The following is a 282,268-nucleotide window of genomic DNA, read 5'->3' as shown; positions in this document are numbered from 1 at the left end:
GCTTATTTAACAGTGTAATGCAAGTTTCTAGTCCTTGAAAATTATTATTACAAACTATTTAGGATAATAAAGAAATGCAGTTTAGTAGTTAGTCACCTGTTACAATCAAACTTGTAGTCATATTAGGTATGTCTCCAAGGTCAAACAGAGATATATTTTAGATAGGTCATCTTCAAACACTTCAGAGATCTGCAGAATATGGCATTTACATTTTTTTCTTTTTTGGTTTTATGAGATAGGGTTTCTCTGTATTGTTTTGGAGGCTGTTGGTCCATCCCAGCCTCGAACTCACTGAGATCCGCCTGCCTCTGCCTCCCGAGTGCTGGGATTAAAGGCATGCGCCACCACCGCCAGACAGCATTTAAATTTTTTTTAAAGATTTATTTATTTATTACGTATACAGTGTTCTGCCTACATGCCAGAAGAGGACACCAGATTGAATTGTAGATGGTTGTGAGCCACCATGTGGTTGCTGGGAATTGAACTCAGGACCCCTGGAAGAGCAGTCAGTGCTCTTAACCTCTGAGCCACCTCTCCAGCCCGGCATTTAAATTTTTTAATAATAGGTTCTTTTTTTATAACCAATAAGACATGTCTGTTCCTGGCAGCACCAATCTACATAAGAGAAGATGTTGGGCATCAAAGAAACTCCAAGTGGGTTTGGTTTTTTTGAAACAGGGTTTTTTCCTTGTAGCCCTAACTGTCCTGGAACTTGTTCTGTAGACCAGGGCAGCTTCAAACTCACAGAGATCCACCTACCTCTGTCTCTCAAGTGCTGGGATTAAAGGCATGCACTGCCACCACTGCCCATCTGATAGTTTCATTTTTTAATATGACGCAGTCGTGGACTGCATTGTTCTTATATGTGCACACCACTATGAAATATGTTCAAAATGATGTTGAACTCCCCAGTAGCAGGGCTGAAGGAGCGATGGCATCAAAAGACGCAGATCTCTCCTCTGGTTGCCTAAATCCTTAATTACCATGCAGCCAGATTCCTTGGGTGATACTTGGGGTCACAATTTGTGTTCTCTGCACACAGCACCGCTGTCCTGGAGCCCACCTCTCTCCATACAGCACAACTGACCTGGAGGCCACCTGTCTCCACACAGCACAGCTGTCCTGGAGCCCACCTCTCCCCACACACTATCCATATTGTATTCACAGCCAAGAAGCAGAGAGAACAAATGACATGTGCTTACACTGCTTTCCCTTTTTGCTCAGGAAGGACACCACCCCGTGGGATGGCGCTGCCCGTGCTTAGAGTGGGTCTTCCACCTCAGTTAACCCAATCCAGACACACCTGGAGCTTTGTGTCTTAGATTATTCTAGATCCTATCAAATTGACAATTGGTGTTAACCACTACTGTGAGAAAGCATCAACAACTACAGTCAAAGAGGCCCAGCAGCCCAGCTTGGTCCCTTCCCCTAGGTCCACCTCCTGCTTCAAGGCCGCATCCTAACTTTGCTAACTTTGTTCCAAATGTCCAGAGTCACCTTTTGACTATCAACAAACCAAAGACTGTTTCAGCTCCAATCTGGTATCTTTTACACTGTAACACCACCATAAAGCGATTCTAGCATATTAAGCAGAATTCTGATCCTGGCTTTATGGTAGATTTGTTTTCTACCAAGAACTGACATCTACACCACTATGTCTGACAAAGATTCAGTCAGCTTTGGAAGAAAATAACAATGAATTCTTTGAGGTTGTGAATAAAAGGGAGTTCTTATTTACTGCTGGTAGAAATATAAATTAAGTCAGCCATTATGGAACCCAATATAAGAGGTTCCTCAAAAAAATAAAAATGAAAATGACACTAAGACTAGACCTTCCTTACAAACCAGTTATACCACCTCCAAGGTGATGTATCACAGATATTTGTCCATTGGTTTTTGCAGCACCATTCACAACAGCTAAGTTATGGGACTAACCTACCTGTACAACAACAGAGGAGTGGACCAGGAGAGTATGTGTGCACAGGACAGGAATTTTCTTAACCATACATAAAAGTCAAAGTATGTTGTTTGCAGGAAAATGAATACAATCAGAGTTAATTGTATTAGTTAATTATATATGTCTCTGTGTGTGTCTGGGTGTATGTTTGTGTGTGTGTATGTCTGTGTGTGTGTGTGTGTATGTCTGCATGTCTGCATGTGTATGTCTGTGTGTGTCTGTGTATGTATATGTCTATGTGATTATGTGTATGTCTGTGTGTGTATGTGTATGTCTGTGTGTGTTTGTGTGTGTGTATGTCTGTGTCTGTGTATGTTTGTGTGTGTCTGTGTGTGTTTATAAAAGCAGAAACTAGGGAGACAAAGAGAATCAATGGGTAAGGGAAAGGCAGGAAAAGGGATTTTAAAGATCTGATGGGTAAATGTTCAACATAAAGTGTGTACCCACACAAAAGCTCAAAAATAAAATATTCAATAAAAAGAGCTCCGGAAACAGATTTGCTTACATTTGAGTGTTAAAGAATACATTCCCTACAGTATGTTTGATTGACAGGTCACCTCTATGAATCAAGTATCAATCTATCTCTAAGACTTTTCACTAGGTTGTGTATTGTGCCCCTCATTTCTGGCGTAGAACCAAGGAAATGGCAAAGCCACTCAAAGGTTACTTGCTATGCATCTATCTGGCCTCACAGCCAATTAATGGACTTAATAGACTGGGTGTGGGCAGGAGACCTTTGTGAGCCAAGCTTAAGAACCAGTTGGGTATCAAGGACCAGGTGCCTCCAGTGAGGTTCAAACATTACTTCTCCCAAACTCCCCGGGAAGCTTAGCTTTCAGGAAGTAATGCCCTCATGTCCCTCATAAACAAGCCCTGCTAGATCACAGCAGTCTCCCATAGCCTTGTTTTGATGACTTGCCAGAAAATGAACCAGAAACAGGAACACTAAAAGTTGCTAAAGGATGCAAATACTCAGAAGGCTAAACTGTGTCTGAGACGGCACCCGAGCCCAACCGCACGAGGAGCACTCCAAGAATGGCAAAGGACAGGATGGCGACAAGTTAAGACGTGCCTGGCTTGCTTTAAGTGATGCTCAATACTGACATGGCTTTGACAGCAGGTAGCCTCACCCAGGAGACAAGCCTCCAGGCATGCCTGTGAGGGGTTAATAGGTGGAGGTCAGCCTCTGTGCAGGGCTCAGAGGGGTTATCTAGACTAAAGCAAAGGAGGTTGGAAGACTTTAGTTGCAGATGGCACCATTGCGCAGCCTGGGAGCCCAGTGTGCATAGAAAGGAGCAAGCTGGCTGAGTGCAGGCACTCATTACTCTCTGCTTCCTGGTTATAGATGCAGTGAGATCAGCTGCTCAAGTTCTTGCCACCGGGAAGCCCTGCCACAGTGGACTGTAAGCTAGAATTCTGAACCAGAATACGCCATTTCCTCTTTAGCTGCTTCGTCGGGATATTACCACTGCGACAAGGTAAGTAATAAACACAGTCCATATCACATTGTGGTGCTTGTGGAATCTTATAGTACAAAAGGGGGGTCTACATATCAAGAAATGGAGTTTTACACATGTGGTCTTTGTGCCTGATTTCTTGAAAACAGTCCATCATTTCCTCAGAGGCTTAAATAAAGAGTTAACAGCAACTGGAGCTGGGCAATGGTGGTACATTTACCACCAGCACTCAGAGAGTCAGAGACAGGTGGATCTCTGTGAGTTCCAGGCCAGCCTGGTCTACATTGTGAGTTCCAGGACAGCCAGGTCACATAGAGAGACCCTGTCTCAAAAACAACAAAATGACTTTTAGCAAACTTTAGTATCCTGAATGCAGATATTATGTTTCTCCAGGACAGCTAGTTTGGGTTTCTGCCAGAAAAGTGACACTATCAGAAAACTCAGGGTGGAGAGCTGACTCAACAGGTAAGCTCACCGGCTGTCCTTCCAGAGGTCCTGAGTTCAGTTCCCAGTAACCACTTGGTGTGCCTCACAACAATCTACAATGGAATCCGATGCCCTCTTCTGGTGCCCAAGTGTACATGCAGACAATACACGCCACATAAAATACATAAAAACAAAACAAAAAAAAATAAGAAGAAAAAGTCCCAGCACTCAAACTTTGCTGTGTTTGTAGATTTAAAAGAAAGAAAATAATGACATATTTGATTCCACAAGTTGAACACCATTTTCCTTTAAAAGGTAGGGCAGAAACTAACCGCATCTTTTAATTTGATTAAATTAGTTTACTTATTTAATTTATATGTTTGGGTATTTTGCCTACATGTATTTCTATGCAGCACATGCATGCCTGGTACCCACAGAGGCTAAAAGAAAGTACTCAGTCTCCTGAAACAGGAGTGGCAGACAGTCATGAGGTTGCTTGGAATCGAACCCAGGTCCTCTGGAGGAGCAGCCAGTGCTCTTAACCCCTGTACCGTCTCTCCAGCCTCAGGTATCTTCTCATTTTTATTTGGGGGGTAGTAGTACTTAGAATCAAACCCAGGGCTTCATGCTTGCAAGAGAAACATTCTATCGGCTCAGCTGTAACCCCAACACTCTTATTTAAAGAGAGACTCCAAAGACCCAGAAACGGAAGGGACCTATTTAGTCTCAGGAAGAGATCGCTTTTTACCGAAAACCTAGAGCAGTATACACCACAGTGTTCTGAACACTGCTGTGGCGGACAGGTGCACAGGTGGCAAAGATCATAACTGTCCACAGCACAACCCGACAATCTCAGAGCACCAGCCATGCGCTCTGCAGAGGAGGAAACAGTTCAGCACAGAAGATCGCAATCTGCTCATAAACGGATGGAACTGCAGCATAGCCTTCTGAGCGAGGTGGCCAGACCCGGAAAGAAAGATGCCACATGTTCTCTCTCATCCGTGCACCCTAGCTCTGGTGGAGAAGGCAGGATAGTAGAAAGGGACCACATGGGGAGAGGGGAGAGGGAGCTCTAGAGAGGGCAATGGCAGGGCACGGGTGCTATGGAAGGGGAAGTGGGGAAAATACTGGGGGTGGAGATTTGGCTGGGGAGGGAGTGTAATGCACATGGAGAGGGATCGATGGCACTGGGGATGTTTGAGAAAGACAAACCATTTTGTAGGCTTGCTTAGGGATGGATAGACAGACAGACAGATGATAGCACATGTGTGTGTGTGTGTTTGTGTGTGTGTGTATATGTGTGCATGTGTGGTATGTGTGTGTATGCAAGCAAACATATGTGTGGTGTGTATATGTGTGAATATATGTGTGTGGTGTGTATATGTGAATGCATGTTTGTGTATGCATGTGTGTGTGGTACACATATGTGTGTGGTATGTGTGTGAGTGTGTGTGGGTGTGTGCGGTGTGCATACATCAGTGTGTGTAGTTTGGATGGAGTTACCCAATACAGGAAGATGATGCTCCCTCTAGGACTAGACACTATCTGACAAAACTGCAGTGCCGGGCATTGCAAACTTCCCCTTGGAGGTCAGAAGGGCCCAGGCCAGATATCGTGCATTAGTGGCACTTTTACCTAGGGGGTAACCAAGTCTGATTGGACTTGGGGCCTACTCAATATTAGGGAACTGATGCCTTGTGCTGGAAAGTTAGCCGACTACCCATGGCTGGAGAGATCATGGACCCTGAGAAGGACCTACCACTGCCTAAATTGATATAATTTATAACCTCATTCTAAATACTTATCGTTATACCACAGATAAACATAGTTCTCACTCATCAAAGAAACTTCTTTTTTACAGCAGATGCAGGCTGTCACACTGATGCACAGCTAGTCAGAATCGGAGGACAGGTAATTAGTGGATGTCCAGCTCCAGCTACACATCTGCAACACAGCCTCTTTGTGTATAAGGCTCAAAGACTATCACTGAAAATGAGATAGAGTGTAAGAGCCAGAGGAATGGGATGCCTGCTATGAGACAGTGCCATCTAGACACGACAAGGAAGCTGCACCGACGAGATCTCAACTATATGGCTACATAATGACAACACCATTGACAGCCAATGTGAGTGGGGGATCTCATCGGACCCCACCCCCAAATGAAGAGCTATAGGCAATCATTGGCTGTTGGGAGAAGGAGATTTGGTTTTCTCCAGGAACAAGTCACCTAACCAGGTCTTCAAATCTAAGTGGTCAGTCCTAAACACATGTACACACAAGCAACACTAAACAGACTCAGCAGATTATATATGACTGTATGTGTATGTGTAACAATAATAATTGAAGGAGAAGTAATGAATCTGAGAGGGATTGGGGACAAACCAAAAGAGATAGACAGGGTTGTGTAGAAATAGTGCAAATACGATACTTATGTATGAAACTCACAAAACTAATTTTTTAAAGTAAAAAGGCACAGGCATCACAGAAAAGCCATTGCATCTGATAAAAGAAAACAGCAAGTCTCTGGTTGCAGGATTAACATAAAAACAAAACAATATATCTTTTTTTTACCTGTCAAGAATAACGAACAAGAAAATAAAACATCGCTCTACTCACAACAGAAAAAAATGCATAAAAGACCTACAGCATATACACATGGAACATTTAAAAGCTTTATGGAAAAATTACAAAACTTTATTAAGGATAAAAGGAAGAACTAAATAATGGGCAAGGAGACTCAAAAACATAAACATGCCAGTTCTGCCTACACTATCTATAAAGAAATCTCAGTCTCAGACAAAAAACCCTGCAGAACTTGGGTGGTTTCTAAATCAACTCTAAAATGTATATGGAAAAGTAAATTGTCGTTGCCAACATGGTGTGGAGAAAGAGAAAGGGCAGGCAGGCCAGCAAAGCTGCCTGCAGAGCAAGCATCCTAGAGGGGCACAAAAATCAAACCAGGGATGGGGCCCAGGGGGTGGCGCGCCTACCACTGTGGTCAGCACTGTGTAAACTGGGTGTGAGGGTGTACACCTGTAATCTTTCAGCAGGTGAGGCAGGAGGATCAACGGTTCAAGGTCATCCTTGGACACATAGCAAGTTCGAGGCCAACCGGAACTACATGAAACCTTGTCTCAAAAAGGACCGAGGCGGGAAAGCACGTGAGCGCGGACTAAGCGAGCGTGGACACCTTTCACATTAAAAACTCTGAGTAGATTCATACATCGGTGACACGACCAACTCCGAGAAGAATTGAAGGCCTCGCTATGAAAAGCTTGCACCAAAAACTCTGGGTGAAGAGAGGGATCCCTGTTCCATGGGAATCTGCCAAGCTGTTAGCGTAACCCTGTTTGTACCTGCTTGTTCCTACCCTTCAAGTCTTGCTTTCCCAGGGAGACTCTTAACCAACACATCCCCAGTCTCCCTCCCTTTACTTGGAAGACCCAGGTGGGCAAGAGATGACTGCCCAGTCTCTCTAGACCCCCATGTTTCCCTGGGACAACGTGGGTCTGGAGTAAGTGGTACCTTCCTGAGAGACCCGTTTGGCTCCCGGAATGTCTCTCCCACTGGGTCTCCTGCCTTTTTCCCCATCTGTCCAAAACACCGAAGTGTGCTCCCCGCCGACTCATCATTTCCTTTCTCCTTGAATGAATCTGAGAAGACTCCGTTGCTTGCAGCAAACAGGAGCTGACCTCCAACCCCAGAACTGAACATCGCTTTCTAGCAATCACACTCCATTCATACTACAGACAAACAAAACTGGCTTGGAGACCGTAGTTGCAAGATCAACAACAAAAGGATTGATAAAAAGACATTTACTGCCATAGAGAATTTATATTTAACTGAGAAAGAACTCAAATAAAAAATAAGTTTAAAGAACACCAGAAATAAACTAATAGGAGAGTGTGCGGAAATGGGAAATGTGTAGCTGTTTTCACAAATGCGTGTGTGTACATATATACTATTTAATATTTATAAAAACTGAACCACAGTATTTATAATCTATGTAATCTTTAAAAGTTAGTATTAATAGTGTGTATAAGTGTGCATAATGTATGTGGGTGTGCATGTCACAGCATGTGTGGAGGTCAAAGGACAATTTCCACTTCCACTTTTCTGTGGGTTCTGGGGATTGCACGGAGGTCACCAAGGTGTATATGGTATCAGAGCTGACCACTTCACATTGGAAAAGCAAATAAGGGGGCTCATTCCTGGGAGAGACTTGTTCTCCTCCCAATAGTCATTAGTCACATGTAGTTCTTTGTTTAGGGGTAGGACTGCACACAATTTCCCCCTTCCATGCTGACATGTCCATTGATGTTACTATTATACCTATTTTTAGAAGAGACTGTTTCATAGCAGACTTTCTGATCCTCAGGCCTTTACAATCTTTCTTATCTTTCTTCCACAATGTTGGAGCTGTGATGCAGATGTGCCCATCAGGGTGGAGCCGTGGTACAGATGCGTCCATCGGGCTGGGATCTCTGCATTGTGTCCAGATGGTTTTCTGTGATGTCTCCATCTTTAGTAAAGAGAGGCTTCTTTGATGAGGACTGATCTGTAAGTGTGAGGATAAGGGTTAGAGTGTAGTAAGGAATTGTGCTAGTCTAACAACGTGAGACAGTGATTCTTTTTTAAGGTCTATGACCTACCTAGCCCTGAGAGTTGGCTAGGTTTCCTGGACCAGGCGTGGCTTCCTCCTGTTGAGTGGGCCTTAGGTCCAATTAGACAGCTGCTGGTTGCCATGACACAAGTTCCACTGACTACGCCTTTTGCACATCTTGCCATGCTGGTAATTGCCTTGGTTCCTAGGTATTACAACTGGGTAGAGCTGTTTAACAGCTTCCCTCCCTCAACAGCTTGCATAGTATTTTCTGGAACCATGGAAGCCAGGCCATAGGAAAGAGGCCTTCAGATCAGATCCAGCTGGAGTCCTCTGAGGCCTGAGTATATGTGCCTTCAACAATAAGAGCCCACTCTCAACCCCTGAGAGTCAGCCAAGGGCTACACGAATAACCTATATTGTTTTGGGAGTCACTTGGATTGCCCTGACCAACCATTCAAAAGGAGAGTCCTTGTTTTTGGTACTGGAGGGTGGTTAGTCTACGGTTCTTGTAGGGAGCATAGCCAGTCCCAGTGACTTAACTTCCTTTAAGACGTGTATGATATAAAAGAGTAACAGTTTTTTTTAATGTCCTCTCTTTCTTTTCTTTGCTAAAACATGAGAAACACACAGTGTTGTATAAAAATGATCAGAAGAAACTTATATTGGATTTTCCTAAAGATAAGCTTTTAAAAAAGTAATGTTTGTCTTTAAGTCCAGAACTGGACAGACACAAGTAGATCAATGTGAGTTCAAGGCTCACCTGGTTTTCATAATGCCTTCCAGGCCACCCAAGGCTATGCAAGACACCTGTCTCAAAATAAACAACATAACGTAGATATTTATAGCTTTATTCTCAATTCAACTTTAAATGAAACATGTACATAATTTCTTTTAAATAAGCATAGAAGACCATAATGGTCCACCAGTGATGTCGTTAGGCCTTGGGAGTGACTAATGTTTGTTGGGGTTTTAGTATCTTGGCATTGCTATACCTTCTTGGTAATGCTGTAGCTCTGGGTTTGGGCCCCAAGGTCTTCGAAGGCCACAGGGCAGAGGCACTCCTGTCATTCACAGCTATGCCACAGGATGCCACTGTTGGGTTTTTACTATTATAAAACAAAGAACTTCTACTTCAGTTGAGTTGAATGAAGAAAGAATTTTTAAAAGTCTATTTTTTTAAATAAACAGATGCATGACAACTATTAAAGGCTTAAGGTTCAAACCCTTATCTTACTCACTACGACTAAGTGTTCAAATCCCTTTAAATCAGATTTTGAACATTACATATTGAAATTGGATGAGACTTTTTACCAGTGACAAATCAGTGTCATAGCTAAACAAATTGTTTGGGGACAGGTTAAAGAAAAAACATTAGCATCTATAAATGCCCAGAATGAAGGCCATAGAGAGGCAAGTTCTCACATGAGATTTAAGTGCTCACCAGGTGAAGTCAGTTGCTGTAATATAGACTTCCAAGACTCCCATGACACCGTCCTCTAAAATATGGTGGATAATTCATTCACTAGTATTTGAAACTCACAAAAATTATTTTAATGGTGCCAGTCTATTTTTGAAACGTGACGTATAAATCAAAATTTAGTTTGCCTTTGACTTATACAAAGACAATTTAGCTGCATTTCTAACTCACAATTGATATTAACACTCTGTGTGTGTGTGTGTGTGTGTGTATGTGTGTGTGTGTGTTTTGAACAGAAATTGTCACCACAGGATTATATGTTTGAACACTTGGTCCCCAGCTGGGTAGCACTCTTGGGAAGTTATGGAACCTTTGGGACGTCACACCTGCCTGGTGGACATGTTTTTCCTTGTTTTCTAGGGGTAGATCTCGATGGTTATAGGCTGGCCAGGCTTCCAGCAAGATGTTTTCTGTTTTCTGGTCACGTGAGATGTGAGAAGCAGCAACTGTACCCTCATCATCGTACACTGGGCATGCCCTCTCCGTAACAATAGATGGGAAACTTTCAAACTGCTTCTTCAGATACTACTCATGGTAATACAACAAGTACTTATCCGTAATTACCAGTGTCACAGAACAAGAGCAATATGACCTGCTTTTGGAGCCTATAGTATACTAAATGTATTACAACTCTATGCTAACTCATCTCTTTCTCCTGCAGGAAAGTGAGCTACTTATTCTCCCCAGAACACACATGTGGATAGATTGTGAATACTGATTGCATTAATAAGGACTCTCCAGGGTGAGCTATATCAGGAGGGTTAGAAGTTAGCACACTTCTTAAGTCAGGAGGTGCTCGGAGCTAAGAATAAGTAGCTGGAATTGTGTGGCAGAGAAGGCATCCTGAGTGTGAGGTGGTTTGCACGAAAATTGTCCCTGCATGCTCATATGTTTTAATGCTTGGTCTCCAGTTAGTGGAATTGTTTGGGAAGGACTATGAGGTGAAGCCTTGTTGGAGGTATGCTACTGGGGGTGGGCTTTGTGGTTTCCAAAGCACGTACCAGGCCCCATGGCTCTCTCTCTCTCTCTCTCTCTCTCTCTCTCTCTCTCTCTCTCTCTCTCTCTCTCTCTCTCTCTCTCTCTCTCTCTCTCTCTCTCTCTCTCTCTGTTTCTGTCTCCTGCCTGTGTGTCAGAAAGTTCTAAGCTATTGTCTGCCTGCAACCATATTCCCTGCCATGGTGATAATGAACTAAATCTTTGAAACATTAAGCAAGCCACCAATGAAATGCTTTCCTTTGTAAGAGTTGTGGTGGTCATGGTGTCTCTTCACAGCAATAGAACACTGACTAAGACAGCAGGAAGAAGAGGAAAGACCATAAATACCTTTTATTCCTGCCAGCAGTCAAGGAGAGACCCAGGCCCCAAACAGCCTCAAATTTGGCTTCATCCAGAGGATTTGTGTCCTTATAAAACCCTTGTCTGTGAGATAAATGTTTCTGGCCCCCAACCCACCCCCAATAATATGGTAAAGCTAATCCCCCGTTTAAGGGCATGGGTCACAAGGAAATACTCATTAGTGGGATTGAGGCACATGCAAAAGAGGCTCCCAAGTCTGCCTCCTCCCTTTTATCATGTGAGGACACAAGAAGAAAATGCCACCCGTAACCCAGGGAGGGACCCAGCTCCTCAACCCTGAGCTCAACAGCCTCCCAACCAGGAAGAAACAGCTTCCTGCAGTTAGGAGGTACCACTAACACAATTAGGTTATGTTTTGTTTAATTACAGTCTAGAAGGGCTTAGGAACACACAGAGGTGTTGACACTTACTGAATAGACTAAGGAACGTTGACACTGGTGCCCTTTGTGCCACAGAATTAGTCTTGTGCTAGCCAAGCTCCTGAGAACAGAGATTGGTAGGATCGGGTAGGATCACTGTAAGATGAGCATGGGGTGCTCAGCTAGCAGCCAGGCTGCTGCTGCATGTGAGACATGACTCCTTGGTGCCCGCTCTTCTCATACACTGGAGTCATAGGTCACGCAGTGTGACTCATAAGACTGGGACACAAAGGAATGGGATGAGTGTTATCAGGTCATAAATTTGTAAGCTTAACTCAATTCAGGATATCGGTTGCCTAAGCAACAGAGAGGTTAAGAACCATAATAAAGTATGCTTGGCCTTATCCAAACAGCGGTTGCTGCTTTACAATAGGGAATTATCACCCTGCTGTTGGCTGCCAAACAGTTTAACATGGAAAAAGTATCAAGTTCATATCAGAGGAAAACAGAATGCCTCAAGCAAGGTCCAAGGTCCAAGAAGACGGTGACCCTGAGCTCAGGCAGCCTAGAAAGCACAAGCTATGCCTGCTAGGCTCAGCTCAGCTCTGATGGTTGCCCATCTCTAACTGCAGCCTGCTGAGCCACCCCTTGCCTCTCTGAGCTCAGACTGAGCTCCCTACCAGGGAGTTTGAAGGTCCTGCCTGAGTGCCCTGCAGAGAAGGTCCTGCTATCTGTCACTGAAGGAAAACAAAAGGCTATTCAGAGATGGCCTGGTGGCCTACAATTCCAGCTACTTAGGAGGCTGAGGCAGAGGAATTGCAAGTGTAAGGCCTAGTTAGGTTAAAAGGTGATTTCAAGGCCAGCCTGGGGAACTTAGGTAGACTCTTCCTACAAAGAAAACAATAAAAGTGGGCTTTGGGATATAGCTCAATGGTAGAGCGTCTGTCTATCAAATGTCAGGCCTCTGGTTGACTCCCCTAATACTTAACACCACACACACACACACACACACACACACACACACACACACACACACACACATATACACACACACACTCGCACACAAACTATTAGCTAGCTGTTGGGATAAACCAAAACATCTGAGCAAGAGGCAAACTTTTTTTCTAAACATCTTTTTTATTTAAATTAGAAACAAGCTTGTTTTACATCTCAATCCCTGTTCTCTCTCCCTCCCCTCCTCCCCATCCCTCACTGACCCCCATCCCATCCTTTTTCTCCTCCCCAGAGAGGGTGAGGCCTTACATGGAGGAACTTCAAAGTCTGTCATATCATTTAGAGCAGGGAGGGCTTAGGCCATCCCCCATGTGTCTAGGTTGAGAGAGTATTCCTCTATGTGGAGTGGGCTCCCAAAGTCCATTCATATACTAGGGAAAAAATACTGATCCACTACCAGAGGCCCGATAGATTGCCTGGGCCTCATAATTGACACCAATATTCAGGGGGTCTGAATCAGTCCTATGCTGTTTCCCAGCTATCAGTCTAGATTCTATGAGCTCCATCTTGTTCAGGTCAGCTCTTTCTGTGGGTTTCTCCAGCCTGGTCTTGGCCTCTTTGCTCATCACTCCTCCCTCTCTGCAACTGAATTCCAGGAGTTCAGCTCAGTGTTTAGCTGTGGGTGTCTGCTTCTGCTTCCATCAGCTACTGGATGAAGGCTCTAGGATGGCATATGAGGTAGTCATCAATCTCATTATCGGGGAAGGGCATTTAAGGTAGCCTCTCCACTATTGCTTAGATTGTTAGTTGGGGTCATCCTTGTAGATCTCTGGACATTTCCCTAGTGCCAGATTTCTCCTTAAACCTACAATGGCTCCCTCTATTATGGTATCTCTTTTCTTGCTCTCTTCTATTCTTCCCCTGACTCAATCTTCCTGTTCCCTCATGTCCTCCTCTCCCCTTTTCTTCCTCCCTTCTCTTTCTCCTAACTCCCTCTCCCTCCCTGCATGCTCCCAATTAGCTCAGGAGATCTTGTCCCTTTTCCCTTCTCCAGAGGACCATGCATGTCTCTCTTAGGGTCTTCCTTATTTCCTAGCTAGGATTGTAGGCTGGTAATCCTTTGCTCTATATCCAAAATCCATATATGAGTGAGTACATACCAAGTTTGTCTTTCTGTGACTGCGTTACCTCACTCAGGATGGTTTTTTCTAGTTCCATCCATTTGCCTGTGAATTTCAAGTTCCATTGTTTTTTCCTCTGAGTCGTGCTTCATTGTGTAAATGTACCACATTTTCTCTATTCATTCTTCAGTTGAGGGGCATCTAGGTTGCTTCCAGGTTAAGGCAAACATTTTTTTAAGAAATATATTATTTTTTAAACATTTCATTTATTTGTGCATGCAGGTGTGTGTGTGTGTGTGTGTGTGTGTGTGTGTGTGTGTGTGTGTGTGGCTCTGCACTTATACGCAAGTGCCCACAGAGACCAAAAGTGTCAGATTCCCAGCTGGAGTCACAGGTGGTTGAGAGCTGCCTAATACTGGTGCTGGGAATCTTTAGCAGCAAGTGCTTTTAACTACTGAGTCATTTATTCAGGCCCAGAGCTCAGATTTATAATGTTTTTTAATGAGTTTTATTAACACATATAACGATGACACTTATGTTCTTAGAAACTTAGGGCTGCATTCTAGTCCCTGATGAACTTTCTAACACTGTCTGTATTGAATGTCTCTGTCATGCATTCAGAAACTTGTTCACACATGCGATTCTTCGTTCTCTCCCCCCTCCCTTTCTCCTTCCCTTCCTCTCCCTTCCTCCTTCTTTTCTCCTTTCTTCTCTTCCCCATGTGAGTTCTTTCTACCCAGAAACATTTCTTTCCTTTATGTTCTCCTACTCATTGTCCTTTTCTCTTTGATGTCTCAGGTTGGAGCACAGGAGATAGGATGGCACTGTCCATACACTGCACAGTGTCTTCAGTTACACTGCACACTCTTTGAGAAAGCTCCAGGAACAAGATGCTTGTTTTGTTTACCTACAGAACCCAAAGCTCCTTCTGTTAGGTTTGGACTCACTGTGGGAAGAGGAAGATGAGGAGAAGGAAGATGCAGAAACTGTGAGCTCTTTAACCCAGGACTCATCTCCAAGTGAGCCTTGCAGCACAGACATCTGCCTCTTACCTGGAGAGATTTAGGGCATCCATAGATGGGTTCTTTAGCAAACACGTGGATACCAATGACAAATCTAAGTCAGAGGAGTAGAAAAGCTAGGACAGCTGGGCTCTCCCCTTCTGCAGTCATGACAGTTGTGGAGCACAGACAGGTGTAGGGAAGACCCACGTCCACAGCCCAAACAGAAGACAGACTGACTTCATTCATTTTCCCATCCCAGAGCATGAAGGCTTCAAAGTGTAACACCCATACCACTGTGGTCTACCAGCAGCTCAACACCCAGCAGATGTACAAGCAGGCTTTGCAAGACAAGGTGACCCTGTAGAATCCTGAATTTGGCCTCCCCAGGCAATGGATTCTTCTCTGGTCTCCTGAACGTTGGTGGAAGATGTAATGGCTATTTTTGCTTGTCAACTTGACTGTATCTGGAATGAATTGCAATCCAGAAATGGATGGCATACTTGTGATCTGGATCTTGAGGCAGGAAGACAACAGGTCATCGACTGGGTTCTTGAGGTGGGATGTGGTACACCTTTAATCCAGACCTTGAGGTGGGAAGGCACACCTTTAATCTGGGCCACACCTTCTGCTGGAAGCCTATGTAAGGACAATGGAAGAAGGAAGGATTCATTTATTTCTCACCTGCTAGCTCTCATCATGTCAGCACACCCATTCCTTCACCGGCATGGGAACCTCCCTCTTCAGGACACCAGCATATACAGACCAGCTGAGACACCAGCCTCATGGGAGTGAGCAACTACTAGATTCTTGAACTTTTCATTCACAGCTATCCATTGCTGGACTGCAACCTGTAAATCATTCCAATAAATTCCCACCTTTATACATATACACACCCACACATATATGTATACATCCTATAAGTTCTCTAAATAGAGAACCCTGACTAATACGGAAGACATGAACTCAATCCCTCTCCATGTGAATTTCTTGAATATGCTCATCTTCAGGTATAATCAAAAGAATCAATGCACAAATGCACTCATGTAACCACCATGTCAATCAAAACAGGGTTAGAGAGCACCCATCATTCCTGGAAGCCTCCTCTGGGTCCTTCTCCCCCAAAGACTCTATTTCTATTACCAGAAGTGAAGCTTTGCCTATTTTTACATAGAAGCAATCAGACACATTGTGTTCTTTTGATTCTGGCTTTTTAAACGCAGCATAATGTTCATCCATGTCGCATGAATCAGTAGCTTGCTCTTGTTCATTATTGAATAGAATTCCTCTAGATGAATGTGCCACAATTTATCTGTTAATAAACACAGAGGTTGTTTTCATTTCTCATAGTGTGAGAGGAAAAGCTGCTGCTGAAATCATGAACAGACCCTTGTGTATGTGTTTATTCTCACTTCTCTTGACTAAACATGTGGGAACGTAGTATCTGCACCTAAGGTTACGTGTATGCTATCGTTCTAGAAAATGAACAACTAGTTCCCCCCAAACTGTCCTGACTTTTTGCCTTCTGCCCTGCAATAAACACAAACTCCAACTGCTCTATATTCTTCCCCAAATTTGTTAATGTCAGCCTTTAAAATTGTGTGTGTGTGTGAGAGAGAGAGATATGTATATGTGTAGGCATGTGTGTGTGTGTGTGTGTGTGTGTGTGTGTGTGTGTGTATGGTGGTAAGCATACCCTTGTACACACATGCAGAGGCCAAAGGAAGACATGTGTCTGACACCCTCCACATAATTATTATTACTGTTATTATTATTTAGGACAGTCTTTCACTAAACCAGAGGTTCACCATTTCAGCTATGGGGGCTAACCAGCAAGCACCCAGGGATTCCCCCATCTCCACCCTCCAATGCAGGGTTAACAGGCACACATGGTCTTGCTAGCTTTTGGGGAGGGCTTGAGAATTTTAACTCAAGTCCTCTTGCTTTCACAACAATTACTGTTACGCCCTGAAGTATCCCCCAGCCCACATATTACCATGTGGAGGAGCTGTTTTTTTGTTTAAGCCAGCCTTACAGATCTGAGATGATTCCTCTGGTGACTTTGGTTTGAGGCATGCCTCTCTCCTGGCATTGGTGACTCCTGACTTTAATTCTTGGTGTTTCTTGACTTACAGATGCTCTCGTCTCTGCTTCCCTTTTCACTTGCTCCCTTCCTTCCCGGCCTCTCTGTCTCTAGATGGCCTACGTGTAAAGACACTCCACTGAACTTAGGCTGGTGTGGCCTGAGTGTGTAAAATCTCTCTTAGGCTCACATGTCTGAAAACTTGGTCTCCTTGCTAGTTAGAAGGCTGTGGAACCTTTAGGAGCTAGGTACTGAGGCGTCATAGCCCAGCCTCCTTTTCTGTTCACTGTCTGCCTCCAGTTTCCAAGCTGTGAGGAGATGAGGAGACTCAGCTGCAGGCTCCTGGCACCAGGAAGCACTTGCCACCATAGCTTCTCTTCATGATGGACAGAATCACCTCAAAGTGTGAGCCAGAATCAACCCTCTCCTCCTAAAGTTGGTCTCAAGCGTTTTAGCACAGTGATGAGAAAAGAAACCAGTACGAGGGCCTACTTTAGTTTTGGGTGACCTCATCTCAATAAATTACATATACAAAGGCCGTATTTCCAAATAAAATGATAATCTGTGGTTGCAGGTAAACAAAATTGGGTGGTGGTGAGAGGCACTTCTCAATTCAGAAAGAGCATCACTCTTAAATATACTATAATGGTAATTTATCCTGATACTAGCCACAAAAGCTGTGAAGAAGGCTCAGCTGTTAAGGAACTTACTGGGTAAGCATGAGGACTGGAGTTTGGATGGCCAGAAACAAAGATGCTCCGTGGGCATGACTGCCTACTGACAACCCCAGCCTTGGAAGGCTGACTTGTGACACTGGCCGCATCAGTCACATCTGGGTTTGATTTAGAGACCCTGCCTCAGTGAACAAGGTGAAAGAACAATTGAAGATAATTCCCAGCGAAAGCCTCCACATACACACACACACATAAAACCATGTGTACACATGTGCTCATCACAGGCAGGGGAGAGGGAGAGAGTAGAATAAGAATAAAAGTGGGGATTAATCATTGACTAGAGCAGTGATGGGCACTTAACAGATTCTCTATGGACACTTGCTGAACCAAGGCAGGGCTCATAAAGGAACAACCAGTGTGTGAGGACATAGCAGGGATTGAAGAGTCAGGGGGTGAAAGGGGTAGAGGGAGCACTTCCTGGGCTCTGGTACTCAAGGGAGAGAAGTGAGGACGATGAGGAGGGAGCACAGAGAACAAGACGGAGCCTGCAGAGTGACAAGCTGTCATGCTACTTGGCGAAGGACGTATTCCAAGGAGTGACAGAGTGATCTGTGTCTGGTAGACACGTCAAGAGGAGTCACTGGTGACCATCGGGAGGTCAGGAGGCATGAGTCATTAGAAAGTGTACAGCTGAAGCCATTCAAGGTGAGGAGAGTGGTTGGTGGCAGGTGTTTAGAGACAGTATGGCGTTACTATCACCCCTTTGCTTGATGTGGCCCCTTTCATACTCCTTTTTAAAATAAAGACCCATCTATTTTACATTTGTGAATGTTTTCCTGCATATAAGTATGTGCACTGTGTACATGCCTTGTGCCCACAGATGTCAGAGGAGGTCTGAGCCCCTGGGGAACTGGAGTTAAGGACAGTTGTGAGCCACCTTGTTGGCCGTCTACAAAAACAGCAAGGACTCTTATCCTTTGAGTGAGCCCCAGCTGTACCTTGTTAAAGCAACGAACACAACATGGTGGTTTTAGTGAAAATAAAATCAGATCACCTTAACACGTACTGCCACAGTAAGAAAGATGATCTGGGATGTTTAAGGCTGCCATTTCACTCTCTCTAATTTTCACCTGCTCCCTAAACTATAACTGTGTTCATGATATTTTAGAAATGAATGTCACAAATCACTAGTTCCTAGTTCCATGGTTTTGTGCATAGTATAAATACTCTTTATAATTTACTTAACTAAGGCTTTAGCATTGTTTTTGGAATTGCTTCTAACCAAACTCCATTGTTGAACGTTTTAATTGCTTCCAGTTTGGCCTAGCGCACCCACATCAGAACTGTGTGAAACCACCTAGCAGAATCAGGATAACGGAATGAAAACAAATTACCAGTCATGGCTATGGAACAAAGGAGGGAAACAACTGGAGAGATTCTTGTAAAATAAACAAACTTTCTGAAGTAACTAAAAGTTTTTAAATGCCTGTAGGTGAAAAAAAAGGAAAGAAAAAGAATAAAAGAAAATTGCTAATATTTGAAAATATGTGATGGGTAAAGATTATTCATTTCCAACTACATGATTATTTTTGCTTTTGGAAATTATTAATAACTCATCTGCCTTTTTAACAAACTCATGTGCATGTGCCCTGCTGTGTTGCCACAGCACGTGAGCATCCAAAGAAGTAAACTGCATGTTTGTCTTTTATATGTGGACATGTTTAGGTATGTTCAGGCACACGTGTGCATGTGTACTTGCACGTGTATGAGTATATATATGTAGAGGCCTGAAAACAGACAACCTAGAGAATTGATTTCTTGGGAAACCTTTTTTGTTTTGTTTTTGAGACAGGATTTCTCACTGGCAAGGAACTCAGCAAGTGAACTAGGGAGGTGGCCAGTTGTCTCTGTTGCCCCTGTGTCGTGTGTATGCGTGTCCATGGTTCTATGCAAGGGTGTGTGTGTGTGTGTGTGTGTGTGTGTGTGTGTGTGTGTGGTAAGGGGTCACATGCGCCTTTGTGCATGTGAACATAGGTCAGTGTCCAGTGTCTTCTTCAGTTCCTTTCTCCCCTCATTTTTTGAGACAGGGTCTCTCATTAAACCTGGAGCTTAGTAATGGCTAGACTGACCCACTGTGCAGCAAGCCCTAGGGTGCACCTGTCTCTCTATACCTCTAGCACAGTTCGAGCCTGAGTCCCACACTACCTTGATGGGGAAGTCCTGTTTATTATGTAAATAAGGCACGGTTGGCCAATAGGGAAGCGAAATAGGTGGACTAGGAGTCTTGGAGGATTCTGGGAAATGTAGGAAGGGAGTCGTTGCCATGTGATTCAAGAGAAGAGGGGATGCAAGTCTACATTCTCGGTAAGATAAGACCTTATAAAAATATATATTAGTAATTGTGGGTCAATAATTAAGTCAGAGCTAGCCAATGAGAAACAATAGCAAATGGCCAATAGTTTCATAATTAATATAGCCTCCTGTGTGGTCATTTGGGACCAAGGCCGCTCTGGAACCAGGCTGGCGGGAAGACTACTGATTACACTACCTTGCACAGGGGTGGTTAGTGAATTATCTGGGTTCTGGCATCTGCCAAGTGCCTAGCACATAAGAGAAAGACATTTCAAAACCAATTCATTTCCTCCTCTCCAAGCCTATTTACAGAACAATGACAGAACTCTTCATATTTTTAAAGTGGCTATGAGTCTCAGTAGTCACAGTCCTTGTCACAGCACCCACCACCTTGCTTCTTCCTGTGATCAGCTTTAAGCCGACTTCTTCCAGTCTCTGAAGCATGCGCAGTCCTCATCTCATGCGTAAAGATGAAAACAAGACCCAGCAGGGCTTGTTATAAGGGCTCCTTTCCAAGGAGAACAAACTCCTGGCACCTAAAGCTGCTTGTTGGGTTCTTTGCAGTTACATTGGATTCATTCCCCAGGTATGAATACAACCTCAAGCATTCATTGTCTCTTCCAGTAGCAACAGAGGTGAGAGCCCAGCCCAGGCAAGTCCCTTAGAAGGTGCTCCATCCTGTAAGAAAAGTGCAGCCTGTGTTATCCTTCCCTGAGACAGCCTTGCTTTCTTTTCTGTGCTATCTTCAACTGGAAATTTTGTACCATGTACCCCAGTCCAAGCAGGTTTTGAACATTGTGATACTTCATCTGTGAGCATCTACCTTCTGGGACATCACCCAATCCCAGCACTGTGACCATACCTAAGAAAGTCAGTATCAACTAACATCTAATGCATGATCCATATTCAGATTTCTAGAAGAATCTGCAGAGTGTCTTTTACAGCTGGCACACTGCTGCATCCTATAGTCTGAGCACTCTGAAGCTGAGGAAGAAGGATTAGGAGCTAAAGACCATTATGAACCATCAAGACCCTATTTCAAACAATAAAATATCAGAGAGAGTGAGAGGCTCAGCAGTTAAGAGCACTTGTCGCTCCTGAAGAGGACCTAGGTTCAATTCCAGGTACCCACATAGTGGCTCACAACTATCCATAACTCCAGTGGCAGGGGATCAAGTGCCTTTTTCTGTAGGCACCAGGTATACACATGGTGCACATGCATACATGCACCGAGAACACTTATACACTTAAAATAAAATATATTTTTAAAAAGCTCCCATTAGCTCCCAGATACAGGTCTATAGGTTCAAGATAACAACCTGAATTCAAATCCCCAGAACACATAAAAGGCTATGCATGGTCACACGTGTGCCTGTAATGTTAGCACTGGAGGGAAGGGCCAACAATGGGAGAATTGCTGAGGCTTGCTGGCCACCAGCCTAACTCCAGGTTCAGGGAGAGACCCTCTCTCAAAGATAAGGTAGAGAGTGGTTGATCTGGACACCCAACACCTTCCTCTGGCACACACAGGCACACATATGTGCGCACACATGTACATGCACATACACACATGTGCACACACACATGCATACATGCAATACTCACACACGCACACACATGCATGCACACACGCATACACCCGAATACTGCCTTTTGTAGCTTTAAAAATGTTAATATGCAATCTGGTCACATGTACTACCTTTGGTTTTCACATCTTTTTAGTGGCTTTTAACTTAGAAAAGTAGCCTGTCCATTTGTGTTATGCTTGTTTTACCATTATGTGGTGTGTTACTTGCTTTTCTCATCTGTGTAACCAAAATACCTGAGAGAAATAACTTAGGAAAGGAAGGGAAAGTCCACTGTGACCAACATTTTGAGAGGATTTTAATCAGTCATAGTGGAAAAGACACTGGAGTTCATGGTGACCAAGACTCTCCCCATAGTGGCTGATCAGGAAAGGGACCACGGGCCACACTAGGGGAGACCAATACCTAGTGACTTGTTTCTGTCAGGTTTACTCTCCCTCCTAAAACAAAGCCAGTAGCTGTGGAGGACATTCCATGTTCAAACCAAACACTTTGGATTTTTAAGTCTGCATCAACTGATTTTTAAAAATTGTATTATTCATGTGTGTGCATGTGTGTGCATACATGTGTGAGCATGTGTGTGTGCATGTTTATGCACATATATGTGTGCATGCATGTATGTGTACATGTGTTTGTGTGTGCATGTGGGGGGCACACATATGGAAGTCAGAGGATGACTTTGTGGGTCACTGCTTCCCGTCCACCTTTATGTGAGTTCCAGGGATGGAACCCAGGTCACCCACTGGGCTTACATTCTCTGTCTTTCCCCATGACTCTAGTTCACTCCAGTTGTCTTATATTATTCAAATTCCTATTCAATTCCCCTTGTTTTTGATTTGTCTTATTGCTTCCTATGACAGACTCTAGTTGACCATTTTGGATCATAATGCTACACAGGCAATGGAGCACTTAGATTTGAAAACCAAGTAAACAACTTATTTTAAAAAGCGAAATCATCCAACCGCACAACGAACCAAACTATACTTCCTAGCTGCCTCTGTGTGTGTGATGAGACGCCAGTGTACCTCAGTTACTCAACAGTTCTTTTCATCAGCAACTTTTGTGGGTGTGTTGTTGTTTTATTCAGTAGGGGGCAGCATCCCTTTCTCTGCCACTGAGAAGGAGATGTTTCAAAAGCCTCCTTAGAAACCAAACAGCCTTGCCAACCTAGAAACTCAGTCTTCTTATCTATCATCTATCTAGGCTCCTGACCAAGGCTAACTGTCAAGGATAGGGGGGCAATAGAGGTATCTGTCCTTGTTCATAGGTCATTGGTCACCTGACCCAGATGAATGTCATTTATATGAGAAGCCCTGGAACCTACTGCAAGTCAGGTCCATCCAGAAGTCCCAGAGAGGAACTCATAGTTTGCCAATCATATGAATACCCTGTAAGTAGACGCTGCCATTTGGTGTGACCCACACACAAGCAGGAGCCTCTCGGGCAGGGGAAAGCTGGCTGGGTTTTCAACCATGTACTAGAAAGAGCTAGGGAATGGAAACAAGACAGGAGATCTTGCCAGTGGACTTTTGAAATGTGCTCGTTGGATTTTCAGACTTTCAGGGTAATTTGTCTGAATAAGCCAAGAGGTACATCCACCTTGTGCTGGGGAATCTGATCTATCTCTATTATGTTAAGAATATAGATGAGATGTTTTCTGTTGGCCACCATTTCTAATTATCAGTAGCAATTCCTGAACAGGGACTCGGTGCTGTGCAACTTGATGGATGCGGCAGTGCAGACACCTGCTTAGCATCACTTCTCACAGGGGTAGGAGGTATGGCTGATAACAAAACCATCTGGGGGCTGGGGGGGTGGCTTGGTGTTTGAGAGCACTGGCTGCTACTCCTGAAGACCAGGATTGGTTTCTTAGCACCCACATGGCAACCACAGTCTGTAACTTCAGTTCCAGGGGATCCAACATGGTACACCGAAGTGCATGTAGGCAAAACACATATATACATAAAATTAAGTACATTTTTTAGTCATGACTTTTTTATTTTAAAACAATCTTTTCTCATTTCACATACCAATCCCAATTCCCACTCCCTCCCCTCCTCCCCCTCTCCCCACCTTCCCCCAACCCCACCCCATCCACTCCTCAGAGAGGGTAAGGCTTCCCACGGGAGTCAAGGAAGTCTGGCACATCTCTTTGAGGCAGGACCAAGGCCCTCCCTGCTATATCTAGGCTGAGCAAGGTATCCCTTCAAGGAGAATGGGCTCCAAAAAGCCAGTTCAAGTAGTAGGGATAAATTCTGGTCCCACTGCCAGCAGCCTCACAGACTGCCCAAGACACACAACTGCCACTCACATTCAGAGGGCCCAGTTCAGTCCCATGCAGGTTCCCCAGCTCTAAGTCTGGAGTCTGTGAGCTCCCACTAGCTCAGGTCAGCTGTCTCCATGGGTAAAGGAACACATAAAGATAACAGAAACAAATAACATTTTATAAAGGAAAAATAGATATGAGTTGGCATGAGTGAGACAGCTCAGTAGATAACATTTACCTCCAAGCCTGATAACCTGAGTAGGCTTCCCAGGACCTACATGGTGGAAGGAGAGAACCAACTCCCACAAGTTGTTCTCTGACCTCCACACACAGGCGGTGGCACCCATGCACCCATACATGTACACATATGCACACAGACACACAAATAAACTTAAATTTTAAAAACTGGTTGGAACATCAAGTCAACCATAGTTACACAAATGAAACTACTCTGAAATGAACAGCTTCAGCTTCTGGCTGTGTCTTTTGAGCAATTGTTCTCTGGGGAAAAACCCTAAAAAATACTAAATTTGAAAGAGGCCAGTGAACTCAAGACTCAACATGGAGTCGCAGAAGACTGATCTTAATGAAGATCTGTTTTCAGCTGCCATCCCTGGCTTCAAGGTAATGAATGGTCTAATTAATTGAACTTGAGAGTCACCTTTCAAGTGTGTGAACAAGTGAAGGACAGGCAGGTAAATGGGAAAGGATGGGCGGTTGTGTGACATGGGAGACAGGCTTCATTCCGTCCCTTGTGGATACGAGAACCGCACACGCATTGTCAACCCCCACCCCCAGAAATGCCCGAGAACATGCCATTTCCAGCTGTGCCTGGGGAAAAGGAGAGAGCAGAGAAGGGGTTTGTTTGACACTGTGTGAGGAAAGCAGTCTTCACATGACAGGATGAATTAAAGAGAAGGCCTTTGTTTATTTCCTCCAGCCCTGGCTCTGAGGAGAGCTGGTTTGAGGGTGGTAAGTAATGATGGAACTGAAATCCCCCTGCCTTGTACTGTCGTGCAAGCGGCTTGTTTTCTAGAGGCTTGGATTTATTGAGATAGATTACACCCCAGTGTGTAAATCACTTTGTAAAAGTAAATTGGGCAGTTTTCCATAGTTATTTTAGGCCACTAGGGTGCAATCGAATACACTAAAACAATAATTTATTATTAAGGGGGACCCTTAGGGTGGCTGCTTCTTAGGGAATCCTCGTCTAGAAAGTCTGATTCATTATCCTCCAGTTAAGCACCTCCCTATTTTCTGTCCGCTCTGCTCATTATTTGTTTCTCTGTCTGAAAGGAAAAGAGGCCCAGGTTTGGAAGGTTGGAGGTCAGTTCCTGTGTTTCTGGCAGAGGGAAGACATCATCTGTTTCCAGGGAATACAAGATGACACCACATAAGGGACACAAGCCTGTCTTTCCTCTGAGTAAGGCAGGCTTTCCCTCTTCAGCCATTCAGGTTCCTCTGCCAGCCTCAGACCCTGGCACTCTGCTTCTTATGAAGTGGTGGATTTCAAACGTCGTTTTTTAAACACATCTAGTATGTATTTTTGTTTGATTCAGGATATAGTCGTGTTTTAAATCTTTTCATAAGTCTGATTTGCAAAAATAAGAATAACTAATCAGTGACTTAGTCTCCAGCCTCTAAGAGGAAGAGGTAGGGACTGGGGGGAGGGGACTGTGAAATATTTATAAAACTTTGTGTTGAAATTAAGAAAACCCATTTGGAAATTGATGGTTTAGGCTTATTGAAAATGTAATTACATTTAGCTGTTGTAATTTTGTTCCTCTTTCATGGACAGAGATAAGAATTCCACATACAATGCCTTTCAATGGAATTTAATATTCAAGAGAGGATTTGGGTGGTTCAAGACGAAATGAAATCACATGCTTGGATAGGCTGCATTGTTGGCAACCTCTGAGCTTAGAATTTCTTTCTGCAGAGAGGTGAGCCCTGTCCCCATTGGTCACCGCTGGTTTCATGGCCACTGTGGCAGTCCACCCCCAAATGCTCTGTAATTCTCCCCCACACCCATTGTGTTCTCCTCATTATGAAGTAAACAGGATTTACAGCCATTTGCCTATGCCTGCTTTCCCTTCTAACGGCTCTCCTGTTCACCTTCTGGATTTATTTTATTCCTTTCTAGCAGTTTCTTGTTATGTAATTTTAAAGGCAAGGAGCAAGAACAGAGGGCTGGGTGGCTGCACACCATGTTCTGTAGATAAGGGTTCACACATTCAAATTGAATATTTGCGCCTTCTAAACAAGCAGTAACTTGGTGGGAGCTTGAGTTATCCTGTGGCGCTATTCATTACATGCGTATAATGTGTTTGGATCCAGTCCAGCCCATATTGCCTTCCCTAAAACGCCTCTCCTTCTGTAACCCCTCTCCTTCTGTAACCCCTCTCCTTCCCTCCTACCAGACTTCTTTCCAAACTTCATGTGCATTCTCTCTCTGTCTCTATCTCTGTCTCTGTCGCTCTCACTCGTGCTCTCTCTATCAAATATAATATCCACTGAGTCCATTTAATGAGGCTGTATGTGTTTGGGTGTGAAACATCTACCGGAGCATGCGTTATCCCTTTAGGCCACATCCTTGAAGAAACTGATTCGCCCTTCTGAATAGCCATCAATTGCCTCAGCCAGGGGTGAGACTCCATGAGCCATTTCCCAATCCATGCTGGGATTTTGGCTCTCTTGGACTCATGCGTGCAGTCCTAGTCACCGTGAGTTCATGCGTGCACTTGCACTGTCATTTCTAGTAAATAATATCAGCTCCCTGTGGCTCTTAGTCTTGCTAGTCCCGGTTTCACAATGATCCCTGAGTCTTAGGTGGATGACATAGATATCCCATTTAGAGTTGAGCATTCCACAGCCTCTTATTCTTTGCATGTTGACTGGATGTGACTCTCTGTATTAATCACCATCTACTGCAAAAACAAGCTTCTCTGATGAGGGTTGAGGGATGAAGTAATATATATGTATAAATAAAAGAACTTAGGGGTAGTGTATTGCTGTGTCTACTTAGCAGAATAATAGTCCAAGGTTGTCCACTATGGCCGATGATGTAGCCAGCCACAGTTTTTTTGGCCCAGTTAACAGTACCAGGTACAGGTTCCATCATGTGGTATGGGGTTTAATTCCAATCATAAGTGGTTGTTTATTCCCACAGTATTCATGCCGCTATTGCATCAACAGGTATATCTTGGCAAACTAGTCAGTATTGTAGCCCATAGGGTTCAAAGCTGGGTAAAAGTAATGACTATTTTACCCTGGTAGCGGCATAGAACCTTCCAGCACTATAAAAGCTAGCCAGTAGGGATGAAGCTTCAAGGTTGGTATTAGCTTTATTTTTTCCTGTCTAAGTCTTCAGCAATAGGGTTTTCCTAGAAAGTTGTATAGAGTGACCAAGTAATTAGCTTTCTTTTCAACCTAAGAATATACAATGACTGTTTCCCCGTGGAGTTAGGGATTTTTCTGATACCTCTTTATAGTTCTGCACTATTCTATATTATGGGTGGTCCATCATTTGCTTGGTTACATTAGTATTTTCACTGTTTCCTATTTTAAACAATTCTGTGATGTATATACTGTACATGAGCCATGATCCCTATCTTTCAAATTTTTATTTTAACAAAGAAGCGTTTCCATGTAGTGATATTGCTTGGATAAGCCAACAATGATTGCTCACCAATAAACAGCTCAGGCTTAGAAGCAATCAGAGGAATGCCACGTATTGAAGTCTCCTATTTTATGGATGCAACTGAGGCCTAAACACCAACACACTTGTAACAATTCTCATAGCTAACAAATTCAAAGCACAGACTGGAACTCCAAATGTCTGGAACCCCATCCAATACTTGTCCACCCTACTCCATCACCTCCTGAAACATTTTCCAAATCATGCATAGGCAAATGTGAAACTATCAACACACAGCATACACACATACAGGTACACACTGTCACTGAAGAATGAAACATAATTTGTAATCACATTTTTAGTTAACAAACTCACCACAGCATTATGTGGATCTCGCCACACTGTTGTCATGTGGCATGTTCCAAGACTCATCATTCATGTCACCGAAAGGCTTCTAGGTGAGTCAGGAGTATAGGGAGGAATGCATAGGAGCTCCCAAGTATCAAGTGCTGGGTGCACACGAGGCAAGATTATATAGGACTAGATGTCCCACTTAGACTTGCGCACCCCACAGCCCCTATTCTCTGCTTGTTGACTGATTGTGAATCTGTGTCAATCACTGTCTACTGCAAGAAGCCTCTCTGATGAAAGCTGAGAGATGCACTAGTGTGAGTGTCAAAGCACTCACCGGGGTTCCTCCTATCAGTTCTCAGACAGTGAAAAGAGACACCACAACAAACTATCCCAAACTGCTGAGACAAATGGCTAAATAATGACTTTCCACCAGTGCTGGTCATTTTAATGCTGCTGCCCCAAGCTCACACTCCGAATCAGCCACAAAATATGTCTGGAAGCCTAAAACAGCCATCAAGGATTTGAGACACTGCTGGTATTAAGAGGGGAGAAAATACCTCAAAGACAGAGTTGCAATACCTTCTGAAGTTTTTCGGCATAGAGATGTCATATAAAAAGCCAGACTTTGTGTCTGTGATTCTTCATCCACTCACTCTGAGCAGCTGTGGTTCTATACCCCACAAGTAACTTGGTCTCCTGCTCACATCTGCCTACTTGGGCAGCACAGATTCACACGATGACATCACTTGGTCCATCAGCAGAGACTTGTCATATGGCTGCTTTCGGGAAAACAGACTGAGCTGGAGTTAATGGATCCCTGAAAGAGTGGCTCACTTTTAGATTTTGCAAATGGTTATTGCATGCCTGTTATGTTTTAAATACCTAATGGTACTGTTGTACTTCACGTAATTGCCTTCCCTAACATTGGTGGCAACTATAAATAGTCTTCTTAATATGCTCAGAAATGTTCAGATTCCAGATGTTCCCACAGTAAAGGGACCCAAGCTATAATTTCCACCTCGTTCAGAAGCTCTGGGATGCAGAAACTTGATAAGCACATTTTTTCTCTCCTACAGATTTCCACCACCCCATCTTTTAGGCCAGCACCCAAGATGACTTCATATCCCTTCACTTTGGAACTCACAGAACTTACAGAGATTGATTCCTGGGCCTTTCTTCTTTCAGAGGAACCCTCCAGAGATCCACCTCAGTAAAACTCTTGGGCATTTTCCAGGGGAGGCCTCCTGTGTCTATTTATAGACTGTTGGATGCGGATTGAGTGAGGCTCCCTGGTCTTACTCTACTGGAGTTCACTTCTCTTGCCCACTATACATCCATTTCTTCTTAGAAAAACCCTGATAGGCTGGAGACATGGCCCAGTAGTCAGCAACACTTGCTCTGCAGAGGAGCTGAGCTCCATTCCCAATATTTGAATGATAACCTTGACCAGTAATTCATTTGAAATTTTAGGGCTGCACTCAAACATGCAGGGTTATTTCTGTAAACCCGTTGTCCACTAGAATCAGGGCCATATTTCAAATCCCTTTATCCGTGATGTGAACATCTATAATCATATCTTCAGAGGTAAGGCGGAATGGGGCAGGAGGTGGAGGCAGGAAGGTCAGGAGTTCAAGGCTGGTATATACTAAACATCAAGGTGGAAGTCAAAACTTCCTGTCTCAAAAACAAACAAAACAATAAGAACAAAAATCCCTAAACACCAAAAACCAAACCAAGCAAACAAACATACACCATGCTCCATGGGTTTGATTCTTTCCTGTCCTCAGTCTGTGTTAGGGAGGGAAATTAGAATGAAGGTCTAGAGCCTCTGGGCCTAAGCCAGTCCTTATGGGAGGGGGAGAGAGGCCATTTGCTGATTTGGAAGCCATCTGGGTATGGTTAGGAGCTCTGTCAGACACAGCAGAGCAGTCAAGATTCCCAAGGAAGTCCAGAGTTGAGAATCTATTTTGTGAATCCACTTCCTCTCTGGGTATCTGTGGATCCCTGTGGACACTCAGTTCTGGCCCCAGGATAACCGATTTCCGGGTCCATGGCTTCTCTGGGAACTTTCTAATGCTGTCTTGCTGAAGCCAGCTTTGGTCCCCTCCTTCCAGACCTGCCCTTCTCTGTTCTTTTCAGAGGGAAATGTACCTTGTGTGGGCACAACAGTGTGTAGAGTAATCTACAGTGCAAGCTCATGGCCATTCAACACTGGTGGCGACCAGTGTCAGAAATGCACTGGACACGATTTCTACGAATGAGAAGCACACTTTCAGGGCTGAAGTTCCAGATCTTGAGGTAGGTCTAGGAACAACTTCAATGGTCTCATTTCCTTTTGCTTTCCAACTACTGGCAGTCTTCTTGACTCCTGGGGGGAGGGGATACTAGTGAACAAGGAGAGACATCATAGGAAGTGCTGCATCTCCCTTAGCTGAACACTTTGAGTTGAGGAAGGGAGACAAGTTCCTCCAGCAGAAAGTCTAATTTAGCTGATTGGTGGACCATGAAGACTGGTTTTTACCATTTTTTAAAAAATGGGACACATACTTTCTATAAATTAATTGAACCCTTAAAATAGCAAAGGGATTTATCATAAAGCTCTTACTGGAAAAGGCATACTGAAGTCAAGTGTTTATATTTTCCTAGCTCTTCTGGTAACACTGATGAAATAGCATGCCACACTGGTGGCCTTCCTCACTACAGTGACAACACCTTTCCAAACAGCCCTTGGAAGGAAAAACTTATTTTAGCTAACCATTTCCAAGGATGTCAACCCACTTACAAAGGAAAGGCTACACCTATGGCCTCTAATGGTGGCTTGTTCACATATGACAGACAGAAAGTCAGAAACCAGTCAGATTCAACAGCAGATATAACCTTCAAGGGGCTGGTACCTTTCTTGCATCAGCCAGGCGCCCATTTTTTAATGACTCTATAGCTTTCAGAATAGCATTGCCAGCCTGCAAACAGCATGAGCCCATTGGCAAAATTTCATATGCAGGCAATCACACATGCCTGGTTATGGAATAAATGGGAGCCATTAATCATCATGTACTAAGGCTTAGTGGAGCCTTTTGGGCTACGTTTCCCCAAAGTCTAGTAACGTAATGACTGTACTGACAGAATAAAGAAATCATTTGAATCTTTTGTAAATCACATTGTTTCCTCCCTTAGTAGGAATAGCAGGTTTTTAATAAAATTAAAGAAAGCATACATCTATATATGTAGTAACTCCTTAGCAACATTTAAAATATTACATTGTGGACTCTACTGTGAACTCATAATAATTAGAGTGATAAATCCATCTGGATAAAAGTCAACACTGAGCCCCCAGTGGTCACTGAACATCTAAACAGTTTTAAATTCCTATTTTACGTATGTTTTATGGCAGAGAAGCACAAAGGGAGCTCACAGGATAGTTTGAAGCGTGCAGATATTACAGTGGGATAAATCCAGGGGAGATGTAAAATGGAGGTTCTAGAAGAAATGGAGTGGTGTAGAAGCCCCAGGCATTCAGTAGGCGTGGTCTGTATCCTTTATAAATGAACCACTGTGGTGCTTTCCACTCAGGGTCTTCAGACTTCATCATTGATTCTTAAAAAGCTCCATAACAAGCATGGGGGAAGGGGAGAGGGAGCCAGGAAAAAGAGAGGGGGAGAATAGGAGGGGAGAGGAGGACATGGGGGAGCAGGAAGGTTGAGTTGGAGGAAGAATAGAGGAGAGCACGATGAGAGATACCATAATAGAGGGAGTCATTATAGGTTTGAGGAGCGATCTGGCACTAGTGAGATTTCCAGAGATGTACAAGGATGACACCAACTGACAAACCAAGCAGTAGTGGAGAGACTACATTAAATGCCCCTCCCTGATAATGATTTTGACGACTGCCTTATATACCATTCTAGAACCTCCATCCAGTGGCAGATGGAAGCAGAGACAGACACCCACAGCTAAACACTGAACTGAACTCCTGGAACCCAGTGACAGTGAGGGAGGAGTGATGAGCAAAGGGGTCAAGACTGGGCTAGTGAAACCCAGAGAGACAGCTGACCTGAACAAGAGGGAGATCTTGGACCCCAGACTGATGGCTGAGAGGCCAGCATGGGACTGATCCAGACCCCCTGAATATGGGTGTCAGTGCAGAGACCTAGGCAATCTATAGGGCTTTGGGTAGTAGATCAGTATTTATCCCTGGAACACAAATGGTCTTTGGGTGCCCATCCCACAATGAGGGATGCTTTCTCAATCTGGACACTTGGGGGAGGGTCTGGGAACGAAATAACAGACTCTAGATATCCCCCGTGTAGGGCCTTACCCTCCCTGGGGAATGGAATGGGGATTGGGTGGGGGGGCTGTGGGGGCTGGTGGGGGGGAGTGGGCATGGAGGGGAGGGAGAGGGAGCTGCGACTGACATGGGAAGCAAGCTTGTTTCTAATTTAAATATATAATAATAAAGTGTTTTTCAAAAACAAAGAAACAAAGATGTGTGGCCAAGTGTCTCTTTGCTGTTTAAATTGTCCTATAGGCTACAACAGCACACTTGAAGTTAGGTACTGAGGTTTCTTTGTATTAGTAAGGCCTCCCACCTTTTATGTATAAGTCCGGGAGTGGCCTGCCCCCAGGTAAGGGAGGGGAAATTGGTTACACATAAGCTTTTGTGTGTAAATCCCGTGAGTGGCCTGCCCCCAGATAAGGGAGGGGAAAGTGTGGCTACACATAAGCTAACGGTCCCTGTTAGATGGAAGTGCCTGTGGGCCCATTGCTGGGCTAAATTCTTTCTCTGGAGAGTTACCTAGAGTCAGGTGTTGTTGCATTCGCCTGCAATCCCAGCACTCAGAAGTACAGACAGAAAGACCACAGAGTACCTGCGCTGATGAAACAAAAAGAAATGTTATTTAAAACTACAAGGTTCCATATTTAATTCTTTGTACTTATAACCTTTATACACTGACTTATGAAATAAATTTACAAATCCAAAAAAAAAACCCAAAAAACAAAAACCTGAAGGTAGAGATGCTTACCGCCAAGGGAGGCAAACTGAATCTGAGTTCTGTCCCTGAGATCCACACGGCAGGAGTAAAAAACTGACTCTTGCAAGTTGTCTCTGACACATGCACACTGTGGCACATCTGCCCAGCTGCATGTGTGTGCACATGTGCACGCACACACACACATGCTCACATAAATATATTCTTAAATATTTAAATCATTAAAATCTCTCTAAAACGAATTGTTAAGCAGTAGTGATGTGACTTTCTATTATGCGTAATTATTAACACTAGTTTTGGTATGGGGAATCTGTCTTGATTTTTTTCTGCCTTTTTAAAATTGATTCTTTGTGGATTTCATATCATGCATCCCAATCCCACTCATCTTCCCATCCCTTCATATCCGCCTGTGTCCTTGCAACCTCCCCTCTAGATAAAATTAAGTTAAAACAAAACAAAACAAAAAACCCTAACATACAAAAAAAGGTCTCAGCATGGAAGCTATAGTGTGACACAGTGCGAGTCACATTTTACCCTTAAGTCTCTCTGTCTTCTTTTAAGTGTTCATTGCAAGGAGTCATTGGTCTGGTTCGAGGCCTCTGGCCTCTGCTGTACCCTCAATACTGGGCCGTCACTGAGACTACTCTTGAATATCCATTTGCTGTCCAGTGTCATGGAGATCCTGCCCCTCTGGATCTGTAGGTCTGGTCCCTCCACCTGCTCCAGCAGTTCGCAGATGGGGTAGATGTGGGGACGGGCTAGGTCACATCCCTGGTTCTGGGCCTGGGTGGTAACTGGGCTGCTCAGCCTGCCAGTTTTCCCTCATTGACACCATGAGGGCGAGCTCTCCAGCATTGCCCAGGCTAGCCCACCTACTGCAGCAGGCAGCAAGGACTGGGGCCAGTTCTCCTGCTCTCTTGACCTCAGGGCCAGCTCGCTCACCCACACCACCAAGGCCAGCTCTACTGTGTGACCCAGGCGAGGTGCGGGGCCTGTTGTCCTGAGTGCTGCAGTTGTGAAGGGCAGAACTAGCTCTCCTTCTCTTCTTGTGCTCCCAAGGCTGCAGGTGACAAGACGGGGGGGGGCCCGGGGGGGCATCTTTCCCTCACCCATGCCACCGCACGGCAAAGCATGGGCATGGTTAGTCTCCTGCTCTCACACCCTCAGGGTCAGCTCACCTGTGCCCTCTGCCAACAGAGTCGGCTCTAGTGTGCTGCCCAGGCAAGGGGCAGGGTTCTGTCTCCTGTGCGCTGCAGCCAGTGAGGGGCAGAATCATTCTCATGACCTTGGGGACGGCTCTCCCACCTGCCATCAGTGGCAAGGGGCAATGGGAGTGGCAAAATAAATGAACAGTAAAAACAATGATACTTGTAGAAGTTTTTGTTTTGCTTTTTTTTTTTTTTTTTTTTTTTGGTTTTTATGAGACAGGGTTTCTCTGTATTGTTTCGGAGGCTATCGGTCCAGCCCGGCCTCGAACTCACAGAGATCTGCCTGCCTCTGCCTCCCGAGTGCTGGGATTAAAGGCGTGCGCCACCACCGCCCAGTCCAGTTTTTCTTTTTTTGAGATGGGGTCTTATTCTATATCCCAGACTGGTCTTGAACTTAGTGCAATCCTTCTGCCTCCACTTTCCAACTGCTGGGATTAGAAACATGAGCCACTGAACTAAGCTAATTTTTTTCTTTAAATTTTTAAAAAATTATACTCACTTATGTATTGTCAGGCTCGGCAGCAAGTCCTTTTTTTTTTTTAACCAGCTGAGCCCTCTTGCAGACATTAATAAGAATGTTTTCATTTCTTTATTCTGTGTGTGCATACTTACACAGCACGTGAGGCAGGCCAGAGGGCAGCTTTCCTGAGTTGGTACTCTCCTTGCACGGTGTGTGCTCTAGGGTGAAAATTAGTACATTAGGCTCGGGGGGGGGGGGGGAGCACCCTGGCCTGCTAAGCCACCTCAGTGGCTCCCATTTTTTCCTAATGAGGCTCTTGATACTGTTGCTCTATGAGAACATGAGCACGGGCTGCTGTGAGGCTGTTTCTGTTTTGTTGTTTTGCTTTAATCTGATATATTAATATTCTGGTGGAGTCGTATAAAATGATCGGATTGTTTCTTTTTGCAAATACTTTAGGATCTTTATGGGGGAGCTGACAGGAAGGTGCTCCCTGGGCTTCACTGGTGCGGTCCTCCTCCCAGACCTCAGGATGAATGAAGATGAAAGGCTTGTAAGCACTTGTGCCCATCACCTCTGATGGGGAGGTAGGTGTTAAAGTGGTCTCCAGATGACCCTGAATTCATTTCTATTAATATTTAAATGATTGACAGATGAAAAATATGACATTTACAAACAAATACTATGGGAAACTCACGGGCCACATCATAGCCTGAACCCTCAGAGACCCACGGATCCCAGTAGGAGACATAAAATATGCTTGTTACCTATGGCCTGAAAAGAGCCACACCTTAGGCATTCGGGCAGATCCAAGAAGTTGTCTCAGAGAGAAAGAGGTCACAAAATGGAATTTTCCAGCTCAGCTATGCTAAGCAACTCAGAACAAAAGCATCTCAGACTTGCATGGTGCCTGGCAGACAGCCTGGGCCTGGCAGGAAGCACCGCATGATGTGTGCGGTGAGTGATTTGAATACAGCATCTATATTACCACAGCACTCAGAGTGGGGCCCTGAGGACTGAGTCCTTCTAAGCAGCCCAAGAGTAGTTTACTCTCGCTTGGAATCTCTATAGATTCCCGTTACATCCTCTGCAACTAGGCTACTGTGCAGCTTACACGCTCACACACACACATAACCACAGAATATGATATAATAAAATACATTATAAAAATTGCATACACTATATATGAACCCAGTAAAACTACACTACATTTTATATACCTTATAAATAGACATCCAGACAGGTAGATGGTTATCTGATAGATAGATAGATAGATAGATAGATAGATAGATAGATGATAGATCAATCAGTAAATAACAGCTAGAGATTAGAGACACTGGGGTGAGATTGATTCTGGTTCTGGATGTTCATTTAAAGCCTTCAGAATACAGCAAACACATTTAGACTCTGTGTGTGTGTATGGTGTGTGTGTATAGTGTGTGTGTATGGTGTGTGTGTATGGTGTGTGTGTGTGTGTGTGTGTGTCTGTGAGACAGTGGTACAGGAAGGGAACAATGAAGAAGGGGTCACTCTATCTAGCCCCTCCTGGAGCCCCGTCCTTTGGTATTTTGTGTGTTATTCCCTTTACTGTTTTTGTAAGAGCAGTTTCCCTGTCCCATTCTCCCATGAGCAAACGAGCTCTCGATGGCTTCTAAGGCTTTCCGAGCTTTTGGTTAATACGTATTTTCTCTGCTAACATAAACTACTCCCTTAAAGGTAACAATCCCACCCAACATAGAGGACCAGTAACATAGTCCCTTTCAAATAAAGTTATATCCACCCTGCCATTTTTTGAGTAATTAGTTCATTTTGAGTTTCCAGCATCCTGACACCCTGAGTTTTCTATCAACTTCATCATCAAACTCTGGTCAGGTTGCTGTGATTCTGCCAGCAGCGTAGCGCTGTGTGTGAGCCAGCAGTGCACATGGGTGGGCCAGCAGCTCTGTGCACATCTTAGTTCAACGTGGCTTTATTTAAGCCCCATCCTGGTGCTTTGTCTGCTCTCTAACTTGACAAAGTCACCACCTGGAATCGAAGGCCAAATAAACCCCGTCTCCCCGAAGCTGCTTCTGTCAGGTGCTTTATTGCAGCAACAGAAATGAAGTGAGAAGCTTGAAGTTGCTTGTTGAGATGGCTGCAGGGGCTAATGTGGATGAGGCTGTTGGCACTGAAGACCCACAGAGCATGTGACACTGCTCTGCGTTGTTACTCTAAAGTCACATGCTGCTTTGGGAGTCAAGTTCTTTGGATGGTATTCCACGGGCTTTATCATTCATTTTCAATAGCTTAAGCACCTTCTTGGGGCTACCTCTCTCTGTGTGTCTCTGTCTCTGTCTCTGTCTCTGTCTCTCTCTCTCACACACACACACACACACACACACACACACACTGTCTGGCTTTAAGCTAGAGCCCTGAGCTTTCCAGACAGCTGGTCACCCATGAAGCACCTACATTTTGGGGTCCACTCCGCTTTTGACAGTCACTTGAAATGGGACATAAGGCTCCTGGCCTCAACAGCTCGCTTCCCACGCCCATTCCCATGTCCATTTAGGCCCTCTGACGTTTTACAGGCTTGTGCTTTACTGATTGTTGCAGTTTTTGTCTTTTGTATTTTGAGCTCTTTCATACTAGACCGGTTCTCTTTTCATTTTCAAGTGCTGGTTCTGAATTCAAATCTCCGAGTCCAAACAGGACAAGCTGGGCTGAGTTGTGTCTTAGTTTTTTTTTTTATTGATGTGATAAAACACCATAGCTAAGGCAACCTATAAAAGCAAGTATTTAATTTGGTACTTATGGTTTCAGAGGTTAGCGTCCACGTCCATCACGGCAGGGAGCATGTAAGAAGGCAGGAAGACAGGCTCTGAAGAAAGCAACCACAAGACAGAGAGAGAACTCTCTGGGAATGGCATGAGTTATTGAAACCTCAAAGCCTACCCCCTTGGCACACCTCCTCCAACAAGGCCACGCCTCACGCCTCCTAATCCTCCCAAACAGTTTCATCAACTAGAAATCAAGGATGCAAATATATGGGCTTGTGGAGGCCATTCTCATTCAAACCGTCACAAGCTTCCTTAAAGGAATCGGAGCCCTGCATTGTGGAATAACCCTTGTGTACATTGTGAAAAATACGTTGTTCTCGTTGTTAATATAAATCTTGCTGGCTGATAGCTAGGCAGGATTTGGGGGGCAAAGAGATCACTGGGAAGAAGAAGAGCGGAGTCTGGGGAGTTGTGAGCTAGATAGGGAAGAAGCGACATGAAAAGTTTATAGATGAGGAAAACAGCCCCTGGGGTAGATTAATAGGAATGGGTTAATTTAAGTTGTAAGAGCAGGCTGGAGACAAGCCTAAGCTACTGGCGAAGCATTTATAAGTAATATTAAGTCTCTGAGGGGTTATTTGGGAAGTTGCTGGTGGAACAGAGCTGATTGCAGTCCCAATGAAAAACTCAGCCTACAACCCTGTACTCGGTGGCACAGATGTCCACAATGCCACATTCACTGTCTCATTGGATCTCGTAGCACAAATACGACACATTATCATCATTCTTACTTTAGGGGTGAGAAATTTATTATACTGAAAAAGGAGTACACATTCAAAGCTATGACAAGCAAGATGTTTCCACCTGGCATGTCTCAATTCTGAGTTTACCTAAACTTATTTCCATTTGATTAGAAATGTTCTACTGAGAATTCAGAAAGTTGTCTCTATTTTCAACTGCTGGCTTATTCACGTAGCAATTGATTTTACGACTCCGTCATTTGTTCATACATTGTCACCAGGATTTGTCACTTAAATACAGCACAGTTCAAAATGCTCTGAAAGATGTGGTAGCATATGACAGCAATCCTAGCACTTGGAAAATGAAGCCAGGGGGATCATGAGTTCAAGGCCAGTCTGGGGTCCCTAGCTAGATACTGTTAAGGGTTGGAGGAAGTGACATGAGTTATGGGCTGGGGACAGCTTAGTGGTCAAGAGCACTTACTGCTCTTCCAGAAGACCCAATTTTAGTTCCTAATATGTACGTGGTGGCTCACAACTTTGGGTAACTCCAGTTTCAGGGTGTTCAACACTTTCTTCAGGCTTCTGTGGGTAGTAGGCATGCACATACAGACATATGGGCAAAACACACATACACATAGAAGAAAAATAAGTAAATCTGTAGAAGCTGCTCTGAGGGCATATGAAGGACAACTTTTTCTTGGGTAGCTGGGATGGCAGATATTCTCAGCATCTCATCATTGAATCTCATATTTTACACTTAACAAGAGTTGGAACTCGGTAGATGAGTGAGTAACCGAGTGAGCGAGTGAATGAATGAATGAAGTAATGGGCTAAATTATGAGGTCACATGATCATGACCAATTTTTTTTTCAAAGTCATACACAGTGTTAAAAATCAAATAGGGACTGAAGAGATGGCTCAGAAGTTAACAGCACATACTGCTCTTACAGACAATCCAAGTTCAGTTCCAAGTACAGTTCCAAGAGATCTACCCCCTCTAGTTTCCATAGGTACTTCCAAGAATGTGTGTACATGTGCACTCTCTCTCTCTCTCTCTCTCTCTCTCTCTCTCTCTCTCTCTCTCTCTCTCTCTCTCTCTCTCTCTCTTATAAAAAATTTAACCTTTTTGCAAAACCAAAGAGTATGGGAAGGCTAGCAGCAAGTCTTTGCCGCTCTCCCTTTGTGAACTCTCCTGGTCAGGGCGGCCACTTTGAACTTTTAAACTGTTGCTCTGGCAACTGCCTTGTCATCAAACAATGCGCCTGTGTGGCTAGAGCTTCATTTATTCTTTTAAGATAGCATCTGATACCTTTGATGGATCACCATTTTAAATTACCATGGCAATAAAAAAATTACTTATTTTGTTTCAAACATTCTGTTGGCCTGCCGTATCTTTTATCTTGATAATTAAGGAGCCTTTTCTCTGTGTCACCAATTGTATTAGTTACTTTTCTATTGCTGTGCTAAAACATCATGACCAGAGCAACTTAGAGAAGGGAGGACTTACTTGGGGGGTTTCATGGATCTGGAGGGATGAGATTCCATCACCACCACCCCCACTCCCCCCCCCCCCCCCCGTGAAGAAGCAAGCATGGCAGCAGACAGGCATGGTGACTGTCACAGCTGAGAACTCACATCTACAAACAGGAGATGGCACAGACATGGAAACCTCAAAGCCCACCCCAGGGGTGCACTTCCAGCAAGGCCACACCCCCGAAGCCTCCCCAAACACCACCACCACCACCAAGCAGTCAAATTCCAGAGAATAGGGTGGCAGGGGTGGGCAGGGGGGGTAGGGGGTAAGGGGTGGGGGATTGGAGGGGATGACTCATTCACATCACTATAGCCATCTCTACTTCCATTTGGCTTGCTTCTTCCCTGTGTCTCCAGAACATTTCATGCGTCTCTTAGGCTCATCGACTCTTCCCTCACCTCTAGTGCTTCTTTTCCCTTAGATTACTATCTCACGTTTACCTTGATTTATCTGGTATTCCTGCGCCGGGAATCAAGTGAGGGCTTTGGGAGTGCCGAGAAAGTGCTCTACCATTAAGACACCTCTCCACTGCACAAGCTCCACTCACTTCCTGTGACAGAGGACATGGAAGGTAAATGTCTCAGTTAGGGTTTCTGTTGCGGTGACAAAGCACCATGACCAAACAGCAAGCTGGGGAGGAAAGGGTTTATTCAGCTCACACTTCAGCCTCGCTGTTCATCCCCAAGGAAGTCAGGACAGGAACTCAAACAGGGCAGGATCCCGGAGGCAGGGGCTGATGCAGAGGCCACGAAGGGTGGGGGGGGGCTGCTTACTGGCTTGCCCCTCATGGCTTGCTAAGTCTGCTTAATTATAGATCGAAGGACCAGCAGCCTAGGCATGGCACCACCCACCATGGGCTGGGCCCCTCCCCTTTCATCACTAAATGAGAAAATGTCTTGCAGCTGGATCTCAAGGAGGCATTTCCTCTCTGGGTGACTCTAGCTTCTGTGAAGATGACACACTAGAGATTTTGAACTGAAAATCTGTTCTGTCTCATATCTGAGTGAAATCAGTAGTGTGCCAACATCAGATGAAACTCACTTTTCTTAAGATCTAGAAAGCCATTATTCCCACCTTCCCCAGCCTGTGAGGAGGAGCCAGACACCAGGCTATGGTTTCTCCTGTTCCTCCCCTTCAGGCACACCCCTCTACCCTCTATAATCACCACACGGTAGCTGGGTGTGGCTCTTGCCCTCCTGATGCTCCTCTCTCACCACACGGTAGCTGGGTGGGGCTCTTGCCCTCCTGATGCTCGCCCTCACCGTGTTGTTTCAGCATGAAGATTTCTGTCTCCATTCTGAAGGGCTTTGTTGTTGCTTCTTCTGTCTTCTCCATTGTCTCCTCCAAAGACGGCTGCCGCCTGTGATGCTGGGCCTGCGCCCGTCACCTCCCAGGCCTCCTTCCTTTCCCCATATCTTATCATTCATATTAATTAATTTATATAGCCTTATATTCTGATCCCACACTGAATATTTTCATTCTGGCTACTGTATTTTTTATTTTATTTCTAATCCAGTGAGATGGCTCAGCAGGCAGAGGCATGAGCGGCTGTGTGCGTGCCGGACCCCGCGTTCAAACCCTGACAAAGTGACAGGAGAGAACCAATTCTGACCCCAACTCCTCCTTCCTCGTGCACACATGCACCTGCCTACACACAAAATCAATAAACAAATAAATATTTAAATTTCCCAGGAGCCACTCCTATCCCTACTTACTGTCATTTTATAGCATTTTAGCCCTGTTTTTGAAATTGCCTGTTTTTTCTCGGTCAGGCTTTGGGTGGGTTTTGTTGCTGCTGTTTGTTAATTACGATCTTCTCTGCATTAGTTCTACCTGGTGGTGGCTTTTTGGACTTCTTCAAGGCAGGGGTTCTCGTGTGGTCAGGGTTGCTCAGTTGTCAGTGGCTCATGGCCACACTAGAAGCCTCCATGTCTGTGAGCATGGTGTTGGATGACTGCTTGAGACCACCCAACTGTCAGCTGCTGGGTCATTTTCTCAGTCCAAGGGAGTAGACTCCTCGGAAGACAACAGCCATACTCTACCTGTGCCCTGAGTGTGGTCTCTCAGACCTGCTCAGTCACCGTCCTGCAAGCATTCACTGAACCCTATCATCTGCTGATAGCCCTTCTTATATATTTGCTTTTTACTATCATTTTATCACGTGTGTGAGAAGGGAGAGGTGACTGAAAACCATGTGGAATGCATGGCCCATGGCTTTCCTCCTGTTGGTGTTTATGAGTGTCAAGACACTGTTCCCTTGATCAAGAAGGAAGGCCCCAGCCCCTCCTCCCTTTTTGAAGAGAACCTTTTCTGGTGGCTCTGGTTTCTATCTGTGCGGCTGGGGGTGGGGGGAGGGGGTTTGTGCATTCCTCCAGATGTGTCGTTATTCCTTTTTTTATTCTCTTGTTTTCACTCACCTACACTTTCAGTTTGGTTTGCTCTGTCTTCTTACACTGGCTTCTCCTCCCCTTCCTCAACCACTGTGACCTTTCTGGAAGTATCTAAATGTCCCTGTTGTGTGGGCTGGGTGCACAATTTAGAGGCAGGGTGTTTTTTTCCTCTGGGCCAGGTCAAGTCTTCAAACTGAGAACCTCCACCATAGATAGCTACCACTCTCTTCCTGTCACAGCAGAGCCAGGCTTGTATCTCTGGCAGACAAGGTCTTATTTTAAACTCTCACTACGCAAGGAGGCCCAGTCAGTCCCTGGCCTCCAGAGGGCAGGCTTCCCAGACCACTGTCTTCTCCCCAGTCTGGCCACCTGCAGCTTCATTCCCCACCCACCATGGGATTTTTCATACTGTTTCTGGTCCATGGAGCGTTTTTGAAACCTGTTTTTACCTTGGATTTCATGGAAAATAGTTTGCCACCCACCCTGTGTATATCCAGTCCTTCATTACAGATATCTCTGCTAAGACTTCATGGTGAGGGAAAAAAGTACTTTCGAGGCTGGAGAGCCAGGCCAGCAATTGGAAGCACCTGCTGCTTTTGCCGAGGACCTGGGTTCTGTTCTCGGCACTCATGAGATGCTTCACGATCATCTCCAGCTCCAGGGAATCTGAGGTTCTCTCTAGAGTGAAGAAAAAGACAGACAGACAGACACACACACACAGAAAGCTGGGATCACAGTCTAGGCTGTCTGTTGGAGAAAGTGCAGCACCCCAGCGAGTGGTGATATTTTGTTTCTGATCTAATAACGCTTGCCTGAAGATCAGAGTGCAAAGCTAGCCCCATTAGGCCAGGCAATGGTGGCTCACACCTTTAATCCCAGCTAGTTATCCATAGAAGCTGGGTAGTGGTGGTGCACGCCTTTAATCCCAGCACTAGAGAGGAATATAAAGTGGGTGGAGACAGGAACTCTCTAATGGTTGGCTGCTTTGCTTCTCTGATCTTCAACTTGAACCTCAATATCTGTCTCTGGGTTTATATTATTCACGTTACACAGAAGTCCAGTGTGTTATACAGAGCTGAACAGGGAGGCAGGGGTATTAAAGCAGCTGAACAAGCAGGTAAGATTATTACATTTGATAGGCGAGGAGGCGGGGCTTATAGTACACTGCTGGATGAAGGAGCAGGTTTAGCTATCTTGGCAGAAGCAGTTCTAAAGGGAAGCAGTTTCTGGCTGTACACATGCACGGGCGGAAGCAGTCTCTGGCTGTACACATGCACGGGCGACTGGGAAAGACTATGTTGGACTTCTGCGCACTCTGTCAACATCCACACTTGGACCAGAGAAAGGCTTTGCCATGCTTCTCAGCCTCGCGCCAGGGACAGCTCATGTCAACATTCACCTGAGGCATTTTCTGATCCCTACAAGGTGGCAAATATTTTCCAGCCTGTACATATTTCTGCATAAGCGTTTCCCCTTAAGCTTTGAACTTCAATGTTAATAATGACAATTCTTACTGCTGTTAGACATTTCAAGTAAAAGAAAATTCTCATTTGGTGCACTCAAGCAAATGACTTAATTTCTCCTTGACTTACACAAAGGGAATTGGAAGTTCATGCTTTAGATAGCTTTATGTAATACTTTTTCTCCTACGCTGCACATCAAACTGACTTTCTGCCCAACTGCTAATGATGTCGCGATAATTAAGATAAGCCTCTGAAACATTGTGTGAAGAAAACCGAAATTCTACTTACACAGTTGGAAAGAGAAAAGTGTTTAAGACTGTTGTCAACGGATGCAAAATGCAGCTGAGCCTTGCCCTGTCATTGCTGGCACTACCGGGTCTGTGTATGAGCTTTCAATCTGTACATGTCCCATGATACAGAATAAATTATTTCATCCGAACGGAACAAGCAAGAAAAGAAAGGAAGGAAAGAGGAAGGAAGAGAGAGAGAGAGAGAGAGAGAGAGAGAGAGAGAGAGAGAGAGAGAGAGAGAGAGAGAGAAGAAAATTAATTGCAGTTGTTTTAGGATTGAAACCCTTTTAAGTGTGACCCATAGTAAACACAGAGGATACGGGCTTTTTTCCTGTTATTTCCTTTCTGATTTTTAGAGGTCATTTAGGGTTTGACTTCGATGGCGCGCAGCTTTACTATCTGTGGATGGTGTGGGAAGAATCGGGAGATTTGCGAATGAGTAGTGAGAAGGGCAGTACAGAAAATGTCTGAAAAGGAACACTTCCCAACATAGGATGCGAAGCCACCTGCAGGTCCCACAGCACAGACACAGGCAGGCATCATCTCCCACATTGCTGGGCCTCCTGTTGGCTATGCGACCCCAGAACTCTCCAGACCTTCAGGCCCTGCTAAATGAACTCCCATTACACCGTGAGAAGCTCTGTGTTCCAAGACCAAGGCTGCTGCGTCAAGCATAAAGGAGAGAGTAGACTTGCCAGGGTCACTGACAAGCAACAGGACAGCTGCTGCTTACAGCAACTTCTGCTTTATCTTTACATCTATATCTAACCTGTCATTAAGCCCCTATTTTGTTATTTATGTGGATTGCTTAACATTGTTGGTGTATATGTTGGTTTCTTTTCTAAGAATAATGTCTGACTTTGTTGATTTTCTTTGGTGTATGTTTTCTACCTCATTAATTTCTGCTTTTACCAGTATTATTTTCTTCTTTCCTTGATTGTATTCTAGTATTTATTCTAATTCTTTAGTTAACTTGTAAGAATATTAAGCTTTAAATTGTCTTCTTTCCCAATACAAACACACAAGGCTACAAATTGTTCCCTAAGTTTCATGACAAATACATCTGACAAATTTTGACACACAATCTTAAGTTTCTTTGTAGTTCCAAGTATTTCTAATGTCTTTTGTGATTTGTGTTTAGTACATGCACAGACTTAGATGTTTTGCAGAAGTTTTCAGATGTAGGATGCCTGTTAGATATCCTTTTTCTTTCTTTTTTTTTTTAAAAAAACCTATTCTTTGTCTCTCACATCATGCTTCTAAATCCCATTCATTTCCGTCCTTGTGTATCTGTCCTCTGCCCTTGCAGATCCCACCCTCTGATAAAATTAAAGAGGAAAAAAGAAACGGGAAAAAGAATCTCATCATGGGAGCTGCAGTGAGACACAGTGGGTCATGCAGTAAACCCTTTCATCCATACATCTTTACTTGCAAGTGTTCATTGCAAAGAGTCATTGGTCTGGTTCGAGCCCTCTGGTTTCTGATACAATATTGGTGCTGGACCCTCACTGGAACTCCTCTTGGTTATCCTGTTGTTGCCCTGTGTTGTGGAGATCCTGCAGCTTTGGGTCTCCAGGACTGATCCATCACGTGCTCCATCGGATAACAGATGGGGTGGATGCTGGGGTGGGCCAACCCATAACCCTTGTTCTGGGTCTGGGTCGTTGCAGGGTTGGTCAGCTCAACAGCTCTCCCTTGTCCTCACCACCAATGTGAGCTCTCCTGCATTGCCCTGGTGAGGTCACCCTTTGCATCTATGAGCAAGAGGAAGGGATGGGCAATTCCCCTGCTTTCATGCATGGACCATATTCCTAAGGAAAAATGACTCCTCCTTTCCCAGTATCCATCAACTGAAAGTAACTTCTCAGAGAGAGGTGGGATTTCATGACTACCCTCCAATCCACGCTGAGATTTGGGTTGACTTTTTCTTATGCAAATCTTGTGCATATAGTCACTGGAGATTAGTGTCTACAATGACCCTGCTATGCCTGGAAAATTCTCTTGATGCAGATGTCTGCTGCTTCTGGTTCTCACAATATTTCCATACTGAGCAGTTGTAGCTCTCTGTATAAACTGCTATTTCAAAAGGAAACTTCTCTGATGAAAGTTAAAGGTGCATTCTACATATATAAAGATAAGAACCTAGGGAGCAATTTAATAAATATCCATTTTACAGAACAGTAGTATTGGGATCTTAGAGCTTATGGTGCATGCACTTACCATTTTTTGACCCCGTTAACAGTACTAGGCATGCAGAGAAGGCTTTAAATTCAATCAGAATGCAGTTGGTTGCTCCACTATTTAACCAGTGGTCATATCTTGCCAGGCCAGTTGTTATTGTAATAGTATTTTCACATTATGCTAAACACTAGATATAATCAAGTTTAGGACTATTATATGTTCCTGGAAATTGGTTGTTTTGTTATTCACTATGTCAGGACTTTGAGCTCTAGTAATGTTTTTTTACCTAAGTTTAGTCAGATATTATTGAGAATGTTATGCCTTGATTTCTCTTTGGTTAATATTTCCTACTACATGATTTTTTAACAGCTTTAACTTTTGTCCTTCCTGTGCTCTCCTGTTTAAGAAATACCTTTGGGGGGCAGGTAATAGTCTCTGCACTTACCTTGAAATCCTGGTTACTTGAGTTTGATCCCTGAAAACAAGTAAAGGTAAAAGGAAAGAATTGACTGTCCTTAAAGTCACAGCTACGGTTGCCTGCACAAGTCCTGAACAAGTTCAAGCCAGTTAACCTTCTAGCATCAACCGAGCTGACAAGCTATAGACAGTCGATGCTTCTGGAAGAGGAGAGTCCATTTACTTTAAAGGTGTGGCCTTTGCTTTGTCAGGTCAACCATGCATCTCTGAATGGCACCACATTCAGTGGTTGTATATAATTCATAATATATAATATATAATAAGCAGATAAGTAAATGTGTAATATGCAGACACTAATTTTTAGGGGATGGAGGTATGTCTTGGGTGATTTGTGGATAAGAGTGGGGGTGAATATGATCAAAACACGTATGAAGTTCTCAAAATGATTCATACAATATTGTATTAAAAAATAAAACTACTGCTTTGTATACTACTTTAAAAGATTTATACACAATTCTTCACAGTCCTTGAAAGAACAGTAATCAGCTTTATATGGAAAAATAAAAGACCCAGGATAGCCAAAACAACCCTGTACGATAAAGGAACTTCCAGAGGCATCACCATCCCTGACATCAAGCTTTATTATAGAGGTATAGTCCTGAAAACAGCCTGGTATTGGTACAAAAATAGACAGGAAGACCAACAGAATTGATTGAAAACCCTGATATTAACCCACAAACCTATCAACACTTGAGTTTTGACAAAGAAGCTAAAATTATACAATGGAAAAAGAAAGCATCTTCAACAAATGGTGCTGGCATAACTGGATATTGGCATGTAGAAGACTGAAGATAGATCCATTCTATTGCCATGCACAAAACTTAAGTCCAAATGGATTAAAGACCTCAACATAAATCCAGCCACACTGAACCTCTCAGAAGAGAAAGTGGGAGGTACCCTTGAATGAATTGGTAGAGGAGACAGCTTCCTGAACATAACACCACTAGCACAGACACTGAGATCGACAATTAATAAATGGGGCCTCCTGAAACAGAGAAGCTTCTGTAAGGCAGAAGACACAGTCAACAAGACAAAAAGGCAGCACACAGAATGGAAAATATATTCACTAACCCCACATCTGACAGAAGGCTGATCTCCAAAATTTACGAAGAACTCAAGAAGCAAGTCTCCAAAACACCAAAGGATCCAATTAAAAGGTGGGATACAGAACTAAATAGAGAATTTTCAATAGAGGAGTCTAAAATGGCTGAGAGACACTTAAGAAAGAGCTCAATATCCTTAGCTATTAGGGAAATGCAAATCAAAACAATCCTGAGATACCATCTCACTTCTGTCAGAATGGCTAAAATCAAAAATACTAATGACAGCTTATGCTGGAGAGCATGTGGAGAGAGGGACACACTCCTCCACTTCTGGTGGGAGTACTAACTTTACAAGCAGCTTGGAAATCAGTATGGTGATTCCCCAGGAAAATGGGAATCAGTCTACCACAAGACCCAGCAATTCCACTCTTGGGCATATACCCAAAAGATGCATATTCATACAACAAGGACATCTGCTCCACTATATTCATAGAAGCATTATTTGTGCTGGGATTAAAGGCGTGCGCCACCACCGCTAGGCTCATAGAAGCATTATTTGTAATAGCCTAGATGCCCCTCAACTGAAGAGTGGATAGAGAAAATGTGGTAAATTTACACAATGGAGTACTACTCACTGGAAAAAAATTGGAATCTTGAAATTTGCAGGCAAATTTGTGAGGTAACCAAGTCACAAAAAGAAAAACATGGTATGTACTCACTCACATATGGATTTTAGGCATGAATCAAGCGAGTGCCAGCCTACAATCCCACTGCCAGAGAGTCTGGGAAACAGGGAGGATCCTAAGAGAGATATGTATGGTACCCTGAGAAGGGGAACCAGACAGGATCTCCTGAGGGGATTGGGAGCATGGGGGGAGGAGAGAGGGAGCTGTGAGAAAGAGAGGGGGAGAAGAGGAGGGGAGAGGAAGACATGGGGGAGCAGGAAGGTTGAGTCGGGGGAAGAATAGAGGAGAGCAGGATGAGAGATATTATAATAGAGGGAGCCATTATAGGTTTGAGGAGAGATCTGGCACTGGTGAGATTTCCAGAGATCTACAAGAATGACACCAACTGTCAATCTAAGCAATAGTGGAGAGATTACCTTAAATGCCTTTCTCAATAATGAGGATGACCACTACCTTGTATGCCATCCTAGAGCTGTCATCCGGTGGCTGATGGAAGCAGAGGCAGACACCCACAGCTAAACACTAAACTGAACTCCTGGAAACCAGTTGCAGAGAGGGAGGAGTGATGAGCAAAGGGGTCAAGACGGAGCTGGTGAAACCCACAGAGACAGCTGACCTGAACAAGGGGGAGCTCATGGACCCCAGACTGATGGCTGAGAGGCCCGCATGGAACTAATCCAGACCCCTTGAATATGGGTGTCAGTGAGGGAGGCCTCAGCATTGTTTGCAGCCTCGGGTACTAGATCAGTATTTATCCCTGGCATTGAAATGAATTTTGGGAGCCCATTCCACATTGAGGGATGCTCTCTCAGCCTGGACACATGGGGGTGGGCGTAGGCCCTGCCCCAGATGATATGACAGACTTTGAAGATCCCCCATGAAGAGCCTCGACCTCCCTGGAGAGTGGAGTGGGAATTGGGTGGGGGGTTGGGGGACTGGTGGGGGATGAGGGGAGAGTGGAGGGGAGGGAGAGGGAGTTGGGATTGACATGGGAAGCAAGCTTATTTCTAATTTAAACAAAAAATAAATTAAAAAAGATTTGTAGAAGATATTTTTCCATGTGTAGCTTCTAGGTTGACAATGACTCCACACACTGAAGATTGATCTCAGCATCTTCTGACTTTCACTGTTGTCACTGAGTATGCAATAATTGAAGGACACCATGACCATGTCATTGGACGTGGTCTTTATTTTCAGCTCAGTTGCTTCTAAGGCTATTTCCTCTCCCCTGTCGTAATTTAGATGTACTATGATGGAACTAAGATTTACAGAATATGCAGAAATTCATAACAATAATTTAATAGAACTTATTCGCTATTTTGTTATTTTCTGTTTCCAGGCTCTGATTGCACACACATTGGAGTTCTGACTCTTTATATCATGTTTTTAATCTTTGTTTCATATTTTTACATGCTTATTAACCTAAACTACACTCAATTCTTCTTCATACCCATCACAAATATTCACTTTAGCTCTACCTACTAAACAGCTTCTCTTTTGATTTAAAAAAACACATAATTGCTGTAAATTTTTATTTTCTACTGGTTTGGGTTCATTTGTAAATCTTGTGCAATGTTCACATTTTCAAACTTCCCTTTCATTTTGAAAAAGACATTAGCTATAGACATATGTATTTCTGAGAAAATATGGAGATATCTAAAAGGTCAATGTCTGTGCTGTTTCTGCCTCTTCCCACTCATGGTGTCTTGTCTCACTGTGGTTTTAACTAAGTTTTAAGATATTTATATCCTATGTAGTCTTTACCTGAATGAATCTGTAAAATTCTGGGTTGGATTATGTTGTTGCCCTTGAGGTCACAGGATTCTGAGATTCATCTGAGGGTCACTAATTGAAGACTGTAGTCTAGATGCTACGTGAAGTTTCCTAGTACACGCTAACAATGACCTAAGATAGAATCATCTTACTCCTGTCAGAAGTCTAAAATCAAAAACACCAATGACAGCTTATGCTGGAGAGGATGTGGAGAAGGGTGAACACTTGTCCATCGCTGGTGGGAGTGCAAACTTGTTCAGCCACTTTGGAAATCAGTATGGAGATTCCTCAGGAAAATGGGAATCACTCTAACACCCAACCCGGCAATTCCTCTTTTAGACAGACGCCCATTCATACAACAAGGATGTCTGTTCCACTATGTTCATAGCAGCATTATTTGTAATAGCTAGATCCTGGAAGCAACCTAGATGCCCCACAACTGAAGAGTGGATAGAGAAAATGTTGTACATTTACACAATGGAGTACTACTCAGCGGGAAAAAAATGGAATCTTGAAATTTGCAGGCAAATGGATGACACTAAAAGAAGCCATCCTGAGTGAGGTAACCCAGTCACAAAAAGACAAACATGGTATGTTCTCACTCATATATGGATTTTAGATATGGATCAGGGGAGTGTCAGCCTACAATCCCAAGGTCAGTGAGTCTGGGAAACAGGGAGGTTCCCAAGATATATGCATTATACCCCAGAGAAGAGGAAATAGGCAAGATCTCCTGAGCAGATTGGGAACATGGGGGGGGGGGGAGAAGAGAGGGAACCAGGAAAAAGAGAGGGGGATAAAAGGAGGGTAGAAGAAGACATGGAGGAGCAGGAAGGTTGAGTCGGGGTAAGAATAGAAGAGACCAGGATGAGAGATACCATAATAGTAGGAGTCATTATAGCTTTGAGGAGAGAGCTGACACTAGTGAGATTTCCAGAAGTCTACAAGGATAACACCAACTGGAAAACTAAGTAATAGCGGAGAGACTACATTAATAGCCACTACCTGATGATAAGGTTGATGACTACCTTATATGACATCCTAGAACCTTCATCCAATGACTGATGGAAGCAGAGACAGATACTCACAGCTAAACACTGAACTGAGCCCCTGGAACCCAGTAACAGAGATGTAGAAGTGATGAGCAAAGGAGTCAGGACCGTGCTGGTGAAGCACACAAGGACAGCTGACTGGACAAGGGGGAGGTTTTGAACCCCAGACTGATGACTAAGAGACCAACAGGGGACTGATCCAGACTCCATGAATGTAGTGTAATTGAGGAGGCCTCAGAAATCTCTGGGGCCTTGGGTAGTAGACAAGTGTTCACCATGACATACGCATGAACTTTGGTAGCCCACTCCAAATGTAGGCATGCTCTCTCAGCCTGGACACATGGGGAAGGGCCTAGGTCCTGCCTTGGATGAAATGACAGACTCTGGAGATCCCCCCCAAAGAGGGCCTCACCCTCCCTGGGGAATGATGTGGGGATTGGGCTGGGGGTGAGGGTTGGGGGGGGGCTGGTGGAGGGAGAAGGTGGGGAGCTCAGATTGACATTTGAAGCATGTGTGTTTCTAATTTAAATTAAAAAACATAAAAAATTAAAAAAGGGAAAATGCCAGGGAAGGAATGGGCTTGCTATGGCGGGTAAGGGAAAGCAGGCAGAGTGATGTCGGAGGCTTCCTTCCTCCACATCTGTTAGGGATTCTGGTATGTACTAAGACCAGTTGAGACTGAGAGCAAGCAGGCAAAGAGTGCTTCCTTCTTCCATGTCCTTTATATAGAGAGACTGCTAGAAGGTGTGGCCCAGAATTAAAGATGGATTTTTGCACCTCAAATTACTCAGAATAAAAGCAGATCTTCCCATTGCAAACTGTTCAATTGAGAAGAATTCCCTCACAATTGTACCCAGCCACTTGAATTTTAGTTAATTCCAGATGTAGTCAAGCTGATAGCTAAGAATAGCTATTACAATGGTACAACAGAAAATCTGTTACTATAATTCATCATAGTAAAACCAAATTAGTAAATATTTGGAAACAATTTATATTTACTTGTTATAGTATGTGTATAGGTGTTTAGTCTGCATGCGGTCTGTGTACCATGTGTGCCTGATACCCAAGAAAGTCAGAAGAGGGCATCAGGTCCCCTAGAGATACAGTTATAGATAATGTGAGCCACCATGTGCGTGCTGAGAACTGAATGCTGATCCTCTGCAGGAACAGAAAGCCCTTAACCACTGAGCTATCTTTTTGGCTCAAATTCTAAGGAAATGTGACTGTTAATTCACATAAGTTAAAATTGTAAGAGCAATTGTAGAGTAAGTGGGCAAAATTATTGGTACTATCAAGTATACAAATCATCTCAAAAATATGTACAACATGAGAACTGATTATATTTGGAAATATTTGTAGATAATTAGGAAAACAAAAACTTAAAGTACTTGAATATTATATGAGAAACATCTTCAAAAAATTTTATACCGTGTAAAGTTTGGATAGGTAGCCCTATTTACAAGTGAGACTTAAATTTGTATCAACAATTATTATTATCAAATTTATTGATTATATATGCTAATTTTAAAATGAAAATACCCTTATATATTTAATTTAAAAATTATATTCTACTTACAGATCTAGAATTGCCGTTCAAAAGTATACATCCTTTGCTCTTTGATTGATTTGGGATTAGTCTAAGTTTCCTAAACAATTAACTCCATTGCACACATATAATGTCATTTTCCTAAACATCTGAATATGTTTACCCATGGACAGACATACAAAGCAAATTTTCCAATTTTTAAAGAAATGTACAGACTTGCTGGGCATGGTCTACATGTCTTTAATCCTAGAGGGGCAAACAGATAGATCTCTAAGTTCAAGGCCAGCCTGCTCTACAAAGTGAGTTCCAGGTCAGTCAAGGCTACATAGCCAGACCTTGTCTCACTAAAACAAAAACCAAAACCAAACCCAAAACCAAAGCCAGAAAATAAACTTACAAACTTATAAGCATAGCAGGCCAATTTTGAAATGAAGTTCCATGACCCAGGTTCTATTTACCTCAGTCTGACTCTCTCCAAGCATGGAGGGCTGCCTTATAGGACTAGCTCTGCCACAGGAAACCCAAACACCAAATTTCCAGCTGGAATTGAGTCATTCACTCCATATACCATTTATACCTGGACCACAAAAACTGAAACATGTTTCAGTTCTTCCATTTTAACCTGGTTTGGGTAGGGGCACCCTTCCACGTTTCATTACTGACTCTCCCACTTTTGGGGGGATTTAACAACAGTTCAGCTGTCTAGTTGACTACTGTATGCTGCTGTTCAGATTTGTCTACTTGCTATTACAGGTGTGGTCTCTATTCACAAAGATGGACATTTGATGTGACTAGCACTCACCAGAAGAGTTTACAGGAGGAAGTGATGTCAAAGCTAAGACCTGGGAGAATCATCATATATTGATAGATTATCAATGTAGATTATCAATGTAAATACTGTCTTGAAATCTATTGAGTAATTGTCATATTCAAATACTGGAAGGAAACTCATGTTCTAGAGGAGGAGACAGACAGCAAACACAGGTGTCACTAGAAAAGGATAAGCAGAGAGAGAGAGAGGTGCTTAATAAACTGACCACTAAGCAACAGAGGAATATAAAAGCATATAAGAAGATAATCTCTTTACATTTTATATTAATAAATGCATATAATATTTCCTTTGATAGTACAAAATTAAATTCAGAGGGACTATATTTACACAAGTGTGTAACTTAAGAAACTATATGCAATAACCTAAATGTCATGTAAGGGAATAAAAAATAAAATAAAATCTGTGTTTTTATCTATCTATATCCACTTAGGATAATAACCCTCTGGGGTGTTTCAAACACAGGAGAACTGGCTACTCAGGTTTGTAAAGGGCTGGAAGAGCAAAGAGAGGAAGGTAGGATTCTCCAGGGCTGATAACTACAGGGAATCACTCATCAGAACAGAAGACGTGGAACAGAAAGCATGTGCCCAGGCTGAGGCTGCTGCTGGTCACACCAGGAGGCAGCCAGAAACAAGGGGAGAATGCTGTCTCCCTTGTGCCCTTCCAGCCTTGCCCAGGCCACTGCGAGCAGATGCAGAAGGGGAGCCAGCAGGAAGAGATTTGGGAGCTGGAACTTGCAGGTTTCTAAGATAAAGCGTGGTGACAACAGAGACAATGTGATAGAAGAGGCTGAGACATGATTGCTTCAGGAGACCGGGGTTGTTGTGTTGCTCTGTTTTGTTGAGTCAGGACCTCATTCATGTAGCCCAAGTTGGCCTCAAACTTACTGTGAAGTAGAAGATGACCTTGAACTTCATGATCCTCCTGCCCCCACTCACAATTGCTGCGATTACAGGCATGAGGCACCATACAGTGTATACTGTGCCAAAGACTAAACCCAGTTATGCCCATTAGGCAAGCACTCTACCTATAGAGCAACATCCTGACCCCTTAACTACACCTTTTAAACACGTTTGGAGTTATCGAAGAGGCCCAGTGACTGAATCTACTCTTAGATAAACAGAGTTAGTAGCAAGAAGACAGTGTTCCACTAAACATGGAATGCTTTTTTACACAACATTCAGAAATGAAGGGCTAAATAGGCTTATGCACAAGTATGTAGTCACTAGGAATGCAATAATATGGTTAGATTCAGAAGACATCAAAGAGACACAAACACTAACATGGCATTGCCATTGCTGGTAAGATTTTCCAAGTAATCTAGCAACATTTCACAGCAAAGTGTATCAGTAATCTCAGATACATTGTTAGAAATCCAACATATATTGAAACCATGTATTTACATGTAAAATGGAGGCAGGCTTTAGGCTTGGATCATATAAAATGTGTTTTCCATTTTACCCATGTAGGACCATCTGAATATACACTATGGGATGATATCTAAATGTCTACTCTTTTGTTTCCTAAATGTCATCTTCACATCTTCCATACACTCTCACTCCCATCCCCTAATTGTGACACTAAAATATCTCTATAAGACAGGGATATGGCTCAGTAGCAGACTATCTGATGCCCAGCACTGCCAAAAGGAAGTCTCCATAGATGCAATCCCTCAAGGGGCAACAGTGCCCCAGTGCCGAACACTGAGGTCATTGCATACAGAAGTATTTATCCCCTGTCTGTGCAGTATGAGGTCACAACCCACTATGTCACCAGCAGGGTAGAGAGTGGCATTGTTCTTTTTGCAATTTAAGAGGTATTTATGCATACATAGGAGAAGACATTTGGCAGTTGCCTTAGTGAGGGGACACTAGCCCACTCAAGCATGTGGTTCTGGCAGGCCTTGCCCTTCTCCCCAATTCCCTCTGCCTTCCCAAATACCATTAGATTAGATTCCTAAAGATAGCCACCAAGGTCTAGTCCCTTATTTGGTCACTTCCTCCTTCTAAGGCTGACTACCATGGTCTAGCTATCAAAGTATTAATGTTCAGCAATCAAACTCCCCTTTGGCTCACCTAATAAATATTCCCAATCAAAACATACCACTGAATCCTAGCTCATGCTAACACAGACCTCCTCTTTTCCTCTTCTTAAAAATTGCTGGTTTTCTGCCTGAGTCAGAGAGCAGTCATGATGGGGGATGTCCGTCTGTATATGTATATATATATGTATATGTATATATATGTATATATATATATATTTCTCTTGTTGGTTGATGAATAAAACACTGATTAGCCAGTAGTCAGGCAGGAAGTATAAGTGGGGCTACCAGATGAGGAGAATTCTGGGGAGAGGAAGGCAGAAAGAAACTGCCAGGGAAACACCATGTAGTTGCTGAAGGAGTAGCATGCTAGATAGAGCCTTCTCCGGGAAGGTAAGACCACGTGGAAATACTTAGATCAGTAGAAATGGCTTAATAATTAAGAGAGAGCTAGCCAATAAGAAGCCTGAGCCATTAATCAAACAGTTTATAATTATTATAAGTCTCTGTATGTTTATTTGGTGCTAAATGGTTATGGGACCAGGTGGGAAAGAAACTCCATCTATACAGCTACTTTAATTTTTCTTCCCCTCTTAATAAAGGATCTCTCTGTGAAAGCAGGTGTTTGGTGTGGTTTTGCCTAATCTGGGGTCCAGGGGGATGTCCTCACTGTGCACAAGTCTCCTTCACTTAGCCCTTCTAGGTTTTTGTACTAACATATCATAGTCTGAGTCGGAGTCCTGGATCAAGGCACTGGAAGAGGTGGTTTCCAGGAGGCCTGAGTAGGTTTATAGAAGCCTTGGTGTGTGGCATGCAGTAGACATGACCAGGCTCCGGCTGTGAGGCTTTAGCTCATGGTTCCACCATTTCCCTAAGGCCTGTGTCAGGGTACAGTCGCCTGGCAGTTAGGTGGGAACACATGAACATTTCCTTTTTTGCACAAGCACTGCTGTTCTGAACCAGTTCTGATCTTACCTTGTAGGGGAAAAGTTTCTTAAGATTAGAAGCACTTGCCGGGCGGTGGTGGCGCACGCCTTTAATCCCAGCACTTGGGAGGCAGAGGCAGGCGGATCTCTGTCAGTTCGAGGCTGGGCTGGACCAATAGCCTCCAAAACAATACAGAGAAACCCTGTCTCATAAAAACCAAAAAAAAAAAAAAAAAGATTAGCAGCACTAAGTGAGCACTTTGTGAGGCTAAATGTCTTACTCTCATGTCTATGCGGTAACTCTTAGCGACAAACCGAGAAGCTGAGAAGCAATTCTGCCAGACTAGGATGCTATTTCCTACTCATGGCCAAAGCCCAGATGAGGATGTTGGTGATGCTTAATGAGGCAAGGGTGCTGGTTGTCTGCTACAGGGCCAGCGCTGTGACCCTGATGATGCAAACTGAGGAAGATTGTAAGATGAGGGCACAATGTGGTGCTGTTGGCCAGTGTTCCCAATGACAGCCCTTTGGGCTTTAACCCAACAGCCTCCAAACTCAGTGTCAGCATCCAAGGCCTGCCCTGGTCCTGGTGTTTGGATCAATAAGCAGGGTGTGGCTATACCTGAAAACACATCTCTCAAGCCTGACCAAGCTTGGGCCAAGACTAGGGATCATTTCCAGATGTGGGCTTCACATGTGAGCCAGCCATCTGAAGGCTGCTTATTTGAACAAAGACTGGAAGCACTAAAGGAGCCCTGAGGTTCTGCCAAGCCCTGGATAGCAGATGAATGCACAAAATACCCTAACTTATGAGAGAGGAGAGGAGAGGAGAGGGGAGGGGAGGGGAGCGGAGGAGAGGAGAAGAGGAAGGAGAAGGGGAGGAGAAGCACAGAGGGAACGGGAGAGAGAATGGAAGGGAGAAGAAGGGGAAGAGGGGGGAGGGGAGGAGGACTGTGCTGAGGCTCTGTGATGATGTGTGTGCTCCAGGGTGTTCTGTGCTCAGGCAGCAACTTCAGTCAGGACTGTGAGGAGTGAGCTTCTGCTGTGGGGATGCTGCTCTTGTCCTTTCCTCCTTTTCACATCATCTGAAAGAAAGAGGAGGAGGAGGAGGAGGAGGAGGAGGAGGAGGAGGAAGAGGAGAGGAGGAGGAGGAGGAGAGGAGGACAAGGTGTCAGGTGGGCCTCCGATTCTCTCTGTAGCTCAGGGTGACCATGTATTTCTGGTCCTCCTGTCTCCACCTCCTTGGTGCTGCAACACCAGTGTGCACCACCACGTACAGTTTACATGGTACTATAGGTCAAATGCAGTGCCTTGAAGAATCTACTCAAGTACACTTCCAACTGAGTTATATCCCAGCCTCTAACATTATCTCTTCATTGCAGCTTTATAATTTAAAATATAATTTCACAATTCAGTGGCTCCTTCCAGCACACTGTCCCTTCCAGATGGCCCTTTCTTTCCTCTATGACCAAATCTCCCACACTTGATAGGAAGGGACTCAAGAAGTCAGATAGTTGGCGGTCATCTCTGGAAAAAGTCAAGGTCAAAAACAATCAAGCAGAGCCTGACGCTCACTGGAAAGGGGGTGAGCTTCTAAAATAAGCTGTCCTCCTGTCCCCCAGGCCACAGCAGTGTAACTTCCTTTGGGGACAACTTCCTTACAAGAAGTTGTTACGGGGACACAGACACACAGAGGACACGGGGAGAACCAAAGGGGAGCAGCCTCCTTCCAACAGCCCCAACAAACTAGACTCAAGTCACCTGTCCCAACATGATGCCTAATGAGACAAGTAAAAGACAGGAGAGGAGAGCCAATCAGTGTACTGAGAAGGGAAACAGATGAAGAGTCCCATGACCCCCAAATTGGTCCTCCATTATAATGTAGGTGACACAAAGCAAACAAATTCTCCTACCCACATTGTGTTGGCAAAGTCACTTAAACTCTCTTCTTGGCTCTGGGGGGAGGAGGGTTAATTATAAATGAAAGTCACTGTCACAGCATTGAGAGGGTTAACTGTAGATGAAGGTCACTGTCACAGCTCTGAGTTGACACTGGGATAAACTCAGACAGCTTAGAGATAGGATTAGGCCTTCCTCTTATTCAGCAAGGGTTTCTCTTTAAGATTCATTTGTTATTTTCATCTCTCTCTCTCACTCTCTCTCTTTCTCTTCTCTCTCTCTCTCTCTCTCTCTCTCTCTCTCTCTCTCTCTCTCTCTCTCTCTCTCTCTCTCTGTGTATGTATGTGTGTGTGTGTGTGTGTGTGTAGTTGGCCTCAGAGGTCAGAAGAGAGTACCAGATTCCTCGGAGCTTGGGCTATAAGTGGCTGTGAGTCAGCTGACATGGATTATGGGACTCTTTAGGTACAGGGCAGCAGGTACTCTCAACTAATGCATCATTTTTCTAGCTCATAAAGAATTTCTTAAGCACCTCTTATGTGCCAGGTAATATTTCATGGTAAAAAAAACATAACAGGAGGGGGAAGGGAGAGAGTGGGGAAGGTGTGGGAGGGTTGCCACCCTCACACAACTCATATTGTGGAAAGGGATAAACGTCATCATCCTCTACAGATGCAGAAAGTAATTCCAGAGAGGAAGGTGGCCTGGGGTTAAATGACACAGGCCCCATCCTCCCAGGACAACTGGGCTTTGGGTCTGTGTAAATGGGATCTACAGAGTCACACTACACAATCCAGACCATGAATCAGAAAACACCTAGAACCACTCACTGCCATGCATGCAGTCCTCAGAATCCTCCCAAACACCTAGCTGCTCCATCTAAATCCACTAGAAAAGTAAGACCACGTGATGCTTGCAAAACTCTACAGAAGGGTTAGTGAGCAAGGGAAAGTAGCCCTTGCAAAGCCCTAAGCTCAATTACAACACTGTTCTTGAGAGTTTCACTCTTCTCCCTGACTGTGCTTGCAACCAAAGGTGGGGAAAGTAGCAAACATCTGTAGAGAAAATTATTTTTCATTGAAATAAAAAGAAGCAACTCACCTTCTGTCCTTCAGTGTTTCCCCTCTGAGCAATAGCTCCCATGCAAGCATGGAGACAAAAGCCACCCCTGTGGTCTAGAGTCCTAAAGACAGATGCTCCTAAATGCTAAACCCCTCAGAAGCAAAGTGATTTTACAGCAACCCTCGGTTCAGTGCTCATCCCTAAGGCACTGAATAATTTTGAGCAGTTGAGACGATGGATGAATGGATGGTGGAGACTTAAGAGTAGAAGTGAAGAAAAAGAAAGGAGATGGATGGGTGGTGACTAAAGTGTGGTTGGGGTCATCTGCGACCCAGTGGGATGTGGCAGAACAACAGAGGAGTGATAAAGGGATGGGCTGTTCTGTAGAGCCGGTGGGCAAAGCTGAGATTGATATTCAACCGGTAAGACCGGTAGGTGCAAGCCTGTTTAGGGACGGAAAGGTTCCTGACATGATTCCATCCTAACACAGAGAGGCTTGTCATAGCTTCCTGCGGGAGTCTCATTAATAGCTGTGCAGACAGCTGCAGGATCTCCATAGAGATCTGTCCTGTGAGTGAGGGGAAGCCGGAGCGAGGGGAAGCAAGGGTTGGTGCCTTTTCTGCAAATAATGACTGTCCAACTGTTGGAGACCTCACCAGGCACCGCACACTGCGATTGTAGACCATAAAAGTGAACAAAAGGAGAAAGGGAATAGACTCATTATCTGTGGGACGGCACAGGTCACCTGCTGTGGCTACAACCCAGGCTAAATTACAGCGTGTGAGGCCATCCACCCACATTTTTCCTGTCATTCTGAAGGCTTTTATTCCAACTTATTTTAGGAGTGGCAAAGGTGTGTTTCTAATTCTGTCCCTCTCTTGCTTTTTATAGTGCTGGAGTCTTGGCAAACATCAGGAAGAGAAAGGCATGCCCCCCTTTTCTGTATCTTATCAGCAACAAGTCTAAGGACCTGTTTCCTGCTTCTAGTATGTCCTCACCTGCTGTGTCCAGCTCCAGCTGTGACTCTGTAGTTTGCAGAGAGTATGGCTACTTGCTGGGCTGCCTGGGCTGGCATGAGCCCTGCCCGCAGACAGATGGCACAGCCCGGCCTTAACAGATAGCATTTTAATGGCTGAGGGAGTCTCCACCACAGCCCCTCCTGATGTTAGTCACAGAGCTGGGGCCGGGGGTCTTAGTCAGAAAATGCTCACAAGCAACAGAAAACCACCGTTTATCTACGAGTAAGACAGCCGTCAGTTTGCAGTGTGTGTTGTTTGCCGGTGAAAGGCCACTCTCCTGACAGGGAACTGAAGGGCGCTGACAGCACCGCGCACATATCCCTGTCCTCCCATTCAGGGCTGGCTGGCTCCACTGCCAACAGCTAGTGCCTTGTTTTTTGTTCTGAGAGCCCCCTGTTTCTCTAGGGCTCCTTTGCCACCTGTACATCTGGCCAAAGTGCCAGGAAATGAAGTCCTGGGCGCCGCCTCCGCCCGTGATTGACAGGAGTTGGTGTCTCTGCTCCTCAGCTCCCACTTCCTCAGAGACAGGCACATGGTATGCTCTTCAGCTCCTGGCACAGTGGCCGTCTGCGATTCCTGGCATTACTTCCACAAACTCTGAGCATCTCCTGGGTTCATCTCTGGAATCACTTCACCTAGAATCTCTAATTCAGAGGGAGGAATCTCAAAGATAGGTGTCTGTGTCCAAAGAGTGGGGCGCCGCCTGGGAAGGTGGGAGGTCCTGGGGGGGGGGGCGACCATGAGCTCGCCTGTGGATTGTACTTTCCATGCGGTTTGGGCTCCCTCTGGAGAGTGACTGATAGAGACCCCTGTCAGTCAGGTTCAGAGTGGAGACTGATGAGGTGGCTGGGCATCCCCCCACTCGGCCTTCCTCCTATGCGGTAGAAATAGTGAGAAACAACGCAGATGGCAGAGGTAGCCTGCGTCGCACTCATCTTTAAATTCTACCTGGCTTTGGTTTTTTCAAAGCATTTAGGAGGGTTGTTTTTTGGATTTGGTTTTCGGTTTTGTTTTAGGGAATACCTGCTAGAAGTTTTGTTTGATTGAAGATTTCATTTTATTTTACTCCTCCCCATCCCCCACCCCCGCCCCCCGCATTTTGAGACAGGGCCTTTTTGTATAGCTCTGGCTATCCTGGAACTTTTTATGTAGACCAGCTGGACTTGAATGTATTTACTATTGAATGATAGTTCATTGTAACTGAAAGTATTAATTTAAAAAAATTGTGTGTTGGCGTAGGATGTAGGTACACACACACACACACACACACACACACACAGAGAGAGAGAGAGAGAGAGAGAGAGAGAACAGAGGGAGAGAGAGAGACAGAGTGACAGAGAGAGACAGAGAGAGACAGAGACAGAGAGACAGAGACAGAGAGACAGAGACAGAGAGACAGAGAGAGACAGAGAGAGAACAGCTTCACTGAGTCAGTCACTCCATTACACAGGTCCCAGGGACTTAACCGGTTTTCAGGTTTGGGGACAAGTGTCTGTACTTGCTGCTGAGCCCTCTGCCTTGCCCCTTGCTGGGTTCTGGAGCCTGCAGTAGTGTGTTATTCTGCTGGTTTGTGCTTTGTGTTCTGACTATCTTGTAGACTGAGAACACTGCTATCCCACTAGCTGTTCTCTGTGTGCACGAGTCTCCTCTCCCTTCTCTTTAATCCAGACATTTGCCCTAAGAGATGCAGGTCCACGTCCGCGTGTCTAGGTATGCCATTGTTTTTATTTCGGCAGTCCCTGCTGCATGTCTTTGAGGTTTGACACTATTTCTTTCCATGCTTTTAAATGATGGTCTTATTCTAACGTCCATGTACAACAGGTTCCTGCTTGGTCCTATCTTCCAAACTACAGACTCTTTGTCAGCTATGTCTAAACATCTGCTTAGCCACCCCTCCTCCCCCCTCCACAGCAGTTCAAATACCCTTGCTTTTCATTTCTAGCAGTTGTCTTGTTTTTCTTGAGTCATATTTATGCTCACTTGTTACTCTTTTATGGTTTACTGTGAACATGTGTGCCTTCTCGTCCGACGGAGTGTTTTTCTCTCTGAAAATCACAGCATTTGGACGTGGATGCTGACTTACACTCACAATGGGATGCGCCCTTTAATGTTTGCTAGTGCTGTTATTTTAGGCCATGTGCCACAGGAATGCTCTTGTTTTGTCCTGTCTTGTTTTCTGTAGGAATCCAAGACGTCGTGGCTCACCGAAGTGCATAATCGTTTTAGTTTTGTTGCTGCCAGATGCCCAGAGATAGTCAAGGCGACTAAAACTGTCACTACTTCTTTGCAGGCTCCTCTGATCCCTTTCAGTGGGCGGAGACTTGGCACCTTCCCTCTGCCTGACATTGCCTCACAGCCTCTCTGAGGCACCTCAGACCCCATCGTTCGCTGTTCTGAAGCTCCTGATCTTCCTTCCTTGATTCATGTTTGAAGTGCTTAGTATTCCTCAGGCAGAGGTCAGAGCTCATAAATATTTTTTTTGGAGAAATGAACCAGGAGAAATCTGTTCTGTAACATCATTGTTTGATTGTCACCTTTCAACTTTATCCCATAGCATTTGGGGGAGTGTGTGGCCTGGGTTAGCCAAAAGATACTTTAATCCAATGCATGGGATGAGCGCATCAAACGCTTCTCCGATAAGACGCAAAGAGGCCGTGCCAGCTGGAAGCTGCCGGCAGAGGTAAATGACAATGCTTTTCCACTGCACCTGGCAGCTAGGTGGTTCTGACATTACCATCTCCCTCCATTCTGTGAGCCAGGATGACCCAGTGGAAAGATCTATCACATAGCAACAATTTCAAAGGTCTCCGAATCCACAACAAGCCTGTATCTGAGGCGAATTTCCTTGGGACACTGTGGATTTAGGATCCTCGAAAATCACACAGCGACAAACAAGAAAGTAGAGCCTGCTTGCTAATCCCTTTCCTCGTCTTAGCCATCCACTCTCTGCGGAAGCTGACCACAACGTACGTTGATTTACACGTTCCCGTGGCCAAGCCGCGAGTGTAAAATGGCAGGTTTGAATTAAATTTTAACTCTCTGAATTTCAAGTTCAAAACAAAAGGTACATCCCAGTGTGATGGTGCCCACGTGGAACCCCAGCACATGACGGGCTGAGGCAAGAACATCAGGAGTTCAAGGTCATTTTCAGACACAGCCCTTTTGGGCTAAAACCCACAAAAATAGAATTATACCTGATGCTCAGCATATCCGTGTAAATGCAAGATACCTTAAAATACTAGATCTTTATCTTTATTTTTGGCAGGGTCACTTTGGGTTTTTCTTTTTTCCTTTAACATTTCTTTGCAGGCTTGCTGTGGGTCGTCTCCCCCACCCCATGATTCCAAACAGCTATCCTTCTCTGCCCCCTAGTGGCTTTGTGATGAATTGTAGGACCCTGTTTCTGGATTCAAAGACAACTTTCATTTTCTCTTATTTTGCTTCTTGTTTTCACTGTCGCTCACAACAAAAGACTTTCTTAAATCTGCACAGCCTATGACAAAATGAAATTAATTCCATGTGTTATTTTCCTGGAAAGTAGCCGGGAGAGCATCTTAAAGAGTTAAGCTGAGTTGAGAATTTGATCACTTAGGATTCAGAATGGCCCAATTTCCAGGGCCATTTTCATTGGAGCAAATTCCTTGTGAGACGCCGATCAACACCCTGGGAGCCCTTGCCCCGATCCCACCAGTGAGATCTGAGTCTGCCTTTGCCTGGCTTGCACACCGTGGGCAGTCCTTCCCTCGGGAGCTCTACTGGGAACTACACACTGGGTCTAGGAATAGGTGGCAGGAAAGGGTTCATAGTCACTCCTGAGGGAGAAAGAAGGGACCCACGCCCTGTCCTCAAAAGGCCCTGAGACACTGGCCAGGCATACTGTGCTTCCCTGCCTACCAGGTACTCTTGATTGTAGTAGGAAGCCCGAGGGTTCAATGTCCCTTTCCTGTCCCTTCACCTGCCCTGCCCTCTCTTCCTCACCCCGCCCCAGGTCACCTACATATTTGTTTCTCACAACCTGTCACTAAGGAAAGAGGGATCCAACTTACATTAGGGTAGGGAAGTATGCAAATCTGTAAGAACAGAAAGTACAGCTAGGATAGCCTCACTTGTAGAAAGGGCCGTGGGGGCAGGGTCACTGGTGTGGTATGTTCGATTTGGAAGCATGAGAGGAATAGGAATGGAGCTGAAAACAAGAATGCTACCAATGCCATGGAACTGTCACTTTAAATGTTTAAGGCCATAAATTTTGTGGGTTTACCACAATTCTGAGGAAAAGGGACTCGTATAAAGTTACATATACTATGATGTACTAAGGGCATTAAAAACAGACTGATGACATCGTAGAAGTCCAGATAACTGTATATACTGTCACCTGATTAATGACTCTGGGTGACACTACAGGACAGATCATCTTGAGCACATTAACTGAGGTGGGAAATCCCGCCTTAGAAGTGGGTGGCATCATTCCCTGCACTGGGGTCCTAGACTGAATGCAGTGAGGAAGCTGGCTGAGCATATCCCTGCTCTGAGTCCTGAGTGTGAATGTAATATGACCAGCTGCCTCAAATTCCTGCTGTTAGACCTTCTCCACCATCATGGACTGAGCATGTCCCTGCTCTGAGTCCTGAGTGTGAATGTAATGTGACCAGCTGCCTCAAATTCCTGCTGTTAGACCTTCTCCACCATCATGGACTGAGCATGTCCCTGCTCTGAGTCCTGAGTGTGAATGTAATGTGACCAGCTGCCTCAAATTCCTGCTGTTAGACCTTCTCCACCATCATGGACTGAGCATATCCCTGCTCTGAGTCCTGAGTGTGAATGTAATGTGACCAGCTGCCTCAACTTCCTGCTGTTAGACCTTCTCCACCATCATGGACTGAGCATATCCCTGCTCTGAGTCCTGAGTGTGAATGTAATGTGACCAGCTGCCTCAAATTCCTGCTGTTAGACCTTCTCCACCATCATGGACTGCCACCTCAAATCGTGATGCAAAAGAAACTCATTCTCCCTTACATTTTAAAAAACTATTTCAAGGTTATCTTATCACAGCAGTAAGCTATGAAACCTGAGCATAAGATAGGAGAAAAATCTAAATGGCCACCAATTGTAATAAACTTCTACCTATATCATCAAAAGCACAACCCATGAAGGAAACCTGACATGGTAGATTTCATTACAGCCTTAAAAATCTGCTCTATGAAAGCTTCTCTCAAGAGAGTGAAAAGAAATGTCACACATAAGGACAAAAGGTATTTGATAAGGGACCATACCCAAAGTATAACAAAAGTACAGGGAGGGTCAACCTCATCTCTTAAATCATGGCAAGAAACCATGGAAAGCTAAAGAGAAATCAGCTTCACATACATACTCACAGCCTCAGCATTCAAAGCAGCAAGATCTTGAGTCAAAGGTCAGCCTGGGCTATGAGGCCAGACACCATCACATAAAAAACAAAACAAAACACTAAAAATGTGGTCAAATGTGAACAGAGACATCACCAAAGAAGATAAAGATGTAAGAATCATCAAGCTATACATAACATACATAATTAAGCCCTTTCAAATTAGGAGTAAGGTATTTCCAGCCCTCATGAGTATGCCAACCCTGGCAACAACAAATGCCCCCCTGAAGAAGCAACAACAACCACAATAACAACAACAAAAGCAACTCACTCCCTGTTAGCAGGGATGCAAAGTGGTGGCAACACCATGGAAGATGATTTTATAGCTTCTTACAAAACCAAATATGCCCATAGCATAGAATCCACCAATCATGAGCCTTGCCTTTTACTTAAATAAGTTAAAAACTTACACTCACACAAAAGCCTGCACATGACTGTTTCCACAGATTCTATTGGTTAATTGCTGGAGCACAGAAACTAATAAATAAGCTGTGTTAATACATATGATGGGAATACCCTTACATACCGATGTGGAGAAGGGTTTGGGCTAGAGAGATGGTGCAGGGGTTAAGGGCATTTGTTTCTCTTGCACAGGACCTGTGTTAGGTTTCTGACATTGTCTTAATTAGAGTTTCTATTGCTGTGAAGAGACACCATGACAATGGCAACTTCTATAAAGCAAAACATTTCATTAGGGCAAGCTTACAGTGTCAGAGGTTTAGTCTATTATTGTAATGGAAAGAAGCATGGTGGCATGAAGGCAGACAGGATGCTTGAGAAGGAGCTGAGAGTTCTACATCTTTATCTGTCATTTTCTTTAAAAGCACCACTTTCTACTCTCTGGTCCCCATAGGCTTGTAGCTGTATCATAATGCAAAAATGCATTCAGTCCAACTTCTGAAGTCCCCATATTCTATGACAGTCTCAAACTTATTTAAAAGTCTAAAGTCCAAAGTCTTTTCCAAGGCTCATGCTAAAATCAAAATGGAAAAGCAGATCACATGCTTCTACCATATAATAGCACAGGATATACATTACCATTCCAAAAAGGAAGAAAGGGAGGACATTGAGGAAATACAGGACTAAAGGAAACCCCAAAACAAGCTGGGCAAACTCCAAACTCTGCATCTCCATGTCTGATATCAAAACGTGCTTCAGATCTCCATTCTGTCCAGTCGTGATGACTGCAACATCCTTCTTTCCCCTTGGCTGGTTCTACTTCCTGATAGCAGCTTTCTTTGACATGTATCCCATGACTCTGACATCTCCAACATCTCTGCCATGTCCAAGGCAACACAGGCTTCACCTTCAAAGCTTCACACAATGACCTATCTAGGCCTCCATGCAGGGAAATGTCTGACATATACCTAGTCTTGGTGGCTTTCCTTAGTCACAGAGGGAGATTCCATAATCCTTTTCTTTCACCCTTAACTCTAAAGCCAGAACCACACAGCTGAAGCTGCCAAACTCTGCTGCTTGCTGGGGCTAAAACATGGACCCCCTCATTCAATTACATCTTCACCAGCTTTCTGATTTTAATGGTTTCCTTCACTGACTAAGCTTGGCTGTCCTGGAACTGGATCTATAGACCAGGCTGGCCTCAAACTCAAAGATCCACCAGTCTCTGCCTCTGGAGTGCTAGGATTAAAGGTGTGCAACCCCACATCAGGCTCTAAGCTTTTCTTTAATTCCTCTTCACAAGTTGGAAACTTAGTTGGGCAGGATCTTGCCCTGAGGTCACTAGTCCCTTTATTTCATTTCTTAATCAGTTTATCTCCTTGAACACAGGACTTAACTCCATTGCACTTCCTGGTCTTCCCTTTCTCCTCAAATTGTACATCTTGTATTTTTCCTTGCTCAGCTTGCTCCTTTTCATTATACATCTTTTTTTAGAATTATCACTAACAACAACATGATAGAGTCTATACTAGGGTGTTTTGATATTTCATGTCAACAGAATTAATCCAAAACTCTTCACTTTAGCTTCAGGCAGACTCTTCAGACAAGGGCAAAAAGCAGCCATGTTCTTCACCAACATATCAGAAATATGATCTTTAAGCCACATATAAACATTCTTCTCCTCTGAAACCAACCTCTTGAGCCAGCTCCCCATAGTTCAAATCACCCTCAGTACTATTCTCTTCTATGCTCCTACTCGTATGGCCCACTAAGCAGTGCTTGAAGCATTCTACTGGTTTCCTATTCCAAACTTTCAAAGTCCAAATTGCTTCAAACAAAAACATGGGCAGGCTTATCACAATGCTTTTGTCTTACTTAGGATTTCTATTGCTGTGAAGAGACACCATGACCATGACAACTCTTATAAAGGAAAACATTTAATTATGACTGACTTATGGTCACAGAGGTTTAGTCCATTATAATCATAGCAGGTGGCATGAAGGCAGATGTGGTGCTGGAGGAGCTGAGAGTTCCACAACTTGATATGCAGGATGCAGAAGCAAGGAGGTGTCACACTGAATGTAGTTTGATCAAAGGAGACCTCAAACCCCATCCCTATAGTCACACACCTCCTCCAACAAGGCCATACCTACTCCAAGGCCACAGCTCCTAATAGTGCCATTCTCTGTAGGGGTCATTTTCGTTCAAACCACCACACTCATGGTAGGTCATAATCATCTGTAATTCTAGTTCCAGGGGATCAGATGCCTGTTTCTGGCCTCTTTGGGTAGGGATGCACATGTTGCAAATACATACATACCTGCAAAAACTCATACACATGAAATAAATAAATCTAACAAAAATTTAAAGAATAAAGGGTTTATTTTGGTTCATGGTTCATCTTGGTGGGGAAGTTGTGACAGCAGATGCACATTGTTAAGAGAAGGAAGCCAGCCTCAACAGCCTGTGCCTTCAGAAGAGCTCTAAACTAAAGAAAGAAGAGTGTGTCTGGGTTCAAGATTGGAGTGGATAGTCTACCAGAATGGGAAAGGCGTGGCAACAAGATGAAGCAGTGAGGAAGCTGGTCACCTCATACCGTTGATCAGGAAGCAGAGAGAGAGGTGATGCTGGCACTTTGCCTGCTTTCTTCTTTGTTTGCAGCCCAGGATCCCAGTCCATGCAATGGTACTGCTCCTCAGCCAGTCCTCCCTGGAATCGCCCTCATGGACATGCTTAGTAGTTTAATTCCTAGGTGATTCTAAATCCTGTCTTATTAACAACCAAAATCAATAATCAGAGACAGGGGAGAACAAGTGAAACACAGGTGATTTGGGGGACCAGGAAACTATTCAGCAACCTGTAACAGTTGATACATGCTGTTATGAACTTGTCAAAATCTATTGAACGATATGAGCTAAAGAATGAACATAAGCTATGGGCATTAGTTAATGAATTATTGATATTGGCTCATCAATGGCAATCAATGCACCTTCACATGAGGGCCAGTGAGGTGGCATGTTGGACAAAGCTGTTTACTACCAAGACTGATGGTGGAAGGAGAGAACAGATTCCTACAACTTGGCCTCTGTCCTCCACACTGCACAGGTGCTTGCATGAGCGCATCCACACATAAACAAATAAGGGTGATAGTAAATGTGCCATATTAATGGTGAGGGAAAACTGTTCAGGGGTGAGAGGGTACATGGGGACTCAGTGTTCCTGCATCATTTTTCTGTGAATTTGAAATTATTCATCAACATCGGGCATTGGTGGTACACAACTTTAGTCTCAGCACTTGGGAGGCAGAGACAGGCAGACCTATGGGAGTTTGAGCCAGCCTGGTCTCCAGAGCGAGTTCCAGGACAGGCTCCAAAGATACACAGAGAAATTCATCTAAAAAAACCAAAAGGAATTGTTCATAAGCATTGTCTATTCATTAAAAAATAATAATCAAAAATCCAAAGACTGGAAAAACCATATGTAATTTTTAGGACTAATTTCCTGATGCATAAAAAGTTGAGAAACTGAGAAGAAAAGAACTAGCAACTTAAAAGAAAAAAATGGCAAAGGGTAAACAGATAATTCACTAAAAAATGAAGAAAAATCATTCTTAAAGACATGAAAAGAGGTTGGGTATGATGGTGCATGCCTTTAATCTCAGTGTTCAGGAGATAGAAGCAGGTGGGTCTCTGACTCCTAGGTCAGTCAGGGTTAGAGAGTGAGACCCTGTCAAAAGAAAGACAAGGCACAAAAGCCCTTTGAAAGGGGACAAATTATAAGACTATACTGTGATGGCAGTTCTTACTAACCAGATGGCATCAACATTAGAAGTATGTGTTGTTTCATAGTACAATGAGTGCTGTATGCTGAGGCTGGAGGCAAATACCCTGATGCTAAGAACATAAAACAGGACTGCAGAGAAGGCTGGGTACTCAAGGGAACTTATTGTTCCTGCAAAGGACCTGGGATCAGTTCCCAGCATCCATACTGGGTAGTTCACAACTGCCTGAAATTACTGTTCTGGGAGATCCGTGTTTTCCTGGTCTCCTTGGGCACTGGGCACAAGTATGGTACATATATGATGGCAGTCAGAGATTCACATAAAATAAATACATTCTAAAAACACACAGTGCAAACCAGAATGGTCTTTTGTGAAAGGGAATCTGGTGACATCTTTGCTTTTACCCTTTGAGTCAGTAACTCAAGAGACCTAAAGAGATACTGGGGAAATGTACAACAAAAGCACTATGACACAGGTGACACAAGACATAGCAAAACCCCCAAATGGCCACCCTTAGAACCATACGCCACATGAAGTATTATGCATGCCACGGTAGAAAGCAAAGAGAAGCCCCTTCCACACTGATGTGGAGAGATCTCTAGGACCCATTGTTAGGCTGGGAGGGAAAGGTATGGGAGTGCACAACCATGTCATGTTATCCATCCTGTGGGAAATATCCTTTGAACAAGAAACAAAGGGAGAAAAAAGAAAGTGAATAAAAATGAATAATTGCATACGGTGGTGACTCAGTCCTATAATCCTACTAATTGTGAGGCAGAGACAGGAGGATTGCTCTGAGTTTGAGGGCAGCCTGAGCTATATAGTGCACTTGAGGCCTGTTTGAATCACAGAGCTAGAGTAAGACCCTATTCCACATACATACATATCACACACACACACACACACACACACACACACACACACACACACAGAGCAAGGTGTGGTTGAGTGGTTGAGTGAAGATAACCAGAATGAACCTTCCTAACAGTCTTAGCACTGGAGCATGCACTTGTATATATAAAATACAACCCAGGATTATTAACAAGCACCATTTCCTGGTCCCAGGTCACTGAAGAAAACAGCCACCCTTATCTACTCCATTTTTCACTTTCACAACAGATTCTTAGTGGAATCTGTGGAGAGGCTACGCATTTTTTACCTTTATATTATGAAACTGTCAAGCATATGGAAATAGAGCTATGAGCCTAACCTGTATTAAGGAGCTGGTAGAAACTCATGGAATGAGAAGGACTTTGGTGTCTGGTAAATGTGGTATTTCTGCACATTCCTGGGGTGTGTGCCCTCCAGACAAGAAAGAATAGCAATGTAATTCAAAACAGGTCACAGGATGGGCCACAGGAGCCACACCTTTAAAAGGTTGCCAGGAACCCAAGTCAGATCAATTTGAGCATTTACAAGAACAATGCATGCAATAATTTGAAATACATAAAATATATAAAACCCATGTACTAACAGTTACACATGCTGTAATTTATAAAGCAGTGTGAGAAAGATGCCATGCAACAGAGCTCACACGGAGGGTTTTTTTTTTTTTTTGGGGTTTACGAGACAGGGTTTCTCTGTTTTGGAGGCTGTCGGTCCAGCCTGGCCTCGAACTCACAGAAATCCGCCTGCCTCTGCCTCCCAAGTGCTGGGATTAAAGGCGTGCGCCACCACCGCCCGGCAGAGGGTTTGTTTTTTAAGGGAAAGGGAATCGGAAAAAGGGGAGGGGAGCGGGGAGACCAGTCTCTGGGGACAGGAGCAGCAGAAAAGATATGGGGGGGACAGGATGGGATGGGACAGACAGACATGCAGACAGAGTGGGGAAGGGGGAGGGAGAAAGAGAGAGAGATGGAGGTGAGCAGGGCCCTATTATAAAGGAAAGTAGTGAATGTCCACAGGTAGTGTTCTTAGTGGCTGCATCTGAGGCCATATCCCATCAGGACCCCAAGGACAGGCCAGTACAGATGCCTGAATGCTAACAACACACTTACAAAGAAATCATTGGTTCCCACTAGCAGGGCCCAGGGTATTAACCTCTTTCGCTATTCTGAAAAGTTACACAGAGAGGAAAACTCCAGCTTTTATCATGCCTTTTCTGAGAAAACTATACTTAGGGCAACTAAACAACTTGGGGGAAACTCTGTTTTGGCGAAAGAGGCCCCCTCTGTGTTTGACACCTTTAACTTGAACTTGGTGGATTAGAACTTGATGTTTCCTTCCCTCCATGCTGGTCTCTGACTTCAAGCCAACTGTGCCATTTGGAATCATTGCTGCTGTAGAATTTGATTTGTGTGACTAAGAAAGCCATACCAGAAAAAGCCCCCAGGGAGGATCTGGCATGACTGGGAGCCTTTGAGGAGGGTGCTTGCTGTGTCCAGAGGCACTGGCATGTGAAGTCACCACCCTGTGGAAAGCCTGAGGGAACCATGACAGTCTCTCATGGCCAAGGGTAGAAGACTGGTTAGTTCCCCCAGTGGAAGAGCAGGCGGCAGACATAGATGTGGCGGGTCACCTAATGCTCCCATTTCCAAACAGGATAGGGTTTAGGTGGAGGGGCCCTTCCTGTGGCCCTCACCCTGGGAAGCTCTCATCCTCCAACCACTCCTAGAGATCCCCTCACAAAGCCGTCTCTATCCTGCCCCCTGGATACCTTCTGCGTCCCATGTGAGGCAGCAGCTTGTCATCCTGATGACCTCTGGCACTGTTGTCCTCTGCTATGGTCCTGTCAGTGTCACTTCTTTCATTTGCAGACTGAGATTCTTCGAGGGAGTGGCTCTAACTATAGTCTAGCTGTGACTAGGCTCACCAGGCCAGCAAGGCTCTGGTGTCACTCAACCAGCCACACAGCTGCTGCTTGGCTCACCAGCTCCGGAGTCAGAGCTTCTGTTAGGGCCTGTTATTCTGTGTGAATAATTATGCCCTGGCTTTTGATGTAGTGTTCAGTAGGGTCCTTGAGTTTTGCACTCAACAGGAGTTGGAAAAAGAAACATCCCCTTTCTCCCCTCCATCTTCAATAGCTGTGATTTTCCACCCAGGCTGCCAGAGAGCTTTAGGGAAAGGGAGCATTCTGTACCTATGGCTGCCGACTCTCTCTCTCTCTCTCTCTCTCTCTCTCTCTCTCTCTCTCTCTCTCTCTCTCTCTCTCTCTCTCTCTCTCAGGGAGATATGGTCACAGAACTTGCTAGAAGCTCAGCTCAGCAACAGATTGGCTGGCAGGTAAGGAGAAGTGCGCTGATAGTCACCACCCCTACCCAGCCCCACCCCATCTGCAGCAAGCTCCTCAGAAGCAGGCTAGAGTCTCAGCTGCCCTCAGTACTGTTTAGGGGTCCCTGGATTTCACAAGTGACCACCCCAGTAACTTCCACTTCCTCATGCTCCCTGATCTGGTCCCTCCCTGCTCCAGTCAGCCTCAGTAGCACCTCAGCCATAGCCTGTACCCAAGACTGTGTTTACTAATAGGACCATCGATGAGTCACTACAGGGGTCCAGGCAAAGCTGCCCTAGGTTCATTCCACCTCTCTTCCTTCAGAGTCTTCCCTCACTCACTGATCAGCCGGGCCTGCCTTCCTCAGCCCCCTCCACCTGAGCCTGCCCTCACCCCTTCTGCTGAGTAGAGTTGGTTAGAGTCACAGAAAGACATTAATGGTGTGCCTCCGCCTCATTCCCTTTCGCCCATGGGTTCCCACAGTTCCTGCTTCTGTGAACGTCAAGATCTGCTCCCAGGGCCCGACTTCCCTCTGTCAGCAGAATTCCTGAAAAGCTGTGTCTGCAATGGCTGACTAAAATGTCAATGACTGTGGAGAGTTTGGGATGGATGTTGCAAGGTCTGGAGCCTAATTGCATGGAGTTTCTCATGGGTTACCTTCAGCCTCACAAAGAGCAGTTCCTTGGCCACCTCAACAGTGGGCCTAACATCCGGGGAATTAGATGAAACCCTTTGGAAGTAGTAACACAACAAAACCCCATTCTCCGCCAATGGAAGGGCTAAGAATGCTAGCAGATGATACCTAAGGCTTAGAGTCAAGGTCTCCCCTCTCAGATGCTCCCACCAGTGACTTGTAAGAATTTCCCAGTTCATAACTCGCATCTTCCTGTTGCCATGAAAACTCCAAGAAGGTGCTCCTATGTTGGAACATCATATTTGGGGACACAGCTTCCTGCCCGAGAGAGTCTGGGGATATGGCCCCCACACTGCCAAACCTGTTGATGGGCTGCCTCAAAATGAGGTGTGTCCTATACTGCAGGATGCTTGGTAAAACAGATAGACTCTTGCAGATAATAATCACTGGATAGGTATGTGAGCATCAGTGTACGTGGTAAATTGCTTGCAGGGCTTTCCGGGGAGGGCCAGAAACGGAGGACCAGAGAGAAGCCTCTGTCTCCCATTAATGTGTGTGCATTCATCTTGCTCCAGGTTCCCTACAGTACACAGCTCTTTATGTTCTTGTGTTGGAAGCGGATTTTGTGCTGGAATCAACCATTAAGCGGACATGCAAGGTTTCATCTTTTAGGACAAAAAGCTTCCCAGAAGGGTTGTGCATGTGTGTTGCTACGTGTGTGTGTGTGTGTCTCTGTGTGTATGTTTTGTGTGTGTGTGTGTGTGTGAGGGGGGGATTGTTCTTCCTCAGTCACCAACCACTGAGAGAGAGGATTGTTCTTCCTCAGTCACCAACCACCGAGAGAGAGAGAGAGAGAGAGAGAGAGAGAGAGAGAGAGAGAGAGAGAGAGAGAGAGAGAGAGAGAGAGAGAGAGAATGAGAATTGCTCACCTATTCTGGAATTCTGGAAACAGGGTCTCCTACTGGCCAGTGACCTGGCTGAGAATTGTAGAGCTGCGTCCACTGGCCTCCTTCTTCCTAGTACTGACAACGAGAGGGTGCACTTGGCCTTTTTACACGGGTTCCAGCAATCAAGTCAGTTTCTCATACATGGAAGGCAAGAGCATCAGGGAGCCATCTCCCAATTCCAGCAGCTTTCAGGATCTAGCAGATGTCACAGCTCTTAGTGATGAGGTTTATATGAGGCAGGAGGAAGGGAGGGAGGGAAGGAGGGAGGGAGGAAGGAAAATAATAAGTCTAAGCCTTTGGCAAAATATCTGGAATCTTGACTTCAGGCAGTAATTTTCCAGTGACTACCCCAATTTATTTCCTCAGCACTATCTTCAAGATGTGTCCAGATAGAAGAGTTGGTGACTCAACATTAGCTCATCAGAGTCATAAAAATGACAGATTTTCATGTGCACAAAGATGCCGAATGTATCTGACACCATAACGTGCTTCATAAAACAGATACACACTTGCAGATAAATATTAGATAGGTACATTCCCACCCTTTGAGTCAATCAACTCTCCAAGACTAGCTTACTTACTCTTGGTTCACTGCACTGTCAGGTGGGCTGTCTTAGAAACGCCCCTCTGCCCTAGCCTGTGGCATCTGTTTAACTGGGCCTGTGAGGTCACTCACCTGGTGCCCAAGGCACCCCCATCCTCCCAGGACTTTCTCAAATACAGTCGAGCCACATGCTTCACTCTGAGAAACATGTCCTTAGGCAATTTCATTCTTTGGTGAATATCGTGGATTGTACTGACACATGTTAAGATGGCTGCCATGGTACTATGTGATATTATCTTATGGAGACATGTTTTACAATGCTTTATCACAGAAACCTCAGAATGCTGTACTTGTGATCCTGCCCTGGGATTATCCCCAGGACTTGGAGATATTCCTGTATCCCACCTACCTGACCTTCCAAAATTTTTGTCAAAGGAAAGGAAGGTATTTATGTATTTGAGTATGGCATGTGGGCAAGTACACATGGGAGGTATGGATATATGCATGCAGTATGAACATGTGGGCATGTACATGGGTGTGCACGTGTTCATGTGGAGACCAGTGATCAAACTCTCAGGCGTCATCCTTGGGGACCATTCCCCTTATTTTATTTTCCCACCAGTCTCTGTGTCCCTAGTGTTGAGATTTTACCAACTGAGTTAACAGCCACCCCCTCAACCCGGAAGAAATTACTTGTGTATCCCCTTGGCATTTCGATGTTTGTCACGTTTTGTCTTGGGGATGCTTCAGATAGCCAAGATCCACACAACACATACAAACCAAAGAGGAGAGACGATGGGCAAATTAGACAAGACCATTTGGATGGTGGCGGGAGCACGGAAGAAACTAAAGTACAGTGGTACTCTAGGTGATGGGGTCCAAACTGGGAGGGAGGCAGACAGGGCCTGCACCGAAAGCTGCAGTGACGAGTGCAAACACGGGGGCCCAAGTCACAGTAGCTGAGCTTGTTCAACTGTAAGAGTAGGCGTGTGGCTGCTAACCAGGGGTGACTGTCCCGCAAAGGATGCATTTGGCAACATCTGGAAGGGTATTACTGACGGCTAGCGAGGAAGGGCTTGAGGTGGTGCCAATTAACCCCCAGAGTAGAGGACAGCTGCCTTTAGGATAATAATGTGGACTCAAGTGCAGGTAGAGCTGGGGTCAGGAAACCCTGGGTGTGAGTGAGGATGAGTGGAAGAGCCTACTTGAACAGAGCTTGGTAGATCATATGGGACCAGGTAGGAAAGCCCTAAAGAGGAGTTTAGGTTTTGTTCTAAAATGATGGCTGGCCACCAGAGACTTCTCTGGAGCTGTCACGGTCTTCTATATTTTAAAGTGATGGGTCTGGTGGAAAATCAGTGGGGTGGCTGGCACATAGGGACCATCTACAGAATCCCAAATGGGAGATTATGGCAGCAGTGCAGATGGAGAGAGAGGATGTCTTGGGATATGAATTGCTACGTGGAGGGATGGAAATGGATAATTGATGGTGGTGTGTCTCTGAGATGTGAGGAGAGCTTTAATGGGTGATTACTGATGACATTTGTCATGAGAAAGACACTTTGGGAGAGGAAATTCATTCTGCTTTGTCCAGGATGAGCTTGTAATGCCCAGTAGCTATCCACACATGGAGTCCCCATGGACAGGGGCTCACTATGCAGATGGTATTTAAAGGAGATAGTGCTGGGTGTGCTGGTGCATGCTCTAATCCCAAGACCACAACAACGGAAAGTGAGAATCAAACTAGATTCACATGGGATCTGCTTCCAGCAGGGGACCGACAGGGTAGGAATACAGAGCTTGGGAAGTCCTAGGCATACTGCCAGGAGTGCGTACCCTTAGGCTATGGGCAATGATTGCCAGGAAAGGGGTCAGAGTCCAGTGAACAGTCTTTTGTGCTAAGCGGAAGATGGGCAGTTCTGCTTGCACATGGAAAGGAGCTCGGGGCCATTGGCACAGGGAGGGTGAGGAGGAAGAGTCGGAAGTTCTAGGACCACCTGAGTCACTTGGTGATACCCTGGCTCAAAATTTGAAAACAAACAACTAAAAGGGCTGAGGATTGCTAACGTGCAAGGCAGAGAAGAACAGACAGAAGGGGAGAGAGGGTGTGCACTCAAATACTTTGTGTTGGGTTGAGGGAAGACGGGCTGGACCTGGATGGAGACAACACTTGGAGGGAAAAGGAGTGAAACCAAAGGCATCAAACCTGCAGAAAACGATGTGATGGGAAAACAGATGACGGTATTAATTTTCCTGGCCTATGGGCCCCAGGTGGGGCACCAATGACAGATGAAAGAAACAATGGCACTCAAGTCCAGTTAGGTGAAACAAGACGTTTAATGGGGTTACCTGCCAGAGTACAGAATTCTTGGTCAGCAGCAGCACTGAAAATCCCCCACCGCAGCATGAGCTGTATGAGTGGGGTCTCAAGCATCTAGCTCCATGCTCCAGCAGGATTACACTGAGGGATTCGACAAGAGAAACAGAGTGACTCGAGTTTCAGGCAAGTGTTTGGTTACCTCCCCCATTCTACTCAGGAACATTAATACCCCTCCCTCACTCTTGTGAGTCTTTGGTAGGCAATCACAACATCTCTGATTCCATGATGCCAGTGGCTATGTCAGGCTCGGAGGAGCAAGTTCCCCAGTAGGGGCTCATCCGGCGTTCAGTAGTCTAGAGGATGTCGTGATGAAAAGAAGGTAGGGTGAGCCAGCTGATTCCCAGTGGCCGAGATCTGGTGAGAGGAGGGGGACCTGATGGGTATGTGATGCTAAAGGTTGATGGATGGGAAGGACAAGACAAGATTGACTGCAGCCTCCTACACCTAGGTTCCATGAGCTCAAAGAATGGGGAGGAGAGGCCAAGGGAAGGGCTCTGTGGCTACCATCCTTTGGCTCCGGAGGGAAGCAGTGACTACTCCAAATGGACAGAGAAACTTCAGTCAGAAGCCAGATCAAAGGAAGGTAGGAGGGGACACACCCAGGCTGTCTACAAAAGAGAACAATGATGGTGACCAAGCCACCAACTGCTGACCCCATCTCTGAGTTAGCTGAGGGTACCACAGTCCAGTGAGGACCTGATCATGAGGTCAAGGACGTGGAAGAAACCTGCCTGGGAACAGCGGGAAGTGGGAAGGACCAGAGCAAGCCCAACTTAAATGGGAGGGATCTGGCATGTACCCCCACGTGACATGAAGGCACAGGAAGTGGCAGAACAGAAGCACGAGGCCCCAAGATGCTGAGGAGCTGCAGGTATGTTGAAGAATTCGGCCCTCCAAGTAAAACGCTGCCAACTTCGGCTGTGCCTGTGCCCACTGGCAGGTCTGTGGAGTAACCACCATCCCTTAGAGAAGGGAATACGAAGGGTCATTGAACATTTGCCTGAGATTTCAGCCATCTGTCCCAGCCAGTCGTTCCTAATTCTGTCCTAATTGTATGTGGCCTAGAATATGTAGGCTGGGGACAGTTAGCTGAAGGGGGGGCTGCATCTATGTGGTATGGGGAAGCCACCATTCACCCTCTGTGAAGACTTTGTGGTACAGGTGCCTTGGGGTTATCCATACTCTGTATGCAATCCCTCTCCCATGCCTTGTAGATAAGCCCAATAATTTCACTGATTCCCTGGTTGAACTGTGGTAGAATTATACATACCTCGGTTTGTCATGAGAAATTTCTGGGGGGGGGTCTAGATATTCTTTGTCTCCACTGGGGAGGAATTCGCACAGAAGGCAGGAGGGCAAGGAAGGTCCAGGAAGAAAGAGGAAGAAGGGAAATCAACTTAGGTGCCTCCTTTGTTTCCTTCAAGAAGCTCTGACCATGGCTGAGCAAAGCGTTGAGGCCCACAGAGGTTTAGAATCCGTGAGGAATGGGTGGAGGTGTCCGTGTATTACAGTGGTCAGGCAGCTCCCAGATGCAGTGGGGACTGGTGGCTGGAGTCTGTGCACCAGGCACCTCATGTGGATGCCCAGAAGTTGGAGTGTACCCTTGAGGCTGCATTCAATATGACCGTGGGTATCACATCAAAGCAGCCACTGTCAATGGGACCAAAGGGTTTGCAGGGCTGGAGTGTGAGAGTCACCATAGTGATTTTCTCAGTAACACATACTTTCACTCTGGAAGGCCAAGGAGGAACATGGCCTGCGCTAGTATGCAGCACGAGGGACATCAAGGCCGAGGACATTCTGGTAAATGGAGTGTCGAGGTCACGCCAGCAGAGGGGTAGGGGGCCAAGCATGCTACGGGGTAGCAATGGAGGCTTCTGTGTCCACTTTCTTCAAGGACCTAGCAGGGAGAGATGAGCAGAAGCAGATCCGACTTTTTTGGGAACAGCTGTGAGACATCAGGTGTCCGGCGTGCAGCACCGGCACTTCCAGCCTCCCGTGATCCTCCTGTGCTCCCGTGTAAGCTGAGCCCAGTTCTTCTGTCTGCTCTTCTTCCTGCTTGGTGCAGTTGGCAGAACTCTGGACATAGTGTGGTTAGGGCTCTTCATGCATGAGGAACGCCACCTGGGCAGCAGAGTATAGACAGCAGTCTCTTTTCCTTACCCCTCACAGCACAGTGTGGTCACCAGGGCAGAAATATCACACGGGGCCTTTTCAATGGTCATCCTGTGGGCTTGGCTTTGGGCAGTTGGCAATTTGTCTGGGTCAAGTCCAAGTTCTTCACTTAGCCATGTGTTTTCACTCCAAGTGCCCTTTGGAAATGCATGTCTCTCCAGATTACTATCACAATGTGTGCTGGAGTCTCACCTCAGGCACTCCATCTCACCACTTTCACAAAGTGGGTGCCCTATGGGGGTACTCAGTTTATGAAGAGGGCAAGATGCCTCTATTGTTAGACCTCCAGCAGGACAAAACAAACAGCCCATACCCGAGGAGGATGAAGAAAAAGGATACACAGGCATGTACACACAGCAGGATGAAACAAAGACACAGACATATACACACAGACACACCAGCAGGATGAAACACACACACACACACACACACACACACACACACACACACACACACAAATTTCAATTATTTGAAACTTTAGCTGTACTGTCAGTTTTGGAAAAAAGTATCCCAGTTAACTGTGTTGAGTCGCATTGTACAGAAATTAACAGCCACATTGGTCTAAAACATCAAACTTAACTTTTTTCCATATGTAAGGGGTAATACACTATTAAATACGTAAAGCCTTACCTGCATGGGTTTGGTAACAGAAACTAGAAAGTGTTCACTAAACACCACCACCACCACCATACAGACTATACAGCTGCGAATACGAAGCAGATGAACTCCTAACACGTGTCCTGGGATGCTCAGACAGGCAGTGGCTCTGTGGTCCACACCAGCATGGTTGCCCTTACATTGCTTCCTTTCCTTTCCATCTTGTTCCTAGATATGTGGAAGGAAGCTGGGGAGAACATGACAAAACTCTGCACACTGTGATCTGAAGCATACAAAGATGGTGAGTACACATGTCCCTGCACTCCAAGATCAGTCTAGAGAAGCCAGGAATGTTAAACATGTAGGACTGTGTTTTCAAGGAAAAATACGTATAACATGCTTTTCCTTCCAGAAGGCTGGGAATGGAGGTGACTGTTCAAATGCCTGGTGATCCATCTACATTATCTGTAGACCAGGCCATACCTGTCTCCACAAGCTAACTGTGACCAGAGGCTCCCTCAGGTCCCCACAATGAGGACCAGAAATACTTAATGTTCTAGGTGACTTTTGCATTAACTGTATAGCTGGGGTGGAGGTGAGTGGTCCTTAAGCTCCCACAACTGGGACCAGAGTTGGCTAACAAGCAAAATGACATCTACACTATCTGCATGACTGAGACTACTCCAGATCCTTCTCTAGGCCATAATATATGTAGCCTATCTCTAGAACCCATCTTCTTGGAAGAAGTGGTATGGACTTTGAGTTTCAATGTAATTGTGTCTCCCTGTGCTCAGTGGATTGTATTATACCAGGAAAACCCCCAAATTATCCTGTGCTTAAGTATGCTGAACTGCATTTCCTTCTTGCCTCTAGCAGATCTAGCAGACTCTGCTGGCCCTGGTGGTTGCCGAGTCCCACAGAAGTTCAATCGATAACTGGAGGACCAAAGGTGAAAATTACGTGTGGGTGACATTATAACGGGAAAAGGAGGCATGTATTTCCCTGGGATGGACGACTGTTCCAGTACACACTGTGGCTCCTGGGAGGCATGGCCCATGTGAAAGCGAGATGCTTTGAACCCTCTGAGGCACTCTACAGGTGGTAGTTAAAAGGATGGCAGATCAGGAGGCAAATAAAGGACATTGTTTGGCTTAGTCCTGGCTTATAGGCAACTTAGTCCGAAGCTGGTTTTGGCACTTCCAGGGCATTTTCTTAAAGATTTGGAAGTGAGTATGGGTGAGTTCAAGGAGGGTCAAGGACTCGACATACAGCATTGACAAAAGAGTCTCAGCCGCCACTGGAATGTCTTTCAACAGACAGAACTGTTAGAGGACAGCCTACGTTCCCTGGGACAAGAAGACTAGAAAGTGAAAGGTTTCGGTGTGAAGCCAGCAGCACTTTCCAGTCCTTCAAAAGTAAGAATGACAAGAGCAATTCCAGTTGTAAGTGGAGGGAGAACATTCTCCACGAATTCTGTTGCTTCTCCCAGTACACAGGGTGGAGCATTGTGTTCCTGGAACAAAACAAACCAAAGACCAGTAAATGCTGCACATATTTATGGGTGAATTCAAGGCAGGGAACAGTCCAGAACAGGGAAAGCAGCTCAAGGGCCAATCCTGAAGTGTCCAATGTCTTCTAGAAAGGAAAAAGGACATCGTGAGCCCTTTTCTGACATTTGTGTGGGGCTAGAGTCAACCTGGTGCTGGCTTAGACCCTCACGGTCTCTCAAGACAGCCGCCACCATCGCACCTCACCCAGGCACCTCAGGTTCTGTGCTGGTTTTGACCCAGCCATGGGTTTTTGATCAAGGCCAAGTGAACATGCAAATCAGACAGGGGGTGCTTTAGGCCCCCCCTTTCCATCATGGCTGACCAGACAAGAGCTCTTACCTTCTCTAAACTGAGCAGTGTTAAGTGTGAACTTTGTTCTTTTGATATAGCAGGTAGGGTAAGGGTTAGGAAAGGAAAAACTATCACAAATACTTTAGCACTATCTGCATTTTCAAACACATAACAAACATATCGATCAACATCCGCACCAGGCAGATTAGTGACAATGATGAAAGCAGTTTGCCTAGAGTCATTTGTACAACATGGGGATTATGGAGATGAACTGGAACAAATTGGATTCAACGACAGGAAATACAAGGAGCCTCTCCCCACTGTCAGGTCATCTTTTCTTCCATTTGCCACTTAGGAGGGCATCTGTGTTGTGCTCTAGATTTTTTGAGCTGCCCAGGTCTGTGTTGAAATAGTGATGACTCTTACAACGTAAGTCCTTAGTGAGTTACAGATCTGACCACTGGGGAGGCAGCTACAGACAATACAGCCCCCTACCTGTACGGAGACTCTTCTGCTTTACGTCAGGGATGAATTCAAAAGACCCTTTGATGAGTGTCCAAGGAGAGTCAACAGGATCCAAAAGCCCTTGGTCAGGGCCAGCAGTGACCTCACAGGTGCTACTCTGTAAGATTTCAAGCACACCACAGAAGTTTCCTGCCTTGCTGTCTCCTAACCCCAGGGAATGCAGGGCTAGACAAACCCTGGATAGAATTATAATTCTGATTACATGTTATTTCTGTATTTTAATTTGCCATGGGACAGTTGCCCAACTTAAGTGTCAAGTGGTCACTGATGACACCACCTTAAAAGCAGAAACTGACACAAGGTACAACAGACACTAGGAATTAACACAGCATCTAGGCCACACTTAATTAGTAGTGAGGATCACTTTCTATTACATGTCAGAGAAAACTGTTGAACAGTTTCTTGTGGCAGAATGGAGCTCACGTCCCTCCCAAAGCTAAACCCACCAGTAGATGGTGCTGTAACAAAAGCTTTGAAAAAAAAACCTAAACAAACAAACAAAAAAAAAAACCCCACCACCACCACCAAACCAAGCAAGCCACTGGTGCGGTCCCCCCAGAGAGTGGCCTGGAGCCCCTCGCCAGAGCCAGGCTAAGTCCTGGAGGTCCATATCTGGCAGCATGAGGTTGATCCAACGGGAGCCAGTGTCCAGGCCCCAGCAAGGCCATCATTCTCACTAGAGCTTGAATGTGGTTCACGGTTCCTCTTGGTCTGATTTCCTCACAGGAAGCAGAGAATACACCCTGCAGGGGAACCCTTTCTGCTTAACACTCATTGTGCAGGTGCCATGGCTTCAGGGGTCTTCAAGCATTAATTATTTCAATGCTCGAAACCCACTTCAGTTTTATAAGCCGCTTTGCCTACACTATTAGAAGGTATGTGGGTACACAGAAGTGAGTACATTTCCCTTGGGAAATAATTGGGGAGGCTCCTACATGAGGGTGTGGAGACTCACCAGTAGGTCTGTAACTCTCTAGTTCCTTCATACCGATGCAGCAGAAGACACTCATGCATGGTGTACCCCAAGTTCCCAAAGCTCCTCATGTCTCCACAGGTCCTCATACGCAGCGTGTGCAGTGTCCCAGTGACAGAAGGGACAGAGCTGTAAGCCCTGAAGGACCTGGGATGCACAAACACATCATCTCTATCTTGTTGCTTTCTCCCACATTTTTTGGGTGGCTGCCTCTGGTGCCATCAAGGAGTCCAAGAGTACTCACTGACTGTTGGCCACCCACATAGGCTCTGTTCCCTCTGTAAGAGCCACACTGTGGGTCAGCCTCTTCCACAAGCTAGCTCAGCTTGACAGGAAAGAAGGCACTGGGAAAACTACACACTTGTGTGGCTTCTCCGACCCATGACCCACATGATGTGCACGGGAAGGGCGGGCTAGAGAGGGGACAGGATCAGGGTCAATGAGATGACTCCACTTCCAGTCCAAGGCAGAGGGCCTCTGCCACATTTCAGAAATCCAGCTCCTTCGGTACTGGGTCAAGAACTGTGCTGGAGTGAGCTAACCCCTTCTTCTATGGTCTCAGTCAGCAGTCTGGGCTAGCCCAATACTACTCAGGGCAGCCGTGAAGGGAGACAGATGAAAATGGAAGCCACCTGTCTTCCACACACAGCTCTTGATTTGCAGTTACAAGAAAAAGTCCATTAACCTGTTCACATCGCCCGGAAGAACTGAAAGCCAACTTGGTTCTGCAGGAGCAGACACTTCCCATGTGTCTCCCCTATTCAGTCTCCATCAGTGTCTACAATGCATAACAATAAAAGGGAAAGGGTAACACCAGCTGTGTATACGGCTTACCAGAAGGCCAATTTCACTCCTCGTTCTCTGCAGCTGAACTTGTTGAACATGAAGGAAACACACAACCATAATGTTGGTTAATCTCAACCTTGCATCTATCCCTTCCAGTCACAAGCTGGTATGACTGTAAGACAGTCCTGGGTACTGAGACAAAGCAGATGGATCCAGTGTTTGTAAATTTCGTATTTATTTATAACAAAAATTTTGACATGTTCATTTGTGCATTCTGCTTCAATATAACTCCGATGTGTAGATGGTCTAAGGTACTCTATACAGTCATGCTGATTGTGGCAGCAGTAAGGAACACAATTAAAAAGTGTCTGCAAAAGGTTCTGGGGTCCCAGGAGCAGGCTCTTGTCCAGGGACCTCAGAACCACACTATCTTCACAGAAACACGCTGACCAAATGGCCCACGCTGAAGACGAGTAAGGTGGGGAGGGCTAGGGAGGGCTCTTCAGAGGGGTAGGAAGTCAGTGACTTCGGCTGTGTCCTTACGCCAAGACTACAAACACTTTAAGCCTCACTATGCAACACTGAGCTATTTACAATAGAAATTTCTCAATCAACTGTTCTCTCAGAGAAAATTAGTGAATCCCAGTGACTTAAGTCACCTGACAGAGTAAAGCAACTCCTAGGAGTTAGTCTCCATATTCTACAAATGTCTATCATTTTCAAGACAAAAAAAAAAAAGCCTTTCCCCACAAAGAAATACACAATTACAATATTATTAAGTCATTTAGCAATGGCAACTTGCCCTGCCTTCCAAATAAACAAAACAACAAAAAGCAATTTTTAAAAATTACATTATCATTAATTGTTTCTCTGTAATATATTAAACCTTTTGTTCTTTGTCTTTACACATCTGATATGTTAGGGAAAAGAGTTAACAAATTTAAATCATATTGGTAAAGTGTCACTAGAAGAAAAGTGGCAATTATTAAAAGTAACCAATACAAAGAGGACCTACAGATGAGCTGCAGAGACAGGAGGGGCAGTGTCTGGGAGAAGGGCACGGAGTAACACCCCTGGTTTAACGTGAGCCTGGGAGACTCTCTCAGTCTTTCTGGTTAGTTTATTGTTTAAAACAGTACTCAGACTAGGTCATAGAGGTGTATCGTAACAGTCTGGCAGGTGGTTCACTTGGAGCTGCCGCTGCGGCTGTGGCTGCGGCTGTGCCTGTGGCTGTGGCTGGGACGGTGGGGGTGGCGCCTGCTGCTGCTGCTGCTCCTGGTGATGTTTCATGATTTCTTTGACTTCTTCTTCCAGCTCTGGGGGTATAATAAACTGATCATCTGGATCTGGCTGCGCCGGGGCCGCAAAATAGCCTCCTGGCTTTCGGAGAGGTGCATCTGTGGCAACCTCTATCACGTTGTGGCTCCTTTCCTGGGGTGCTACAGAGCCATTAGCCCTGCGTCGCCCAATGGTCCCCACAGCAGAAAAGTCTGCCTTCCTGGACAGACCTGCCTCATCCTCGTTGGCACTGATGACAATGCCCTCATCGCTGGCCTCGGCTGGCACCTGAAGCAGGTACTGTTGCCTCTCCTTCTCCTTGGCCCGGCTGCAATGGATGTCCACTTCCACCTCTACCCGGCTGCCATTGCTGAACACGCCCTCAATGGGCTCTTCGTCATCACTGTCAAGGCCGTTGTCAGAGAAGGCGCTGGAGAAAGTGGCGCTGGACAGCTGACGTTGGAAGGAGTTAGACAGGCAGACTGGGTGGAGCATACAGCGCTGCTCACTGGGGTATGCAGGGCTGTTCTCATTCAGGACTCCAGACGGGGGCTCGTCAGAGGCTGTGGAGCCCACCTCACTGCTCATCTCAGAGGTGGAAAGTTCACTGCTGATCTCAGACGCCATGCCGCTGCTGGAGGAAGGCACGCCCAGGCCATCTGAGGGCCTGTCCTTTATCACCATGTTGACGGAGGGCGGGAAGATGCCTGGACTAGGTGGTGGCATGCTTCCCCCGGCACTGAGCTCACAGCAGCAGAAGCTGTCTTCGGTGACACTAAGCTGCACGACCACAGCACTGATGCTGTCATGGCAGCCATAGCTCTGGGCCAGGGTGCAGAGCTTCTTGGCAGCAGCCAGAGAGTCAGGTACATTGCGCACGGCCTCCACAGCCTCCTCAATGGACAGGCTGTCCCACAGCCCCTTGCTGCCCAGAATGAAAAACTCATCCTGTGGCGTCAGAAGCACGGACTGCACGTGGGGGCGAGGCACCACGCTGGGGTGGAGGAAAGTATAGCCCAGGATGCGTGTGGACTCTGTCACTCCATTCACCTTGCCATCCTAGAAGAGTTTCCAAAGAGACAGTGAGCACAGAGCGCATGGCCACTTGAGCAGCTGCCCCCTGGTCACTGACTGGACCACAGGGCAATGCTGCAGGAAGTGTTGGCATCCCAGGGAAGGAAGGGGCTCTATGTGGAGTGGTAAAATGTAGATCCGGGCTTGTAGGAGCGAGCAGAGAGAAAGGAAACATTCCTTTAACATGGACCACCTTTATACTACATGGCAAGACCTATCTCTTCATGACAAGCTGATGTCCAGTCTCAAAGACATGCATGCTCACTAGCTTCTAAAGAGGCAAGCCATCCAGAGAAACACCTGGGGACAGGATGGTTCAACCTCATGCCTCTGTCTACTGGCACAGCCAGCACGTGGGAAGGCGAGAGTCTTGTGTGGCCCCCAGATATTTGTATCTGGGTCACAAATCTCATACGTTTGGAAAGCTGATGCTAACAGAAGTATCTACTCGTCTTGTTTTGTTTTGAGACAAGGTTGCTCTGTGTAACCCTGACTGTCCTGGAACTCTTCCTGTAGACCAGTCTGGTTTCAAACTCAGAGATATGCCTGCCTTTGCCTCCCAAGGACTAGGATTAAAGGTGTGCTATACCACTGGCCAGAACAAGTAACCATTCTTATGATTTCCTTAAACCCAACTTCCAGGGACAAAAGCAGAAAGCAAAGAGCCCTCCCTCTCTGAGTTCAGATGGCTCATGCTGTTTAGACCAGCAGCCAAAACCAAGCCATTTGCCTGGGTAAAAGATGAGTACTTTTGAATCCTAGCTACACACAGCAGCTGGGTTCTCTACCTTCCAGGTTTGAGGGTCTTAGGCTTATAGCTACATCCACCCCACGCTCCTAGTTCTAACACTTCTTCCCACAGAAAGTTCCACAACGACAAATGCAACTTCTATGAGTCTCTGGATGAGTAAGCTTTTGTCAGAGAATCCCCTTGTCCTTCAGCCCCTTAGTCTGCCTGCACCTGGGCTTTACAAGTGTTTGCTTATTCCTGGGTACCTTTCCCCACGGATATGACCTCACCAGCCATGCTTAAAAGAAAGTGGCAGTCTAGGAACTAAGAGGAAAGAAACAGGCTTTCAAGCAGTTTGAGACTCCCTTGACTCTAGGACTAAAATCTGTTCCTGCCTGGTGTGGGATCTGGCAGGAAGGCCCTTGCTGCTTCAGCCACTCTTAAGGTTTCTCATCCGCCTGTGCTAGGAGGGCCTCTTGAGGGTACGGAAGCAGTGAAGTCCAAGTCCTCACTGCTGAGGATCCCACGGAGCAGACAAAGGTGAGGAAGATGCAGCACAGAAAAGGGGAGAACACGGCTGACCTGCCAACTGTGAGCCATGCAGCAGACATCCTACTCTCCAGGGCTGGCATGCAGCACTGGCCGCTTAGGCACTATACCCTGTATGTATAACACACAGTCTGCTCCCTGACTTGTGTTCATCATCTACTTTAATGTTCAGCTGCTGGAGCAGACAGGAACGGAGTTTATATGTCTCACCTCCACGGTCAAGGCACACTGCTGTCTTTCCTGGGTATCAACACCACCTCCTCTTCTCTTCTGGACACTAGCCTTTACCCCTCAACATCAAACTATGAATTGTTCCAGGAGTTTGATCACTAGGAGGAGGTTAGGTTCTTGTGGACAGAGGTATATCCATGGGCATTTCCAGGCTGATGGCGGGTGACCAGCATGCTGGTGAATTGGTAAACAAAGAACCACAGAGGCTACTTTGAAAGTTTCACTGACAGTCAATCATGATGTGCTGTTATTCTAGGCTTTGTACCAGCAATGCTATTGTCATTTGGGACCAGATAAGTCTTTGTTGTGGGACTGTACCCACACTGCACGTGGTTTAGATACATATCTAGCTTCTACTCTCTATGTGGCAATAGTACCCAAGCTGCGGTGATCAAACCCATCTCTAGGGCTTGCACTTGGCCTCCTGCTCACTGAGAACCGTATTATCAACTGGCAAAAGAGGAACACTTAAACTGGAGCCAACACTCTGGTCTATGTGAAGTAAGGCAGGTATCTATGGCTCTCACTTTGGACATAAGAAAACAAAGGCTTACAATGGTTTAGAGGTCATATCCTGCAAGTGGTCAAGAGGGGTGAACCCTGCAGTGTGATTTCAGGAGTCGAGCTCTCAACCACCAGCCAGTAAGTGCCTCTAGAGACCCACTGGGACAGTGCTCATGAAGCATTCCTCCTACCGTGGCAACCGGCCAACGCCTTATTATTCTACATAAACTACAGGGGTATTCTACACAGTCTACAGACAGCACCAAGGAATTTACTCTGCGAGACTGAATTTGGAGTTCTAATTTTGAACATGCTTCCCGAGGAGCCTCCACCAGGGGGCGCTGCTCGCCCTGCTCTGGGAGGAAAAGCTCCTCACCTCAGTGACGATGGCCTTGTGCTGCTTGATCCTCATCAGCTCTTCTTCACAGCTCATGGTGTACGATCGGGACAGAGGCAGCGGCTTCCCGTTTCGGCAGAGAACCGTTTGGCACTTGCCAACATTGGCGGAGGTCAAGGTAAAGGATCCTCCCAGGTCCACAGGGTCATGCTTGATGTGGCACAGGACAGCAGCACCACCAAGTTTCTGCCCAGCAGTTCCCAGTTTCCTGAACCCAAAGAGAAGGGCGAACACTCAATGCCTCAGCACACTACACTCATCCAAAAACAAAACAAAACAAACACCAGTGCACAGGGCTATCGATTGGGACTCCGCCCTTTCCACCAAAGCCACTCACTCGACTTCTCAGAAGAAAAAGGTCCCTGGACTCTAACACCTCACACATTCAGAGAGGTGCTCATATGTGGGGGGAGGTGTCTCCATTGGTTAAAAGCCACATTGCCAGTCCTGGCCTGCGGTGTCCAGCCAGCTGCCCTGTGTCAGTTAAATGGCCCAGCCGTACATTCCAAAACATCAAGAAAGTTCTGCTTCTCTCCCATCCACTTCTCCAAATCCTCTCTGTTCCCACATAAACACAGGTGCAAACAGGATGTCCATGCCAGCACTGGAGACTAAGCCTAACCACCATCCTTCTGATGCTCACTTCTCTGTTCTTGCCGTGTACAGCCAAGACTACTTATTCTATAAAAACGTACAGGAACAGCATTCTGGTATCAACCACAAAGTGTTTTTGCTTTATCCTTTCATTTGTCCATCAACTCATATATTGAATATTTGAAGCACCTACAAATACTGACCACCATAAAGAACAAGGGACTTCAGTGTCCCACCAATGTCATTTCTCCAAGCCTCCCTTAATGAGCCTTGAGAGTTAAAACAAAACAAAGTAGAAGCCTGCCTCTCTTGCCTAATGAAGACAGGAAAGACCCTGAATCACTAAGTCAATAACCAGGAATGGCCTAGCCACACCCATTTGACAACCAGGCACAAGGAATAGGCAGGTACTCTAAACTGAAGTGCTCACTGGTTCTATACCCTGTTAAGTAGTAGACCCTGCAAGTGGGCCTAGAATACAGATTCCTAAATTCTGGCTTCTAGATCATGACCAGATCTGACCGGTACAAACTTTTAAGAAAGCATTACTTTCAAATACGCTAAGACTCCTAAGAAGGGGCTTTTGTAACCAGAGTCTGCTAGAGGGTTATGTGTAGTGTGTGTGTACATGGTATGTGTTGTATATGTGCACATATGTATGCCTTGTGTGGCAAACTCTTTGAATGAAGGAGTCCTTCCAACATTTATCCCTAAGAGCCCGAAGCTCTGGTGCAGGAGTGACAGGTAGCAGCCCAGGAGTCTAAACATTTGCTTCCCCACTGAATAAGGGAGAAGAGGATAACATATAAAGAGTGTTCTAAAACTAGCCTTAAATTTGACCTGCTCAGTTTCAAACCAGTGAAAACATTTCCTATTGATCAACAAACTGGGAAAGCAATGCTTCATTCGGGGGGGGGGGGTCTAAGGAGCCTGTGGTTTGGGGGAGGCTGGGTATTATAAATGATGAAAATATGGAAGCAGTGGAGGCCAGTAAGGCCCCTTCTCTGAGAAATGAGTGACTTAAGAATGAACATCAGTGCATCTCAAGCTGAAGCATAGTCGATTCCGTGCTTGAATGCAGCTACAGCAGTCAAACAAAAGGGTACCAATATCACTGCACAGACTTTTCTAACAAGAACAAGGAAACAGACCCAGGGACATAAACTATAACCCAGCACACAGGAAGCAGGGTCAGCAGGGTCGGAAGAGCAGGGCCAGCCTGGCTACACAGTGAGACTATGTTTCAGAATAAACAAATAATAAATAAAACAAAAAGAACTACAAGAAACCCTTTACCTTTGCATGACTATAAACGTGTTGACCATGTATTCGTCATCGTTTTTCGTTCTCTGAAGCTCTTCAGCCAAAATGTCACTCATGGTGCACTGGAGAAGGTAGGGCACCTCCACATTCCGGTCTCCATCAAACACACCATAGAGGGCCTCCCGGTTGTCCCGGAAGTTATTCACAGACAGCGCTGCAACACATAGCCTGCGGAGTAAGAATACTTCTGTGATGAGCCCATTCATCTGTTCTTCCCTACTCCCAGCTCAATTCCCCCTCCCTTTTTGAACGGGATGCTCTGGTTTTTCTCTTCCTGCCTTCAGAAAGCTTGGGTTAACAGATCCCAGATGGTTTGTATCAACTGATTTCTGCTAGCCTTCTCTCACACGTCTCTTCTGATTTTAGTGTTTTTTAAATTACTCATTTTAAAATTTTACATGTATGTATGTGTACCATGTGTATGCCTGTTACTTGTGGAGTCCAGGGGAGTGCAATTAAACTGGAATTACAGGTGGTCATGAGCTGCTATGTGGGCCCTAGAATTAAAACCAGGTCATCTGCAACACTCTCAACTGTGGAATAATGTCTTTAGACCCTATCTTTTAATTTTTAAAAGATTCTCTTTTAATCATGGGGGGTGGGGTATGTGTGCACATGAGTGCATGAGTGTAGATGCCTGCAAGGTTAGAGGCATCAACCCCCCTTAAATTGCAATTGGAGGCAGCCTGGCTGTCCTGACATGGGTGCTGGAAGCCCGAGTGGGAACTTAGCCTGAATCATCTGCAAGAGGGATTAATGTACTCTTAACTGCTGAGCCATCTCTCCAGCTCCAATTACATTTTTAATGGCAATGAAAAATGGAGTATAAGAGGAATGAGGAAAAGGGTTAGAACATAACTTCCTACCTACAATGCATACAATAAATAGTTATTAAAGAGAAACTCATATCAAAAGAGAGTGACAAATAGAACATGAGGAGGGGAGAAAGGATGTGAAATGTTTGAAAACAGAAAAGATCAGCATTCAGCCAGTGGTGCTGGCCCTAGGTATTTCCTGGGAAAGCACTGGAGCTGCAGGGAGAAGACACAGTGTTGGCTGTGGAGGACAAGAAGGAAGGGGCTGTCTCCAAGATGAAACCAAGAAGCCAGGCACAACAGCACATACACATAATCCTAATACTTGAAAGGCTGAAGTAAGAGAGTCAAAAGTTCAAGGCCAGCCTGAGCTACATGGTTAAGATCCCACCAACAAACCCCTAAGGAGAAAGAGGATTTGGAAGGAGTGGTGGGATAATGTCAAACAGCATAATGTATGGGAATGAGGGTTTGAAAAGAAGACAGATATAAGAACGTTATAATTTACATCTACAATGTCCAACTTGATGAAAACTATAAACCTAAGGATGTAATAGGCTCAACAAACTACTAGTAAGAGAAACAGGGGAGAATAAAAAACCATAATTGAAACACAAAAAAAAAAACCTGCTAAAAACCAGGGTAGGGTGCAAAGCCAGAATTGCAGCAGACTGCAGACTGCAGAAGAGCATCTTGCAAGAACTAAGTAGAAAGCAGTCTAGATGCCCAAACCAGTGAAAAGCTGTCGTGGAATCACTTTTTGGACACTGTGAAGCTGTGTCACTTGGAATGCTTTAATTAAGAGCTGATTGGCCAACAGGTGGTAGGAGTTTGGGGGGGCAGAGCAAACACTGGAAAAAAGAAGGCCGGAGTCACCAGCCAGATGGAAAGGAAGCCACACAGGGAATACAGACTAAAGGTGACTGAGCCACGTAAAAGAAGGCAGATTAAAAGATATGGGTTAATTTAAGTTGTAAGAACTAGTTAGCAATAAGCCCAAGATTCTGTGTCATGATTTGGGAGCTAACAGGAGGGACAGTAAAATCCATCTATATATGGTGTACAGTGTCTGGCCACATAAATCTAAGAGCTGAAAGCTTAAAATAAGGTTCTAAACACAATAATGGAACCAAACACTAGACTCACGCCTCTCGTATGAGCCGCAGTACAGAGACACGTCTCCAGGCAGGTGCCAGTGTGCTTGAGCCGCCAGTGTAGCACGAGTTAAGCCACAAGGCGGGTTTCAGATTTTGCTCATGCAGACAGAAGAGGCTATAGCTACTCAGTAAAGCAGGTTCAGATGGAAAAAATAACCTCTAAATAGATTACAGTATGTTTAACCATGTGCATAGGCTTAAGAAAAATGGGTATAGTCATTGAAAAAAAGTTTAAAAATATAAGTAAAGTCCTCAAAGAAAAAAATAATAAAAACAAAAGCCACTTATGGAAGAAAAATATAAAGGGGGTCTGGATCCTATATGGTGTCTTGTAAACTTTGAATTTTTGAATGCAAATGTACAAAAATCAATAGCTGCTGAGAGACACTGGATTATGGAAACTGCTAAATTAAACCAACCTATATATTTTAATAATGTCTTAACTTCAAAATGGAAGTTGGACAATGTGTTGTGTTGGGGGAGAGGTTATGATTTTGGTTCCACAGTAAACAAAAGGCTCTGGATTCCTTCTAGGTTAATAGAGACCATATTTGACCAGGGGAGACCTCTTAAGGATCTTGGCTACAGACACGGGAGGGGAGCCAAAAGACTACAGGACAGGTGACATGTAAGCTGATCCCTTTGCATGTGAAAAGCTGAGATGAGACATGATAAATCTTGTTGGCTACAGAGTTCTCATGACTTAGTATTACATGCCATCCTTACATATGGATGGGTAGAGATTTATCTTACAGTTTAATATACAGTCAAATGGACTTACAAAGTTGACAGATGCCTTTCACCCGCTCAAACATAAAACAAAGAAAAATCAACTTTAACTGACTTGTACACACCACATATTCTATACCTGTGTTAATGCAGATATGCATGTTACCTTTGAAAATTTATGTGTTTTCAGAACAAAGGGACCAGACACCAATGAAAACTGGTGATCCAGATGATCAAGCCTCTCTGAGTGTCTTGGTTGCAGAACTCTGAAGGCTGCTTAGCTGAGACGATCCAGCCTCACAGAATACTCCAGTCAGGACTTTCCCATTGCATAGACTGGACAACAAATATCACAGCTAACTTTCCCAGGAATTGACCATTATCCCAATTTCCCCAGGATCTCCTAAAGATGCCAGTGCCCCCAGACAACAGGAAGCAGTCTAGAGAACACAATGCCCACATCCCCAAGGGTGTGGGTAGATGGTTTTTGGTCATTCAATAGGCTATACATGTTTGCCATCAATTGTGTGTGTGAGGGTTGGTTACAGATTGTTATTGGTCATGGTCAGGAAAAAGAGTTAAATTTAAGGATCTCTTTCTGAAGGAAAAAATGGGGGGGTTATAGTATAAAAATGATGGGATAAAAGGGTGGATTGTTGAGTCTACTTTTGAACAACCACTAGTCCCAAATATTTTATACTGCTATGGATTTTGGTATACTGATATAAATTTAAAGTTATTTTTGTTATACTGTATACTTACTCTATTCTTGTTTAAGGTATTATATCTATACAGCTCATTTAAAAGTGTCATATAAAGTTTTAGTCCTTAACATCTATTTAGGATAATAAAGAAATACAGGTTAATAGTTAGTCATCTATAACAATCAAACTTATAGTCATGTTAGGTATGTTTTCAAGGTTATACAGATATATTTTTGATAGATAGGTGACCTTCAAACCCTTCAATGTCCTGCAGAATATGGCATTTAAATGTTTTAATAACATAAGGCTTTTCATGTTTTCTTTTCCACATCTCTAGTCCTCTCTGCCACCCACGAACCTGGAGAAGCACTCTGCCACAGAACCCACAGACACAGCACTTCACTAAGATCCAGAGAGGGTAGCAGAAACCAAGGAATGGAACACCCGTCCAACAAATACAAGACCATACACATCAGCACCTAGAATCGCCTCAAACATCCTAACTCCAGATGCTGAGACCAGTGCAAAACACAAGAAGATCCAAAGCATATGCTTCCCCCAGAGCCCAGCAGCCCTGCTACAGTACGTCCTGAGAAATGAAGCATAACACAAGGACTTCAAAATAGCTATTATGAATATGTTCAAGGACCTTAAAGAGGGTGTGAAGAAATAGCCCGATGAAGACTGTGAACAACACAGTGAAATGAAATAAGGAAAACATTTCAAGACATAAAAGTAGAAATAGAATCACTAAAGAAAACACAAACTGAAATAAAACTAGAAACGAAAAATTTAAGGAAAGAAGTCAAAATATTTTTATTTGCACAGTTTTTTATACAAAAGACCTTTAAAACTCTACCAAGAAACCTCGACAGATGAGAAACACTTTCAACAATGTAGCAGGATAAAAAAAAAAAAAAACAGGAGAAGTCAGTACCCTTTCTATACACAAATAACAAACAGAATGAGAAGGAAATCAGGGAAATAGTACTTTTTACAATAGCCTCTGAGTGTGTGTGTACATGTGCGTGTAATTCTAACCAAGTAAGGGAAAGACTTATACAATAAAAACTAAGACTTTGAAGAAGATCTCAGAAGATGGAAAGATCTCCCAGGCTCATAGATGGGTAAGATTAACATTTTGAAAATGGCCATCCTTTCAAAAGCAGCCTACAGATTCAACACAATCCCCATCAAATTTTCAGCACAATTTGTCACAGAAATTTAAAAAAGAAAACAATTTTCAGCTACATATACAAACACAAAAATCCCAGGATAGCTAAAACACTCTTTAATAATAAAAGAGGAGATATCACCATTCAGATTTCAAGTTTCACTACACAACTATAACCAAAAAAAAAAAAAAAAAAAACCAGCATGGTACTGGCATAAAAACAGACACACTCACAGAAACAGATGACCTGAACAGCTCTTGGACCCCAGATTGATGGCTATGTGGAAAGCATGGGACTGACCCAGACCCCCTGAATGTGGGTGTCAGTGAGGAGACCTAGGAAATCTATGGGGCCTTGGGTAGTATTTATCCCTGGCATACAAATAGACTTTGAGTGCCCATGCCACAATATGGGAGGCTTTCTCAGCAGGGACTCTCTTGGGAGGGCCTAGGCCCTGCCCTGGATGAAATGATAGTCACTGGAGATCCACCATGGAGGTCCTCACCCTCCCTGCAGATTGGAGATTGGGTTGGGGACTGGGGGACCTGGTGGGGAGGGCGGGGGAAGAGGGGAGAGAGAGGGAGCTGGAATTGACATGTGAAACAAGACCTGCCTCCACCTTCTGAGTTTGAGGATTATGGGCCTTGATGGGTGGGGAGTGTTGTTGTTTTATCTGACTAGTTCTAACTACATCCAGAAAATAATAAGCTTATTATTGGATCACTTTCTATTCATTCACTATCCTCAACAATGCTGTTATACCCTTCCCAAAGAGATTATGACTGCTCCAGTTTGTAGGATTCTTTGCTTTCCTGATCATCAGTGCCTCCTCATACAATGTAAATAAGTGTGAAAAGGTTGACGAACTCTCAGGAAAACTCACATGTGTAATGGAGAAAGGGGTGACTGGTGAAATAGCTGAGAAAAAAGAATTCCAGTGAGTGACTCCTGGTGGCAGGAGAAGCAGACAATATGACAGAGAATCAAGAACCAAGGCTGCCAAGCTAGTGTGGACAGCAGGCATAGTCCAGTCAGCAGTGTAAATGACCTGAGTATAGACAATTAGCTACTTCTCTCTTGGTAAACATGCTTCCCAGAAAGATAAAGCACATTTTAAGGAGCAGAGATATATTTGAATACTTAGGCCTTTTCCAAACACTGGAGTCTTACACAGATATAATGTGTCAGTTACATAGTATCCTAGCAACATCTCTCACAAAAGGAAACTCTGTGATGCCAAGCAGGTATTCAGCCTGGTGTTTAAACATTGAGGACTGCCTCACTCTGCAGAAACATGCACTAAGAAACTTCAGGAGAAAGGATGTGTGTTACCAGCTTTCCTTCTACCCAAGAATGGAACAGACAAAGGCACTTTAAGGGTCAAAGTTTCACTTAACGTACTTGTTTTTTACTCCTGATGCTTCGGTGTAACCATGACTCCACACTGCTGGTGCTCCAGATGCATCTCCCGCTGAAGGCTGGTCAATCTTGAAGCAGCGGATATTACTAAGGAGAGAAAAGGCAGCAGGAACCATTAGGAACAGAGGAGTGTGAACTGTCACCTTTACCTGAGAAATGAAAACTGCTAAGCACTCTCCTCTTACTGCCTCTGCTGCATCTACTATAAATGAAATATTTATCGGCACCAAGAACCTGCTCCCCAGGCGCTTTATGCTGACAGTGAGAACAAGGGCACCACTTGGCATGAGGAGCAGTTTTCACAGTGACTATAAAGCAGCAACTAGAGCCTGGCAGACTGTATGCTCCATGTCTGCTCCCCCCCCCCTCGTCTTGGCATGAGTAAAGTACTTGTGCAAGCTTGAGAACTTGACTTTGACCTCTAGCATCTGTGTAAACAGCTGTAAACCCAGCTCTGAGGAGGCAGAGACAGGATCCACCGTCAGCCAGCCTAGCCTAATGGGGAGTCCCAGACTCGTCTGTCTCAAGACATAAAGTGAATGGTTCTTGAGGAATAAGGGTGACCTCTGGATTCCATGTGAATCTGCACACACATGAACACGAACACATACATACTTAAATAAAACTAAAATTAAAAGGAAACAAAACTTGTATCAAGTTAAGTTTTAATTTTTACACCATCAACACCCACATTTGAAAAGAACAAATACCACAGTTAGGTGATGGTCAGAGAATTCTACAGTATTTATCCCCAAATCCAATTTCTGTCCATATCATCCACTCAAATAGTCAACAAACATCACCAAAGACTTGCCACTCTCTAGATCTTCCAGTTTCTTCCTTAGGCGTATAGACCATCTACATTAAGACTAATACCATATAATAGATATGTAAAATCACATGAATAAGTTGCCAGTTCTCTATGTTCTAAGATGTGAGATTTAGTTCTCTCTTGGCTATTAAGGGCTCATTAGGACTGGAACTGTGGTTTGACATAAAAAGGAGTAAGTGTCCTGTTTCTAAAACAGCCTACTATGTAGCACCTAGTGTCTCTGGGCAGAAGTCCCAACCATGGAAAGGAGCCCTAAGAATGAGTGCATGCTATGTACATATTACCACCAGGATCTCTTCACATTATGTAAACAAAAGAGACAGAAAACATATGCATCATTTCTTAACAACCCAAAGCTTAACTCTTTTTGTCAAGACCCCAAGAATTTTAAATATTAAAATTCTCTTCCTAAGAACCAGTTGAAATTTAACTAGCGTTCACTTTGGTTGTAGAAATACATGACTATAATTTCTCTGAAATTAATGTTTGGTTAAAGAAAAAATTGTAAGAACTGGAGAGGTAGCTCCGTGGGTAAAGGGACGAGGTCCTGAGTTTGAATCCCAGCACTCATATAAAGAGACAGGCATGGTTGTGAGCACCTGTAACCCCTGAGCTGGGTTGGGGAGGGGATAGAGACAGGAGGATAGCTGTGGCTGGCGACAGGTTCAATGATAGTCTGTGCCTCAGAGAGTGGCAGAGGTCATCTGAGTGCATGTTCTAGTGTGCACCCATCAGAGTGATAGAGCAGGTCATCTCAGTGCATGCTCAGGTGTGCAGGTCCCCCCCCCCATCAGAGTGGCAGAGCAAGTCACCTGAGTGCATGTTCAGGTGCGCACTGTGCATGCTCAGATGTAGGCTGTTAAGTCCTCTTTTCTACCTTTTCAATCTTATCAATAAAAGAGAGACAATTGTGAAATATTCCTTTACAGTGTGTGAATATATGTCACTGTGATTGGTTTAATAAAGAAGCTGATTGGCCAATAGCTGAACAGGATAAGGTTAGGGGGAGAGCCAAACAGAGAATGCTGGGAGGAAGAAGGGCAGTCAGGAATCTCAAGCAGACACAGAGAGAAGCAAGATTGATGGGATGTACTGAGAAAAATGTACCAAGCCACGTGGCAAAGCATAGGTAAGAAATATGGGTTAATTTAAATGTAAGAGTTAGCTAGTAATAAGCCTGAGCTATTGGCCAAGAATTAATAATTAATACTAAGCCTCTGTGTGGCTACTTGGGAGTGGTTTAACAGGACATAAACTTCTACCAACAGGCAATAAAAAGTGAACAGATGCTAGCACTAAATTGTCTTCCTATAAAATGCTGTCATGTTGCTGTCCCATCTGTCACACACCTGTGCTACCTTCCTGATTCTAAGTAAGGACAGCTGATGGTCCAGCTCCAAAGGCACTGGTAATCTTTATAGGCCAAAGAATTTTCACAGAAGTGATTCCATTTTCTAATCATTACAGGAAAAACACTGCCACCGCCTTGTTCAACAATCCTTTGTAATGAATCACTCACCACTCTAGTTTAACTAGGTAACTCAACAGCCTCCTGAAAAGATGGCAGCATGGACTCTCCAGCATCTTGCCATCTAGAATGGAGTTGAGCCCAAGATCTCAGGCCACACAAGAGTTCCCATATGTCTTCACTCTAGCTCCTGCAGAACAAGTCCGTCAACCCCTAACCACAGTAATGTGTGGAAACACTCCAGTTATTAAGAAGACACAGTCTCTGTGATACTAACCAGAAGGTAACATTTTCAGTATTATGATTCACCCTTACTAATTATTTTTTAACTCTGAGAGCACAACGCCTTCACCAAAGGAGGTCAGTCACTCCAATAACATATGCTCACTGCAGAGACTTTAACAAACTTTATTTATGCAAATATAACTGTAGGATCATTATCTATCACCCATCTATCTTTCTGCATCTACCTATCAACATACCATCTATCTATCTATCTATCTATCTATCTATCTATCTATCTATCTATCATGCTTCTATCACTTATGTTCATAGTATTTTTCAAATTATGTCATGATCTATTTTATATTCATTCCAAATATAAGTGGAAATGCCCTGATAATTGTTTTATTTGAACTGAGGATCTATGAACAGTTGATGACTTCTGGGGCAATAACATCAGTTTTTTCTGAGGGTGTGGTAGGCTGATCACATTCTAGTAGATGACCCCACACCTTGGAGTGTACGAGTGAATGGGTCATTTAAATCCCACAAACTTTCAGGGATTTGGGAGATAGGAGTGTGTCTGGGAGGAACCAGGAGAGAGGTTGGAAATAAAGAAGAAAAAGGAGAGAAAATAAAGAAAACCAAGTTCTAGTATTCAGACCCTTGACATGTGTAAGTGTTCTAAAGACTTACAGAATGGGTGAGCCACTTTTAAAGAAAGCTGTACTAAGCAAGGTCAGGGGCTCACACACACATGGCCAATCTGACATGTTTGAATATTTGGTTTTCCTTGACATGCTAATAAGCTTGAACTTCTTTTTGTGTATGTGTGTACTTCTTTTTTTTAATGTTAATTAATGCCCTTGGCTCACTTTCTATTTGAATGAGAACTTTTAAAAAGAGGATTTATTTTACTTTTAATTCTGTGCACGTACATATGCAGTATGTGCAGGTATCTGCTTAGGCAGTAAGAGGTCACTGGATCCCCTGGAGCTTGAGTCCTCTGCAAGAACAACATATGCTTTTGACCACTAAGCTATCTCTTCAGCCCGAAGTGGAAGTGTTTATTACTGGCTTATTGGAGTAATTTCTGCTAACACTATCAATGCTTTAAATTACTTTTTCCATGATTTCTTCCCAATTGTTATGTCTTTTAGATTTAATTTTAGAAGTTGTAGGAACTGATAAAAACACATCTAACACATGTATGAGACTTTCTCAACCCTTTCTGACATAAAAAATAATTTATAGTTTACAAATACATTAAAATCATTATATTCTACATATTTAACTCTTTAATCTAGGAGTTTACTTAGTGCAGTTTTTCTCTAAATAGCTAGTCCATGTAAGGAGAACTCTTTTTTTTATTTAATTTAATTTTTTTATTTAAATTAGAAACAAGCTTGTTTCACATGTCAATCCCAGCTCCCTGTCTCTCCCCAGGGGAACTCTTGATACAATATTTTTATATCTCCTGGAAACAGGATCTCTCATTCTGTAGCTCAGGCAGTCCTGTAAATCACTATGTAGCCTCTGCTGGCCTCGAACTCATGGCAATCGTCTGCTTCAGTCTCCTAAGTATTGGATTATAGGTGTGAGCCATCATGCCTAGCATTGATCAAATTATTTAAAATAAAGCTTTCATATTATAAATACTTATGAAGATGGAAATATATGTTGATATTTCATGGTACTTTTATCTCTCAAGTATCTTAGGGATAATGCCAGCCGTTCCTGTCAGCTTACAGGATATGAGGAGACTGAAGTCTAAAGACTGAGGAAAAGACAGGTCCTCATCCATGTCTTCCCTGAGATTCTTTGTTTAGGTGGTATTCTTCAGTTATACACACATTAGTTTTTCTATTAAGTATTTAAAAGGCTAGCAAGTGAGCATTACTTAGACCAGATGGGTTCTGACCAGGAAGCTAACACTGGTCTTTAAGCTTCAATTTGTGCTGCCCCAAAAGATTACTCACAGTCCATTCCCCAAATTCTTGTCTTTTCAGTTTTCTCCTAACATATGGCAGATGACTTCCAACAAAAACATCCATCAGTGTATAAGGATATATGGTAGAAATAATGACTCACTGGGCCACTGTTCAAGAATGCTATTTATACAAGCAAGGGCTGAGAAACACAAAGGAGAAAGCAGAGACCACTCACATATTCCCACTCCTTAAAGGAGAATACTCTTAAGATATGCTACCTAACACAAAGGAGAAAGCAGAGACCACTCACATATTCCCACTCCTTAAAGGAGAATACTCTTAAGATATGCTACCTATCCTTTGGAGTGCATTTCAGGTTTGTGCAGGTACTCACAAGCACAATGCACACATAGTTAATTTGCAAAACATGGGGTGGTATGTGTACAGATTTTTGGTAAGTTTTCTTTTTGTCTAATCTTCATATGATTACTACTACAGCTTGATATCAAGATGCTATTGGCTGTAAAGTACTTGTGAAGTACAAATTAATTATATTAACTACATTTAGAGTTCTGTGATGAATATTCCCAAAGTGGAATCTTTTTTACTGATGCTACCTTAAACTTATACTGGTTATACTTTATCAACAACCACAATTAACTCTCCCAAAAAAGAAGAAAACTTCAGCAGGATCTAACTGAAACTATTCTGTATTTCTTTTTTTTTAAAGGATCCAGATTTTAGCTTGTAACAATTTCCTTCACATCACCTACCGAATGACATTTGCACCAGACATCACAGTCATGTTACCAGGAACCACTGGAATTTATGTTCCCATCTTGGACAATTCCCTCCTTCGGCATTCTGTCCAGCTGTGTTTATGGTACTAAGTCAAAAGGTTCTTCCTGTTTCCACAGCTAGTGAACACTTGGGGGAAGTGAGCACAGTGCTTTGTAGATACTTACTTCAGCAGCTCCAGGCTTCTATGATCCAGGGCAAGGCGAGGGTTTCCAGTCAAGTCCAGCTCTTGCAATTTCGGTGGCAGGTTTTCTGGTAACGAGATTTCGCTTAGCTCATTACAGCTCAGATCTACACACTGATGGAACAATGGAAACAAGAAAGATGATCTGAAGAGGCTGTAGATGAGCACTGGTCAACACAAAACTGCCACACCCTTTTAAGGACTTGGCTACATAAATTCTTCTCACTCTCTTTGACTCCACCATTAACATTTTCCCTTTAAAGTCTAGGTATGCATTTACGATAAAGAATTAATTGAAAAAAATCTTAAGGATTGGCCTTTTTTCCATGACTTATATCTGTGCCTGCTTTGGTCTTGAGGGTATCATTCTGACATTAACATGAATCCCAAGGACCTTTCTCAATGCAAAGCAAAAGAACAGAAAGATACAGAACTTAAAATAAATTAAATAACCCAATTTGAAAATGGGATATAGAACTAAACTGTCTGAGAAAGACTTAAAGAAATGTTTGACATTCTTAGCCCTCAGAGAAATGCAAACAAAAACAAATTTGAGATCTTATACCTTGTCAGAATGGCCAAGCCAAAATGAATGACAGCTCATGGGGAAGGAGACCATTTACTCACTGCTGGGAATGAAAGCTTGCACTGACTTTGTAAATCTGTGTGGCAGCTCCTCAGGAAGCTGGGAACAGATCTACCTCAAGATGAGCTATACCATTCTTGCACATATACCCAAAGGCTTGTACATCCCATTACAGAGACACTAGCTCATCCATATTCATTGCTGCTCTGTTCATAATAGCCAGAAATTGGAAATAGCCTAAATGTCTATCAACTGATAGATGCTAATGAAAATGTGGTATATTTACACAATGGAAAATTACTCAGCTAAGAATAAGGGAATTATGGATTTTTAGGCAAATGGAGCTAGAAAAAGTCATCCTGATGGAAGTAACCCAGATTAAAAAAGACAAATGTTGTATGTTCTCTCTTACATGTGGATGTTAGCTTTTACACTTTAGATGTGTGTGTTTCAATCCAAGTAACTGCACAGGTTAGGTACCTAGTAAGGGACCAGTGGATAGGAGGGAATCCTCCAAGGAAGGGAAAATAAGAGTCCAGTGTTATAGAAGGGTAAAAGGGAAACTAGAATAGGAGAGTTAAATGAGGGAGAGGAATGGAAAGAAGGGTAAAGGAAGGAATACGGGAAGGGACAACCAACATCAAGGCCTATTTGAAAAACCAAAGTATTGTACAAGCTTTCTAAAATATATACAAATATGAAAGGTATCTAAACAGAGTCACCACACAGGGAGACATCGCTGGAACCAAACATCTTATGCCACCAAGTGAAATCTCCAGTGACAGAATTGACTACATCTTTTTTAGTCTGTTGGCCAAAGGTGCCCCATGGAACTCCCAAATATCACAGGCGATTGATCACTTTCCACAACTTGATAGTATATCCCTATTGCCAAAGAAAACACTATGCCATGAAACACAGAGAATCTAAAAGCTTCACTATTGACTAGTTTCATGGTACTGGAGAGCACTCTGCATGCTACTGGAGGAGAAAGGTAGACATCATTACTCAGCTACAAACTCTGAGATCAACAACAGCAACCTGATGCATATATCCTGGTGAAATAGTGGACAAATGGAGTAGCTAATCAATCACTTTATAGCTTGTTTTAAGGCCCACTCCATGAGATGGGTCCACACATGACAGTGCTAAAGTTGTCAAGACCTGAAGTAGCAACCAGGCTAGGGGGAAACCTACGACTATTATTTCACTAAAATAACACAGCAATAAGATGACCCCTGATGACATAGTCTGAATGCTGCAACCCATAGAGTAGCATATAGCAGTATATGTATATACTGGTATACCCATAGAGTAGCATCTCATTATATACATATATATATGTGTGTGTGTGTGTGTATTCATATGCATATACTGTCATACCCATAGAGCAGCATCTCATTATATATGTGTATGTATTCATATGCATATACTGTCATACTCATAGAGCAGCACCTCACTCGACCTATCAGAGAAGCTTCTTGCTGCAGATGGGAATTAACCCTAGAGACTCACAACTAGACAATGGGTGAAGAGCAAGAGACTCTGGAATACTCAGTCCTAAAAGGGATGGATGTCTTCATCAAACCTCAGGGCTCAGGGAGCTATGCAAACAGTAGGTGGAAAATCTTTAAGAGTCAGAGTAGATAGATGACTCCAAGGAAACTGTCTTTCAGATCCAACATGACTGACACACAGATGAAGTCACAGTGAATGTAGCATTAGGCACAAGACTTGTACAGGTTGAAACCAGATGGGATCCCATTACTGAGAGGGGGAAGAAGACATCAAGGTCCCACTGCCAGCCAAGAAGCTGTTTGCAAGTGATAACTTCTCTCAAAGGGAAAAAAAATCAGTTTTCTGAAATGGAGTGTCCCTGGGTACATTAACCACACTCCAGGGCAGGCCAAGTGCCCAAAGGTAGGTAGCTGGTCTACAGAAAAAAAAACTCAATGGTAGTTTTGCTTTGTTTTGGCACTTTTTGTCTCACTGGTTTTTGCTTGTTTTGATTTTTGTTTTTGTGGGATTTTCATTCTTTCCTTTTTGTTTGGTGTCTTTTTGTTTCTTAGTTTTTATTTTTATGTTTGAAAGAGAAAGTGAGAAAGAACAAAGCTAGCTAGGTAGGGAGGTGGATAGGACCTGGGAGGAACTGGGGGAGGACGATCAAGATATATTATAGGAAAAATGTAATAAAAAAATTCATCCACTGAACTTGCACTGGACATGTAGGAAATGATTTATACTGTAAGAACACAGCAGACAAGGTCAATCCTGGAAGACTGCACGGTGATCTAAGGAGTGATAACAGCTGGTCCCTGTGAGGCAGAACTGGTCAGGCCAGGAACCAGTTGGGCAGATAACCCCTCTCTGACATCCTGTACCTCCTGACCTACATGTGAATACAAACACCTTGAATTCTGAAATCAGCAAAGAAATTCTTTGTCAGTTTGAATTAGAACCAAGGTCTGGATCAGTGGTTACCAACTCCTGGGGGCATCAGAATACCTTTTCACAGGGATTGTCTAAGACCATCAGAAATATCAGGTACTTATAATCCATAACAGTAGCAAAATTGGGGTCACCACAAGAGGAACTGTATTAAAGGGTTGAGGACCAGCAGAATTAGGAAGGTCGAGAACCACTGGTCTAGATTATAAAGATTTTTACTGGGGGAAAAAAAACCTGGAGAAAAACAATGCCTTAGAGGAGAAAGTTAAGTGACCAGAAGTAAGCTATCATCTGACTGAACCATTCACCTACATTTTACTGTAAGCACAGAAGCCAAAGTATAGAACTGCTTTTCTATATAAAGTTGTACTTGGATATAATTAGTCAAATGTAATTAATATTTAAACTCAATCTGTAGATAGCCTTCCTTTTAAATTGACATGTGCTAACTTCATTGATTTTTTTTTTTCAGATAGATTTTGGATTCAGTTACTGATGGCATGGTACATAGTTAACTTCTAAAAGTATATATGCTCCCAAACATTTACTTCCTCCAAATATGGGATTTCCTGAAATATGAAATTGCAAAATTTGAATTAAATAAAATGCATCCTGTATTAACAGACCAATTTGCTTGTGTTGATAATTGTTAACAAAGGCTGTAGGTCTGTTACGATTTTATAGGGAGTCTGGCACATGCTTCTGCAGGTTTTACTACAAAGAAGAATCCATATTTTCACAATGAAGAAAAGCCAAATGGCATAAAAAACAGTAAAACACAAAATGAGCATGACATTTTGACTGAAAAGACTTGAAAGGACACAAGCCGTCTTCCATATTTCTCAGAGTAGGAGTGCACTGCCTGCCCTTCCCCCACAGGCAAAGAGAGAATGAAGGAGATCTCCTCATAGCTGCTTCTGATGACCCCTGAGAGTATATCTTTGCAGAAGAGCATCTGTAAGCAGGTACTGAATATGTACACAGAGCTAGCACTGGCCCCTTTCTTACCTACTCTGTACCATGAGGCATGGTCTTACAGGGAAGAAGGGAACAGTCTTGAAACATAGCCAGCCAGAGTGCCCCAATTTATAAAAGTGAGAATGTGCAGCCCAAGCCCCTGACTGGGTCTGTTCCCAAAGAGGCCAGGACAAAGTGGCTTTAATGGCTATATCTCCTATTTGTTGCTTCTTCCCCTGAGCCCTTTGATGGTGCTCTGCCCCAAAGGAGAACTGACATCAGATCACCTGACTTTCAGAACAACATTTCCTAAATGACCGTTGCTGAATCTGATTCCAGGACTCAGGTGCTGGTTCCTGGCCCCTGCTGTCATACGTGCATTACAGAAGCTGACTGACTATGCCCACCTGCATCCTGACCTAGTGGCTTTCCATGGCCTTATTTTCTGAAGAACTGATCCTTTTGTCTTATCCACTTAACGCAGCCTTCTCCCCACATTTTGAAGATCTTTACAATGAAGCGCACATTCTTTCACTGCACAGCAGTGCCAAGAACACCAGGCAGGCTTGCTGTGTACAGCCGAGCCAGACTGACTCAGGTCGCATTCCTCCCTTGCTGATCAAGAGCTGATCTATCTTTGGAGGGAAGTCTATCTATTTTCAGCTTCTTATAGCCACTGATTAAAAATAATTTATAGTCCATAGCTTGGGGATGAGCTTACAGCATGTCCAGAGAGTACACAACACACACGAGGACAACTTCTGAAGAGAATAGGAAACTATATTGAAGAGTCAAGAAGACACGAAACACGAGACCTGACACAGGACTGGCTGATGTGCTGAAATTGCACATCCTTGTACTGACCAAGTTCCATTGCCGAAAACCCAGTTCACTTGCTCAAAATAAATTTCTACAAAGACTACAGAAAATTACTACATTACTACCGTAGCTTCCAGGCAGGTCAGTGGCCCCACAGGGAAGAGCCAAGTACCAGCTCCACAGCCACTTTGGTTTCTGGGATGTGTCAGTCACCAATGGCCTACGCACGGACCCAGGCCAAGGTCCAGATGGCCAAAGCTGACTTACATTGTGATGTGAGTCATGTTTCTCTCACCAGCTGGTTGAAAACTCATTGGCTACATAGGAAGTTAAAGGCCAGCTTGGCTTCTTCCCCATGATGCACTGTACTGAACTGTCAGCTAAAACCAATCTTGTCCCCCTTGAGTTTCTTTTGTTTGGGTTATTTTTACCACAGCAGCTAAAATTAACTAAGGTATAAGTAATGAAAATCAGGACTGTGCACAATTTATCTATTTGTGTTATAAGCAGGATACTTAAAAAGATCAAGCACACAAACAAACCAAAAAACCACAGCAAAAGAGGGAACACCCACACCTAAGAGCTGCGTTCTACAGAAACCAAGAGAAACAGTGTGAAGTCTCTGTGCTGGCATGTCACCCTGAATGGAGTACAAGAAAGCCACCACAGCACAGCCCCAGTGTTTGAGGAGCCAACTCTGATGACTTGGAGCCTGGAGTTCAAGGTCACATACTGACCTTGACTTCTGGGAGCTGCATAACTTCGGGGAAGACTTCGATGCAGTTGGAGTGAGCAATCACTGTGTGCATGCGTCTGCAATTCATTATCGTTGTTGGGATGGCTTTCAGTTTATTCCCACTGATATCAATTTCTTCAAGTTCCTCCAGTTTTGCCATTTTACTAAAAGAAATGGATGGGAGAATCATCAATTAACCATAAGACAACTTAAATGGGCAGACACAATGAGAAAAAGAACTTATGACTTTAAAGATTCACTTATAACAATCATTTTTATAGCCTTTTCCTCTGTTGCTTTTGAGTAGCAAAATGTTTTATCACTTCTCTTCCTCTTGTAGAACAAAAACTTAAGTTCAACTCTTAAGCTGATAACAAGAAGGAAAATGAAGGTTCTTCTCCTGTTAAAAATTTTTTTGCTACATTGCTTAGTCTGAATTCCAGTGTATATCGCACTTAAACTTAAGAGAGCAAACATTAATCACCATACCTGCTTTGAGCTTAGGTTGAGAGTATGACCTCTTTGTGTTGGAGACGAATACTTGAGAGGAAGCAGAGAACACTACAAAGCTACTATTAGGTATTCTTCTGTACTCAGACCCAGCACCCAAACCTGTCTGGCACCACTGGCAATTACAAAGTGCTGGAGCAGGGTAGATCGAAAGCTATACAATTTGTTTCTTCTGAAGAACCTTAATTTACAATGGCTGCAAAACACGCTACTTTCCAGTCTTCATCATCTGTGTAGACGCATCGTCTCAACCTTACTTTAGCAACATGTTTAATGTAATTTAGCATTTTATTTAAAAATATTTATTTTTCAACACCTGTAACTTTAATAATTAAAGTAAGCAACAAGGGGACAATTTAAGAAGCAGAGTCTCATGGTTCTTCCACCAGCCTGGAGGACAGAGCAAGTTCTTTACCATGACAGCATCCATTCCTTAGATCCTCTCCCACCCTGTTGATAAGTGACCAAGGACTGTGAGAATCCTTATGAGTTTGAAGTTCCTGGTATTTTTTCCACTCATGATTCTACTAGTTAGAAAAATTAATCAAGAAACACTATTGCTGCATCAACTCTCAAATGTTAGAGATTATCTCTTTCTTGTCTTGATATAAACATATGCCTCATATAACAATAACTAAGTTTTATCAAATCATTTATTTTGACAACATACAACATATCCACCAGGCTATATGGTTATACTAAAATAACAATATAGAGTATGAAGTAGTTAATTTATGATAGCTGGAACTCATATTATTTTAATATGTTGTCCCTTACATTTGAAAAGAAATATCAAGAATGGGTTACGAGACATGAAAAGTGATGAAAGATGTGGAAATTTGGCTCAAGGAAGGAAAAGTTCTCACATCTCAACATGGCAAGAAGGTGGCTCAGCAATGGCTTGATTGCTGGAATATGTTCACAACCATCTGGTTAGAAGTCTACTCTAATCAGAAAAGCAAGGCAGTCAAGCTTCCAGAGGGCTCTTACCTCTACCAAGGCTAGGGTAATCTTATGCTCAAGGTGGCTGGAGACTAATTCCCAGAATACAGCATGAGATCTAGAGCTCCTGTCTTATAAAACCCTCTCATGGTGGGATTAAAGGTGTGAGCTCTGTTTCTCTTTTAGACTGATTCACTCTCATGTAGTAGCCTTTGGTGGCTTTGAACTCACAGGGATCCATCTGTGTCTGTCTCCCGAGTCCTAGGATTAAGGGTGTGTGCCACCACTGCCTGGCCTCTGTGGCTGTGGCTAGCTTTGTATTCTGACCTCCAGGCAAGCTTTAATAGATCATAAACAATACATCACCACAGGTTGGTGGTCACTAGTTTGCACAGGGTAAGCATGTGTAGCCTCTTGGGGAAGTTAGATTTGGACAGAGATAGGGACAAAATCAATCAACTGTCTATGCCAAGAAACCAGATAGGGACCCAGCAGGGACAAAGACCCAAGAGGGCAAGGGGTTCAGCCCTGCTGGGACTTCAGAAAGACAGTGATGAGGAAAGGGTGGAGACATGACCAGGGCAGGACCAGCCTTCTAGCCAATAAGTTAGTTTTACTTAAAAAAAAAAAAAAAAAAAAGAGGCTATGTGCTTTGTTTCCCACTGTTTAGCCCTAATCTCATACCCAGTGGCCTTATTTTGAAGGTAGTCACTATAATGAGATATCATGCCTATTAAAAAAAAAGAAGTCTACTCTAAAGGAGACAGAAGTTTCTACAGGAAACGCTAAATATCACAACCCCATGGGAGGGAAATCATAGCAAAGATTAATTTTTACCAAGTACATAAAAATCTTTTTGTATATTTCATGTTGGTGATTGATCCCTGGCATGGGTAAATGGGAGCATAATCTCAGAATCAATGATCGCTTTACATACAGAATTTACATAAATACCATCAAAAATCAGACAAGAGAAGCCCCTTTAGCACATTACTATGTAGTGACTGTGCCCCCTCCCAAAGTATTATCTTTGCATTCTCCTGTAAAGAATGGATGCACAGAAATAACCATCAACATCAAATGAGGGGAAATAGGAAAGAAACCTACATTACCAAAACCAAAGCTATGCCTGAAGTCAACACATACATGGATCCCCTCCTTCTGAAAGAGCTTCGGCAGACTGGGAAGTTGCTCTGGGCAGCAGAAGGGATATTGTTTTGATCTGTACTGTACAGATCTGCACTGACCAGCAGAACACCAGAAGGTTGGTGTTTACTTCTTTGATGTGTAGGTGTGTGTTCCAAGTCCTAACTTGTAAGAAAATGTCAGTGAAATGGGAATAGAGTAAATCCTCTTGGCACGCTCAGTATATGGGGCTCTGCAAAGTCAGACAGTATGTCACTGCTCCCCCAAACAGAGTTTTAAAATACTGGACCTTCTTAGAGCCATTCTTTACAATGTCAAGTTGTTTCTATGTCTGTAGAGTCACTGCTATGTTTCTGTCTTTTTGTTTTTCTTTCTTCTTGTTCTTCTCCTTTTTTGTGGTGCTAAAGGTAGAGCCCTGGGCATTCTGCAGTACGATACTGTCTTGGTTTTACGTTTTTTGTGTGTGCATGTGGTGTATATGCACGTGGTGGTGAGTGGACATCACGTTGGATGTTTTCCTCTCCCCTCCCCACTGTAGCTTTTCAGACAGTCATTTGGCTAGTGCTCTACTACGAAGAAAACAAAAAGAAGTGAGGACGTCTCGCTTGAATATGGAGGGTACCAACTGGCTAGACATTTGAGCCCGTGAGTGGGATCTGCCTGCCCGTCTTCCAGAGCTGGGGTTACAGCACATGTTAGCATACATGTTTTTCTGTGAGCATTGGGGGCTGAAACTGGGGTTCTCGTGCTTGTGCTGCAAGCTCTTTACCCAGTGAGCCATCCCCTCAAACCAAGTGTGACTAAAAATGGCTTCCTGGTTTACATGCCAACTTTTTCCCCCAGAAAAATGAACAAATAACTTAATTGTAGGCTGTATTCACTAAGTGTTCAAAAGACTCGTAATAAATTAAAAGCTGCAAATGCACTGTTTAATTAAACCTTATATAAAAATGAATAGGTATAGTTCAAGATATTCTGAAACTTGTTATTACTAAATTGCTACAACAGGGGAGTTTGCATTAAGTACTAAATATGAACCAGATCCTATAACATACATTTTACAAATTTTACTGTTTATGTGTATGTGTGTGTGTGTGCACACACATGTAGGTACTTGGATAGGACAGAGGTACAGATGGTTGGTCTGGACTTAGGGCACTGGGAATGAAAAGTGGGTCTTTTGAAAGAAGCAAGCAATCCTAACTACTGAGTCACCCATCTCACTCTCTCCTCCCTCTGTGTGTTTGTCTGTGTGTGTGTGTGTGTGTGTGTGTGTGTGTGTAAGATTTTTAGTTACAAACGCCTGTTTAAAAAGTTAAAAAAAAATCAATTAAGGAAAAGCTTTCCTCTATCACTCTATAGAAATGTATTCTTAGAAGTACTGATTACATTGTCCAACAGGATAATATTACATGTTAAGATTTGATTACCAACTTTAAAAAAAGGAATTTATTAATTTATATTTATTTTATGTGTATGAGCATTTTGCCTGCATTCTATGTATGCACCACATGCATGGTGTCTATAGAGGTCAGAAGAGGGTACTGGATCCTCTGGGACTGGAGTTATGGATGGTTATGACCCATCATGTGGGTGCTGGAAACCCAAATCCAGGTCCCCTGCAAGAGCAAAAGGTGTCCTCTTTCCAGTCCCTCCACAGTCCAACTCTTACAACAGTACTGCTTTTTGTTCTTTTTTTTTTTCAAATTAAACTGAATAGCTAAAGAGAAGCAAAAGAAAAAAAAGTCTACTAAAAGCTATCTTACTTGAAAATCTTAAGAATATTCTAGTGGTTTGGGTTTTGGAAGTATTCACAGTAGGAAAACCAGCACAGCTGTTCTAAGGGAATGCTTGTTGACTTCAGCTTGCAGGAAAGGTAACTGCGGATGAGGGAGGAAGAGCAAACACACTCACATTACCTTGAACTACAGCTCCCTCTGTGACATCCCCCTTCTGTGAACACATACGTAAGAACATCACTTTACAACCCTGTTACCTTGCTGGGAAGCTCTGAAGCCGGTTATAGGCCATGTGCAGGATCTTCAGACGCGGGTGCCCAGTTAACAAAGGCACACACTTATCGGTGAGGCTGTTGTTTGTCAGGTACAACTCCTGTAAGATACTGCTTGTCTCCTCAGAAAGTGTGGCTGGAGGCAGAGTTTCCAGTTTGTTTGCAGATGCATTCAGGAACCTCAGGCTACAGAGACAAAATGCAGCAAAGTCCACTGATTAGCCAGAGCTCTAGTTCAGATCCCTCAGAAAACCCAGAAGCTACATGAACAGGCAAAGGTGGGAGGGCTGGTTTTAGAAACAGGAACAAAAAGATAGGTCCTGGCATCAGGGAATTTAATTCAGCAGGCACATGGAGAGAATCTTTGTGGCAAACAGGCTCCAAATCATCCAAAAAGAAAGGAAGGACAAGGTGGGAACAAAATGTGCCATAGCTCTGTTCTCACAAGTAGCCTGGAAACACATCAGGCTATGCAGATGCAATAACCAGGCATGGACTGCTCAGTGCCCAGGGTCACCCACCAAAGTTTGTGGACAACTCCACCTGCCCACCATGAGGACCTGCCATAAGAAAATGCACCATTCTCATGGTGCAAAAACATCTTGGTTTAACAACTGACCAACATGCAGAGAAGGGCTCAGCCCTAAATAAGACATTCAAATCACACTCCTTCCTCCAGACTCAGGGATTATAAAGAGAGGGGATGAAAGACTGTAGGAGATGGGGGTGGTGGATGTCTACAAGGAAACCATGTTTTCCAGACACAATAGGGCAGGCAAACATTTGAACTCACAGCAGTTGTGACAGCACCCATAAGGCCTACAAGCTCAAGCCAGGGAAAATAAAAATCCCGGCATGAAGGGGACAGGTAGGCATAAAGTCCCACTCCTAGGTGAGGAACTACTGGCACTTGATAGCTATTTAGACAGTGACAGTCACTTTTCTTTAACATTGTGGTTTTTGGTTAGCTAACCATGCTCCAGGGCATGCTCCCTACCCCAAAAGTGTCTGGGAAACACAAATTGGAATCCTTAGGTTAAAAGGAGGGAGAATATCAGAACAAGAACGCAAAGTTGGATGGGCTGGGAGGTGACAGTTGATCTAGGAGAAGGTGGGATGAATATGATCAAAACATATTACATCAAATGCTCAAAGAATTAATAAAATATTACTTAAAATTCAACTTGGCTTAGACATTCAATACGTGTTCTGGGATGTTCTAGCATATGTCGAGAAAAAATAATTTTTAAAGGGAGAATATGGAATGTTGGATACAGTTATTTTTTTATCTTAGATTTTTTTAAAGGCTTTATATTAGGAGCCCTCCCTAGTACTGTCACTCGAAGCTTTCATACTAATTTAACACTCCAGTTCTGCACACATACCCCACACGAAGACACACACTCAACTCCACTACTTATCTGAGGAAAAGCGACTTCCCCAAAATAGAATATTTCCCATTAAAGAAACATGTATTCTGTTGACATTAAAGAATGGGGTGGGGGGAATAGATGAGGGTTGAAATAGGCTGTAGAGACCATAAATAGTCATGGGAAATTATAGCTAGGTGCCATGGAGTAGAAAACAAGGTGTCTTTCATGCAGTTTTTGACCTGGTCTTAAGTAGGAAGAAAACCAGTTTTACCACCAGAATCCTTTCTTTTTTAGGTCCCATTTCTACAGCCTGACTTAAAATATACCAGTTAAGACCTTCCTCTGTGTAAAATTAGAATAAATTAAAATGTAAGAATTGCAATTTTATTGCCCTTAAAATATCATGGAGTAGGGTCAACTGGGAAACCACCTAACAACTATTAAAATACAAGTCTCTAGGAAATGTGCAGTTAAAGACACATAAAAGACTGAAGGGAGGATGAATTCATGACTATTTGCATAGTTTTAGGCCAGAAGAGGAGAAAATGTTTTTAAAACACTGACACATCAATGCTCATTTAGAAGTCTCAAATGGGATTTTAAAGGCTCTCAGCATTTGAACAAGAGGAAGAAAATTATTTCCAAGGGCTTCTCATTAGCTTGAGATTGCCAGGTTTTATGGAACTCTCCACTCTATAGAAAAGTTAGGCTGGGGAAACATCGTACCAAGAAATGAAGCTGTCACCTGGAATTAAGGGGGTTAGCTCCAGAGGATGGTTTTGAACCATATGAAGCCCAACCATGGTATTGTCAAACGTTGATTTACTCAATTTTTATTTTATCATGATCTCAGGAAAATTACATGCAACAGCTGTCCTCTTAAAATAGTCTTTCTTCAATTTGAGTATTTTAGCAGAAGCCAAATTGAATTAATGGTTTAGGTGTCATCCTTCTTCTACAAGGAACAACTACTTTCAATGTACAAAATCAAAATCCTCCAGTATAGAGAGCAGTTGATTTAATGACAAGCTGCCTGGCCCACTCCCAGTCTTCAGCCTGAAGGATGAGCTATGTGCCTCAAGTCACTACGATGTGGTAACTATTCTTAAGCTTCCAACGTCACAATTTCTGTAATATCAGCATAAAAAGATTTAAGAAGGCAAAGAAAGTTTAATGTGCTAAGAGACTGTTTCAACCATGTAGTCTCCTCATGACATAGTCATCTAATTAAAAAGGCATACAATGCTACCAGTGTTTTCATTTATCAGGGGCTTTATAGGAAGCACAGTATACTCCTATTTTCCACCTCCCAACCCATCTCATTATCCTAGATATCCCTCATATTTCACAGAAGATAGAAACCAAAGCTGAAAAAGTCAAATCACTTGACAATGGTCAAACAGTGAAGAGTAGCACTGACAAAAATCTCATCAGTTTCAATAGCCCATTATTCCTAACATAGCTCTCCAGAATTCAGATGTTAAAAACAGTAATAAAAACCTTTTGCAAAGAATATGGTCCCCTTTCTCTAAAACTGTTGGGGCCTAGCAGGACCTGCTGAAGAGCCCGTGTGCACGCACTTCAAACTCAATTCTCATAATCAATAGCTCTTAACAAAAGTAAAGGGCACAGATGTGGTTCCTGCCCAAGAGCACTTGGGAAGCCTCAGCCGCAGAAGAAAGTCACTTCCTGCTCCTAGAGATAACTGCTCTATTCCTCTGCCTTGGCACACTGTCCGTCTGGTTCTGGGTTGTCTCGTTTCGTTTGATTTTTAGAAGCTCTCATGTACCCTAAGATTCTACAGACATCCTGTCTCTAGAGGAGCTCTAGGTTTGGTAGCAGACTTACCTCGGTCATGGTATATTAGCACAGCAATAGAAAGTCATTAAGACAAGAATGTTAAACCGCATTCCTTGTTCATCATCACAAGAATGAGGTTGCCTAGAATGCTACTACATACGGGTTGCTCCAGGGTCATCAGTAGAGTAAGACTGTGTAGAACAGTACTCCATACAGATTATACAATAGCTTATCATCACTAGGGCAAGCTGTGTAGAACAGCACTCCGTATGGATTGTTCCATAGCTTATTATCTCTTGGGTAAGCTGTATAGAATGGTTTTCCTCTATGGTTTATCATCACGAGACTAAGGTTGTGTACTTTTGGCAGAGAACAGAAGTTATACCATTCTCAGTGTACCATATTATAAGGAACACAAGACAATGTCTTAACTATTGTCAAAATTAACTCAGATTACTTGGCAGTACCAATTACAACCACTAAACTTCCATTTTGCCCCCTTTGTAGCCAGTAAATTTGTGGGGAGATGAGTTAAGAATGTCAATATCCCATTTATCATCATACTTTTAAATTTTGTTTGCTTATCCATTCTTAAAAACAGTTACTTTGTGCTTACACATTGTTACTAAATTATTCCCCACTCCTACCCTGGCGCACGCGTGTGTGTGTGTGTGTGTGTGTGTGTGTGTGTGTGTGTGTGTGTGTAAGCATGGAGGCATATGAAAGCAAGAGGTCAGTGCTACACTGGAGTCTTCCTCAATCACTCTTCACCTGAGCTTTTGAGACAGGGTCTCTCACTGAACTAAGGGCTCACTAATCCAGCTAAACTATGTCTCACAGCCTATAGGAATCTTCCTGTCTGCATCCCAGCAGTTGGGCTACAGGCATGAGCCACAGATCCTGGCTTTCTACCTGTGGGTGGCCTGCAGATCTTCATGCTTGTATGGCAAACTTAACTTAAAACAATTGAGCCATTTTCCCAGGCTGCCCCCTCGGATTTCTATATGACCATTTGTTGTCTGATACATCAGTTTTCTACTCTAAGATCTTCAGTTTGCTGCCAGAAAATATTCTTTGGATATTACAATTCTAAAAGTCAGTTCTGTGCAATGGTTTGTTTCATTGTTCAAGAACTTGAATGCATGCCGTTCCTTTCCTTTTGTTTTCTCTTCCATTTCCACCAATTTACCACTAACTTCTAAGTTCTTTACTGCATTTTTACTTTTCTCATCTAAGTTTCTGTTTACTCCTAAAAAGAACTTGGCCTGATATAAAAAGCTTAGGTTACACTTTGATCAACTTTTAAAAATGTTGCTACAATATTACTTTGTATTAGTATTTTTGGGGAGTCTGATGACTGTCTATATATGTGCCCTTTATAATCCCTTGATCTTTTTAATACAGCCCTGGAAAGTTTTATTTTTCAGAATCTAAATTTAACTATTAGGTCTCAGAGCTGATCGTTGAGGTTATTCCAGGTATGTAATTTCCTTTCAAATATACTTCAAGATCTTTTTATATGTGTTATTAAAATGTATTGAACTTTTAAATATTTGTAAATTCACTCTGTGCCACCACTTTCTCTGTTCTTCAAGCTCTTCATATGCAAATCATGCCCCTCTGGGGCCCATTTCCCACTTCCTCTATTTATTGCTAACACTTATTTCTTCATTTCCCTCACTTCCCTGACTTTCTTTAATGTGTCTTTTTGAATTTTTATTTGAAAGTAATACCCTTTATCCACCTGAGAATATGCTGCTCATTTATAAGGTGATTGCTATTCTTTTCCGTTTTATGTGTTCAATGAACTCTCTTCCCATTTGTCCATGTTTGTTCTTAACTTCACATCTTTTTTCTTTTTTATATCCACTAATGCTCACCAGTATATTTAACTCTGCTTGGAAAGTTGCCTTACATTTTTGTCTTCACAATAAATTAGGGGAGGACGCATTTTCTCTTTGTTCTGTGTTGACTTTCATGGCATCTGGAGATTTAGAATGGTCTTTTAAATTATGTGTATATGTGCAGGTTTGTTGCAGTGCCTGGGGAGGCCAGAGTTGGACTTGCAGGCAACTGTGAGAAGTGAACTTGAGTCCTCCCCATGAGCAGTAAGTAAGCCATCTTAACCACTGAGTCACCTCTCTTTCTATTCTGCTAATGAGATTCTAAGTCACCAGGACCATGTGCTACACTAAGCAATTTCGCTTGGACTAAGAACAGATGGATGTTGTGTCCTCCAACGTTCTGTTCACAGACCTTTAGACTCCTGGTCCTCTGTCCCTTCCCTTTTACCAACGGTCTTAGTGAGGGTTTCCACTGTTGTGATGAAATATCATGACCAAAAAGCAAGTTGGGCAGGAAAGGGTTTATTTGGTTTACACTTCAGCATTGGTGTTCACCATTGAAGGAAGTCAGGACAGAAACTCAAACAGGGCAGAATCCCAGAGTCAGGAGCTGATGCAGAGACCATGGAAAGGTGCTGCTTACTGGCTTGCTTCCCCTGTCCTGCTCAGTCTACCTTCTTACACAGCCCAGGATCACCTGCCACTCACCATGGGCTGGGCCCTCCTCCTTTGATCACTAAATGAGAATGCCTTACATCTGGATCTCAAGGAGGCATTTCCTCAGCTGAGGCTCCTTCCTCTAAAGAATCTATAGCTTGTGTCAAGTTGACCCACAAAACCACCCAGTACCACTGACCACTTGTCAACTTGATACACAAAAACATCACTATAGTTAAACATATAAAATTTCAGTTCCTTTAAAATAGTCAATCTCCTTAAAAATCCAAAGTCTATAAAGTTCATTTCACAACTATAGGCTCCAGTAAAATACATTCTTACTTCAAGAGAGAAGAATCAGGGCACAGTCACAATCAAAGCAAACAAAATTCCAACCATCCAGTATCTGGGATTCACTCACGATCTTCGGGACTCCTCCAAAGGGCTTGGCTCACTTCTCTGACTCTGCCTTCTGCAGCACACACAGAGTGTTTTCTAGGCTCTGGCTGGCTCCATCCACTGCACTGCTGCTGCTGCTGCTGCTGTTCTTGGTGGTCATCCTAAGATGGGGTCTTCTGCTGCAATTGGGCTGCACTTTCACCAACAGCCTCTTAGAGGCTCTCTTCATGGGGCCAAGTCTCAGCTGCTTTGAATGACCCCATCAGTCCTGGACCTTCAACTGCCACTGAGGCTCACCTTCACCAATGGCTTCTCCTAGCCTCTCAGAGTGCCCAGCCTCAGCTGCTCCCCATGACCCTTTCATGCCTTCAACAACAGTACCACCTGGGTAACATTTACACATTACCAAGTCTGGTTGCTAGCACGAGGCTCAACCTTGGCTGTCTCTGGAACACAGCTTCTCTGTGCTCTCAGGAAACACTTCCCAGAAGATTTCATGCTGGTCTCTTCTTAATCACCAGTAATTTCTTAGCTCCAGGTGACCAGTATTAAGTATCCCAGGAATGCAAAATCTTGCTTTAGCAGCTGTGGTATCTTGTTAATCAGCTGATTCTTCGGTCCCACCTAACCAGAACCATAGGATCTTAATCCCTCTGATGACTCTAGCTTGTGTCAAATTGACCCACAAAACCAGCCAGTGCACCAACCTAAGGGCTGACCCTTCTGACAGGTCGTAAGCCAGAGCCCCTCTGCTAGCCTGACAAGTGTTTCATTGTGTCTTGGCTTGATATGCAGCCTGAGACTAAGATGGGTGGAATGGAATTGGAGATTCTTGGTGAAACCTGATGCTTGATTTTCTTTCTTTAAGCTTTACCTCTTTGTGAGCTAAGATTAGAGAACGTCTACTCAAGGAACTTTCAGGGGGCAGTGTCTCATCTTCAACCTTCAGTTACCTGTGGTAAGTGGTGCAGGAGTAGACTCAAAATCTAACTACAAGAGTCCTGGCAAGTGTGAAATTCACAGTTGTGTACACCACCATACACTCTTGTGGTTTCTTAACAACAGATGACCCTATAAGCATCAGTTCAAGAGCAAATGATTCCTCCTCATCTATTATGAGAGCACCAGACATTGGCTAACGAAGGTCACCAATTTCAGAATAGTACTCTTGATGATCCTTCCTGAACAGTATTCACAGTTACTCTTATGGACATTTAGAACATCTGATTAAAGCCTTCTGGATCATTTCTGTTAGTCCCAAGTGGAACTAGTCACCAGAATATGAACCCTGTCAAAATCCATAGCTAGCCATCCTTTGATGCTCTCCTTTTCCTTCCCCAGGACTGAGGGAAATCTTGGAACTGTCTGTGTGGTGTTCTAATTCTCACTGACTGACTCTCTGCTTTTGACAAACCTGCCAGCTGATTTTGATGTTACTAACCCCCAAAGAGCCACCACATACAAATATGAGAGACATAAAAGATGAAGTACGCGCTATCCCAAGTTCCACCGAGTCTTCTGTAGGAATCTGTTTGTCAGCATGACCTCCCATGGTCACCTTGAGTTTTCAGGGTTTGGTGGGCTTTACATACTAGAATCACAAGGCTGACCTCATTAAACATGCTGATTCCAGCTCTCCTAACATCTAAGTAAGTGGAACTGAGATAAAAGCCAGGAATCTGCAAGTTCTCTAGAGGATTCTGAAGAACATGATTTTAGAAACACTTTTAATCTACCACATCCCTCCGAACACCAGAACTTCAAAGATAGCTCACTTAAATGAAAAAGTGTGGGCAAGCCAGCTCTTCAAAGCCAGAAATAGCTGCCTTTGCCAAGGAGCACCAGTTGTCATGGTCAATTGATCACCTTCTTCTGATTTTCTGTTCTCTTTTAGTTCCTTTGATATTTACACATATTCCGTCTGAGTCACTCAAGCTTATGGTTTATGGTGTGACTAATACTCTGGGGATAGTTAGTGAGTACAATTGAGAAATACCATCAACCTCATTGGCACATAGATGTCCCCACCCCCATCTCCTGTCCCTGAGCATCCTCAGTCTGCTCCAGCCAGGTATAAAAAACAGAACTAGGTCCCACCACTACTGGGGTCTTTACAACTTTCCTTTAAAAGCATTCTTTCCAACTTTGTTAGTTGGACTAATTCAGTCGGGAGACTGTCTGACCATCAAATGTGCATGATGAGCAAGCCTAGGTGGACAGGGAGTCAGTCACTGCCAAGATTCTGAGAAAGAACAGAAGGAAGGCAGTACCTCTGGCTGTGACTCATCCACTCTGGCAACCCAAGGGGAATTACCTATCCTTCCTCTGACCATCTGTTGGTGACAGCCAAGTATCTGGAACTCCTTCAGTGTTTCTATCATGAGAACTCTCATCACTGAGCAAAAAGACGTTTGGTTTACCCAAGACAACTAAATCCTGTCCTCTCTCAAGATGCAATATCAGAGCCAATAAACAATGCATAATCCACCATATTTCACATCCATCTACAACTTTGAGTTATGAGCTTATGTTTATTTTAAAATACATTATTAATTTTAATTGTCATAAGTGTGCATGTATTTATACTTATAGTGTGATATTTCAATTCAGTAGAGAGCATGAACTGCCATTTTTTAAAATCAACTCAAATGAAACTCAAAGGTGAATATAAAAGGTAAGTTCATAAACTGGTGGTGAAGTCATAAGCATGCTAATAAGATAGGCTCCAAGCTTTCAGAGAGAAAGAAGTCACCTAATTGAAAGTAGATTATCTTCTCTTATTTGTTTACCAAATAACTCCCTGCTAACAGGGAGAACAGACCAACATGTGCAGTTTCTCAGTGATACAATCTAACCCAGAACTGGAAACAATAATTTATTATCACAAAAAATACTTTTAAAAAACTATTGTTAAGATTTCAATTATGGATTAAACTAACAGAGGAATTTATGTGGTTTCAATAACGCCCTGGAGCTACCTGCTAACACAAACTGTAGATTTATTTTGTCACACAGCAACCAAGTGTTCTACCTCATATCAATACGCCAGGCTGTCCCTATTTCTGTCTTTTCTATTCTCTTAAATTTAACTTCTATTATGTTCACTGTACAGTTTTTTTCAAACTGTGCATTAGGGTTTAAGCAACTTGGCAGCAACATCTACAGTCAACAATTTTCAATGCCTACAGCATCCAGCACAGTAGCTGAACCATGGACTAAGACAAAATCACAATTGAATGTGCAAGATGCCTATGACAAGGCAGCTTTCTGAAAACTCCCAAACTCTGGCGATTTCTCTGATGGCCACCACTTCACTTTTGACAGCTGCATGCAGATCTCCACTGCTGACCAGACCGCAAAAGGCCTACCTTTCTCACCTCCTCCTGGAAGCTGCCCTGTGTTTTTTCTTTTAACCTCTGATTAAATGTTCACTGAATTTCAAAAGGAAAATAAAATTTCTCTTAACATTTAAATTAATCCCTGTCTTAGGGTTTCTATTGCTGTGATGAGACAACATGACCACAGCAACTCTAACAAAGGAAAACATTTAATGGGGTGGCTTACAGTTCAGAGGCTTAGTACTTTATCATCATGGCAGGACATGGTGGTGTGCAGGCAAACATAGTGTTGGAGAGGTAGCTAAGAGTTCTACATCTTGATCAACAGGCAATAGGAAGTGAACTGAGACACTGGGTGTGGCTTGAGCACATATGATACCTCAAAGCCAGCGTCCACATAACATACTTCCTCCAAAAAGGCCATATTTACTTCAACAAAGCCATACCTCCTAATAGTACCATTCCCTATGAGTTTATGAGGGCAATTACATTCAAACTATCACAATTCCTCAAGAAACCATCTTCTTCAAATGCTTAGACACAAATTATTTAGGAAAACTATTCAAATATGAGGGGAAGCTGGGAAAGAAGCTCAGTAGTAGAATATATGAGGCCCTGTGTTCAAATTCTAGTACCTCAAAAATCGAAAAAAAAATTTGATTACTGGGAACACCCACCTACTGTGGGTGGCACCATTCCCTGGGCAGAGATTCCTGGACCGTGTAAGAATAAAGGAAATGAGTTGAACACTAACACGAACACATTAATTCACTGTTCTCAGCACTTGACTGTGCATGTGATGTGGCCAGCTGCTTCAAGTTCCTGCTGGCTGGACACCCACAGCTAAACCCTGAGCTGAAATCCTGGAATCCAGTTGCAGAGAGGGAGGAGTGATGAGCAAAGGGGTCAAGACTAGGCTGGTGAAACCCACTGAAACAGCTGATCTGAACAAGGGGGGAGCTCATGGACCCCAGACTGATAGCTGGGAAACCAACATAGGACTGATCCAGAACCCCTGAAATTGGGTATCAGTGAGGAGGCCGCAGTAATCTATGGGGCCTTGGGTAGTAGATCAGTATTTATCCCTGGTGTACAAATGGACTTTGGGAGCCCATTCCACATGGAGGGATGCTCTCTCAGCCTGGACACATGGGGGAGAACCTAGGTCCTGCCCTGGATGATATGACAGACTCTGGGTATCCCCCAAGGAGGGCCTCATCCTCTCTGGGGAGTGGAGAGGGAATGGAGTAGGGAGTTGGGGGGCTGGGGAGCGGGGGAGGAGGGGTGGAAGAGAGAGCTGGGATTGACATGTCAAACAGGCTTTTTTCTAATTTAAATAAAAATAAATAAAAAAAAAGTTCCTGCAGCCTGAACTTCCCTACAATAAAGGGATTATAACCTGGAACTGTGAAACAAATAAACTCTTTCTCTGAGTTGTTTTTGTTGGGGGTTTTACCACACCAACAGGAAATGAAGACAATCAGATAATTAAGCTAAGCCTAAGAAGGCTTACATAACTCCTGTCCACGGAGTAGTATAATAGTTCACATTTCATTCCCATGACACATGTTTAGCACAGTGCAAAACACCTTCCTCTACAAAGAGCAGTGACATTAGTAAAGATATGCAGGTGCTATTTCTCCATTCCATACAAAATGGTAGAAAGGTAGCTAGGTAAACCAACTTTTCACACACCTAGGAGAGATAATGAGGTCCCAACATAAGAGCTCAGATCATAGGTGATAAAACCTCAGTGGCAGGCTCAGGGAAATACTAAAGACACTCAAAATGCTTTACCTGTCAGCCTTCATGAAGAGGTTAGGTGGGAGCTCAATGAGCTGGTTATGCTGCACATCCAAGACCTCCACCGATGTTCTCTCTAGCCTTTCAGGGAGCCTTGCTAACTGGTTGTGTCCTGCCAGCAATTTCCGGAGACTACTATTACAAAATAAGCTGTATGAGAGGGAACAAAACAGAAGGCAACTATTTATACAGGGCTAATTTGGGATAAGGGTTAAAAAAGCACAAGATTTAAATAACCATCATTCCACAAATTATACATTAATTCAATACAGGCTAACTGGTTCGTTTTAATTCTTTATTAGATTTTATTTTGGTCAATGCATACAAGTGTTTTCCATGCATGTGTATATGTATACCACATGAGTACCTGGCGCCTGTGGAGGTCAGAAGAGGGCATCCAATTCTCAGAACTGGAGTTACAGATAGCTGTGAGCCACCATGTGGGTGCTGGGAATTGAACTCACTCTTATGCAAGAACTGTCAGAATTATGCTGAGTTATTTCCCTAGCTTTAGCAGGTTTATTTTAATATAAACTTTGGAGCTATTTGTATTTCAGTGCCTTCTATATTTGTTTCATAGAAGGAGACACTGGAGAGCTTGTTCTAATCTTGGTTGGCAAGGTGAGCTTTACAAGACTGTATGCTTCTCCAGACCCACAAGGCTAATGTCCTGTCCAGAGTCTGAATGAACACAGCTGAGCAATCTTCACAGAGATGATTAACAGTAAGCAAAATCTTCAGGGACATTAAGCCTTCTAAATACATCTAAGAAAATGTTACATTTTACTTCATAAGTTAGTTTTCCCATTTTCTCTGCCTAATGCCTGTATATTTTACAGATCCATAGTTTCATCCTATTGAACAGCAGACACTCTCTCCTAAAGAGAATAGAATGCAGTATTATTATTAAATGATAATTCAGTTCAATCCTTCTGGATACTGTCTAATCATTAAAATACTACTTCTCTTTTCACGTATTTTCATTTATAAATGACTTGTTTTGTTGAACTCATCATATACCTTCTTTAGAGAAACAAAAGTTAAATATTATATCAATTCTAAGGAATCACTTTTGATTGAATATTAGACCACCAAAACTGGATTTAGCAAAACCTGTAGCTAAAACACTGAGGGAGAAAGCAATAGGTATTGTTTTTGCTTCATAAAAAAAATGCAGAGAAACACTGAATTATATGACAATATAACACTTGGTATTTACTTTGAATAAGCATTTGTTTAGACCCACAAAAGCCTAAACTAGTACAGAGCCAATCAAATATTGGCTTGGTAAAATGGTAAAATCTCAGTTACCTTGTATTTATTAGTGTGTGAAAGTATAATACAGTGTAAGCACATCTAATCCCTGGTGTGCCACTTGTTGAACTGAATAGGGAAAGACAAGATAGAAGAATAATAAAAAAGATAATGGTAAAAAAAATTTCCAACGATTTTCCTCCCTAAATGTGGCCATTTTGTTTTTCATGTTCCTCTTGTAAAAACAATGGGCATGGTTTGTGTTTGTCTATCTGTCTGTCTATCTCTCATTCTAGTGATGATTGCTGCATGAAGGTCAATTAAATGTTCAATTAACTAATATTCTGGGGACAGAAAGCATTTTTAAATGAACCTGGTTTTTGGGTATTACGAATAAAGAGAAAATAATCATTTTGGGGACTGAAATGTAACTTAGATTTATTTTATGAGAGCAATATTCTAATACAATGAGAGCTACATGTGCAACTGGAAACTCTCTAGGTACCACATTAAAAAGTAAAATGAGCCGGGCGGTGGTGGCGCACGCCTTTAATCCCAGCACTTGGGAGGCAGAGGCAGGCGGATCTCTGTGAGTTCGAGGCCGGGCTAAACCGACAGCCTCCAAAACAATACAGAGAAACCCTGTCTCAAAAAACAAAAACAAAAAAAAAAAAAGTAAAATGAAGTAATTCTTATCACCTGACTAACTATGTCTAAAATTATTTTAGCATTGTCACTATAAATATTTTACATTTGGTGTCTATATTTATAGTTCTTCACTAGAACTAGTTACATCTCAGGTGCTCACTCTGTGTGTGTGTGTGTGTGTGTGTGTGTGTGTATGTCACAGACAATATAAGTCACCACTGACTATCTTCCTCAGCCATTATTTTTGAGGCAGGGCCTCTCACCCACCACCCACCAAGTGGCTAGATACTGCACTAACAGGGACCTACCTATGTCTGCTTCCAGCGCTAGGGGTACAGACACATGTGACAAAGCTTGGCTTTTTCATGTGGATATTGAAGATCCAAACTCAGATTCTCATACTTGTATGACAGGCACTTTTGACTGCGCCATTTCCCCAGCCCCTACCCATACTTTTAAGGGTCAATTAAAAGAAATAGGTCATAAAGATCAAATAAAGGTTAAGCTGAATGTTACTTTTACCTTATTTGTATTGATATTTTTGATTATACATTGATAAACAACTTTTCCCTGTCCTATAACTGGCTAAAAAGGTTGAAATAACTGAACTTAAATTTTGGTAGCAACTGGTCATCAACTAAGTTTAAATTACTACTTAAATTAAAATTATTAATCAGTGCCTTGGTCAGAAGAGCCACACTTCAAATGCCTGGCATTACATACTGATGTTAGAAGCACTAAGGTAAACACCATATTCATCACAGAAAGTTCCCACAACAGTCTAGGAAGGAATTCTCTTACGGTTTATTAACCACCTGGGTAGTCATAATTACTTAACTGGAAAAAATTTGTCAACATCTATGGATATTAGAAATCATTATGTGGCTACTTCAAAACTCTTATTATTAAAGAACAAATATGATGGGAAGATGAGTCAGTGGTTAGAGTTCTTGCTGTGAGGCCTGACAAGCTGCATTCAGATCCCCAGAACCTGTACAAGCTGGAAGCACCCATGTATGAAATTCTCATGCTTCTATGGGTGAAATGAGGTTCTTAGAAATGTGAGGGTCAGCCAGCCTGATATAATGCATCAGCACATAAAAAAGACCTTGTCTTCTCCAAGGTCGACAGTGAGGACTAACTGCAAGGTAGTCCTCTGACCTCCACATGTAAACCATGTACACACCCCAACACTATTGAAAAGCACAAATTATGAAAAAAGCTAAGAGTGAAAGGGGAGAAAGAAAGTGAAGTTGGTAGATTTCCTATTTCAAATTTGAATTCAAAGAGAAAAAGACCACCTAGTTTGCTCTTTCAAGGTTCAGTGATCTAACAACATCCATCTCTGTCATGTTCCGACACTATCAAAATCGTATCATCCCAGGGAAAACAAAAATTATCTAGGGTAAGGTAGAAAGAATTAAGATCCAAAAGGTACATTCCTGGTTTATTTGCAACTTTCCAATAAACACGACCACATCTGCAATGTCAGCCTGAAAGTCAAAGGCTTACTCTACTCTCTACCCCACAACAATACAGGAATAAAAACCATCAACACATTTGAAAACAGTCTCTTAGGATTCCCAACAGCAAGCTAATAAGATAAACACTAAGTCTGTTGGGGAATATTATTTTTAGGTGTGTGACTTTTGTTTATGCTGCATATGTTTAACTCTGTGAAGCTGTGTTACTATGCCTGTCTAAAGCATCTGGTGGTCCTAATAAAGAGCTGAATGGCCAATAGCAAGGCAGGAGCAAGGATAGGCGTTGACCGGCACAGAGAATGAACAGGAGAAACAAAGAAGGAGAGCAACCTGAGAACAAGAGGAGAACATCAGGGGCCAGTCACCCAGCCACCCACAGAATAAGAGAGAAAGTAAGATTTACAGAAGAGAGGGGTAAAAGTTCAGAGGACATGGCAGACAGGTTAATTTAAGATAAGACAAGCTAGAAACAAGACAGGCTAAGGCCAGGCATTCATAAGTAATAATAAGCCTCCGTGTGTAATTTACTTGGGAGTTGGGTGACAGAACCCCTCAAGAAGCCAAAAGAGTAAAAAACATACAACTACATAAGTCACCAGGTTATCACTGATACTTTTTTTATATCCTCTCATTTGATCTGAAATACTTACCGGGCAGGAAGTTCACATATTTGATTATGGCCAATATCTAAAACTTCTAATTTTCGGCTTTCACATACCCACTCAGGCACATTTTCTAGGCAGTTTCTGAAGATAAAAACATACAAATTATTATTTTAAAAATAAATTTGGTCTCAAATATGCAGTTTAATTTTTTTTAATTATATGTGTCTGTGTATATGTACACTTTCATGAAGGTGCCACTGAGGCCAGAAGAAGCCATAAGATCCTCTGGAGCTATAGTTACAGACAGTTGTGAGCCACTGCTATGGATGCTGGAAGTGAACTCTACAGTCCTCTGCAAGAGCAGCACAGACTTGAATTCTGTCCATCTCTCCAGCCCCTCAAATGTACTTTTAAGCTCAAAACAACTACAGAGAAACTTTTTTAAAAAATGCCAAAATACAATGAGAAAGGTTAAAAGGATATATGAAATCATTGTATTTTAAAACCAAGATGAATTAACATACTAGAGAAGAAATAAAAACTAACAGATACAGCATCTGAACCATCTCTAGCATCTAAAAGATTTCTACTTCTCAATTGTTAAACACCCCTTTAGAGACCACTGCAAATTCAGTAAGAGGGCTAGTACGGGGGGGGGGGGGTGATCCAGTTAAGTCAAATGATCAATTAACAAAGTGTTACTTTCAAGTTTACATTTTTATCATTGGCATTACAATAATTCCCAATTCTACTTGGCATTATGAAAATACAGCTACTGGGAAGAATGGGAAGTGAAATGGTGCACCAACTGTTAAGACTTAGAATTAGTTATTTGAAAATGTTTACTTGGACATTTGACAATAATTACAGTTACTAGAAACAAGTGAACTGAACCTATAATGCTATGAGCAAGAGCAAAACAGGCTCACTCAATAGCCAACTCTTTGAAGTAAATCTGTACAAGGCATATGTACCTAGGTACACAAACCCCTGTTTCCATTTAAAAGCTGAAAAATTACACCCATAGTTGATAAGGAGGTGTGGAAAAAAACCTAAGAACTTAATCAAGTAATGTCTGAATTTAAGTTAATTAAATACACTGTAGCAATGTAATAGCAAATTCATGAAACCATTCAAAGAACTTTATACCTAAGTTTACAGTAAAGTTACAAGTGGAATAATTCTCCCAATAGCTAAAAACTAAAAAGGTGTTTATTATTAAAGTAGCCTAATCTGTGTGCTCTTCATGATGAAAGGTAAAATTCTATGCCTTATAACTCACACTGCCATTGGGATTGCAATGGATGATGCATACCCTCCAACAGCTTGCGTTGGCATTTCCAGAAAGCCAGATCCTATGTTGTAAGAAGAGGCTCATGGATCTGCAGCACTGACAACGCCCGTTTGATAATGGAAACGAGTCATGCCAAGGATGCCAGGAGAAGGTAGTAGGATATTTATTCAGATACAGAAAAGTAACTTACATGAGAAGCTGAGAACCAGGGTCAGCACTCTATGGTCTTTGAACCTCCACCAGAATCCAAGAGAGCGGGGTCCCCTGTTTTATCCCTGGTTTCTACCATGTACCTGTGACCACGCCCAAACAGGCGTGGTCAGTGCTGCAGATCCGTGATACTTCTCCCTACAATATGTGCTCTGAAATTTTGGATATTTCCTTAAAATGAGTTTCAATTTTAATAGTTTAAAATTACTGAAATTTCACTTGTATAAATACATGTTGTAGACAAAGCCATGCCTTTATGTCATGAAGTGGGAGGGGGCATCTATTTTTGTATTTTTAGGCACTGGAATCAGTAAGACCCACCGCAGAAGTGTCAGAAGCTCTGCCAACCTACAGCAAGCTAATAGCCCAACAGCTCCCAGAAGTTTTAGCAAGTACATGTGTGTACAAAGTGAAAAAAAAATGAACTTAGAGAAACAGCCGCATACAATTAATACATATAAAGAGCTACTGGACCTTCAAGGCACCTGAAGTCTCCAATCTTTTGGGTGCAAACCTGGGGTCCAAATTGGTTCCAGAGCTGGGGGCGTTACCTCAGTGGTACCGGTCTGCTTAGCTTGGATGAGGCCCTGAGTTTGAACTCAGGTACAGGAAAATCACAAAAAGATGGCATCCAAAGTCACTTGACTTTTTTTTAATGACATTTTAAATTAAGTTTAATTTTTATTATTTTAAAACACTTTAGTTTTTGTCACTTTTCTTAAAACTCTAAAATTAATTAAAAAACAAAAACCCTTAGGCATGGGATTGGATAGAATAAGCTACAGAACTCCCCAATGGGCCAGCAGTTCTGTGAGGTGGCGCCTTCTTACCTTGAGACATCCATGTAAGACAGAAAATTCGGGACTGGGTAAACATCGAGCTGAACGAGTTCTAGGAGGGGAAAGAACACAAACACATTACGACCCACGTGACTCCGTATGTAGGAAGTGCTGACACTCGCCCTCCCGTTTACAATGCACCTTCCCGTGTAACTTGAAGTCCAGGAAAGTAAAGCCATTTTCCAGGGCAACCATGAGACATTCACTCTCTGCTTCTAGTCATTTATGTGCTTTCCCACCATTACGTGTGCTAAAGTGTACCTAAAAGGCCACCCAAGTGAACAGCGTATTTTTAATTCTCACAGATCATCCATAAAACCAAAGGCCCCTTGTTTTTGATTCCCTCACAACAGAGACAGCACTTGGGAGCATTGTAAATGATCTCCTCTCAGATCAGAAGGTTTTCTGTACTTAGGAAATGGGCACCACTGACTGCCTAGGTCTCTGTTCCTTGGGCTGAGCAGTTACTGAAAGGCCTGCTCTTAATTCACAGGTTCAGTCTGCTCTGGTCCCAGTGAGAGATTTACAGAGTAACTTTTGGTACCAGCTCCCTTCTTTCCAACATTTCAGGCACCCACCCACCCCAAGTCATGCATCACAGTTACAGCCTGGTTGCAGGTTCCCTTAGCTCACATCAAGTTCATCTTGGTAGCCTGGACAAGTGGTGAGTGGATTCTCCTCCTCTCTCCTAAGTGTATCTTGCTATCAGTGTGAAAGCGTCACTTCCGTCACATACCTCCTCCTCAGGATCTCTCCTGTAAGTCGCATTATCTGACTCCACACCATACATCCCACAGGTAATAAACAACCCCCAAATAAGAGGTCTTATTAAATAACTAAGAATTTTGCTTTCATGATATTCTTGTGGGCACTTAATTCAGGCTAATCTTCAAGTAACCCCATTGTCAGTGGAACACAAAATTGTAGGTCTTGAATGGAGCCTACAGTGAAATTTCCTTCCATCCCCCAGTATTTAATCGGGAAGCCAAGAAACAGTTTACCTTGTCCCTTATTTAAGTAGAAGAAACAAATGACCACTGTGAGCAATTTAACATGACATAAAAAACCAACTAGGAATAGTAAAATCTTCCCTTCTGTTCCTGCAAATAAGATGCCAACAATCTTCTTTCATGACCTTTGTCTTGGAAGGATTTAACACTTACTTTACTAAATGAGGAAAGAATAGATTCAGCGAGGCCTGGATGACAGTGCTGGGTAAACAGAGCAGCTTGGATGTAGTCTGCCACTTACCATTAGAAGAAGCATAGAGTGCTTTTAGGAAATAGCCACAAATGTTCAATGTCACCAGCTGATTCCTTTCACAGTGCAGAACTTCTATGTTGTTGAAAATCATAGCATCTAGATCACCAAGTTTATTATCTCGCAGGTCAAGCTGAGTGACATGTTGCACAAAGTCCACTTCGTCTGCTATAAGCTTTCTGAGTACGTTCAGTCTTAAGGAGGAAGGACACAAACACAAGCTACTTAGCTACAATGCTAGAAATAAACTGCTGAGCCCAAATAGTGTGCCATATGGACTCAAGTCTTAGTGTATTAGAGTTCGCCATGCTGTCTGTAATCTTAGCTTCCATCTTTTTTAACTGGAAAGATCCACTAGCTATTTTTAGCTTCAATTCTAAGAGGTCTGAAGACAATTTGGGCCATGAAGGCTAGAAGGGGAGCAAGTATATTGATTTTACTTAATTTACTTCAAAAGAAGAAAAACTATCCACTTAGGCACTTCCAAAGAAAGAGGCTGGGAAAGCACAGATGCCATCCTGGAATGAACACTGGAAACCAATCCAGAACCACCTGAGACACGCTGCACCTGCACTGGCTCCCTAAAGGAGGAGACAGACACATGGAAAAGAAGTGCATGTGGAAAAAAAGATAGGCAATTATAAAGGACAGTGACCTCAAGCCACATACCGAATGGGAGCACCAGAGATGGAAAGGAGGGTTAAGGGACTCTTGATGGTCAGGATCAGGACTGACAGCTACAGCTATTTCCATACATGGACTACTACTCAAAAGAGCAAAGTGTAGAAGACACTCAACACTGGCATCATGATTGTTGAGAAATCATAAAGTGAAGGACATCGATGGGGATCAACAATTTTAGAACGGAGCAAAATAAAGGAAAGATGGCAGAATCTTTTGTCATGATAACTAGTAGGTGGAGTGAAGCTATTGCAGATAAGCTGTGAAAGACAAGCTTCAATGGATCAATATGAGAAAGATATGAAACCAATATTACAAACAGAAATAGATGGAAATGTCACTTCTTGGCACCAAGATAGGCTACATCTTTCTCCCCAGGTGAAAAAGCACTGAGCTTGCACTGTTATTATACATGGAGTTAGAGACCAGACATTCTCTGGAGTTTCTGCTCTTCAGAAAACAAAATGGAACGATGTATATAAGCTATTAAGAGAAATATCATAAAGAAACACAAGGATGGGTGACAGCACAGAGTGAGGATTTGTCAACAACCAGGGGCAGCACATGGTGTCTTCAAATGATGTTTTTAGTTCCTTCTTTTCTTGTTCTTGGTTGTAAGATTCAAAATTTGGCCTTAGCCCAGAAATGTGCCCATTTCCAAATGCTCACTAGATGATCAGAATGTGCACAAAGGAGAAAAAAAAAAAGCCTCATTTGGAGATAACAGGACTGAAGGAATTTAAAGAATGTTTCATGTTCTCCCCCCAAATTATACTTTGAATGACCATAATAGCATTATCACTTTCATTTCAAACAACGGCCCACCCACCCACCCACCCACCCACAAGTCACCATGTTGTACAAAGATGATGAAAAGAACTTTGTTTTAATGAGGAATCAGAGGAAAGTCCACGAGGAAAGGAAAATGGAGTTCCTGTGTGTGAAGGAGCAGCTCCAAGAATTATCTTCCAGCTCCAGGTGGAGACCTTGAGCACCAGTCACCTAACTCTCATCTGTGAAATGAGAAAAACATCTTTCTTATTCTGCAAAATAGTAAAGAAATTGGAAGAAATTCCAGGTCTGTGTACACTGTGAAGGGCTGTGGCCATGGTGACCACCGCTGGCTTTATATTGGTAAGAGTAACAAGATGAAGTGCTTTGCAGTGCTCCATAGGAGAACTACGTAGGTGATGACGTTGTAGGAATGTACAAAATACAGAGAACCTACAAAGCAGGTGCACCCTGCCTGAATCCCAAGGGTGTGGAGAGCAGGGACTAGCAGTTCACAGGCACTGTGGCTTCTAGATCAAAGGCAGGAACTATGCAATGTGCGACTTTCAAGCCTGCTAGAATTGGAAAGAATAGTAATATGCTGGCTATGCTCATGTACTGATCCCTTACAAGTATTTAGCAAGGGCTTTATCTACCAAATGCTAATACTGGGAGAACAAGGCTAAATAAGAGCATTGCCTAACAGGCCACGACAAGGGGACTGCTTTCTAAATTTCTAAGTCATCAGAGCATACACAAGCACACAGCTTCTATCACATGACTTGCTACTCAAAGTTAACACATCAGCTCTTTTCTTGCACAATCAATCTGTCATAAAGTGCCTGAATACAGCACAATGTCAAATCACCACACATTTCTAAAACAGTTTCTATCTCATTGTGGAAAGTAGCAAAGGAATGGCTTCCCTGCCCATGTTGAAGCACACGGTGAGCAGCTCTAAGATAGAGCCTCTTGCACAGGACTTGTATGCTAGTGTGTTGAAAGTAGATACAACTGAGGAAAGCCTGTGCTTCACAGGTATGGGTGAGGATATAAATAAGAGAAACTAAGGATTAATGGTCCAGCTGGCAGCTGATGGGAACCTGGTCCCAAGAAGACAAAGAGGGTTAAGTAAAGGTGGAAGACTGGTTGATTATACTGAAGAATGTCAATGTAGGGGAAAGAATAAAAGAAAAGGTGATTGTTTCTCAGTCTGCTGTAACATTTCTTTTGGAAGGAAATGTAATAAAATCAGCTGTTTGTGTAGAGGGAATTCAGTGATACCCAAGTTATTCTTCTATCTTCAACCGAAAGCACCAGGGCAGTACTAGAAACAAATCTACACTTTGCCTCTCTGCACAGGAACCCAGAAAGAAGCAGTTACCTGTGCACTCCGCATTTACAAAATGCCCACTGTCTCCTCTGGTAAACAGCATCTACCTGAAGTCATCCAAAAAGACTCAAACAAAAATCACAGTCCCAGGATTTCACAGAGATCTTTCTAAGAACTGTGACTAGACACATTAGATCAATCTCATTTGTAATCTCATTCAAGAAAAAAGACTCCTTTGTCACATGTACCACGTAACTCTGAAATCATTTCAAGCTTGTTACCTGAGGTCAGTGCCCACCATTCCTGGATCTAACAAAGTCATACATACCATTGAGTCACTGAAAATAAATAGACCTACATTCTGAAATAAGAAATTATCTATTCAAACAACTAAGACTAATAACATTATGCTTGTAAATAAATTTAACCAAGAAAAGTGTTGGTCCCTGTCCCATTCTAAAAAGTTCTCAAATGCAGATCAATTACAAGTATTTGTATTTGCCAAATGAAGCATTATCGCCCTGCATACCATTAATACCCCCTAGTCAGGAAAGCCTGCCTTCTTTTGTGTGAGGAGAGATGAAGTCAAGCAATTCTCCACTGGCAGGATGTCTGGCCCACAAGCCAAACCACGTAAGTGGGAAGAAAGGGAGCAAATGAAGCCACTTGACTGAATGAGCCTCAGAAAGCAGCGTTTGAGTTAGCCAGAGGGGAGAGTGGGTAGTGAAGCAAGGACAAACCCACTTTCCACAGAGTAAAGATGCCAAGAAAGACACCTGAGCAGGCTTTAGGAGAGGAGCTAGGCCTCGGGCAGTAACAACTGAACATCCTTGCTAGACAGTTCAACTCAATTCTCTACACAACTCCACAAATTGAGTTCTATTATTAGCTGTAATTTGTAGATCAGAAACAGACACATAGAAATTAACCCATCAAGATTTACTATGGATAGCAAATGGGTTAATGGCGGGGGTGGGTGGTGTAAATTTAGTTGAAAAAGTACCAAACTGAGTAAGCCTGAAAGGCTCACACATGTACACTGCTTTGTAATAAGTTAAATCCATGACAGGCTCTTGTTTTTCTTTTAAAAAGATAAACTTAAAAGCCATCCTCCTTGGGCACATAGAGATGGCTCAGCTGTTAAATGCACTTGCTTGTCTTCGTTGAGGACCTGGATTTGGTTCCTAGCACCCACATGGCAGCTCACAATGTCTGTAACTCCAGTTCTAGAGGGCTTGACAACCTCTTCTGACATCAGTGGGCCCCAGGCGTGAACATGGTGCATACATACATACAGGCAAAACATTCACATATGGAGAATAGACCAAATACATCTCTATTGGATCCTCTTGTGTAAACTATCTCTGTGATTAAATACTAAGAGAAGCTTATTTACCAAAGGATGTTGGTGAAGTATGCATGGGCAGCAAAGACAAGGCCAGAGGTTCCTAGCTGGGTTTCAGTGTACTTGGACTAAAAATGAAGTCTCTCTGCTTTTATAAGGAATCAGAGTAAAGGGAGTAGCTAACTTTGGATCTGAAGAGATAAATTACAGAATTTATGTTTTTGTGAAGAATGGTAAGCTAAGCTCTGAGCCACTTGAATGGATATAGAAAAAGTTAAATCAATTTAACTTAACGTGTACATTAAATTAAGGGGGAAAAAAATCAAGAGATGCTCCACAGTATCAAATGTCTCAAGCAAGACACAGATAAGAAAGACTGAACAACCTCCACCATGTTCTCAGTGATCTTCAGTTAATGTAAACAGTCTCTACCCCGGTGCTCCTATATATTCATGCAAATTAAAATTGGGCTTAGGTTCACAAAACCAAAGAAACCCCTCATAAAGAAAAATCATTCATCAGTAGGATTTTGTTTTTCGAGACAGGGTTTCTCTGTGGCTTTGAAGGCTGTCCTGGAACTAGCTCTTGTAGACCAGGCTGGTCTCGAACTCATAGAGATCTGCCTGCCTCTGCCTCCTGAGTGCTGGGATTAAAGGCATGCACCACCACCGCCCAGCATGTGGGATTTTTTTTTTAAACAAGCTTCAGGGAAGAAAGAAAATTGCACAATTAGTCATTTCTTCCCTCTGGGTACTAGTTCACCCCACAATACAAGCCAGTCACTCAGATGAGATATATTTCTCATAAGAAGTTACCTTAGGTCCACGTGTTTAATATGAGGCATTCTTCTGAAAGCCTGTAGTCTGAGGGTCTCCATACAGTTCCCAGCCATACAGAGTTTGTCCACAGCAGTCAACTTCTCCAACACCTCTGGAATGTCAGTGAATTCATTAAAGGAAAGACCCAGATAGCTGAGCTGGTGCATGTTCTCCAACTCAGCAGGAAGAGACTGGAGAAAATTCCCATCCAGCAAAAACGTCTGTAAGCTATCAAAGAAGACATCACAATTACACAGGAAAATGTACATTTTCCAACTTTCTTATCAACACACAAGTTCATGAAGATCACATTACTGTAATGCTGCTAAATGCATAAGGACAAGCAGAAGGTAACTATGGACAAGGGAGATAAGATCAGAAATCAGGACCTTAATGTCCTATTAAAATGAGAAATGTTACCCATCTCCTCAACTTGCAAAGGTACACATGAGGAAATGTGCTAACTGCAATGCAAACCTGCCCAATATGCACTGATACTTACTTGTTTTCTTAAAATTAATTTCGAAGACTTAAAATTTAATAGCTCATAAAATAAAAAAGAAACCTCTCTCCTATGCTTAGAAACACTCATTCACAGGGACTGCAGTTCAAAAACAATTGCAGTTTAGTTCTTACAAGATCTAAAGATCTAAACTCTTTTAGCACATGAGCTCTACAGACTACAAGTACCCTCCTGCTGGAGGTGAGGCCAGTGCTTTCCTTGGCAAACATAACAAATTAATATGATGTGCAACTTCCACAGAGCGTCCCAGATCCCCCCGGGGTTTACAGTACACACTTCTGCATCGCTCCGACAGCTGCTGGGACCTCTCGAAGAGCATTGCAAGACACATTCAGCTCTGCTAGGGTTGGAATGCTGCAGACTGCTGACGGAAAGGCTCCTAGGTGGTTATTGGAAAGGTTAAGGCTCTTCAGCTTGGTGAACCTATCACAATAAAAGAGAAGCAGAAAATGTCACAAATGCATGGCACAGCCTCGAGGATAATCCTGTCCTACTCCCTGATCTGACTCCAGCCCTTCAAGGCTTAGGGAAGAGCAAAGCTAGAGAGCAAATCTGACTCCAAGGCCAGTGTTTTGCCTAAAATGTAAATATATTCAGAAAGACTTGTTGCTGTGAAATCAGGGTGACTGAAGAATAAGTTCTACTGGAACAACTTTTTAAACTCTATCGTCCATTACACAACTCACATTAAACCCAAGGTCAAGATTATTTTTACAACACCAGGATCCCACCTTGCTTTGTGCTGTTTCACTTCAATTGCACATCCTTGTGAAAGCATAGAGAACCCAGACAGAAAGTCACAGACTTGCAAAGACAGAAAACAGTGGCATCCATCTTGGTATTTGTGTTACATAAAATGGTTTTTGTTCCCTTGATCCTGCCACCTGAGGCAGGCGAGGGAGCTGACAATCCCCTTTACCAGCCGCAGCACTTGGGATTGGACCCTCCACTTGTGTAGCACTCTGACCCTGTTGGCGTAGGTTGAGTAAGCCAGCCCCGATGTTGTGAGAGTGAGGGAGCTGCCCTATTGCTCATCGTCATGAGGCAGCATGGGCCAGGAGAGATGCCCTAACACTCCCCGCAATGCCTAGGCAAGTGGAAGAGCTGGCCCTGAGGTCATCAGAGCTGCCTTCCCCTCCCTCATCACCTGCAGCACTGGAGAGAGTGGCCCCTGCACCCCACAAAGATGACCCAGAAAGTGTAGGTGCGGGAGAGCCCACCCTTAGGACTCAAAAGCAGAAGGACTGGCCCTGCCCCTTACTCATCAATGCAAGGGGTGAGCTAGCCAGGGCAACACTGGAGCACTCGGCCTGGTGGTGAGGACAGGGAGAGATGGCGGGCTGACAACCCCTGCAAGTACTCAGGCCCCAAACCAGGGTTGTATTGTGTTGGCCCACCCCAACATCCACCCCATCTGCGATCTGCTGGAGCACAGGGTGGGGATTGGTCCTGTGAACCCAGGGCTGCAGGAAGAGTCCCAGTGAGGACCCAGTGTCAGTGATGTAGCAGGGACCAAGGGCTTTGAACCAGACCATTGATTCCTGTGATGAGCACCTGCATGTGAAGATGTGTGGATACAGGGGTTTACTGTGTGACCCACTGTGTCACACTGCAGTGTCCATGAGGAGAGTCCTCCTTTTTTCTCTTAAATTTTATTTTGTCTTATTTGGGGGAAGGGATGGATGGGATTGGGATACATGGTGTGAAAACACAAAGAATAAATAAAAAGAATGCTAAAAAATGGTTTTCATTTAAGTGTCAGTATAATCTAAACTTCTTGGTTTTTATATGTACATCTTTAAATTTCTAATTAAATAAAATGTCACCATATAGAGTTCATACAAAGGAGTTTACTGATATCCTTCAGTTCTTGAGAAGGCAAAGGAGCCCTGGAATATGGCTGCCAGATAAACTATAGAACACCATTAAATACAACTTGCAGACAATGTTTTTTTTCATTAAGCATGTCACAAACGTTGCATGGGATAAACTCATGCTAAAAAAATAATAATTTGTAGCTCAAATTTAACTGGCACTTGCTCCATCCCTCCTTCCCCTCAAATATGGCAGCTTTCCCTCAGATGAAACCACTGTTCCCATTCAAGCAAAACCATGGTCTCTTTCTAGATGCTTCCCACATTTGGTAAGAACAGGGTACAGCTTGAAGCTATGCACACTATTAAATTCAGAATTAAGAAAAGAACATGAGGAAGGAAACCGATCTGCTAGACAGTGGAGAACAAGAATTTCAAAGTCAGTAAGTGTTCAAGACGGGAACGAGTGGTCTGGCTTTTGGAGAAGAAAATAATGAAGCAAGGCAAAGTAAAACTCACTTATGCAAACAAATTTGCTGGAATTCGATCACTATTGAGAATAAACAAAAGTGCAGAAAGAGGCAAAAACAGCTGTCATGCTTAAATGGAAAGGGAGGCTCTTAGCAAGTATCCCTCATTCATTTAGCATTAAAAAGACTGTTATCTATAAAGAAAAGAAAGTGCAATTTTTCTCTAAATCAACTCAATTACAGAGCCTAGAGAACTTAGGTAGTAACAATGGTCCCTACGCCTAGGGCCAAGAGTCTTCTAAAGAACTCCCAACAAGGCCACACCTCCTAATAGTGCCACTCCCGCTGGGGCAAGCGTTCAAACACATGAGTCTATGGGTCCACACCTGTTCAAACCACCACAGGTATACTGGACTAAACAAAATATGCCACTAAAATTATTTCACCTGTTTCCTTTATGCTTCTCATAATGCAGATACCAATGAGTTCAAGGTTATTTAATGTGGAAAAATATTTTCCATATTAGAATAAAAAGCAAGATCCCGAATTCCCCATCCAAATGTTATGTTTCCAGAGCTTGTGAGGGTCTCTTTGCTGGTCCTACCCTCTCTCCTACATGTGTATCCACAGGTTCACAGAACACAAAGCTTGAGCATCTAGGCTGCAGTGTCACACACACCTTGTTTCTAATTAAAATTTAAATTTAAAAATAAAGAAAAAAAAGAGGGGAAAGTTGACAGCCAGGGTACCAGCAAATATCCTATCACAAAACACAGTATAAAATGTTAAGCTTAAGAGGCTGGAGAGATGTCTTAGTGGTTAAGAGCATTGCTCCTGCAGAGAACCGCAGTTTGTTTCCTAACACCAACCCTGGGCAGCTTCCGACTTCCTGTCCTCCAAGACACAATAACCATCTTCATTCCATAACAGGCACACACACATGAGCACACACATACATAAAAATGATTCTTAAAAAGACATTAATGCCAGATAAATAATGTATATATAAAACCAGTTCTAAAATAAAAGTGGCTGATTTGGAAGAAAAAAAGTTAAACATGCACATTTGGCAAATAGTTTTAAAAAGACCTTATTTTAAACTAGCATTTCAATTCTATTGTATTCACTCAGGTTACTGGTTTCTTAAATATATATAAGAAGAGAATCAAAGCATTCCAGAGTTTAGATTAGTAAAAACATATTGATGATTGTAATAGCTATTGTACAATAATAGGGGAATGCTGATGGTTTAAAGACTAAAAATTTGAAGGAAAAGATAGGTATAAAAATCTTCTTACATGTATTACAGTGGGAGAATATGTGTATCTGTGGTGGACTGAATGAGAATGACCACCATAATAAGCACATGCATTTACATATTTGGTCCCAGCTGGCAGAACTTTGGGAAAGAACTGTTAGTGGGTGTGGCTTTGCTAAAGGAAATGTGTTACTGGACAGTCCCAGTGTACCTCTCTACCTAGTGGCTGTATCTAAAGATGTGAGCTTTCAATTACTGTTAGAGCGCCATGACTGCTGCTGACATGTTCCCCACCATGATGATCATGGCATCTAACTCTCTGAAACCATGAGCACCAAGTCAAGCGTTTTCTTCTTATATTTTTGGTTGTGAGCCTAGCCTTTAATGGCTGAGCCATCTCTCCAGCCCAAGCGTTTTCTTCTATAAGATGTCTTGGTTATGTGTTTATCACAGAAATAGACAAGTAACCAAGACAGTATTTTACACATACATATATCTCACAGCACATACAGTCTCAAAGCTAAAGAAAGCTAATTAAGTGGATGCTGTGATTAAACATCTATTCTCTCACATTGCTGAAACTTAAGCAATGTAAGAGCTCTACCCACATAAATAGGATTAATGTCCTTATAAAAGAGGTTGAAGGGTATACCTTTACCCCACCACGTGAGAATTCAGGGAGAAAGTACTGATTCCAAAGTAAGCTCCCAATAAACATCTAATCTACTGGTACATTAGTCTTAGGCATTCCAGTCTCTATTGAATTATGAACAATAAATTCATGCTGCTTGACAGTTACTCATTGCAAGGTATTACACTCATTGCAGTCAGAACAGACTAAGATTGTAGGCATTGTCTTAATTTCAGGTAGGTCTTTTAAAAAATCAAGAATAGAAGAGGTCTTTGAAGTTATCTTATTTTCCAAGCTCACAGATAAAATAAAATGGCTATGAGAGAGTTGTGTGACTACTGCATACACTCTGCCACCTTTCAACACATCACTGTTAAGAACTCAATAGAAGTCCATCAGTGTATGTTATAAAAACTAGCAGTTACAATTCTTAGCCATGAGCCAAAGAATATATTGTAGAAAAAAATGCTACCTCTTTACTCATTTTCTCCTATCAAGAGTGGCAGCAACAGCAATGAGGATGCTTTCTCAAATACCTTATGTTTTGATAAAGAAAACAATTCCAGAATAGTGTTCCCAAACTACCAAAAAATATGAAGACTGACTTCACTTTCCAAAGCAAGCAGTCTACTTCAGGAAAAAGGAAAGTAGCCCACATCCATTGGTCCAGTAACAGAGCTCAGAGGGGGAAATAAATCAAACATGTACAGAGAACCTAATAAGGAATAATGCTAGCCGTTAAAGTGGCATTGTATGATGCAGTGCTACGGTACTACACTGAGCACAAACAGGCACGGGAGGAGTTGAGACTGTGTGACTTATTCGAAACTCCAAGGCACATTTTGCTTCTCAGTACTGGCACAGGAGAGTCCAGATACTGGACAGACTCCAAAATTTTCAGAGACAAGATCAGTAACTATGGCTTGTTAGAAGCAACCCTTGACATCCCCTTCAAACTAGATACCATAAACCCCCATGTATAATGAGAAGTATGATTACCTATTAGGAATAGGGCCTCTAGTGAAAGATGCAAAGTGGGGTCAAAGACAAGTTAGGAGAATGAAAGTAGCATTAGCACTACTGGTCAGGTTGATGGCAATTCCTTATTTGCTCCCCTTACTCTATTTACTTCCTAACTGCACTGAAACTGGAAAGGAAAATGTACAAAGTGCTAAAACATGTAAGGGTGTTGTCTATTAGTTCACGTCATTAAGTCCTTACCTGTTCCATTAAACAGCTTCACAGACATAACTAAAAAGCAACAGAGAGGAAAAGCTGCCCTCAAAACTACCACTGAGGAAATAGAGCAATCATTGCTTTTGTCCCTCCCCCTTAAATCCAGGCAACACCACACCAGGCAAACGTGTTACTGTCTGTGCTGACTACTTTTATGTCAATTTGACACGAGCTAGTGTCATCAGAGAGAAGGAATCCAGCTGAGAAAATGCCTCTATAAAATTAGGATATAGGCAAGCATGTAGGCCATTTTGTTAATTCGTCATTGATAGTGGAGGGACCAGAGCTAGAGATCCGGGTTCTGCTCCATGGAAAGCAAGTCAATAGACCCTCTCCTCCATGGCCTCTGCATCAGCTTCTGTCTCCAGGTTCCTGTCTGGTTTGAGTTCCTGACCTGACTTCCCTCAATGATTGACAATGGATGTGGAAGTGTAAGTCAAATAAACTCCTCTCTCCAACTTGCTTTGGTCATGGTGTTTCATTACAGCAAGAGTAGCCCTAAGACACTGTCTATACATAGTTTTAAAGAAAAATTTAAAATTAAATTTTGAAGTATAATCTTTGTGACTACTCCCTTATGCTAAAGGTATTTAAATCTACAAAAGAGATGTTAGCTTCTTAAACTGATTAGAAAAGTTAGGACACACCAATTTATGTAGACAACATTTCTACTGTTATTAATCACAGAGCTGCAAGCTTATTTCATTGTGGCTTCCAAGGAACTACTTAGGAGCAAATATGTTCCAGAGTAAATGAAGTGGAGCCATTTTTATCCAAGGGCTGGAAAGGAAAAAAGCTAGTGTTCTACAGCGTCAAAGTTGAGAGAACTGAATAATACAAAAATAAAACAAACAAAACTCCTGCCAATCTTCATAAACTTTTCCTTCTGAGTTTATTTGTCATGGATATAAAATATGCTTGGTTTTTCTAGTTTCTTAAAATTTATCCAATCTACCTACACTCAATAACCTTTTCAAAGTTTTTTTTGTACATTATACAAGATGGCCATATGTATTTTTATATGTTCAGGAAATAAAACCAAGTAAGTATGATGATTATTTCAGACACAGTATTAGTCACTGTTACATGTAAGTTTATCTATTTTTCACCCAAGAACAAAGCACACTTATGATGGAGTGGTTGGGTTTCGTTTTGCTTAGGTCTTAGTATTAGAGGGAACCCAATGACTCACTCATGTCAGGAGCACGCTCTAAAGTGAGCTGTGCCGTTTGCCCTAGTAGTTCTATTTTTAATCATATCCATAAGTACTCAAAGTAAACATGACAGTGATACCCAATGCATCAACAGAGAAAAATTAACACTATTTCTTGAACCATTTTCCATCATTACTATGATTATGAACATTAGGGTAGAATTTGCATGTTAAACAAGTGGATACTAGTGAGCTATATTGCTAGTCCATTTTCTTTATTCATTACCCAACATGACTGAGTAGTTAAAAACAATTCTATGGGTGAAAGGATTTCCATTTCAGAGCAACAGCTCTTGTTAAGTTGTGGTTTCCCTACTGTGGAGCATACTTATAAATTGAAACTCTGGTTTCAATGGTAAGCCATGAAGATACTGTGTGACTAGCTGTAAACTTAGCTGTGGGCTCAGTCCTCACTCTGCACGAGTTCTGAAAGGCAACATTCTTAAAGGCTCAGGTGGCCTCAACTGAGAACACTCACTGAACATGCTAACACAAGAACGTTGCTTTTACATGAAAACAAAAATGACACAGTACAGCAAACTGTAGAAGCATGTAAAGAACAAGTTATGAGCTTATCATACTCTTTCCCATTCCACCCTCCGGAGCATTTACTTCACATCCACATCAGGTGTCCTGATGATTTCAATTTTATTGCTGGGGGTGTGTTTTAGCCATAATTCTGAAATCCAAAAGATCCTAAAGAAAAATTGAAAGCTATGGCATTGACTCAATCGGTACCAAAGTTGACCTAATGACATAAATATTTGGCTGTTCTCCAGAAACCAAATGTGCCAGTCTATCTGTACCCAAGCCCTGCTGACAGTGTTGTATAAGCTACACTATGTAAGCTGTATTTTTATACAATCCAAAAAAATCTGATTCCAAAACGCAGATGGACTCAAAAGTTCTTGAAAGGGGACTGTGGATTTGTATTTCTAAAAGTATAACTGATCGAATGAAGAATATGTGTAATTTACATTTCAATAAATGGTGCGATTTTTAAAACAAACTCATACTTCCTATCAGCATTAGGAGTTCTTCCACTCCTGCAATCACTGTAGCTCACATCCAGTGTTCGAGTCCTCTCAACTGTTTCTAATCTGAGAGACCAAAGATAAAACGTCCATTTCATCTATATTTCTCAGTGAAGATAAACTTTTTGCAAAGGGGATTGGTATTCACAAAATGTCTCTCAAAGACACACCCATATTGTTTGTTCATTTTTGTACTGGGCTTTTAAAAAATCTGAGGCGCTCTGGGAGTGTGGTCTGCATATATTATGTTGTAAGTATTCACTCCTTGTAGTTTTCGTGCTGTTAATCAGCGTGCCTCTTGCTGCACATTGATTTTTAAGTTTTACTGGCTCAAATTTGTTATTCTCTGCTTTATGGAGCCTAGGTATTCTGTTTTTTTTTTTCCATTAAGAAGGTTTTCTTAGCCGGGCGGTGGTGGCACATGTCTTTAATCCCAGCACTCGGATCTCTGTGAGTTCGAGGCCGGGCTGGACCGACAGCCTCTAAAACAATACAGAGAACCCCTGTCTAGTAAAACAAAACAAAACAAAACAAAACAAAAAAAAAAGAAAAAAGAAAGGTTTTCTTACTTCATCCTAAAGTGGTAGAACTCACTTAGAATTTCATTTCATAAGAAATTACAATTTCATAGCCCTTGCTCTATCTCATTGGAAACTTGATCCTGTAGCATGCCAGGTATGGCATAAGCAACCTACATGTACATAACAGGTAAGAAGCAGAGTACTTTGCACAGTAAGGCTCATGCTCCTGGATGTAGAGGGTATAACAGGAAATGCCCTCCACCCATGGTATTCTCTGAGCAGTCTATGACTGCGGCTCCCAAGGCCAGCCTCAGCATCACTAGGAACCTCTTCTCCTCAGAAGGCATGACTCATCTTCTAGTGCTCACATTGTCAGTGCACTCCCAAGCCACTGCCCCGTCACTGAACTTTCATTTCTTCTCAATTTCTTGGCACATGTTAGCCCTTGACAACTTCTAAATGGATCCATGTGGGTGTATGGATGCCCTTCTGCCCCAAGAGCTGAGCAGGCCACCAGCCTCAGCTCAGGGAGCACCGCCTGTTCTCTGGAGCTCAGAAATACACAGATGCAAATGTGGCGAACAACCAGCCACTCAACATTTGAGCTAAAATAAACAGAAACCGCCCTATCTGAATTCTCAACACCATAAATGACTCTTGGAGCCAGCAAAATAAACATGACACCTTCTCGTATGACTAGAAAACAAAAATAAATATATGAATATTTCACTTGGCTTAAAATTTGGCCACAAAAAATTTGCTGTGGATAAACAAATGAATTGCTACAGATATTAACACCCAGAATAAGGTACCATAGCAAAGTAGGAGTGCATGCTCTGCACCCACAGTTGGGTCAATGCCCTGGCCAAGCAGCTTCCAGACATAAATTTTCTAAAGTAATAAAAGAAAAGGAGCACTCAATGTTAGCAATAATTACAATCCATATACTATTGTAATGGAAAATTAAAGCATTCCCTAAAAAGACAAATTTATACTTTAATCCTTCTTTAATACTACTCAAATAATAGAGATCCTACACTAGGTTAACCACATATAAACAAGGGGAATAAGAGAGCTCCAAGGACAATGACAAAAGGTACAGAGGCGCAAGTGTCTATGAACCCAGTGAGTTGGTTTATATAGAAAACCACTCCAGGGCTGGCAAAATGGCTTATCGGGTAATGGGCTTGCTATACAAGCCTGGAGAGCCCAGTTTGATCCCTGGAGTCCATGTAAAGGTGGAAGGAGAGAACCTACTTCAGTTTCCTCTGACATCTATATGTGACCCGTGGCACCTCCCCTCCCCCAAGAATAGTAAAGTAAATAATAAAAACCACTCTACATCACAAGATAGTCATTGTGTGACAAAAAGCAGTCAGTGGATTTCTAAGTATGTCATCTGATTCTTTTATAAACTGACAACATAGAATCAAAAGAGAATCAAGAAGTATGTTGTCATGTGTTAAAATCTCTTAGGAGTTTGCTTCTTTTCTTTATTTGTCCATAACCACATTCTTATTCTTTCTTTCTTTCTTTCTTTCTTTCTTTCTTTCTTTCTTCCTTCCTTCCTTCCTTCCTTCCTTCCTTCCTTCCTTCCTTCCTTTCTTTCTTCAACAGATCTGCCCAACAGTAGAAGATTTAACTGCCAACACTATTCAGGAGAGGTTTCACATCAACTGCTACACAGGCGAGACAATACCAATGTTAGAAGATTTCCGTACAAGACAGAAAACAGACCACCATTTCTCTTCTCAACACAAAGAGGTGAAGTGTGCTTGGTTAAAGGCCCAGCTGACTCATGAAAGAATACACAAGGAAAGCCAGAGACCTTCTACATCAAAGCCTCACATCCCCAAAGGAATGAGAAAATGAGCATGAGCAAAAGCCGCAGCAATGTGCTGTGAGAGGAGTGGTGTAAGCGCCATATCACAGCCAGACTTAGCACATCTCACCGTGATAAAAGAAAAATCCAACGCCCAAGGGTCACTAAGGATAGCTACCAAGTGATTCTGGCACCAAAGCACCATCCACTGACCACTCACTGCATTCTCACTGCTGATCTGGAGCGTACAAACGAGAAACAAGACACAGATGTACTCCCCAGGAACCTGCAATGTTTCAGGCAAGAGCTGTGGCCATGTGAAGTAGAAGGTGGGAACTTACTGATGAAGTGTATTGTGGATGCTCACAGGGGATCTCACAGAAGGATGTGAGGCAGATGATGACTGAAGGGAGAACATTTAAAGAGAACAGTATCATACAGACTCCTGGTTCCATGACTGGAAGGTCTGACGGAAGGAAGCCTTAGATAACAAAAGAGGCTCTAATGACTCCAAGAAACACCAGCGAGCCTAGTGTGTGTGTCCAGTGTGAGCCTAGTGTGTGTGCTCAGTGTGAGCCTAGAATGTGTGTGCACAGAATAAGCCTACTGTGTGTGTGTTTCCTGAACCTTATTTTGGGAAACACTGATTTAGAGGGCATAAACTACAGGGTACACTTGGGAAATACTAAGCAGGCCAGATTCAAATAGAAAAGGAATGTCTGTGGTGGTAAAGGCTGGCTAATGCCTAACCACAGAGCATCTCAGCAGAGAGACACTTGAAACTAAATGAAACAAATGTTGTTCATTATAAAGTCCAAAACACCAGCAGAAAGAGATGGGTGTGCTCTGCCTTTTACATATGCCACTGTCGATAACCAGCCGGCACAATGCCATCATCCAAACCTCCCCTTCCCATCTGAACGGCACACGGAAAACAATGTCAAAATTAGTCACTCAGGACAAAAACAAACTCTCCTGGGACAAAAGTTATGCAAGTGTTGTGTGAACATGAGGAATTAAATGTGTGTGTCTGACATGAGAAAGACACATTTCATAAGCCATCCGTAATGATGCTAAGGATGCCCCTAAGTCCCAAGTCACAAAGGTATCCATCACCCACTGCTATAAACTAGAGCATCCACTAGCCTGACATGAACACTCATCCTTGTTCCCTAGGAGATGCAGAGTGAGCAGCTACTGTTACTCAGAACACCAAACACCTGAAAACGCTGTGTGTAGCACTGGACTCTTAAAACTAGGTTAGGCTGGAGAATACAGCAAGGAGCTAAATTTGAAAAACAGAAAATGGAGTTGGGCAGAATAAAATAGCTGAATTGCCACTTACCAGAGGCTTTTAAAGTCCCTATACTCTCCACACATTTATCCACGAGTGTGATAAAGTTAAAGAGCATCTTGGGTGACCCCAAGAAATCAACAATTTGCCTGGGTGACAGAATCCCTTGTTTCCTTCTGAGTTCCATTTCAGAAGAAGAGAAAAGAGGCCATGACTTTCAGAGCTGAGGTGGCAGAGGAAGCTGAAAGGAAGAGAGGGCTGCCCAATCCCAGAGCCCTAAGCCACCTCAAGGCTTTGCTTTGACCCAGATCTCAGGGCAAGAAGACGGGAAGCCTGTGAAGTGGAAAGCATCCCAAGAGGATCCAAATTCCATCTGCAAAGCCCAGCTGCGCAAGAACTTGCAGTGTTGGTAACAGCTAACTGGAGAGGGGCATTCCATACATTCTATGAAATTCCTTAATCATCTGGCAAGCTTCAACCCCAGTGCTGGGAAGTCTCCATTTCTGCAGCAGCACGTGGTACTAGCTGCCTCATTCCTTGACATGGATGACCCCTCCAACCTTTCCAGCCTTCCTTCACGTGTCCATCGAGGACAGCCTGGCCTAAACAGTATACTCTAAATCCCGAAGATGAGCAGCAGACACTGGTGTGCCTGCCACTTCCTGTTCCAGTTTGCTATGAGCACTTTCACTACTGGAGTCACTTTCCAGGAATTACTGAGAAAGAAAAAAAAATCTAATTTCTTAAACAAAGTCTGAAAATGTTAAAGTGTGGTAAGGATAAATAGCTTAATAACTTCCTACCAATGGAATCATAAAAGTCTCCCAAAACAGGGCAGGAAATAGGGCCATTCGTTTCCCTTCCCATGGGGTCCAAAAAGGTAGAAACTGAGACTAGTTAAAGACAGGGACTTGTATTGCAAGCAGAATCAGGAGTTCCTCCTCCTCGTTTCTCCTCAGGGTTCATTCTGTTAGGTCACACCATGCTAGCACACACAAAGCCACTCTTTCCCGCCGCTTTCCCCACTCGCTCCCATTTTCAGTGAATATAAATTTCACATCTACTTGGAACTAACGTCATTTCTTCCTTAGTTCCCTAAGTCTTTAATTCACTCCTCCCACAGGAGGCAATTTTTACCTTGCTTTAGGTGACACCAGACTTAATTTATACTACATCAACTCTAACATACACAACTAAGGTTCACTGGAATTGATCTTTAGGCACAACATTATGTTGAGAACAATCAAAAGACATCTGAAGGGACCACTATCCCCTTAAATAGTGTTATGAATTCCAATTCTCAAGGCATTTTGGAAACCTTCTACTATCCTTAGTGATTCGAAAACCAACAACTTAATCTCTGTATCTGTCTGCCCTCCCTCATCCCTAAGTTAAATATGAAGGGGAACAAGGACTATAAAAGCAAAGATATTCCATCCCTATGATCAAGAAATTTACAAACAGATGTCAATTTAGACAATTTCTAATGTTCCTTGTAAGAGGTGTATGTAGCAAGGGAGTAAGTATAAAGAATGCTTACAAATCAAAGGAGGAAATAAGCATACAGAGCTGGAAATAATGACTCTCCAAGATGTCTTTGGAAGTATGCTTTGAAGGGCACAAGGACAGAAGTCAGACCTGGGCTTGGGAGGTGGTGAAGGCATTGGGGTCGCACACTCTGGAAGGGAGTGGCAAGGGAATGTGAAGTAGTCTACAGACAGATGGTGCTTTTTGCATTGGGGTTTTTTTTTTTCCATTTAAAACTTATTTTCTCTTTTTCCTACTACCAATTCTTTGTTCTGTGCCATGTTTCTTGAGTGGTCTCATCATGCCCAGTTTTTTTTTTCATCAAACCTCCAACTTGCCGGTTTCACTCCTTTCTACAAGGTGCCACAAAAACCTGTTGCAAAGTGGAGTGTGGTCAGCACAGAAGTGAACGGCCAACAGCAGGTCCCACCCTTCCCTGGCCCGCTCATCCACATGTATTTAATGGTCTACCTAACAATGGAATCCTTCAGGGGCAACCTGATTTCTACCTTTTAGGACTTCAAACCTGAGCAAAGTGGATAAACAGAACAACTGTTTGCTTAGGAGAGAGAATTATCCTGTGAATATCTAAGACAAAAATCAAATGTGTAAAAGTTAAGGTTATACTACTATTTCTATACTTTTTTAAACTATACTTTCTTAAGCTATTGCATAGAATTCTGTGAAACTGCCAGGGAATAAATGATCCCACTCAAACAATAGCAACAAACAACAGTACCAAGTCACTTCTTAAAGAAATGTTGTGTAAGTATCTAACAGTATACTTGTCTTTTTGTGCATGCATGTTCCAGTGTTTTTTACAGCAAAAAAAAAGATTCACTAATAATTCATATGTGATTTTTCAAGTCACAATACAAATTTCTAATGGCATTAAATGCTACAAAATGACATGAATAACTTGAAATATTTTGATAATATCTGAATACTAATGGCTTCAGTTCTCCCCAACAAAAAACACATGTTACAGATGTGGAGCTAAGTCTAGAAAATAAGCATGACTTTCATTTCTTGGGCCTCTGTACAATGCACAATGAGCTGTACAGAGAGAGACACATGGACAGCTAAGGAGAGCGAGATAGAGGAGCCTGCAGGTGCCCCAATACGGTCTGTGTCCTGGCTTCAAGAGGGTGAAAACAGGGAGATGAACTTTTATAAGTCCACAGTTCCTGACTCTCAAGATTGTATATATACTTTCCAGAATGTCTCCAGGCTCACTGAAGCACACAGAGAGACGCCAGACTCCATTCTTTCTGCTGCTGTCACCATTTGTATGGTAATCTCTGGATGTCCTCCCCAGATTCTGACTCTCTTGTCACAACTTCATGTATGCAACTGCAGTTTCATTTTTAAAAGTGTTTTGCTGCACATGTCCACTCTCTCTGGCTCTTAAAATCTTTTCATCTTCTCTTCTTCGATAACCCCTGAGCCTTAGGGTAAGGACTATGATACATATTACCCATTTAGAGCTGAGCAGTCCAGTCTCTTATTCTCTGCATGTTGACCAGCTGTGGGCTCTGCGTTACTTGCCATCTACTAGAAAAAGAAGCTTCTGTGGTGATGCACTGACCTATGTGTATAAAGATAAGAACTTAGGGAACAGGTAATTACTATGTCCACTTAACACAATAATAGTACTAGACGAGAATGCTAAAGCAAGCTGTGAACATGACTTTCCCAAAGCAAATATGACCATGGCTTTTCCTGTTCTTGTCCTCTCTGAGGTAAATGATTAGCTTAATCATGTTGTTACTTAAATCTGACATTATAATGTTGTGAAATTTGCTTCTTCTAGTATGACTAATGATTTCAAACTAAACTTTCTGTGACACTAGAATTCAAGCCAACTCCTCAGACTAGAAAGCCAAAGCCTCCTCTCCCACAACAGATAAGACAATGAGACAGGCAGTCTTGTGGTCCCTCATCTGCATGGACATACTATAGAAGGTGGTTGATCATTATATTTTTGCACCCTGGAAAGATGTTTGGTTAGCCTTCAAGAAGCTTCCTCTTGTAGCAGATGGGAACAATTAAGAGAACCACAGCTAGATATGAGAGAGAGAGGGGGGGGGGCAAGGAGGGAGGGAGGGAGGGAGGGGGAGAGGGAGGGAGGAGAGAGAGAGAGAGAGAGAGAGAGAGAGAGAGAGAGAGAGAGAGAGAGAGAGAGAGAAACACTGAGCTCTACATGGGATGTCTGTGAAACCTGGGACAAGTCTCCCTGAACTTCTTCACCCTGCCCCCTACCCTAAACCTCTCCCTCCCAGGGTCTAGGCTTCATTGCCTTTCTCCCTGCCTCCAATTCCTATATAACTCAGCCATTTTGGCTACTTGGCCTCTGGGTCCACATGCTGTCTTGGCTGCCTAGCTCAGCTTCTGGATCTCTCTTGGTCCCCTTGCCCTCCTTTTTTGCCCCCCAACCTCCACTGTGTTATGGTTCATGCCAGCCATATTCAGTCTGGAACCTTCAAGATGCCTCTGGCTGTTCTCTCCCTCGTATCTACAATACACCTCTTTAACCATACCTAAGAGCAGTCATGTCCTCATTTTTCATTCAGTATCCATCAAATTCCTCCCCTCAGAGTTCAGGGAACCTCCTGGAAGAGGAGGCAGATAGGGTATAAGAGCCAGATAGGCTGGAGGACACCAGGAGAATAAGGGCCTCCAAATCAACTAAGCAAAGCTCACAGGAACTAAAAACAGAGAAGGAAGCAACGAGCACAAGCACAGGACTGACTCCAGGTCCTCTGTGTTTACATCATGGCTTCCAGTTTAGTATTTTTATGGGATTCATGAGTGTATGAACAAGTGCGTCACTGATTCTTGTGTCTTCTTTTCCTTGTTTTTTTGTTTGTTTGTTTTGTTTTTTGAGTCAGGGTTCCTGGCTGTCCTGGAACTCAATTTGCAGACCAGGTTGACCTCCAACTCACTGAGATCCACCTGCCTCTGCCTTCCCAGTGCTGGTATTAAAGGTGTGTGTCACAACTGCCTAGCAGAGATAGCCTTTGTTTCATTTTGTTATGTTTTGTTGTTAGAATCTGCCTATTCCTTTCTAATGAGAGAGGGAAAGAGGTAGGGAGGAACTGGGAGGAATTGAGGAAAGGGAAGCTATAATCAGGATATTTTATATGAGAAAAATAACCTATTTTCAATAAAAGAAGGGGCACATTAAATTAGGAGGCAAAAGCAGTAGGGGAATTCAGAGAACTAGAGGGAAAGTAGTGGGGATGGATTTGATTAAAGCACAATATATGCATGTAAGAAGTTACTAAACAACAACAAAATACCTGAAGATAAAAGTTAGCACTCTTCTTATAAAATTAACCCCACTCTGGAAGCAGTCAGGGCTGGCTACTGGTCCTAGCCTTGTTTCCCTGTACCAGTTTATCAAAGTTCAGGAGTTAGAACAAGGGCTTCCAACCCATATTTATGGATAATAGTGAGAACAAAGAATAATCAAAGACAAGCAAAACATTTTAAAGTAATTTCTATTCAACAAAGTAATTTTCCATATACAAGATTAAGTCATTTAAATGTAATCATAAGTTTGTCAAGAATGTCTTAAACACAGGTTACCTATTAAATGCAATGATTAATATAGTAATATGGTCTTGGATAAATAAACTTAACTTGCTTTAAACATTCCAAGTACTATGGACAGAGCAAGGAGAAATGGAGCACACACAGTTGTTACTGTCTGTGTGCACTGTCCACACTGTTTTCCTAAGGCTGCAGGTATCATGATAAAGAACTGCTTGCCATCCCATTAAGAAGGATGACAGAAGATGCCCCCTACATCTGCTCTGTGTCATAAGGATTGTTTTAAACTAAAGAAAAACAGTAGGTAATAGAGATGCCCTCTGGTTCCCTCAATTCTCCTGAAAGCAAGAGAGATGATGCTCGTAGAGGATGTCCTCCACAGACCAGGAGGGAGGAAACATTCTTAGCACTGAGATGGTAATCAACACGGAAAGGGATCTCTACAAACAGACCTTGTTAAAGTAATGGCTATCTTTCCTGGGGCCCTACTCTTTTTCACAACTGACTCCCTTTGCTCAATCTAGTATAGAAGCACTGAGGTTTGCTCTTCTCCAGGTCTTAACTTTTCTGTTGATACTCTCATGTGTATGAAACAATACAAATGCTTTTCTCTTGTAATCAGGTAGAAACCCTTGCAACACACAAATTTAATGTCTGTCATTAGACAATCATGGATTAAAGAGGGGTTCAGGGAGTCCTATTCCTCCCTGCTATTGGTTACTGATGGATTCTGCAAGAAGGGCAATCACTCTGTTCAGTTTTGTATGCACAGGTGAGCCCACCATGGTCCAATGGACAGTTGCAAATCTGTAGACAATGGCCCTAGTTAAATTCAGTAACTCACAAACTAAACAAAAAGACATCAATGTAAGAAAGGAAGCTGTAGGGAGACATGAATGTATGAAAAGGAGTTGTAGAGAAAAGGGAGTGCTAATAGTAGTAAAAGCTGAAGAGTGTAGTAAATAAATAAGTGTGTGTGTGTGTAATATATACTGTATTAAATTCTATATCCATTATATGTGTCCAGTTGTCACAGAGGCATTGGAAAGATTCTCAGTTGAGAGCATCTTTTACTCTTACAAGAGGATCCAGGTTCAATCTCCAGAACGCACATGATGGTTCACAATCATCTCTACCTCCAGTTCCAAGGGACCCAAAGTCCTCTACTGACCTCCTTGAGCAACAGGCATGCACCAGACATGCACTTGGTACACATACATACATATAGCAAAAAAACTCATACATATAAAATAAAATGGTCTTTTAAAAAAAAAAGCATGATTCTCAGCAAAGAACAAGCTTACTAAAACTATAACTTAAAATGTATATTAGTGATTTCTTGATTATAAATATGACTTTCTTAAATATATATCATAACTTTAATTCCTGACATTAATACATGTGTCTATATGTGTGTGGAAGTGCTTGTTATTACTTTGAAAACAAATCTGAATAGATGTCACACAAGTACTGCATAGTAAGATGTTTAAGGAGGATTTAGTTTGAAGCCTAGTTTGTTTTCTTAAGGGCAACATAATGGCAGTCCAGAATCTCTGACCTCACAGACCAAGCCTCTTAAGTCACACCTGCTCAACCTTAAAGCAACAGAGAACAAAATAGTACTTTTATAATGTGAAATGTGCTAACCTTCCATCACAAATCAAGTCATTTGAGTTGGCCAGTCTGGACTGCTAAGATAAATACTATGTTTTGCTTTTTCCAAAGAGTAATATATGAAAGAAACTGGATGCACTCACTATATGATCCATTTATATCAAGTATAAAAACAGGTAGGACTGAATCAGGGTCAGAAGCCAGGATAGAGATCACCATCGTTATCCAGGGGGCAGAGAAAGGGTTGCTGTGTGCTGATAACAACCTATTTCTCAATATGGGCAGTAGTTACATGGATGTATGTATCTGGTAGGCATCCACTAGGATGCACACGCCTGTCTATGCCTGTCCTGTACTTTTGTTACACAATATAAAAAAAAGTGTCAAAGATTATATAAGGAGATGTTTAGATGCCATATTCTCTCCCCAGTTCCAGCCAGAGAGGTTCAGAGAGTTTATTCCTGAAGAAACTAAACCAGAGAATTACTGGTCCAAAGACACAGGCACAACAAAACACATTGTTTTGCAAACATGAGGACTAGACAAAAATCCATACGTTTAACTTTGAGATTCTGGTTCTCTTTCCCACTCCGCTCTCTCAATCTTGGCATGATCACTCAGACAGAAGCCAAAGGGTCCTCTCAAGTAATACTGAAAAAGATGTACTCACTGTCTTTGCTATGTAACAGGCAAAAAGAGCAAATACCTACACTGGCCACAAAATGGGAGCAGTCTCCAAGTAACAGGTGTTCGGAACAATGCTAAGTTCTGTCAGGAAGCCTGCACAAGCAAGGGAGAAGGAAAGAATACACATGAAGAGGAGAGGTGGCCAGTAAGCTGGCACCAGAAATGTACTCCTGGAGCTTAAGTTCCTGAGGTGGAAACAGCAGCTCCCTGCTAACACGGTAACAGTGAGTGCCAACTGGATAAAAACTTGAGACCAGTATATCAAGAGAATGGGGAAGGAGCTGTGCAGGAAGCATGAGGCAGGAAGGGTGTGCTGTAACAGAAGAAGCAAGGCCTTACCTTCTTAAACCCAGCACAGAATGTCTACAGTATGTGTACAGTATTTGAGGAGAGTAGAGAACACAATAGATCCAAATGGCACAAAAATGGCTTGCTCAAAAGTAGGACTTGGGTCCAACGGTGTACCGGAAATTCAGGGAACTATGTGTTATAACCTTATTTAGTAGAATTTTTTAAATTCTGCACACAGCATTATTTTGATGAGAAATGAGTATGCACTTTTTAAAGCACAAAAATGTTCCTATGTTTCATTTTATCTTACACAGGAAACAGGCTAACTGCAGTGGGAAACAACAGCAAGTCCTCATTGCGCACGATTCCAGCCCCAGGTGCAGCTGACGGGGAGGGTATGGGCAGTGGGAGAAGTGTGCGTTCAGGAAAGCTGCACAGGAGAAGTGAATGCGGAGAGCTCAAAATCCACAGCTTGGGAGTCAAAGGATTGGGAGGGGTGACAACCAGGTGTCTCTGAAAGAAAAAGAGGCGAGGTGGGGCCTGGATCCCACTGAACTGGGGGCCATCTGGATAGTCACTCATTTCACAGATGTCTCTTTTGTGAATGTTCCTGTAAGTGACAAGAAACCCATCTTATGTGGGCTTTAATTCTGGATTATTATGGAACACTTAAGTAGAAGAATAGAGAAAATAATGTCATCCAGGTATTTACAATTCCATTTATCAAATGTTAACATTTTTGCCATATCTACCTCTATATTGCTTTTTTCTTAAAGAAGTAAACATTGCATACATAGCTGAAAATCTCTTCAAATCATTCTTTAATGCCAGTAACTAACTTCCTTCTCAGATTACTAACCGAATTTGTCCTGATAGCCTGATAACCTTGAATGGGTTTAGTTAAGATGAGTCCTAATGCCCCTTAATATTTTAAGATACCAGTTGTCAAAATTTAGGTATGGTATCAAAGAATATTCACAACTTTTTTGAAAGAACAATAAAATTGATTGGACTTTTCTTTCTGGGTGTTAAAACCATAAATATATAATCACAATGACTGATTTAGCATAGCTTTCTCTCTAACTATATCAGCCACTTAAGTATGGACCACACTGCTCCTTGAACACAGATACATCCTCTTCTGGTACAGTCTCTACATGTACACTAACGAGGGTCTTCATTTCCTATAGAATCAAGATTGGTCATTACTCAAGACAGGATAGAAGGAATATGACAAATTCTCAGATCTCTTTTAGAGATACTTCTAGTCACAATGGGACAGATTGTCCTGCTGACACATATAACTCAAATTCAACACACCGATACACAGATGTTACAGTGCTTTGGATTTAAACCTTGGTTCTTATATTTCTAAGATATGTCTTTTTATGGGAAAAAAACTGACCCATGAATTTCATAATAAAAAAATATATCCTTAACAAACACTCAAAGTTAGAAGAAACACACTAAATACCATTAACTTTCCACAGTCTTATTTGCAGATTTCCAGGGAGTGAAGTTCGTTTAAAAAGAACTGCTCTTGTGTAAATCTACCCAATGAGTAACTACAATTCGTAATTTTAAAGGCAGGAAGCATTAGGGACAATTTCAGAGTGATAACTGATACTGTCCTCACTATAAAATAAAATCATGGTGTGCTGCCTTCTGGAGGGGAAAAATGTACCTGTCAGAATAGTCAAGAGATAATTCCCAGCCAGGTTGACCCTGCACTGGCCTGGGTCCCAGCCCTCCCCAGGATTTTAGCACTTCTGCAGGCTCACCTTTGCAGTTCACCAAGTCCTCTGGCAGCTGGGAGGGTAGGGTTTTGCCTTAGGAAGTTTTGTTTTAAATTGAGATGAGTAAGGTCTTGGCTGTAGAAGAGGTTGGCAGGCAGGTGTTCAAGGCTACAACAGGAGAGGTCTACTGAGCTTATGCGTTGGGACGCAACCTAGAGAGAAAAATAACAAATTTAACTCATTTAACTCATTTTTCCTGTTACTAATGTCTATAGATAGAATGAAGATGTTCCCTTTTGGGAACCCATGGAACACCATAAAAGTAGCACTTCTTGTCCAAATACAAACAGATGAAGTAAATATACACTTAGCACATAATATAACCTGATCCTGTTAAAAAAAAAAAAAACACTGGAGCATGCTTACCGACTGAGATAACATGTGCTATTTGGAGCCACCCCTGTGCTGGACAACAAAAGATACAAGGCAACTATCACTGTGTTAACATCTGGTAAGGCCAATACATGGAAACCAGGTAGATACATAGACAGACAGACAGACAGACAGACAGACAGACAGACAGACAGACATACCACCTAGAAGCAAACGTAGGGCAGTCAAGAAAACATCCTGTCTGTTGTACTCTTCCTTGTGTGTCTGAGAACACATGTACATTTTGTTTGAAGAAGAGAAATAAAAATAGAAACAAAATATGACTTAAAAATGGTAGAAGTGAGAAAAAGAGCAGCCTCTGACTTCCTTCTACTTAGTGGTGTACCATGTCAAGTGTACTTGGGCATTTCTTCCTCCTCTGATGAATTACATCCACAACTCTTTGTAATGGGCAAATGCTGGACCTCCAAAATACATACCTCTATTCAAAAATAGTAGATATCACCTTATGTGCCCAAAGATGTGATTACTGATCTTTGCCCTGCATTATGCAAGTGGATCCTAAATACAAACACACACATCCTGTGACAGGTGTGGTTGGGGTTCTGAGACACACAAGAAATGCTACATGACCAAGGAATAACTACCAAGGGATGGCTAAAAGCTATACAACACGTAGAACTACTAAATCTGGAAAAGGCAAGGAATGGTTTTCCCCCTATGGCTTTGAAGTAAGCAAGGGCCTGGTGATACCTTGAGTTTGAACTTCCAAAGCCGTAAGACAACACTTCTCTGTTGTTCTCTGCTACCTGAGCTTTGTTAATTTTGCAATGGTCACAGGAAATTAACATAATCCTTTAATTTTTTCCAAAGTAATTTTCATTCACTTGTTTTTACTGAATGCTACTTGATATTACTTAAGCAAACAAAATGAAGATTCCTGATTCTCACTGAACTTACCTTACAAATATAATAAAAATTGGTACCCAGGCCTGGTGGTGAAGCCCTATAGTTGCAGGAAAATCAGCAGCTATCAGCCTATCTAGGATACAGAGTGAGTTCAAGGACATTTTGAACAACTGAGCAATGTCTTATCTTAAAATCAAAAAGGAAAAAGGATTGGGCCTTGGTGGTGTAGCACATGCCCAGAATGCAGAAAGCCCTATGTTGGATCCTCAGCACCACTGACTCTGGGCAGGTTAACAAGTCTTACTGCAAAGGGCATGCAGACAGTACGAAGGCAAGAGGAAGAACATCCCAGTCAGAGGAAGAAGCCAAAAGCCAGGGGTGTTTCTTAGCACATGCTAACACAGGCAGAGTTAATGACTAACTTCAGAACACAAAGAGGAGGTGACACAGGCAGATCTTATGGAGTATTTTGGATCAATGTAAGAACTCTAGCTTAATGTGAGCAAAATAAAAAACTTCAAACAGTTTTGAAAAGTGTGACATGACCACCAACATACTTATACAGCTTCCTGGGTTCCTATGTCTCTAGGCCGTATGCTTGTAAAGGCAAGGGCTGGTTTATCTAGTTCACTGAAGCAACAACACTGAGTGTTCTCTATGACCCTCAGAATGCTGTGTAGAAAGGAGGGTCAATGGCCACCTCACAATCCTTTCCGCCACCTTCACCAGTTTGCCTCTGGCCCATCTAGTATACTGTTCCCTTGAAGCTTTGGAAGAAAGAAGTTCTATTTTAACAGAAGCCAAACACTACTCCCTTTGGACAAAGAGAAAATGATTAAACGTCAAATTGTCCTTGCTTCATCCCTCATTCTGGACTACAAGCTGTTCCTGCTGGAAGCAGGAGGAAGTAGACACAGCAACAGGATAAAAATCAAGACAGCAAGGTCTCATGGGAACCACGGTGGAAACAGGAACATCTATAGTAAGAACATGAATCCAGTGTGTAACAGCCATGGGGCAGTGAGCAGCCAAGGAGACCACAAAGGCTACCACAAGTTTCTCCTTTGACCAGACCCACATCCTGGAACCAAAACAAAAGAATCACTACATCCACTCAGACCAACCGAGGTACATCTCATCCAAAAGATAAAAGCACTCTTACCAAAAGGTCTGCCTGACACCAAAACAAGAAAAGCTGGACATTCAGAACAGCTGAGGTCTACCTACTCAGCTGCTACTAAACTCAGATCCTTCCCCAAATCTGCATACAACACACAGAAACTATTATTAAGAAAGCCACCAGAGTACACCTCAGAGCAACAGCCTCTATATCCAGTGTCCTTTCCCAGAGTACACCTCAGAGCAACAGCCTCTATATCCAGTGTCCTTTCCCAGTACTTGTAACTTATTGTTACAGAAAGGAAGTGCTGCCCTTATGACAATTACTCCTCTGAGAGCTGAAGATACAATATTGACTTTAATCTTCACCAAAATGTAGTGAAATCTCAATCCCTGTCTTAACATTCAAGGTTAAACTGGGTCAAACTGAGCTCCAGGCCTCAGGTATACTGGCCCATAGTGTGAACTAGAGCCTGCACTATTAACCTCATCCATCCTGTCAAGGCAAAGATCACTGTTCAGAAATCACTAGGAAACCAGGGAGGAAAGAGAAACATTTTTGTAACTCCCAAGAAAATGATAGCATGTCTAGAACCCAGAAAAGGCAATCCTAGAAGGAACTTCAGCTTAGGTGTGAAGACGCAGTAATGGCCATGCATGCTCCTCCAGAGGGGAGACTCTCTGTGAAGAAAACAGATCCCACAGAGAGAGAGAAGTCCAATCAGATGTTATTTATTCCTTTGCATCACAGCTCTCTGCCCACTCCAACACCAAACCATTTTTTCACTGAGCAGTAGTGATTCCCCAGTGAATAACTGAGGAACACTGAATCAAACCTTAGAAAGTCTGTAGAAAAAGTGCAAAAAAAGTTATAAAAATCTGGAATGTGAAAGAAACTAGCCTGTGTGGAAAATGACTAAAATCCTCGTTATGAAGGAGACTTCATATCTCAAAACTGAAATGTAAAACAGAAGCCACAGTACTTCTATTACACCGGCAGACTCCAAGTCACATACTAGGGCTCAAGACCAATGTGCAAGATGACCTAACTGTTTTCTAGTTATGTGGCTTTGCACAGTCACCTCATCTATCTATCAGACAGATCACTTACCTTCAGTGGATGACCTACCACATACCTGATCAACATCAATAACATCTCATTTTTAAAGCTCAAGAAAGAGTCCATAGGATAAATTACTACCCCTCGTCCATAACCCCATAACTGTAGGTGATGCACAATAATGTGTCTTGGGAAATTCTCTACGTAAATAGATTCAAATTTTAGGTCAATTCAAGATAACTATGGTTTAGGAGATTATTTCTAATCTATATTAACATAAAAACTTAAGATCAGGACTAGAGAGATGGCTCAGTGACTAAGAGCCTTTGCTGTTCCTGCAGGTGACCCAAGTTCAATTCCTGCACCACATATGACAACTTACAGCCACCTGTAACTCTAGCTCCAGAGAATCCTATATGTCTCTGCATTAACACAGACAGACAGGCACACACACATACACACACACACACGCACTCACACAAGGGAGGGTGGGAGATAGGCTGATTAGAGTAAGAATGAACAAACCCTACAATATATATATATATATATATATTAATGTGAATATGAATTCTAACCACTTATTTGGATTGTCATCTTTTCCAAATGTCTTGTAAACATGTATGATTAGAAAATGTATTCAGTCCTCAAATATTTCCCCCTAACCGTTACGGGGTTAAAAAAGCAAGAACAATAACATTTTAGGTTACTAACAGACATTCACATAGTCATTAACACGCTGCCCTGCTTGGCACATTCTTAAAGTGTGTCTTTCCTTACCCTTGGGACTCTCAGGCCATGAAGTCTTTCAGCTGAGTCTAGCTGAGCTGAATTTCTATACCAGAAAATCTGTCCTAGCCTTAACCTATATCTGCTATGCTTTCCAACTCTCATCATCTTCCAGTGACAGGACTTAACTCTCATCATGCTGACAGCCAAGGAAAGGTCACGGCAACATTCATGTGACATTTGGTGCCCTAGGTACTTTAGGGAAGTCACATCCAGGCCTTTTCTGTGCATTAGTATCCTCAAATTTGAGCAGAACAACTGACTGAAAGGCTCAGCCAAGCAGCTGAAATAGCACAAAGAATTCTGCATAGGAACTAAAAGACCGCTGTGAACTGCATGAATCATTAACAGCTCTGATCTAACCTTTAGTGGTTTAGGAAGCTTTTGCCCCTGGCTAAAAGGGCAGTCTCTGGAGAATTCACTAGATTTTGGAAATGATTCTTAGCTTCATCTGATCTACCCACACACACCAATGCTTTGGGAAGGTATGAGCAGAATATCATTTATTAAACTCTATCAAACATTCTAATACCTTTACTTTTGTCAACCTCAGTAGCATGAATCTGCTAACTCACACAGCTTCATGACATGTAAACATTTCTTTCCTCAGATTTTATAGAATGTATTGGGCCCAGACCTTTTCACAGTGACACTGATTTTCTTGATGCTAATTATCATTTATAAATTTTGGTTAACAGTAGATACTAAAAACCTATAAATTTAGTTACAGGTCTTTTGTGTGCATGTGTCCTAATAAGAGCATGTCAAGCTATTAATTCTGGAAGGAGCAAATTCTACCTAGAATTTTAGTACTTTAAAATTCCTGTTCTTTAACATGTGAAATGATTGGGATCATATATGACAAATAACATGTGTGAATTTACCCTCTATTCTAAATTATTGGAAGCAATCAAATGAAAATTAATGAAGGCAATAGGAAAGTCCAGAGGCACAGACAGACAACAGAAAAAATTTACAGAGAATCTATGGGAGCAAGAGCATAGAAAGGAGGGAGGCACCATGACTTTAGGAGGAGGGGCCTACAGTCTGGAGAGGAAACAAAATGTCCAGGTAATTGTTCAAGCACCAGGTTATAGCAATCTAGGAAAGAATACAGAGACATAGTTGGAGAGCTCCTGCCAGGCATTCTTAGCTGTCTGCCATGGAAGCAAGTGACTATGGATGAGGAGGCATCCTCATACTACTGGCTAACCTGAGAGAACTATTCCATATGTGTTCATCATTTGCCTTTTATAAACCCAGCACTGGAATACTAGACAGTTCTTAGCCTCGTGAGGACACAATGAGAGCACATGCACAGCAAGGGCCACAGACCCAAGAATGCCATGCCAACAAGACCAGCTACTGACACACCCTCTTCTCCACTGACAAAATGGCTATGCAGTGATGGACAATGCTGCCGCGTCTTGTCCAGCAAGCTCACTGTGTAGCCTAACTTGAACATGTAAACCTACTGCCCACACTTCATGGGTCAGAAGCATCTAACAGGGTCAAGCACACAGTTATTTCCCATCCCCAGTCCCTGCACATAAACCTCAATGTGTTCTCAATAGCAATAAAAAGCAGACCCTCGCTTGGATAGAGACCAAATCTGAGCTCAGAATCCCTTTCTTACTTTCTTATTGGCAAAATACAAGTAAACAATATCCTGAGAACATTCGAAAAGATTCAGCCACATTCATCCAAGGGGGAAACAAACCACTAAATACACAAATAAACAAACCTCATACTCCATACTCTTTTTTGTTGTTGTTGTTGTTGTTAGATACAAGGTTTCTCTGGCTAACAGCCCTGGCTGTCCTGGAACTCACTCTGTAGACCATGCTGGCCAGGAACTTAAAGGGATCTGTCCACCTCTGTCTCCTGGAGAACTGAGATTAAAGGTATGAGCCACCACCTCCTGGCTCTAACTTATGATTGATTTATTTATAAATACACAAACTATCTCAAACACTTCAACTATTGAAAATAAACTATTTGTTTTGTAATTAGAAAACTGAAAACCAAAAGGAAAAGATTAAAGTTCCGGGTTCTATATACAATGTCCATATGTTGCATATTCAGTTCACAGATCTTAACTAATCATTTCATTATTTATTTCCTAAAATTATTAATCATACCAGTGAAGAAAAGCTAGCCCTTCATAATAATTGGAATGCAATGCTCTGGGCTAAAAACAATGGGATTTCTCATAATAAGCATAAATTAAGAGATAAATTTTTAAAAATAAAATATATTTAAGTTGATCTAAACTCACAAATTAAATGATTCAATTTCAAGAACTAATGTGAGTAAGGCCAGGCATGGAGGCATAGACCTTTAATCCTAGCACTTAGGAGGCAGAAATAGGTGAAATTTCTTTAAGTTTGAGGATAGCCTTGTGTATGTGATGGATTCTGTCTCAAAAACAAACAAAAAATAAAAAACAAACAAAAAAAAGCAAAACAAACCCACCATCAAAACATACACACACATGTGCACACATATGCATGCACACACACAAACACAAGAACACACACAAGCATGTGCACACTCGCATACTAATATGACTACATGCCAAAATCTGGTTAAATATGCAATGTTCCTTATATAACAATACTTCACCAATTTTCAAAGAATCGCACAACAATAGTTCCTGAAGCAGTGATGTCAATTTAACCTGCACCTGGGAACTCAGAAGGCATCTCATGTTCAGTGTGTGCTGTTCAACACTAAGGTGTGGAGGGGTTGGTCTCATTTGTCCTCTGGCAATGCACGTCAACATGCTGCCTGGAAACGACCTTTTAGTGTACTAGTGGGTGAACTGGATTCTGCTGACAACTGTATTTGTGATATAGTGTAAACGTGTCAGTGAATCTTAGAGTCCCTTTGGACCACTTTTGTAAAACAATGAAAGTACAAACAAAAAGAGCAAGGCAGCAGAATGTATCACATACAGTAGTGCAAGTACTTTATACTTGGATTCCTTTCGCTACAAAGTGGGAGTGACAACATCTCAAGAGATACTATACTGATTATGAAGCCAGATCTCACAGGGCAGCTGTGAGATTCACTCTCACTTGTCAGCAGTACCTCCCAAGGCTGCTAGAAAGTAGGTAGAAAGTTTGCCACACGATAACAGCAAAGTTCTTTATTATGAAGCATGCACATTATGGTAACTATAGCATGAATTCAACTAATTGCAATTTGTAATTAACCAAATGCATCTATTAATAACTAAGGAAAATAAACACAAAGCCAGAAGAACTTTTAATGCTGTGTTGGCTTCACAACACTAATGGGTAAGTGATTTACTTGGTACCTAATGTCTAAAGCTGAGATGGCAAGGCTCACGGGGTGTTTATCTGTCAACACACCAAAACACCAGAAAGGAAGCTGCTACCCAGGGAACTGAGAACCAAGTGACAGAAAAAGCAAGCAGAATTAATAGCTAGGGATGCATCTCCTGAAAACACACTACTAACAAAAGGGTAAGTCAGCACAAGGACACAAAGACCATGGAATTTCTACAATAGAGGTTAGCAATTGGGGGAGGAAGTAGAATTATATCTTGTTACACCAAAGGGCAAAACAGGAATCAGTGCCCCAGGAATCAAGACCTCGGCTCACTTTTAAGGACATCACTGACACATCAGGCCCTAAGAGCATTTGAAACACTACCAACTGAAAAGTTTCTACACTCCGATAAGCTTCTCCGCCATTGCAACAATCCAAATCAAAACAAATCAAAACAAATTAGAAAAAGTCCACATTTAATGGATACAACACTCCCGGATAGCTTTCCAGACCCCTAGAGAGGAGACAGGAAAGAGACCAGAAAACCACACATCTATTTTCTGGGGGGTATTTTAAATGCCCTATGGGAGTGGTCTTGAGCATCTCTGGGGGAGGGTTCATCATTTGGCAGGCTTTATGAGATGCAGCAGGGTTTGGAAGGAGATAGGGGTGGGAGCTTGGGTGGAACTTCCATCATAACATCCCAGACTCTTTGGGTATATAGATGCCAGGGGCTGGGGTGAAGCTTCCACCACAACCCTCATCAGTGGTTCACAACCTGCTTAAGACTGCAACCCTTTAATACAGCTTCTTCTGTTGCAGTGACACCCAACCATAACATTATTTTTGTTGCTACTTCATAACTGTAATTTTGCTACTGTTATGAATGAAAATATAAATATCTCATATGAAAGGGTCATTTGAACCCCAAAGGGGTTGAGACACACAGGATGAGAACCGCTGCTAGAGACAATTGTGGGGGAGATGTGAATCAGTAAGTATGCAAGGTCTTTTTTCTTTTTTAATCTTATATTGCATGCCTGTGAATTTAGGACTATTTGATGTGGCTAGAATTCAAAGTCAAAGAATATTGCAAAGAAATTGTCAAATATGAGAACAATTACTTTGAAGAATTACAATAAATACTGCCATTTTGGCAACTACCTAAGGGCCTTACCAATACTAAAATAACACACTGTGACTTTAAAATGTAGCTTTAAATTGTCTCCTTAAATATAATACCATATAGACAGAATCTACAAGATTTTGAAGTATTAATTATATACAGCCTTTAATCATTCTAGAGGAAACTATTTCCAACGTTCCACCAAGGTTTCCAGTTACAAAGGTTCTAGACATCAGTGGAAGCTGGGAAAACAGGACCTAGCACAGAGCAAGAGAAAGGTGTGTTTCTTCTTTCTTCCCTCCAGATTCCCCACTTCTCTTTTAGGCAGGGGTCTCAAGGAGACTAATTCCAACCTGCTGGAGAAGGAAGCCAGGAAGGGTAGAGAAGACAGGAAGAAGGAAGGTGGGGGGAGAGGGGTAGCTTTGAAATGCTAATAATCTGAACATACAAACAGGCACTACATCAAAATGCTATTGTTATGAGACAGTAACAAATAAGGTGCTCTGCTCTCTGTACAGAACTGGGTTCTAAAACTTTGGAGAAAATAAAGTTAAGTAATTTCAGCTGAAATATCTCACAGTGAAGTGAAACACCCTTCCTCTGGAAAATAGTCACCACAGGGAAAGCAAAAGTATCATTGATGTGGAAACAGGCGTCCCTAAGGCACAGCTGCTAGTATAAAGGGATTAGTTTACTGTTTTTACAATGTTATCAGTTATGCACACAACAAAACAAATTTGTGCAGTCCAAAATACTTTATTTATCTGCTGAATTCAGAGTAGACTTTCTAAGTTTCTAAATTCCTAATATCTTATTGGTAATTAGGGAAAATTCTAACATGGATTTTTCCATAGTAAAGTACATGCTGCAGCAGATCTATTTATGGTATTTGGTAAATCACAGTTACGTTTCTACAATAGAACTAGCATAAAACAATGTACACAGGCATGCACACTGTACTCTTGTGCATCCTTCTACATGTCTCTTTCAGCGTGCTCAGAGGGCAGCAATGACAATCTCTATATTTTACATGCATTCACCTCTCTACACAATTAACCTCTACATGGAATAAAGTATCCTCTTGCTTTTGTGGTATAGTGATATGAATGAAAATGGGCCCTATAGGTTCATATATTTGGATACCTGTTCTCCAGTGAGTGGAAAGATTACAAGGTGTGGCCTTGTCAGTGTGTCATTAGGGGCTGGCTTTGAGGTTTCAAGTGATTCACACCATTCCCTGTCTATGTCTCCCTCTCTCTGCCTCATGGGTAGCAATCAAGATGTGAACTCCCAGCTATTCCTTTGTTCCTTCATCACGGACACTAAACCCCTGAAACCGTAAGTCAGATTAAACACTATATTTTATAAGTTACCTTGTTCATAGTGTTTTATTGCAGAGACAGAAAAGTAACAAAGACAGCCTTCAAGATCTAGTTTGCTCCTGCCCTTATTAAGCTTCTTATGCCCCAATATCTCCCATTCAATCTCCCTTATTTCTCAATTATTACTACAGAATTGGTACAAAAGCATTTTCTGAAGATAAGCAGATATCTATGTAAGCAAAGACTTAGATCCACTTCTGATTCTACAAACTTGGTGGACCACCCTTGGTGAAAAGACTCTTCATTATTTAAGAAATGGGTGTGAAGTGTGAATGAGCGTGTCCAGAAAATTCCTGGGCTCTTCAGAAAAATGATTCTAAGAATGCTACTTAGTGCTAGAGACCCAGTATAACAAACTGAAGAGGCTCCCTAAAGCACCAGGAACAGGCCAAGCTAAGAGCAGAAGACTCTTGAGACTGTATTAAGTATTCACTGAAGATGACTAAGACACACTAAACTGTCCCTTGCAACTACCACTAATGATGCAGATCCATCTCAATCCTATTACACACCAATGGCTTGACAGAAGTGATCAATTAAGTATTCTTTGAGACAAATCTGAACCACAGAACATTTTTAAGCACATGAAACTGAAAGTTCAATTGTGGCTCACCATACAGCTCATTTTTACTTAAAGGCTGTCGCTTAGTCATCATGTCACATAATCTTTAATTCAGCATGAAATCTGCCCCTGCCCTTTCACAGTAATGACTTCCTTTTCAAATCAGTGCCTAAGATTTAAAATACTATGGTTCTACGGAGTTACACAGCAGCAGGAGCAGTAACAGCAGTGACCAGTGACACACTCTGGCTGCTGCTGCCAATACACTGGCTACATGACCACAAACAGACACCCAGACAAGCTAAGTGGCCCTGATGAAACCCTGGGCTGACAACCACCATGTCTTAACCAAGTGAACCAGGCTAGCTTGAGGTCACTGGAGTCCTCCAAAGAGACCATGATGTATCTTTTCCTTTCCCCACAGAAAAAAACAAAGGGGCTGCTATTAGAAATAGTGTCGGTTGGGTGTTATCAATCTGAAATTCTAAAATTTAAAGTGATCCAAAAATTTTGAGTGACAACTAGAAACTATCCTGCATGACCTCATGTGACAGGCAGCAGCCAAAATAAAGAGGAACTAACTATACTGTACCAAATTGCCTTCATTCTCTGTAAATACACTATATAAAACAAATCAATTCCAAAGTTGAACCCAGGGTCTCTTCCCTGAGGACAGCTCCCTATACATGTGCAAATATTCTAAAATTGAGGGTAGGGGAGGGAGCCTGAGACATTTCTTATCCTTTGAGGTCAGAATAATTCAAGCTAAAATTCTACCTGTGGGTTTCAATGCTTTCAATTCAGTCATTTTATTGCTCAAAATCAGTAAGCTAGTGACAAATGGTAAGTCATTTCCAGCTTCCTTTAGCTAATTCTTACCCAAAAACATGCAATTTGCCTCACTAATCTTCGAAATTCATTTATAACAATCAAAAATATCTGAAGCAGGGCTGGAGAGATGGTTCAGTGGTTAAGAACATGTGTTGCTCTTACAGAGGACCAGGGCTCATTTCCTGGGTCCACCTAAATGTGATCCAGATGGTGTGCATATACATATGCAAGCGAAACATTCATACACATAGATATTTTTAAAATTTTAAAGAAAAAATAATCATTATCAGAAATATTTCCTAAACATGAGGGAAAGAGTGATTTTACAGCTGTATTTGTAAGATATTTCTCACTTTACAGACTTGCATATGCATACACAGAGATCCCGATACTGTATTATAGTTATACAGAGAGAGGAGGCATACAGTTTAAACACTGTGGCCATGAACTGCAAGTTGTGGCACATGGGTTACAGATATATTAATGTTAAAAATATTACTGTACTTCAGAATTTTTGACATTTCTGAAATTAAAGTTAAAAACAAAAAACTGGTATGACTCATGACTGCAATCCCAGCATTTGGAGGCAGAGGCAAGAAAACTTCCGCAATTTAAAGACTAGTATGTGGCTACATAGCAGGTACCAAGTCAGCCTAGGTTACACAATGAGACACCCCCAACAGTATACACACACACACACACACACACACACACACACACACACACACACACCTTTTAAAACAAAAAAAAAGATTAAAAATATATACACAATGCTAAACCAGTGACTCAAATTACTCAAATTCACTTTTAACCTTCCATGACACAGATTTATAGTTTGATGCTACAGAAATGACTATAACTTATAAATTAACATAAGTTAAGGCTACATATTTTCATGAAAGACTAACCTTGAAACGACATCATAGGAACAATCAATGTGAACATCTGAAAGTAAGTTGCCCCTCCTACCACAGTGAAAACATGCTACACATATATCTGGAGCTGAATAAACGCTCCCTTCCATTTTTTACATTACATACAACAGTTTGTTTACTAAATTTTTAAAGGATGCTGCACATTCATATTTTAGAGATGACTTTAAAACCAATATTGTAATTGTCCCAAAGGATTCTTCACTAACACACACCCAATACAAAAGCCAACTGACAACAAAAATACTTCTCTACAAGCTAAAATCCAAGCACATATACTGAAAATGAAGAACTTCCTTTTAAAATTACTTATCTAGTTCCTGTTGACTTAAAAATCATTATAATTTGGTTATTTGTGTCTTTTCATTATAACTAGGGTAGGGAAAAGAACACTAAAATCTGAACTTTAGATTTTTCTTTATGTTGCTTCTTCTTATAAATCCTTTTCAAAATGAGTCCTGTTCTCTCAATATAAAGAAATGGTTATCATGGTGGCTTTGAGTATGACTAAAAAGTGTCTCGCTTCTTAATGCTGCATGTAAGGAATGTAGATGACAACCAAAGTGAAGAGTAGAGGCCATGTCCACTCCAGCCTCTGTTTGCAGCTCCAGCCCACTCTCCCGCCTCAGTCTCTCCAGAACTAGGAATACATGTGTGTCACCACTCATGGCTTTAGGTATCAAACACTTAATGGAGCAGTCATAATCAGAGGAAAGGAAGACACCCAGGAGCACCGTCTTACCCTGATGCCACCACGTGCTGGCTCACGTCACAAGTCCTCCCTACACCCCACCTCCTCCATTGCCTCTCATTGAAGAAGTCTGGTGTCCGTGTATTCATCATTTGAGGCTCATTAGAGAGATTACAACACCAGACATCAGGGAAAATACACAGCCAACCCCAGCTGGGAAAGGCTAACCAAGCTAACCCTGAGAATCATAATCACCAAGCTAGAAATAAACATTTTCACACTCTTCTCAAGAGACAACTCAGGCATTTATGCTTTGCTTCTCTGTCTATTTCTGAAATAGAAGCTCTCTGAAGATTCAAACCGTGTATATGGAATACAATTAGTGCTATGATGTCCAACTGAGGCTTTACTCTATCACAGTTCAAAATAAAGGTCTAGAAGACGTGTGGTGTGGTGTGGTGTGGTGTGGTGTGGTGTGGTGTGGTGTGGTGTGGTGTGTGTGTGTGTGTGTGTGTGTGTGTGTTTGTGTGCGTGCTATGCATGTGCACACGCATGCACACACTGCTAGAGAGTAAATCCAGGGCCTGCAATGTTCTACCACTGAGCTACATCCCCAGCCCTAAAAATCATTCTCTACTTTTTCCTTTTCCTAACTTATCAGTAACCCTGCCAAACTCCAAAACACAACCCCAAGGGTCTTTCCCCAAATCTCTTCAGTTCTACCACAATGGTCACCATCACTTCTAGATTAACCAATTACTTCTGTCTTGCCCAGTTATCTATCACAGGTAACTTTCCAGAAGAATGCTCTGTAATAGTCTGTCACTCTATGAACAGCACAATTGAAACAATATACCATTCTATAGCACAAGACCTCTGCTTACTGTGACTTCCCTTCCTTATTTGCAACTCCATTTTTGCAGGCTTAGGGCCTTCATGCAGCTTCACCTACTACCCTGAAAACCTGTCCCATAGGATCTTCAGACCATCACATTCTTCTTCCGTGATGTTTCTTGTAAATGTCCCTTTTCCCCAACATTCTATCCTAGCACACTGTATTATATATTATGAGAATCTGATTACTTCTTTTTTTACACATTTTCAAATTTAGTTAATTTTACATTTCCCGTGTATGGATGTTTTGCCTGCATATGTATAATGCCTGCCTGGTGCCCAAAGAGGCCTGAGGAGGGCATCAGAACAGGACTTACAGTGAGTTGTGAGCTGCCATGTGGGTGCATTTAACCATGGAGCCATCTTTCTAGTTACATTCATTTCTTTCATGTCCATTTACTTTTAGAGTAAATCCTGCCATCTGATAAGGATTGGACTTTTCTTTGCTATATTCTCAGTCCATAAATCATAGACCTGAGTAGACACTGAGTAGATGCTTGGCAGAATTAGAGTTGTAACTTACAAACTGTATGGTGTTCAACATACAAGACTATTAATCTTTCTGTTAATACTGTTTCAATCAAAATAAATCTACCGTGGTTTATGTGGCAGTTTACAAATGCTCTTGTCTACATCCTTGTCAGTACTCAGGAATCTGTATATTAATTGTTTTTAATGTAAGCAGCTCACATCTGGTCAAATATGCATTCTCTGAATTTGGTCTGTAAGATCAAAAGTATTTCCATATAAGACACTGTACAACTCCTGAAAACTGTCAGGCATGGAAAATACTGAAAAGGCTGCCATGCAGCAGAGGAGACAAGACAGCACAGTGATCAAGTGAACTGATTACTTGGGTTAGAAAGGGAAGAGAAATGCAACCCTAGAACACATACAATCTTGAGGACAGTACAGAATGATGTGCTAATTAGGTCGGTTTCCTCGTTATAAGAAATGCACCATGACTTCATACATACATAGGAAACAGAACAAAGGTCATATGGAAACTGAATTCTTTACAATAATTCTGCATGAATATAAAATCATGTCAAAGTAATTTTAAAAAGGCTTATATTTAAGATCATTATCTCAATAGAGAAGAAATTACCTCACTCTGACACTATCCGGGCATTTTATTTTAAATAAAGGAGGGTATCAGCAACTGATTTACTGTCTTGAAACCACACAGTGTCACTTAATTGTGAATACATATTCAAAACTATTTAAATATAAAAGCATATTACTCAGTACTTGGCTCCCAATGGCTGCAAGCAAGAGATGAATGTTACAACAACTAGACAAATGTATGCATCTCCCTTTACATCATAGTTACTCCACATGTAAGACTGAAGGGAAGTGTTAGCTTTCCCACGTTCAGCTGTAGAGTGATGATGCTCTGTGCACTTAGAACCTACATTTGCCTTTGGTTTGGATACTCTTCTAATTACCATCAACCAAAAACCTGCCAAAGCTTTCTAGATGGGAGAGAAACAAAGATCTTAAGAGCCAGCCATCACCAGGGAACAGCAACTCGCCAGTCATTAAAATGAGAGAGTACCATGGAAATGTCACTCTAGCTTTCCATTAACTGTTTCTACAGTTACTCTCTTTCTCGCTTTCTTGACAAATAGCTCCATCATGCCACAGTATGAATCATAACTGAATGTGGGTAACAAATTGGATTGCAATTTAAAAACACGACAGTAAATTCTGTGGTAATGTTCCTGCTCCCCAGAGACCATCATTTAAAACACACCCAAAACCAAAGCACTTAGTGCAGCAATCTAGCCCATCATTCACAGTGTGAGGCAAAAATGCCGACCCAGAAAGTATTTGAAAAATTAGCACTTACTTAGCTTATTATAATGTTATTCCAGTTTAATACACAGGTGCAGTATTTCACAGGATGGATACACACACACACACACACACACACACACACACACACACACACACACACACACCCCACACGAGGAAATAGGGGAAGATAAAATGGACACAGTAAGATTTAAAAAAATGAAATTACTCAATAAGGCAGAACAAAAGAAAAAGGGAGAAGACATAGAGTTAGATGGTTTATAGGAAAATATAACCAGAAGAGGGGAGCTTTCAAGCTTCCTAGCATGTTCTGTGTCTTGCTATTTATCCTATCCTAGGTTCGTCACTAAAATACTCAACCTTACGTAATTTATCTGTAACATTAAGATAGTAATTCCAGTCTACTGACTGACTATAAGGCTTACTAAGATCTTATAAATAAAATTTACTTTTTTTTTCATGGTAAAAACAGCAGCCTGCATAATGGGGAAAGATCTTCACCAGCCCCACATCTGACAGAGGGCTAATATCCAAAATATATAAGGAACTTGAGAAACTAGATGCCAAACAATACAAATAACCCAATTAAAAAACTGGGATACAGATGTAAAGAGAGAATTTTCAACAGAGGAATCACAAACAGCTGAGAATCACTTTTAAAAATGATGAATATCCTTAGCTTTTAGGGAAATGCAAAAACAAAATGACACGGAGATTCCATCATACACCTGTCAGAATGGCTAAGGTCAAAAACACAAGTGACAGCTCATGCTGGAGAGGATGAGGATCAAGAGGAACACCCCTCTGCTGTGGGATAATCTTTTTCTACATTGGGAAGATGTGTCTCTGCAAAGACACCATCTAATTGATTTAATAAAGAGCTGAATAGCCAATAGCTAGGCAGGAGAAGATAGACAGGATTTCCAGGCAGAGATGGGAACCCAGGGAAGGAATCATTAAGGCAGGGATCACCAGAAAGACACAGAGGAAGTGGGAAATAAAATAACTGCACAGAGGTAAGGAGCCATGTGGCAAAACATAGATTAATATAAACTGGCTAATTTAAGTTTTAAGAGCTAGTTGGGAACAAGCCTAAGCTAACTAAGGTCAAGCTTTCATAATTAATAAGAAGACTCCATGTCATTATTTAGTAGCTGGAAGTCTAAAAAAAGTCGGCTACACTGCTCCATTGTTGGGGGGAATGCAAACTTGTACAGCCACTTTGGAAATCAGTATGACAATTTCTCAGACAATTGGAAATCAATCAACCTCAAGACCCAGTTATACCACTCTTGAGCATATACCCAGAGGATGCTCAATCATACCACTAGGACACTTGCTCAACTATGTTCACAGCAGTTTTATTCATAATAGCAAGAGCCTGGAAACAACCTAAATGTCCCTGAGCCAAAGAATTGATAAAGAAAATGTGGTACATTTGCACAATGGAGAATTACTCCGTTGTTAAAAACAATGCCATCATGAAATTTGCTAGCAAATGGATGGAACTGGAAAAGATCATCCTGAATCAGATAACTCAGTCCCAGAAAGACAAACATGGAATGTGCTCATGGATATTATCCATAAAGTAAACGATAACCATATTACAACCCACAGACCCAGAGAAGCTAAGTAACAAGGTGAACTCAATGGGGGAACACATGAATCTCATTGTGAAAGGGAAATAGAATAGAAGTCATCATTGGATGGGGTAGTAAGGGCAGTTCCTGCATGGGGGTGGGGATAAGAACAGGATGGGGGAGGATGGAAGGAGAGAGTACTGGGAAAGACAACTGGAATCTGGGGACATCTCTGAGACCTAGTGCAATGGAAACTCCGAGCCACCTATGGCAGTGACCCTAGCTAGGACTGCTAGCACCTGTAACCAGCCATTTCCTGTAACAAGGTAAGACGTCCAGTGGAGGGATTGGAACACCAACCCAGGCACAAAACCTTTGACCTTCTATTTGTCCTGCCTACAAGATGAGATGGGGTAAAGGTGCTACAGAAATCGTGGAAGTGACCAACCAATGGCCGGCCCAGCTTGAGAGGCCTGTGCCATGAGAGGGAGCTCACTCTTGAGGGCCAGGACCCAGAGGCAGAATAGCCCAGGGACCTAGGATAGAACCAAACACAACTAACAAGGGAAAAAAAGGTCAACAAAATGATTCCTAATGATATTCTATTGTACTCAATAGATTGATGTCAAGCCCAACTGCCATCAGAGTCTTCACCAAAAAACTGATGGAAACAGATGCAGAGACCCACACCCAAACATAAGCAGAGATCAAGGAATCCTGCAAAAGAAGGAGAGGAAGAATTACAGGAGTCCAAGGGGGTTAAGAACACCACAAGAAAAGCCACAGAACCAACTAACCTGGACTCATAGGGACTCACAGAGACTGAACCAACAACCAAGGAGCCCGCATGGGACTGATCTAAGGCCTTTGCATATATGGGACAGTGGTGTAACTTGGTCTTCTTGTGGGAACTCCTAACAGTGGGAGAAGGGACTGTCTCTGACACTGTTACTTATTTGGGGATCCTTTCCTCCTACTGGCTTGCCTTGTCCAGCCTATAGAAAAGGATGTTTCCACTCTCACTGAAACTTGAGCTACTATGACTGGCTGATATCCATGGGAGGCCTACCCTTTTCTGAAGAGAAGTAGACTTGGGGGAAGGTGGAGATGGGAGCAGGAAGAGAGGAGGGAGGGGAAACTTTGGTTGGGCTGTCAAAACAAAAAAATAAATAAATAAATTTACTTATTTTTTTAAAAAAATGGTTATGGGTGTTTTGCCTGCATGCATGTCTATGCACCTTGAGCATGCACTGGCCTCATAGGCCAGACAGTGATTGTTATCTGCTATGTCAGGGATGAGACTTGAACCCAGGTCTTATGGAAGTATTCTTAACCAACCACTGAGCCATCTCTCCAGGTCCATACAAAAATCGTAAATGCTCATTTTCATTATGCAGGTCTTATTTAAGCAGCAATATTTTGAGATTTTTATGGGTGCAGTTTCTGTGTTATATGTAGAAGACACTAACTCACAGAAGATGTCCTGGTCCTCTGGCTCTTAAAATCACTCTGCCTGCACTTCAGCAATTTTCTCTGAGCCTCAGATGTAGGAGTAGCACTGTAGATGCATTAGTTTGGTCTGCATATTCCACAGTCACTTATTCTCTGTATTGTTACCAGCTATAGAGCCCTGTAACATTTACTGCAAAAAGCAATTTATTTGATGAGGGGTGATAGGTACACTCATCTGTGAGTAGAAGGGTAAGTATTTAAAATACAGTTACAAATTATATTGTTTTATGAAAATGGCAATAATATGTTCTCTCTGGGATCCATGACCTCTTTGGCCACAGATAGCTAGTTAGGTCTAGCTTTACAGTAACAGGCAGGAATTCCCTCCCAATGAGTGGACCTGAAGTCCAATTAGACAATGAAACAGTTATTGTCTAATAGACCCGAGAAATGAGTGCAACTACTGTACCACTGGGGCTATCTTGATGGGCCACCCACAAAGTTCTGCCCCTAGATGAAGAGCTACAGCCCAATGGCTGATAAGAGAGGGAGAATTAGTTTTCTCCAAAGATAGTTACCCAATCCCACGTAGTCAACTTAAACATGATCATACGAGCAACACTAAATGGACTCAGTAGGTTGTATCACACACACACACACACACACACACACACACACACACCACCACCACCACCACCACCACACCAATAATAATAAAAGAAGTTATGAATTTGAGAATGAATGGGGGAAATAGGAGTCAGAGGGATGGACATTATTCAAATGAAATTCTAAAATATTCAAATGAAATTCTTTAAAAAAAGAAAGACACCTTAAACTAAAAAAAAAAAAAAAAAAACATGCTCAGCTGGGCAGTAGTGGCACATGCCTTTAATAGGGAGGCAGAAGCAGGCAGATCTCTGTGAGTTCGAGACCAGTCTGGTCTACATGAGCTAGTTCCAGGACAGCCTCCAAAGCCACAGAGAAACCCTGTCTTGAAAAACAAACAAACAAACAAAGCTATGCTTAGGGGCTAGGAGACAAAGCCAGTAATGCTAAACCAAAATTATTGGGGGGTGGGTGCTCATTTTCACCCATTTTAGGTTTTTAAACACTAAACTTTGCTGATCATTAGTATATCTGGGAAAAAAGAGCATGCAGAAGACTGTTTTGGAACTGAGTAAGACTCAAAGCAAGGGTGAAGGTCATGCACAAGCGCTGCTCACCTTGGAGACTTGCCGCAGCCACCGTAAGTACTCTGTGAAAGTATCAAAGCAGATGTAGTAAGTCTGGCTTTGGGGCCCCGAAGAGCTGAACGCTAAGCAGTGCTGGTGCTTTTTCACTTCTTCCACCTGTGAACAGACACAGACAACAAAAGCCAGTGAGCCAGCAGGCGCTGGGATGTAGTCCCCAACGAGATCTGCATCTCTCCCCAGGAATGAGACTCTTTCAACTTACAGCCACGTCCCTTGCAGCTGAACAACAATCTCAGTTACAAAGAAGCCAAGAAAGGAGAGCTTCATTAGAAATCAACACCTAGGTGAAATTCCCTTCTTCCTGTTGAAAAGCGGTACAGACCCTTTCTTTCTTAATCTTTATATACACTTTATATATACAACAAGGCTTTAAAACAAGGCTTCTCCCTCTCAGAATTAAAATAATAAAATCCCATTCATAGTAAATTATTCACAAAGAGAAAAAATTTATACAAAACATATTATACAAGCTCTTATCATTTTCTTGACAAAAAGGACCAACTCACAAAGAATGTACAAAGGGATTTTTAAACTGTCATTATAATGATACTGTTCATATGACACTGTTCGAAATGTAACCATATCAGAAATCACTACTGAAAATTAATTTGAGGTCTGTGTAAGTTTACAAGATAAATAGCACACTTGTAAAGCAGGCTCTTCCAGTGCCTAAAATTAGCCTAAAAATTTAAAACTAAACAAATACATATTAAAATCTGTAGGATGAAATCAAGCAAACACAAAGGGCAATTAAAAACTTTAGATATTTAGAAATGTAGAAAATTAATTTGCTAAGCATGGAGCTTATTAGCCAGGAAACTTAAAAACGAAAACTAAATGAGAATAATAACAAAAATAGAAACTGGAGCTGCAGGGATGGATGGGTCAGTGGTGAGGGAGCTGTGCTCCTTCAGAAGACCTGAGCCCTGTTCCCAGCATCCACATCAGAAAACCAAACAGCTTGTAACCCAGCTCTAGGGGATCTGACTTCCTCTTCTGACCTCCATAGGCACCTGTACTCATGTCTACATACACTCCCCCCCAACACACACACAATTAAAAAGAAAATTAATCTTAAACTTAAAAGAATGATGTGAGGGCTCTCAACAGGTAAAAAGGCACTTGCTACCCAGCCCAACAACCTGAATTTGATGTGAGTCCTCCATCATAGAAGGAGAAAACTAGTGCTCCAAGCTGTCCTCTGACCTCCACTGTGGCACCCACATGCAGTCACGTGTGTATACACACACTATAAGTTAATAAACTCACGGTGAAAATATAAAAAGGCAATCAGACATGTACTTTAGAGTGAGTGTGAAACTGCACCTTGTCGAGAAAACGAGGTATCATCCTATCATTTGGATATGCTTCCCTCCTGGAAGCCAGCAATGTTCTCCAGTGCACGATCTCAAGGTCAGCATCTCTACGAGGTCATCTGGACGGAGATCTTCACTGCTCAGGACCTGTCTGCCCTATTGTGTGGTGTTTTCCTCTGGAAATCCTTGCTATCTTTTTAAATGTCTTTGCAGCAAGAATACTGGTATTCACCAAACACTTCACCCACTTCTCAGCTCTTCCCAGACCCCTTACAGAAGTAATGTCAACTTAAGTAATTTCTGGCTAAAAGCTGCTGACATGAGTGGCATGTGTCACTATTTCAGATCTAAATATGCAAGAATGGAGCTGGAAAGACAGCATTTAACAAGCCACCAGGCATTCCTTACACATACCTACAACCACAGCTCCAATGTGGGCAGGAACAGGAAGACTGCTGGAGCTGTTGGCTTCCAATCTAACCAAGAGGTTCAGGAAGAGGAGCGGGCAGAGAAGGACTTAAAGGACACTCGATGTCCCCTTCTCACCTGCTTTTATACATGTATACACAGTCACAGACACACAAATAAAAGTAACTCTTTAAATAGACAAGAACCAGTAAATGACACTACAGTTACTTCTTCCTGTCACCAATATTAAACAAAAGAGTGTGCAGAAGCAGAATGAGAAATCAACTCCAAACTCCACCAACTCATAGTGGGCGTATGATACGAGAAATTACTATGGCAAGGCACCAAGATGTGGCAGTTATGTTACCATAGTATAACTTCAAAGCCAGCGTTTCCACCTTTTTGTTGCTGTTTTCTTTCTGGGTGCTCTTGTGCTCCCCCTATGTTCCTGTCACTTTGTCACAGGATATACTGTCAATTGATGGCCCAGTGTCCTGTTAGTGCTCTAGGGGTGGAGGCAGGGAGACACAGCCCTCATGACCTTCACTGGACCGAGAGCTTCCAGTAGATTTTCTAAGACCTTGACTCAGGGCCAAACTAGGATTCACAGCTTCAATGATGAAAAAAAAAAATTGAAAGTAGCCAGTTTATGAAGCAGAGTTGAAGTTTAATAAAAATGTTTTAACACAGGCTTAAACATGGAGGCAAAAAAAAAAAGGGTATTAAGAAGAAAGCAAGATACACTCATAGAGTCCAAGTGTGGGCTTCTAAACAAAGAATTACAGAAAGTGAGACATACCCGATGTCAGTACAGTCTCAAGGGGAAGCTGCCTGTTCACTCTTTTGAACATCAAAAACATTTCTACATAATACCAAATGTCCCTGGGCATAGAAATTTTGTTATAACTAGAGTTTTTCCCTTAAAAAATGTATTTACCAGGAAGAATATCACTCTAAGATTATGTCAACAATGTTGTTTGTAACAACATAAAAACCTGGAAGCAACTCAAATGTTAAGTAGAAAAATTAAAAATTAGAGTAATTTGATTTATAGATTAGAACATTAGAAATGAAAACTATATACACATTAATGTATATAGAATACCATACAATGAAAAGCCTCCATCCTAAAGAACGTCCGCCCCTCCTTAGTCAGGCTGCTCCAGCAGTGTCTACTGGGTGTTGTGCTGACTTGATGTTTTGCCATCTGCTTCTGCCATCTAACTACCTGATATTTATTTTTTTATTTTTGTTCACTAAATACTTAATAAACCCATTCATTCAAAACTAAAGTTATAGCTATCTTAGATAACTCCCTGGGTTATACAGAACAAAAGATAAACAGTTCACTCATTATTCATCTTTACTTGAATAGATATATTAAAACCTTACTTAAGTGTAGTGTCTAAAAATCTGTTTAACTCTACAGAGCAAATTTAGCATGAGTACACAATGAATAAAAATGTCTCTTTATTAAAAATACTTTTTCAACAACAACATTTAAGAGAGCTTTAACCTTTTAAAGAATTACAGTTTGTATGTAGTCTGCCTGCACAATGGCCAAGGTGCATATGGAGGCCAGGGGACAGCTTGCCAGAGTCAGATCTGTCCTTCTACCATGTAGATCCCAGGGACTGAACTTGGGTCACCAGACTTGGCAACAAGTGCCACTACCCATGGAGACAACTCACAGATCCAAGAGAGCTTCCTTTAACAAGGAAGCCACTTGTCATTTGAAAATTGTAAACTGATCCCTGGTGATGTGGAAAACAAGACAATAGCAGCTACCAATAGGTTATGACCAATCTACCCAAGACTTCACTTCTAGCTCTTCCATATATAAATAAAAAAGAAAGAAAAAAGGCTCTTGCATTTAATCACAGTGCTTCTTTTATCAACTAAAACAGTACAAAAAGAAATAGACAAACACTAATGAAAGCTCAAGTTACAAAAAGTGAATTATTTTCTCCTAACTGGGTCAACAGGTTTTAAAAGACTTGGTTTTCAACAAGCTCCATTATTTTAAAGACAGTGAGAAGCAGGTTTGACAAGATCTTCTTGTAAAAAGCGGAAACTATTAACTTTCAATCCACTCAATAGTAGAAGTCTGTCCAATAGCAGGCCTGGGAAACAGGACAGGCCTCTGAATAGCAATGCTAATTATAGCTGGGTTTTCTGATCTTACCTAAACATTCCACGTGCTTTTCTATCTCTCTGAGTATAATAATCTTGTTCCCACCTTATATGTCAAAAGATTTTTCACCCTTCAAGTTCTATTATTGTAACCTCTTTCATTACAAAATTCTCTTCCATATCTCCTGGTATGGAATCATAGGCTGTTCAAAGGCACAGAGGGTGACTCCCCATTTCTTAGTATCAACACAGTGCCTTCCCTCACAAAAGATAAGCAATAAGTCATTATATCACATTTGCCTATGCAAACACCCTACATCACAAAGAGACAGACTTTAGGTCTAAAGCAAATATTAAATACGCTTGCATCTTAAGATAATAATCTATGATGACAACATTAATAGCAAAATTAATCCATGAAAAGGCAAAATGTGAAATAATAGATTGCACTCAATGAGCCATTAATGTGCTCACTTGGTAGAAAACTTGCCTAGTATGTGTCCAGTCTGGGTTCAATCTTCAATAGCACATGAAACTGAAACTAGGTGTGGTGACACACACCTGTAATCCCACACCTGTAATCCCAGGTGGGAGTAACAGGAGTTCAAGGTCATCTTTGACTACATACATAGTTTCACTCAGCAACTCTTAATGCTAGGACAAAGGAGCAGTGGTTTCAAAATGGAGGAGTGAATAGATCTAAATCTACCTTCCAGTCTGGCTAACACCTACTGTGAGGAGACCTGAGTACCAGCTTCCCTAGGGCTAGTATATGCCAGTAGAGGGGAGAGCAACTAGCACAGGACATTCACAAGCACAGACTAAACTGCAGAGCTGCTGAACATCAAAGCCACTTGTCACTATGCAGACCTAGCCTTCACTTCAACTCTGACTCCTAGAGCATGTCAGACACTTGTTAATATCTTTAAGTTTGTATTTTCACAAAAACTGGATTAATTCTCCTATAATTGCATTCTCTACCTAGATCTACTTCCTTTCCCATCCAGGAGGAAAAATAAATAAATGAAATACTTGTTTTATATGTCCCCAATTCCAATAAATCATTTCTCATCTAAATCAGAACCTTTAACATACTACATCATTTTAAAACTAGCAAGCACTGACATGTGATTATAGTGACACTATCTCTCCAACAGAGAATTTAATACTTATTTGTAAATAAACCAGAAAAGAATTTACTATTTCTCCGAGAAAACTGGTTCTATATTATAAGTGTTGAGCAAAAAGGAGTTAACATGCCAAAAAAGCAACTGGTACAGTGGGAAACATCTGTCAAGTTTGTAGGCAACATTTCCAGCTCAGAATGTATTGGCCAGCCACAGTAATAAACTAAAGATGCTAATCCCACTAAGTCCCTGAACACAAATAAGCAGAAGGAAATGGAACTCTGGTCAGACTTCAGCAGCAGGAGACCCTAAACCTCCATGAACACCGTTGCTGGCCTGTTCTATGAGCTATGTGCTCAACAACACAAAGGATGCCTACTTAAAATGAACTCATCATCTGCACTCTAAAATAAAACAACATTCTGTTGATCTACTTTCCCTGGTGACCCAATGGCATTGTTATTTCCCCAGGTCCCGTGACCAACACTAGCCACCAGTGGGACACATCAAGAAGTAGGTGTTCAAACAAGTCAAATCCATCTGTCTCTTATTACAGAAAGGACTGGAAGATCCTTACTAATGCTAAAATACTTTAGCATTCTTGCTTTAAACTTACTTTCCCACCAATTAGTGGCAGAACATGCATCTTTCCGCTCAAGCTGTCTTTCACAGATGATACTATCAAGCAGGTCCCACACAGGATAACCTGGCGTCTTGTCCATCGGTTCACTGGCAACTGCATTTTGCCTTTTCGGACATTGTACATTCCTGAGAGCTGAATTCGCTCGGAGCTCCCAGTGCTATGAGGTTTTCCTAAAACAAACAGAAGCAAACATGTTACATGTTAGTCTTTAAAAACAAGCTTTCTACCACCCCCCTCAGACATATACTAGATCAATTAATTAGGAAACAACAAATATGGGGGGAAAAAACTAAGTTATAACTAAGAGAACATGTAGCCAACAGTCATTGTGGAATTATGATAATAAAAAACAACCACAATTATTCTGCATGTGTATTTTAGTAGCAAGTAAAGCACAACTTTTTTCTTAAAACCCAAGGAAAAGACTGTTTTAGGTCCTTTCCTTATTATTACCATTTCCTTATAATTAATTTTATATTTAACAAGAGATGGATTCAAATTTTTTATGCATGGCTAGTATTAGTAAACTAAGATTACAGGCCAAGATAAAAAATAACATTCGCATCCCACATTTAATGAAAATAATCAGTCTTACTGGGATTAAGTGCCTGTTTTCTCCCCACACTTATTCAATGTATGTTTACTAAAAAGGAGAAATAAATGATTGTTCTGATAGGAACATACCGCAAGATGAAGGCCAAGTACAGCAATGTTTGTGATTTGTGGAGAGAGGGGCAGGGGCATAGAGTAGCACTGTGACTTAAGACAATGAGAAAAACTGTTCTGAAGGCAGAAATGAATATAGTAACACTGCATTCAGGCAAGTTCTACCAACACAGAAATTCTGCTGCGATTCAACATGACACTGACGGGACCACAGAAATATCAACCAAAGTCAGATACTGAGTAGATCAGAAAGAAACAGACAGATGTCCTGCAGTAGGACCCACAAGAGAAATGACACATTTGGAAGTCTAGCCACAAAGGACTAGGAGGAAAGCAGCTTAAGAGGTATTATATTATTAAAAATTAACATAACAAATAGTTAGCAGGCCAGCAAAGTGGCTCAAGGGGTAAAGGTGCTTGCCACCCGGTGATGCAAGCCTAATGACCTGCGTTTGATCCCTAGGACCATGGTGGAAGGAAAGACTTAACTTCCCAAAAAAGCTGTTCTCTGGCCTTCGTGCATGCATACGCCATGGCAACATGCACACAATAAGTAATGTGACTTTAAAATTTAAAGAAACATCAAGACAAGAATCCAAGAGTTGACAGATGCCTCTAACCCATCAAACATGGAGCAAGAAAAGCCAACAGCACTGAAAACAGACTTCTAGAGGATTCAGAGTGTTGAACACAGCCAATAAAAACAGCTGGGCAGAGATGCTTTTTACTAATAAAACTAGCATGTCCTCATTTACTTCTCTTCCAGAATAACAAAATGCTTTACAAAGTGACTACTTCATACTTGAATTTTATTCTGGCTGGACAAGCTACTTGAGTCAGGTGCCCAGCCAAAAACTACCCTGCTCAAGCTTCCCACAGGAAGGGTCTCCTGCTGTCCACCAGTACTAACCAACCTTCCCACAAGCAAGTAGGAAGCCAGGAGACTGTTCATAACACAAAGAAGCAGTCAAGGGCTATCAGTGGCAGACCACTGTCACCATCCCCTTCTGCACATGCTCATTTCTGCCAAGAAAGGTAAATGCCTAATGTCTCAGTCTGCTTTCTCTTTCTGTAATAAACACCATAACCAAAAGTAACTTGAGGAGAGCTTATTTCAGCTTACAGGTCACATCCATCGCTGAGGGAAGCCATGGTAGGGGCTCAAGGAAGGAACCTGGAGGGAGGAAGGGTCTGATGCAGAGGCCATAGAGGAGTGCTGCTTCCTGGCCTGATACATAGAGCATTCTTTCTTATGCAGCTCAGGACCACCAGCACACAGTGAGCAGGCCCCCCCTAAATCAGTCAGTAGACCAGAAAATGCCTCACAGACACGCTCCGAACCAAGCTGACGGAGACAATTCCTCAATTTTGGTTCCCTCTCTCAAGTATGTCAAGCAGACAACTATTATCAGCTACCATGTGAGTCCAGGTTAAGACCTTCTGCATGTGACAAATTCTCTTCAATAGAGGAGATAGTAGAGAACAGATAAGATTCCAAGAAAAAATGAAAGTGACCTAAATTAATACATTGCAACTGAATTCCAAACCCAGATTTCTTGACTGTAAAATGCAGTAACATTCTCCAACACAGGATCCAACCTAAACACACCCAACACCTCCATCTCATGTGTGATCTAAACATACACCTCTGCACACATGTGTGAATACAAAGAAGCAGATATTTTATTTAACCACATCAGAGAAGCTTCAAGGACACTTACAACCTATCACATTTATTCAGATTTGCAAATAACTGTAATAGAAATTAACGGGGGAACAACAAAAACCAGGGAACTTAAAAGAGAGTCTTTTAGTTCTCCAAATCCAAGTATCTCCTAAAGAAAGTGCCACAGAAAATCACCAGACTGACTGACTCAGGTCAAAAAACCTTTATGAGAATGGACACAGCAACAGAGACTGGCTTTTAGTTGCCGGTCAGAAAAATTTCAAAGAGTTCCACACAGTCATGGAACACAGGGGCAAGACAGGTTTGTTCTTGGCAAACCCTGAAAATAACACTCTGGATCAAATCCCACTCCCATCCCCACGCTGCTCTGAGTGCACTTGGTCCTCTAGCCGCTTCTCTTTCTGGGTGTTCAGGTCAGACACACCCTCAGAATGGCTGTGCACCAGCTGCACTCTGGGAACAGGGCGGTGAAAGAGGTCATACACTGCTGGGCAGTGACCCAGGCACACCCTCCATTGTGTCATTTAACTATTACTAGTCTTCCAATTGCTCTAATAAATACTGATAACGTAAAAGAAGTTGATGCCTGCCATTTTAAAGCTGAGCCAGTGGGTATAGATTGGCCCAAGACATTCTCACAACTCAGGACGCTATGCAAACATTTCAAGCTGAAACAGAGAGGACAACAGAAAATTTAAACAGAGGCATATACTTTCTCTTCTACCTATTCACTTGGCACATGGCAGAACTGGTGTTTTAGAGCTAGCAAGATGGTTCAGCTGATAAAGGTATTTGCCACTAAGCCTGAAATCCTGAATCCTATCCGAGACCCACACAGTACAAGGACAGGAAACTCCCACAAGCTGTCCTCTGACCCCTGCTGCACATATGTACATATATATGGATGATAAATGTAGAGTTTTTAATGGCGTTCTATAGTAACCCTCAAGACACGAGCCAATGAAGCGAGTTAAGGCACCTTGTAGAAAATCACAGCATGATATTAGAGAATCTACTTCTTAATGACTCCCTGAACACTCTTCTTCCCCATCAAATAGACAGTTTTTACTTGCTTTGATTTCTCATAGTATAATTGCTGGCTTGGAAGTGGTATAAAATGTCTACCATAAGCCAGACGTACACAAATCCTAGGAGTATTAAGAAAACCTTCCCTGTGCCACACAGCTTAAGGTAACATTTCTCAGAATGTGGTCAGGGGCAGGCATCAGAATCATTTGGCTTTTGTCGACTATAGCAGACCTACAGTTTTGGAATCCAGGTAGTCAAACACCGAACGCTGCTTTCAGGGTCACCACCAAAAGTTTTGTTTTATGGCAATAAAGCTAAAAGATGTAATACACCTGCAACACGTTTTCCAAAGTAAGATTTTCCTCCAACAAATGTATTCCATATACTCTCTCCAAATCAGCTACTTAATGTTTTTATACCACATAAAGCCACTTGAAAAATAACATGAAAGAAAGCTATGGACTCTAGAAGTGGTTTTAAAAAAAAGTATAGAGGGCTGGATAGACAGCACAGGGGTTTAAGAGCATTTGCTGCTCTTTCAGGGGACCTGAGTTCAGTTCCCAGTAAATGGGTCACAGCTGCCTGTAATTCCTGTTCCAGGGGATCTGACACTATCTCCAGGCCTCATTGGGCACTTGCATGGGTGTATGACACACACACACACACACACACACACACACACACACACATTAAATATTTTAAAAGTACACATGCATAAACATAAAATCTGAATGTGCAATTTGGATTCATATAACTAACCTCAAGAAAATTAAAGACATTAAGAGCAAGAGTCTATCAAATTTCCTCAAATTACATTCAGAACAGTTTTAAGGTTTGCTATGAACAGTAAATTACTTTGAGAGAATTTGGAGTCTTTTTATCTATCACTCCAGTGCTCTTCACTGTTCTCTATAGATGCAGTCCATATGAAATTATTTTCATTCTGAGCCTTTTCTTGTGGTGCAGATCTGCTAATAATAAAGTGTCTACTTTTGTGTCTACGAAAGCCTTCTTTTCTTTGTTTTTAAGATACTTCCCTTAATGTAGACTTGTAGGTTAACAGTCCTTTCTTGCGAATTCTGAAGATGCCCTTCCAGCACCATCTGTTTCTGAAAGTACGCTGCTGCATTCCTCAGTGCAGAGCATGTCACCTATTGCCTTGCTGCCTCTTAGATTTCTCTTTATTAGGAGTTTGAAGCAATTTCTTTTTCCTCTTTAAAATGCATGATGAGGCATACACGTGGAGGCCAGGAGACAATCCTGGGTGTGAGAAAATCCGTCCACTACCTCAGAGAAGGATCTCTCCGGCCTCCCGCTTCCCAGGCTGGGATTACAGGTACATGACACCACAGCAAGCATTTTCATGAGTGTGCCAGAAGTCAGCTCAAGGCCTTGTGCTCTCAAGGCAAGCACTTTACCAGCTGAACATTTCCCCAGCTCATTCTCTACAGCCTGATATCTGATACATTCTTTCACATTTCTTATACTCAAGACTTATACCATTTGAAACTTATGGTCAAAATTGAGAATTCTGCTAGCTATTACTGCTTCAAATACTTTCTCTGATCTCACAAGTCCTCTTTAGGGGAACCAACTGCACAGACACAAATTAAGTCACTTGAAATTATAGCTCCCTGATGTTCAGTTCTTTCTGTTTGCTCTCCATACTGGTTGTGCCAACCACTGTATACTCAGGTTTACTGATCTTTTGTTCTTCAATGTTTAAATCTGTTAAAAATCCATTCTAGTATATCTGCCATCTCTAGAATCCTTATTTGGGTACATGCATACACAAGATCTCTTCCATAGCTCCTGGCATGCTAATGCTTCACCTTCAAGAATATATAAAAAGTAAACATAGGGACTGCTTATATTCCCTTGCAGTTGACCCTGTCACTCATACTGATGCTGTGTCAGTTTAGTTCACTGACTGTTCTGTATATGGGCCTTTTTTTTCATACCACTGATTTTTTTTAATACTATTCACTGTGAATTCTACCTTGGTGTATGCTAGTTTGTGTTTCTACAAATGATACAGGACAGTTAGTTGGAAGCAGTTTATTTTCTTGTAACTTTACTTGCAGACCACAGTGTTGAGCCAGAAAGTAACATCAGCAAACAGTACCCTGATGAGTCTTTTTCTGCATGCATATCAAGCTGTACCTCTGCCATTCCTTAATGTTTCCCAACTTTGCACACTTTCCTCTCATGCATGCATTGGTACTCACCATCCTCAGTGATGAGCATTTGCAGATTTCTAGAATGTTACCCCTCTAAACTCCCTTCTCTCTAGCACCAAAGCCCTATAGATGTATGTTACTTCCTGAAGCAAAAGACTATGAATTTGCTGCCAATGAAACAGCTCTGCTAAGTACTTTCTAGAGCCTTGTTTTGTTTTATATATTTACTTGTTTATTCTGTGTATGCCTGTGAGACTTGCAGAAGTCAGTTCTCTTCCTCGTCATGTGGGTCCTGAGGCTCAAATTCAGGTTATCAGTCTTGGCAGCAAGTGCCTTTGCCTACTAAGGCATGGACTGGAGATGGCTCAGTAGTGAAGAGCGTGAACTGCTCTTGCAGGAGACGTGAGCTCTATTACTTGAACCCTTATCAGACAGCTGACAAATCTAGCGGATCACACAACCTTTACTGCAGGCCTCCATGGGCACCTACACACTTGTGGCATAGACCCAAACAGACACCCAAAAGACATAGTTACAGATTCTTTCATATTCTTCCCCCCAAATGCTGGCGCCTCCTTCTATGCCCATTCCAAGTGGCTTGCTTTTTAATAAAGAGAACGGCAGAAGTGACAACAGCAGCTTGCAACCTCCAAAAGTGGGTCATAAAAGGCACTTAGATACTACTTTCTCTAAGATTTCATAGAGAAAAATTCTTTGGAGGAAGCCAGCTGTTTTGTTTAAGGACACTCACAAAACTCAATGAAAGCCCAAAGAGGAATTAGAAGAACTCGCTAGCAGTCAGAGAGGGACTGAAGCCTCTAACCAACTGCCATGTTAGTATGCCCTAACACAAACAGATGTTGAAACTACAGTTGAGCCCAAAGAACTGGATGTAGTCCCTGAGACATGACTGCCAACTTTATAACAGAGCCTAAGCCAGAACATTTAGCAAGCTCACACCTGAGTTCCTGAGTCAGAGAAAGGATGACAAATGAAGGTTTGGAATTCTAAGTCACTAAGTCTAAGAACAGTGACTGCTATAACCTTACATGTTGGTTTCACTTAGTTCTGTTTATTGAGCATAGCAAAAATTTAGTAGCTTGTATTTCTCTAGAAGGATCTAAAAAAGTCTCTAAAATTTTGTATAAATTGGTATAACTGGAAACATTTTTTAAAAAGAGTAAGAATGGCACACTAAGCTGTCAAAACAATTTCCAAATGTTATGAGACTCTAAGGCTTCATGTCAAAGCAGAACCAAAAAAAAAAAAAAAAAAACAGGACTATCTGAGGACATGTAGTCATGTAGTTAACGAAGAAATTCAGCATGGCTGAGAGGTGAGTGACAGTGCTCAATGCTCACTTCTACTGCTCTCTTTTGAGCTAAGCAAAGATAATCTATAAAGTGTGTTCCTGTTCCTTAAATCCTTTTGACTAGTTCTGTGATAGAAAGAACAAATTTAATCACCTGTGTAGGGCCATTCCACAATCCAGCAAATAGAGTGAAATAACCCTGAGTCTGGAGACCTGAGCCCTAAACAGAATCTGGTAATTCTATCTCTGACCAAGACGCTAATGCCACAATGAAAATCCCTGCCTGACAGGAGCTCTGAAACAGACCAAAGTCTGGTTCCACCAGGTGACTCTAGTTTGTGTTGACAAAAAAAAAAAAAAAAACCCAGCATAATAGCAGGTTGATATGACTTCCTTCTATTAACTTCTAGCAAAGAAAACACATTTGAAATCTTTCAAGTCAGTCTTCAACAGTCAGTGCAAAGTCTACATTCTGTCACTTCCCAAAATGGCAGGTTCATGTTCGCTATGCACAGTTTCAGGCAAGACCCTAAGAGTATTTCAGCATCCAAGCTGTCTTTGTTATCTGTGAGCCCTATGTTCAGTAACTGGCACAATCACAGCAGCACTGCACTAACTCGTGCTGCTGCCATCTCTGTGGGAGTCACAGCAGACCTGCCCGGGTGCACAGGTCACTCATCGGTCACACTCAACATCTTATGTTCCCTGTAATCTCTATTTTCTGACCAAAACATCACTCTAGCAGACTCCATCACCTACCTTCCTGGCATTGATCCTTCGCCATAAAGAATGTCACAAGATAACCAGAATTTAACTGTAAAAAGCCACGGATGAGGAGAAGCAGCTGAACTTTATTGAAGCTGAGAAAGCTGAGCAGAAAGCAAGTCTCAGGGTAGGCTTAATTGAAATTTGGACTTCAGAAAACTACAAAGTACTGCCTCTTGTGAGGCTTTAGAGAAGTGAGGAATGACTAATTCTTCAGTCAGAAAAAAAAAACTATATGGCTGCAAAAACAGACATTATGTTCAGCTACCTCCTCCTGATGCAAAACGAGTCTCTTAGAGATGAACAATGCTGTGGGTGGGAATCAGGGTGACAGAGCTAGACAATCTCACAGTTCCATCCAAGTCAAGTTTCCACTGCGAGATGCTTTTATTGGGAATGCTGGGCTCCATCTTATACACACTTCTAAGCAAATACTAAGACAAAATTTCTAATACCAACCATGAATGGCTTTTGGATAATCTATACCACTGTTCTGCTCTAAGACACAGTGAAAAAAGCTACTGTATCTCATCTTCCTGTCCTGATAAAGAGATTTTCAACCAGGATATGTTCAGAAGATTACCAAGAGCTAGCCATATCAGTCACGATAGAATTTAAAATGCTTTCTACAGTGATTCTCTTTTAGGGGGTAGGGTTATTGGCTTTATTCCCCATGTTGAAATACATACCAAATATAACATTCATCAAATGAATTTTTTCAAGAGCAAAACCATTTCCTAAAACTGTATTTCATCTCGTCTACTATGTAAGTTAATTTTTCAGTTTACTACCATTTATCTCTACAATGTTGATCCCGAATTAAAGTTTAAAAACTGACTTAAGGTAATCTTGACCAGCTAGAAGGCATCTGCTATTAGGGCTGACAACCCAAGTGTGATCCCTGGACCCACATGGTGTAAGGAGAACTGATTGCCACAATTGTCTTCTGCCCTCCCCATTTGTGCTCACACACATGCAAACGAGCACACACACACACACAAAAGAATAGTAATCTCACCTTCATCAAATGTCTAAGCCTCACCTATTCCAAACATAATTCTTTTTCAACTTCAGGAATCTCTAAAAAAATATTTTTAAAAAACCTTCCATATTCCTATGATATCCCATAGGAAATGAAAGGAACAACTTCTTTGGAGCCACACATAAAAAGGATATAATTTTCCCAATTATATTATTAAAATTAAGCCAGGCATAGTGACAGATGGCTGTGATCCTAGCACTTGGGAAGTAGAGGCATGAAATCAGGTGTTCAAAGTCATTCCCAGCTACAGAGTGAATTCAAGGCTAGCCAGTCCAGACAACACCAGGCCCTGTCAATAAACACACAAATATTTAAGTATCAAAGGTGTGAAACTAAAAAGAAAAACCTACCTTTTTATACTATTATAAAAATTGTGAGTTACTAATTTTTATATTTATATCTTGTAGTCATAATAGATACTGCTATATATTCTGCTTTATCTCCTCCAACTTGTATCATGTACTACTTTCCAGGCTCCCAGTCTTTATAACTTAACATCTGAAAATTATGGCATTTGTTATCTACTCCTAGAGGATAGCTGAGTCTTTGTTCTGTGATGTGATGAGGTTTTTCACTCCAGATTCTTCCTCAGTGTCACTGCTTCTTTCTAACCACCAGCTGTAAAACAGCTATAAATCAAAATGAACCAAACAACAACAGAATGCTTCCACTTCTGGATATTTTCCCAATAGGAATGAGTATCAACTCCAGACATCCTAAGAACACACACACACACACAAAAGAAGAAAAATAAGAACTATAAAGGAAAAGCCAGCTCTAAGCCATATTATAAAAGCAAACCCAGATAGCCTATCATCATGGAAGTAGATCCAACTTTGTTGACACCAGTATCTGCATTTGAGTAAGACATGCAAAGAACTCTTTAAAGAAAACACCCTAGAAAGAAAAGGAAAGAGGATGAAATCCATAAGTTTTTCTGGTGAAAACTTTTGTACTTCTACTTAAAACACATTCTAATTTTATCTAGCACTCTGTATTATTGTCTTTTTTGATCCCAACTACCCTTTAAAAATGTGTTTTCTCCACAAGAAAAAAGAAAGAGCTGTCTCCACTGTTCACTAACACAATCATCAAAAGCAACTGTGCAATGGGCAATTGTGGGTCTTGCACTGCTTGCTGTCATAGAGTATTGACTTAATTCTTTGTGAGACATATTCATATCAGACAGTCACTGGGCTCCTGGAGGTTCTTTCTATAACCAAATAAATTCATTCTTCCTGTGTTTTGGAGTCCTGATCTAATCCTATCCCTAGGCTTGTAGATCCCAGCACAGGCCAAATATACGTACATTTTTTCCTATGTGCAGGTTCAAAGCCTCACCTAATACTTGGAAAACAGTAAGTGTTCTGTATGTTACCTATTAGAGAAATGAACACACTAATCTGTTTCAGCCAAAGAAAGCCAACTCCCAACTATGCATCAAATTAGCCAAACAATGAAACTTTAGCTGAAATTTTGGGAAAGGAAAAAAAAAGACATGGGAAAATGGGTGTCTCAAAGCAAATCTTCATATGCTCCAATAATCTTCAGTTTACACAAATAAAACATTGTCCAGAATTATAGGCCCAATTATTTCAAGCTTCTCCTGTAGAAACATTAAAGACTTTGTTGTTATATTAGTATATGCTAGAAGCATGCTATGAACAAAACATGGATATAAATACATAAAGTAGAAATGACCCCATAAAAGTTAACAGAAATCATACCAGAAAAAAAAAATCAGTTCAGAGTATTGTGTTTCCTATAGGAATAATAATCTATCAGTTTTAGTATCCCTGAAAATCAACAAGCAAGCTCAGTCTCTAAAATGTACTGGCCACAGGCACAAAAACCTTTGCAAAAACATGAATTTATAGGCACTATGAAACCTTACACTAAAAATTTTAAAACCAAGTATTCATTTTCACTGTGAATTATAAAAGCTATATGATATCCTAAGTTATAGAGAGAAATTCTCATTTTTGTAGGGCAACAAATCATAAAACGTCTTTACTGGAACCAACACTGAAGGCGATTAGAAGACATACAGGAAAAGTAGTTCTCACTTCCAAAATGACGAACACTCTATGAGACAAAATAGATTTATTTTTATATGAATACACCAAAATTGCAATGAGCTGTTTTGCCAGGGAGTGGCTAAATTTTTAACAATTTACATACACTGAAGTTACATTTTTTCACCTCTCTTGGAAAGAAACTAAAGCAATACAACTGGTCCTGACCAACAAACTGTGGCTGGGACATACATGCCATTTCCAGAACTGGTATGAACCGGCCCACACTGCACACTACACACCTCCCACCCACTGCCCAGAAAAAGACTTACACCAGCAGGCTCTGGGAGGGTTCTAGGGCATGGGTTAGCCACAAGACAGAAGCCTAAGTTCCTGTGTCAGCTGAAATGGAGCTGCCTGCCTGTTTGACAGATTAGCCATGGACACGGTCAAGAGAACTAAAAAACTTCTGTTATGCTATATTATGCTATACCATTGATTTGTATAGCTGGTTGCTGCATGAACTAAAATGTCTCTATCATGGTTATATTCAGGTTAAAACTACACCCTCACTGGAGAAGTTTCTAGGTCTGACAAAGGCAAGAGTAGGGCACTAGGTTCCCTGTTCTTCCAGCATACAAGCAAAACAATGAAAACCTAGAAGCACTCCTGTCAGACACACGGATTTCAGCAGCATGGCAAGCAGCCCATTCCCAAATACACAAATACAAGAGTGACTCTCAACTGCCAGCAAAGCCCTGAAGGGAGCAAGTGACCACCTTCTGATAAGAGTGAGCCCTGGAGTCCAAAGAGCTGCACAACTACCATAACCTGTATGGACTGAAGTAATCTATTTCCCCATAGCTCTACAGTCTGTCCACGAAAGACACTGCCCCATGCCCGTCTGTTCTGACTGGTTCACACAGTTCCTGGCATTCTTCAGCTTGTGGGAGCCTAACCTTGTCTTTCCCTGTGACTTCACATCCCCACCTCCTTGGTTCCTATCTCTATACTGCTTTCTTCTAAGGGTATGTGTTGTTGGATTCGGGGCCTAATCTAATCGATAATGACCCCATCTTAACTAATTACAGTACATTGAGGCTCTATTAGGGCTATAATTTTAGAATAACTATTGATTGTACAACTGACCTCTGATCTAAATAAATCTAATTTTCTTAATTTTTTTAATTCAAAAACTAAGCATTTACTACCTTTAACCAGTCTTGTAATACTTTTTCAGTATAATGTTGTTGGGAGTGTTTACAAAGTCTAAAATCACCTAATACCAAGCAGTTCACCTAACAGAGCCCTAAGTAGATTGCAAGGATAATATATTGTTTGGACTTTGAAATACTAAAGGCAAATTTCCCAGAAATGAAGGCATCATGCCTCTGCGCATCCTATCTGCAAACCCAAGCTAATAAAGACACATGAAGCATGGGATAGGGACTTACTTTGGGGAAGGGGTATAGGAGGACAATAACTTAGCACAAAGTCCAGTCAGTCTATTAGCAGACTCTTAGTATGAGCATCTCATTCTAACAAACATGTTTTGTTTAACTACTTAAGAGAACTGCTTAGCAATCGAAAAGAACCCCTAAACCACAAATATCTTATGAACTATCATAATCTTACAGATCCAATATATCTTCCCACAACTCCTAACAGAGCTAGCATCCATTAGTGAAATCTAAAGTAGACGATAAACTACAAGTCCACTTACTATACAAGTTCACTTACTGTCTCCATGGTTACTGAAAAACACTGAACATGTTTTACAATGTTTTCAATGAATGATTAATATATAGGATTTTTTAAAACATAACTGCTACAATATTCGAGTAGTTGTGATGTGCTGACAAATGCCAGTAAACTTCTAAAATGAGTTCAGTGTACTGAAGGTGATACTGCAGGATTATCAACTGTGCATACAACCCCACATCTACAATACATCTTACTGCGCTGTCTCCTCTCGCCTGCGCTCCCTTGTTTACACTCTCCAAGTCACTGTGGCAGCTATCCGCATCCATTAGCACCGGGCCCTAACATGCAGATTCTATGACTATGAATTAGCAGGGTCTTTGCACATGTAACTAAATTAAGATGAATTTTTATTAGAATAAAACAGGTCCTAATCCGATGTCCTTATAAAACAAACTTGGAACATACACAGCAGGAATAGAGCAAGTGAGAAACGGAGGTAGGGCTGGAGTTGTGTCTTAGTGGTAAGAGCACTTACCAAACATGTGCAAGGCCCTGGGTTCAATCTCCAGCACAGAGAAGAAACAGGTAAGGACAGGGATTTCCAGCAGAGACAGAAGAGAGGCAAAGAAAGACAGAGAGCAAACATTAAGTGGAGATTCAAGAAGAGCAAGACTGGAGGACAGGGTGCGAATCCTTGGAGAAGGGCCAGCATCTAGAGCAGCAGGAAGATGGAGGGGGATGCCCACCCAGATAGAGCTTGAGGGTCACAGATTGCCAGGGCCACTATGGAGTTTGGATCTTTCCATCCAAGAGGACATCAAAAGAGGATTGTAAACTTGAGGTGAGCTTCAGATCAGCATGGGCTTCATGGCCAGATACTTTCAAAAATGGAGAGAAAGGGGAAAAGGAAGAGAGGGAAATGGGGAGAGCAGATATTACAGAGTGACGTGTGCAAACCAAAGATCACTGATAATTGCCACTAACCAGAATCTGGGAAACCTTAGGAAGAAGTCAGTCACTGGGCTATCCCTCATATTTTGTTCATAGCCCATCCTTTTTCTTATTTGCTTACTGGCTACCATGAAGTAAGAAATTGTGTGCATACACTTCCATGACACTGCCTCATTTCAGCCCTGGAAACAATGGAGCCAAAGAACCAGGACTGCAACCATAGCCAAGGTAAATCTTTTACCTTTAAGTGGACTTTCTCAAGTATGTTGTCACAGCAACAGTAACTAAACACAATTGTCTTGTCATCAATAACTACAATAACACCTAAAAATAAACTTGAAAAAAGAAAGCTCAATCATATTTTCATCTTGCACTAAACCAGAAAGTAAGAGCAACTTCATAAAAGTTCCAGAGAAAAGCTGACAATGTTCAGTGTCAATGGCATAGTGGTCTAATTAACTGCTGTGAAACTGAGCCATCTCTGGGTTTTTACTCTGGAATTTCTTCAAATAGTTTTGAGTCTATCTTATCTACTATAGACAACACTTCAGTTTGTAACTAATATTAATTAATATAACCCTCTCTGTGTTTATTTGGTACTGAACAGCTTTAGGACTGGGTGGGACAGAAACTTCCATCTACAATTCTGCTTACACAAATAGTAAATTATGGATTTCAAAGATGTCAAATCCTCAAATACATACTTTTAACCCTGCAAACATTTCTGTATCTCAACTATACAACACTGTGAACATACTACACAATGAAATTCTTCATTTTCTGTTACCCTTGAAAGTGCTACCAGTTATCTTGAAAATGCTATCCTTCAGAAGAATGAAGAGTTTCTCCAAACCTTAGGACCAATTAAAACTTTTCAAAATAAAAGTACTCACAAAAATAACAAGCTAATTTAACAGCATAACATTTAATTATCAGCTCCATTACTACATCCATATGCCTTTAAAGAAAAATAGGAAAAAAGAAAAAGTATGGAAAATAAATATCCAAATAGCAGTCTTCCAAAAAGGAGACATTTTGAGATTATTTCTAAGTCTGAATCAAAGAAATTAATGTCTACGTAAAAACAATTTGCTTCTCCCCAGTCCAAAAGTGGTCATCCTTTCCCACACAGCCTATCTGCTATACCCCTGCCTGGAATGGCTTTTATAAACACCAATTCAAGTTTTCATTTGGATTCTGCAAGACTGGACTTATACATACCTAAAAGGCATAACTGCTTATTCAATGCCTAGAAGACTACAAGTTGTCATCTGTCTGCCTAGCTAAGTTCTGAGTGCCTACGGAGAACATGTACCTTCTAGTAGCTAGCACACAGTGCAAAGGTGAATGAAAAACAAGCAACCACACACATATGTAATGGCTTTTAAATAAATGCTGTAAGATGAAACCATACAATTGTTAATTCAGTCTTTAACTGTTTATTTTACCTAAGATACTTAGACCTAATTAGTTAAACCAGCAATACAGTAACTGATCCAAGCATATTTTGTAGTTTCCTACTTCTGTTATACAATGTCCTAGGGCCACAAATACTGTAACGGTGGCATTCGGTATATTTCCAATCACTTACTCCTTTAGAAGAGTGTTAAAATTCCCAAGGGTTTCAGGACTTTGTTTGTTCTGCCCATTCCATGGAATGACTCTGCCCCTTTTCTCAATGTTTCTCCCCCAAGGAGACTCGGGTCCTCTCTCAGTTCCCTTCAGTTGTTCCCTTGCTGTTCATGCTGTGCTCTGCCGGGCAGCTGACCTGTTGTTCTTCCCTTTGGCCAGACTCTGGTCTCTAACCATTGTGCACCAGTATTTCCTTGGTCCCTGGGCCTCTCCCCACATCCACAGGAGAAAGAAAGGAGAGCCCATGACTCTCTGTTAATTCTCTCCAAGATCCTACCTCCTTTACCAGTGGATGACAGCATACAGCAATGAAGGAAGGTAATCAGAATAAAGCCAAAGAAAAGAGATGACAGGATGGACCAGCAGGTAAAGGCACTTGCTGCCAAGCCTGACAACCTGGGACTATGGGGAAGGAGAGAACCAACTCCCACTAGTTGTCCTCTTACCTTTTACAAGTGAGTAATAGTACAGACACAGAGACACACACATCCACAGACCTACGCACATGCGCGCGCACACACACACACACACACACACACACTTGATTTTAGGGTCTTTGAAGACAGACACAATTTTCTTTTTTATATGCTCACCTCAGAGAAATGCCCCATTCTTCATCTCCCCTCTTTTTATCTCCACACTGCAAACAATTTAAGCTGCATATGATGATAGGTCAGAGTTTATATGTACTTATGCATGATTACTCTAGAGGCAGAAAAAAGTTAAGACCAGCACTTAAACACTGCAATATAAAATTAATGACTTGGTACTGAGTCCTACTACATGGCTGTGCTGCTTAAAGAGTATCTCTGAAAGCCAAATCTTAATCTTCCAAGTCTCCTACTCCAGGTGCTTATTGGTAAATGATAGAACACTTAACATAGAGCAAATGGCATACACTAATGTCATGGCATTTGGGGGCTCCTCACACACAGCAGCCCATTTACCACTCCTCTGATCTGTTTTTCCTTCTTCTAGACAGGAAGGACCCAAGACCACTTCTGCTTTTCCTTCTCTCCTTAAAAACCCCATCACTATCAGGAATTTCATTCAGCAGAGAATAGTTCAGGCCAGGGTAAGGGGACATGGGCTTCAAAGAACTTGACTCTGCTAGTTAACAATTCATCTAAGGCATTTTGGCTTAGAAAGAACATTGTTTGGCTAAGATGTTGCAATTCTCTAGGTTGTTTTATTATTTTTGAAATATTTATCTGTCTTGAAAAGGTGTCAAGTAGACACACAAGGAGAATTGGGAACATCTGTTTTCTTACCACTGGCCTCATCAGGGACCTTCCTGGCTCTGATCAATGAATTAATTACACACAGTAACCACACAGAGACCTTAAGTAAAGAACTCAAAGAGGAGACTGAATCAAGCTTTCAGGAACAAATGAGCAATCCAAAAACAAGAGGAAGATATTCACTTTTTCATATGACTTTTGCTGGAGTGATAAAGGCATGCTAATAAAGCTTCAGCAATGCAAACTCAACCACACAACTCAAAATACTCAGGGCAGAGGTACTGTCTGTGTGTCCATGCCTGTGCACATGTGGAGGCCAGAATGGGACACTAGGTGTCCTGAACTGCCACTTCCTGCCTTATTCCTTTGACAAAAAGTCTCTTGATTAGGGGTACCAAATTTACACCATCTCTCACTGAAACATGTAACTAGGCTGACAGCCAGAAAACCCCAGAGATCCTCCTGCCTCCACCCCATCACACAAAGATGCACACAGAAACACTAGGGTTACATGCATGCATAGTCTTGCCTGCCCCCCCCCAAAAAGGAAAGAAAAGGATAAGGAAAGAAAATGATTAAGGAAAGGATAAGGGAAAGGAAGGGAAGGGAAGGGAAGGGAAGGGAAGGGAAGGGAAGGGAAGGGAAGGGAAGGGAAGGGAAGGGAAGGGAAGGGAAGGGAAGGGAAGGGAAGGGAAGGGAAGGGAAAGGAAGGGAAGGGACTTATGTCCTCATGCTTGTGTAGCAAATGCTCTTATCCAGTGAGGCATCACCCCAGCCAACTCTAAAACATTCCTGAAGTCTATTCAAAGGGTTTCCTGTCTTGGCAATTTAATGTGCTCTACCTTAACAAAAACAGGCCAAGTCCTGTGGAGACTTCCATGAGTCAACACTTACAAAGCATCTCAGAGTTTAAATTTTACCACATAAAATATACCAATGTCAGACCAAGGAATACTGAGTACTAAAAGATAATGTATTTTGATTATTTCCAAACAATAATATAAGAAACACGCAGAACAGGAGAAAAGTGGTAAATGGAGTCATAGAATACTGGGTTCAAAGTTTTGGACAAGTACATTCCTTTCTGAATGATATAGAAAATATTCCAGAGGGTCCAATATATCAAGATCGGCCTACAACTCATCAGAAAGGCACATCTATAGGACAAGTTGCCTGGGTTCATGTTCAAGCCTTCCAAGTCATTACAGTACACAGCAGAGTCAAGAAGCTTGCTTCACTGTCAGGAAGGCATCAGGGTCACAATGTCCCCAGCTCAGAAACAGGCATAGGGTATTTTTTCAGCTCTGCCTAAGATGCTAATTCTTTCCTTTCTAATACATCAGCTGAGAAGTTCTACATGACAAAAGGTTAGCATAAGTAGTACAACACGACTTTCCCAGTAGTCAGCCTGACACTTCACTGTGAGCTGACACTTTAGCAATAAGCTCACATATATCAATTATATTTAACTGAGCCATAATCAAGTTCCATCTAAGGTAATGCAGACTCTTAAACCAGACTATTTTGTATAGGGAAGGCTGAGATATGAAAAGATGATGCATAAATGTCTTACATAACTAGGGAACACAAATCAATCGAGCTCTATACACAAACTGAAGGACAATGATAAAATAGAAAGGTGACATGGCTGCCTAGCTTACTCCCTCATGTCTTTCAAATCTTTGCACAAATTGCCAAACAAGCCTGCCTTGACCACCTTGCCCTCAACACACAATCTCCTCAGCATCATCTCGCCTTTCTTTCTCTTTTACACACGTATCACTTCATGTATTGTAACTCATTTCTATGTCATGTCAGTTGCTCTTCCTGACAGAATGAGGACTTATGGAGACAGAGAACTTTTATTCATGAATGCATCCTGAGCAACTACAACAGTAATTGGGACAAAGAAGTCATTCAGAATCTGAAACACAGGGTCACTTCAAGAAGAGGTTTTGTAATAAACAGCTGCATTATATATGATATTGCTTTGTCATGTAAAATCCCTCTAGCGACAAAAGAAACAATCTATTCTTCCCAAAATATGAATTGTATTTATGAATTTTCTTCCCCTAAGAATCTGAAGACTAAACAAATAAGTTATGACTAAATTAATTATTAGATACTATGATCAGATAACTGTACATGACTTGGTCAACATTTATAGATAGACTGGCTAAAAACAGAAGTCTAAGAAATGACCATTTGGGCTTGGATTACAAAAAAAAAAGGAACCAAAAAATAGAATTTTTTTGTTCTCAAGCAATTAACAATGCATAAAAAAGATACTAACAACAGTTTTCTGAAACAACTGAACATTTATAATAAGTTCCTTTCTAGCTTTCAGCAGATGGCTGACACAAACAGTATTTTGTTTGTGTATTTAATAAATTCCCACAATGAGGAATCATGTGCAGATGCTTTCCCTTGTCTTTGTCTACAGATGAAGATGGCACAGTCTATCAAAAGGCACCTAGCTGATAGGGATCCAGGAGAAAACGCTGCACTTTTCCTATTCTAACAGCCTTCAACTCTTCCCTACTTCCAATATTCAAATACTTCTGTCTCAAAGTTCAGCCAAGTTCACAAACTATCTGGCAAAACAACAAAATACAAAGGACCCGAAATCTTGGCAGGGAAAGGAATGAAGGTTAAAGCTGCACTTGCAGGATTCCGGCCTCCCCTCCCTTTCTCACTCTATCAACTCATTAGGGAAACAATATAGCGGTATTTTTAAAAATGTACTATGAACCAGATGGGGCTGCATCTGCCCTACTCCCAACAGTCACCCCTCTAGCTCCCTGTATACAACTGTAAACAACAGTTCCTTCCTCCAGAGTGTGTGGTGAATACCACCCAAGTCAGTGTTTCTGTAAAGATCTATGACCAGTGTGTAGTATTGACAGCACTGAACTTTATCTGTAAGTTTTACAAACTTAAATCCTAATGTACTTCCACATCCCAGCATGACTAATATTAATTTGTCAAGGTACCAATAATAAGCTATAATCTATTAAAATGTGGGCCCAAAGAGCAAAGGAAGAAAAGTCTTCAGCATGTGGGATGGTCAGAAGCAATTCTAAGAAGTCAACATCAAGCAAGAATCAAGAAACCACTGACACACCATAAATATAAAAAGTAATGGAGCAGAGCTGTATCTCAAGGACGGTCCTTTCAGAGAACAGTATAGATGAGATGAGCATCAGAAACAATAAGAAATCCATACTACAACAAGGAAAGAATAATCCATAACTGGGAATAAGCATTTAGAGTATAAAACAAAATCAGAAAGGAAAAGGTAAATGCTTACTTAGTTTCTACTGCTGTGATAAACACCATGTCAAAAAAGCGACTTGGGGGGCAGGGCAGGGAAGTATTTATTTGACTTAGAGGTTACAGTTCATCAGCAGAGGAAGACAGGCACCTGGAGGCAGGAACTGAAGCAGAGACCCTGAAAACGATGCTTACTGGCTTGCTCTACCTAGCTTCCTCAGACTACTTTCTTGCGCATACCAGGACCACCTGCTCAGGTGTGGCACCACACGCAGTACGCTGTGCCCACCCACACCAACCATTTGTCAAGAGATTCCCTACACTCATGCCCACAAGCCAGTATAACAGAAGCATCTCAAATGATAGTCTCAATCATTTCCAGGTAGCCCTAGCTTATATCAAGTTGACAGAACCTTGCCAGCAGTTCATATCCAAAGGCTGACAGCAGGATGCCAAAGTGAGCTACAATACATAAAATATTTGCTATCTAGCCCTTTGAATAAAAGTTTGATAGCTACTGTTCTAAAGCACTCTCAAAGATGATTTTAAAATGGGTAAGCACAGTCTAGATGTTGCATAGAAAGGCCCAGAACAATCCATTGCTCTCTGCTCTGTCCTTTAAGAATGAAGTTAGTTCCTGACCATCTCTCTACCGAATTAGTAATTTTCCTGTGAGTAAAAGTATACTGCCCTTGTTGAAAATCATTTCTCTCTCGTACTGCACACATCAATTCTACAGTCTACAGCATTTCATTAACAAAAGACATTACCACATGGCCATTCTGTTTTTTTTTTTTAATTTGTCTTTAGATTTATTCATTTATGAATGAGTGAACCACCATGTTAGTGCTGGGAACTGAAATCAGGTCCAGTGCTCTTAATAGGTGGAGATAGCTCTTCAGACCCTTTTAGTGTGTTTTTCAACAACAAATCTACAAACATCTAAATTGTTTTAGACAAACAAACAAACAAAAAGAACCTAGTTAAACTGTTAATGGAAATCAGAAACAGTTGAAAGCTCAAGAAAAAACTGACAGTTCATTTTCTCAATTTTCAAAATCATAGACTAGTATACTAACTCACATAACATTCCATGACAACTTGGCTTGGTACTTCTCCTGGGGAGAGAAAAGCATCACAAACACTTTGGGGGTGGGGGTGCCTTGCATGTCTCTATGTGATCGTGGACATGCACAAGTGTATATATGTGTATAGAATTAAACAAAATTTCACCTTGAGTTTTTAAATATATCACAGTCTTGGAGAGAGCCACTTAACCCCCAACATAGAAATGTTGACTTAATTTATTTAACCCACTTCCCAGCAAAGGTCACTATATATGTACGCAGCAACAAGAAAGACCCATTGAATAGAGAAAGCAAACTCATGACGTAGATTTGATATTATAGGATTAGAATCAAATGCTAGGTCAATAAGCTCCAGGTTGGAAAAACAATCAAACCATCTAACCACAGCAGCTAGAACACTGGAATTAAGAGCAAACACTTCGAAGCTGGAAGACTCACGTTGGAAGCCAGCTTCTTATGTCAGACTGAAGTCAGGGTCAGTGTTAGAATAGTCCCCTGTGAGGCAAATGGAATTGTTTATCTGTAGTACTTGGCAGTCTCTGGCATAAAATGAGTATTCCATATCAAGCAAAAATAGGTTATAGTTACTACAGGAAAAAGTTAAAGAACACACTATAGGAAACTGGCCTGGTCCATGTCAGAAATGGCCAACACTAAATACTCATTAGACCAAATCCTGTTACAGGCATTTCAAATGGGGCGATTCAAACTGGCAAGGAGACAAGCTAGCATGAAGAAGAGTCAGCAGCAGATGGTAAAGACCTAACTTGGAATGCAGTCATCAGAACTGGACCAAGGCATCTCTGAACTTTACTCTGTTACACAAATGGAGAGCACTTGTGCAAGCACACTCGCTCTGTAAGCCTCATGCACACTTTCTAATAGACTGTGCTCTCATCATTACTCTATCATAAATGCATTCTTAACTGCAGGTTATTTCCATGTGCATTACCTACAAAGCTCCAAACACAGGGATAGCCCTGTCTTCAAAAGAAAAAGGAAAAGCACCAGCAAATGTCTCAGTGGGAAAGGAAATCCCAAAACCTGCATGATGGAAAGAGAAAACAATCCAGAAGTCACCCTCCGACCTACCAACCTATACACACAGACAGACAGACAGACAGACAGACAGACAGACAGACACACACACACACACACACACACACACACACACACACACTTTATGTTCATTTTTAAGACTTCCATTGGGATTGAACTGCTTAAAATTTTCAATGCAAACTCAGTCTGACAGTGAAAAGGAATCAGTAGTTTAAACCTGCTCATCTGTGGCTTCTCCTTTACACTTTGTGCAGGGAAGCAAATACTTGGAGGAAATTATCAAAATGCATTGATTAGAAGGTGAGGAGAAAAAAGAAAAGAACAAAAGTAATAATTTAGTAAGATAAGAGTAGCAAAGTCAGATTATTTTCTCCAGGAAAACTTGATGCCATCCCAAACTTCTGAGAAATCATTTATCAAAAGGACATCATCAAAAATTTAACTGCTTGCTTCATAATTATGTCCACAGAGCACAAATGGGACAGTAAATAAGTTTTGTTCTGGAACCAAAAAAAAAAAAAAAAAAAAAAAAAAAAGGGGCAGGAGAGAAAAGAAAAGAAAAATAACTACCAGAAATTAAATAAGTCATGACTGAGAAAATACTCTTTTCAGAAGCCTGTAGGCTTGAGCACTTGGAAAGACAGGCACCTCTCCAACTCTAGAAATAAAACTTAGTCAGTATAGCACACTCCCTGTAGCTCAGCTGCTTCTCCTGCAACACACTAAGGGAAGGGATAGCTCAAAGAGGTCTATGAGTCAACATTTCTGATTAGAAAAACATATGCTTAGATTTGTGAAAACATTTCCTTGGTTATAGGAATTCAGTTGACTCTATCCAGACTAGAAAAGGGGTATTTTTATCGTTTCTTTATTCAGATAGAGAAAAATGTCTCACTCACTAATTAACAGGGTGCTCATTAATTAGCAGAGTAGTTATTAGAGACAGAAAACAAAAATGGTACTAATCCAAATCACTATGCTGCTCCCCTCAGGTCCACCTCCCAGCCCATAGACTCTCAGGGAGTCAGTGTCAGTTTCTGCCATTATTAAGAAATCTGTAAACAGTGTAACCTACTATGAAGACAACCATCTTCAGTCACCTCTGAAGTTTCAGAGATTCTGTGAGTTCGAGGCCAACCTGGTCTACAAAGCAACACAGAGAAAGCCTGTCCTGGGGGGGTTGGGGGACGGACCTGACTCAAGGAATTGCAACCGTAGCATCTTACTTTCCAAACAGCATTCCACAATGCTCAACTAATAAACTTGGAATATTTGCCTAAACAAAACATTCAAAGAGCTATCACAATGAGAGCGGGAAGCTGCATATCCTTTTGAAGCTTGTCCGTCACAAGTAACTCATCTCTTAGTAGAAGAAATGCAGAACCACAAGACAAACATGGTGGGAACTTTTCATGTTGATGGTAATTATTAATATACCCATATTCTTAACACTACATAGAAGCAAGCACGATATGGCACAGCAGAAAGGTGAGCTGGTATACATTTCTGGAGACCATGCAGGCACAATGATCCTAGGTAGCCCACTGGCTCCATTTCCACTCCCACTGAAAGTGTATGAACATGTCTCTTTACTTTTTATAAGTACAATCTCAGTATCTGAACAGTTTATTTACAAGCAAACACAGTCATCCCAAAAAATTCAAAAGAACTACAAACCAAGCAATAATTATTCAGCATTTAACCAGGGCAACGATGAAAGCATGCTTGTCTTTACTTGCCTGGGGATCGGCTGAAAAGAACCGCTCAGAGCTCCAAGCCCGTTCTCTTGCCAACTGAACTCAGCACTCTAGAACAAAGCCAGTTTTCCTCCCTGCACAATACACAGTGTCCCACTTCTACAGTAGTGATGAACATGCTCCCAGACCAAAACGCTGCAAAGTCTAGATCACTTTTTTACTTAGTCCCTCTTTGTCATTTGTATCCAGCTAATCACTTCTTGCACAATTTCTCCCATAAGTCTTGCATCCAATCCTTCCGTTCTTCAAGCACCCAGGCCCAGGTACTTGATCTTGGTTCCCCTGTGTCCTACTTAGCAATAGTCACCTAGCTCCTTTTCCTGTCTCTAATCTCCTTTCACCCAGGAGTTACTATAAGTATATTTACTTAGAAATCTATGACTTTGTCTGCTTCATTTTCAATCCGTATAGCTGTTAAAAATGATATAAAAGCTTTCTAAAGGTTGTGGTTCAAGTACTGATCCAGATTACAGAGCTTTATAGATGCCCAAGAATTGATTCTTTTGGCAATAAGTCTTATTTCAATACTTGGGGATGTAATGTGTCCTGCCTTATCACAAACTAAATAAACACTGAATATTTTTTCTTAATAACCTTGGATTATCATTGTAAGAGTACATAAGAATATAATAAATTATATTCATAAAAATGCCCAGGGAAATGACATAGGCCCCAGGCTGGCTGGCTTCCATTTTATAACTGTTACTTCTAACATACCTGGACTGTCTATGATTAAAATCTGCAGGTTCTTTTTGGGCTACTTAGAGGCCTCTTCTGCTAGGATTAAAGTTATTCTTGGAAGTGATAAGGCTATCTCAAAACCAAATTCCAAATGTATCTGTTAGTTTTCTCACTGTTGTAACAAAATGCCTGACAAAAGCAACCTAGGACAGAGAGTTTATCTTGGCTCACAACTTACAGACATCATGCAGTGACATCATGGCAGCAGGAGCATAAGGCAGCTAGTCATATTGCACCCACAGCCAGGAAGCAGGGAAAGGGGAATGCTGCAGTTCACTCCCCTTTCTCCTTGTGATTCAGCCAAGACCCTAGCCCTTGGAAACATGTTTGTCAATATTTAGGGTGGGTCTTCTCTCATCAACTTAATGCAAAAACACCCCCCCTGACTAGCCAAGGTTTGTCTCAAATTCTAGCCTATCAAGTTGACAGTATTAACCATCACACTGAATGAATACCGGGTTTACCTTCATATTTGTAAAGTCTTAACTTTAGAAATTCTCAGAAAAGTGATGGAAGGCAGTGGCCCTCTTTTATGAAATCTGTTTTCTGTTATTCCCAGCTACTGTTTCATCATCTTTTAGTCCATGAACTCATCAGCCTCATGGAGGATTTTTTTAATTAACTGGTAAATACCAACTTTCAAACAGGCCCTTAAACATAATAAACAGCATAGGGAGCCTACTGAAGTTGTTGCCATGGAAAGGTTTGTATACTTATTTTTCTTGTATTTATGTGTGCGTCCCTGGCCTTTCAAGTGCAGTTTTAATCCATTTACCTTCATTGGTCACAACTAAAAGACTACATCAGCTATTTGTAGGTTAAAGAAACAAGGCCAGACAAATCAAGAACTTGAAACAAAAGTTTTAGAACCTACAGACTGAAACTCGGGAGTGTAGACAGACAGGCTGTGAAAGACTCCAAGGAAAGACAGAGGAGTCCAGCCCCACATGCTGCTGCTGAGCTTGTCTAGTGCACCTCCCCTCCCCACATACCATCAGGGCACAGGAAGACCAGTGTTCTACATTCCACCATCACCAAAAAACTACAAACAACAACAAAAACCTCTCAAAAACAGCCTAGTAACAAGTTATTTTTTAAACCCAGGATGTATTTGGTTCTTCAAAAGCAAAAATATTGCTTTTACTTTCTTTCAAAAGCAAGTTAGTGTCAGATGATTGATACAGCTACACATATACATATAAAGCCATCGGAGTTTTTTTATGTCATAATTCTACAATTCTCTCAATACTACCTAACCACACGGAAACATTTACCTCTATGTTTGTTTCCATGAAAACAAAAAGTCACACACTTTTTTTCATTCACACTTAAAAGGAAAAATACTCTGTAGCAGATCTCATTCTTATTTTACTAAGTAGCATGGCCCCCTACTTCCCCACAGGTGCTCATCTGACATGGTTAACAGTGTGGCTCTCTGTGTCTGGTTCCCTGCCTTGACACAATGCCTTGATGTGGCTTTTTTTTAATTTAGCTTTATGAGCTTCCCTGCCACAATATCAACACTTCCAGAACTGGGATATAAAGTAAACCAATAGCAGATTAAAGCCTGTTTTTTCACTCTTCCATTATTTGCTTCTACCAGGACAGAAGAGCTAAGTAAGGCTAGGTAGAACTGGTTCTCCTCACAGAAAACAATGGGGGAGAATTATGTAAATGCATAAATAATACATATGCAAATAACATAAGAAATTCTGCATACAAGTACACACACTAGCAAGAGGAAAGAATAATATATGAAATTCCAAATATCCAAGTAATTTTAATTTTTCTGAAGATTAGAGCAGTCTATGAACACATACAGTAAGTAACTAAAGACAAATGAGACAGGTAGACAACAGTGGCTGTAAGTAAGATGTTCCAAATATTTCTACTTCCTCTATTCTACATAGATAAATAAGGTTAGTTACATTAAAAAACTGTGAGCACTCTAATCTCAAAACAAACAAAAAAGAAGGGAGGGGCATCCCCTTGAATCAAAATACCATCTTAGATTTTCCATCCACTATCAAAAACAAACAACAAACCCCATGCCTTAGCAAGAATTTGGGTTTCTAAAACACTTAGGGGGCAGAGGAATTCCAGGACAGCCTAGTCTACAAAGCGAGTTCCAAGACAGGACAGTCAGGATTGATACACAGAGAAACTCTGTCTAGATAGATAGATAGATAGATAGATAGATAGATAGATAGATAGATAGATAGATAGAGATAGACAGACAGACAACATCCAAAAGGAAAAGGCTTTTACCTTTTTGTCAGAAGGCCCGATTCTACTATAAACTGAGAAGAGAGCGTGGGTGCTGATTCACCTTAGACTCACCTTAGTCCTGACTGTGGGAAAAGAGCTGCACTCCACGGTAACAGAGGCAGGCCCTGCCTCCCCCTGGCAGTCTCTGACATGCCATCCATCCCAGTTCCTGAATTACTGCTGTCTTATCTTGGCATCTTGTGCTCCAATCACCTACCTCATCCAGAAAAATACAAGTGTGCCCAAACTACACAATACCAGACAGTATAAAACAACTCGTGAGTACTGTGTTTTGAACCTGGGGCTCCCACCAGCTCACGGTGACAAATAGTCACATTGATCTGGTCTCCTCCTCGTGGCACTACTTTGAGATGTTCTGGAGACTGAGGTGGGAGCTAGCTCGAGAAGGTAAGATCTTGGAGCTACCTTGTTTGGCGTCTTCCTAGCCTTCTGCCTTCTGGCTCCTGCAGCATGAACACCAGGCTCTCTCTGATGTGAAAAATAAAACTTCTAAACCTGTGAAAATCTTTTGTCTCTTTTAAGATGGTTCTGTCGGGTATTGGGTAACTAAAATAGAAAACCGGTGCCAGAGAAGGAAAGTCGCTAAGAGGCTTCCATGAGGGTTTCCAGCCTTTGGAACTGGTGTGCAGGGAGAATTTGGAAAGCAAGCCTAGCGTGTATAGTGTAGAGCTTTTAATATCGATTCTGGTGGAAGCGCAGAAGAGCTTGAACATGAACAGTAAGGCCAGGCTGAGGAGGTTCCCCATGTGAACAAAGCTGCTTGTGAGGGCTGGCCTAGAAGCTGAGCATGGAATGCTGTGGTGAGGAACTGCTCAGATTACACCTGCGAAAACTTGTGGGAAGCTGACAGTCATTTAGCTGAGGAAATGTTAAGTCGCAGAAGCATTCAGATTGTGACACGGCCTCTGCTAGCTACTTTCAGCTAAGTTTACAATGAGAATTGGGTACAAAATGCAAATCAAAAAGGCTCAGAAGTTTGTGTAAAGTTGGGACTGTAGAACCCATGGCTTCTGAAGAGATTAGTGTTGTTAAAAAATGAGTCAAAAACTGAACCTGAAGCTCACTGGTTAAGTCCTTGCCCTAGCACACATAAGAGCTCAGTATTCAATCCTCTTGTGGGCCAATAATAACAAAACAAAACAACCAAAGAACACTTTGCCTCCAAATACTCACAGAAGATAGCACTGTCTAGATCATATAGTTAGACCCTGTCTCAAATTAATAAACAATGAAGTCAAGAACTTTGCATGGGACAAAAGAAAATGGATGATGAGGGTCTCTCAGGAATTACCCATCTTAGGTTCTGGGTTATAAAAGAAATATGCTTGACTGAGAGCAAAAAGCTCTAGGGTGCACTGTGACACAAGGATACCTTAGAAATCATTTCAGGGTTCCTTGAGACCAGTCACCTAGACACTCAGATACCACTGCTTGCACGGCCCAGGGGACCCAGCTATAACACTGGCAGCTAACCATCTTGTCATCCCCATTATACTGGTTTTCCAAGCATAACAAATGTAAGAGTTGTGGGGTTGTAGAGAATTCCAGCATTCAAGAGAGGGATTAGAGAAACAGTTCAGCAGTTAAGAAATCTGGCTGCTCTTATAGAGAATTCAGGCTTGATTCTAAGCACCTACATGGCAGTTCACAACCATCTGTAACTGATTCCAGGGGATCCCATGCCCTCTTCTAGCCTCTGTGGTACCAGGACATGCAGAGTGTACTAAAGCATATACAGGCAAAACACCTGCACGAGTGTGCACACACACAACTCTCTCACACACACAAAAAAGGCATAGGTGGCCAGGCAATAGATAGCAGAGTCAAGACCACAGGAGGCACAGTCTCAGTGAACAGTGTGTGAAGTTGAGAGGGTAAAATCAAAGCTATACAAAGGCCCCTGGGACATTGGTGAAACCAGGAAGTAGATCAGCCAAGGAGAGCTACAAGCAGCAAACGGAACTGAGTCTAGAAGAGAGGGTAAGTTGCTACAAACAGCAAGGCCACTGGGGTGGGCTGCCTGAACAACTGAGCTCTGGTTGCCAGACACAGTGTTGCCAGCTTTTACACAGTGTTAGACAATACAGCATTGTCTTCCTAGGTTTGGGTCTTGCTTTAGCCTAACCCTTCCTCGTATTCTCCTATTCCGCCCTTTTGGACTAGAAATTTTTACCCTCTGACGCTATCTATGTATTGGAAGTCTACAACTTGTTTTTTTTTATTTTTCACAAGGACTCAGGGCAAAGAATCTGCCTTGAGTCTTACAGGAGACTTTGGATTTTGACTGTCAAACTATGTTGGAATTGTTAGGACTAGCAGGTCTTGGAAATGAATAAATGTATTTTGCATTATGAGATGCCATAACCTTGCAGGGACACATGCAGGATGCCCTGGAATGAGTATGAAATGCTGCTACAAGCTGCCTTGTTGAACACCTGGTAACCAGTCCATGACAGACTACATGGACGCTTTGTGAGAGAACAGAGCTGAAGAGGGGAATCACTGGTGACAGGTCTAGAAGAGATCCTAGCCTCTTTCTTCCCTGTCTGCTCTCTGGCCACCATGATGTGCCCGTCATGTCCTCCTCACCTTGATGAACTAAAGAAACCACCAGTGAAAACAGACCCTTCCTCCCTAAGCTGTTCTCTCAGTACTGAGTAACTACTACACTGAAATACAGTTTAAGGTTCTGTAACAACCAATGCAAAGGTAGAAACTTAAAAACAAAAAGGGCCTCTTGCTAAACAGCCTCAGACACACAGAAACATTACTGGAAGTTCTATTAGTAATGGACATAACATAAAGATTTGCACTGCTTAGGACAGGAGTAGATGAGCCAATAAGATCTGATAAAGCTAGAAGCGTTCTCTGAAGCATGGCAACTTAACTCCAACCAGAGAAAACGCTTTCCTGACCTCCTTTTAAGCAACCAGCAAACTAACCAAATATTTCCCACACCTTGGGCAAAAGATAGCGTGAAGTCCATGGGACTATGGGGTCTTTCACTTGTATATGTGATATGTTTCTATTTCTCCTGCTGAACGGTGACTCAAACCAACATGAAATGCTAATTGCACCTTTCATATTAAATTTTATATAGATCAGTGAAATAGAAAAATGTTTTCTTGGTTGGTTTTTCAAGACACAGTTTCTGTGTGTGTAGCACTAAGCTGTTCTGGAAATTGCTTTGTAGACCAGACTGGCCTCAAACTCAGAGATCTGCCTGACTCTGCCTCCCAAGTGCTGGGACTAAAGGCATGTGCCTCCACCACCCAGCTGACAAGTTATTTTTATAAGAATTAAATGGAATATTTTGGAGAAAAATCAATAAGGTGGATCAATAAACAATGAAATAGTTTGGGGAAGAAAATATAATGGAGCAAGGACTGATAAAAATCTATTACCTCGTTCTTAAATACATAACAATTCCACTCCTGACCCTCTGAATGTTACACTAGGGATTACTGCTCTGTTCAAAATGATATTTAGAGGCAGCTCTCCTGCTCTACACATAATCTACAATGAGGAAGTATTGAAAAAAGGGCCTTATTATTTTAAGTTACATTAACTCTTTTTTTAATTTAACCAACAAAAGTCTAGTTCTATTCATGTTCATTGAGGTTTTACATGACAGGAGATCAGCATGAACAAGGCCAAGGCAAGAGACAAATGTCACCCGTTGTTTGACAAATGTCAGCTTTCTAGGAGATAGTTCAGTAGCAGAAAAAAGGTAAATGGTAAGGCCACCAGGGCCCTTTGTCAAAATTATTTGCAACAAATATAGCTACTACAAATGCCAATTATTTATAGACAGTTTTTAAGTAGGGATACAGGAAAAGTAAGACGATTTTCATACATGTGTTTGTAAACAACATTCTTTAATTACAGATGACAGTTCTTCAAAAGAATTGGATGCTCAAACAGAAAGTCTGGTAGTAAGGCACTAGTAAAATGTGACAAAAACAGGTTAATAGTAACACACCCAAGGGTCACAGAACCACAAAATACAAGCAAGGTACTCTGGGTCCATGGACTTAAGTTTTAACTACAATACAAGGATGGCAAGAATCACGATTTTAAAGACCATGACGGTCACATAAATAAACACAACAGGCAACACAGTTCAGGTCACAAAGCTCAAGAAATGAGAAGCATTAGATTCATTAGTCTACTTGGAGAAATGCAACAATGTATGGTTTTGAGTCTGTGTCACTCTATAGGGGGATGAATACTTCACGTGCTCACTCCTCCCCATGCTCCCACTCTTCCCCACAGTTATCTATATTCAGAAATGGAATACTTTAGGGCTGCAGTACTTGCTGCACAATCAAGACTGGAGTTCAGACTCCAGGACCCACATAGCAAGCCAGGCATCTCATATACCCCTGGAGCCCCAACTCCAAGGGGCTAAGAGTCAGGAAGATCACTGGGGCTTGCTGGCTTCGAGCCTTGCAGAACAAATGTGAGCCCCGGCATCAGGAAGAGGCCCTGCCACAAACCAGTATGTAGGAAGTGGTGGAAGAAGACACCCAAAGTCCTCTTCTAGCCAATACACATCACACATAGCTCTCTCTCCTCCTCCTCTTCTCCCTCTCTCTGTCTCACAAGCACACACGCACACGCGTATGTATGTATGTATGTATGTGTGTATGTATGCATGAATAAATGAATTAAAGAAACAGAATGCTTCTCCTGCAGAAAAATATTCAGTCATTTATGTACCAGGATGGATAGGAAATCTGGAGAACACAAACAGCTATTGTCATTCAGTTTAAGTTTACTATTAAACAAGAAACTAATGGAGTCTGAGCTAAATAGGGTTGAGACAGTCAAAGAGGTTGGTGCAACTCCCTGTATCTGTATGTTATTGTTACTACCTACAAATTATTGTAGATGCTTAAGCACTTGTCTACGACAGAAAATGTCCAAAAACACAATTCAGTTCAAGGCCTAACTCACCTAGTGGCCAGACTTCATACCACTCTTCTCTGTGGGCTACCCAAAGGATGGCATGGTTTCCTTGCTGCCAAAGGAACTGCCAAGCGACATCACCTTTCCTTATGTGTGTTCCAAATCCAGTATGAAAGGAAATGATCCAAGAAAGAAAAAACAGCAAACCAGTTCAACTGGCTGTGGACAGCTGATGGAGAGGGCCGCTAACATTCAGAAAAGCATGGAGTTTCACTGTGACAGGGTCACACCATGGAGCCCAGGCTGCTCTGGACTGTATCAGCCTCCCCAGAGCTGAGGTACAGACCTGGACCACCACTCAGGCAGAAAATTAGTTTTAAATTAACCTCTTCCCACCTGTGAAAAGGCACTAATTTTTGCTGTTTTTTTTTTCCCACATACATCAACACTGCAGCCTTTTTAGACTGCACTTTTAGACAGTACTAATATATAAACAGCATTAAAACTCACAGTTGAGTTAGGCGTGTCTTAATCAACACTGTGACAACATGTGGCTATATACAGGCAGGCACAGTATGGAAAGAAACCAGCATTATTTTCTCTATTTCAGTCCCAGTGTGAAGCTGCTATAACAAAGAGCAACCTGTAAACACTACTCTCTATTCCTGACGATAAATATAATTTACAAATTATAAATAATTAAATGTGGTAAACAGCATTTAAAGCAACAGAACAGAGGAACACAGTAGCAATCTTAACAGTGCTTCCAATTTTTCACAACCCCCCTCAATCCCCTCGTGATTATCAGAGTTTTCAAGCGTTCTTTCTCTGCTGACGGTGACATCACCATTGGCAGCCGTGCACTGTAATTGTTTTAGGAGCACAGCACATCTCAGAGCTGCTATCACATGCATCCACAGTTCCCTCTCTACCATCCAAACACTGTGTTTAGTGAGCAACATAAACAATACATCAATTAGAGTCTTTTAAAATGGAGAGTCAAACAGAAAAGCATACCAATTATCTGGTTTTCTATGTTTTACAACAACGCAATTTTAGAGCTATAATTTATTTGCCTTAAAAGTCGAAAATAATGAGTTTTTCAAATTATTCTCCTTTCTTCATTTGCTATATTAATCTTTTTTCCATAAATACCTATATATCCTGACTTATGACTCATTTTTCCCTAAGAAAAGCACATCCATTTCTCAATTATATCAAAGACGTCAAAAAGAAACCAAAATCACTAAATGTAAAACGGGGTCCTAATTCTGCAGAAAAGAAGACAAAAAGATTTTAAGACCTAGTGGGGATGGAAAACCCCAAGAACACAAAGCTTTCTATACACAACAGGACTGGCACGCATATGAACTCACAGAGACTATGGCAGGGTACACAGGGCCAGCACAGGTCTAACCCAGATGAGCCCCCAATGCTGAGAGTGGGAAATGGGCACAAGTCCTCATCCCTAATCCACAAGCTATCTGCAACTGAGAACCACTTACAGAAGAAAAATTAGTTTCCTCCAACACAGTCTCACTAAGTACACAAACTACCCTTAAGAGCAGGTCTCATGGCCAACAGTAGATGGCAAACACAAAATGAACTTAATGGTATTTTTGGAGATCTTTTTGTCTTATAATGCTTGGTCTGGAATTTTTTATACCTTCTAGACTTTTATTATATGTTACGATTTCTGGTTTTATGTTTTTATGGGGTTACTATGTGTGCAAATGTGTGTGTCTCTGTGTCCGTGCTTCTTATGCTTTTTCTCTCTTTTTCTATTTCTTTGTTTAGTCCTATTCTGGTTTGTTTTTATTTCATTTTTTAAGATGCCTATTTGTTTTCTCATTAGAAAGAAAGGGTGTGGCTTTGGGTGGAAGTGAAGTGGGGAGGATCTGGAAGGAGTTGGGGAGTCAGCAAAACTCTAATCAGAAAATATTACAAGAAAAAAATCTAGTTTCAATTTTTAAAAAAGGCCTAAAAGGTTCCTGATTTAAATATTCAAAGTAATTTATCTCAGAAAGCCCAATTGTAGTAGTGAAGCAACAGGAAAGCGTGGCTCTAACAATGTCAGCACCAGCAGAAGCAGACTACTGTGGTGGTATTTTGTCTATGAAGTAACAAATAAAGCTTGCCTGAAGATCAGAGTGCAAAGCTAACCACAGCCATGAGGACAGGCAACGGTGGCACACACCTTTAATCCCAACACTCAGGAGACAGAGGCTACAAGAGAGTGAATCAATCTAAAAGAGAAACAGAGCTCACACCTTTGATCCCAGCACTTGGGATGACACACACTCCTTTAATCCCAGCACTAGGGGGGTGGAGGTAAGAGTGATATATGGCTGGGCTGGGGGAGGAATATAAGGGGAGAGGAGACAGGAACTCATTGGAGTCTGAGAAGCAGCACTGCAGTTGGGAGCAGTGTGATGAGGTTCGGTGGATCGCCCCTTAGGTCTGAGCACTGACAGGGGTGAGAACTCTAGTGTCTTGGACACTTTGCTTCTCTGATATTCAGCTTTAACCCCAATATCAGTCTCTGGGTTTTTATTACTTGTGCTACAGACTACAGCCCACTTTACAAACCAAAGCAGGTTTAACTGATGACAGTTCTTCAGCATGTGTACAAATTGGCTTTAGCTGTGTGGTTTGTTTTCACTGTGAAATTGACACAACTTACAATCACCTGAGAAGGAGCCCCAACTGAAGAAGTGCCTCCATCAGATCCATTGTGACGGTGTCTGTAAGAGTCTGTGTCACTGAGCATTGCTAAGGGAGGGCACAGCCCACTGAGGAGCAGCACCATCCCCCAGTGGGTGGGCCTGGGTTGTATATGTAAACTAGCTGAGCATGAGCCACAGCGCCAGTAAGGAGTCCTCCTCCACGGTTTTGGCTTCAGGCTCCAGCCTTGAGGGCCTACCCTGAATTCCAGTGTGGGAGACAAATAAACCCTTTCCTCCCAATTGCATTTGGTCATGATGTTGATCACAACCAATAGCAAAGTAGAACAAGCAGTTTCTGAATTTGTAGCACTCATGTAAAGCAAACTGTACCGCACTGAAATTAGCCTAGACCCTAAACTTCTCTTCCGTCCAAGACAAAGACCCTAAATAAGATCATAAAACCTAGTACACCAACTTCATTCTAACCCAGCAACTAAATGGAGTCTCCCATTCTTTCTTCCCTAGACTTTCTCTAAATAGTCAGAATATTATGCTAGAAAATTCTGCATCCTCCTACCCTTCTGAGAGGATAATGCTTTAATATAGGCTTCTCACCTTTGGCACTATTAAAATTGAGTCGAGTAATTCTTTCTTATGGATTGTAGAATGTATCACTGTCCAACAACAGCAAAAGACAGAATCAGTCTTCATAGCAAAAATGTCTCCCAATGTAGCCATATGGCCTTGTAACCAAAACCAGTCCAGATGAGAACCACTGCCATAAAGCTAACCCACTCTCTGCCTCTTTACCAGGCCTAAAGGAAGATAGTGGGCTCAAAGAATGGCAGTAACTTCAAAGCTCTTCCCACTGCAGTCAACAGTTAAAGTGAACTCAGGCCCAGCCCTGGGGCAGCTCCACTCTAACCACTACTTTGCTCCTGACTGGCAGACTGGCTCCCTGCTATGTCAGCCCCTAGTTTTCAGATCCTTGAATGAGCCAGCCACCATAACAAAATTGTGAGCATGTGCACTTTCCAATGAAATCATTTTTATTTTCATTGGAGACTGCCCACAGTCATTCATTTTTCCCAACATGAACGATGGTTCAAATAGATTAGATCACAAGTTATGATATTCAAAACAAACTGATAGCTGCTCTAAGGGAAAAGGAACAAAAAACAAAAACACACAAACATACACCAAGATGAAAGCTGGGCATGGGCATGGGTATTGTCCCTGTGATCCCAATACCTGAAGGCAGAGGCAGGAGGATCCGTCTCAATCAAGTATGGGGCCAACTTGGTTTACATAGCAGATTCCAGGCCAGGGTCTGCATAGAGATCCTATCTTGAAGAAAAGGAGGAGGAGGAGGAAGAGGAAGAGGAAGAGGAAGAGGAGAAGGAGGAGGAGGAGGAGGAAGAGGAAGAGGAAGAGGAAGAGGAAGAGGAAGAGGAGAAGGAGGAGGAGAAGGAGGAGGAAAAGATGAAAGGAGAGGACCAACTCTGGTAAATTGTCCTCTGACCTCCACATGAGTGCCAAGGTACCTACCCACCCCCATATACATTTATATGTAACATAAATATGTATTATATATATATATGATAAATTCATTTAATTCTAGCACAGGCATCAAAGATTAGACCAATGGAGGAAAAAAGCTTCTTTGCTCAAAAGCATCTGATGTTAACCAGTCAAAATCACTACATTGTTCTTTAAATACACCATCTTCAGCAACATTAAAACTCATTGTTTCTTGTTACTTCTCCAACTCTGAAAAACTATCTGCAAGCTCCATCTGCAAGCTCAGGCACCTGAATCAATGAATAGGATAAAATTACCTTTGTAAATTCTTTCTTTTGTAAATTCCCTTATATTTACAAAATGTATACTTAATACACAAGATAGAGGTCATATATCTAAATTTATGCAAATAAAATGTGTATATGATATCTGCATTATATCAAGATACTAACCAACACTAGCACTAGCAAACACAACTCCATCATTTACAGTAGACCCTCTACAAACTCTACAGTCACACATCAGCATCCACAGATTCAACCAATCACAGCTCCAAATTACTCAGGGGAGGGAAGGTGGGACTGTTACATCTGCATTGAAGATGTTCATACTAGTTTGTTATGACATGAGTCCATGAACGATAAAGCATGGCAACTATTTATATTGTACTAGATGTTGTATCTACAGATAATTTAAAGTATGTTTAGGGAAATGCCAAGATTTTCTAGAAATACTATTTATATACAGGGCTTACCCCTCCTCAGATTTTGCTTGGGTAAGGAGGTATCCTCATTCTATAAACCTGTGGCTAGTAGGGGACAACAATGGTCAAACATCACACAGCTTCAGGTGATAGTATTGCATGCCAACAACATTTAAATATCAAAATTCAACCAAGTACACATCTCATTGCTTTGTCCCCATAATTTCTGTGACTCCAAATGTAAATGATAATCTATAATCTTGGGCTTATGTCTTCCTTAAGAAATGTAAACAAAAATCATAGACTAGTGCTCAAATGGGCAAATTCATACATTTTGTTAAGATTCTCTGAACAGATGGGTCCTGACGAAGTGAAATAGAAAGAGAAAACATCTTACTTAAATGTTTAACACAAACTAAACCCTTTAGTGTCTGAAAAGCATGAAATCATAACTGTGGCTGAAAATACACAATTACAACAGACCTAAGACAACCGAGACTACATGGTCACAGCAGACACAAAAAGAAAACATGATAACAATGACAAATCACTGACCTTCCAACACTACCCAGGCACCAGGGACGGGAGCAAGTGGCCTCTCTCACTCAACAGTTATGCAACACATTTTCTCAGAGAATACAAGCATCAGAATACACAACAGAATGTTTCTCAAACTAACTAAAATCTGTGACTATAAGTTCTTTTCAAGCAAACAGAACAAATCACTTTCTCTTCATGAAACTATTTTAATGGATATTCAAGTTTAAAACTGGAGCTGAATATTCATTTGAAAAGCTTGTCTTAAATCTAACAAAACTGAGATCATACATTTCCCAATCTCTAACTACACTGATTTTCATGTGAAGCCAGAAGAGGATCTCTAAACTTTGATGCAACCTTTCAAGCTGCAGTCAAGATCAGACCAGAGCAGGTCATTGGAGCAAGAAGGGCCTGAGGAAGAACCAGGAGCAAAGCTAATGTCCGGGACACAGCATCCCCAACAAGCAGGAAAGCACTTGCAAACCCCACGCTGTCTGCTGCCCAGAAGTAGGCTCAGAAAGCATCTTCAATGAATGGCCTCATTTGCTTTCTGTTACTGTGATAAAACACTGACCAAAAGCAATTCTAGGAAGGAAGTGTTTATTTCAGCTGACAACTTACACTCCATTATTGAGGGAAGTCCAGGCAGGAACTGAAGCAAAGACCACGGAGGAGTAATGCTTACTAGCTTGTTCCCCATGGCTTTCTTGGCTTACTTTCTTATAAAACCCATGCCCACAGGTACAGGGGTGGCTACCCCACACCAGTCATTAATCAACAAAATGCCCCACAAAACTAGAGAGGGAGAAGCAGGCAGATTTCTATGACTTTCAGGGCCAGGTTGGTCCACACACCAAGTTCCAAGCCAACCAGAGCTACACTGTGAGTTCATGTCATTTTTTTTTAGATATATATTTTATGTCAATAAATAATTACAAAAAAATTATTCATTGCTGGTAAGGGTAACAAATTAATTTAGTCTTTATGGAATTCAGATTGGAGGTTGCTCAAAGAATTAAAAACAGAACTACCGCATGGCCCAGCTATTTCACTCTTGGGCATATTCCCAGAGAACTCCACATCCCACCACAGAGATATTTGTACCCTCCTATTTACTGTTGTTATTTTATTCAATAAAACAAGGAGATGGAACCCACCTAGTTGTCCATCAACAGAAGAATGGATATTGGAAACATGGTAAATATATAAAATAGAATAGTAATCAGCTCTAAAGAAAAATGAAATCACAAAATTGGGAAGAAAATGGATGAACTTAAAATGTGTAATTTTAAGCAAAGTCACCAATATTACAAAGAAAAAATTTCATGGTATCCCTCAAATGTGGAACCTAGCCTATAATGTATACATGCAAAGGCAGAGAGATGTCCATTGTCATCACATGTAGTAGGGAAAGCAAGAAAGAATACTATTAATGATCAGGGTAGGATGAAGAGAAGACAGGACAGAGGTGTTCTGAAGGAGTACAAACATCCAATTGTTTCTCTAGTTTTAATTGTGAGACATTTAGGGTTTTTTGTTTTGTAATGGACAGTGAAACTGCAAAGTCCAAAATGAAGCTCCACTGCTTCAGAAGGGTTGTTCTGGATGTACAAAAGCTCACTGAGATGTGTAGACTTGGGATAGAGTGGCTATGTTAATCTAGCTCCATGATGTTTGTTTAGCAAGTTCCATATAATAATATGATTTTTCACTTGAAAAAAAACTGTAATAAAACAAACACTTTAGGTTAAAACTGCAAATATTATCCTAATGATTTTCAAACAAGACAACACTAGGGATCCTTTAACTAATGTTAAAGTCAAATGAGCACCCTAAAGATAAACTGTTACTGTTCACATAAATAATACTTTTTTTAAATCAATGCCTCCCATAAATTAAGTACGGTATCCTTACCACAACTACTGCCAAAAACAAGTGATATTTGAGGTGAAATAATAAAAGAAATCATTCCCATATTCTTCAGATGTTTTTACATTCAGCTAAGTGAGACAAACTTGACTTGATCTCTGAACAACTATCATCAACACCAGACACTCGTGCAAGATGACTGGGTTATGCCCAGAATTACATATTACACACTGTTAAAAGAGACAGATATTTGCAATCATTTCATTAATCCCTACTATTTCATGAATTAGGAAGTGAGAGCCAGGAGCTCCCCCCATGGAGTTAGTACCAACAGAATTACAAGAGGAATCTGAGCTTCTTGACCTCTGGGTTTGGTACTCTCAACCTGCATCACCATGAATTAACTCAACAAGAAACCAACACACACCAGCAGCAGATCAGCAGCAAGTCCTCGACACCTTTGAATTAATATGAATTTCTTTAAAATACTATTATTATTCAACCATTTGTCTTAAATAACTGGAAGGAAGTCAATGACAATTAAACAGATGAAATGCAAGGCAGGACTTTATTATATCTGGACATCAGCTCCAGACACAGGGTATCTGTTTCTAGAGTAATTGAATTCTGTACCACATAATGAAAAGATAGATCGATTATTGAGCAATCTAAATGGCAACTGTATGAATTAGTACCTGTTTAGTCACAAGTTGGTTTTGACAAGTGACTTTATTACAATGAGAATAATTATGAAAAGGATAGTCATTTCTCCCAGCACTTAGGGTGCAGCCATCATGTGTTACCTTGCCCAGGGTCACAGGAGTGACTGGATAAGCAAGCAGAAAGGTAAAAACTTTCAGGAGGACTACTGATCAAAGCGTGTGGTGTGCATTACGGAGACAGTAAAAGCGGCCCAGAGACTAGGCGATGAGCAGGGAGCAGGAACTGATAAAAGGCATTTTCTCAGGTGGCTAACAATGGTACCTGAGAAAGGTACGTAGGTCTGAAAAAGAGAGTACAAACAGAAGTGGAAGAAGAAAGAGGACTAGAACTGAAGTATAAAGGCCTGGCAGGGGTGGGCGTGCTGGCCAGAGACTGTGGCTGAAGCAAGGACAAAAGAGGAGTCCCTAAGTCTGAGTGACCTGTTGGAGTGTTCCTCAGTATGATGGGAAACCCCTGGAAGGTCTTAAATAGAACATAACAGGGTCTAATTATATAAGAATACAACAAGATAATTACAAAGACTAGCCACCCTTAGAGCTTTTAACAACAATAATCATCCCTGAACTAAAAATGTTCAAGCCACAACTAACTTTATGGTATTTCATTAAAGTATTTTCACTGCAGTTTGGAAATGCTGATACAATTCTAAACCTAAGAACACCATCAGGCTCTAGGCATTAAATCAATAAAAGATATCCCATGTCTGCATTACTCTGTCTTCTGAATACTTGGTCTATGTATTAGCTATGATGACAGTAACAAGAGTTTATACAGTACCTTCAAGAGCCTACTAAAGAATAAACCTAATTAGAACAAATACACATGTATTTCTAAGGGTATATAATTGAGGTAGCTCTGTCTTCCTGCCACCTGAATATGCAAATACAGAACTCTCAACTTCTCCAGAACCTCTGAAACTGTAAGCAACACCACTTAAATGCTTTCCTTATAAGAGTTGCAGTCATGGTGTCTTTTCACAGCAATAGAACACTGAGTAAAAAATAAAAAATCTTACTTAGAAATTTGTTTTTTGGGGCTCAACAGTCAAGAGCACTGGCTGATCTTCTAGAGAACCTGGGTTCAATTCCCAGAATCCACATGGCAGCTCACAGCTGTTATTCCAGTAGTTCTGGGGGAAACCTGGAAGTCTCACACAGACATACATGTAAGGAAAACACCAATACAGAGAAAAAAAATAAATTTTAAAAATCTATTTCTCAAAGTAAGACAGTAGCAAAGCCCTAACAGAATTGCCACAGTAAACAACATCAGAGAAGATTCAAATTAATAAATACCTTCACCATTTTCAAGACATCTTCAACTTCCAGTTCAAAAGCTACTTCCTAATTACAGAGAAGAATCTTCCTCTTGTAGCTTCTCTTTAAATTTAGGGATTTACAAAATTACATTACTTTAAAACAATACATTTCAAACATAAGCTGCCTACAAGACTCCTAAAGTCAATCTTCAATCTGCAGCACCAATATCTGTTTTAACCCTAAAAGCTTCCCCTCCTACACCCTCCTCCAAGAAGAAATAGGTACTAAAGTTTCCTATCCCAATTGTATGCTAGGTGCTTGGGATAATATAACAGGCACCACATAAACAATATGAGTAATAATAATAGGATGTCATAAATAATGAGTCATGCTCAAGTCTTCCAAGTTTGGGATTACTCCTTCACAAAGCCTGACTCCTCTCCTCACCATATCATGTAACATGGAAATTCCATGAGAGGACATCATCTAGGGTTAAGGTGTTTCTTGGGAGGTGGTTATTTATTGAGGACTTTTCAGCACAAGGAGTAGTAACATGAACAGAATGAGTTTTAGAATAACTTGTGACATTATGTAAATGGATCAGAGAAGGAAGACACCAAACATAGCACAGCAACAAGAAAGATGTTTTCCTGTTTAGTCCAAAAACAAGGCTTAAACAAAAGCTGGAGTCTAAGAGCCCTTCATGGGGGAACAAAGATGTCATGAATAAGCAATCTGTAGCACATGATGAGCAGGCCTGGGAAGTGCCAGAAGATAGAAGAAAGTGGATCATAAGCTAGAACCCCTCAGATCTTACCTCAGGGAATAGAGGTACTTGCAGCATAGCCCTGGTGAGCTGAGGGAGATTCCTAGGATCCACAGAAAGGGGAAGGATTGACATAATTCCAGTTATTCTCTGACTTGTACACGCACGACATGTCACAAGCACACCGGGACTCACACATATACAACAATAACAAACGTTTAATAAAAACACATAAGAAGCTAAAGATTAGGATAAGATACTTACAATACACACCTTCACGTCAACTCTTAAACCAGTAACAGCCCAGTGAAAAAAGATGGGCAAAAATCTATACATGCATCACAAACGAAGACAATGTGAATGGCAAGCAAGAAGAGAGATTCAAGATTCAGGCCTGATGGCTTATACCAGTAACGCCAGCACTAGTTGAAGCAGGAAGATCCCAAGATGAAGGCCACCCTGGGTTACAAAGGAAAAACCTGTCTCTGAAAAAGGGGGGGAAAAAAAAACCTCAAAAATTGCTTATCGGGAAAATGCAAATTTAAGCAGAAAGGCACCTGTGGACACTCATCTAAACAGCTAAATTTAAAAAACTGACTACACACTGAAGAGGATGTGGATAATTGGAACTCCTGAAATACTGCAAGTGAGGATGGAAAATTGTACCACCACTGAACCTCTTTGGCAGTCTTACAAGGTTTTAAAACAAGCAGCTACCAGTATGTTGCTAAGCACAACCACAAGATGTAATATATTTAGAGAAAATTTCATACAATATTATTCACATCAGAAAGGACTGGAAATTGTTCATTTCCATCAAAAGAATGACTAACCTTATGCTCATACAATAGAGCATCTTTCAGTAATTTATAAAAGAAAAGAGAGGAATAAGCTACTGAATACATTGCAGATGAAGCTCAGAACTGTCACACAGAATCCAAGCAATCTAAACAGAGAATACAGCTGAGACTATCTCAAAGGAGTTAGACAGTGTTCCTGTAGATGACTCTCAGGGTTCTCCTCTGGATCCACATGCATATGTGAATGCATGCAGCTTGCATGTATACACACACACACACACACACGTACACGTACATGAACACACATACACGTGCACACACAGAGCCCTACCTAAGGACTTTTAAAAGAGTACACCACTGAAGAGATGGTCAGATTTTAAATGTCAACAAGGCTGTGCAGTGAGGTCCAACTTTTTGGTCAAACATTAGTCTAGATGTTTCTGTTGGCATATTTTACACATGGGATCAACATCTACAACGAGTTGACTTAAGCAGACTTTCCTGGATAATGTGGGTAAGCCTGATCTAGCCAGTTTTAGGCCACTAGGACAAAAACTGAGATTCTCAGACTGTAATTCGAACATAGAAATGCTACCTAGATTTCCATACTGCCTTACAGGTTTTAGAGTCAAGACTACATCAGCTCCTATCTGAGCTTCCAATCCCACCACTTAACTATAAACATCTCACAAGACTGCAAAATAATCTTTCATGAATAAGTTTCTAGCTTGTCAATTTGTCCTAAAAGCTTTGGACTTGCCAGTCCTCAAAAATGAGTCAGTTGTCTCTATACATAGAATATATATATGATAGGGTGGGGGTTGTCCCCCAAAGGCTCCGATTTTTTAATACTTGATCCTCAGTTGGTGGTGCTGTTTGCATAGCTTTGGGAGGTGTGGACTTGCTGGAGGAAGTGTCACTGGGAGTGGGTTTTGAGGATGCAAATCCTCACATCATTCCTACTTCTCTCTCCACTTCCTACTCCTGATCAAGATGTAAGCTCTTAGCTTCCAGCTCCAGCCACCTCCACTCGGCCATCATGCACGCTAAGCACAAACCTAACCATAAATCCAAACCTGCTCTTGTGTAAGCTGCCTTAGTCATGTTTTATCACAGTAATATAAAAGTGGCTAATACAAGATTGAACAAATAAACACAATGGTAGGCATAGATGGGATATCATAAAGTGTCTCTAGAAAATACTGACTCGTACAGCATACTATACTGACATAAACTTATAGAAAATTAAAAATTGGATCATTTTAAGTAATTTACATGACATTTATATAAAATTATAGAAAATGAGTAATCTATAACTGAAAGCAATTCACTGATTCTATGAAGCTGGAGGTAGAGAGGAAATGAATTACAAAGTACCATGAGAAAACTTCTGAGTAATGGACAGTCAAGATACCACCACATAATATATACATTTAACAGATAAAGTTTATCACATAATAAATCATATCTCAATAAATTATAGCTAACATAGACAACTAGGTGAGTCATAGTGCTCTGAGTAGACTTAAAACGGAAAGCAGTCTCTTATTCATGTCAAACTTTAGCTCTATTGCATCATACTAAATTAAAATCAGAAGAGCTAATAAATGTGAGTCTAGGCCTCCAAAGGATAAATCTACAGTAAATGTAGCTTCCAGAGTTGTTTACAAAAGAATATTAACAGCATGGCTAGTGACAGATTTGATGACAACAGCAACAAATGCCTCACAGTATCTCAGATTATTGTACTGGTTCTTTTGTGACCCTCAGGAACAATTTTCATAGACTTATAAGATTGGACTGGGTAGGTTTTAGAAATGAAAATATGATAACAGTGAGTTTTTTAAAGATTATTTAAAGAGTTATATGTTTAATTCATTCTTATTTTTATTATGCATACATATGATGTCTGTCCGTGTGTGAATATGTGCATGTGAACATAGGCACCCTTTTAGGCCAGAGGGATATGACATTCTTAGAGCAGTTCTTAGGCAAATGTGAGCTACCTGACATGGGTGCCGGAAACCAAACTTGGGTCCTCTGCAAGAGCAATACATACTCCCAAACTCTGAGCCACCTCTCCAGGTCATAAAAGGCAAATATTTGAAAGAGGTTAACTATAAAATGAAGAGAAGGGAGGTTGATAAATCGGAATGAGAGCCAAGATGGACTTATTTCTGTTACTGATTTTATATGTAGGCATGTGTTCATGTGTACATGTGTATGTAGGGGCAAAAGGTTAATCCAGGTATCTTCCTCTATCACTTTCCATCTTATTTTTTTGAGACAGGGACTCTCACTGACTAACTAACCTGGCTGTAAGGAGATCCTCCTGCCATGTCTCATCCTCCCAGGCCTGGGATGACAGGGACCACCAAGACCAGCTTATTGTTGTCATTGTTGTTTTTAAGAATAGGTGCTGCAGACCCAAACTAAGGTTCTCATGCTTGCATGCCAGACACTTCACTGACGGAGTCCAGAGCCCAAGATAGGATTTTTTTTTAATTAGGTTTCAATGAAGAAGTATTTTTTTGTTTGCAATTTAACTTGCTATTTATTTGATCTGATATATTATTTTGTTTTATTTGTGCAGAAGTAAACATTCACTTTTACAGCCTGATAAAATTATCCCACAACATAGATCACTGATAAAGGAAGGCTGGTTTTCTAAAAGGGAAATCAAGAGCACAGAAGCACTTGTTGCTGCCTTGAACAATCAAGGTCTACAAAATTTCAAAGCAACTTTCAAACTTAATACGACTGAAACAACACTGACCTCACAACATGCTTTCAGTCAAAGGCTTTCTCATATCTAATCACAACTTCCAATCCTTTCAAAGAGAGAGTCAAAAGTTCTCCAGTTAAATTACTTTCCTTGGTTGAAAAGCCATCATCAGTGCAGTAACCTCAAAGTTAGGTTGGCCTGACAACAAAAGCCATTGCCCTTCCTTAAGCCACGTACCTATAAATCTCATAGGGCTACAAGAATCATTTGATTCAGCCACAGTAAACAATACACAGGAGGTGGGAAAAAGGCATCACAACTGAGGTGGCCTTGTCTGGAGATCACACACTACCAATGTCCACCGAACTCCATTTCAGTATTTGACTTCCTTTTTTGAACAATCCCATGTGCAAGGGCTACATTTCATATTTTGTTTTTTGTGGTGATATATTGTTTATGACCTAATAAAGCCACTGTCAAAATGCAAAGCTAGCCAAAGCCATAGAGCCAGGCAATGGTAACACATACATTTAATCCCAGCATCCATACTAGCTAGCCATAGAGGCCAGGCAGTAGTTGGACACATCTTTAATCCCAGGACTCAGGAGACAAAGGCAGAAGGATCTCTGTGAGTCCAAGATGACCCTAGACTACACAAGAGTGAATCAGCCAAAAAGAGTAACAGAGCTCATGCCTTTGATCTCAGCACTATGGAAGTATAAAAGGAAGAAGCAAAGGGGGTCTCGTGTGAGATTTAGTTTCCAGACAGGGAACATTTTGCCTTTGGGGATTCATGGAGAGCACTGTCTCTGAAGATTCATCGAGAAAGGATCTCCATTTTAGCTTGGTAGAGGTAAGAGCTACTGGCTTGGCTGCTTTGCTTTTCTGATCTTCAGCTTGAACCCCAATATCTGTCTCTGAGCTTTTATTATTCATGTTACAGTTTTTCCCTTAAAGATCTTCTGGAAAACAAAGAGGGCATCCATTTTTTATACAGAATGGCATTCAACATTCACTCCTTTCAACTGATCAATGGATGTGCAGTAACATTTTATAAATACACAAAGTATCATGAAATCTCAAGTGCTCTCACTTTGCCTATAACTTAAAACAGTTTGCTATTTTATCACCATAAGAATTATTTATTAGCCAATAAATTATTGCCCACTATGCTCGTTTAACTTGACTACAATAAGAAAACACAATTAAGACGATGCCTACAAAAGAAGGATGTAACAGTAAATTGTTAATGTTGTCGACTCCTGCTATATGTTCAAAGTATTAGAAAACCACTTTAGGATAAAAACATAATATAATCTTTTAGCTTTCATTAAACAGGCAAGGTTTCTCCCCCTCCTCCCGATGTTTTCATTTTCTGCTATTATAACTAAGAAACTTGAAAGGAGGACATGCTACAACTAAATCAGAAAATGGATGCACTCTAGATTTTAATGATGACACTGATCAATCCAATTATGAGTCTTTCAGTGAAGATATTTTAGTTTTTTATCACATTTAAAAGCTGATGTGACCCATACATTTCTAAGTACACAAATAATACTATAATATTCTCATCTAATAAGATATTTAACATAAAAATTTTGCAACAACGTGAAATATATCATTTTGCCAAAATGGCCTGACCAGACATTCATATATCTCATGGTGTTGGTATGTCAAAATTTTCTTCATGTGGTTCAGTGGTGCATCATAAATTAACATATATTGAAGGCAGGAGACTAAAGAAATACATGTCATGAGAACCAAAAATAAAAAAATCTTTACAATCCAAGGAATAGGAATCTGTTATAATTACAAAGCAAAGATAATGCCATCCTTGAAAAAACAAGGAATTGTCTATGGTTTTGAAAAATTAAGCATGGCATTTGATGAATTATAAAAATAAGAAGCAATGGCAGAGGTGTGTTTACAATCTGGAGCCAATAGTAACAATATGAATAAGCACAAGATTAACAGAAAATAGTCACCTGCATTCAAAGTACATTACTGATTTCTGCCTAAGTCTCTTCAAAACCTGGAAAATGATGAATAAGAATTTGGGTTTGCTAAGTTAAAACTGCCATTAAAATTTCTAATGCAGTCACTTTCAACTACCCCTTTGTTACCGTGTAATATGAATAAATTTAAAAGAACCCATTGGGGCTGGTGAAAAGGCTCCATATTTGGCCACCAAGGCTCAGGGCAGGAGTACAATCCCCAGGACCCACATAGTCAAGGGAGAGAACCAACTACCACTGTTGGGGAAGTCCTGTGTATATGTCAATAAATTACTGCTGGCCAATAAGAAACTAGATAGGTGGGGCTAGGAGTCCAGGAGGATTCTGGGAAGGAGAAACACAAGAGAGTCAACATGTAACGCCATGGGGGTAGGAAGCCTGGAACTATTCTCCGGTAAGAAACATACTTAGATTAACAATTATGGGGTAATTACTTAAGTCAGAGCTAGCCAGTTAGAAACAAGCAAGGCCAAAAGCTTCATAATGAATATAGCCTCCTGTGTGTTTATTTGGGACTGATGCGGGTCTAGAACCAGGCTGGCGAAAAGGCTCCTCTCAAAGAAAAAGCTTCTCTTAACAGAATGGTTGTCAGGAGTGGGATTCAATTTCCACACAAAACAACAAAAGCTTTAAAGGAAGTTTAGAAACAGAAGAACAGAGAGAAGCACAGATTTTGGTAGCAGCATTTTCTCAGGTGTGCTCTGTTTTGCTAGTGACAAGCCAAGATTCACGTGGCTCACTTACCGGAGTCTTCCTGACTCGGCATAAAAAGAAAAAAAAAAAAAAAAACAAGGTTGTTTTAAGAGACTCTGCTAATGATTTAAATGTATGTACGTACAGTTGGAAGTGGCAGCATTTGCTGGATGTCAGCATGGACTGAGGCGGTAATCTGAAATCACGCTTACGTCCACCATCTTGAAATGGCAGTTTAAAACAGCCGCGGTTTTAACAGATAAGACATGTGGGCAGAAAAATGTAAAGATTTACAGTAAAGTCAGACTTTGATGAACAAAACCTCTAAAGTTTTACAGTGTGTTTAAAAATATACGTGAGATTGAGAGAGAAAATGAAACGGCAAAGTGGTATATAATAAATACAAAAGCCGGCGTTGTGGTGGCGCACGCTGGTAGGATTTACTCCAGAGGCAGAGGCAAGCGGATTTCCAAAGAGAAACCCTGTCTCAGAGAAAAATAAATAAAAGTGAAAAAAATAGAGTAATAATAATAATAGATAAATAAATAAGCCACATAAAGATGGAAAATACACAGAGAGTCTGGATACTGTACGCTATTGTGTTTTTCAGTTTTTTCATTGCTAAGGAAGGAACTGCTACTAAAGTACACTTGATTATAAATGCTGCTAAATTAATCCAACTTCTATCTTTTGAAAATGCCTTGACTTCAAAATTTAAGTATAAGGATATGTTACTTGGAAAAGGAGATTTTGCTTATGTTTCTACAGAAAATGAAAAGCTGAGAATTCCTTCCAGGCTTCTGTGGTTTGATGAACCAAGACCCCCGGAAGCAGTGGATCAGATGTTCCAACAATTGAAACAGCTAAGATGATGCAGCTTTACAGACCCCGAAAATACGGACTTATACAGGTCTCTGAGTTTTGTCATGATCCCCATGGTATGAACAGCGCCCCCTTCCAGCAGGAAGCAGTTTGGAATGAGCAACGTCCCAATTCCCATCTTGTTTATAAATCTTTGTTTTCATTTAAATGGGATTGTTTATAATTGGTTAATGATCACAGCCAATCTTTTTTAATGGTAAAAAAGGGAATTATGGTATGGGTATTGCTTTTCATTTATTGATACAAATTCAAGGTCAATTTTGTGATATGTATAGTTCTCCTCTTGATTAAGTATTGTGCTTATACTGATCTTTTAAAATGTAATGCGTAATTAAATACAGATTATAGATAGTTACTTATAATAGTAAGAATTTATAGTTAGGTAAGTTAGGTTTTCTAGATATACAGAAATATATTTGACATAGACAGTCTTCAAACCTTTCAAAGACCTTCAGAAAATGGCATTTAAAATGGTTTAGGGTTTTTCTTGACAATGAGAAATGTCTGCTCCTGGCAGCACCAATTACGTCTGAGAGGAAGATGGGCATCGAAGAAACTCGTTATGGAGTTTGCTTTCAACATGGCAAGATTAGCCATTTGGGCAAGAAACTGCTCTTGCCTAGACTGACTGTTAGTGTATAAACTGGACATGCAGGACCCACAGAAAAGTGACTGCTGACCTCAGTCTTATAGGGTTCCTGCTTCATGAAAGAGTCTAAGAGACTTTCTACAGGACAAAGAAAAATGACTGACAGACTGCTGATGCAGATGGACAGTTTGAAATTTCCTGCTTTGCTGAGAAGTGTTCCAGACACATTGTGGCCTATGGGCTGAAGATGGATGCCCCAACGTTACAGAGGAACTTCGGGTGACTGTCCAGGCAGTAAGATACCTCTGTCAATCCTAGTGTTTATATATTATCCTTCTGTGGTCTTTGATGGAGTTGAAGACAGATAGTTATAATTATAGTTTTCCTTAGTTATGATAAAAGATAAGCTACATATAGGACTTTGGACTCACAAGGATGGGATGGATGATATTTTCTTTAGATCTTGCTAAATGTTAATAGACAAAATGTTGTAACTGTGTTCTTACTTGATAACTGTTCTGTCATATACAATTTGACTATGTTAAAGTTAAGACCTTTCTTTTTGTTTAAACAGAAAAGAGGAGATGTTGGGGAAGTCCTGTGTATATGTCAATAAATTACTGCTGGCCAATAGGAATCTAGATAGGTGGGGCTAGGAGTCCAGGAGGACTCTGGGAAGGAGAAACACAAGAGAGTTCGAGATATAACCGCCATGGGGTAGGAAGCCTGGAACTATTCTCCGGTAAGAAACATACTTAGATTAACAATTATGGGGTAATTACTTAAGTCAGAGCTAGCCAGTTAGAAACAAGCAAGGCCAACAGCTTCATAATTAATACAGCGTCTTGTGTGTTTATTTGGGGACTACAAAGCGGCAGAGCCCAGGCAATTGGCAGGAGATAAACCAAAGCGGCTAGCAAAGAAAAAGCTTCTCTTAACATACCACAAGTTGTCCTCTGACCTATACACACATGCCAGGCATGCACGCATACAACGACACACAGTAAATGTAACTTTAAAATTTTAAAATAAAAAGAAGCTACTGGTCCCAAAAGGCAAATGATATAATACTATTTTTCCTGTCCTAGAAAAAACAAAGTAACAGACATTTCTATGAATGTTTTAAAGATACATTTAGGAAACGGAACATCTAAATTTGTCTTAAATTTGTTATTTATTCTCTTTCCTCGAAGCAGTCACATTTAATTATTCTGCTCATTTCAAAGTCAAAAATAACTCAATCTTGGTCAATAATGTGTGCTCTACAATGACATACTTCAAAACCATAAACTTCCAGGCATTAAGCAGGGACTATAAGAAATCCCCTTTATGACAGTGCTTAATGCTGGGCTTCTGCTTCCATGATACCAAAATGTCTAGCAAAGCTCCACGAAAAGGCAGTACGTTTCTATTCTATGGCTTCTAATTACACTTTGTCTCTCTCAATTACATGGTTTCTGACATCTGCACATGGAATGCTCCATGAATGGACAGTTTTTAATAGTTTCTAGATGTGAGCGAGTTTCTAGGAGCCCCATCTATCATAATCTTTATGATACTGCATCTGCATTCCATCCCATCCCTCCAGAGAACACAGAACAAAACCAATTTGGGTGTCTATAAAATAACTGTAACTTCAATGCCTAAGACTTAAAGAGGTATGAACTTCCTGTTATGTAATCTTCTAGCCAACCCCACCCACATGCTTTTCCGATACTGTCACTGGAAATGCCGACAGTGCCTCACTCCCAGCTGCTTATTTCCAGCAGAACCCAACCAAACTTGGCAGGATTATATGCGGACAAGGAAACCTGATCTACACGAGCTTTAGTGACATCAATTTGGGATACTCAGAGAATTTTGTGGCGTATTTTCTTAGTCTAGATAGAGCTGTTACAGATCTGTTTGCAGTACTGCTCGTGTTTACAGAGTAATGTATTGGACTCATCTCCCAGAGTCATGAATTACACTGCTCTACAACTACCCAATGTCGTTGAAACTAACCTGGTGCTTCCCGCCCCCACAGATCTACTTAATCTTCTCCATCCAGTCCCTTTCATGCTCAAGGTGTCTAATCACTGTTCTGGGTCTTAAATAATGGGAAAGAATGTTGGGTTTAGGGTTGTTATTTGTTTTTTTTTTTTTAATTTTCGCTTTAATCATAGAAGCTGAAACTTTGTCAAGCTGTGACTTCTTCACTACATTGCACATTTCAAGACTTTTAATGTTACAATTGTTTGGATAGTTCATAAGATAAAAATTAAAATGGAATGCTAATTAAAACAAATGTACAAATAGGGATTCTTGGTAACCCGCCCCCCCCTTCCCAGATATAGTGGCACTTGATGCACTTTTCACACTTCTCCTGGGAACCTAAGACTAGCTAATCTCAGATCCACTCCTACAGAGTGGTTAACCAGCACCAGGTAAATACTGCATGTTAGCATCTCTTGTTGCAGACCACTTTTGGAGAAGTGGCAGAAGTGGAAAGGGCTACTCCCTAAAGTGATGGTGGTGAGGATACTGTTACTACTTTGGATAGCATTCCATTAAAATAAATGAAGCGAAGTGGGGGACACAATTTCTCACTTCCATCTCTCCACCACCTCTTATTCACTTCACTTCCCATCATGCTTGCCTGGGCCCTAGGTCTGGGCCTGGGCAGGCTGCAGGTGTTGCCTTTGAGCTTGCCTGTGTGCCTGGGCCCAGCTGGAGACCTGCCACTGTGTTGTCTCCGTGCTTTCCAGTGCACTCAGGCCCTTTGTTGGCCCTGGGCAGGTCACTGTGTTGTCTAGGCACTTCCTGGAGTCCAGGATCTGTTTTGTTGTTATTGTTTCTTTCTTTTTTCTTTCTTTCTTTGGTTTTTCAAGACAGGGTTTCTCTGTGTAGCCCTGGCTGTCCTGGAACTCGCTCTGTAGACCAGGCTGGCCTCAGGCACCTGCCTGCCTCTGCCTCCTTAGAGCTGAGATTAAAGGCCTGCACCACCTCTACACCCGGCTCAGGACCTGTTTCTTGATGACCGCAGTCATGGTGCCTGTCAGGTGCGGGTGCTGCTGCTCTCTAGCCATTCCTCACGGCCTCCTCGCTGTCCTCTGTGGGTCCAGCCTCACTGGGCAGGAGGAGAAGCACTGGAGCACTCACTGTGGCTGAAGATGCAGTCACCACAGCCAATAGCGCCATCTTGATTCTTTTCCATAAGTTCTGGGGATCAAACTCAGGACCTAGGGTCTGTAAGGCAAGCATCTAACCCACTGAGCTGTCTTCCCCAGCCTACTAGCAACACTTTTGGCATGTCCATATGCAGGCCTTGTCTTGTTAACAGTGCCAGTAGGATGTACATTCAAAGCCCTTCATGGCAAATTTTATTGTCTGTTCTTGCAAGTCTAAGCAGACACCAATAATGGACAAAATCCAGCTGTGCATAAAGTTTGTTTGATAGTCACTCTTACCCCAAACTCTGGAATCCTTATAAAATTAAAGTATGTTACCAGGTGTACAATGAAAAAATTTAAATTATAAAAAAAATAAACAGTTGGAAGAGAGCGGAAAGAGAAGAAAAACAGAGGAAGACAATAGGAAGAACCTTATATCTAGCCACCCACACTGAGGAGAATCACACATTCACTGAAGAGGAAGCCAAAGCCTGGAAAGGAAAAACAAAGAATATACATGATGAAAGCAAGATTCAAAACCAATTCTACTTGGCTCCAGAATCCATCCATTCACCAGTTCAGGAGTCATAGTAAGTACAATGTCAACAATAAAAACGAGAGACGCTAAGCAGTGCTGGGTTTCATCTCATGGAGCAGGCCTTAAGTCAAACAGTTATTGATTGGTTACTCCCACAAGCTCTGTGCCACCACGGCCCTTACATGTCTTACTCATTGAGTCAGTGTTGTCTTCCCCAATGGGACCTTGATAGCAGTTTGTAGAGAGCAATCCACAGTCTTGGCCACAGCCTAGGTTGTTTGGGAATTCCCATGGGACCTCTTTGTCCAACAACCAAATTAGATGTAACCCAATCCTGGTACTCAAAGCTTTGTTTAGAGATAAGAGACAGCTATAATGGGACTCTGTCTCCCCCATTATTTGGTGATTTCATTTAGATTCCCTTCATATCCATATATGTTTTAGGAAGTTTCTACTATATTAGCTTTCCATACTACCCCTCATATGCCCTTTTATTTTAGCTGTCTCTCCCCTCACCTCCCCATTTGACCTTCCATTTCAAGCCTCTCCCAACCATACATAACTACTACCTATTCTATTTCCCTTTCATACTGAGATCCATTTGTTCCCTCTAGTCCCTTACTCTACACCTACCCTCTGTGATTGTACAGATTGTAGCTAGGGTGACCAAGAACCAGACATTAGATAGCCCAGAGACCTAAAGTAAAACCAAATAGTACTGGTCTAAAACAGAGGGGGGTTGGGGGTAATGATAAAATGACTAATGACTTTCATAGATATTGATTAGTCATCACCAAAGAAGCGTCTTCCTGCAGCAGATGGGAACAAATGGAGAGAGAGAGAGAGAGAGAGAGAGAGAGAGAGAGAGAGAGAGAGAGAGAGAGAGAGAGAGAGAGAGACACCCTGGAACACCTCATACCTCTCCCTAAATAGAACATCTCTATCAAACCCCCTCCCCCCAGAGTTCAGGAAATCCCTCAGAATAGGAGGCAGAGTATAAGAGCCAGAGGGAATGAAGGACACCAAGAAAACAAGGCCCTCTAAATCAACATGAGCAAAGCTCACAGGAACTCACAGAGACTGAAGCAGAAAGCAGAGTCTGCACAGGTCTGTACCGGGTCCTCTGTGTATACACTATGGTTTCTAGTTTAGTATTTTTATGGGGTTCCTGAGTGTATGAAGAGTGGGTCTGATTCTTGTGCCTTCTTTTGGGCTCTTTTCCTTCTGTTGGTTTGTCTTGTCCAACTTCAATATGATAATTTTTGTTCTATCTTATTATAGTTTGTTTTGTTATATTTTAACTCTTAGAAGCATGTTCTTTGTAGATTTAAATGGGAGGGGAGATGGAGGGGGGTCTTTGAGGAGTAGAGGGAGGGGAAACTGTAATTAGTATATATTAAGTGAGAAGGCAACCTATTTTCAATAAAGAGGGGACACCTATAGCAAGATAGTTCTCAAGCACTGTCAGCAGGTTGATAATGTACTTAAGGCCAGGAAGTCATAAGAAACCCAGGAATTCCATGGATGGTAGCAGGAGACTTCATTATCTAAAGAGGCAGCTCCTGCTTCATTCAGAGCCTGTATGTGGCCAGACTCTTAGATACTAAAACCTTTTTTTAATTAAATACTGTCCAACATAATATGTGCATTGCTCACTGGCCTCCAGCCTCCATGTGTGGGGAACACCACCACCATTTCTAATCCAAGCAGAAGCAGTCATGTGTGGAATCCAAAGGGGCAAGACACCTGACGGTCTAAGATTAAATGCCCATTCCACACACCTGTTTGTCCAAACTGAAATTAGTTATTGACTATATGTTTCGTTCTTAGCGTTTTTTCTTTTTTAACTTCTCAAAGGCTGCACAAAGAGGAGGAGGGAAGGGAAGGGAAGAACAGGAGTGCTTTCATGATCAGACAACATCCACCTTTGGCTGAGTTCCTCCCATACCAGTCACAGAGCCTTCACAACATTTCCAAGACTGAACAAGATTCATTTTTATAATATAAAACAGCCATTTCTAGAAGCTCTTGACGTTAGCCAACAAAGCAGAGCTGAAGGAAAACAAATATATTAGGGAGATTACACTGAAAACAAGATTCTGAAATTAAAATTAGCATTTGACACATTTAAGATTTTGACAAATTTATATATTACATACTATACATTATATATTGTATATTTATATTATATATAAAGCCGAAGATGCAAACAAAATCATACCCAACTCTCCATGTGTTCTTGATCTAGCTCATGTTTATTATGTTTATGAATGAAGTCCAAACACTGCAGCTGTATGTAACACAACAAAAATCTCTGAAAATAAAAGTGACCTAAGAAGGAAAAGTTTTTGATTTCACAGATGAGTGAATGTTTTTTAACGTTTGAAAATGTATTTTTTTTCCAAACATTTCCTTTAGGCCTCAAGACAATTCTTTTCATGTAGGTTCTTTCCTCAGTAACATCATGGCCTCTGATATAATCCCACCCCACAGACACTCATAATATTCTGGAAAGTGAATCCTTCCAAGCCACTTTCTGAAATTACACTCAATGGATGACTGTTTGGCTTCTTAAACAAATCTTTGATGAACAGGGCGTTGGAAGCATATACCTACAATCCTCAGGAAGTACAGATAGGAGCTTCAGAAATTACAGGTCATCTTTAGCTCCATACAAGGTTCAAGGCAAGCCTGGAATACATTAAATGATCCCAAAAAAATTAAAATCTGAGGCTAGGGAGATGCTTAAGAGCATTTCCTGCTCTTGCAGAGGACCCATGTTTAGTTCCCAGCACCCAAATAGTAGCTGACAACCACCTGTAATTCTAGTTCCAGGGGACCCGACACCTTTTGCTGACCTCTGCAGACACCAAGCACACATGGTACACATGTATACATGCAGGCAAAACACATTAAATTAATTTTAAAAACGGAATACAGCTATAAATTGTCTTAAAGATTGTTCTCCTACATTTCCCACAAAGTACTCAAAAATGTAACAAATGAACATTTCTATATGAGTCTTAAGTTTGACTCAAAAAAAATCACAAATATGAAAAGGGAACAAAACACACTTTTTTGTTTTGTTTGCTTCTTCTTAAAGTTAGAAAGAACAGGATTCAATAAGAATCTCTGTTCCACAAGAACCTAACCTCACCATCTCCCCTCACTGGAGTCACCAGAAGAGAAGCCAATCTGTACTCTGTTCATTGTCTTTAAAGAAGAGAGAGAAATTTCAAAGAGATGGGAAAAGTGTTATGAAAAAATATATTTAAGAAAATAGTTGGAGCTGGAGAGATGGCTCAGAGCACTGGCTGCTGTTCCAGAAGTCCTGAGTTCAATTCCCAGCAACCACACGGTAGCTCACAACCACCTGTAATGAGATTTGGCACCCTCTTTACTTTATGTAAAATAAATAAACTTTAAAAAAACTCTTCTCAATGAAACATAAGAAATCTAACTGGATGTGTCTAGGAATGATTTCATAAGAAAACAAAGCAGTTTCTTCCTACACCCCTCCTTCTCTAACCACTATCATTTCTAGAAATGCTACCTGCGACTGCTAGAGCAGCTTAAGAACAAAAGGGATGCCCACCACCTCAAGATGGCAGAGCTGGGCAGGAATTTAAAACCTTAGTGGCATCTTGAGTTCCTGATGACAACAGAGCCTTCCTGGATCCAGCCTACAGAGTCTCCATATTTTGAGATTTTGAAATTACTGTTGAACTTTGCTTGAATCGGGCTCCATTACTTGTTATCAAAGCATCCTAAATGGCCCACACTGTAGTGTCACTTCATCTGGGCACATGGCAGGGTTACCCTTCCCGGCTCCCTGGTGGCTGAACTCACTATGAGCTGAAATACTACAAAGCTTTCCCTTCGGCAGCCAGCAGTGTTCCAAGCAGCATTCATTCTATCAACTTCTTAAGCAATAGTAACATTCTGTCACTCAACAATTATTGTACACAAGATTCACAGGAAACATCTTTATTATATATACTAAGATATTAAAATCATTTGAGAGTTACTAGCTGGGACCTTGGTGGGAGGCCCCAGGACAAGTGAGGGACACACCATGCAGACAGAGCTTACCTGGAAAGTTTTATTGGTGGAAGGGAAGGATGTGGGGGAAGGGAAGAGAGAGAAGGAGAGAGAAAAAGAGAGACAGGCAAAGACCTGCCTGCCTCTTCGGAGGAACAGCAGGAAGAAAGAGTAGGAGTGGGCAGAGCTTGTCACCTAAAGGGACCTTTTGCGCCTTTGTACAGAGTCAGGGTACTGCTTACCTTTCCTGCACTCTGCCAGACCCAAGGGGCAGGGACAGATGTGCCTGGATGATAACAGATTTCATTGTTAAAAATAAACATTACTGTGAATTTCAGATGAGTAACAGAATATCCTCAGAAATCCTACTTCCATTTGCCCTCCCTAGACATAAAGGAAGCGTTGGAGATGACTAAATTCAAGAATAGCCAGATGAAAAAAATGCTTCCTCAGAAGCCCAGCAGTTCGGGACCATCATCCTACCAGCATGACAAAGTCCTTTCTTAGTCTGTTTGCTATAACAAAAGTACCACAGCCTGGAGGTGATTTCAAGTCATAAATAGGTGGTGGAAGAACACAGAACAATTTAAACTTTTCTCTCTTCATCCCCAGGATTTATAGCGGGAAATGAATTGTTTAGTGGGAATGTTGGTGCTGTCAAAAACCTAAAGAAAGGAAAACGAGAGAAATACTGACAAAGATGACAGCCAGGTTTGGGGTGTTCTGACTAGTTACAGAACCGCTTGTAGACATTACATATTGACATGGAATGATCACCTATCCAGAGCATAAGAAGAAATACTAAAGGTTTATACCTCTACATCACATTCTACTATACATATACATATGTGAGCTCATTTCAAAGTGCTATTATCTAGGCAGCTAACTCAAAAACAAAAGCTGTTAATTGCTGAAACCTACTGTGTGGTCCTGAAGGTATCCTAAAGAGACACAGCAAATTACTGCTTCCCATCACACATTGTAAAATGTTCCTAAACCCACGGTTCCTTCTCATTTATGAGTGGGATTGGGTACATTCATATGTCATTGTTACCCTACATCAAAATGAATGGCAAACAATTTCCATGACCCTCTGACAGGACAGCTGAGCAGCCCCACCCCCATCTGACAGGAGGCCCTGCCTCTGAAACTGTGGGTCCAAATCGAAGTTTCTTAAATAACTTTCAGTCCATTTCATCATACTCCTTGAAGCACTGCACCTCAACAGAGCTCAAACTGCCATCTTGGTGACAGCCAAACACATTTATAACGGTGACACATTGAAGATTTTGGTTTCTTGCTTTCTTTAAGGAAGTTCAGAAAAATTAAAGCATGAACTCACCATCCTCCATACCTTTCAGAGTGGCCAGACATGAAGACCTGTGATGTGGACACACCCTATTGCAGCCCAGCATTCACACTCATTCAATCTGCCAGAGTGACAAGACAGGTGACAGAGAATGCCTGTCCCATGGCACTGAAGGAACTCGATAGCAGAACTGAGACAGCTGAACAAGAGCCCAGGCACAAGAGGCCACAGTGTAAGACAAAGAACAGTGGGCACACGCCCTGCTACGCAAGATGAGAGCAGCAGTCCCCAACAGCTGCAGTAGTGGGCAAGGTGGCACAGGCGGAGGCCTAAGCATGTGCAGCAAATGCTTTAACCAGTCACTGCTGAGAACCCGCAATAGAGGACTGCAAGGCAATAACCAGCCACACCGCCTCCAAAAGGGCTGTTCTGAAGAAAATGCAGCAGCAGTAGGATCAAAGTAATTGTGATTTCTTTCTCTATAAGACAGCCTTAAAATCCACCAATTACACCAATCCACAAATATATATATATCAAAGTAGGTGACCACCCATTCCAGCACTCTACTTTGCAAGATGTTCAATCAACAACAGGCATGAAGGAAGGAGGGAAGGATGGAGAGAGAGGAAAGGATGGAGAGAGGAAGGGAGAGGAGGGAAGGAGGGGAGGAGGGATGGAGAGAATGGGGGAGGGGAAAAAACAAAGGTCGAGATCAAACTTCCCTTGGATTACAGCACTATGGCTAAGGAGTCTACATCTTAGCACTTCAGAACATATGCACTACTATTTACTCTCAGGAACCCATCTAATGCTGCCTGTCAAAAAGAACTTAAATCATTCTGGTCCCCCTCCTTGCTTGCATGTCCACTCAAGGAACAGAACTGAACACATAAGCACAGTTCTGCATCCACTGGTAGACGGCATATTCTAAACCAGACCTAGGATAGCATCTGTTTTTAAACTGTGTTTGGATTTTAAGATGCTTTGCCTGACCTCACCTTGTTTCTCTTCCCCACTGCTAATGCAACTTAAGAAAGAGAGAGAGAGAACGGTCCCTTAAGTCCATTCAGTTGAAGGGAATAAACTGTAGAGCACACTGCCATCTATTCTTCCCGTGCCTGGTACCCTCGTCTGACCTCGGGTGCTTTTTTCCTAAGTGTTTATGAATAGAGATCAGGAGGCACATTTTCTGTTATATACCAGGAGTTATCAAGCTATTGGGTCACTTGAGAATCTCCCTTAGAGCTATCTTCCTGAGTTTGCTTTTTGTCTAGAGTTTGGTTTTGTTTTAAGGGACAGAACAGGAAACAGAAGAAGGAAAAGAGATCCTCACAACCCTCTCCATCTTGCCCCTCCCCCACGCCACCCCAAATGACTGTGAGAACTTCCTGAAGTGAGAACACTATGAATAGGGTCTGGCATGCAGACAGGAAAGATACTGCAGGCCGAGGAATGCTCTGAATAAGTCTTCTATGCAGCCATGAAACTAAAGGGATTCAGGAGCAACACAAAGGGCCTGGCTAGTTAATGGATTTGGTTCTTTATTTTACAGTATAATTAGGCAGCATACAAATGAAAGGCTTTTCCAAGGAGCTGGACTGAACTAACAAGGCCAATCTCCTCTACACGCTAGCCCTTCTCCTGTTGAGTTGATGTTGATCAACTTCCCAACAAACACTTTGGGAAGAAGTTACCAGATATAATAATTTAATCAACCAACCTTAAGGAGTACAAATCATTTCTTACACATTCAAGTTTCATTCCTTTACAAGTTCTTGCACACAATTTGTTTTAGAGTGTTCAGACACCGCAAAACTACCTCCTTACTCCTACAAAGATCCCACGTACCTCACGCTCACTTTACAAGGCAATATATTCTCCAAGCATTTCTGCCCACAAGGATATGAATAAAAGTCTACCAACCTTTCAGATATGCAGCTGTCCTTAAGAATCAACCCACGACTCACTCTGGACGACTGACATCAGTGTGAGTCCTCAAAACCCAAATGACAGATGACATAGTCTTTTATTTGCTCAACTTAGTTTTGTCTCTGGGTAACTGAGAAACGGTACTGACAGCAAAGATCAGCAAGAAGGCTGCACAAGTAAGGGCGGAGCCCACCCAGTGGAAGGACAGACCCAACTCCTGCAGACTGCAGCAAAATGAAATGCACAAGTGAATCACAGAAAAAAGCAGAGAAGCTAGAAGCCTGTTAAAAACCCTCTAAATTAGAAACTACACAATGGCATCTTTCCAATTAAGTCATGCAAGTAACTAGAAACACAAGAAAAATTTAAAAAGCAAAAGGCAAAAATCTAATAGAAATCTAGAGACAAGCTGAAATGAAGCAAAACTTTCTAAAACACTGCAAAAATGTCAAGTGTCACACTTTCAAGAATATAAAGGCATTTTCCTTTCCACTGTTTGTTAATGCTATACACAGCAGCAAGTGTGCCGTGACTGGGGGTAACACATACAGAGGGAACAGAGCAAGTGGGGGGAGCAGAGCAAGTAGGAGGAGGGAAGTTACCAGTGAATTTATCTAAACTATGAGCCTCATAAGGACATACTACTGTCTACCCACAGCACACACACCTACACATAGGTACAATCATCTGACACTTTCCAGAAGAAAAACAATGAGCAGAAAGTGCTGCAGAGTGAATTCTGTCTCCTTCACTGAAGACATTTCAACTCAGCATTTGGCAGTGCTAAGGCTAGGGCTAAGCCTACTTCTACTACTATCAGAAAACACTAAACAAAACAATTTAAAGCTGGAAAGATTTATTTTAGCTCAGTTTTCAACAATACAGAGTTAACTGGCTGTCTCCACTGCATTGAGGACTATAGCAAAGCAGAAATGCCATAGCAGTGGGAACATATGGAGGAGAAAGTCGGCTGAGACAGGGTATAACCTTAAAAGACATATACTCAGTGACCCTACCTCTCAATTAACTCCACCCCCTAAAGTTTCCATAACCTCCTAAAATATTGCTCCCAACCAGGGACCAACATTCAAGAGAGTCAAGGGAACTCTCATTTTCAAACCATAACACATTATGTAACAAAGTGAGAACACTATATTAGTAATGGCTACCTGTGACCAGAAAGTCCACGAGTATACGCTGGAATTCCAAAGAAGTAGCCTCCAATGCCAGTGAAGGAATGGATGCGCCAGCAAGGCAAAGGCAAGGATCGAAAGCTTCCTTCTTCCATTGTCCAGCAGAAGGTGTGGCCCAGATTCAAGGTGTGCCTTACTGCCTCAACATCCCAATTAAAGACGTATGTCTGGACTAGAAGTGTATTCATCCACTTCAAACGAAGCAAAAAAAATCTGTCACAGGTGTGATCTCCATTTCTGGATGTAGCCAAGTTGACAACCAAGAATAACCATCATAGACATGATTATATTTGAGAAAACCTCCCCATAATTCTTTTATTTTTCTTTTTCTAGTAATTATTATATAAGGTAATCTATAAGCGATGCAATTCCTCTTGGAAACTCAGAGCTCTACGATTTTAACACCAGTCAGTCCCTAAAGCTATTATGCGCAGCTCACACAGTATTTCAGCTTTTCATCTTTAATTTAAATCATAATTCCCGTCCAATTTGTGAAAGCTCATCATTAACTAATACTCACTCTTTGTAAGTAATTTTTCTAAAAATACAGTCATAAGGGGCTAGAGTCATAGCTCAATTGATAAGAGTGCTTGCCTAGAATCCATGAAGCCCTGAGTTAATCCCCAGCACTGCATGAACATGGTGCCCGCCTATAATCCCAGCACTAGGGAGGTGGAGGCAGAAGAATCAGAAGTTCAAGAGGATCCTTGGCTAAACACTAAGTTCAAGACTAGCCTAGGATACAAGAGACCCTACTGCAAATGATAAGAATACAATCACTAAAAAAGAATTTCCTTTTCAATAAGAAATATTCCCCACAGATTTAAGAGACCAATGATTATCATTTTAACACTGAAAATGCCTTGAAAATGGAACAGTGTATTGGGTACTTATGCCACTATTAAAATCCATCTCAAAATGCCCTCTAATTTCTTTCAGCATTACAGCTCCTCCCAGTACTAGTGCCCAGCTCTGCATAAAGGTAACACATATTCATAGCTTGTAGTTTCTCACATCCATTCATGCCACTCAGAGACTCTGAAATGCAAATACCCTTCAAAAGCACCACTTGCTAAGGCCCCAATAACAAGCATGCAATGCTTCTAGATTCTTGATGAAATGTCAATTTATGAACGGTCTGGAATCATTCAAACTACATTTTCACATGTTACTATTTGGTGATACAGACTATGATTCTGGAAACATGTCCTGTTTCTCATTCTCAACCATGTTAAATACACATTCTCCTGACCTGCCCACCGTTTTTATAAAAAGAACACAAAAAGGAGAAAACACAAAAGCATGTTCAATTTGAAAGCTTAAATATAGATTCATATTAACTAAATTCTATTGGGCCCTAAAATGGAATACTAATCATGTCATTTATTTTCAAGGACACTCAAACACTAAGTGTAAAAACATCAAGCCAGGTGTGAGAGGATATGCTTATCAAAACTCCAGCACTAGAGAAGTTAAGACAGGAGAAACACAAGTTTGAAGTCTGTATGAACTACAGCAAGTTCCAGGCCAGCTTAAGCTACTTAGAAAGACATACATGTATGCACACATACATATGCCTTGTCTCTCTATATACATACATATGTATATATCAAAATCTACCAAGCTGTCTTCAAATGTGAACTCTGCCCATGTCCTTCCTTGCTCACCCCAGCAGTGAGTCAATACAGGCTACACAGCAAATTAAGGAATTCAAACTTTAAACTCTCAGGGCAAGATCAAAAATAAACTGAAATCTAGGCACAAATTTACATGTTATTAATACATGAACTAGATATTTGTGTAGCTATAAAAAATTATCTCTACTATTATATAGCATAACAACAGCACACCATTATAATAATTACTTTTAACTTAAGCCAATGGAAGAAGCAGAGGTAATAATATTGTTGAAACTTGTGATTTCTTTCCTGGTAGTTTGTTTGCTCATTCTTTCTTCACTATTCAACGAGAACTGGGGTACTTAACAAGGGAACCATTCTACTAAGATTTAAACTATAAACACCAGTTCCCTAAATGGAGAGAGCCCTGAGAAAAAAATCAGACAATGTGCTGGGTAAGGCTTGTGGCGGCCTCCTGACTCCCAGAGACCAGCCAGCCCATCAGAACCAAGCGAGAACCACACAGTAGAAGCATGCTAGAGGAGGGGGACAGGCATCACTCCCCAGACACAGCCAAAGGAGCTGCTACACAAGCCCCGGCACCCTGAATGGGAAACTGACAATGTTTGACTAATGACAATTAATTCTGAAAAACTATGGACACCCCTCATGGAGGGCCTCACCCTCCCTGGGGAAAGGAGTGGGGGTTGGGGAAGGGGGAAGGAGGGGTTGGTGGGAGGGTGTGGAAGAAAGGGAGGGAGAGGGAGAGGGAGCTGGGATTGACATGTGAGGCAACCTTGTTTCTAATTTAAATTTAAAAATAAAAAAGAGAGAAAAATAAATAAATTTTATAAACAGAAGTTGGCCCCAGGTAAGGGCCTGTACTATGCTTCTTGCGTCTGTCTGTCTGACAGTCCTAGCTCCTTCACTGTAAACCCTTCCTCTAAATTCTTGAAGATGCTGAGTTTCCAACCTCAAGGCTTCACACATTCTGCTCCTCTATCTGGAACACTCTTCCATGTATTATTTATTCCAAGTACTAGTCAAAACTTGGTGTATTCTCTATTTACTCCCAGTGGTACATATCACAATTATAATAAGTATTTGGTAATTTTTTGAGGTGTATAGAGGTGAGACAAGGTCTCGCTCTATAGAATGTCTGTCCTTGAACTTCAGCAATCCTCCTGCCTTGCTTCCTAAGTGATGGATCGCTGGAAAATGACACCATATCTGGCTTACTATTTGGTAAAACTGCTTTGAAGGGGGGGGGGGGCAAGGAAGGGGACACAACACACAGGACACACAACCTTATCTGTATGATTACAGACTGGCATTTCATAGGTATTAAGTTCAAGATACCATAAGAAAGGAAAGAGGAAGAATTATCCTGTATTTTCTTGTGATAATGTGTCCACAAGTAAATTGGTTTAATCTTCATCAAAATGGATAAATTAAAAAGTGGAAGGGGAAGAGAAGCTCTGGCTTTTTTTCCCTTTATCATCTTCTTCCTCAACCTCCAAAGCACCTTGTATCACCAACTCTGTAACTGTTTGAGTTGACCCGGGGGAGGGGGGGGGGGACATGACGAGGACACACGACACGACGACAGTATCTCATATTTTAAGTTTCTGTTACCACTGACCAGTGACTTTTGAACACAAATAAAACTTCAAGCCAATAGCTGCTAACCCTGTAAATACAAAGTTCCTACGTAAATAAACAGCAAGTCTATGCTGCTCTCCCAGCAGTCCTGCCTGGCCTCCAAGTCCTGGGGAGAAGAGCACATCTCCCCAGCTGTTCTGTCTGCCAATCCAGCATGGATATGAGAAATTAACAATCATTCCTTTCTCAAGAGCTTCTCCTGCTCTTGAATGGCTTTCTAACAAACCTGTGGTTGTAGTTGAGACCAAGCAATGAACTAGAAATTTATAGGAGCTGGGATCAGGAAGACGGTTTTATCAGTAAAGAGTTTGTATGCAGGGTAAGGACACAAGTTTGAAGCCCAGCAACGAGGTAAAGGTAGCTGATGCTGGCCATGGTGTCACATCAAGGGTTTCTTTCATAGTCCTTAGGAAGTCTATTATTAGAAATTTATAGGAGCCAGGGCTAGGGCAATGGAACAATCAGTAAAGTGCTTGTCACATAATCATGAGGGCCTGAGTTCAATCCCCAGCATCCAGTAAAGAGGCAGGAATGGCGGGCATTCTTGTAACCCAGCACTGCAGTGGCAGAGAACAGGGACAGGACCCGTGGAACTTGCTGGCAGGTCAGTCCAGACTGAGATCCCAGTGAAAGAGACTCTCAAAAGAAGTGGGCAGCTCCTGAAAAAGATACCAAAGGGTGACCACTGGCTTCCACACACATGTACTGCATACATACATACACACACACACACAGAGGTCTTATAACTTATATAAAAATAGCCAATGACCTAGGAACTTTTGAACACATTCTTAAGAACACTCAAAATAATGCCAAAACTGAACCTCAATTTTTAAGTCTCTGTATATGACCCAGTAATGAGCACAGAATAGGGACTCAAGGCTTGTATTTAAGGAAGAGGACACATTCAGCAGTTCCTTACCAGTATTTATCATCTAGAATACATTAACTGTTTATCATCTATAATATATATGTATATGTATATAAATACATATGTACATGTGCACACACACAGGTACAGGCACATATAATATTTAAATTTTGCCATGGCCTTATGCTCATTTTATAAACAGATTTAAACTCTAAATCACTTTATTAATCTAAACACTCACCAAACAGCTCTTATCTGCAACTATAATCATGTCACAGGGGAGAAAAAAGCCAAAATTGTCTCAAAAGTAATCCAAAAGTGATTTTACAAACAAAAAAGAAAATAGAGAAGGCACAATGCCAGTCTGTCATTTACTACAAGCCATAAAGCATCTGACCATGCTGCCTGCCTCTTCCATCTCTGCCTCTCCCACCCACACTCTTACAGTAAGAGGAGAGAATCACAAACTGTTATCAAAACAACCTGCGCATCGCAAGCCCGGCCACATCCACAAACCATGCCTGGCAATCTGCTCCTTATCTGTTTATTCCTCCTTCCACTGACACTCCAAAGCAGCCTAGAAAGCCAGCCCTTGGAAAATTCAGCAGCAGCTGAAAAATCATCCAAAATTCTCAATCCGCTGACGGACTGACTCAAGAGAAGTCACTACAATAAATATGAAGTCTCAGTTTCCCTTCTAACTCACTAAAAAGCCTGAAGCCAACTGAGGCCCAACTCTGAACTCTTAGAAGAAGAATCTTTTCGTTTTTAAAAAAAGATTTATATTATTTTAATTTATGGGTATGTAAGTGAGCCTGCTTGAATTTTTATGCACGACCTGTGCATGGAGGAGCCTGCAGAGGCCAAAAGAGGGTGTGTTACTGTCCACTGAAACTGGAGTTACAGACAGCTGTGAGCCACCTGATATGTGTGCTGGGATCCAAACCCAGGTCCTTGCAAGCAGTAAGTGCTCCTAATTGCTGAGCCTTCTCCACACTCAGGGCCTTTTTCCTTACTCATCCTTTCACTGACTCAGAGAAATATCTGGATGGGCCAACGGTAAGTCTGTGGATCCAAGTGGGTTCTGCCTCCTATTTCTTGAAGGACTTTGCTTCCTTAATTTTTCTTTTCCATTCATCCCTCATCCTTTGCCTGTCTTTGTCTTTCATCTCAGAATAGAAACAATGTCCTTCCACTCTTCCACTGAGGTATGCCTTGTTATGCGCTCAAACCCACAACCTGTGAAGATTAATCTTCACTCTAGGGAACGAAACTTCAGATCAATGCCAAGACTTGATGTCCTTTCCCATCACTAACTCTCTGAGAGAAACACCACCAAAATCTTAGCCATTAAACTGACTATCATATAGACTACATCGCTTTTGTGTTCATCCTGACACTCCATAGTGGACACTTTGTATCAACTTGACCCAAACTAAAGTCACTTGGGAAGAGGGATCCTTAATTAATCCTCCATTAGGCTGGCCTGTGGGCATGTCTGTGAAGCTTCTCCTTAGTTGATGACTGATGTAAGAGGACCCCGCCCACTGTGAGCAATTCCATCCCTGAGCAGGAAGTTCTGGGGTGTATAAGAAAGCAGGTTAAGCAGAAGCCAGTAAAGAGTGTTCCCTCCGCTGTAATGCTTCAGTACCTGCCTCAAGTTCCTCCCCTGGCTTCCCTTCATGAGAGTATAAGCTGTAAATTAAATAAATCCTTCCCTCTCTAAGCTTCTTGCTTGTTTTGTTTTTCGAGACAGGGTTTCTGTGCATCCTGGGCTGTCCTGGAACTCATTCTGTAGACCAGGCTGGCCTCTGCCTTCCCTGGGATTACAGGTGTGTGCCACCACCACCTCATGCTTTCCAAGCCTCTTTTGGTTAGTGCTTTATCTCAGCAACAGAGATGTAGACTAGGGCACATTCCACTCCCAAATTCCATCACTTTAATCCATTAATATAAGTGATCTCTGAGCTCATCGGACATGCTTGATGTCCTTCAGTGCATCAGACGCAACATACTCAAATTCTATCTCACCTCTCCCCCTCATTTAAAGAGTCCTCAAGAGCTGATTAATGGGATTACAGCCATTCACACTGGAAACTAAATCAAACAGACATCTGAAACCCTGCCAGGCTTGTTGTCACCATATTTCTACTTCTCAAAAGGGAGAACATATTCAAATTAGTTCAGAAATAAAATTTTTTAAAAAGCCTTGACTCCCCCCGCCACCGCACACAAATACATAGTACACATATAATTAAATTCTGAAACCCAACAATCATCATCCAGACACATTCAATCCACAGCCCAGAGCCACAAGAGCTATGAATGTGGCCCAAAGTACCATGAATGCACTTAAAATGTGGAGGGTTTTTTTTTTCTTTTTGGTAACTCAATCGTATGCTTCTTGAGCCTGAACCTTGTAGAGACAAAGTGCCAATTGGTTGGGCACACCCTTCCTCATGGAAGAGCTATGTAGCTCTACCACCCCGCCCCATGCCCTTTCCGACACAGTCCTGCTTCCTGCTATACTCCTTCTGATGCAGGTGATGACTTTGCTATTTGGCACAAGCACATGTCTAAACCTTCAAAGTGGCAGACACCATACTGCTACTAAATCTTTTATTCTTTCCTAGCAGGTCAACTTGAGGCAAAGGCCACACACCATGTCTCTGGATGGTAACAGGAAGCACAAGTGAATTCCAAAACTGTTTGCTAAAGCTCCACTTGAGGCAATCTTCCAGCCTCTAGGAACTTCTCCAACTCATCCTCCAGCTGGCTGCCAATACTATCCTAGAATACATACCCAAAGGTGTCCCTCTTCAATGTAGTTTATCAAGACTCTACTCAGCACATGAGGCCATTCATCAGGTGACCCTAATCTTCCTTTTTAGCCCCATTTCTTACCACTGTTAATTTCATTGTCTAGCCCTTCACCAGTTCAGGTTACTCAGCAATCCTCACGCACATCGGGCTATCATTAATACTTTCTGTTTCAGGAACTTTTTCCCGGGGAAAACAAACATCTACCTCCTTATAGGGCCCCACTGATAAACCACAATACAATTCCACCAAAGCCCACCTCGAGGGACCAACAGGTTTACTGGGTTACCTATAGAGCATGAATGGAGAGTTACATAAAGGAGAATGGGAAACCCCCAAAGCAGTCAAATGGTCCCCTCCCAATGTGTAAGTCCACTTTCTCATAGCTGCACAGATGGAATCTCCCTTCAGGTGGCCTTCCACAGTGAATATACTCTAGCACCTCCCGAAGCCATGTACAATGGTGGCACAATTATATACAGCTTAGCTGGGATGCTCCAGCCGGAATAACCTGGGAGGTGAGGAAGAACCAAGGACTCCCCCCACCACCTCCTCCTGTGAGGGAAGGAAACAGTCAACAGGCCCAATCTCCAGGGTCTCTTGAGAGTAGTTAGAGCTATTCTAATGAAGACTATGGCTACTATGCTTAGAGGATAGTGAATACTTTTGTTCCTTACATATCCAGCCCTTTCCAGGAAGCATTTCCAGAGCATTCTACGTTCATCGAGTTGGATAGTAATTGCTTATGGAAGTCCCCACCCCACTAGACAGGAAAGCACTGCCATTCAAAAATAATACATCCTGAGAATTTCATAAATTTAATACATTCTTCTGAGACCTCTTCATTTGTGTCCCCAGAGCCAGTACCTCCATTTATTTTGTATTTTAAAAAGGGACTCTAGTAAGACAACTAAGCAAATGTTTCTATCACCATCCTGAGCCTACAAATACATACACTAACGAGTAGAAAGAGCAAAGCTGCACTGAGACTTGAAAGCTAGCACCAACGCTACCATCTGAAGGGGGTGGCTGCAGTCAGCAAAGTCAGTCCTGCAACGTGCAACTCTGTAAAACAGAGCAGGAAGCAAACCCTCCCTCATGCCAACTTCTAACTACAATGCCAGTGCGTACATCTTATTAAATGGGTGATCCCTCACCCCTTCCACTTTCATACAGTGACCCACAATCCTTCCATCACCCAGACCACATGACAGCTAGTGAATCCCAGGAGGACATCCATAAGTCTTTTCCTCCCTCTCACTGCTCTATTCTGGGCCCCATTATCTCTCCTGAATCACACCTCAATCTCACACAATCCTGTTAAAATGGTAACACTCTGGCAAGTCTGGAGAGAGGCCCTGAGATTTCGCATCTCTAAAAAGCTCCCAGGTTCAAACAGCACATTTCAAGGAACAAAGCTCCAGAAATGCTGTCCTGAGATAAAAACTAAATGACCATCAGTCAAGAAATTTCTAAGTCCAGGTTTCTCTGAGAGGTAAAAAAACTGAACTAGTTAATGGTGAGCAGGTGGCACAGACCAGTAATTCATTTAGCACTAGGGAGGCTGGCCAGGGTTACATAATGAGACCCTATCTGAAGGAATGGGGTAGGGAGCAAGGGATGGTCTAGATGCACTCTGATGTCTGGCAGTGCTAAGAATACTCTAAGCTCCCTGTATGTCCCCAAGACTATCACCCAATTTACACCAGTGAAGCGTGGCAAAACTACATTTTAGTGAACATTACACTGGAATCATCATGTTCACCCAGTTTTGACTTAATAACTGTCAACAAACAATGCTGGTCTACTCTTAAAACAAAACTAAAAAAAATGGTTCTATAAGAAAGAATATACTGTATATGAATTAAGTAAATGATAAAAGTACATATCAAAGTACATTAGAGATAAATGAACACTATGCCTTTATCCACCAGTATTATCTGGAGGTAGAGGCCAGCTGGGCTAATCTGTCAGTTCCTTAACACCAGGACTGCAGACCACTTTGCTGTTTGTAGTGAGGGAAGAAGGAGCAATGGCAGTTCCAATGCTCTATTAACTATCAGCTCACTCAGGGAAGATCACAAGCACCCTGAACACACAATACAAGCACTGCTCTCAGAAATGGTCTTTTGTGTGGTGTCTTTAGAACAACCTTGTCCTCTTAAACAGTTCCAAGATACACACTTACAGGCCGAGGGTTCTGTATTAGAAAACAAGGGTTCATTGAGCTCCTGCTTCATAATCACAAGGGCCAGAACCTGTTCTTCCTATGATCACGCCGCTGATAACCGTCCATTAATACGTCCCATGAAATCAGCCTGTCGGGTATGGATACTGCGGTAATGAGTCAGCTAAAGTCTCTGTAAACATTTCCAAAGGGCAAATAGGTGCTCATGGGGGTGGAAAATGTACATTGGCAGGTAATTAGCCTGAATGCTGATCAGTCTGATTTATAAGTACTTTCTTTTGACTTAGAAGCATAACTTATTTTTGTCAGACAGGATCGGAAATATTTTTTGATATATGTCAGAATTTTACTGCTACTGTGAAAAAAGCAAAACTAAGTTCTTCCAGGGTTGTTACTCACATTACTACATACAGCAGTATTTCACAGAGCCAGCAAGATAATTCTTAAGACCTCATTAACAAAGATTTCACCTTGCCAATGAGAGCAGAAAGTTGTCCTCCACCTGCTGTGTAATGCACACACACAAACATACACAGACATATATGTATATGCATGTATATACACTTATACACATATAAATACATCCATATATAGATACATACACGCATGCATACCTACACACACATGCATGCACACAAACACATACCCTACCAATTGTGTAGTACAGGTGTCATAGCCAGGAAGAAAAAGTCAGTAAGTTGGTTTTTCTTATGTGAACACCTAAGAATTGTACCTGTTCCTAGACAACACAATAAAGAAAAAATATGGCCCATGAAGTTTCAGACAGTAAAAGCCTAAGAGTTTTTTTAAAGTACCAGGTCATGACCAGTTTGTTATTACTCAAATTTTACATTAATGTGGTCAATACATGGCATTAAAATGCCTTATTTCAAAAGGTAAACATAGCATTTCCCATAAAGATTCATAAACCCATATAAAAATAAACATGACAGGCCTTAGAAAAAGAAGAAAATGTCTCTCAGTATAACTGGACCGCAGCAAGGCTTCAGGGCAACCTCAACATGCACACATTCACATCTAACCAAAAGAGCAAAGTTAATAGATGCTCCCCAGAACCAAGACACTAAACAACCATGATATAAAAGCATGCCCCAAATAATTCAAACAAATAAAAATGCCTACATGCCTAGGGGAGCACTTGGCCAATTTAAAGATGAAATTGGAATGGCTAGCCCTAACAGTCTGCCTGGACCTTGGGCCAAAACCTACGGTCGCTCTAAACAAGTCAGGATGCCAGAACTAAGGCAGCATTATTCCTTCTGGGCCCTCACTTCCCCAGAGTGCACCCTCTCCTTTTCTGCTATTAGAGTAACCTGTGAAAGCCATGCCTCCTTTAAAAGTATCACCTTTAAGTTATAAATGTTACCATGCTTCCAAAAAGTGCCCTCAAGTCTACAAGTATTCCAAACATGGTTGGCAGATCACATCAGCTACCTCTAATTAAAAACACCTTTGATGTCTTAGATATTCAATAGCAAATACTGACTGAATCCGGTCCTCCAGCCGAGCATCAGGGCCAAACAACAGTATATCCCATCTTCCTTAATGAGCCCTAATTAACACTCATTAACATCTGTGGCAATTTACCATCGCCAAAAATAATAGAAGCATGTTTATGTAACACTTCACAGTTTACAAAGCACTTCCACATATACCCTCAAAGCTCAACCTCACAAAGTTCCTTCAGATGGATTTCTTTAATCACCTTTTCTCCCTGTGACAAATGAGGCCGAGGGAGGTTAAAACACTTACAGGCATCACATCAAGTGGAGAGGCTCACAGTCAAACACAGGTAAATGCTCTTCCCGCCAAAAAGAACTTGGCAATGTGTGACTAACTAGTACCGTTTGTAACACTGTGTTCCTAGGCACTGCCATTCACATCCCATTAGATCCTCAACAACCTTGAGCAGTAGAAAGTGAAAGAGCAGAGCAGAACTCAAGCCTGGAACCCTAAAGAGCTCCAAGTCTATACTCCCTAAAAACAACAAAGAGGACCCTTACTAGTGAACTAACTAACCCTGGCATCAGATACATACATAGATCTAAATTTTACCTCTGCCTTGCTCTCTATACAAATCCAGACAGACTACAAACTCGTCATTCAGTCTGTGCATCCGCAATACTGAGGGGCAGCATTATCTACCTCGTGGGGTTATGAGGAGGACTAAATTAGGTAACATTTATAAAGAAGCGGATACAAGCCCTCAAGCTGAGATGTGTTTGCTAAACAATAACTACTATACATTTTTAAAGCTACACAGTAGCACACAACAATGGTGAGGCAGTTTAAATATGTGACCTCGGGTTGGTATCTGTCAACTTGACACAAGCTGGAGTCCTCTAGGGAAGGCAGCCTCTGTTGAAGAACTGCCTTCACTCAACAGTCTGCAAGCATGTTTCTGGGCATTTCTTCATTTATGATTGATTGCTATGGGAGGCCCAGCCCACCGTGGGTGGTGCCACTCTGTACCAAAAAACAGCATTCCTTTTGGCCTCTGCTTCAGTTCCTGCCTCCACATTCCTGCCTCAGGATCTGCCCCCAGTTTCCCTCATGAAAAACTGTAAGCTATGAAGTTCCTTTCCTCCCAAAGTTACTTTGCTCATGGGCTTTATCACAGAGGTTCAAAGCAAACAAACACACTTGCACAAAAACTTAAATCAGTTTGTCAACTAAAGTTTTATTTCACTTAGTATCTCAGAGCAATGGGTGTGAGTAATTTGTCTTTAAAACACGAATGTATTCAAATCTACAGTCTACTTTCAGCAATGGCAACTTGGAACCTCAGCAATACAACTACACTTGATCTTAGCCAAAAGGCCGAGAAGTGATACTCAGCAATACAACTAAAAGACCATGGCCAACTGTTTTGGAATCCCAGTACCTAGCAGGCTGAGGTTGGGTTGCTCCAAGTTCAAAGTCAACCTGGGCTACACTGCAAGACCTTGGCTAAAATAATTATGCAGAAAAGGAACCTACTTCTCTACCAAGTAAAATCTTGTAAAGCCAAAAGCCCAATAGCAGTACAACTTATATCTTGTGGATTCTTAGGAATTGGTCACTAGACTATAAAAGGTTGGTGCCCAACGATAGCAGAAGCTCTAATTTAAATCTACTTCAACATCGTTGCTTCACCCTTCCTCCATCCCCATTAAAAACCACTTCATCATTTCTAGGAGTTCAAGTACAGCAGGTTCTAAGGGAACACTGGTCCTAGTATCACAATGTCCTGCTATATCAAATCAGAGTTCTTTCTTTTTTTATTTGTTTGGTTTTTTGTTTTTTTGTTTTTGTTTTTTTTCGAGACAGGTTTTCTCTGTATTGTTTTGGATTTTAAAAGTGTAGCCCAGGCTGATCAAATCCTACTGGCATGCACCACTACAACCTGCCAGAGTTCTTTCAAATTACATGGTTTTAAATATGTGTGTGAGCACAGGTACAAATGCACACAGAGGCCGAGGACAACCAGGTGTTATGCTCAAGAACACCACCTAACTCTTTTCAAACAGCATCTCTGATGGGCCTGGAGCTCCCCAATTAGGCTAGCCTGGCTGGCCACTACTGTAAGTCCTCCTCACACCCAGCATTTGAGGGTTCTATGTGATCTAACTTGGGTCCTCCTGCTAGAAAAGCAAGCACTTTACTGACTAAGTCATCTCCTAGGTCTTAAATCATCAGGGGCTTGGGATGTCACCTCAAGTGCAACATACACTGCCTAGCACACACGAGGCCCTGAATTCAATCCCTAAGCCCAAAACACAGTAGTAATAATTATGATCAGTCATGATCACTATCCATGGACCTCCTTCCCAGGCCAACCAGAGAAAACCTCAAAGCTCCAATGGCAGTCAGGCCTACTGATTTCAAAAGGTGTCTTAGCCTTCCTTTTTCTTAATTCAAAAGGCAAATCATTTGTATTTCACAACAGTCATCAAGGTAATTCAGATTTCTCCAGAAAGAGAAATAGAGGAATTTTCTGTAATTTAAATAAGAAACTGAGATTAAGGCCTAATCAAAAGGAAATTATTCCAAGAGTTCAAATCTGAAACATAGAATCACGTTTTTAAATTTTCTTTAGGTAAAGGGGAAGGAGGAATGGATATGGCCAAGATACACTATATACATGAGTGTATTTTTTCAAATGCCATTAGGGCCAGCAAGTAAGGTGAGTAAAGGTATTTGCCACCACACGTGACTACCTGGGTTCCATCCTGGACGCTGCGTGGTAGAGAGAAGACACTACTGCAAGTTGTCTTCTGACCTCTGCAACCACATACGCACATGTGACACGATAAATACTATGATATAAATGTAAAAGTGACTTTGATAAATAAATGAAAAACCTATATCCAAACAGTATTTACATTGCACCTGCAGCCCAGCTCCCAACCTAGCCACTCTGACACTCTGATACACTAAGGAATCCACACGAGGAGACAGCCTAGTAAGTCCTTGTGTTCAACACTTCAAGTGATAGTGGTAGGAGCTGGAGAGACGGCTCAGGGCTTTAACACTCACCGAAGGTGGGCGTGGGCAGCGGGGGAGAAGCACAGGACTTTGATCTCAGCACCTGGGAAACAGAGGCAGGCAGATCTCTGTGAATTCAAGGCCGGCCTGGACTACATAGAAAGTGCTAAGACAGCCAGGGCTACCATGTCAAGAAAAAGAAGGACACCTCTGCAGGCACATCACACGGAGTGCACATACATTCCACAGAAATAAGTCTTTTTTTAAGTAATGGTCAATGGGAAATGAAAGCATAGAAACAAAAGGTGTAGTAAATTGACTGAACAGCCTTCGTTCTCTATTTTTTCCTCAACAAATTCAAAAGTTACTGGACCAAAATTGCTTCATAACATAAATCTGGATTTCCTATGAAGTTAAAAACAAGATTCTCTTGGAAACAGTAGCATTTTCAATGAGTAAAGAAGACAATTAATAAAAAATGTGGGGACAACTTTCCTATTTAGTCAAACAACAGATAGATAACTGAAATCACAGCAAGAACATCAGAGAGGACTGTTTTCCAATCTTTGGATGAGGAAGGCATGCCTAAGTATGACAGGATCTAGGAACTCAGAGGAAAAGATCAGTAAGATGGGGATGGATAACAAAAGTATTAGTGATTTGGGAAAGAAACCTTTTCCCTAAATGAACCTCCCAAAGAGATTTATAAATCATCAAAACAAAATCACCCTCCCAAAACAGCAGATTAGTGACATAAACAGGCACTCACACTATAACACTAAGGTGGAAAAAAAACATTCAAGTTGGGGGGTCAACATTCAAATTAATGCAAATAACAATTTGTTAAGGTTTTTTTCTTCCCCAAGAAGACCTCAAGTATACACTTCACCCACAAATACAACCATGACTCCTGCTGTCACCTACCTAAAAACACAGTGGGGAACATGTATGTGCATGTGTGTGTGTCAGTACACGTCTGCTAACTCAAGCAGTATTTATGCATAAGAATTCCTTGTTATTTAAATCTGGATATCAGCCCAGCAACCCCATCTTTCTAAGAGACCATCAAGAGGAATTCTCCTTTGCTTCAGCCTCTAGGATACACACTAAATCTTCCAGATGCAATGTAACCTTACCCTTCTATGCTTCTGTACTTTGAAAAAGGTTTCTATTCTCACAGTAAAAACAAACAGTAATCTTTAGGGAATCAATTAACTGAATAAGTTAACCTCTATACAGAAAGGCTAAAACTTTTGCTCACAGGACTAAATTAAAATGGAGATACATTAGCAAAAAATCTCATATCCATAAAAATACCTGGAAATCTGATTCCAGAACTCACAAATTATGTTTTTGCTACCACAAATCATAGATACCTCCCAAAGGATAAGTCATGATACAGACTTCAAAAATCAATACAACCGAAGTACAAAGGTCACTGAACAAAGTGTTTTCAACTGTTCAAATTACACAAAGATAGAACCATGAACAGATACTTCAGCAGAACTTAATACAGGTATTGTAACAAAAAGCTGAACAGTTCACTTTAAGTAAAAATATTTTAATTGAAATTATTAATAAACATTACAATTAATATGGAATATGTTAGTACATGTATACTTTGAGAGAAACCTGCTTATCAAACCTATTCTAATTTTTTTCTACTGATTCAGTTTTTTACCTTTTTGTTTTGTTTTCAAGACAGGGTTTCTCTGTGTTATCCTAGCTGTCCTCAAACTCACAGAGATCTACCTGCCTCTGCCTCCCCAGTGCTGAAATTAAAGGCATCATTTCTTTTTCCAACATTTCCATACTTCTAACTTCTTCAGCTTCAAAGCTGAAGCAAGCCAGCATTGATATTCTAAAATTCAGCCTCTTCTCAGCAACCTGTTGTAAGTTCTATCCTAAGTCTCCCAATTGGTAGGTAGCATCAAGGATGAAATCTAATTTCCCTCTGTGCAGAGTCCCCATTTGGATGCTTCTCAGTTACAGGTTCTCCCTTACAGTCTGTCACAGTGATATGCCACCTCTCAAAGGCACTGATTAGAAAGAAATAGGTAATAAAGAAACCTGAAAATACATAAAGAACGGTTTTTAAACCTTCTATTGAATAAAACATAAAGAATATCTAAATATAGTTAACCTTACAAGTTCACATTGTGGGGGAAAAGGACACTGGAGCACATACCAAAATCTGGGTGTGCTCTTAATTCTGATACTGACTTATTATCACTTACCACTGATCCTGAACTATGACACATGTGAGTTTACAGTCCCCAACTAGTAAAATACAACTATGCTAAATTATCTCGGTTTCATGAACTCCGTAATCTGATAAACGTAGTGGGAATTTTCATTTTCTTTTAGTGGTTTTCCTGCCATCGGTAGGTACTAATACAGGCACAAAGCTCACCTTGAATTAAAATTAACCAACCAGACATGGAGACTGGCTCAGTGGTTAAAGCACACCTGCTTAACCAGATTCAGTTCCCAGCATCCACACTGTGGGAAGTTCACAACTGCCTATAACACTTGTTCTAGCATCCCTGGTGCCCTCTTCTGGCTTTCATGGGTACCTACACACAGAAACAGACACACACACACACACAGACACACACACACAAACTCTCTCTCTCTCTCTCTCTCTCTCTCTCTCTTTCTCAGGTGCACAATGAGGTTCCTCTACATGTAATATTACAGTAAGCTATATAAACCAGATTGTGAAACTTTATGAATCAATTAAGAAAATAACTTTACCTCTAGCATAACAGATTCTACTTTGGGAAGTATTAATGATGGAGAGGATAAATAAAACATTGTTTGTGTTCTTTCATCTGAATCCTATCCAAACAGAAAACTGCTCTGACTGCAAACTATAATATATTAGATGTAAGCCCTTTCTAGATGAGCTGACAGCTTTGAACCAACAATACAGCACTCCAAACAACCACAACTTTTAAAATCTATCTAAAATCAAGCTTGCTAATAGGGTCTCAAAATGTAAGAGTCAGAAGAGATAGTGGACTCACCCTACTTCCAAACTCATTGTTTTACAGATAAGGAAATCCCAGCCCAGCATACGTTACAATGAATATCCAGGGAAGTTCTGCTAGCTCACACCTGTGATCCCAGCAGGGGCAGAACATTTCAAAATCAGACTAGGCTACTTAGCAAGACCTGACTCACAAAAACAAGGGCTGAGAGGAGTAGCACTCCTGTCTAGTATGTATCAAGGGCTTTGGATTCCATCCTCTCAGCCTCAGGAAGAAAAAAATGAATTCCCCGAATCATATCATGTTTAACAACTCTCAGCGCCAGGCGATGGCGGCGGCATATGCCTTTAATTCCAGCACTAGGGAGGCAGAAGCAGGCGGATCTCTGTGAGTTCGACGAGACCAGCCTGGTCTACAAGAGCTAGTCCAGCACAGTCTCCAAAGCCACAGAGAAAAACCCTGTCTTGAAAAACAAACAAAAAATTTAAAACAAGGTTAACAACTCTCAGAAAAAAATGAATTCTCCAAAACACAGTACCATTTCCTCCCCAGCAGACTATGAAACAGGAGGGGACTTTTACCCCCCCCCCCCCAAGTTTTGTATTTTGATAAGAAACAGTTTACTTACTCTGTCCCCCAAAACATACACAGAGCATCAGCCAAACCCCCCCCAAAAAAACAAATGTAGCAATAAGGCTACATTTAGCCATGCCCTTGAAAAAAGAAAGCTCTCCCAAGGGATACATTTCTCATAGTAAAGCTCAAAAACTAAATATTAAAAAAAAAAAAACTCAAACGCAGGGTCAATATTGTATCAGAAGTAAACTGAATACACAACCCAGTAAATATTAAATATGTAATGAAAACCAGCAAACATCATGCTTACTGTTGCTATATTTAAAAACAGGCCTGGTACTCGACAAGAAAGCCCAAATGCTGTAACCTATTAACTGAGGCAGGAATATGAAAAGACCCTGTCTCCAAGTGCTCTTCATCCAACATGTGGGTCAGAAATACTGACAAACTAAGTCCTGCTTTGAAAAAATTAGGAAAATATAAGGGGAAAACAAACCTCTCATTCAAATTCACTTATGCTTTAAATTTCTAAACAGAATTTTCCCTGATTATTGAAATTGTTCACAACTAAATTATATTCAATTTATATTCAATCTTCAACTGAATGCATTATATATATATATTATCTGGAAATGAAACTAATTTATCTTTAGTCAAGCTTCATTTAGAAAACTTTATGCCAAAAATTTTGGAAATTTTTTCCTTTTTTGCTGAAATATTTATGTTTTCAAACGCAAACTATATACTACATTCAAATATTTTGCCCAGTTTTAACACAGTGCTACAATTGCAGAAACGACTAGATGTATACCTCATTCAACAAGACTCTATCATTAAGTGTGCTACAATGAATAAACAGTATCAAATATAAAGATACAATGAGAAAATATTTCAACACAAATACTTAGGACAACTATGCTTTGTTTCCATCCAACACACTACAAAGTGTTACAGGACAACTCATGTTTACAAGAAAAACATCACACCCAAAAAATTTCAGCTCTACTTTGTTAACTGGTGACCACTATCATATTTAATAAAAATTACTGTATGACATAACTTGAAAAAGCTATTTCACAGCTAACCAAATATCCTAATGTCCTTTAATCACAGTACCATTAAAATCCATTCTTTCCAGACCTGTGAGTTTTCAGCTTACTAGAATTTTCTAAATCCTTAATTGAGGCTTAATGTAAATCTAAACAGGCAGTCAAATAGCCTTAGGCTAAAAATACCTAAAACTTCACGTGGCAGGTGTTTGGTGTGTTTTGTTTTCACAGTCTCTAGAAAACCAAAGGTAAATACAAAGGGTCTGCCTTAGAAAGGACAGGGTCACTATGCGGGGCCAAACCCTCAGTGCCAATCAGAAGGAGAGGGCCACTGTGTGCATCCTCAGTGCCAGTTAGAGGTACAGGGACACCATGCTGGATCCAAAGCCTGGGTGCCAATGCTCCAGCAGATGGATGTGATTAAGGGGCGGAACAGTCTCAAGGCGGGTGAAGGAGGTCTTATCTGCCCACATTGTCAAGAGACATTTTGATAAAACCTCTTTCTAATTTTCACAAATGCTGGGTGTTTTTAAAGAGACGGTTTTCCCACTGAGTGGACTTTCAGAATTCACAATTAAGCCTCCTCCTGCCCAGCAGACTGAATGGTATGAAATGTGACACATAACAAAATCATTAAATGTAAGATGCCTCATTTGACAGATGTCTCATTAAATTAATCTCAAAGTTGAGGTAAGAGAGGCCTTTGAAAAATGCGAGCTATTAACTCTAGGAAAACTTTGAGGGAAAACTGTTCTCTAAAAGTCCACAGAGCTCAGTCACGTGAAAGAAAGATATTAATAGTATGCGGCACATCTGAAATCTGCCATGGGAGAAATGCCTCTGTGTGTGTGTGTGTGTGTGTATGTGTTTAATACATCCCTGGGGACCCAAACAGGATGGAAGTCAAAAGAATCAGGACGCACTCAACCAGCTGCCTAACAAACTACACAAATTTAATTCAAATGTTAAGCAAAACTACCAAGATCTATACAAGGCATGCATCCTCTATAATGTCAGGGAATATTACCTTCCTAATAAATCAAAAGCTAAATTCAATTTTATAAGACTACAGTAACAAACACATCTTACACAACCATTTAAGGCAGCTGATTTGACAATATTTGGTTTGTGCTGGCAGTGTGGATTGACCTCTGAGCCTCACAGGCTAGGTGCATACCCTTGATTAATCTTACCTCAGGAAAGAGTTAACTCATGTAACCCGAGACTTCCACAGGCTGATCTAGCCTATCTCCTCTCTACACTCACTTTGTAAGAACAAAACCACCACCACTTTCAAAACACCATACTGAAATTCAGAGAATAAAGGCTAAATACAACCTAAGAATACAAAATGGTAGAGTATCAACAACACCCTATTTACTGTTAAGAGTAATGATAATTCAAATTTCAAACAGAGAAGCTCTGGGTATCTTCACTGCTTTAAAAGAAGTGGTCATAAAACCCACTCTCAAATTATCTGTTCAGATAACTTCCCAATAAAGATTTAACAAAGAATACTTGTACAAAATGTAATCACTACATAAGCCTTATCAAGTTTAAATATCGAGATTTATAACCAGAATATGTAGAATACTTTAATACTTTCTGTACTCCTCTTACTTGTCAATCCATGTTCTTCACATTTTTAAAGGCCATGTGAGTATAAAAATAGTCATCTGCACTTTCCGAGGAAGCACCCAGGACTGGCCGATAATAGCACCTCATTACCAATAAACACAGCATATTTTCTGAAAGCTCTTAGCGGAAACTCAAGTGTAAATGAAATTCAGCACCAATTCATAGAAAGTGAGTTGAATTGCACAGAGGATCTTTGCTCCCTAGTCTAGGCTCTTCCAGGGGCTGAAAACCCTCAGCAAGAATCAGATCGTCAATGTGCCATCTCCATCTGAAAAGAGGACTGACACCAGGGACTCCTCCCTAATGGTTCTTGAAAAGACAAATGAGACCATTTATATGAAAGCCCTTTAATATTTTTTAAGACAATAAACTTCTATGTACAGTTTTCATCAAACCATAGTTAAAAGATACCACACACATCATACGAAAAACAAATATATGAACATAACAAAGTGTAAAGTACAAAAAAACAACAAAATAAATGAAAGCCCTTTGTACTTAAAAGCACTACTGAAGCACACACTGGAGTCACATATTTAAACTGCACTACTCAGTAGTGCTGTAATTATAGTAATAAGAACCTGCTTGTCAATACACTGCCGATGCTAACTAACCGCCCTTCTTAGTTTCCATGCAGGAAATCATGTAAGGACTGAGCATTCCCAGAAGAGAGAAAGGATAGAAATATGAGAAGGGGAGGAGGCAGACTCCCAAGCAACCCCAAGGAAGCCCACACAAACACATCTTCCAAGATTCACTAGGTGCCAGCTGTGCTCTCCAGTCAGGCAACAACCTTTCACTGTTGCTATACCCAGCTTGCACTAAGCAGAAATAATTTTTACTAGAGCAAAAATAAAAGTGATGGAAAAGATTTAAATACGAGTTTACTACTGCCCTATGACATATATATGCCCCAGGAGCCCTAAACAAAGCAGCTCATTCAGGCCTAGGCATTCATAACTTAGGTCAGGTAACTGAATTCCTGATTTTTTTTTTCTAACTTAAAATTACTCTTTCAGGTACAAGTTAAGGAGTATGACTGTTTTAAGGAAATTAAACATTAGCATAATTAAACTCAGTGTAACATTAGATAACACCAATTGAATTTCCTCACATTTTAAAACTCAAAGAATGCTTTTGTAATAGCAGCAGTAACAATTTCAACCTAAGTTTTTGGTAACTGCAATTAGATTGTACTTCTTATCCAATACTGACTTCGAGTAAAGACTTTAATTTTTACCTTACCCAAATAAATATTTAACCATTCAAAGTACCACCAATAGCTTTCAAAGCCTTAAACAACCTGAGGAAGACTGTAAGCACTGAAATTTAATTGAACAGTGGCCCTCAAGAGAACAGAAGTCCTCTGGTTGACAAAAGCTTTGTGAAAATAAGCACGGTGGCTGAGAAGGTAAGAACACGGAGAGTGATAATGTGCTCGGTTTGAATATAGGAAAACATTGTCAGGCCGTCTCAAACTTCCTAGCTATTAACTCCACTAGAAAAGACATGGAACAATAAATTCAAAACTAGGAAATATGAAAAATTATTGCAGCAAATGGATACAGAATTTCCCAGTGCCTTATTCATGGAACTCACTTATTACACATGAATTATTCTCTCCCTATGGAAAAGCACTAATAGAACACAACACCCTCCTTTTGGCTGTCCTGTATTCCACTGGAGCACAGAAGCAATTTCTAGGAACCTGTCGTCAGTCTGGGGTAAGCCTTTACCATATGTCCTGACAATGTTCAGATATATGAGAGCACCTTCCGGCAGTGTCCTTCTGTTAGCGACACACATCCTTGTGAAAACTGAAATAGCATCTAGTGATGCTGAGTTTTATTCTATGACAAACAACAGTTCAGCCATGCTCAGTACATTGGTTTAGGCTTAAAGTAAGTCCAGCTTTGCTTAAATGCCAAAACAAGACAACCAGACACCTTCCTTGTAGAACACATGGACACAGGCTTCAGGTTCAGCAGGCTGTGTTCCTGAACACTAATTTGTGTGGGGCATCCTCACTTTATTGGTTATTTTTATGAGCATACACACACTGACGCCTGCATCTGTTTATGCAGTGCTCACTGAAATACAGCAGTAGGTTCTGAGGGAGGTAACAATTACTACTTCTCATAAACAAAAAGATTAAAATAGCCGCACCAGAAATTTAAGATTTAACCAGAAATCAGATCACTTTTAAAATGAGCATGAAGAATAAAAACAAATTGCTTCTAGCCCACTCAGAACATTTTAAACACTACAGAAAAGACAACCAAAGAGAATCCAAGATAAACTTCAGGACACCCAACCTTTCCCACAAATGTTTATCCTGAATCAACCTATCCAGCCGTGAGCAAAGCAGAGAGAAAAGCTTCCTCCATATATGAAAGCATGCTCAAATATTTTCCATTGCATACACCTTGTTTTATAACCATTTCCCTCTATGTATTAAGAAAGATTATCATTCTCATCTTAAAATACTCTCCCTTCCAAGTGTGGTGACTATTTGACACCTTTGCAAAGAGATATTTCACAAGTTACACGAGTCCTGAAAGAAAAAGACAACAGTTGCTGCTCCTACACTTTTCTGGGCCAAAAAAAAAAAAAATTAAATTATCATCCATTAATACACTATCTCCAAGAAAATGCTACTGTATTACAATTTGACTTATGAGGCAAATATTAATCAAAATATCCACCTAAGTTCAGAAAAACTTCAACAGAAGTTAGAGGAACACCTCTTCCAGGGATGCTGTCTTGCATATTTCTATATGGGTGTTAAAGACTAATTCATGCAAACTAAACCGCAGCTAGGACACAAATGGAAAAACAGCTCTGGAGTCTTGAGGTTGTTAGCATTATTTTTCATACACACCTTTCCATACAACACCTAAAGTGCTAACCCTCCTAGGCTAACTACTTTGAACAGAGAGAACTCCAAAGCAGAGGGAGAACACACGTAGCTCACAAAACTCAGGTAGGATAACCAGCAGCCATGTAACTTGGCTCCAGGTTGGACAGATACTGAAGGAGTCCTATCAGAGAGGCAGTAAGCACCAACACGATGAGCTCCAGTCTGTTCTGATCATAAAGGCTCTCGGGTAAGCAGGTGCCTAAGAGGACTCTGAGAGGAAATAAGCATGGCAGACAGTGGAACAAACAAGGGAATCACTCTGTCTACAAAGGGGGAACTGTGACAGCTGAACAGAGAGAGGCAAGGCATCCAGGGACATTTTTCGTTGGTCGCTGTCCTCTGTCCATATAACAAACGTCAGATAGTTTCCTGAAATCCCAAACTGTCTGCAACCCAGTGAGCCAGAGCAGCGGCCTGGAGGAAGCACCTTTACAGTTACGGGCTGCTACCTCTCTCAGGTGTTAACCTGTTTCCTGTATTTCCAGGTGACTTTGTCACCCCATCCACCTGGTTTCCAAGCTCAGCCCTGGACACTCAACTACAGCTTGCAGATTCAAAGAATGCTCGATGTAGTACTTCCACAGACGGCATGTGAACAAGCTAGAAAGGGGGTATCAGACAGACTCACCAGGCCCCCTGAATCCTGCATCGCTCCCTGCCAGGGCTGGAAAGCACACAGCAACGCGCGGGCAACTTCTTACCTGCATAGAATCTGATGAGGCAGCCAATCTCCGAGTCCATGCCTTCCTCCTGCACCCTCCACAGCTCCCCGAATCCCAGCTGGAAGAGGTAGTCATTTTGGATCTGCAATGGCTTCTCGTCCGCCTCTAGGCGCCGGGTAGTCTCTCCATGAAACTGTACATACAGGGAAGGCGGCGAAGTCGTCTTTTGCGCGGTCTCCCGGATCCTCCCCGGAGTCGACAGAGGACCGGCTGGAGCTGCAGCCGCCACCGCCTTGTCCTCTTTGAGACCCTGGGCGGCCATCCCGCCAGTGCCATCGACCCCCCTCGGGGCTTTCGGCTGCGGGGAAGGCGAGGTCTTCGGGGAAGGCGGTCGAGGCTGAGCGGTGCGGCCGGGACGGAGGGACGGCGGCCCAGGAGCCCCGGTCGAGCCCAAGGCCGGCTCGGCAGCCTCTAGCTCCTCGGAGGAGGAGGAGCCGCCACCGCTGCTGTAGGGGTCCAGCCGATCCGACACGCTCTCGGCGCTGGGGCTCAGGCTGAAGCTCTCTGTGTCGGAGGCCGGGTGCGGGGCGCGAGGCGGGGAACCGGGGCCACCCGCGAACAGCTCTCCGGGGCTGGAGTCCGAGGGCGCGGAGCTGGCGCGGGGTGCGCGGTGGGTCCAGGCGCCCCCGGGGAGCGGCAGATCGGCGGGAGGCGCGCGCGCGGGGACCCCGACAGCACCGGGAGTGCCACTCGAGGGCGGTGGCTCCACGTCCCTCCCGAGTCCGGCGTCCGCGGTCTGATCGCTGCCGGCAGGGGCGGCGGCGGGAGGCAGCCCCTGGCCCAGCACCTTCACCACCCCGCCGCCTTTGTGGCCCAGCTGCAGAAGCCGTGCCGCCACCTCGGAGGCCGTGGTGTCCAGCGTGCAGAGCACAGGGCGCAGGTACGACGAGGCCATGTGGCGGTCAAAGACGTGCACGCAGCCCCGCTGGAGCTGGTGCCTCACCCAGTCCCTGTCCGACGGCTGCAGCTGCAGCAGCTGCCGGTGCTTCAGGAGCAGCGTCTTCCTGTCCAGGCTCCGGGTGCACAGAGACGCCGAGGCCGAGCAGGAGGCCGGGAGGCCGCCGGCGGCCGAGGACGCCGAGGACGGAGACGAGGACGCCGAGGCGGCGGCCGACAGATTTCTCTTCAGCCGCCCTCTCCTCAGCAGCAGCGAATTGGCGCCGCCGCCGCCGCCGGCCGCGGGCACCGGGACGGCCCCAGCGGCCGAGGACTGAGGTGCCCCGCGCCGCCGCCTGCGCCCGGTGCCTCCCGCGCGGCCGGGCATTGGCCCCGGCGGCGCCTCGCAGGGGGCCTGCTCTCGCGCCGCGCCGCCGTTCCCGCCGCTCGCGGCCGCCACGCTCAGCGCGGGAGCCGGACTCCGAGCGCCCTCGGCCGCCGCCGCCGCCGCCGCCGGGGCTCGGTCCTCACCCGCCGGGTCCGCGAGTCGCTGTGCCGGAGCTGCGGCGGCGGGCTCCATCGTCGCGGGGCTTCGCGTCGCCCCCCCAGCTCCGGAGGCAGCAGCGGGAGGAGGAGGAGGAGGAGGAGGTGAGACGAAGGTGGGAGACGGCGGCGGCGGCGGCACGCGGAGAAGGGAGACGCCGATGGCGTTCGGCGCGGCCGTTCCAGAGGATTATGTGGCGATCCGGAGCATTCCGTCGGTGTCTCGGTGTTCCATCCCGCGCGCCCGCCCGTTCCGCCGCCACCGTCCCCCCCTCCCTACACACACACACACACACTCACTCACACTCACACACACGCCCTCCCCGCGGGTCCGCGGGCTCCCCAGCGCCAGGCCCCGCCCGCTGCCGGACAGCTTCTGCGCCCGGGAGCTGCGGCCCAGGCTCGAGTCATGAATATTAATGAAGCGCGGGAAGGCGGGCGGGGCGGAGTTGCTCATGAATATGCATTTTGCCAAGGCATGACGCCATTCCTGGGCGGAGCGGGGAGAGCGGGAGTCTGGGGGCGGAGCCTCAGGGTAAACAAACGTGACGCGTGCGTACGGGGGCGGGGCGGGGCTGTTTCCCCAGGAGGTTTCTCCGCGGACCAGAGGAGAGGTGGTGTGAGGTGGCAAGAGGGAGAGGCAATGCATTGTGGGGGTTGTAGTTCAGATCCCGGGAGCGCATGCACAAGAGACCAATAGCGAACTACAAGACCCAGCGATCGTCAGATTCTGCCCACCCTCTCAGCCAGTCGCTGGTGGGTGTTGTGCCCTCTGCTGTTGAACTCGGCCGGATGGGCGTTTTTTATTGACTTGCTCCTCGCCAGCTTTACAGATGAGTTTTATTTTCCCGGCTAATTGAAAGTGCGGGCCTTCAGGGACTCTAAGCTGTAGTCAAGGCTTTGTGTGAGACTCAAATACACAGTCCCCAGCATCACTGGCCTGGTCTTCCTGACCTTTCCAAGGCCCAGGAAGACTAGCGGCGTTTGCAAAATCTTCTTTAGAAGGGGGTTGAACGTGCTTCGTGGAAACCGCTAAAATTAAACCCATCTTATCCCTCGCTTTGGGACAAAAATAGCTAAGGACTTGGTTGGGCTCTTGTATCCCGAGTATCCCGATGGTTTTCAGTTTAAAAGGAGGTTAATGACACAGAAAGCAGTGGACGTAGAAGGAAGTGAGATCGTAGATTCAGGAGGGGTTACTGAAACAAAGTCTCCCAGTATAGCCTACTCTCAAACTCCAAACCTCCTACCTCAGCCTCCCCGGTGCTGAGCTCACCTTTGTTGTTTGTTTCCTGTTACAATGTATGATCTGAAAACTTACTTTTTTATTGGTTGAAACAAGCAGGTCCCCGGCAACTTACTATTTGAAATAATTGAGTGAACTTTGTTCATTGAGTTGCCGCTCCCCTGGTTGCTTTATAAACCTAGATACTCACATTTGAGAGTTTTAATTATGTACCATCCGGGACCTGCCTTCATTTCAAGAACTGAAACGCCTGTCAAGGCACCTTGTTTTATAAGTTATCTACACGGTTTCATTGAAGACGGATGGAGAAAGCCGCCAGAACAAAAAATATTTTTTCAATAATTCTTGGAATTCCTAAAAATTATTTCCCATATCCTTTTAAAGTCCTATTTCTGGATCCGGAGAGATGGCTAAGAGCATGGGCACCACTTGCAGAGAACCCATATGAGAGCTCCCTCTGAGACAGTGACCTGTGTGATGCATAGACGTACTCCAGACCATCGCTCATTTACATAAAATAAGTCTCTTTAAAAGATTAACTCCTCCCTGGGAGAGGAGGCAGGCAATATTATAGTAACATAATATATATATACATATGTGTATACACACAATATATGTGTATATATAGGTGTATGGACACATATATATGTGGGTGTGCAGCTAGAGTAAACCTGAGTGGCAGTATCTCTAATCCTAGCACTCAGGAGACAGAGAATGTCCCATGTCTGAGAGTCTGAAGCCAGCCTGGTCTACACCATGACACCCTGTCTCAAAAAAGATGTCATAGTTACCAGACACTGTTAGAGCAATGAATTAACTCACTTTATTAAATCCAGCTTGATCGGACTTAGAATCACCAGGGAAATACCTCTGGGTGTGTCTATGAGGGTGATTTCGGAAAGGTTTAACACCTAAACTGCAAGTGGCCTGACCGCAGATCCAGTGTGCCCAGCTGTCTTGTGCTCAGGCCACAATATCCTCTCTGCTATGACGTTCTCTACCCTCCAGCTGTGAGCCAGAGTATGCCCTTCCTATGGAGGTACCTGACAACCTTTTGTTAGGTGCTTACTACAGCAGTGAGAAAAGTAACCATCTCCAAATAAAGAAAAGTAAAGTATCCCCACCACACAGAAGAACAATGGGTGTTGGAGCTGGAGAAACAGCTGAGCAGCTGTCAGCACTGGCTACTCAAGCAGAGGACCTGGGTTCCGGGTCCCAGCACCCACATAGTGTTTCACAACCATGTGTAACTCTACTTCCAGGGAATCCGATGCTTAGTCTGGCCTCCTGGGGGCATTGTATGCATGAAATGCACGACATACATGCAGGCAAAATACCCATACGCATAATAAATTAAGTTGTCAAGAAAATGTGGTGGCATTGTGTTTATGATCTGACAGATGAAGCTTGCCTAAAGATCAGAGTGCAAAACTAGCCATACTAGTCAGCCAGAGAGGCCAGGCAGTGGTGGTACACACCTTTAATGCCAGCACTCGAGAGACAGAGGTAGACCAATCTCATGTTAATTCAAGGCCATCTTGAACTACATGAAATTTGTCCAATCTAAAAGAGAAACAAAGCTCACACAAAGATGGTCTCAGGGTCTCAGCGCTTGGGATCCTGCGAATTTATCCCAGTACTAGAGAGGAATGTAAGGCGGGAGGAGACAGGAGCTCAGTGCAGTCTGAGGTTTGGTGGAGACAGATGCAGTCTGCAGTCACACTGAGGACAGGGTCGCTTTTTGGGTCTAAGCATTGGTAGAGGTGAGAACTCTAGTGGCTGGCCTCTTTGCTTCTCTGATCTTCGGCTTTAACCCCAATATCTGACTGAGTTTTTATTATTAAGACCAATTGGAATTAGTGCTACAAGAAAATATTTTTTAAAGCAGATGTAAAACAAATGCAGTTTTGCCAGATTTCGTGCATAGAATCTGTAATCTGAAAAATGGCCTATCCCAATACTTCTCAGGAATCCCGCTGGTAGGAATAGCAAGAATGGCAAGAAACGCCCACAATGTGATCCTAAACCTTCCTGAAGAGACTAAATAGTGATATGAAAGGAAAGAAAGAAAATGAGAATTTCTGAAAGAGTAGACATCCTTGTAACACAAGATAAAACAGAACCCTGTGGTTGAAATAGCAAATTGATAAAGAGCAATGGAACTTAAGCATGGAAGTTTCTAGTAACGTAGAATATCACTCAGACTTCTGTACCAGCCCAAACTATACACTTGCTATGAATAAAAAGGATCTTGTTTCTGTTTTTATAATTTTTCCTGGCAGCTTCAAAAAGTTGGGGTGGGAAAGCATCACTGTAACCCACAGCATTTCACACTCTGCCCTACCCTTTGAAGCATTCCAGGCATGTAATCTGCTACTTCTGCCTGCCACACATTCTAACTAATCACTTCGCTTTGGAGCTTGAACCCAGGTATTCCTACTCCTCCTGAGCAGGCACAAAACAGAATTCCATCTTTTTTTAAACCGTGTGCCCTGGTGCACATACTGAAGACAGAGGACTAACCACAGGTGTAGTAAGCACCCACCATGTGCATCCCAAGAATTGAACCCTGATTGTCAGACTTAGAGGCAAGTGGCTTTATCTGTGGAGCCACATTACCAGCCCCAAAGAATCACAGCTTAAAAAGCTAAAAGATAATCCTGACAAGAAACGTCAGATGTAAAGGTTATCAACTTGCTAAAATATCTCCACAGCTAAATTCAGAGAGCAAAAACGCAATATTCCATTACTTTCTGCTGCGGGATGGTTTATAACTCTAGGTTAACCCTGGGTGCGTCCTTACATCTAAAATAAAAGAAACCACCTTTGAAATTATTTTCTATTACAACAGTTGGAATTTTAATGGAAGCATGAATTGATAGCTGGGATAGTTTCTATCTGAACTGTTAGGGGCTCAGCTGTGTCCAGAAATAAACTCAGAAAGATACAATATACCGTGTAATATATTTAGTTTGTACATTTTGAACAAGGGATCTAATTATAGCTTCACATTTGTATATCCCTTGAGCTACTAGTGGTTTACCATCCTAAATTGCTCAGTCTTTAATCATTCTATTTTACTATGAGGGACCCATTTAGCAAATTACTGCTCTAGTGCACTAAATGGGTCCCAGGTGACCAAACTGAATTAATGTTTTCTGTTCAGTGGCAGGATGAGACCATGTGGTCTCTCTGAAGTCATACACTCCCTAATAAACTTCCAGTGTGAATTCTGTCAGGCTCTGAGATTGCCACTGTCTTGCTTCATAGTCCATTTTATAGAGATGGCTTGATAATCTTTCAGATTTTAGTGAATCTTTTTAACACCATAACCATCTCTATTTTTTTAGTGTTTCTGTGTGTTTTGTGCACACACGTGTGCTCATGTGTTCATGTGTGAGTTCGAGGTGAAAGGGAGAGGGAGTGAGGGAAGGAGGAATGGAGGGAATAAGAGAGGAAAGAAGGGAGGGAGGAGGAGGGAAGGAGAGAGGGTGAGGAGAGAGAGATTGAGATTCCTAACAAATACCCTTACTACATCATACCAAAGCATTTTCTGGTTCCATGACAACAATAGAAAAGTGTTCTATAGACAATGAGTCCTCAGTTTTACCTTGAGGAAGCAGCTAGGTATCCTCCATGGTGCAGAGATTAGAAGGGATGCCACTATTCCCTGGTAATCTTACCTTTCCTTCTGCCCTCTGACACACCCAGTAGCCTGGCCTCCCTGAAAAGGATGCAGTGCTATGAGCTGAGTGACTCAAGATGGCAGGAATGCATCCATCCCTTCGAGATTCTGGAGATCAGAAGTTCAAAGTCGAAATGCAGGCGGTAGCAGTCTTGCTTGCTCTTTTTAGTTTCTGGTGCTCGTCAGCATTGTTTGGTTGTAGCACCATCATGAAGCCTTCTCCCTGGTTCTGTTTCATGGAGTTCTGCTCTTGAAAGACAGTAGTCCCTGAATCAGGGCCCGCCCTAACCCTTTTTTTACTTCATCCTAACTAGATTACTTCTGTAAGTTCTATGTATACATAAACTGGGGAGAAACATTGAGCCTACTACAATAGATGCTTTAGGGCACTCTTCAGGAACATCAGTCTGAAAAAAACTTTACTATTATATTTTTTTATATTTTATTTTCCAGTTTAAATTTAGATAAGAAACAAGGTTGCTTCACAAGTCAGTTCCAGGTCCCTCTCCCATTCCCTCCCCTCCTCCCGTGCCCTCCCCCCACCCCCCCCCGTTATCCCCTCATTACCCCAGGGAGGGTGAGGCCCTCCATGGGGGTGTCCATAGTCTGTCATTTCATATAGGGCAGGGCCTAGACCCTTCCCCAAGAGTTCAGGGTGAGAGTGCACCTCACATTGTTCTATGGGAGTCCAAAGTCCGTGTGTATATTTGGGATGGGTACTGATCTGCTGCCCAAGGCTCAATAGATTCCCTAGGCCTCCTCACTGACACCCAGATTCAGGGGGTCTTGATCAGTCCCATGCTGGATTCCCAGGCTGATGCCTGGGATTCAAGAGTTAACCTTTGTCTGGTCAGCTGTTTCTGGGGGTTAAACCAGCCCAGTCTTAATCCCTTTGATCATCAGTCCTCCCTCTCTGTTACTGGCTTTCTTGAGTTCAGCTCAGTACTTAACCAAGGAGTCTGCCTCTTCTTCGATCAGCCACTGAATGAAGTTTCTGTTTCCCAGACTCTCTGGCCATAGGATTGTAGGCTGGCACTCCCCAGATCTATGTCTAAAATCCATATATGAGAGAGTACATGCCATGTTTCTCTTTTTGTGACTGGGTTACCTCACTCAGGATGGTTTCTTCTAGTGTCATCCATTTGCCTGCGAATCTCATGATTCCATTATTTTTTCTGCTGAATAGTACTCCATTGTGTAGATGTACCACATTTTCTCTATCCACTCTTTGGGTGAGGGACATCTAGGTTGCTTCCAAGTTCTGGCTATTACAAATAAAGCTGCTATGAACATAGTGGAGCAGACATCTTTGTTGTATGAATGGGCATCTTTTGGATATATGCCTAAGAGTGGAGTTGCTGGGTCTTGTGGTAGGTTTATTCCCATTTTTCTGAGGAATCTCCATACTGATTTCCAAAGTGGCTGAACCAGTTGGCACTCCCACCAGCAATGGAGGTTACTATTATATTATATTCACTTAGTTACTGGATTGTGGGGAGCAGAAGTTCTAAGTGAATGTGTATTGTTGGCATAAGCATGGGCATCAAGGGCCCTAGTGCCTTCCCTTGCAAAAAAGCCTTCCCTGGTCTTTTTGTGGATATTGACAGTGTATACTGAAAGTATCCTCTACAGCGTCTACCTCCTGGTGTTTACAGTCTGAGACTGTTCCCCCATAGAAGCCAGAGGCTGCTCCCCATAGAGGCCAGAGACTGCTCCCCATAGAGGCTGGATACTGTTCTCCCCATAAAGGCTGAATGCTGCTCCCCTATAGAATCCTCCTACCAAGATTAGCTACCCCCTCCTTCTTTGACTGTATAAAATAAATCCACCTCTTCCATTCAGATATATAACATAAGTGTGCCAAGTTTCCAGGCTGCTGGTGTATCTTCAGCAGACTATACAACCCACCTAATCTCAGCTTTTCTGTAAGTGTAGTTTCTTCATTCCTCCTCACCCCAGTTAGAGCAATCCCTGAGCTGTGTAGCAAATGGCAGCAATGGGGGTTGGTGAGCGGGTGTGTGTACGACACAATTTGTAGGAGTCAGGTCTCTCCTACCATATGGTTTTGGGGACTGAACTCAAATCATTAGGCTTGGAGGCAAGTGCCTTCACCTGCGGAGCCATCCTGCAGCCCTCAGACTTGGAGAATGGAGGCACCCTCCATAACTAAGCTGGGATTGCTATCTTTACTGTTCATCTCAGGGTTGTTTCTGTCACAAGTCAGGTCTGAAGTAGGGAACTGGGTATGTGATGGTAAACAAAGCCCAACCATTGCCCTCCCTATATCTTCAAATAAACACAAATATGTTGTGTCTTTTTTCTTAAGCACTTTGGCAAACAGGCCAAAGAAAGGTGAATCTCAACATAAAGGGTGGTACTTTAAAATCAGTTTGGTTAACTTTATAATAAACTCTTCCCTCTGATATTACAACAGGGCAATACTAGATCTCAGACTGGCCTCAGGGGACCGTAACCCCACAGCTCCCAGGCTGTCTTTAACCATTCTATAGCCAGGAGCAGACAGTTACAGTAAAATAAGAGTGTGGCTTCAAAAGCTCAATGATTTCCAGCCCTCTGTTGCCATGGGCATTGCCTTGTTATAAAACATGACTCCTGCACTCACTAGTGCTGAACCATGTGATCTAACCATGTCTCTGCTGTAAAAATGAGATCCAAAGAGACTTATGCAGGGGTGTGTGCCCAGTGACCATATTAATAAAGCAACAGATCGATGCTAAAAAACAACAGAGTTGACACTCTGTATTCTACACAAGCTACAGTTTTAAACCCAAGCAATATCTAGGATTCAAAGTTGGGAACAAGCAGTTCTGTTCTATCGTGGTAAAGCATGGCCTTGGGGGGACTCTGACCTCAAGAAGGCTGATTTATTTACGAGTGTGTGGTGTGAGTAGGACTGAACTGAGCAGTGTCTTTAAAATGTCTTACACCACAAGCTATAAATTTCTGATTCCATTTTAAAATCAAAATTGTCTAATTTGGAACGTTGGCAAATGCTTCTGTGAGTCACAAAGCAGGGATCTTCTCATTTAGATGCTATTAATTTGAAACAAAAAAGAATGTTAATACTGATTCTTGCCATTTAAAAGATTTCTAATGCATTCAGAGTAACAGCAGGTTTGCTTGACATTTAAGACAGCTGCTGGGTGTTCAGTTCTTTGGAATATGGATTTGTCAAATGAGCAAGAACCAGGGTGGGAGAAGCCCACAACTCTTGATCCCCAATGCCAATGAACTCATCAGTTTATGCTTTAGGATCCTGGATGGGTCTCATTCACACTGGCCAGTCAGATCACAAAAGCGAATCCTCTGCTCTTGGAAGGATGTGGGCCCCAAGGTCCTAGTACCAAAATCGGAAATAACCTAAAAGCCCAGTCTTTGGGTAAAGAGATGCAACATAACCCTAACCTGAAATACTAGTAAGGAGATGGTGGCACGGTCCCAGTGGGGATTCTGATGGACAGCAAAGACTAACAGACTGTCCCAGTGTCCAGCAAGGTGAAGACGCTTGCAAACATGTCACAGAAGAAGCCAGGTGAGGGAACACAGAAGACAGCACCTGCCTTGATTGTATTTCACTTTGTGGTGGTGAGACAGTGATGTTCATGCTCAGAAGCTGTGCCTTCACTCTTGGACTTGGGTCTTCTCCCAGGCTAGTGCTTATGTATGTATCATCCTGAGATGCTACCAGAAGCAACAAAGCACACCTCCAGCCATGTGACCTCCAGGGTCCACAGCCAATGCTCTACCGAAGTGGTTCTCAAGCTGTGGGTCACGACTCCTTTGACAACCCTCTAACTCCAAAGCTATTTACATTACGATTCATAACAGCAGCAAAATCATGGTAATGAACTGAAAATAATTGTGTGGTTGAGGGTCACTACGACATGAGTAGCTGTATTAAAAGGCTGCAGCGTTAGGAAGGTTGAGGACCACTGCTCTATAGTGTACTGTGTTTCCAAAGCCAAAGACGCACGGCTGATGAAGAGTACTAACCACATTTTCAGCTTACAATAGTTTTATGGGATTCCACCAAGTGCTAAGGAGCATGAGTATTTAACCCCATATGTGATTTGGATAAGTATGGCCCCTATAGGTTCGTATATTTGAATGCTTAGGGAATGGCACTATTTGAAAGGATTAGAGGGTGTGGCCTTGTTGGAGGAAGTGTGTCACTGGGATTGGGATTTGAGGTTTCAAAAGGCCAAGCCAGGTTCAATGGCTCTCTTCCTTCTGCCTGTGGATCCCAGTATCGAATGCTCAGCTACTCCACCACCACATCTGCCTGCATGCCACCATTCTCCCCTCCATGATGACAATGAACTAAAGCTCTGAAACTGTAAGCAAGTGCCAATTAAATGCTTTTCCTTATCAGAGTGGTGGTGGTGTCTCTTCACAGGGATAGAACCAAGACATGCCACAGCTCTGTATCAAATTCAAGAACAAGCCAAACTCATCCCTATGGTCAATGGAGAGGGTGGAGCCGAAGCGACAGGAAACGGAGTAAGACAAACGGAGCAGGGGAATGAAGGCTGTGAGTGGGAAAGGGAGCCTGCAGCCCCAGGCACATGCCCAGTGTTCATTTCTTGACTTCAGTGTACTTCTGAGTCTTTGCTTCACATAAGTGTGTTCAGCCAGGCACTCCTGTCTTATGTATTTTCCAGACGTGCATTTTCCATAACAAAGGTATTTTAAAGATCAGCTGTATAGTTTTCTATTTGAATTCCTGTATTTTGCCCATTTCTAAGACTCTAATGGCTATGTTGTCACATGTTATAGTTCTTCCACATTGAAATATTCTCTCCCGGAGGGAAGCACTCATAAGATTCAGAAAACTAAGGAAATTTACAAGGCTCACGAAGCCCCTCCCTCCTCAAGGTGATATAACCAAGATTCAGTTGCTGGGAGACGGGAAACTCTTCAATGGAGCTGCCTGCAAACTGTCCAGGGAACTGTGGTGATGCAGCTTTTGTAAGTCATCACTGTGCTATGTGCACTTTTCGGGAATGCAAGTGCCTTGAGTCATTCTGCTCCTGTAAGAAGCCCCAGTAAACCCCTTGCTCAGTGAGATATGCTTGGATGCTTGTGAATTTGGGCCTGTTATCTGAGAACTAGACATTTGTCTCCCGGGAAAAATTATGCAGTATCCCAAATTGCTAAATTCAGATAATTTTAACAGATATTTAAAATGGCTGATGGATTATAAATATACACCATTTAAGAGAGGACTTTAAAAATCACTTTAGGTGTGAGACCAATAATTTCGACACAGAAGATATAAACAAAGGTCCCAGTGTGCACAATGCTCTCATAGCTCCTCTTGCATCCTAACGTAGCAGAAGCCACGGGATAGCTGCATTTTCCTAGCTTACTTTTCTCAAAAAGACTCTTCAGTGTTGCTGTTAACAGTCCACAAATATGTAATCTCCTCGCTTGGTTGTGCTGGTGGTGAGACTCAAACACAATGTCTCACACATCCATGGAGTGTTCTACCACTGAGCTACATGCCAATCTTAAATTTCTAGATAAGAATGCTTTTTTTCTTTTCATGGTTTCTCTGTGTAGGCCTGACTGTCCTTGGCCTCACTCTGAAGACCAGGCTGGCTTCAAACTCTGAGGTCCGTCTGCCTCTGTCTCTGGAGTGCTGGGATTAAAGGCCTGCGCCTCCACGGCTGAGCTTTTCTTTTAGCATTTGATGCACTTCTATTTGTAGAATTAATAATTATCACACAATGCAACTTGCCATCTCTGTCTCTCTCTACCACTCAAACCACATTTAAATAAGGCACTGTCTGGAGCTCAATTTAGATGACTTCATGAGGAAGTGCAAATGAGGAAACACTTGTCACGGACCTATAACATGCCAGGGTAGGGTGACCCGGTTTGACTGATAGAAATGGAGGGCACGGTTGGGAGTGCGTTTGTTCTCACTAAGGACTCAAGTTTGGTTTCTAGTATTCACACAGGAGGTTCACAACTAACTAGAACTCCAGCTCCAGTGGACCTGATGTGTTTGACCTCTATAGGCAACTGCACACTCTTATCTTCTCATTTAATATCTTTGACCCCTCTGAATGTCAAGGTGGTCCCACTGGGAAAAGAGCTCAGAAAGGCTCCGTGTTTTTTGTTTTTTTAAGGTCACATAGCTAGAAAGGAGCAAAGCCAAGGTAGAAACCCAAGCTGTGTGTGTTTGCATATAAATGCACATGTATGAGAGAGAGAGAGAGAGACAGACAGACAGACAGACACACACACACACACACACACACACACACACACACACACACACACGGGGGGGGAGAGAGATGCTTGTGGTGCATGCATGTGAATATGCAGGTGTGTGTGCCCATGTATATCCATGTAGAGGCCAGAGCAGGGTATCAGTTTTCTTCTCCATCGTTCTCTGCCCCATTGCCTTGCAACAGTGAGACTGGCTGTCTGGCCAGTGAGCCCTCCAGTGCTGGAGTTAGGGGAGCTTAGGGCCATGCCTAGCTTTTTATTTGGGATGCGGGGATTCAAAGTCTGTTCACAGTAGTGCAATTGCTCTTATCCACTGAGTCACCACCCCAGACACAAACTTTCTGAGACCAATAATAGAGCTCCAAAGTCTGTCCTTCAGCAAGTCCCCCATAATGCTTGGGTAATGTGGGCCCATCTGTCTGGGAAACTGCACATTTAGGGTTTCCATTTGTTGTTACTGTTTCTTTTTAAAAGCTGTCCATCACTCATTTGAACTGCTATGGGGAAAATAAGTCCCCAGGGATGAAGGAGGAGTACTAGGTCCAGGTGACAGAGCCTAGCTACTGAACTTGACTCCAAAAATGAGGTCCAGAGCACGGGAAAGATGGCTCAGTTCGGAAGTGATTACTGCACAAACATGAGGACCCATGCCAAAGCTGGGTGTGAGGGAGCACACTTGCAACCCCAGCACCAGGCCAGCTAAGACAAGTGGATCCCTGGGGCTCACTGGCCACCAGCCTGGCCAAATCAGTGAGTCACAGGTAAGTCCACTGAGAGGCCCATGACTGAAAGCAAGGTGGCTGTTCATGAAAACATCAAAGGCCATCCGTTCTCTGTCATCTGCACACACGCATACCACGCACACACACACACACACACAAACACATGCACACGCACACGCATGCACACACGCATGCACGCACACGGTGGGGGGTGGCAGGCCCAGGGAAGAGGGCTTTACCTACAGCATAACCTCTTATCCTTCAGAAGTCACCATTCTTTCTGATGAGACAGTTTTACTTCAATTGTTCCTAAAATTCTCTAGGAAAATGGTTAAATGTGTCTCATTTTTATCTTAAATAAACAAATAAGTACTATAAGGTGTGAACCTCCAAGAAAGGGTTCCTCTGAGATAGGGGAGGGCACCTGACCCAAGTTCTACAGCATACTCTCCCAGCCTGAGCCCCTTGCCCCCCCCCCACCAGCAGAACTGGCTCTTCTGCTTCCCTTCCTCACAGGAGCAGATTCCTGCTAACCTAGCCACTAGCCTGGGGGTCAGTGACTCAAATATGAGTTATTGACGACATCTTCACTTCCTCTCAGAAAAGAGGGAAACCAACGTGGCTGCCACTCCCATTAGTGAGAGTGAACTTTGGAAAGCTTCCTCCTGCTAGCAGCCCCTAACCTCATCTTTTCTTGGAACATTTACTTCCAAACAAATGAACAAAAAATGTCCTTTTAAATTCTCCATCTACCCCTTTGGGGTAGACATACAACTTTTTTTTTTTTTGGCTCCGGCCGACTCTATGACCCAGCTGGGAACCACGCCTTTGAAATGTGATGAAGATAAAGACAGCAACTCTAAACCCCAGTCCACAGGACCACAGGGGCCTGGCTGCAGTGACTGTTCTGTTCTGAATTGTGAAATTATCCCCATCTTTTTTTTT

General features: G+C 42.2%; 1 protein-coding gene across 1 annotated transcript; it reads right to left on the bottom strand.

Annotated features, from left to right (window-relative positions):
• Nucleotides 1-84,444: 84,444 nt before the first annotated feature.
• On the bottom strand, nt 84,445-269,747 carry Phlpp1 (PH domain and leucine rich repeat protein phosphatase 1). The gene is made up of 17 exons (XM_040739368.1): nt 267,973-269,747; nt 183,163-183,359; nt 177,533-177,658; nt 157,523-157,689; nt 137,051-137,197; nt 136,249-136,479; nt 131,295-131,497; nt 130,035-130,095; nt 127,746-127,841; nt 123,704-123,859; nt 112,481-112,681; nt 107,888-108,050; nt 102,324-102,454; nt 96,888-96,992; nt 90,880-91,074; nt 88,969-89,197; nt 84,445-86,563 (listed from the first exon to the last, which is right to left on the bottom strand). Exons 1-17 carry the CDS (start codon nt 269,447-269,449, stop codon nt 85,376-85,378), a joined length of 5,073 nt encoding a protein of 1,690 aa, XP_040595302.1. The 5' UTR covers nt 269,450-269,747; the 3' UTR covers nt 84,445-85,375.
• Nucleotides 269,748-282,268: the final 12,521 nt, after the last annotated feature.

This window comes from Mesocricetus auratus, unplaced genomic scaffold (assembly GCF_017639785.1).
Source record: "Mesocricetus auratus isolate SY011 unplaced genomic scaffold, BCM_Maur_2.0 Super-Scaffold_100676, whole genome shotgun sequence".
Classification (NCBI taxonomy): Eukaryota; Metazoa; Chordata; class Mammalia; order Rodentia; family Cricetidae; genus Mesocricetus; species Mesocricetus auratus.
Note: the sequence above shows the minus strand (reverse complement) of the source record. Positions and strands in the feature narration are given on the sequence as shown.

What these genes read in the sequence shown, in the direction of transcription:
- Phlpp1 (XM_040739368.1), bottom strand. Translation starts at nt 269,449, where the DNA reads ATGGAGCCCGCCGCCGCAGCTCCGGCACAGCGACTCGCGGACCCGGCG. An exon ending in GGACTTGGTGAACTGCAAAG is followed by an intron (nt 137,198 to 157,522) that starts GTGAGCCTGCAG and finishes TTATTGTGATAG; the next exon opens with GTTCACCAAGCTGAAGAGCC. An exon ending in ATTAAACACGTGGACCTAAG is followed by an intron (nt 131,498 to 136,248) that starts GTAACTTCTTAT and finishes TTCCTCCTTAAG; the next exon opens with ACTGAACGTACTCAGAAAGC.